General features: G+C 31.1%; 5 protein-coding genes across 14 annotated transcripts; 3 read left to right on the top strand and 2 right to left on the bottom strand.

The window, feature by feature from the left end:
• Positions 1 to 6,355: 6,355 nt before the first annotated feature.
• On the bottom strand, positions 6,356 to 7,442 carry LOC129963417 (probable dimethyladenosine transferase). Its single transcript, XM_056077771.1, has one exon. It carries the CDS (start codon positions 7,359 to 7,361, stop codon positions 6,447 to 6,449), a length of 915 nt encoding a protein of 304 aa, XP_055933746.1. The 5' UTR covers positions 7,362 to 7,442; the 3' UTR covers positions 6,356 to 6,446.
• A 411-nt stretch (positions 7,443 to 7,853) lies between these two features.
• LOC129963340 (protein mothers against dpp-like) lies at positions 7,854 to 34,208 on the top strand. 2 transcript variants are annotated; one of them, XM_056077657.1, is made up of 9 exons: positions 7,854 to 7,919; positions 15,226 to 15,294; positions 15,823 to 16,069; positions 16,341 to 16,512; positions 21,642 to 21,872; positions 22,743 to 22,838; positions 25,900 to 26,127; positions 29,375 to 29,535; positions 30,945 to 34,208. In XM_056077657.1, exons 3-9 carry the CDS (start codon positions 15,839 to 15,841, stop codon positions 31,182 to 31,184), a joined length of 1,359 nt encoding a protein of 452 aa, XP_055933632.1. In that variant the 5' UTR covers positions 7,854 to 7,919; positions 15,226 to 15,294; positions 15,823 to 15,838; the 3' UTR covers positions 31,185 to 34,208. The 2 variants fall into 2 exon arrangements, with proteins under 2 accessions (XP_055933632.1, XP_055933633.1); XM_056077658.1 differs by having other exon boundaries at positions 7,872 to 7,919; positions 22,746 to 22,838.
• Positions 34,209 to 55,762: 21,554 nt separating this feature from the next.
• On the top strand, positions 55,763 to 222,754 carry LOC129963103 (uncharacterized). 8 transcript variants are annotated; one of them, XM_056077172.1, is made up of 17 exons: positions 55,763 to 55,938; positions 134,210 to 137,298; positions 137,393 to 137,463; positions 138,042 to 138,122; positions 146,334 to 146,450; positions 149,679 to 149,789; positions 153,801 to 153,896; positions 207,250 to 207,455; positions 209,402 to 209,483; positions 209,558 to 209,662; positions 209,801 to 209,856; positions 212,664 to 212,769; positions 212,857 to 213,029; positions 214,999 to 215,118; positions 215,912 to 216,009; positions 216,095 to 216,237; positions 220,853 to 222,754. In XM_056077172.1, the coding sequence occupies exons 1-17, from the start codon at positions 55,930 to 55,932 to the stop codon at positions 221,644 to 221,646; spliced, it is 5,457 nt and encodes a 1,818-aa protein (XP_055933147.1). In that variant the 5' UTR covers positions 55,763 to 55,929; the 3' UTR covers positions 221,647 to 222,754. The 8 variants fall into 8 exon arrangements, with proteins under 8 accessions (XP_055933147.1, XP_055933149.1, XP_055933148.1 ...); XM_056077174.1 differs by lacking the exon at positions 55,763 to 55,938 and adding an exon at positions 74,577 to 74,632; XM_056077173.1 differs by lacking the exon at positions 55,763 to 55,938 and adding an exon at positions 106,299 to 106,416.
• Positions 222,755 to 227,907: 5,153 nt separating this feature from the next.
• LOC129963111 (ELMO domain-containing protein 2-like) lies at positions 227,908 to 243,191 on the bottom strand. The gene is made up of 7 exons (XM_056077184.1): positions 242,882 to 243,191; positions 240,448 to 240,616; positions 240,231 to 240,360; positions 233,546 to 233,679; positions 233,403 to 233,471; positions 232,167 to 232,300; positions 227,908 to 231,150 (listed from the first exon to the last, which is right to left on the bottom strand). The coding sequence occupies exons 1-7, from the start codon at positions 243,030 to 243,032 to the stop codon at positions 230,990 to 230,992; spliced, it is 948 nt and encodes a 315-aa protein (XP_055933159.1). The 5' UTR covers positions 243,033 to 243,191; the 3' UTR covers positions 227,908 to 230,989.
• Positions 243,192 to 243,402: 211 nt separating this feature from the next.
• On the top strand, positions 243,403 to 258,973 carry LOC129963112 (ubiquitin domain-containing protein UBFD1-like). Of its 2 annotated transcripts, none has more exons than XM_056077185.1 (10): positions 243,403 to 243,531; positions 246,396 to 246,560; positions 248,330 to 248,488; positions 254,108 to 254,143; positions 254,869 to 255,009; positions 255,389 to 255,420; positions 256,925 to 256,990; positions 257,277 to 257,382; positions 257,823 to 257,905; positions 258,734 to 258,973. In XM_056077185.1, the coding sequence occupies exons 1-10, from the start codon at positions 243,498 to 243,500 to the stop codon at positions 258,842 to 258,844; spliced, it is 933 nt and encodes a 310-aa protein (XP_055933160.1). In that variant the 5' UTR covers positions 243,403 to 243,497; the 3' UTR covers positions 258,845 to 258,973. The 2 variants fall into 2 exon arrangements, with proteins under 2 accessions (XP_055933160.1, XP_055933161.1); XM_056077186.1 differs by having other exon boundaries at positions 243,424 to 243,516.
• The last annotated feature ends 2,107 nt before the right edge of the window (positions 258,974 to 261,080 follow it).

Raw genomic sequence — 261,080 nt, 5'->3', positions numbered from 1 at the left:
GTCCGAGACAAATTAAAATATATATATATTATATATTGATCTCCTTTTCTACTTTGATTAAATATTAGTTTTTTTAATTCCTTTTTTTTCAAAGGACTGATGATCTTTTTACTTTCTCTACTTTTGCTCTACAAAACATAAATCGACGAACATGGCAAGCACAGACATCTTTCAATCGGTAAAGTGTTAAAAGAGGAAGTTCTTTGTTAAATATAGCTGTAGATTGGTGCCAACAAGCGTTATCTCTTTCTCGGGGATCAGACATATGGGAATCCAATATAGGTGAATTAGACTTCAAATATGCGCATTTTAAGCTCCAGCCAGCGGCTTTTTCTTTTGGCCCGAGTTCTAATATGATTGATTGCGTATGGAAAGATTGCCGACATACAGCATCATTGTGAATAGTGGTGAAATTATTAAAAGTATAGCGTAGCTAGTGCTTGTTTGGGTTAATGGTAAAATATTTCAAACGCAAAATGGCTACTAAAAAAGTTGTAAAACTGTAAAGTTGATTCAGAGTGCCGTGCTTTTCATAATGAATGGACCTCGAAATATTTTTTACAGTTGTAAAAGATAAACCAGTGTGTCTCATCTGCAATGGAGCTGTAGGGAGTCTCCAAAGAATATAACATTTCCCATCAATTTACATCTAAGCATAAGAATTTATATTACGAAGCAATGTCCGAATATGAAAGAAAACAAAATGCAGAAAGTCTTTAAAAAAATATCAGGTCGACAAATTTTTTTCAATAAGGGAAGCAGCAATATCCAAGAAGCAGCTACACATGCAAGTTACATTGTAGCAAACAATATTGCTGCAAATAATAAAGCTCTCAGTGATGGGTAGTTTGTTAAACAATTCATGCTCCAAGTTTGTGATGTTCTATGTCCAGACAAGAAAAATAATTCCGAGACTGTAAGCTTATATCAAAAAACGGTGACTTCTAGAATCGAAGTCATTCATAAAAATTGGACATTACAATTAGAGTCAAAGATTGTCCAGTCTAAATTTTGCTTCATAGCTATGGATGAAAACACAAATATAAATGATACTGCTAAATTAGTATTATTTATAAGAAGTGTTGATGAGAACTTTGAAATTACCAAGGAACTGGCGTGCATACGTTCTTAAAAGAGAACTACACAGGGATGTCATATTTTTCGTGAATTTCAGGAAGGGCTTTAAACTTTGAAAGTGTCTATAACAAATATATGTAATATTACGACCGATGGAATAACAAATATGATAGGGGAAAAAATCTGGATTTCTTGGACTCTTTAATCAAAACTTTCCCGGGAACAATGTTGCTTTTCTTCATTGTATTATACATCAAGATTATCTACATAAATCTACATTGAATATGAAACACGTGCTTGATGCAGTCATGAAGCTTGTAAATATTATTCAATCTCGTGGGCTTACTCACAGGAAATTTCGAGATTTTCTTCAGTACGTGCAATCTTTACATTTTGATGTACTGTATTACATGAAAGTAAGATGGCTTAGTGCAGGATGTGTTTTCGAGCGAGTTTGGCAGATGAAAGACGACATTGTGTCGTTCTTCCATGAGAAACAGTGTTCTGCGGAGTGCGAAATGTTAGAAGATACAGAATGGCTTTTCGGACGTTGCATTTTTCATAGATTTTTGTCATATGATGAACTTGAATATCAAGATGTAAGAGAAAAATCAATTTATCGACGATATCTGGGCCTATCTCAAAGCTTCTAAACCAAAACTTAATTTGTTTGCTGGGCAGCTAGCTAAGAACGATTTGTCTCATTTCCCGAGGTTAAATTCAATACCCTCAGTAAATGAAGAGAAGTTTAAGAATTATGAAGATGGCTTGCAAAAATTGCATTTTGAGTTCGAACGCAGATTTCAAGATTTTAGTGCCATTCAAACAAAATTGGATCTTTTTGCCATGCCTTTCAACGTAAATTGTGAAGCAGCGAGGTCGATTTGCAGCTTGAATTAATTGAGTTGCAATCTAACAATCATTTCAAGCAGTTATTTCTAAATATACAAAAGTTAGAGACAAATCTTTATCGAAAATAAGTTTCCCAAATTTAATATCTCAAGCCCAGAAATCAGTGCTATGTTTGCTTCATCTTATATATGTGAACAAGTGTTTTCAACTATGAACCTTAGAAAGACTTATTTCAGAAGTAGACTGGCATATCAGCATTTAGTCTCGTTCCTTAGAATCAGTGTATCTCACTTCGAACCTCAATATAAGTAACTTTTAAAAATGAAATCGCAATTTCATTTATCTCATTAACATATATTTAAACTGTAATACTTTTATATTGTTTTTAAAATTTTAGAAAAATTCATCTTGGCCAGCCAAACTTTTTTTTTTTTTTTTCGATTTTTGGCCCGCGATCGAAAAAAGTTTGTCCATCCCTGCCCAAGACTGTTTTATGTACTCTTGAAGATACATACACCGTAGGTCGAGAAATGTTACAATAGTTTAATATATATCAGCATATGTCTTGACAATGTAGTAAAGTAAAAAATCAAACTTGAAAAGACTGTAATGAGCATGAATTTTTTTTATACGATATTCATGATGCAGTAAGAATGACCATTTTTTTTAGTATCTGCCTCACACATAATCAAAATAAAATTTTGATATAAGGTCCTGCCTTTAATACCGGACCTATTGAAACTGAACCAATATTTAACTTTGTCAATGATTTGGGTTCTGTTAACAGAAAAGTATAAAACTTTCTTCAAAATTCATTATTTTAAATGTAAATTAGGAAATAACATTAATGCACACAATTAAGTTAAAAATATGTAAATATATTGTACTATGTCAAACATTTCATAACAAGGTAGTATTTAAAAAATGAAACATTAGAAAATATTGAAATATTTATATACTTGATCTTTCATTAAATTACATTTATTTCTGTTTAAAAAAAAAAAAAAAACCTACATTTTTTTTTCTTCCTATTCATTGAAAGCTAAGTAAGGTAAAAGAATTTTATAGCATTAGAATTTTATATCATTAATTTTTAGATGTTACAAAATAAATGTTCCAAAGAAACTGTTATTTAGTGCTTCTAGATAATTACTATAAATAATTTTTTTAAATTTAATTGCAATAAATAAAATATGAAACATCATAAAAATAAATAAAATATGAACCCATCATTTTTATTTCAAAACTATTTTTGTTGTTTTCCCCCATTTTTTAATTTTAGTAGATCAACAGTATAAAAGATACCAGATTACTGAAAAAACTACTCGAGCTGATGTAGAATGATAATAAAGAATTTTAGTTAATTAATTCATTCTGACACATTGCTACTCTCTTCTAATGTATTACAATTTTGTAGTAGATAATTCACATTGCAATGCATAAATCTACATTTCAATGCACTTATAATAATTAATTTCATAGACATCAAATACAATTAGAGCAAAATAATTTTTATAAGGAAACAGAAAATATTCTTAAATTATGTATGAAATTTACAGTAACATTCTAAAATTTTACAATAATGAAAAAATAAAGGCTTTCCTAGCTTTTCTTTTATCTGTTATTATAAACAGTTCTTGCATGTATGGTTAATAAGGCAGTTTATATGTGATAAACACTCATCAAAAATAAATTGCTCATTCAATATGAAGATGGTGAGGGCTCGTCCACAAGAGATATAACAAAGCTGGTAGTTACATTCATCTCTTTTAAAGTATCTAACAAATGCCCTGTTATCAAGAATTTTATGGCATTTTGCAAGCAAAAAATAAAAATGTGTTAATTTTATTCTGTACACATAATGAGTAATGAAAGAGGAACTTTAACACCAGAGTAAAACAGACAAACAAAAAATTAGAAAAGTATTAATAAATAAGAAGTATCTGTGTTGGAAAATTTCCAAATCCAAAGGCTTAGCTATTCCACTAAGTACTTGTTATTAATTCTTTGAGTGACAAATAACGAAGAACCTTTTAGCATTAAGAGCCTAATCTCTTCTTCCCTTAAACTGTCCTACTTTCCCTTATTTTACATTCACTCAAAAGAAACATTTCCAACTTTTGGGTTATAATTTCATTTAATCCCTACTCCTTTATTGCAAATTCATTATTTGAATAAGAGACAATATAGATCCGAAAATCAAAAATACGAGCTGAAAAATAATATGTTGCAGTGTAACTTTAACTTTCTGGCTGGCCATTCAAACATCCACACAATGGCCAAAATGTCATGTTTAGTTCCTGCCACTTTATAAAAGATCCCAAAATAGAATAGTACAGAGTGATCTTATCTTTTTAACAATTATTGCTTCCCCTCCAATTGTCACTATTGTCTCCAGAAAGTGTTTGAGCAGATGCTTAATTTACATTAAGCTTTCGGATGGTTAACTACTAAACTTTCCTGCTAAAATGCCTTGAATACTGGAAGGTTTTAAGGAGAAATTAATAAAATATAGTTTGATGCTACAGGTGAATCTGATTTAGATTTAAATGACGAATTTGATACTTCAAATTCTTTTCAAGATGAAAATCTTTCTAGTTTGCTAGGTAATACTAATAATGAAGAATCTATTAAAGTTTGTTAAAATAATAGTGTGGAAAAAATTACTGAATGGGAATCAAATTTGATAGAAAATCAAAATATTTCCATTCCAAAATCTGATTTGCTCACAGGTCCAATCCATAATTTACCAACAGATTCTTCAGTTACATGATATTTAAAACTGTATTTGACTGATGAAATTATAGAACATATGCAATTAAATATGAACAATTATATGAAATACTGTGCAAAAAAATTAGGATATAAAAATAAAGCTAGGTAACTATCAGATGCATAAAAGAAATTGCAGTTCTGTTTGTAATTAGCACAGACAAAATGCCAAGATTAATAGATTATTGGACAAACATCATAACCCTTAGAAATGTGAATGAAAAACCTTTGAAGGGTTTTATTGGATTATGGTGTTGAAGTGATTACCTCAACTGTACAGAAAAAATTTCTGGAAATTGGCTGTAAGAGAACAAAACCAAGGGAAAAACAATAACTCAGAAAATGATGTAAAAAAAATGTTTAGCATAGGCCAAAAACTATCAACAATTGACTGTTAATGACTGGAAGAACGTAATTTTCAGTGATGAAACACATTTATTTGGGCAAGGATGTAAATCAAGTGTAGTTAGACAAAGTGAAAGTGACACTTCAAAACCAGATCACATCCAACAGACTGTAAACACCTTTCTAAACATATGATTTGGGTTTTTTCCACAACAAATGGCACTGGAAACTTAGTTCCTCTTAAAGAATGATGAATTCTGTCAAATACATTGAAACATTATGCCGTAGGAATGTTCCATTCATGGAAACATTTCAACATGACTTGGTCCCTTGTCACACTTCAAAATTGGTCCATACTTTTAAGCGTGAAAATAAAAGTGCTCGCTTGGCCTGGTAATTAACCAAATCTAAATCCCATTAAGAATTTATGGCATATTTTCAAGATTCATTTAACTAAGATGGATCTGACAATAACAGAAAAAATGATAAAAAACTGCTATACAAGCTGGTTCCACAATGATGAAGTCAACAACATGTGCACTATACTAGTGGAGTCAATGCCAAGCGGTCATTTCTGCTAAAGGAGGTCATACTTCATACTAATATAGATTTCAGTGTACTTAAGGTATGTAATGATTAAAATCTAAAGTTTTAGAAAAAAAAAAAAAAAATTCCATTTGATATAATTAATTCAAACAGAACAGTATATCTTAATAAGTTTTCAACATTGGAAGTTTTATTCTCTCTAGATACTAATAAATAAAACCAAAAATAAAATTCATCTCAGTTTAATAAAATAAAAAATTATCTCCAATTTTAATGATACATTGAGTGTTTATGGTGAGCTATCTGGATTAATAATTCTTAACATGAAAACTCTTCAATTGATTCAACTTTATGATATATCATAAAAGATGTGATACAGAACCCCCACGATATAAACAAAACTTAAATGCAAGAAGGAAGAGGGAAGTGACCATCTTCTATTGTCATTACTTTCGGCAATTTGGATTTTAAATTATTTATATTTCAAAGGGCGGAGAATTAAAAGTTAATTGTGGGTTCATTAAAATAAGCTAAAATAGGAAAACTAATTTCAGATAACCTATATAATTTATCAAAATATAAATGACAATGACTGATAAAAAGTAATACTTTGTATTTCAACAACTAAGACATTTAATTTGTAATTCTACTCATACTTGAGTTAATTAATAATCCATAAAATTAGATTTCCAATGAATTAAATTCCAATTAAAAAAAGTAATGCAATTTTGTGAACAAGGAAATAAAAAAGAATTATTGTTTTGATTATTTTAATTAAGTGAACTGTTTATGTTATACACAATATATTAATATATATAATATGAAGCATTTCCAATCAAAACACTTATACATTGTTACGAGAAATGTAGACCTTTAGAATTGAATTCATGCATTAGAAGCAAGAAATCATCAATATCCATAGTTCTAGGTCTTTTTTGACTAAAATCAGCAGTGTTTAAGACTTCCTCTATCTTTTCTTTGATATTAAAGTCTTTTGGGATTTCAATATTTTTTACAGAGCAGTAAGTTTTATAATTTTGCTCCATCATTTCCAGCACAGCAGTATGTTTAAAGGAAGCACTCAAAGTCTTATTTTTTCTCACAAATAATATTCGAAGCAGTCCATCCCATTCTTTGAAATTGATTGGAGGAGGCGGATTGCGAGGTTCCAAACGTATAACAGTCGATTCCACTTTAGGAGGAGGTCGGAAATTATTCTTGCCCACCTTCATCAGAATATCTACACGAGCTAGGAGCTGCGTATTTACAGATAATCGACAGTACATCTTGCTTCCTGGTTTTGCGACTAAACGATCAGCAAATTCTTTCTGAAACATCAAAACCGCGCATCGGAAAAAAGGACGGTGCAACAACAATTTGAAAACAAAGGGAGAAGAAATTTTATAAGGCAAATTAGCAACACAAATGTCAAAAAAAGGCAAATTAGATTTTAGGACATCACCAACCAATATCTCTAATTTGTACTGCATGGGAGTACCCTGAACACGCTTCTGAAGTTCAGCAACCATTCTAGTGTCAATTTCACATGCTATAACTTTTTTAACCAGTGGCAACATTTTGACTGTCATATTCCCTGTGCCAGGACCAACTTCGAGAACAACATCTGTGGATCGCAAAGCTGCCTTTTCAATCATGCTATTGATGACCAAAGGATTTTTAAGAATATGCTGCCCCAAAGAAGTATTGAAACGTAATCCTTGCTTCTCAATCACTTCTTGATTTCTTTTGTTCCTTTTTACTTTAGACATTTTCGGTACTTATAAATTTTTCACGTTTTCAGCTGTAAGAAATTACTTCACTCTTTCCGTTCAACAACAAGATTTCACGTGTTTCCATTCTATGACAGTTACAGTTGCAACTAAACTATATGCATATATATATTTTTTGTTTTACTGCAGCAAGTGTTTTCAAAGTGTAGTAACAATTAATGCAAAAAGCTTTGTTAAAGTACTAATATTAGAAAATAGAAATATTTCTAGTACTTCACTCACAATCCCTTTTAACAAATCCAACAAAAATTTTAATCAATAATATATATATATATATGTGTGTGTGAATGCGATAATATTTTTTTAAAAAAGGAAAGTTTAAATTCATTAAAATATTATAAAACTCTAGATTTCTAAAGAGTATTAAACTTTTTTCTTCCAATTTTCTCAAGGAAATTCTGATTTACTTTACAGTTGTTATTCGCTTTAGCTGTTTATGACTCAAAAATTTGGCAGCATGATTTTATTCGACGGGAGGAGAGAAAAAATCTCCAGTCAGGCTGTCGCCAGTGTTAGTATTAGACGCTGCTGTCTTAGGTAATGTGCGATTTTGACCTTATATTTATAATTGAATTTTTTTAATTAAAATTTTTACTTTTTTAATATTGGTAGAGCTACCGATTGCTGTTTTTTATTTCAAATTGTGCTATTCTTATCTCTAAATTTTATACAATTCCGTTTCCTTAATTATTCTGTTTACTATTTGGCAAATAGTAATAACAAGAAAAAAAAAGCACACACAATATTAGCCTTGTTCTTAATATGTGAGTAATAGCAAGTATGACGTAAGCCAAGTTATCAGCAATAGTTTAAACTTATTGATGTGATTATATTTTAGAAAGATATGTGAAGTTTTAAACTTTGATGTTAAAAATTTTTCTAACATTATCCCAAAATCGTTTTAACATTCTAATAAAAAACGGAGATGTCGTTTAGATTATACTTATTTTGATATTTGTTTTTCTTTAAAATAACGCTATTTCTATCTTCTGTGAATGTTCTAAATAAAAAGTCAATAACACTCGATAGCGACGTAATATTTTGTAATTATATGGTTTCAAAACATTAATTCTATTTACATTTTTCTTTTTAAATATATTAAAATGTATTTTTTGCACATAATACTAATTTTTTTAAGTGTCTGATTGATTTTTTGATAAAAAAAATATGTAGTTGGTAAAGTCTAATGCAAAATATGATAGCAACTTTTTTCTTTCAGTAGTCTGTAAATTGGAAACATTTTCATTTTTGTTGGAAGACAGAATAATTCTTCAAAAATATGTTGTAAACAAATTTAGTTAAGAATATGTTAATTGTTTCTTTTTCCTGAGTATTATCAGATATTAACCATAACGATTACAAAAATCCATCAATTAAATGCAATATTTTGTAAGAATACACTGAGCTGAAAATTGTGTGTCCTTCATTTGCAACAAATAGCCAAATATTTTATGTAAGTTTAATTTTAACTCTAGGTAATTAAATTGCATTATTTAATATTTTCATGTAATTAGTAGTTATGATGTTTAGTGTTTAAGATTAATTGTAATAAATTAGTCTAAAATATTGATGTGTTCAAAATTTAATGTAGAAACATTAAGCTTTCTTAGTATGGTGTAATAATCTTAATATAAATAAATTATTACGATTATGTATGTTCTATATTTCCTTTTAAATAATTGAGTCAAATTGAACCCAACTTTGTAGATTTACTATTTAAGTTGACAGAAAGAATACTGGGAATTTTCCAAAGTTAAATTTTAATTAAATATTCTATTAATTAGAAATTATTCCAAATTTTCTTATTTTTTGGAGCAAATTTTCCTATATTTCTTATAGGAATTAAATTTGACCTTTTAGTTGATAACTTTCATTACCATATAATTTTTCCATTTATTTTTATCCAATTTTTTAATTGATTGATTTTATAGATTGATGGTGATTAATTTTATAGACAATTTTTGAAAAACAAAAATACAGTAAAGAGCTGTTGTCAGAAAACATGAATAGAATTCTAAAAAAAAATGTTGAAAGAGTGGAAAATTAACAGTTTATAGCAGAAGCAATTATTGATTTGATTTATTTCATGTTTGTTATGAAAAATCGACAATTTAACTTTCTTGGTACATTTATTGAAGCCTTTCTTATGCTTCATATTTGTGAATAAAATTTGGAGTATTTATATAATAAATATTTATAATTGATAGAAAAAATTATCCATAGTTAGTTTTTGAATATTCTGATTCAATTGGTGATCTTATTTGTATTGATTAGAAAACATTTCAGACATATAAGGATTTTGTATATTAAATTATTTTATATATGAATAGGTTTTTATGTAAAAAAATATTTAATGTGGAAATAATCTTAAGCAACTTTGTTACAAAATAAAATAATATAGCTGAGCTAGACCATATTGCTACTGTCTTTGAGGGAAGACTAAAATTCTTTTTTGTAATCATAATTTCATATCTCTTTCATTTCTTAATTTATAGTATTGTTTTAAAAATTCTTCTCATGTTTTAAAAATTATTATTTGAAATATATTATTAGTTGTAGAAGATTTATATCCATGAAGATTTTAATATCTGTTTGTAAATATACTGAAGAAAATTGATTAATTTGTATATATAGCAGGAATAGAAGAAAATAAACTCTTAGTTATGTTTTTATTACCTTTTTACATGTCCATTCTTATTTGTTTTGATTTATATGGTTTATTATAAGTTTAAAAGTTTCAAAAAAAATCTATATCCATGTTTTCTAAATAAGTTTTTAAAGCCTATGCAGTAATATAAAATTGCATAATTCTTAGACGAATAAACCAAGTTTTCACTCAACTGATGTATTCTTGAGGCACAATTACACGACATAAATAGAAATGCATGTTACTGTTTTTCACATTTTCTTTCTGTTTTTATGGAATACACACAATTTAGCATAACAGCAATTTAGGTTATTAAAAAAATTTAGTTAATGATTTGAAAATAATAAGTTATAAACATGCTGATATTCATACTTAATGCATAAGAAAATATATGCAAATCATATTCTTGTTTATTTTAATATGTTTGCAAATTTGAAATTCCTAATTCTTTTCTAAATTAAAGAACATTATTGCTGTTTAAAAATATATTGTACACTGCAAGGTTAATTTGTTTGCTTGTCTATAGAGTAATTGTAAAACTCGGGTGTATAAACCGGAATGCAATAATTTTTTTAGAAAAATAATTATTGTTCGTATAAAATACTAAAAATAACTGTTTTTAATATGATTATTACAGAAAGACTTTTTTTATTATTATTAATATAAGATTTTAAGCTGAAGATAATTGAAAATTCCATATCTTTACTTTTATTTCAAATTACAGTTTACAACACAGTTTTATTACTTGATTCTGTTGACCATATTAAGTAAAAATCTTATATAATCATTAGAAAAGAGAATTTTTCGTGATGAAATATGTTTTTGCCTTTGTTATGTCTGTTATGTTTGTACTTAATTTTTAAAATGTTAATAATATATTTTAGATATGAATAAAATATATATATATATTAGAATTATAACTTTACATGAGTTGTTACATTTATCTAAAACTGATTATGAACCTGGTTTTAGTGTAGTAAGAGCCCCATAGTTATTTTCTAGTAAATTCATTTGATGAATCTGGATTATAAAATTTACTATACAAAATTCTCGTGTTTTACATGCAAGTCTGTTTATGTTTTAAATATTCTTGGAAATGCAGAAAGGTTTTTAATCAGAGAAGAATGTTTATAGTATGGACTATGAATAGGTAAAATAAAGACTAGAAAAATTCATTTAAAAAATGATGTGAATGTTTAAAATTGTCAATTTTTTAAGAATGGCATTAAATTATGTGATCATCTTGATGTAGAATTATTATCGCAATGTCACTGAAAAATGATTTGAAATGCTGCATATTTAAAAATAATAATTAAAATAGCTAAAATTAAAATCCTCAAGCCTTTTAAATATATTCTGTATGTTTATTTAGAATAATTATCAATGAATACAAATCGAAAATAAATATGTAGTTCACACTAGGTATTAGTATTGTTCTAATATATCCAGAAGTCATAAACTAGAAAAATACTATTTACTCTAATTGTTCTTGAAAGCTATTTTTAACTCACTTAAAAGTGCTCAGTTTTCAAAAATTTTCTTTAAAAAGTATTTAATTTTTTCTAGAAGTGCAAAGAAAAAAAAAACTTTTTAGTTTTCCCAGACATTGAACTTGATAAAATTAAAGTCATAAAACATTGTTTAATAGACACATTAAGAAAAGATTACTGGATATATAGAAAAAGAAAATGTTTCTTTTAACAGCATTTTAAAGGCTGTATATATTGAATTTTATTGTACTATTTTGAATTGTAATTGCATAAAATCAATGTAATGAAATTTTATCTGGAAGCTGTACATTTTTATTCGTTGTAATTTCTTTAAATATTCTCATCCTTTAAAAAATAATTATTTATCGGGCTGATTTTGATTTCTTGGTACTTTATATTCTTTTTCAATAACTTTTTTAATGTTAAAATATGAAATTTTTATTTAGTTTTGCATTTATGTGAAAAAACAGATTTTCCTAAGTTTTGGTCATGTTAAATATTGAAAAAAGCCATTTATTTTAAATTCCAGAAGTAAAAAAACTTTTTTTTTTAAATTTGTAATCTGATGTAATGATTTCTAAGCTCTGTTTGTTATATATTTTTCTATTAAAATATTTGATTTAAAAAAATTCAGATAATTAGTATTCTATTAGTGTATGGCATTATTCTATTATCAGTTTCATGGCAGTTTTAATAAAGTTCCACTAAATTTTATGTTGGTTACCCCTAGGATATGTTAACTCTTACCTTTTGAAGTTAGCAAATAAAATTTTCTGAATAGTTAAATATAGTGAGTTGGCATAAGAGAATTTATACTTTCCATTATTAATTCTAAAATTTTTACTTTTCCATTATTACACTCTGTTTGCTTCATACTTCTCATGGAGAATTTTATTCTATCAAGTCCTTCATGTTGTTCGCATATGGTGACCCTATAGATGAGTATTTGCCATTGGTCCCCAATGTATTTATTTCATTAGTAGCCTAGTTACTTAAAGTAATATCTAATAAAAGTCAAGTAAAAGTGGCCATCTTCTAGAATTTGGTGTTCCCAGAAGTCACCCTGAGTATATAGGTCCTAAATAGTACCATAGTATATGTGCTGAAATTGGGTATGTCCAGAACTAGTGGTTGCCTCCCCTTGAAGAATTCTGTTGGGTGTAGGTGGATGTGTTCCTTTTGAATTGGTATGGCCCTTCTTACTCGCAAATTTAACTCTATTCATACAAAATTCTTTATTATGTGTACTAACACATTTCTAGTCTATAAATTGCTGAAGTAAAAATGTCAAATTGTGTTTTGTTGGTTTCATAATTGAAAAAGCAAATCACTCTCATGCTAATTTTAGGATTAATAAATCCAACCAAATTAAATCCATTTTATGGCATACCAGTCATCTTTCTAGATAATATTTGATTTTATAATATGTTAATTTTGACTAAACCACAAAGGGATTTGCCCTCTCTTCACTCAATCTCATAAATCATCAATCTCTTAACTTTTCATGTGATGTCATTTCGAATCCAACTCTGAAATCTGTTTCTGATTTTGAAGTTGTTGCAGAACTCACGGGTCACATTCCTTGGAAAATTTGTGCTGCACATCAGATGGATGTTAGATGTGACAGTTGCCTTTCAAACATTGTTTTGACCTTTAAAAACTCAGAAGCATCTAAATTCTTCAGAGCCGATTACATACACTGCAGTGTTCACGAATATGTGCTAAATGCTCTTTATATGATTTAAATAGACATATGACACCCCATGATAGAAATTCCCATAAGACACCAACATATGACAAATATACTGAGACCACATGTGACACAAATTGCTGTGTCTCTACCGTATTTAAATGTTTCTGAACCTCATCCAAGTTTTTCAAGAAATTGTCCAAAATGAAATATTGAAAAAGAAAAGCAAAATGCATCCTTTCCAGAAACAAGAAAGATTATTGCAAGTCATGCATTAAAGGGCAGGAATTCATATCTCTCAACTCTTAAAAAGTCTTCACAGATACTGGAACTCCAATGGGATCTCTCCAATAATGATTGCTCTGTATATTTTAAAATTCTTTACCCTAGAATACCTCTTAAAATGACTTTAAAAACTTCTAAAAATGTTGAAGAACATTCTAGCTCAAGAATAAACAAAGTTACTGAACCTTCTAAGTCGGAAGAATCTAAAATACCAAATTCCATTGCATTAGTATCAAATACAACTTGCAAATCCTCCAAAAATTCAAAAATAAAACCTGATCTCAAGAAAATAGAAAGTCAAAAAATGCCATTTTTTTTAACACTTGCTAGGAACAAACATGTGCTATACTTTCATGCCATCCTTTAATTAAAAATGAATCCATTCCTTGGGTACTGCTCTTTGTATTCCATCTTTAGCTATTAATTTTAATTTTAGTGTTTGCACTTATCTGTGGAGATCAACTAAAGAAGTTGAATTTAGAAATTATTTGGGAAATAATTGAAATGCCTCAATAGTTGAATAAAAACAATAAATTTTTTATAATTTGAGTAATCATGCTTATATTACGGATAAATCTAAATTGTGATGATTCTTCTGAAATATCTATGGATATGAATGCTTGGAAACTTTCTTTTGCTGTTAATAAGCTGATAGTGATATAGTCCTCAATGAGTTGCTTTTTTTTTTTTTTTTTTAAATAGAGTTTTTAACAAACAGTGTTAAGTATATCCTAAGAACTACTGTGAATTTTGGAATGAAATTAGATGACAATTTCATGAAAAGAGTTGTTAGATCAAAGTATTGAAAAATCTGTTTTCTTAATGGAAACAATTTCAAGATGGTAATTATTCAACTAAGTCAATCAATTTGTCACCTGGAACAAACTTGAACTCTCAAGTCAATTCCATTGACACCAATTTTGTAAATGTTTGTAACTTTATTAATAATAAATTACTAGGTTATAGAGTTGCATATTTTTGATAATGACTGTACAGAGATGTCTTTTGTTGTTGTTGCTAAAGTGTGTAAAAGATGCTTGATTATTACAATAATTTCTTGCTATGTGTCCTTTATTAGTTTAGGATAATTTATTAAAATACTTGGATATGATTTACTACCTCAAATGCCTTCCTTTTTAATGAATTTTATACAAAGGTTTAATTTGTTGGAATAAGTTGATAAATAAAAGACGGACTTTCATTGTATGTTCTTTAAAATTTTAGGAAGGGATTTCATTTTTAATGCTTTTGTATAAAAAAAATATTAAACATAAAATATTTATAGAATTGTATGTTTGAAGCACATAAATGTATTGCTTTGTTAAAAAGTTTATCTAACTACAATTTGAAAACTTTTTATGTCTTAAAAGTCAATGTTATGAATAGATTATTTGACTAAGTTTGCTATATAAAGGGGAAATTTTCTTTGTGATCTAATCCAAAGTCATTTTGATATTTCTTTCTAATTTATTCTTAATTTGTATACTTTTCATACCTGTATTAAACGTTATTATTCATAAATATTATTTCATTGTGTTATAATTCCAGAAAATTTTTAGTTGTTCTGTATTTTATTCAATATGCAGCGTATATGTATCACGAATTCATACTTATTAATACTGGCTATATTTCTTTTTAAGAAGATTAGTGATATAAAAATATCACCATCATCATTTATTTTTGAATTTCTTTAACATGATGAAATAATTTGATAAAATCCTTTAATTGTAGGAAGTATTCTCCATATGATGCTCCTCATCTTTGGCTATATCTTTTTGACTTATTAAAAAGACTAATCAGGTAAATTGATTTTTATTTAAAGGCAAACTTTTAATACATAATTCTATATATATTATTGAGTTTTAATTTATACAATACATTAAGAGATACAGAATTTACTGTTAATACTGAAAAAGATTTTGTCTTTATATTAATGGTGTTTAACCTGTTGCTTCTGAATAATATAATCAAGTTTAAAATATTTGAATTTATTAACAAAGATTGAAAAAAAAAATTTTGAATTTCAAGTTATATAACTTTCAAATTCTGGCATTTGATAAGCCACCATCCCTGTTTAAAAAAAAAAAAAAAAAAAAAAAAAAAAAACCTTTAGTGGGCTGTAATTAATTAATATTATTGAGTAAACTTTTTTATGCAATGATATAATGGCAATTAGTAAAAAATGTAAGATTGCTTATGGTAATTAGTAAAAATGTTTTATTTTTATTTGATTAGTATATTGATACTTATGTCCTTGAGTTATTGTATTTAAGGCTCAAATGATAAAACAACATTCAGGACAAAGCTTTAGCAAATGCTTTCTTCTAGGAGTATTGCATGAGCCATGGCCACATTGAACAGTTTATTTTCATTCACAAGTCCTGCAGTGAAGAAACTTCTTGGTTGGAAACAAGGAGATGAAGAAGAAAAATGGGCTGAGAAAGCTGTGGATTCGTTAGTGAAAAAACTGAAGAAGAAAAAAGGTGCCATAGAGGAATTGGAGAGAGCACTCAGTTGCCCTGGACAGCAAAGTAAATGTGTCACTATACCAAGGTCTTTAGATGGACGATTACAGGTAACTAGTCTATTATGTAATTTTTTTTTTTTTTGTGTGTGTGTGTGTGTGTGTGTGTGTATGCACAATGTGAAATGAATAAATAAAAAAAAAATACTTTAATAACTTTGCATCAAATTTCAGTTTGCTTTGTTTAAAAATATAAGTATTATATATTGGCTTAGTAATCAGTACTAGTTAAATAATTTCAGCATTTGTTTAAAGAAATAATCCTTGGCTTATTTTTAATGTAAATATATAATTAATTTGAAAGTAAATAATGTTCTTTCAGGTGTCTCATCGCAAAGGGTTGCCTCATGTGATATATTGTCGTGTCTGGAGGTGGCCAGACTTGCAATCTCACCACGAATTAAAGCCTCTAGAGATGTGTGAATATCCTTTTTCTGCTAAACAGAAGGAAGTGTGCATAAACCCTTACCATTATAAAAGGGTGGAAAGTCCTGGTGAATATTCTCATAAGATTTTTATTTGACTTAATTTTTAATGCATCTTTATCATTTATACCTGTTTTCTTCCTTTTTTAAAATTCCATAATATTGTATTCCATTATTTCTGACGATCCATATAGTATTTATTGCTGTTTATCCTATATTACTACATTTACTGGCATTTGTGGGTTTTAAATAATATTTATCACCATTTTATTGACTTTCTCTTGCAAATGAAAATTTTTGCAATGCCAGTAAAATTCCTTTAAATCGATCAAATAAAAAAGATAGAATATAATATTGTAATCTTCATAGTTTAATCCCTACAGTTTAGCAATAGATAGGAACACACATTAAACGCAAATTCTTATAACCATGTTGTGTAATTGTGGCTTAATGTTCCAAGACAAATCATTTGTTTTAATAAGAAGTTAGATCAATCTTCACTAACTGAAAACTAATTATATAAAACTAACTAGATATAACTAATTTGTATCAAAAGCTTTTGAATAAACTCTTCCGCCTTTTCACATTTAAGTACTCTATTTGCTTTCACTTGTGCAAGAGCTTATATTTTCTGTAATGTGCACAGTCTGTGGTGGCCTAGTGATAAGGTTTCGACTTCAAGGCTGAGAGGCTCTAATTCCCGAAACCTGAATGCTCTCAAGATCTGTTGTGAATGCGGACCTGCTGCACATTAAATCTGACATCATGCACCAAATGTCCTCCTGTTGATGTGGTATGGAAGTTTGTAGAGAGAATGTTATACGTGTCATCCTCATTGTCTGACCGGGGTTCAAAATTACAAGATCTGGCCCAAAATAGCTCTTGCTTCCAAATGGTATATTAATATAATTAAACTAATCTGACATCTGCTATGGCCAGATATGTGCTGCCTTTTTTGAAATAGTTTATCTCAACAGATGTAAAAAGTAACATGGATAAATATAAAATTTAAAGTACATATGAAGAGTTTTTGGAAGATTCTTAAATCGGTTTCTATATTGTATTAATTTGCACAGTTTTGCAATTGGTCTTTTGACAGTTTCATGAGTGGTCTTGACAGATACAATATTGAAAGAATTGTTCTTAACCTAGAGATATGTTTGGTTCTTCCCAGACACCATTGCAATTGGTTTATTGAAAGGCATTTTGATCTTTTTTGTAAGTAAATGAAATAGACTATGGAATAGGAAGACTAACCACCATATCTAATTTATTGCATATATGTATAAATATATAGTATATTTGTCAATTTTTTATTTTTTTTCCCCAAGAACAAGTTATTGACATAATTAGTGAATATAGTTATGTTTACTATGGGAAAAAAGCAGCCTAACTAAATCCCAGCTCCTGTTTTTATTATGATTTTAAGCTTCACTGGGTCCCTTTACTTAAAAGGATGTATATGTAGCAACCCCCTTCCTCTTTCTTCCTTCGAACGTCAAATCAATCGTGTACCATAGTTTACATCGTTGTTTTTTCATGATTCGCATTGTTACACTTTTTATACTTTTTCTACTTGACGATCTATTTGTTGAATTATGCAGTATCAGTTGTTATTGCTATTATTTCCATAAAGCCTTAAAAAACATTATGAAATGGAAAGCATGAAATGGATGTTATTGTTAATATTTTCTTTGAACATTTTTTTTTATTTTATGTTTGTTAAAAATCCCCCATACATTTAACAAAATGCTCTATAATTTTAAATTAATGTTAAACATGAGAAATTAATTTGTTTGATACATTATAGGTACACATGCTTCTTGTAATTTTTCAAAAAAAAAAATTTAAGGAGATAAAGACAGCACTTTTTATACAGTTTGATGTATTTGTAACTGTTTGCCACAAAAATTTACAAAATTCATTCATATTATATTTTTTTAATTATTTTTTTGAAATTTATACCTTTGAAACATTTTTCTTTTTTATGAAATAAAGAAAAAACTTGATAAGGACCAATTTTCTCCTTTTTCCTCTATTTAATGGGTTAGGCATTGAGCCAGCATGCAATTATTATTATGCAATGCCAGCATGAAATTTGTATCATTATTATAGTTGGGGAGCTAAAACTCAATGTAATTTTGATTTCATTGACGAATTTTTCTTATTTTGATGCAGAGAAATTATTTAGTAGCATCAAATAAATTTCTTAAACTGATTGCTGATTCATTTTTCACCTGTAAACTAGATTGATAAAGCAATTTATTGGCTGCAGCTGTTCTAATTTCTAAATCATTATCTTTACAGTTACAAATTAATTTCAAAGCATTTTTATAATCTTCATTTGTTATTTGCATAGTCTGAATTAAATTGGAAGTTAAATCTTTTAATAACATCAAATTTTACAGTTTTTTGAACATCTGAAATAGTTACTTTTTTATCAATGGTAACAGTCAATAAATATTTGGTCAATATCCAATCAGTATAATTAAAAAAAAGGAAATTCTGTCTTGGATAGTTTTGCTGTTATTCAGATTTTTTAATATTTGTTCTCAATTATTGCTAAATTGCCTAGAATACTTTGGAATAAATACTCCAGTAGAATAAATCTACTTGATAAATAGATTGTCACTCTCTTGGATCATAGTGTTTTATAGTTTGTTTGTTTGTTTCATTAATATTGCAAAACAAATATATTGCTTGAACAGCAACTAAGATCATTCTTTCTTTTAAAAAACATGAATAAGAAAAGTTCCATCTTATTCTATATTGAGCATACATTTTGTGTTCTCTCACTTGAATTAATTTTTCTTTTGCGATTATGACTAGATATATGCTTTGTTAAATTGCTAAATTGCTTTTTTTTTTTTAAATTTAATATTTTTATTGGTGGAGGAGGAGGGAAGGCATTTAAAAAATAATTCTAGAACAATTGCTAATTTTTTTTAGGACTCTCCTGTAAATTACATTTAAAATGTCTTTTTTTTATGTATATTTATACAGTCAAAATTGGACTTTGTTAATTTGAAAGACTTTGCACATTTATTGATCAGGAACATTTATAATTTATTAAAATTAAATGCCAAATGTTGCATAGTAATCAAGCATCCCTGGGTTATTTTGCGTGCAGAATAAATGGTGCACTTACTATAAAATAATAATAATAATAAAAACTTGAAAAAAATTATTTGGAGTTAATAACCAAAGCAAGCAATATTTTTTTATCATAACTTTCAAAGCGACAAAAACAAGTTAATAAATGAGTCGATGGTACAATATATTGGATTTAATTTAACTGTTATAGATTGCATTTAAAATTAATTTTCAAGTATTTGTTAGAAAAAAATTGGGCTGCTGTGAAATCAGTATCATTAAAAAGATACTTCTTTTTTGAGCTTATATAAAATATAATTTTGGGGCAATAAATGTTTCCATATCTATTGGTAACTAACCGTAAGTGATATCTATATCTCTATTATTTAATTAGGTATTTTTAAAATTTATTTATTTTGAAAGTTTGAAAATGTACTGTTTAGGGATTGCAATACCGGGATACCGAATATAGGTTTTTTGGGCCATTTGTACAATTTTGTAATATTGGTATTCACAAGTTTAAATACCGTTTTTTCGGTATTTACTAGAATTTTTTTAAATTGTCTCCATTATATGTTCAGGGATCGCCAACATAGCAAAATAATATGCGTTTTTATTTTTATGTCTCCCTAATGGGCGAAATTAATTAGACTATGAATACAAAGTTGCATCGTATAATCAAGAGAAGTGATAAAATACTTTTTGACAATGGATTTTAAAACTCTCTGCGCTTTAGAGCATTCATTAGGGTGAGTTTAATTCGGCAGAAGAGGGGTGAGAGGAAAGATGAAAGGAGATGTTTACATTTAACAAAGACTTGAGGTTTTATGAGACATAAATATTAAAAATAATTAGTAGTACAGAATATCTTACGGTACTTATATAATTATAATGATTTTAAAAATGAAAATGTAAAAGAAGAAAAGAGACTAACCAATTTAAATCTGATCAAGTTTATATTAGATTTTCTTAAAAATTTTTTAACCACATACCTATCCACATTCAGAAGAATTCGATACGGTTATCGAATTTTATGATGACACTAATGTCGATAGTGCAAAGGAATTGTCTCTTGAACAAAAATTAGAATTAGAAATAAAAAAAAATTTCAACAAACCAAAATACAATACAGAAATTAGTTATATGCAAAACCATCCGACGAGAAATCAATTTATTCGAAGATGAGGGATTTAGAGGTAAATACTTGGGAAAAGTATATTGCTAACAGTACCACTAACTAGCGTAGATGCCGAAAGAGCATTTTCAACAGCTGGTAATTTTTGCGTTTCAGGCTTAATGACAGTACAATTGATGCATTATTTTTTTAAGATCGCATTTCAAAAATTTGTAATAGTACCACAGAAACACCTGTGTTTTCTAAAATTTTTAAAACCGGTATCCCTTTATTAAGATCTAAAAAATACAAAATACCAGTATTGCACTTTTGGTTCGATATTGCAATCCCTAGTACGGTTGGTCTCAAAATTGCTTAAAATGTCAAATTTTAAATCTCTACTGTTCATCATTTAGGAAAAGTTTTTCTCGCAGATGGATGCATATATTTCCTACTTTTTATTATAAATAGTCTAATTGGTCAAACTTTTTTTTTGAAATTGAAATTATATGATTATAGGAAAGGGTTTAAATTATTAATAATAGGCAGCATATGTGAATTTTGAACTTATTTTTAGATGTAATCTTTTTATGTTGACCTTTAAATTATATGATAGTGGGTTACAAGCTCTTAATAAAGACTTATTAGAAAATTATTATGATACTGATTCTTAAAAAAATCAATGCTTTCTAGGAAAGGGAGAGGCCATAAAGTATGTTCCTTGACAGTCTAAAACATTTCTTAGAATATTGTGTAAGAAATTTTGGGCGGAGGGGGGGGGGATGTTGGAGATTTTAATTCATGATTTTTTATGTTGTACATCTAAATTCAAATATTGATAAAATGAAAAGTTTTTTTTAAAAAAATCTTTAATATTTCTTGCGATTTACCTTGTAATAAAAATCTTTAATTTATCGTGCAATTTAGGTATAAAATGTTGTTTTAATCTTTGAATAATAATTATATTGAGAGCTATTCTGTAATTTTTCAGTTTTGCCACCTGTTCTGGTCCCCAGGCATAGTGAATATCCTCCTGGCCATCCTATGCTGACTGTATTTCCACAAGTTTCGGATGCTTCCATGCCTCATAATGTCAGCTTCTCAGCTCAGGGTTTCACTTCTCCCAGCCCCAGTAGTTCAGCTCTTTCTTCGGGTATCAGTGTTCCTTCTCCCTCTACTAGCATCAACAACTCTGCTCCAAATAGTCCTTTTGGACTCTCTGGTAAAACACTTGCTCTGAGCACTAGCTTATTTTATTGCTTAATTATTTAAGTTAAAGCTATGGTAAATTAATTTGACTTGATAATATGTGTGTAATAATTTGTTTTCTAGCTTTTATCTGCATGTAGCAAATTGTTTAATCTGTCTATAATAAAATAAATTGAATGTCATAGATTTGAATTCATTTCTAATCTGCAAAATTGTTCATCTAAATAGTAAATTATTATTTGGAGTTGTTTATGCTTTATATATTCATTGATGAAAACAGTATAAGAGTAAATTAGGAATTGTCACTTGGATCTGGATAAGTGGGACATTTGGTTGGACTGGTTGACATTTTATTTATGATATTTAAACAAAATCATATAATGTGTAACCAATAAATAGATGGAATAATCCCTCAATTCAATAATGGGAACAACCTCATTATCAGTCAGTGACTCCTTCATGTGCCATAATATTTACTTAACAATAGTGAGTCGCTTCATGCACTTGCGATATCAAACAATTCAGCATTAAATTACACAGCATTTATGATAGACTATTACATTTTTTTTTTTTTATGGTGCAAAGAATGAGTTTGAAATTCTTGTATGAATTGGATAAATTAGGTAAAAATCACACAAATTCAATCAAATAATTTATTTTAAGGAGGGAAAATTTATTAATTCATTGACTTTAAGACTTTTTTTCTTTGGTTTTGCTCTGTAAATGCTTTTACATTCCCTTGAATTGTTTTAATGAAATGTATATAATTGTAGGTAAGTTTGGTAGATTGTGGGGAGGGGGTATTACTTTTTTGCTTATTCATTTGTTTTCGCATAGCATATGCTGCATAGTTTCTTACTTACTCATTTTGCCTTTCTCTCAGCAGAAACACCTCCTCCTGCTTACAGCCCTCAAGATGATAGTCAGCATGCATTGGATAACAGTCATCAAACAATGGATACTACAACTCTGCCTCAAGGTATGTGAAGCTTATAGCAGAGTTTCTGTACTTGTGATATTATTATCTTAAATAGGTAAGATTGAGAGCAAGTGCTTTTACAAAATCCTATAGTGGTTGCAACTAGAAATAGGGCGGCAAAAACAGAGAAATCAGGGAAATTCATAAAAACATCTAAAAATCAAGGAAAATCTTGCGTGGAAAGTGATCTACGATTTCATGTTATCATTTCTCTACATCCAAAATCGAATGTTGCCAAATCAATTGTAGCAACAGCAAACCAGGATAGCATTTTTTCAAGAGAATGGCGACATTTTTTAATTTCATAATGATAAAAAGAGTGATAAGTTGATGAATGTTGCTAGCATTAGCTTGAATGAAACTTTCAGAAATATCGGTTTTCATATGTCAAAAAAATGGAGTACGAATAAATTGTAGTTTAACCTGTTCTGTTATATCATGCCATATCTTTATATCTATCTACATCATATAAGGTGATAATGATATGCAGAAGTATTGTTGAGAGAGAATTTTTGATCAATAATAAAAAAAAAAAAATTATGAAAGAACAAACATCTTTACAAAAAGAATTGTTTATGACAACATTTAAGTGAACAGTGTAATAAGTAATTTTTAAGTGTGAGGAATTCATGAGCCAAATATGAAGAATATAAAGGAAGGTAGAAGAGGAATTCTGTAAAAAAATTGAAAAAGGAAGCAGAATATCTGCTTAAAAAATTAAAAGCAAATAATAATAATAATCTTGGGGCAACTCAAATAGAGAATTTGAGTTGAGTAAGAAGTTGCATTCAAAATTTTGCAAAAATAAGGTTTTGGAACTTTTTAATTTATTTGAAGCAGGAGTGATTGTTTTAAATCAAATATTTCTTTATTAATACTCTAATAATGTATATTTTTTCAGTTTTGAAATTAATATTATTTGTTAATGTTTTTACATTTTAATTGTAATAGGTAAGCATTTATTAGTTGATTATTATCTTTAAATTAATAGTTTACATTAGTATTATTTCTGATGAAAATGAAAGTACTTTTATTTGTTTATAATAGCATAAACCTTTGCTCAGAGAAAGTAATACTTAGTGGTTTCTTTGTTTAAATCTTTGTTAAAATATATATTATTAGATATATATAGTCTTATTATTTTAACACTTATACTGCAACATGTAATTCTATTACTTACACAAAAGCACTAATTATTTAACTGTATTAAAATTTTGAACAAAAAACATTAATTGTAACATAAGTTAATTTGTTTTGTTAAGAATGCTATAATATTTTCTAGAATTCTTATGAAGTTTTCGAAACAAAGTATTTTGTTAAAATGTCCAATTGTTAAATGTCTCCCCCTAATCAGAAATGTTATATAGTATTTTAATAGATTTATTTTCAAGGGGGAAGAGATGTTCATCCCATTTTTAAAAATTAAATTTCATGAAATATATATAATATGCATTTAAATAACCCATAAAACTATTTTTAATTATGTATATTGTACGCATAAAGTGATTTTGTGTTGGGAGAAAGCAAGAAACCAAAATAATTAGTAGCTGTAAGTCAAGGGAAAGTTGCAAGTTTATTCAGGGGAAAAAATTTTCAGTTTCTGTGGCCATCCTGAAAAATAACTTCAAGCTTCAAGTTAATTCTTTGTTAAAATGGACTTGATACCTGAATTGAGTTCCTGGTCCATTTTTTTACTTCTTCTCATCCTCTCTTTCTTCCCATGTGCACATGTAGGAGTTATGATTTCTGTTCATTTTAAGGGTTAAAAATGGAATAATGTTTAAGAAACATAACACTGTTTATAGATAAGTATTTTTTGGAAAAACATAATTATTTTTAATGAGCAAATGCCATAGAATCTAATATTGAATATTTAAATTCACTTCTAATATTTGTTATGGAAAATAGATTGCTATAAACAAAATATCCTTGTAATATTTAATGATTTATGCTTAATTCTGTATTTATACCACCTCAGATATGAGGATGGGGAGCTCCCATCATGGTGGTTAGTTATTGCCATCTTGATGGTTACAAAAATGTCATTGTATAAAATCACTTATATTGATTTAATAGCTTTCGCATTTCATATAAACAGTATTTCGTGCCACGTGCCAGTTTTTTAAAATGTTAAGGTATTTTACCTTTTTTTGAATTTTTTTTTTTTTTTGTTTGTTTAATAATATACAATTATTGCCTATATTTTATGCAATAACAGCCATCTTTCATTTTATTTATTTTTGTAATTGTGAAGAACCTATTATATAGGAATTAGTAATTGATTGATTTTAGATTATTTAGGGAATCCACTGGTTTACAGTAGTTTTTATGATGTCTAAAGCAATATTTAATATAATTGTTCTTTCATAAGGTTTTTAATATTATTTTATCAAAATTATTTAGAAATCCTAAAGCCTAAATGAAAAGTTTTGTATGAATATATTTTATTGAAGATTATTGGGTAAAAATTGGCTTTCGGATGATGTTACATTACATGGCAGTGTGGAAAAACTTATACAAAAGGCTTTTTATTTTTATAAGTACTTATTTTATTTATATTTTGTTATTATTATTATTTGTTGAAAAAAAATTAAAAGCCTGATAATGATTTATTTTCTGTTCTTGCATTTATTCAGAAACTGCTTTAACATATTTAGTTATTCGCATAATGTACTGGGAAAGGTATGTTCAAAGGATATGGAGAAAATGTCAATTTTCTTTTAATTGTGTATTTTAATTAAAAGAATTGTAAGTGCATTAGATCTTTTTTCCCAATAGGGTCAAGGTTTGATCTTAATAGTAATCTCTGTGATTGTAATTTTTGTACATTTTTTCCGCCTGTGTTAATGAAGCTCTAATTTTTATAAGTCTGTTGTCTTCATTTCAAAATATTATTATAACTTACTTTATTAATTTATTTATTTATTCTGTTTCTCTTTAAAGAATAATTACTAGAACTTCTGTTGTTTGATTTCTTCATGCTTAAAAGATTTTATTTCTGTTCACTTCTTTAATTAAATTAATCAAAAAGATTCTTAAAATTGTGGTTTGCATTATTTAGATGCTGATGTTGCTCCTGTCACATACCAGGAGCCTAAATTCTGGTGTTCCATTGCTTATTATGAGCTAAATTCACGTGTAGGAGAAGTGTTTCATGCTCAAAACCACAGCATTGTTGTGGATGGTTTCACTGATCCCTCCAACAATCAGAGTCGTTTTTGCCTTGGCTTGCTCTCTAATGTAAACAGGAACTCAACCATTGAAAATACTCGCAGGCATATTGGTAAAGGTAAGCAACGATTGATTTTTTCAAAATAAATTATTCCTTCACAAGAAGTTCATCTTGGGTGCACTGTGAAACACAAATCTGTTACACTGTGATAAGGTGTTGTGATTCAAAAAAGAAAAATAATAATAATGAAATTGTATTCTTTACACATATTTCAAATGTGCATAGAAAATGCCAAACTTTGAAAGCTGTTTCAATCGGCTGAACCTTATTTTAAAATTTAGGCTATTTTGTGCCAATTTGAATTCTGGACTTCTGCAAGTAATAATTTTATCAAAGTGATATTGTAAAATCAATCCATAGATGAATCATGTTTCTAAAACAGAGAATTTATTATACATTCAGTGATATTTTGAAATGAATTTGTGCAAAGGGGTCATATTAAGAAGTTGTTGATTTTTATTTTCAAAATTATTAGTGCTAGTTATTATGCCATTAGGTGATAGAATTTTCATCATTCAAAAGAAGAAATTGACTTGTATTTAAAATGGTTAATATGTTTTTTCAAGACAGGAAATTTTGATGCCCTGAACATAAATTATGTTGTGAAGTGCATTATTTATTAAAATAGTAAGAACATAGATGTTTAATATTGCCAAAATAATGTCTTCAAAAAAAAATTTTTAATTGATTATTCAGTATTATAAGTTTTTGTTGTTGTTAGTTTCAAAATTTTTAGTATTTATTTACGCATAACAATTAAACTCAGTTATAAATGTTAATATTGGATAGATAAATCTTCTGTTGACTTCCAAACTAGAATAAGAAATCCATCAACTTGTTCAAATAATATGTATGTAGCTATATACAAGGTCTTCGTGTTTTTCACTATGATATACTTCAAATCAGCTGCTATTTGTGCTTTTATTTCTTGTAAGTATATAAGGAGATATTTATTATAACTACCAATTATTTTGATGGAAATTATATGATTTATGTGTTGGAAAGCTGCTAAAAATTTGAAACTGCAGATTTCATTTTATTACTGAATCTTTTGATGACATTTATTTGTTTAATTGTTTTTAAAACTATTTTCCAATAAACTGTTTGAAAAAGTTAATTTTTAAGCAATGGTGCAATCTCTGTAATTAAAGTTATTCTTTTTGTTCTGATGAATGAATGCATGCATCTACATTTTGTCATATCTTAATTGTTTGAAAATAGTCACACCTGCTTGCTCATCAATAATTTATTATAGCTATCTATTCTCATTTTCTAATGCTAATTTGATTATTTAAGAATATTTGTTGTTTCGGTTTCAAATACTTATATGGAAATAGATACTTAAGTATCTTTATTTCATAATTCATATTCACAGAAAAACTTAAATTTAAAACTTCTTGAATTATTGTTAGATTATTATTATTGATAATCCTGTAAATAATTAAATGAAAATTTCAAACAATCAACATATTTCATTAAAATGCAAGTGAAAATCGGAAATCTGAACTGTTTAATAGACAAAATATATTTGAAGTGTATATTATTATAATTTTAAATTTATTAATTTCATTTCCTGAGCCCCTCGGAATGTTTCTAAAATTTCTTCCGTCAACACTGAAAACACAGGAAAGTTTCCGGAAATTACCTGTAAAATTGGTGGAGATACTTGCAATTAAAATTCTGAATTTTCTGTGATTTGAAAAAGGATTTATCATAAATTGAAAATTGCACTCTCCTGTGTTGTCATTGAAAACACAGGAAAGTTTCCAGAAATTACCTGTAAAATTGGTAGAGATACTTGCGATTAAAATTCTGAATTTTCTGCAATTTGAAAAAGGATTTATCATAAATTGAAAATTACACTCTCCTGTGTTGTCATATAGTATTTCTGAATTAAGCAACAATGAGATGAGATTTAAACAACAAAGTAAGTAAACAAAAATAATTTTTTAAAAATTTTAATTCATTTTGGAGGATCTGAGAATCCAAACTCATAACTTCTATTCAATTATTAAAATACCTAATTAAAACCTTGTGACCATACAACCACAGAAGAAGATTCACAATTTTAATATTTTATTCTGATAATCTTTATGCCAATGAGAAAATGTGCAATGTATGTTTGCAGTGTTTTATATAAGAAAGGGAAAAGGCAAATTAATAAAAATAGGGTAAAAAAATGCACTATTAAACTAACACATGCTAGTTGTATTCAAAACGACCACCATCAGCCAAAACTTCCATTTGTATTCAATTCCAGTTTGGATCTTCAGATCTCCTCTCCCCTACTATTTTTCTGTGATTTTTATTTTTATAATAAAAAATCATGTTAAAAGGAAATGTATTACATTAGTAGGAAATAGGTTGGATAATTTTATTCTTATACATTATGCTAATGTACATGTGATTTTATATTGCATTCTTCATGAGAATTGATAAACAGTTTTGAGAAAAGTCTTTTTAAATGAACATTCATCTCATATACTGTATTTGTTGATTGTTATGTTTGTAAAAATTGGTAAAACATATACAAAAAAATGCTTATTTCAAACCTAATGATTGAAAATTTTTTGCTTTGTTTTCTGGGCACTTTTTATTCTTTTTTTCCTATATTAATTTCTGTCAGAACAAACAGAAACCTATTTCATATGCTATTAATAATATACTGTGTAATATATAAGAAAATAAAGCAAAATCATTCTGAAGATTTTAGATACTTCTGCAAAAAAGGCAGTTTTTTTTAGAAAACCTGGAAATAAAAAGGAAAACAGTAGAAATGCTGGTCATGCAGAATAAGCACAGTCTTGTAGGACACTGTTCTGTTATAGACTGTGCCTTAGGTACACTGTGCAAAATAAAGCCATAAAGTGACTTTTTAATTAGCTTTCCTTGTGTGATTGTGAATTATTAAACATTATGGAACAACAAAAATCTAATTTCATCTTTGTGTTATTTATCTTGTTTAGTATCTCTGTATTTCCTTTTAAGTAATTAATCAACTTTCATAAGTGTTATTGTAATACAAATAGTGTTTTTATACTACCATTTAATTTGGATAATAATTATACAGATTTTGAAAATGTGAATTAATTGTTATAAGTTGTTATTATTTTAAGCAGCTTTGTTTATTTGTATAGAAGTTTCCTTTATGTGATTTAAACATTGTCACTGCTTAATTTTTTTTTTTTTTTTTTTTTTTTTTGCTATTGCATTTGTCTAGATTTTGTACAATATTGAGATTAAGCAATATCTTACTCATTTGATTCTTTAACATATGCATGATGTATGTTTTTTACTTCCATAGGAATCCATTTGTATTACGTGGGTGGAGAAGTATATGCTGAATGTTTGAGTGACAGCGCTATTTTTGTCCAGAGCCGGAATTGCAATCATTCCCATGGCTTTCATCCAACGACTGTGTGTAAAATACCACCGGGATGTAGCTTGAAGATATTTAATAACCAGGTAAATCTTAACAAAAATGAATGGATATTTCTCTTGTATAGTTATTCTGTATGTTATCATAATAATGAATTCACCTGAAAGGAATTAGTCCAGGCTATAGTTTATATATATATATTAAAGCAAGTTTGTGTATATATATAAAATATGTAATTTTATAACAGAAATTATTATTTATGATTATAAATATATAATAAATTTTTTTTACATATCTTTTTGATTGATCAATATTGAAAAATGCGTTTTCTTGTTATTTCATAAGAAAAATTACAATGATCTTCCTCTTAATAGTTTGAGATGCATGAAGTAATTGCCATGGTGTATTATGTTTAAACTTTTTTTTTATTGTTTGAATAGAGTAACAGTTAATACTGTCAATTTTCATGTGCTTATATTTTATTTGGTATCAGTCTAAATGTTTTTTATTTGGTATCTACTTACCATTTTCTTTTAAATGGCATATTAAGGATATATATATATTTGTTTTAGTCGCTTTAATATCAATTTATGGATCATAATAAAAAGAAAATTGCACATTGTGTTGCGAAATAAATACATGGCATCGAAAAAGAATGCATGTAAATGCTTTGAATATTCAAGTGCAACTTTTTTTATAATAAATAAAATATTATATATATCTAAATTTTTGGAGGCTAAAATGATTTTATTTTTATTTAAAAATGCATTCTTAATTAGGATGAGCATTTTAAAATTATTTTATGAATCTACATTTTTTTTTAAACTTGTGTTAAAGATATGCCTTATAAAGTTACTAACTTATATCCATAACATTAGTTTTTAAAAAAATGTTCTCCTTCAAATATGAAAGGAAATTTTTATAGATAGTTAATACTTATAATGACAAACAATTTAGTTAAGAATTTGTCGTGGATTTATATCTGATGCATGATTAATCCTTTCTTATGAATTTATATAATTTCTCAAATAAATGATGCATCCGATTTGGGGCATTTATTGAAGTATTTCTAAGTGATTTTTTTTAATTATTATTACTTACTGCTTCCACTTATTTGAAGACTAATTAAATGGCATTTAATTATTAATTCATTGTCATTGTATATAAAGTAGTTGAAATTACTTTATAATTTGTCTTGCATTTCTGATCAAATCTGTAATACTTATGCTCTTAAAGAGTAAATGTTCCATAAGAAAAGTTTCATGATTTGATGTGTTGTGGTGGGCGTAAATCTTCCTTTTTTATCTGTCGGATCACTGCACATATTTAAAAAAATGTAATTGAATGTTTGAAGGAGTAAATGGGTAAAGTGTATAATATTCTATTCTTTTTGTTGTGAATCTTGTTTTTATATATTTCATTTGTATTGAATTGAATATTTAATGATATGGGTGTCTGCAAAATAAAACTAAGTCAAGAATCTTATTTTTTATAGGATTTCGCTCACCTTTTAACTGATGCAGTGAATCATGGCTTCGAAGCTGTATATGAACTTACTAAAATGTGTACCATCCGAACTAGCTTTGTGAAAGGATGGGGGGCAGAATATCATCGACAGGATGTCACTTCCACACCCTGTTGGATTGAGATCCACTTGAATGGACCTCTGCAATGGCTAGATAAGGTCCTCACCCAAATGGGTTCCCCACACAACCCAATATCCTCAGTCTCATGATATCCATTTTCTTTCATTTTTTTTCTTTTGGAGTGATAGCAAAAAAACAATACATTATAGACATGTATTCTCATATAACAAATGCTCATTCATCTTCATGTGCATGATTTTATAAGAAAATGTCATCAGTCATTTTATTTTTATCCTTTAGCTCTACTTTTTAACTATTTCTTTCTTCCTCTCCTTAAATATAGTCCTCATTTGTTAAACTTTGTTACTTTATAGTTTATTTTTTATTTGCAAGAAATGAAGTTTATTTTGAGAACTGTGTATTTTAAAAGATAGTTATTTTTATCAGCTTGTAAAAAGCATAAAAATTCTTAAGATAACTTTTTAATTTTGAAAAAAAAATTCTCGGTGAATTATTAATTTAAAAAATGTCTCCCTCCCCTGCCCTTTTAGTTTTAGTATTGTTTTCTCTTCAAAGTCTCTGGTTTGGAAGATGAAAATTTCATATTTGGTTATGTCCCTCATCTGATCCATTTTCTATTTTAGGTTAGATTCACTTTTTGATGGGCAATTCTTATGTACTTTATGACAATGAATGCATGCATTTCTTAATATATAATCATGAAAAAAACATTGCACACTATCATTCACTAGATGCAATTAAATTGGCTGCTTCCTGTCTTTTCTATCAAATTATTTATTTTATTGAAAAAAATATTACTATGAAACAGCTGTTTTGTTTATTTCAATAAGTTTATTTATGGGAATGTAATTTTTAATCCTTTCAAATTCTGTAATTTATTTCCCGCCTTCTGCTAGGTTTAGTGAATTCATTGTTCTCTTACTATATTTTGCATTTGTTATTGTTTAAAATTGCCATAGCATTTGAAGCATCTCTATTGTTGTTATGTTGAACTTGTATTGCTTTTTTGTATGTGTTAGTGTTTTCAACAATTAAAAGCTTATTTGCTAAGAGCTTGCGATTTGAGCACTGGATTGTGATGTTTATGTAAAAATGAAATGGTGCTGTAGTTTTTTTTTTTTTTTTTCTTAAAGTTAAATATTGTATTTTTATATGATGCAAGCTCATTGTGAGATTTTTTGCTTCCTTGTAAAATTATGACTATAAAAGTCAGTTATGTTTTTTAAAAAAGCTGCTTATTTTGTTAAATGATCAAAATGAACCTACTGAGGTCTTTTTAATGTACATTTGTAATATTTGCATGCGATTTTTGCTTTCTATTTTATGGTTCTTTTATAATGTAGTGTTTTTTATTGCTGAGATGTAAATTATTTGTATAAAATTGTTATTTGCTCCTGTCAAGAAATTATGGTATTAATGGTATGTGTAGAAAAACCATAATTTGTTTTATATTTCCTACCTTCCTTTTGTTTTTCATTTTTATTGTGCCACAATCTTTCTTTTTCAATGATTTTTTTTTTTTTTTTGTATGTATTTGTGTTACTATGTGCATTGTGTTGCATTTACATTAAGGGCTTGAAAAAGTATATTTTTGCATTTTTTTTTAATACCTTAATGGAAAGTTTGATTTAATGTTTGTGCTGTAATTAAATCATAAATCATTTACTTTGATTTTTTTCCCTTAATTTTTTTCAGGTTAGTGGCAGTATTTTTTTTTTTTTTTTTTTTTTTTTTTTTTTTTAAGAATAATGCATAAAAATTGATCAACACAGTTACTATCATGGATTTGTAAATTAAATTAATTAAAAAGTACATTAATTTAAAACAAACAGCAAAAACAAATTATATTATTTTTCTTTTCTGCATTATTTATGAGAATAAAAAAAAAACATTTTTACAAAAAAAAAAATGTTGCTAGTTTCTTAATGATTTACAACAATTCATATTTTCTGTCAGATAATGTATTTCTAAAAAATGAGATTTGCAATTAAAAATTCCTTTTTAAAATCACACTATGATCTGAGGGGTTTTTTTTTTCTCTCTCTCTCTCCTTCTAACATCTATTTTAATTCATCTCAAACCTGATTTTTTATTGTTTTTTTAATGATTGATCTTTTTACTAATGATTTTTAATTTATTCTGTTTGACTTCGATCTCTGCACCCAACTCCCTGATTTTTTATACATCTAAATTGCTTCATGCATAAACATATTCTTGCACTGTGCTGTATATTAGTTTTTAAAATTGGTAGGCCACTAATTAGATTATCATTCACATTTGCCACGTCTAATGCCTTATTTCTGCCTGCCATTTTTCGTTTGCTGTGCAGAGCCTAATTTTTAAAAAAAATTGTGAAGAGAAAGTATTATATACAAACATATTTTTTATAGAAATTTGCTTGTATTTTTTGCATAACTTGCATAGATAAAGGAAGTAATTTAATATTGGAATCTTTAATGGAAATATGCTTGTATATTTTTTTAGCTAAATGTGAATGAAAAAATGTATTTTATTCAGAAACAAATTCTTATGCATTCCTGAATGGTCTGGTTATTACAATGATTATGAACTTTGTAGTTATTCTTCTGCAGTGTTTTGAAACTTGGTAAATTTATAAGCAAGTGTGGAATTTACAAATACTTCAGTTTTAAAATCAAACATATACTGCTGTTTAATCTACAGCAATACTTTTTTTGCACAGTAGTTCAAAGATGTTTATTTGCATTACATTGCCATTAAACAATCTGTTGTCACATTTAATTGAAAAGTAGGGATTTAAAAAACAGGAAAACTATTTAAAAGAGGTCTTGAAGGCTAATTTTTTTAAATTTGAAATTAACACTCAAATTTTGATATCAGTCGGTATAAATGTAAAATCTGTGCAGAACCTTGTAATTATTTTCTCTTTGATGCTCATGTCTTTACGTTTGAAAATTCTGCCAATGCCATTAAAAACGTTTTTTGCTTGTATTTGTAATTATTTCTTTATTAAAAACGATTCCTATCATTTTTATTGTTTTAGTAATTTAGGAATGCATTAATCAATGAAGTACCCAAAGTGTATGTGCAATATTTGTCTGTGTTCTGTTTTGTATAACACTGTTATGCACATTGTAACTCTTTATACTGCTAATAAATACTTTTGTATGACACATTATCAAATTCTTATTTTGAAGAATAGTCAGTTTTGAAAATTGTGCTTTAAATTCATTTGTGTGTGACTTGTAAATAAAATTTTCATTCCATTATACTCGAATCCATTCAGATTCCTGTAAGAGAAGAGATTTCTAAAAATAGAAGTTACTATGATAGCTGTCTTGATCAAATACCACCTCTTTGTTTAAAGGGCATTTCTGAATCTGACATGGTGTCCATTTTAAAATCCATGGAAACATGGATTTTTCTACAGGTGGTTATCAAAATAATGGAAATACCTTAGATTTATAAATAATCCTTTATTAGTGTGGTGTAGGACCACCTTTGGGTATGTAATACAGCTTGGATTTGCCTAGGAATCGATTCATACAAGTGTTAAATAGTATTTAGAGGAATACTGTACCATTCTTTCTGGATATATTGTGAAAGTTCTGGGAGAAATATCGGCGGATATCGATTCATTATTGAACGCTCTAAAATGTACCATAACGGTTCAGTTATATTAAGGTCGGGTAACTGTGCAGGCCAAGGCAGATGTTTAATTTCATCTTTGTGTCCATCAAACCGTGATTGTACCATATTTTCTTCCACTGATCAATCGACCAAGTTTTGTGAATGACTCCACTGTAGACGACGTTTACCATTAACATCTGGGAATTGCTGCTCTGCCTGGGCTTGGGAATTGCTGCTCTGTCATAAATGTTCTGTTTATGAAGGTGTCTTCTAACTGTAATCACTGACACTGGAGAATCTGTGTGTTAGTGATCAGAGAATCTGTGTGGAGATTGAGCTCTGCAGTCACTTTTGCTGCAGTTGTTTGCTTTTTAGACATTACTATCCGTTTCAATACCCGTCGGTCTCTTTCACTGAGCTTTTCTTTCAGTACACTATTTTGCTTTGCCGAGCTTGTCTTGCCGCGCTGTGTGTATGCTGTCGTGACTTTAGACACCATACCTTTAGAAACGCCTAATTGATTACATAGTCTCAAAAGCAAGAAAAAGATTAAACATCCTTAAATATATTGCTGGTAGAGACTGGGGAGCTGACGCGATTACCCTTAGAACTACTTATCTAGCTATCATCAGACCTTTACTTGAATATGGATTCCCAATTTATTGCTGTGCCTCCGTTTCCAACTTGAAGAAACTTGAACAGGTTCAGCTGAGTGCAGCTCGTATAATAACTGGTCTGAAACGAAGTTGCCTCTCAGATATTGTCCTTTATGAAGCCGACCTTAAACCTCTCCATGTTAGAAGGCATGCTAACCTTATCAAATATTACAACAAACTTTCCAGTTATGGCATTCAAAACAATACCTCAAAATATCTAAGAAATTGGACTAACCTCCAGAGACTCAAGAAAAATAGTCCCTTTAGTCAAGTCTTGTCTCGGAATATAATTCCTAAAAATGTAGAGCCACGTTCTCTTCACTCCTGTATGAATCCTACTGAAGAACTTACCAGGGTTCACTTTCATTTCAACCTTCCTGTTCCCATTAATAAAAAGGAAATTGCGTCAGAATACTTTAGACAATTGGCCTTGGAAGTCATTAATAAAATCCGTAAATGTGGCATTAAATTGTATACTGATGGCAGCAAAATCGACAATTCTGCAGGTAGTGGCATCTATATTGTAACTCCTCAGTCTAGTTTTTCTCTATGTCAGCGAAATCCAGACTTCTGTTCCGTTTTTAGAAGCGAGCTTCTAGCAATCGATGAGGGACTTAAGAAAATTTTACACGAAAATAATTATAAGAACCTTTGGATTCTTACTGATAGCCGCAGCTCAATTGGACCTATGTTGGAGATAAAGCAAGTTTGTCTATTCTTCAGAAGTTGAAGCTGATTTCACTTCAACATGATATTCATTTCCAGTGGATCCCATCTCATGTGGATCTACTTGGTAACGAAATAGCAGACAGGCTTGCAAAGAAAGGAAGCAGCGTAGCGACTTCATTTTCTACTGAGCTCACATACTTAGAATTGTTCTCTCAGGCGAAATTCCTAAATAAGAAGAATTGGATGGTTCCCCCTATTCATGATTGGTATAGAGCCAATAAGCCGGGGCAGGCCTTAAATCTTCCTTGTGCTAGAAAAACCAACACTTGCCAGTGGCCACCTTAAATGTCTTTTCTTTTCTCAGGGTGAAAAATTTTACCCTCTTTGCCCGAAATGCTGCCAGCATCAGGCCTCTGCTGAACATATTCTGGACTGTTTAGGATTTCATTGGGGAGAAATTTATTCGTCTCCCTTCCTCGTTTTTGACTTTCTTCTTGTCAACGGATTTTTGGATTTGGAAAGGCTAAGGAAATGGAAGATGTTTGAACTTCTAGTTTGCAAACAAACGTAATGTAGGTGCATATAGCCATGATATAAATCAAAATGCCCTTTTCACAAATTAAAGAAAATGTTGAAGAAACTTGATAGAATGGAGTATGTATTTTGAGTATGCACAGATTGAAGAGAATTTTTTCCCTATTTAAAAAAAAAAAGCAAATGGTATTTTTTATTACTTTCCGTATGCCGCAAAAGAATTTTCTCTTTTCACAAATATCATTCAAATGTAAAGAAAAGGCAAAAATAACTTCATAGGTGAAAATGTTTGATTTATTCTATGAAGCGTGAGCTTTTCAATGCAGTTGCTTTTTTAATTTCCGCATATTCGTCTTAGAAGCTATTAAACTCATTTTCAGCCTTTTTTTAATGTGAGGATAGCTAAATGTGTATTTTTCGAACATCTCACCGCAATGTCACTAAAATTGCTTTTTTACGAATATAATTCTAATATTAAAAAATGCCAAAATAACTTGAACGGTGAAAATGTCACAAATATTTAGATAAATGAACGTTTTGTACTATTTGGTCTCACGGAGTAGAAGACAACCGAACATCAATATAATTGTTCTTTTCGAGCACATCATTCTAATTTAATCAAAATGTCAAAAATCCGTGAGGGAAAGGAACAGGAAACGAAGATGCTCTTCAAAGCAAGACATCTTACCGTTGTATGCTCTCTTCAAGAGTGCCGTTTGAGTTTAAAGAAAATGTTGATGTTTGGGAGAGGAATACTTGTTCATATTAAACAGGTACCATGAGTACCAGAAAAAACAAAACAACCTCCACATATTTTTTTATACATTCCCCCGTAATATTAATGAAACGTCAAATTTGAGGAAAATCCTTTCAAGTCGAAGGAAACTTCAAATGGCTTGATGGAACATGAATACAAATAAACAGACACACACATATATTAGTATAAACATGATTTTGCAGATGCATGGCCAAAAAGAAGAAACTTTTGAAATTTTAACTTCGATTTATTTCATCCAAAATTTGTACAAGGTAAAGTGATAATAAAATGACGTTCATTCGCATCGCACTGCAAGACCAAAGTGTCAGAATTTTTCCCCTTTAGTGGTTTTATTACGAGATTACAATGGGGATTTTGTTGACACAAGTCGATTTAGGTAAGGGAATCTTGGGTATATTGAAATACCTTCATAGGTACCAGGCCTCATGGCGTGAGAAAACAACGAAAATAAATTTTTAGAGTCCGATTTGGCAATAATTAAACAAAAAGTGGGATTTGGATCAGAAAATAAGAGAATATTTTAGAATAATATGAGTTAATTTAAAAGTATTATATATTTGTTATGATAAATATAATTAATCCTGTAACTATACATAATCACCAATTTATTACGTTTATAATATGTATATAATTATATATACGTGTATAATTATATATACGTATATAATTAAAAAACTTTTTATATGTATGTTTGAACAAATTGTGTGTATGTATGTTTTTACATTTCCATTCCTCTTGAATGATTCGACCGAAATTTGGTGTTTACATTCCCATTAACACCTAGAAAGAGCTATTGCGCTTTTGGAAAGTAGCCTCCTGAAGGATATGAAATGTGGATTAAATGACATAAGTTACTTTTCTAAATGGTTATTTTTGTAATTTGAATCAATTTTGAACATTAATTTCAGCATCATTTTAATAGTGTCTCCGTTGGCATACTAAGCCTATTTTTGTTTAATGACATCTATCAATCGCGAGTCTTTCACAAAGGTGAAATTAAGGTGGGTTTACAATCAGCCATCTACAAACCATTCAGTAAGATCACACATGCGCAGAAACTGTACTGTAACAAGTACTTGTCCCGTCCAGACAAGAACTTGCTATTGTCCGCTCTCTCAAACAGCTTTCTTAAGAGGCCAGCTATAGCGCGGAATAGAAGGCCACTCTTACTTCCGAAAGATCACGTGACCATAATGAGACAATGGCAAATAGTTATCCCGATGAGACAACCATTTGCCATTGTCCAGTCGGAGTCGCGTGATGTTTCCTGAGGTAGGCGTGGCCTTCCATTGCGCACAATAGTTGGCCTCGTGTGAACGCTGCTTTAGGGCATGCGCAATCTTCCTTCTACGCATGTATGACTTACCGGAATCATAACTAGCTGAGTGTACAATGGCGTTCACAGGAGACCAACTACTGTAGGCAATGGGAGACCACGCCTACTTCAAGATCACGTGATTCCCATAGGACAATGGCAAATAGTTGTCGCGATGAGACAACCATTTGCCATTGTCCGATTGCGGTCACGTGATCTTCCTGAAGTAGGCGTGACCTTCCATTGCGCGTAATCTTTGGCCTTGTAATGTCTCGATCCAATAACAGGTAGCGTTATGATCAAATTCTTTATTTACAGCTTTATTACATAAAAACAACTCTTTCTAATCTAGGTTAAATGAATGATGCTATTTACAACACGAAAATTAAACAAGAATAGTTCCTCGAACAATTTCGAAGGAAACAACTTTACAAGAACAGCTAACAGGCCGTTGGCGTCTTAGGCTACTCCAGGGGTAGCTCTCGGAATCCACCGAATTTGCTTCGGGTGGAATTTTACTCAGAAGTCCGATTCACACGAAGCTTCTCTCTCTCTTCTTCTTCTTCCGAAAAATCTCACCTTTTATTTTCCTCTCAGACTCCATCCTTCCTGTCCACTCCCTGTTACCCAATCACCGTTCAGAACAACCTGAATCGTCTCTGGTCGCCCGTGGGAAATGTCCATTGATGATCCACCCTCCACAATGGGAAAAATGAAGGACATCTGGACATCTGGAGTGTTTGACACTCTCGCCTTTCGAAGACACGATTTATTTCCCTGGGAAACGCACGTGTGGTTCCTTATCTGGATTAGCACTAATTGACCAGACGACCATACTTAAAAGGAGGGTCTTCCATTTGGCAATCTGGAGGCTCTTAACACTGTGGGAGTTTCGTTGATGAAGAATGGCCCGGAATGTAAATTATCGAGTGTGGGAAAAAGGAATGTCACAGTGGTCACCCAGGAAGAAGCTGAATCATTACAACTCTCCCCCCCCCTCCTTTGAAAGGGGACTTTTGTCCAGTCTTGGACGAAAGTCACTACCGGGTCTTGGAACCAACTATCCCTTCTTAGAGGCAATTATACAATACAAATACATTTAAAAAACAATTTACATTAAAACACCATTTACACATTAAAATACCGCTTACACATTAAAATTTATCATTAGATTTTCCTTTTTTTAAAGGTCACAGCGGCTCAAACCATCAGCATTCTGGTGCTTACTGCCCGGTTTATGTGTGACAGTATAGTTGTATGGTTGTAAAGCCAATGACCATCTCATCAATCTAGGGTTGTTACCCGCATTGGTTTTTAGCCAAACTAACGGATTGTGGTCCGTGATAATAGTGAAGTGCTGGCCATCCAAGTAAAATTTAAGCTTCTTTATGGCGTATACTATACTAGCACACTCTTTTTCAGTAGTGCTATATTTCTTTTCCGCGTCTGAAATTTTCTTACTTAGATATAAAATAGGATGTTCCTTGCCTTCGGAATCTAATTGAGACATTACAACTCCCATCCCTACATCCGACGCATCAGTTTGGACTATAAATTTTTTTGTATAATCAGGGGCATGCAAAACGGGTTTTTTTGTCAAACTCATTTTTAATTCTTGGAATGCTTGTTCGCATTCGGGAGTCCATCTAATCTGCTCTTTCGTCATCCTACCTTTCAATGCGTTGGTTAAAGATGCGGCTATGACAGAAAATTTTTCCAAATAGTGTGCGTAATAACCCGCTAGCCCAAGGAAAGCTCGTATCTGAGTTTTTGTTTTGGGGGTAGGAAAATCTATCACTGCTTTGATTTTTGCTTAGGCTGGTGTTCGAACTCCATCTCCTACCATATGTCCTAAATATTTCGTCCGGCTCTGTGCTAGCTGACATTTTGATGGTTTCACGGTTAGATTTGCCGCTCCTATTCTTTTAAGAACCTCGTCAACATGTTTCAAGTGTTCTTCCCATGTTTCGGAATAGATCGCCATATCGTCTAAGTAAGGTACTGCATACTTCTCACAATTCCCTAATATCTCAGCCATCATCTTACTAAAAAAATATGGCGCATTCACCAATCCAAATGGCATTCTTAGAGGGAGATACGTCCCGAAATTAGTTACGAACGCTGCTAACCGACTTGCGTTCTTCGTCATTGGAATTTGCCAGTAGCCCTTCGCTAGATCTAGTACCGTAATAAATTTTGCGGCGGAGACTCTTTCTACTCGCTCTTCTAAATTTGGCAAGGGGAAGTACTCAGTTTTAATTACACTATTTAATTTTCGGTAATCAATACAAGGTCTTGGGGCTTTTTCCGGTGCCTCTACTAACAGCATTGGTGATGTATAGTCTGATTGTCCCATTTCAATTATTTTCAGATCTAACATCTGCTTTATTTCCGATTTCAAAATTTCGGCTTGGCGTTGCGATGTGCGATATGGCTTCGACCGAACAGGCTGATTACTGATCAGTTCTATATCGTGCTGAACTAGATGGGTTTTTCCCGGCTTATTTGAAAAAACTGTTTTATGTTTATGTAACAACTCTTTGAGTTCCCCAATCTGCTCCGTCGTTAACCTCTCTTCTAAGTTGCTACTTCGAGATATTTCCTCGAAATCGTACACGTTTACGTCTCCCGTCGGGTATGAGATCTCTAAATCATTTTCCGTCTCCACATTCACTTTTTCCTCGTGGAACACTAGATTCACCTCCGCCAATTTTTTACGGTAAGGTTTCAACAGATTAACGTGAAAAATTTGGGGCTTGGCCTCCTTTCCTGTCATTTTCACTATATAGTTCGTTTCCGACAATTGAGATTGAATTTCGCCTGGCCCTATCCACTGTACTGATAGTTTATTCGGCATAGATGCTGCGAGCACCAACACTTGATCACCGGATTTATATTGGCGATGGACAGCATTTTTGTCATACCATAATTTTCTCTTATCTCGCGTCTCCAACATCCTGGTTATTGCTATATCCTGACAACGTCTCACGCGGTTTATTAAGTCGTACATTTATTTGGCTACCGCCGTTTCGTTTTCTTTCGGTGCTACCCAGTGCTCGTATAACAGCACTTCTGGAGTCCTTAGGTTTTTTCCGTGAACCAACTCAGCGGGGCTAAATCTTGTGCTCTCGTGAGTAACCGTTCTCAAAGCTATACTCTGTTTCACCCTAACTTGGCAGTATTGTAAAAGGTAGAAAATGTGACGCTCCGCGTTGGGAAAGAGTTCCCCATCAATTCAGACTTTAAAATAGTTAAAATGCGCAGAAATTTATCAAATAATATCATAAATTACAGAAATCCTTTTTCTATCAATATGTATTTAAAATTATTCTCAAGTTAGAAGTGCTTATATGTTAAGTATTTTGTAAATAAAGCGAACGAATAAAACTAAAAGATTGACATAATGAATTCTACTTTGGCTAGAACCGGTCTTCAAGGTCAAATATTTGGCGCGCTTTTCTTTTACGTCTCCGCCAACTCAACTTCATTCAGTTCGCAATCATTATCATCTTTCGTACTTTTTTATTCTCGCTTTTTTAGCAGCTGATATTTTTGATACTATTAATCGCATTAGTAGCTATTAGTTTTGTTTGGTGAATATTTATTCGATCCATCATTTCTATTAACTTCTAAAATGTTTGAAAAAGAGAAAGTGTTTTCACCGACTACGCTGTGCACACTTCAAGACGAGTGAAACCAACAAAAAGTGCAACATGTAAAAACATATCAAATGTTTATTCTCGACTCCGAGAAAACCCTTAAGATTCTATCAATAAAATCGTCGATAAAGTTTCGCATCTTACAGATGTTTCGCAATGAACGGTTTTCCTTTTGAAAAAAGAAATAAAGGCATCCTTTAAGTACCCTGGAAAGAAGCAACCAGGCTCAGCAGATAAACATTCAGGTCTTGTAAAATATGATGATTTTACATTATTCTGTATTTGACAAAAAATCCATGCATTTTTTTTCGCAGAAATGAGATCTCAACATTAGATAAAGTTTTAAAAGATGTGAACGATGATACAGATATCTTTTCGAAAAACATTAGCCGAACTACGCTTTACAGAATATTGAAAGATATATTGTTTTCTTTTAAGAAACGGTGAAACGAAATGAAATTACTTTAATGATTTATTAAAATAATGTGTCAATAATATTGAAAAAATAATGAAAATAAGGAAGCAACTAATTCTCCGATAAAGTGATAATATGATAAAGTAAATAAATATTTACTATTTGGTGAAAAATTTGAGAGATAAAGTTTCGCCAGCGATCTGCATTTCTAGTAACTTTGTACTTTAAAGTAACCCTGTTCCCCTGACGACGACTGCGATTCGGCATGCCTAGAATATACACTACTGCCAAGTTAGGGTGAAACAGAGTATAACAGAGTTGCTGGAAGATTTTTCTCCCAATCCTTTCCGGACTCTAAACATAGTACCTTTAGAAGTCGCTTAATGGTTTTGTGGAAACGCTCTACCGGGTTTGTCTGGGGATGCCGCACAGATGAATGAGTGACTTTTATTCCGAACTTATCAAAAAATTCTGTGGTTAAATAGCTAGTGAACGACGTACCCCAATCACACTGTATCTCACGGGGAAACCCCATTCTACTAAAAACGCTTAACATAGCATTTATCACTGTGATTGACGTAAGGTCTTCTATAGGGATTGCATTCGGATATTTTGAAGACATACACATCGCCGTTAACAAATATCGATTGTTTTTCTCACTAATGGGTAATGGTCCTACGCAATCAATATTTAATTTGCTAAAAATTTCCGATATAACGGGAACTAATTTGAGAGGGGCATTTGTCTTCTCCCTCGGTTTACCGATTCGTTGACAAGGATCACACGAGCGAACGTAATTCTCGATATCCTTTACACAATTTGGCCAAAAATAATATTTTAGGGCCCTATCTTTCGTTTTAGTTACCCCCAGATGTGCCGACGTCGACTCGTGGCACATCTCTAATATTGCCGGTCTGAATTTTTTCGACACAATTAATTGAGATCTCGGGTTCCCTAAATGATCTTTTGTTACCCTAAAAAACAATCCCTTTTCCTTTTTAAATCCATCATGTCCTTTGTTAACGCGTTCCCTACATTCTTCCAAGGTTTCGCAGTCCATTTGAGCCTTTGAAAATTCTTCTTGAGTTATCTTGAACGGAGTGAATAAATCTTCAGCTCCTTCCCCTATCTCAATGGGTGGTAACGATTCTTCTCTCAGTTGCATTTCAGGTTCTATCTCATTCTTCCCTCCTGTCCCGCTTTCTATTCTCCTTGCTTTTCCATCCCCTTTCGCGTTTTCCCCCTTCTTTTGTGAACGAGTAGTGACAGCATTCACAGTGGCAATACTGATACGTTTGTTAAGTAACTCGGCCGTTGCGTTACTAAGAAGGTAAATTCCTTGATCGAGAGATGAACCGACAATAGCGGCCTTTGTGACGACCTCCCCGAACTCTGGGCTAGTGAGCTTTACACGTGCCAGAGGCAAACACCTCAATTCTAAGTCCAATGGTTGTTTGACCCAAATTACCTCACCGGTAAAATCTGCATTACTGACGTAATTTCGTGTAACGATATCTACGCTAGTGCCTGAATCCCGGGGAATTTTAATTTCCGATCCGTTAACGGATCCTTCACTTATATAGGGAGCAAATAATTCATTTTCGTGCGCGCTTCCTACGTGATTTATCTGCTCTGTCGGTTGATTCCTTTTTAATTGAGGGCAGTTTGGCCTTAAATGCGTCGTAGACAGACATTCATAACATTGTAATTGTTTCCGCTGATCAAAATTGTCTCCCCTCCAATTCCTTTGTGGGGCTAAATTCCTCCACGATTTATTCTCATTGGGTTTAGCGTTTGCCATTCTTTCCGTAGCTTTATACTTCTCTTCTTTCTTAGGCGAAAACGGTCTTTTTCTCTCAACCATTTTTCTTTCGGGGAATTTTACAAAGTTGGATTTCGTCCGCACCGATTCGTAGTGGTCCAGTTTCTCGGCTAGAACAAAAGTATCCACGAACTCCGACCATACGTCTAGAAAATGGTCTCTTATCTGGCTCGGGACGCGTTTTTTTATCTGGTCGGTGATTAGCAATTTCTTTAGCCCGGTAAAATCCGTTACACCCGATCCCGAAAGCCAACCATCTAAGAAATGTTCCAGATCAAAAATTAATTCCTTCCACAATGCGTTCGGTTTTTTCTGGTGGCTCACGAAACGCTGCCTTTATGTCTCAGTTTTTATCTTAAATCGTTCCAGCAAAACTTGTTTAATATGCTCGTAATCCTGAGCCTTGTCTTCCGGTTCTTTCGCTATGATGTGAGCCAAATCTAACGGCAATAATGACAGTAGTTGAGAGACCCATTCAGCCTCGTCAATCTCGGCGGTTTTTAATTGCCTCTCTAGTAACGTCAGATAAATTGACATATCAGTTTGGTTACTATCAAACTTAGGCATTAAATGCTTAATATCTCTTCGCGGTCTAGAATTTTCATTTCGGCTTGAATGTGAGCTATTAATTTCCGAGGAATTAGATATTCTTAAACGCTCCAACTCAAATTCCCGTTCGCGCTGCCTTTCAGCTTGTAATTCTGCCTCTACGCGCTCTTTCTCTGTTTTTCGTTCTTCCACTATAACTTCATATCTATCTTTTACGAAGTCTAAGTCCATATCTGGGAACTCTTTAATTTTCCTGATCAGATCTACTATTTTATTTGAGGGGTCAGTCTCGATCCCTAATTCTTCCGTCAGAGAAAATAAATCTATTTTTAACGCTCTGTTTAAGAAAGCCATTTCTTAATTTAATTCTACTTACAAACTGATTAGCTATCTTACTCTCAAAAAAATATTTTAAGCTACACAAAACTCAACTGATTTTAAACACAAGGAACTCCTTTATGTATTAACAATACACATAAAACAGAGTTGATTTATACAATACACAAAATAAATTCTATTAAATATTTCACCAGTTTTGAATAATTTACTGAAATCAGCAGATTTCTATTCAACTAATTACTGCAAACTGTCACACAATTTTTCATCTAATACACATTCGATAAAAGTCAAAGTTATCATTCATCGAATGCATTTGGTTCAGCCACTGAAACCTGTGGTTACATTTAGCATTTACAAGTTAATTAGCATCTACAATTTAACATTACTTCTATATTATTAACAGAACTTGTACACCAAAATTTTAATCTTTACAATTAGTCCCAACTAATTAAAAATTTCTTTACTGAATTGCTTTAATAGCCAATTCTAAAATGCTACACTGAAATTTCAAATTTTACTTCAGTAATCGACAGTTACTTTTATAATAAATTTACTGCCTCTAGAGAAAGGAAAGTTAGGAAGCACTCACCGGTGTGCAGGAGACTCGCAACACTTCGTCGGTTGGTTGATACCAGGTTGGAGGTAGAGGGAATTCCAATCGAAGTTGAGTCCACTAGTCGAACTTGTAGCTGGAGAATTCCTTTCTAACTTGGGTCAGTACGCTCTTGCAGCTGAGAGATTCTTCCTCGCTTTGAGTTCCACTCGTCGATCTTGTAGTTGGCAATTACCACGCAACTTTTTAAAAGTAATTTTAACCTAGATATTGTAAGTTTTCTCAGACTAGAAATCTCTGAGTCTGAAACGCAAGTCCAGTTACCTAATGACAGCTTACCGCGCAAAGTTCTATCAACACCGCTGCCACCAAATATTAAAGCTGTAATGTCTCGATCCAATAACAGGTAGCGTTATGATCAAATTCTTTATTTACAGCTTTATTACATAAAAACAACTCTTTCTAATCTAGGTTAAATGAATGATGCTATTTACAACACGAAAATTAAACAAGAATAGTTCCTCGAACAATTTCGAAGGAAACAACTTTACAAGAACAGCTAACAGGCCGTTGGCGTCTTAGGCTACTCCAGGGGTAGCTCTCGGAATCTACCGAATTTGCTTCGGGTGGAATTTTACTCAGAAGTCCGATTCACACGAAGCTTCTCTCTCTCTTCTTCTTCTTCCGAAAAATCTCACCTTTTATTTTCCTCTCAGACTCCACCCTTCCTGTCCACTCCCTGTTACCCAATCACCGTTCAGAACAACCTGAATCGTCTCTGGTCGCCCGTGGGAAATGTCCATTGATGATCCACCCTCCACAATGGGAAAAATGAAGGACATCTGGATATCTGGAGTGTTTGACACTCTCGCCTTTCGAAGACACGATTTATTTCCCTGGGAAACGCACGTGTGGTTCCTTATCTGGATTAGCACTAATTGGCCAGACAACCGTACTTAAAAGGAGGGTCTTCCATTTGGCAATCTGTAGGCACTTAACACTGTGGGAGTTTCGTTGATGAAGAATGGCCCGGAATGTAAATTATCGAGTTTGGGAAAAAGGAATGTCACAGTGGTCACCCAGGAAGAAGCTGAATCATTACAGCCACGTGTGAAGCCAGCTTAAACCCATCTTTACTTTCTTTCTACTCTTTCTACATTTTTAGTTTTGCTTTTGTTGCATAGTTTTTTTTTGTTCCATAGTTTCTATTGGCACGCTCCGGCAATAATTCATCTATAAACGTTGTATTTTACAATTGTAATTTTTTTTTAATTGTTTGGCCTAATTTCTCTCAACTCTCGGTTTATGTCAAGTTTCCTAAAGTCGTATGAATGCAGATAATAAAATCTGCACTAAGACAAAAATTATTTTCACAATAAATTAAAACACACACACACACACACACACACACACACACACACACACACACACACACACACACACACACACACACACACACACACACACACACACACACACACACACACAACCAAAAAATATTTTCAAAAGGCGTTCTAGCATTCTCAATGCTCACATTATATCATACTCTTTGAAAATTATTTAGTTGTGGATAATTTAATTTTTGCAATTGCTGGAATTCTATTTTTATATTTTAAAATGTTTTATTATATCATTTAAAAAATTTCTTTCAAAACCGAATTCATTTCGTTCATTCCATAAGTACGGACAGCGCTTTATTGGTCTGTCAAGCCATTGATGTCTGAATTCGAGGTAAAGATTCAATTTTACTAACAGGAAGTTTCTCTGTCCTTTAAGCTTTAAAAAAAATTATTATTCAAATCACGGGAGTTATTCATGAAATGACAAGAAAATCCTAATTAGTGTAAAACTAAACCAAAAGAGTGTATTAGTTGGAATTCCAGGATATTTAAATATTTCTTGGGATGAAAAGTAGATCCCTCGCAAAAGCGATAATTTAGTCTATCTTATTCTTTGAATGAATGACTGTGGAAAATATTATAAAATATTACCAGAAAATTTCTCTACATAATGTATCAAACTTAACAAAATAGTAAACACTAAAACGCTCTAGGAAATAATTTTTCTTTTATCGCTCACTTTAAGGTTCAATAGAAAAGAGAAGATATAATATCAACAAGACTAATTACTCGGAGGCCTAATATTCTGGCCCAACTGAATAAGTTTAGAATTTACAACGCTTTTTGTTTTTCAAGCGCTGATCATATTCTCTTACATCGTTACTCATAGAAGAAACTTGAACTAGCACAAGAAATCAGAACAAGCGTGATCCTAATAACCAATTAATATCGTGTTTCACAATTATCAAAACTTCATAAATCGATCAGATTTGATAGCAGAAGATTGAAATGAAGTTGAAGTGTCAAGAATATTTCGCTGAATAAAATTCCTTAGGACCAAAGGACTGCATAAAATTTAGATTTTATAATTTTTCAAGCATATTTATAGACCGAAACAAAATAAAATATTGTTCTTCACATTATTTAAATCCTTTTGAAAGTAAAACTAAAAACTGAATTTTATGATGAACCTGAGAAAATCTTGAGATATTACATAGATTATGAAAATTATTCTGTAGTGCATATAAGACTTAAATACTTATCTCTTTTCAGTACTAAAAAAAAAAAAAAAAAAATGCTTGAATTTAGCAAAAAAGGCTTTTTATATTAACTGCAGTTTAATCATTCCCATTTTACTTTAAAATTGAAATTTTACAGGACCTGACAGAAAATTAGAGATATATAGTGCATTATGGCTTAATACATAGCACATTTATAATAGTATGAATGAATTATATGACTATCAAAATTTGAAGCTTCAAAATATTTTGATGAAGAAAATATTAAAAGAAAAGTTACATAAAATATTTAATTTAAAATTTTAATGACCATTAGAATTGGCGAATCGGCTGATCGCCAAAGGCGGATAGTAATAAGTATGTGCATAAATATAGATCGAATCACTGCTACCAATTGAAATCACCAAATTAGCAAAAACTTTTTCTTGCCGCTTTTTGGTCGTTGTTACAACCAACAAGTACCTCCCATTTTAAAGAGAATTTGAAAAAAGCTTGGCGGATTAAAATGAGGGATGAATATTAAATAAGATTAATCCCATTTGTGTGAGATGTGTGAATATGCCGCCCTGTAAAAGGGGGTTGTGTAAGCGAATGTGATGCGTGAGTACCTAAGACGTACTCTTAGCCCTAGTTGGCGCAACTTAAACAAGAGACACTCCCTTGGCTTAAAATCGCTAATTTCGTCATTGAGCTTGTCCATGGCAACAGCCTTTATAACAACCATTACAAACAATTCCATTTGTATTAACAGGTTACTAAACGAGTCCGATATTTTTCGTTACACCTGGATGTTATGTAATCGAAATTGGTCTTTTTGAGAATATCATACCAGTTTTGACGGCAGAAGGAGTGGAATGGAAAATTAGTTGAATGTAAGCACATGAAAGAAGACTTTATCAAATATAGTTACACAGAATAGCATAGCATTGCATATCTCGCTATGATGCAACTTTCCATTCACCAACATTTTTCTAATTTATCTGCCACATCGTTAGGAGGAAACGGGTGATGACTTTATATTTTAAAAAATTTTCGTCCTACAGATTTGAAGAAAGTGGAAGACATATATTACATTACATTTTGCCATTATGTTACCGAAAATTGCGTAAATATAATTGCGTGAAATTCTTTCAGTGAATATAATTTCAATTCTTTAATAGAATGCAATTGGAGCTGCATTTTGATTTGGAAAAAAAAAAAAAAAACACACTTGTGTTGACTATAGTAATAACAGCATGTTTAAAACTGAAACCAAATTTTTTGTTACAAAGCAAATACCGCTAACCCTCCAGCTGCTTATACCGCTACTTACGCGGGTTAGCAGTCAATCCATTTTCTGTTACACACCACCTTTTTTGCCGTTTAGTGTGTTTAATTTTATGATTGCAGATTTTTGTTATATCATATTATTGTCGTGCAACATATAGTATCAGTTCGCGTTGTTTTAAAAAAAAAATATTTGAACTTATTTGCAAATGTCACATCTAAATACTGATTTTAAAAAATTGCGCAGTCAGAGGGTAAACTCTTAAAATGTATCTTTGAAAACTCTTATAATGTGTCTTTTGAAGTCGATACTTGAGTGCGTCCAATCAACAATCCATTTTAACTCCCTCTCCGCCAGAAAAGAAAGAAAGAAGAAGAAGGAGAGGGAAAACACTTAGCCTGTTTTTCTGGCAGTGCTTTCTTTTAGATGCGTGCAATCCTCCTCGATTCAAAGGAGTCCGAAAGCAGTCGTTCCTCTGATACCTGCATGCATACACTCCAAGTCACGACGCAACGAACATTCGCAGGCACCAAACCTTCCCGGCTCGTGGCCAGAACAATACGCGCCTCCGCAAAACAATGCTGAAGGTAAACGATTACGCGCCGATCATTCTTCACATCCCTTTTCAACATAATGAATAGAATGAAAGGGAAAATCATTATTTTTCTTTCCCTCCAAACATGTGGCGATCTTCAAATGACTATGCATAAAAATGCTAGAAATGTTTTTCTTGATTTTCCGGTTAATGGCAGGAATTTTCGACTCATTTCTTTGTCCTTGTGCGTTGTTTACTTTGGTTTAAAATAACTTTTAAGGCAAAATAGGATGTATTTATAATGAAATAATGTATAATGTCAATGGGATTCATTCACAACAATAGTGTAGTAGACTTTACGATGAAATGATTGCACATAACAAAATATTTATACCATCTTTCTTTCTCTAATAATAAGTTTAATAAAAAACAATGCAAAATGGGTTATGAAATTCTCATTTTGTGTAAATATATTTTCAGATAAATGAATAATTGCCTTTTCCTTACAAGTTTAAATCATATGCGTGTGATTTGTTGGATGCAATGAGGGAGTTTGAGCATCTTGTGGAATAAAAACAAATGGAAGGGCGCAGTTTACGAACTGAATTGCGCAAAACTGAATCAACTCCAAATTGTTGCACTGCATGAATATATTAACTTCATTTAAAGATATTCCATTACAATTTTCTGGTAATGTTTTCCACAGACAGCCTGTCATTTTGTTTTTGACGTTCTGCTACAACGCCGGATCTGCATTCCCCACTTACTTTTAAAAATAAGTTAAGAGCGAGAAAAAGCTCTTTCGCGCAGATCAACGGTCATAACGAATTTTAAGCTAGTTGAGTAATTTGAGACGACTTCCTTTATAAAAATTTTAGTTATTGGGGGATGTCATCTATTGAGAAAAGGATATGAAAATTTTCATTGAGTTTTAAATGAGCAAGTGAGGCATTTGCGAATATCCTGAGTGTAAGGGGGGAGTGGGTCCAGGAATGGCGATCCCCATTTGAGTTTAGTTTTCAAATAGTTACATGAATGTCCCATTTTAAAACAACATTAAGGCTATTTTGGGACGGGCCTCGTTATTTTGAACCGCATTGAAATGATGAAACAGGCACCTGAGCTGACACCCCCGTATCCATACAACACCGCGAGAGAGCGTTTGGCCCCGACGAATTTAACGTGCACCAGGCCCGCTTACACGACAGTTCGGATCGGGACAGTGGGATCGGGTTTCGAACCTGAAATCCTTCGGTTCCGAAGCCAAGACCTTACCACTAGCCACCGCGCCCCAATCTTCATTTCAATTGCAATTGCACGAATCCTTAACGTGGTTTAATTTCTGCTACAGAGAAATGGATGATAAGCTGTGTTTTATTTCAAGTGAAAACTATCGGAGTTTGAAATTATTTTTACTAATTACTATTTTTACTAAGTGAAACCACTTTGTGATGATAATCTTTATTTTGAAAAGAAATGCAGATACTTTATAAAATGAATCATTCTTCACAATAATACACAGTTATTACAAAAAAATGTTTTTTAAACAGGAATTACATTAGGGAATGAATTGTATTAATTATGTTGAAAAAGAAAAAAAGCTTATTTCGCTCATCTTGAAATTGCTTAAGAACGTACGGAGCCTTCCTTACTTGTCAGTGCAGCGTGCATTAATATTCTGGAAAAATCCGGAACAGATAAACCGAACCATTCTGCATTGGTTTCGCTAACTCAGAAGCATTAGTTTATTCTTATAAAAGAATGAAGCCTTTGAAAATAAGCTTTTCACAGATAAGACGTATAACATAAGATTTCACGCATAAGATAAGAGCCAGAACTCCGGAACTATTTCACGGGTTGTCTGCAGTATTGTGAGTTTGGAAGACTTTTCATCTTCGATTAAGCTGAAGCCGTGTCGCAACAAATGAAGTTGCGTGTTTTTGGGAAGAATTTAGCTGAAGTATGAAAATGTGTCGCATAGAGAATATTTTCTGTACAGGGGGGGGGGGGGGGGGAGGAATGTCTTTTATGAGGTTTTGTATATTTTTATACTTTTCGAAATGAGGTGAGTATAAAAACTTTGATTAACTTGAAATTATTCTGCAAGTTTAAAAATAAAAAGTGTAACCGGCAGAATTCAGTACGAATAATATTAATCTCGCAGCAAAAATGGACTACCTCGGTAATTTCGAAAAAAGTATTTAAAATAGATTCAATAATAAAAATGCATTCTATTAAAATGGAAAGAATTAAAAAAAATATCAATATGGGAAATTTAGTTAGAAAAAAAGAGTATAAAAAGCATTTTAGTAAAAAATAAAATAGGATAAAAAATAAAAGCATATAATATTTACATGCAGACTTAAAATGATTAAACATGACTCACATTAGTTTGGCCTATAAATGAGAGTTAAGAGCAGAACAAGAAACGAAACTGGATTATATAAAATATGATTACTGATTAGCATATTTATTAAAAAAATGACTTAACTCTCATTTTTTATAAATATGCTTTCCCTGTCCCATAAATGAGAGATAAGCGCCAGGGAAAGATTAGAGTACGGTTTCTACGTCCATTCTTGAGGCAGCTTGGAATACTAAAAATTTCAAGATCCCTCATAATAAATTATAAACAGAAAAATAAAATAAAGGTTCCACTTTCTTATGATTTATGTGTCTTAAAATGTTTAGACATGCGTCATTTCATCTCCTATTTCATTCCCAAAAAGGGATTTAATGTACCTTTAAAATAAAAAGATATTTACCAGATTTTTCCGTTTCGATCACTACGACCCGAGAGCTGAGAAAAAAACGAAGGTTTCACTTTTTATTTCACCTCCTGCTTCATTTCTTATGGTTTCAATGCATCTCTGAAATAAAAAGATATTCACCAGATGTTGATAATTTGATCACAGCAAACCGAGAACTAGCGAAAATTGATAGTTTCGCTTTCTAATCATCTGTGTCCTCGAATGTTGAGAGTTGTTTTCATCCCTTATTCTTTTCTGTAACTTAATTCTACCTTTGAAAGAAGAGTAAATTTACCAAATGATGCTATTTTCATCATTATTTGGCAAGAACACGCGAAAAATGGAGGTTCTACTTTCTAATGATATATGTATCCAGAATTGTTTTTCTATGCGCAATTTCATCTTCCATTTTATTTCCTAGAATTATAGAGCGTTACATTTTTCACTTTTATTTTCTTCAATTTAAATTTATTCATATTACAAAAGATTTGCTAAGTTTGTGAACAAGATTCGACTTTTTTTGAATTTTCTTATTCTATTTTGCATTCTATATTTATTTATTTGTTGCATTCTGTTTTGTGTACTTTTCAAACATTCAGGCACATCGTTTTTATGAAATGAAAAAAAAAAAATCACTTAAATCATTAGTTTGTAGCATTATAGCATGATAATGAGTTAGGCTAACTATGTCTACTGTATCATCTATTTTCCATTTTATTTTTAAAAATTATTCTTACTTATTTAGCAGCGATATCGCTTCACACGCACAAAAAAAAATGCATTTAATATTGTTGCAAGATATTTTTAATAAATAAAATGATTAAAAGTATTGTCGTAAAATATGGTTAAAATATTTGTATTTATATTTACAAAAAAAAATATATTTACATTTTTGGAAATTAGAGAAAAATTCTTACATAAATAAAATCGGTATCTTTAAAAAGCTTGTTTTGAAAAAAAAAAACATTAAATGGTTTAAAAAGGGTTTTTATTCAATAATGTGTACCGAAAATATTGAGGAAAATGTTAAAATGTTAGTTATTTATAATGTAAAATTTAAAAAAGAAAAAAAAAACTTTTTTTAGATAGTCATGTGTAATAAAAAACATGACGCAACAATGTTCCAAATTCGGTTAGATCTTGTTTAATGGATATGTCTCGTAAAACATTTTGAACGATTTTGCTACCTGCACGTGTAACGTACGGAGCATATGCCAACCTAAAATCATAATCATATAAAACCAACGGGATTGGTCTCGCCAAAACTTTCTCGCATACTCTCAAATGAAGGTGTTGTTCAAGAGAACGTCTTTCATGGCTTTGGCATGTAATAATTAAGAAGTATTAACCATCAGCATGAACTTAGTATTTTTACTGAATCTGTCGAATAATCATTAGCGTGTTTATTTGGCGATTAATTCCTGGCATGCATTAATAGTATCCAAAAATCGAATTTGCATTTTAGATGCCTTTTCCCTAACCGATTGATACAAAAATTTGGCTCAGACTACACTTGTAGTCACAAAATCGTATACCAAATTTCATACATTTAAGTCATTGTTTTGAGTTATCATGTTTGCAAGCTTCTGAAAGTACAGAACGACAGAGGGTCAAACCTTAATTGGATTTGGTTTAAAAATTGATAAGTGTCTAAACTATAGATGTTAAATACGTGTATATATGTGTACTGAATTTTATTCATCTATTACTTTATTTTGTAGTTTTCGTATTGATATTTATTCGGACAGACAGACTTCCTCTGAACGGACTTTACTCAAAATTTGACAGAAATCTACAAATTTAGTGTAAATAGCGTATACCAAATTTCATTCGGGTAGCTCACAGCGTTTTTGAGTTATCTTTATCACAGACAGACCGACAAACGGACATTTTCCAAAAATGTGCTTTTCGAACTGTAGATCTAAAACGTCAGGATTCGTCAAAATTTTTGAGTTCCAATTTTTTGACGATTACAATACTTTTTCTGTAATTCATGTGCGAGAAAGTATTAAAAAAACATGTCTGAATGAACACAATTCTAAAACTAAAATAAATCAAATGAATAACATTGAAATTATCTTTTCAATATTATTATCTTTTCAATTTTATTAGCACCCAAAATAAATCTGTTTGCAATCATAATAAAAATTTTAGAGTCAAACAAACAGTTGAAGGAAATCGAGAAACTGCTGACTTACACATACGAAAGTTAACATTTTTATAAAACGTTTGATTATTTAAATTAAAATTGACTAAAGATATCGATTGCAAAATTTTTGCAGAGAAACGTATCATTTTTTTTTTCATAATGCATATACGCAATATATATTTCAATAACCATTAATATTATCATTTTCGAGAATTCAACTTTTTCTATCCATAAATTGAGCAACAATACATTTTCTTTTTATTAATTTCCTCATCACAAATCCTGAGACAATAACGAAAAATGTTTCAATACTGTTTCGAAATATTTAAAATATATCAAATATTCCGCAGATCAGACAGGGGAAAAAATAAAAAAGCAAATTTTATTGTTTACTTGGCATTGAGTGCTTACGTTTCACTCATCTGCCCCACCCCTATGCGGGAAAATGACAATGAGTTCGTCCGCCGGTAACCATGACAACACCATTCAGAAGGCGCGCGTTCCTGCGTTGCCAGATATCTCACAGCAGTCAGTGGCTGCTGTCGTTTGCTATTAGTGGATCAATAGTAGGGAATAAGAAGTCGGATTTTAAAGCAGATGAAATCGCCATTTAAAAGTGTTACACTAGCAATTGTTTATTAACTATGTTAGGTGTTTGAATAATTCTTAGAGGATACATCAACATGGGATTAGGTTATGGATCTGGTGAGTATTCTAATTTTTTGGCCAGAGCCAATTTTTGGTCTTGCATATTCTAGAGGTGGTTTTAGTGCGTTCTATTGCTTGCTAATGTAGAAATTCGATTCCCTCTTTTCTATGTTATTAGTCTTGTGTATATTTTAAAAAAATGCTCGTTGTTTTTGCGGCTTTTTATTATATCTTATGAACAACTCAAAGAATAATAATTCGAAATTTAATATATTTTATGAATATTAAATTTGGCTGTATATGCAGTTCGATTTCAGTTTGCATTCGGTTATAAAATTCGGTTCGATGATTAGGTTACAAAAATTTAGGTTTTTCATTCAAAAAGTTATAAGTAGCCTATATAAATATAATTTTTTAATGCTAAATTAGGGAAATTTGGATGCTAAATTTTGTTATTAGCTAATCAGTCAGTTTTAAAATTAATTTGAATCTTCATGGAGGAATTTTCTATTAGCTTTAAAGTGATTTAAATTATAGTTATAATGGTAAGATAATACTAAAATCATCCCCCCCCCCCTTAAATGCAATATTGAAGCAAATTTTATATTTGAAATAAATACGTCAAATATAGAACTTACTTCAGAATATTTGAAATATAAGGGCAGTATTGGTTATATATTATTTTTTTGCATAATGATGAAATAGTGGTAAATTTTCCCTTTCTATCACAATATCTTTAAAAATGATTATTTTAAATCATTTCACGTGATGTCGCATAGTCCATTAAAAGTGGCATAACTTTATGCCATTCAGGTATAAAAGAGTGGCCCATTTATCAAAATTAAATGTTAAAAAATTAATTCCTTTCCGCATTTATTTATAAAGTGCATCTTTAAAATTCTTTATCAAAGTGCATAATAATCAACATAATGTTTTGCTCATTTTCGATAGGAAGAATTTTTTTTTTTTTAATTTATCGTTCTTAAATACAATTTTGATAAAAAAAAAATTTTGTTAGGAAACGTAAAAATAATCAAATTACATCACTTTATTTATTTTTGATGTAATAAAATTATACTCTAATATTCTGAACAAAAACAAGAAAAAAAAAATGAATGAGTAACAGAGTATGAAACAAAGCTATTAAAATACATTTGATCTTTTTAAAAATCTGCAAATTGATTTTTTATAATAAATAAGTGAAAATTATCTATTTAAATATTTGATCTATATGTTTTCTGCTGGAAACTAAAAATTATTTGGAAAAAAATATATATATTTTCTAAAAATTCTGTTAGATATCAGAAGTGTAATTTTGCTTTTAAAAAATAGTGAAACAGTTTTTAGAAATATTGAGCGTGAATATAACCGAAGAGTTATCTGAAGAATGTACTGAAAACTATTAAAAACAACGATTATTTCTTTCAAGATACTGGTTGTGTATTGAGGAAATTATTCATTTCCTTGTAAGCAATACATATGGTTTGTTAAAGCCAGATGTATTTAGGTCATATTGGCATGTAAATAGTACATTTTAATTCTATTATAAAATTAGTTAAGTTTCGATACCACAGGAAGGCATTTTGGAACAACTCATTTGAAGGCATTTTGAACTGAAGTCAGATGATGAGGATAATACCTGAGCAAGCACAACTGTAGATCTAAATTTTCCCACTACACTTAGCGATAGGACATTTCGTCCTAATAGTTTTAACATGCACCATACCTAATTATATGGCTGTTCTTAAGTGAAATTGAGTATCAATATGGCACTGTCTGGTTCCGAAAACGAAACTTTACCTCTAGATCATCTCAGCACTCCCTTTTACCTGAATAACGGCCATTGTGATCGCCACATGACAATCGCAAATATGCGAGTTTGGAAAGGGTGTTCCGCTTACAGGGTTAATATAAATACTTAAAGTTTGAATAATGGATTTTTTTATTAATAGAATTCTAAATAAACTTTAAACTAATCGTTTTTTAAAAATTTGGTTTAAATTGATAATAATTCAGATCGTTTCTATTAAACTAGCCGCTTTAGTCCTCGACCTGTTCCTTCCGAAATCTTGCTTTCCAGGCTGCTTTTGATACGAAATACATAATTTTCTAAAATTCGCCTTTCCTGTTTGACAAAACTGCAAAATATAAATTTAATGCAAAGTAGAATTTTTGTAAAAATTAAATACTTTTTTCCAAGCCTAATTTTGAAATAAAGCACAAAGATAACCATTAAACTCAAACTCAAACCACTCAACTGTTAAATTTGTTGCCAAGTTTGGCTAGTTTAAAATATGATATGATAGCCAAATGTGCTTGCTTTCGTTTTACAAAGATGTTAAAAATACTAATTGTCAGAATTTTCCGAAAAAATAAATTTTATGACATTTATTTTTTGGATTTTTAAACTGTTTCAATTTTTTAAATCTGAATGCACAAAAGAAAAGCATTTAATAATAGCAATATTATAACAGAATTAAAAATCTGTAAACAGAAAGCAAAGCATAAAGCAGATGTTCATTGTCATATTATGATGAAATATCATTATGGAGCTGGTACTAGAACACATTTTATTGTGCAAAATATATAAAGTGAAATGAAAATAACTTTATTCAATGAAAGTAAAAAACATATGGCATCGAACCGCGCGTAGTAGTTCAATCGAATTATTAACAAGTGTATTAAAATGCGTAAAAAATACATAATGACAATTTTATTAATGTTAAATCGAGTTGCTTATCGAAAATAGATCTTCAAGTTTGTACCAGGAGATGTTAACGGATAAAGAAGGGGGTAGAAACAAACACCGGTTTTTCAAGTTTGAATAAAAAGCTATTAATCTAAGGTGAAAAATTTAAATAAAATTGTTGTAGTTAATAAAAAGACATAAAGAACGAGCTATCAAATGGTGTATGATAGTTTAATTAAGTATAAGGTACATTCATTTAAAAAATTTAAATTTTGAAAACTATTTCATTTTTAAAAGATTTGAGCAACTTAAAAAAAAATTTTTTTTCTTTAAATAATACAAAAAAGAATACATGTTATAAATATCAGGTCAATAGTTGCATTATTTTCATTAAATTTCAAGTTTACAGTTTGCCTCAATTCCAATGCTGGAATTTTCCGATGATCATTACACTCGTAAACAATTTTATTTCATGTTTTACGAGAATCAGTAGCCAAAAACTAAAACGTTTTTCTTTTTGAAATTCAATCTTCAGTTTTACCCCCTTGCGAATACACTATTATAATACTACTTGAAATAATTGGATAACACTTTTAGAATAAAATTTTTATAAACGTGAATTCAGACAAAGAAAAGTAGACTTTTTTCTACAAATTCTAAATTTTAAAATATAATGTAGGTATTAATATTTTTACTAGTTACTTTCATCTATATAACAAGTACTGAAGTGAAATTCCCAAAATTTTATTAAAACCAATAAAAAAACTTGTTTCCAAATTTGTACATTGTTTTTGCATTTGTTTGACCTAATTAAGCTATCATTAGTATGACAGTTTAATTGTTGACATTTTTAATATTCTCAATTTTTTTTTAATTTAAATTTTTCATCTTAGATTAATAGCTTTTTTAAATTTCAACTAAAAAAAACCCAGTGTTTTCAAATCCCCCCCCCCCTCCCCTCCTCCGCCATTCAGTTACTGATCCAGGCATAATATTAAAGAATTGTACTAGATAGCCTACTCAATAGCTTAAATCTACAAAATTGCTGTGTGTATTTTTTTCCATGTCAGAATAGAATTCGACTGAACTTGTTTTTTTTTTTTTTTTTTTTTTTTTTTTTTTTTTTTTTTTAATAATCAACTACTTTATCTTTAGAAGAAAAGATAAAAAGAAACTTTTTGTAAAGTTTTGCAAAAAAAATATTTATAAAATAAGACATAAAAAATAAATTGAAGCAAAAATAATGAATTAAAATATTGAAATATAACGTGGTAATAAAATAACGTAATGAAACGTAATAAATTTTTTTTGTAAGGCACGAAAAATATGAAAATTTTGTATGACATGAATATGTGTAAAAATAATATGTAAAAAAATGTCGTGGATGCATTATTTGAAAGCTATGATATTAATTTGATTTTCATTACAATAAGTGTCGCAAATAATAATAAAAAAATGCCCTTTTCTTAGAGGAAAAGTTGTACGATTGTTAAATTGATATCATTTATGTAAGTTTTTTTTTTTTTATTAAGATGAGATAAAAATTATTTTGGCGAGATAATTTTTTCGGAAGATATAATGAGACCCCCTCCCCCATTCCTCCAAAACAAAGTATTTTTTTAACTGATATTTTTATCAAAATTTGAACTTTGGAAAGTTGTCATTGATTTTTTTTTATTTTTGAAGAGCAAATGTGCAAACTTTCATAAAGAATGGATAAAAAACTGTACATTTCACATTATATAATACCCTAATTTGAATATTTCAAAAAAAAAAAAAAAGCAGCTATGTAGAGGGTCGGAAGGGGACGTCCTTGTTATCAAGAGGATTGTTTAAATTCTTTCATGTTGAAATATTCTTGTAGAATTGGTTTTAAAGGTAGCAGAATCTTTAAGACCCTCCGACGTTAGTGTTTTTTTTAGAGAGGATGGTACCATTTTGGTTATCTGAACGCGGCACAAAGTTATGCTTCAAGTAACCTAGTTTAGATTAAAAAAAAAAAAAAAAATGCTAAAATGGTGATCTAATTAAACTAAACTGAAACCCGTCGAAAGATTTACTAAGTTAATCCTGGTTTTATTTTTCACGAATCATATTTCTGTCCCGCATATTTATTGGCGGTGTTAGACTTACTACGCACTGAATAATCCAGGACACTATTTCATTGTTCGGCCAATACAAAGGTGGCAGCGTATTTCATACTTGAAATTCATTTAGGCATTCGAAAATCTCTCCACGTGTTCTGAAACTTTCCTTTGGATTCTGTGAAGCGTAAATGTTTTGCCCAAATCTCTCATCGTCGCTCTATTGAGTCTTTTTAGCAAAAAAAAAAAAAAAAAAAAAAAAAAAAATGCCGCCGAATGTCCCCGATAATCGAGTGTGCTTACCTCCCGAGTCGAAGGGAATGCTAATGTTACACGGTTGTATCATTATTTCGCATCAGGTGGTTTGTGTGCTGCGAAATGTCTCCGGTATTCAAGGACAAGTTATTACGGAAATGAAAGGAATCGCCCTTCGAAGAGTGACTGACGCATGCAGTGAAATCTGAAATTAGGAATACACCTTTCACTCACCTCTTCAAACTTTTCAAGAATCTAATGAAATGAGAAACCCACATATAAACGTTTCTGAGCAGCTATCACGTGATGTGACCGCGCAATATTAAGCATTTTTTGAAATTATTCCCCGGGAGGCGCTTGCAAGACGGGGAATCTCGGAAGTTAAGGCAACAGCGTTTTTGAAGTTCAGAAAGGGAATTTTAAAGATGCTAATAACATATTACATCTTCATTTTATAGGTATAAGTTAGATAGATATAAGATATTATATAGTAAGCAGAGTTCGAATGAAATTAATAAGTAGATTTTATGTAACGCTGCTAACCGGAAACCTTTTTTTTTTATTATTATTATTTATGCTTCTCTTGCTGTACAGTGGCCGATAAATGTAAAATTGAGACTGTCGAACATTTTATGGATGTTTGCTTGCCCTGAGACGGGATTTCATGCTGATGGTCTCTGTAATGACAGATGTCAGTGCGTTTCCAAGATTTATCAATAAGCTTTGAGAATCTTTTTTAAATTGAGTTTTATTCTGAGAAAGTTGGATTTCTGATTGTTAACCATGCTTTATATATAATTATCCGAATCGTAACAATGTTTCCTGGCGTAACTAGGATGGGGCAAGGGCCAAGGAGTGCAAAATTGAGTTATAAATGTGTTTTGTTACTTATGAAACTTTACAAGCCCGCTGATAGTTATCTGTCAGCGATTTAAACCAAGTGAACGCCTTGTTTTTTCAGTAGCGCCAACTAGGGCCAAGATTGCGGCATAGCTACTTCATGCTTCACATTCGCTTGCACAACCCCTTTTAACAGGGGGCATATTCACACACACCTCACAGATAGAACACAGAACAACCATGCCCGAACCGGGACGCACAGATCACGGGGAAGACGCGCTACCCCTATGCCAGGACGCAGGCGAGTAATAAATAGTTGCGTTTAAGTAAAACTACTTATCGTCAATTCTTATTCTCTAGAACTAAAATAAAAATTTTTAGGAAAATATCTTCATTTTTATTTTTTTAACATTTTAATATCCCGATACATTCAGTTATCTCGAAAATTCCCAATGCAAATCACTATTTGAGTTTTGTAAGCAAATATCGCATCTGACACTGGCAACGAGTCGTGAACCGTTTGAAAATATTTTGCGGCTAATAAGGAAAAGCAGATATAATCGCCATAATATAAACATATTTGATAAAAATAGATCCAGCGTGAAATCGGAATCGGCTATATTTGTATTCACCAAACTTTCCTACCAATTAACAAAAAGAGGAAAAAAAAGTTTTGAAACTGATAATAGAGTGTTTAGAATTGCTCTTTCTAAACTGAAAGACGAAAGCCGGGATAAATTTCACTTTAGTGGTAAATGTAGAAATTATAAGCAAAAAAAAAAAAAAAAAAAAAACTTTTGACCTGAAGATGGTATGCATAGACTAACGTGCGGTTTATTAATCAAATGTTTTTTGTGAATGGAATAAATTTATTTTGTTTTAAGTTCAAATTAAGACAATTGAGGAAAAAAATTTTTAGCCATAATATCTGCGTTAAACTTGAAAAAATGGAGTTACAACTGTGGCTACATCTCTGCGAAACTGCGTGAGTTTCGAGTTCTTGAACCAATAATCGTTTAATTGCTGCAGAGTACTTGACATGAATGATTTAATCGAGCAACTTTTCTCCTGTTACATAATCTCATTAAAAATCCAGGACGGATATAAATTTCACAAAAATGTGAAATATTTTCAGGTACTGATATTTAGAACTGAATTCTTTGCTTTATTCTTTACAAAATAAGAATTTTGAATAAGAACATTACAAGAATTTACAAAATAAACAATACAGAGAATTTTACAAAATAAGAATTTTCTCCATTTAATTTCAAAGTAATATTATTGGATTAAAAAATAATTTAACATTATTGTTCAGAAAAAAAGTAAATAGTTTAATTAACATTTTACTCACATTGTTTAAGAAAAATATTTTCTATGACTGCAGCATCGATTGCAGTTGAATTATATTCTTAAATTTGATTTAAAAGTTTCCGGACAGTTATGGAAAAAAAATGGAAACTTTAACTACTTTAATCATAGAGCTGAGATACTTTATATCAGCTCTATGACTTTAATAAACTTTACGTTGTTTTTTTAAAAAAGCAACGCAATATATTATAAAAATGTTAAACATTTTTTTTATTGTTTCGATAATTTTTAATGTATTTTTCTTTACTTGTTCTGGAAATACTTGATATATTTATTCTTTAAACCACTGAAAAAAAATCTTAATTGAGAAATTCGATTTATTAGAAGAACATAAGACGAATATGTATTCCAATGATCTTATTAGGAACTGGCAGGAGCATTCTTGGAGGGTCCAATAAAATAATGACATATAATATACATTTCGATTTGCCTGTCACTACATTGTAAAATATAATTTCAAACATTTTTATACATTTTTAACTATTTTTTTGTTAATAAATTTTATAATTGCTATATTAACTAATTTTGATAAATAATTTATCTGTTTGAATAATTAAGGTATATTTGTTGACCTTATAATTTCTTATTAATTCAAAATTATTTTACATGTAATGATTTAAGTTTAAATTCAGTTTTCTCTAACCTGATATAACGTTTTTTTTAGAAGAGGGGGATAAGAAATAGTTAAAAAAAAAAAGAGAGAAGAGGCTTGCTGTTTTATTATTTAGGCTGGGCACCAATTTATGTGGAGACGCCCCAGATTTGTGCCATTATACTGTATAGTGTTTAAGGAAATATGAGAGATAGTACATATTTCTTTTAATTCCTTCTATTTTTCCTCTCCACTTCCTCACCAGGAGTGCTCTCTCCCCTCCCACCTTCATAGGGGGCAGCTGTGTCCTGATGGTAAGGTTTCGGCTTCGGCTTCGGAACTGGAGAGCTTCAGGTTCGAGAGCCGATTCCACCGAAGAACAGTCGTGTAAGCGGGTCTGGTGCTCGTTAAATCCGTTGGGGCCAAACGTTTTCCCGGTGGTGTGGTGTGCAGAGTTTGGAGAGGGGGTGCCAGTTCAGGTATTGTCCTCGTCATCTAACATCGGTTCAAAGTTATGAGGTCCGTTACAAAATAGCCCTAGCGTTGCTTTGATATGGGATAATATAAAAAAAAAACTAAACTAAAACCCACTTTCGTAGATTGCAACGAAAATCTTTGAATTAATCAGGAAAGCAAATGTATAGCAACCAATTTAAAAAGGCATTTACTACGTTCTTGTTTTAATTTCCGGAAAAATTTTCATAAAATGAGTTCGAAAAAAATTTGGAAAAATTAAGAATGGAGGCGTAGGAATTTTAGAATTAATCCTTAAAATATTCAAGAAAATTACCCTGTTTTTAAAAATATTCTCAAAAATCTTTGAAATGCATCAGAAATTTAAAAAAAATCTTTCAAAAGAAAAGAATCTATTAGAGAATCTAGAATCTAAAAGAATTAATAGTAAAAATAAGCAAATTTATTATTATTCTTTTAGATTCATTAATCTTAGAATCTTAGAAAAATTCTCATTTTTTTCTTCTTTTTTTAATAATTATCAGAGATGATACTATGTGCAAAACCGTGCAAACAATCACCCAAAATAAGCAAAGAGGGAGGGGGGAATCTGCTCTGAATTTCAAACTTTGAACTTCGCAGAACATGGAGTCACCATTTCGACTCTGTTTTTCATTTACGTGGCCACAGAAACGCACACCACTCATCTTTCCATCATGAAAGAACATCTACTCTATCGATATATCAACGTGAAATCAATAAATTATAGCGCAAACTGTTACACAGTAGTGCGCGAGGTTTGTACTATATTGCACTGATTATCATTTAAAATCGCTATCTCTAGAAATTTTTGTGCGCCTCTATTATCTGTAATTGTCATTTCCATTTTTTAAAAACTCTAAATCGAATGTCTTGCTCGGAAAACTTTGCGCTAGAAATAAGCTGCGTGCTTTACACAAAACATTGTAGTGCAAAAAGCATCAAATACTTGGAAAGATTTTTTTTTTTTTTTTTTTTTTTTTTGCCTTTGCTTTTGCTTTTAATAAATTGAGGAATTCTTCAAACGGCGACCCTGTCTAAGTGGTTCGCATTTTTTTTTTTTTTTTTTTTGAAATTTCTGCTATTATTAGAGTCGGCCAGACACACAGAGGTGGGGAGGGGTGTTAAATTCCGCAACTAGGACTCTGGTCGTGGAAGCGTGAAAGAACTCCCACACGTGAAACGGGTGGCGCCCCTCTCATCGGCCACAATCAGAGATGCGTGAAAGGAGTGGTGGCCGGTGCGGAAATGATGACTCGTTGTCCCAATGGATATCATTAACCTGTTGGACACAGTTCGAGTGGAGGGTCGATTGGTTATTAATACTTTAATAATGAGAGTGTTTTTGAAGAAATTATGTATGAGAATGTGCATTTGGATATCTGTTGAAAGAGAAGGTTGATTTGTGAATGTTTTCATAGGTGGATAATGTCGTACGGAGCAGACTATATTAAATTTCTTGGGGGGGGGCGAGGTATTCTTCTCTTTAAAAAAAATTAGCCCCGTAAATTGTTGAGTTGAAAATGTGTTTTGAGGATAAATGTGAAGGTCTTAAAAAACAAGTGTGTATGACGTAACTAGTATGTAAATGTTATGGTTTCAGTATCAAAGAAAACGTCTAATGGTTCAGTTCCTGATTCGGTGATGCATTTGACTGCGATATTTATGAGGTGCCGAATAGAACTGAATGATTTTACTGCTGCATTTGTTGTAAAATTTTAACAGCTGCTTTCGTGATTTAATTCGGATGCTATGGAGCGAGGTATTATTCATTTTTATCCGCCCTATTTTATTCGGTTGTGTATCACAGGGGGGTAAAATAATTTCTTTACTGAAAATCGAGAAAAGGGCTACTTTGGAATGAAGACTGAGAAAAATGAATTGTGTATCGTGTATGCTGACGCACGGACTTCCTTTTTAAATAAAGCAGTTTGTGACGACCTCTTTAAAATTCCTGATTCTGGTAGACAACATGCATAAATTATTTTTCATTTGATATGTGGGTTATTATTTCGTAGCATTTTCGAATTGAATAGTAGCATTTTGGAATTTCGAAGAATAATGAATATAAACTCTGTGGTATCCGAAGGTGAATTACACTTCCGTTAAGAAAGTGTGCCATTTTGACAGGCAATTTCGATAGATTGGATATTTTGGAAGCATTACAAATTAGAGAATCGATTTCCATCGAATGTATTCGACGACGCTTGTTTTTAAAGATGTGACTGTGAGAGAAAGACTCATTTTTAAAGATGTGACTGTGAGAGAAAGACTCATTTTTAAAGATGTGACTAACACACTGCATTTACTGTTTTAATTCGGAAGCAACCGATTCTTTCATAAGCATGAGGTCACGATAATAATTCAGAATCGCGCGCACACGCTTGTTCTAAGTCTTGGGAAGCTGCACGCACTTAAATGATTGGATTTGTCTTTAATGACATGCTATCATAGTGGATGTTTTATAATTATTGACATAATCATGGCGATTAAAATCGTATTGTTACAATTTTGTTTATAGTTTATATATTGTCTGCGTACTGTTGAAAGTGTAATCAAGTCGACAGAAAAAGGAGAACAAGTTAGTGTGTTCATGTTCTTTTAAAATGTTATCTCCTACGCAGAAAAATCTCATGTATCAATCTATCATCAGCATGCAATATGCAATTCACGTGTATTCATATATACAATTTTTTTCTCCTAATAAATATGGCGTTTTTAAATCACACACACACACACACACACACACACACACACACACACACACACACACACACACACACACACACACACACACACACACACACACACACACACACACACACACACACACACACACACACACACACACACACACACACACACACACACACACACACACACACACACACACACACACGGGGAAAAAAAACTTGCATTTACTCGTTTTATTTTGGTTGCTTTTAGCTGCTGCTGACGATATGTTTAATCTGTGACACCTGCAGCAAGTTCCTTATCTTCAAAGATTGCCTTTTTTATTTTAGCAGTTGTTCCCTGAAATTTACATGAATGTATAAAATTTTATCCTTTAAATATTTAGATAAATATCCTTTATCAACATAGAATATTTTTTCTCAATATTTTTCTTCGTTTGTTCGTTCTCTTCCTGACAATGCACTTCAGAAATAACTGATTTTTTCCCCTTTAAGTTCTCATCATTATGCCCTACCTTTGCAGCCATTGAATTTTATTCCCCGATTGCATTGTGTTTGGGAGATAAAAGTAACACGCGGCACCTGTACTGATAGTGGAAATCCCGCATGGTTGATAGTGGAAGTAAAAAACATAATAATAAAAAAAGTGAAACAAAGGTACTCATTTAGGGGAAAGATTAATCGAAGTTGTGTGTGTGCCGGGCGACTGTTTCGAGTTGCTGGGGCCAATTGATGCAGCTGGAATTTTTAGGTTCCTATCTCATATTTAAAATGTTCTCACTATATATATATTTTTTTAATATTTAGAGTGGAAATCTGTATGGTTTGTTTTGAAGTTTTTATCTTCCCTCTTCTTAATTTTGAGAAATGTAATCTTAAATAACAATGCTTTGAAAACGACAGTTGTCTCTACTTTTAAATTGTAGGTCTCATGGAAGAAAAAGACAAAACAAATGGACAAAATAAAGCAATCATTTCACTCTAATTGTTTACTGTAAAATTTTGTTAGTTACCCTTTGTTATTTAGTTATCCTTTGAATTCTCGTTTTTTAATCACTAGGTGGCAACCTCTTTTGAAAAGTGCCGATTTCTTTTCCTTTCCTGATAGGAACATAACGGGCATTTGAAGTCTTTAAGATTTCACCCGACTCTTGCTTTCCAATTTTAAAATTGAAAAAAATATTTGCACATGTCTCGCAAGCGCCAATAAATGAATGTTCTCGAATTAGAACCGTCTCCAAAATGGGCATTTTGCAAGAATTATTTACTTTTTGACCGAATCATTAATATATAGAATTATTCAGTTAGTTATGCTGGCGGGGAAAATGGACCTCTCCGATGCGAAGTCCCAGTTTCTATTTAGGCGAAACAACTTTTTTTTTTTTTTTTTTTTTTTTGTGTGTGTGTGTGTGTGTGTGTGTGTGTGTGTGTGTGTGTGTGTGTGCGCGAATAAAACTAGCATCAATAATAGTTAGATTTGGGATCATAAACTTCACGATTTCTTTATATTTTTTAAAGCTGGATTGTAAGAAGGGTCAGTGAGATGAGTTCTGCAATTTTCATTACCTTCTGAATTAATGGACGTTATTTCATTCTTTCTATTCAACAATTTTTTTTAATTTTGTATTTGGCAATGCAATTTTTTTCTGTTGGTAGATCATTGGTAGATAATTTCCTGTCCATTAAGTGTGAACGTTATGTGTTATTACCCCACTGCGAGGTAACAAAAGCTAGCGAGAGAGAGAGAATTTCTCGATGAAGAGCCAAGTGAATAAAAGCTAATTAGTGATAACTTCTCATATCATTAACTTTTTCTACAATCCCTCATAAAAGAAAATTAATAAAATGTTGTCTGCTCTGTTGGTTCATAATATTTTTATTTAAGTTGGAGATCATTTCTTGTATTCCTCTTCAGCATTTTTTTAAAATTTTATATTTGGCATTACATTTATTTGTTTATTTCAAACCGGCTTTAGTGATCTGAGTGTCCGTGGACACTGCAGGTAAAGAAAGTTTCTCTGTTTGGAAATGCACATTTACGTCTAAAGGTACAAGTAATGTATTTTTTTGTTCAAGCTCCCTGACTATGTGCTCGAAGCCATAATTTTCGTTAGTTAATCTGTATAGTTATATCCGAGATATCCGATTCCACCGAAAAACCGTCGTGTACTTTAAAGAAAAAGTACAAAAAGTACTTTAACGAAATATGTTAAAATATATATTTTTTATGTCAGTATTATGTATGTAAGAATGTTTTGAATAATTTTGCATTGTGTCTGTGTGAAGCATTAATAAGATATTTTAATTAAGGAAGTTTTGAACTATGCTTTATTTGCGTCCAATCCTAGCTGAAATTTCCAGCAAAAAAAGAATTCGATCGTAAATGACGGCGTCATCACATGTTCGAAAATTCATGACATTGGATACTGTAAATAAGCGTCTCTTTGTACCAGATCTGCTTCCTTGCATAAAGAAACACTGTAATTCAAATATTATACCTTCACAATACAGCAGGGCTGCAATGGCCTGATAAGATCTCGACTTCGGAACCGGAGGATTTCAGGTTCGAGACCCTATTCCACCGAAGAACCGTCGTGTTAGCGGGTCTGGTGTACGTTAAATCTGTCGGGGCCAAACGTCCTCCCGCTGGTGTGGTGTAGAAGTTTGGAGGGGGGGCTGCCAGATCAGGTGTCATCCTCATCATCTGACCGTGGTTCAAAATTCCGTGCATCGCCCAAAACAGCCCTAGTGTTGCTTTAAAACGGGAAGTTAATATATTCTAAATTATTTAAAGCTATTCTAAACTTCACTGTACAGCTCTCATATAGTATAGTATATTATTACAAAATAAGTATTCATTGCGTTAATAAAATATTCTTTTACTCTAAACACTGAAACGAACTATCAGTCGCTATACTGATAGTTCAAACGTAATCAGTATAGCGACTGGTGCTTTATTTTACATATTTATGGGAGGACGTTAAAATTCTGGTAATCCATATTATGTTATTTTTATCCTATTTACATGTATTTTGTTTAATTTATATACAATTCTATAAAATACCCCTTTATGGTTATATATTTAGTTTAAAAAATAGCTCGTGTGACATTTTCATCGAACTGCATTTTTTTTTTTAGACTTTTCACATGATTTCTTACTCTATTTGAGAAAATCATTTGATCTGTTTTATATAATTCGTTTCCACTGAAGCCGTAGAACTCGTGCTTAGAATGATGGCAAAGTTCCATTGGGAATGTAAATGGGGATGGGAAGTAGTTTCAAGGCTTATTTTTTAAGTTCACATTGTTTGAAAGTGTTTCAAGAACTCTTGATTGTTTTCCTCATAAATGTTTCTTAACTTTTGTTTTTCTAATTTCATTCCACTTACAGAATTTAATTTAAAAAAATCATAATTACGAGAAAGGAGATAATAGCTTAAATTTTATTCGATTGATTCGCAACAACATTTAATCCAAGTATTATTTTTTAAAAAAAACATTGATTACGTTAAGTTTTTAATTGCGTTAAAGATCAATATGTAAAAACTTTCATATTTATTATCTAAATTCTCAAGAAAGCGTAAGATAGAATTCTAATATTTATTTCTCCTAACTTTTCTTCAATTGCCCATAACAAACAATTTAAATGTAAATAAGTGTCATATTTCAAAGACCATGTAACTCTAAATTTCTCTTATTAGAGATCTGGAATTATTGATATTTTTGTAAATAAGAGCACATTTTCCACTTGTTATTTGAAGGAATTTTTCAATCACGTAAATATGTCAAGTACGGTCAACTTTATCACCCAGTTTTTCTCTACGATTGTTTGTACACCTTCGGGTTTGTAGTGAAATCTGACGTAAATATTAGGTTTTAAATTACGTTTATTTTTTTCCTACCATTGAATGCAATAACTGCGTAGCTGTAGTTTTTTTTCATTCGCTAATGATATCAAAATACTTCTTTTTTAAATAATATTCTTGCCTATTTATTAAAGTAAGGATTTCGAAGATCAATTTCTTTATTTTCCGCGCAAATTTGTATTTTATTTGTTTAGCGTTGCGAACCAGTTAGGAATAGAGGAAGTAAGATTAATAATGGAGGAAAACGAAAAGGATTAAAACGCTATAGATGTAAATGTAGGATTAAGAAAGTACAGAATTTTGTTTTCCTCGGTCTGAATAAAAATGAGACGTTCAGAAATCTTATGAGTAGCTAGCTGCAAGATAAACGAAAATTCAGTGTTAGAATGTTAACTAACTTTCATGATATAAAAACGAAAAGGAAACATTTTCCTAGTCTTACAAATAGGGGAGACTAAGAAAAGTTGTAACAATTTTTGAAAAAATGTTTATAATCAAGGAATAGTAAACACATTATAAACACTGTATTTATAGCTTAACTTTGATTCGTAATGTGCATAAAAAGGCATTCAGTAATTTTTTATTTTAGCACTATACATATCTTTTTCGAAACCTGTCGGCTGTTACAACTAGTAAATGTTATTAAGTGGTTTACAGCGAAATGAAGAAGAAAGATTATTTGACCAATCAATTTGTAAAATCAGTCTGCATTAGAATTGCAGATAATCCAAACATTGTGCAATAAGCATAACAAGCTTATTGCACACATTTGTACTCACATTTTGTAAACATTGAATCCGAGTTTCTTCATAAGAATTACTTGCTGCTATGGTCTGTTTTTAATGTGTTTGTTCTGACACATTAGATACTGTTATAAAATTATTAGAGACAATTATAAAATCTTGAGAGTGTCTAAAGATACCTGATGGTAAAAGTGTTTGCAACTTTTTATATCCAGAATGAGCTATTATAATGAATTTAACAACTATTGTACGAAAAATTAAAAATTAATTCCGGAGAAATGATTCAACATGGAGATTAATCTCAAAAGTTTACACTCCTTGGTAGAAATAGTCTCGAAAAAAGTGCTCTCCTTTTGTTATGTCGCTTTTCAGTCAGTTTCGTCAGACGGGGAAAAAAATTTATTTTGATTTTAATTAATTGAGGATGGATCAAGTTTAACTGACATCAAATCTTCTCAGCACTATTAAAATGTAGTTTGTTTTAAGGAACGCTAAAAAACATTTATAAAATTGTATCTTCCGAGTACTGTTTGTTTCCTAGTTATCTGACAACTGTCTGAAATAATAATAATAAAAAAAAATAATAATTCATTGAATATCTGACTCATGCATTTTCTTCCGTTGATAATATTGTTTGTCATTAGTAAAATCCTCGTAGTTTTTCCACCCCCTAATCCTTTGCCTCATCCCTTTCATCTGCGATGCTTGATTTCCTATCATTTGAACTAGAATTCTGCAGCTCATTTGCAGTTGGATGAGATGATTTTGTGAATGGAAAGATATGAAAACAATTGTGATGGAAAGACTTTTCTTTGTTCCTTATAAAAAAAGGAATTTTATTGAATTTTTACTCCTTTTTTCCTCTAATTATGAGACATTTCTTAAAGTGCAATTTCTATTTCAAACGAGAAAAAATTAAAATGTAAACTATTTAAGTCTCCCCCCCCCCCTATATTGCATGTAACTGAATATCAAAGCCTCGAAAGAGAGAGGAAAAAATAGTTTGAATTATGCAGTTTGCGTTGGAAACAACAATAAAATAAGTTTTGCTATGAAAGTGAGTTTTAACTGTTTTAGTTGGCAAGCAAAAAAAAATGCTATTTTTAAAAGCTTCTGGATATATCTAAGCATAAATTCTTATTCCAGTACATTTCCTGTGAAGAAATTAAGGCGTAATTTGTGAGTTTAGTGAGATATGTTATGAAGACGAGTTTCGTTTATAAATGCATCGGCTTAAAGGAGAACATTAACATCAAATTTCTTTATTTTTAAGGTCTCTTTAAAAAAAAAGCTTTAACATTTGATTACTTCAGGGGGGAGGGGGGATTTGGGGCAGATGTCAGTTCATACGGACCATTCACTTTGTAGGGTAAGCATACTTGAGCCACTCGGCATGGGTTAAAATTGAATGATCGGAACTCTGCAACAGCGTAGGTGAGAATTGTAGCTGAATTCTAACGATTGTACTGTAGCATCACTGGTTACGGTACAATCCTTCCCATAGAAGAAACGTTCCGTCGGTAGGAGTCGCTTGACCTCATACTGTTTTTATATCCATGGATGATGGGTGGCGGGAACCCACCACCATGCCGAAAACTTCAAATCCCCAATTTTTGAGGTGTCCCCATTCTGGTGGGACCCATTTGATTTGTAACTAATCATTGTTCTATATGATCTTGCATTTTTGATTTTAGTTTTTAAAATGCAGCAGAAAACGATAATTGTACTAAAACGTTCTCAAGTTTTCTAACAATTTAGAGCTATTAGAAGCCTGAACTGCAAAAAGTCAATGGAAAATTCTTTTACATCTGCTAGTTTTTCCGACATTGACTTTCAAATTTGTGAACCAGCTTTTAAATAAAATTGCAATAAGATATATTTGATTCATAAAATTTTCATGAAATTTATTTTCTAGTATGGCTATTGGAGACGAGTGGAAAACGATATTAAATGTATGGGACAAACTTTAGGAACAAATAAGAAAGCAACACTTTAAATTTGTAATGCGACTAGAGAAAATGAGCGATTACTTCGAGCAGCAAATACAAGATGCGCACTTTGTGTACCACAAGAACAATCCTACTGGAAGACGAGAGCTATTTAAAAAACCGAATGCGTAATTTCCCGTTATTTACAAAATTTTGTAGAAATATATGGTGATTGTCGGTCATATGATATAGTTCAGTACAGCAAGATGTAACTGCTGTTTGTGTGCCTTTTTATGTGATTTTCATTTTTTTATCTGGTAAATAATTTGATGTAATCTTAGACTAATTTATAGAAATAGGGTTATTGTGGGAATTCATCTTCACTCTTTCTTTTAAAAAGCAAATAATCTGAGCTATGGAAACTATTATACGATTTAAAAAAAATAAATTAAATATCCTTTATTTTCAGATTGATTTTCAACAATTTTTCGAGTACTGGACGGAATATTATATGGAGGAAGAAATATATGTGAAAAGCGGCATTTATAAATTTTCGACTCTTATTAATTTGGTCTTGTATCGGCTTATATAATTATAAAAGTGAAGCGAAAAGCGATTTAATTACAATGATACGGAAATCATCTCGTTTCGCATCAAGAAATTTTGGATTTTTTTTAAAACTCAGATATGACGTCAGAGTGGGGAACAACTGTTTCTTTTATAAATATCTTGAATTTTTTTTTTATGAAATTCAAGATAATGAAGATTCCCTATCTATCTGTTTGTTGAGTATACAATTTTGTTCTCGTGGGATTTCACTTTCTATTATTTATCTCGTTAATCAGTTGAAAATAAAGGGTAAAAAGTTACTATGTAAATAATGCTCGAATTTCACTATTTTTGCTTAATTTTCCCATGATTCATGCAAACTGTGATATCAAAAGTAGACTGGGAAAAATGTAGTTTATAAAAAAAATCCCTCTCTACCAGCGCCCCATTTAAACATTTTTAATTTCATTCATCAAAACCTCTCTTTGACGGCACCTCCCACGCTGTGAAAGTTGAGATGTGCCAAGCATATAATTATCGTGTTTTTCGATTCCCCCTCATCCCCCTCCTTTCGAATGGCAGCATTGTGACAACGGGACACCATAACACTTTCCTGCCTGGCACCCGTCCAGTCATCCCTCCGCTGCAGTGTGTAAGTAGCAAATTTCTCTGAAATATCCTTCTCTTCTGGGAACTGCAAGTTTGATCCAAAGGATTAATTACTTGATGTGAACAAAACCTTTCCTCTTGGGAACGAAGAACCGTTTTATGCTCTCTTGATATTTGCCAAATGCGCCACGACAATTTAATACTAGAATCTATTGCATGTTTTGCCGGCTGAAGAAAGATATGACGTTATAGCACAGCGTATATGGAGTGACTTGACATGCGCAGTTACGTTTTACGTGGCTGTTAATGTTTGATTTATGAACCTATTATAGAAAGAAGCCAAACATTTCACTGAAATCTTCCAATTTCCCAGTCTTGGTATATCTTTCCAGATTTTTCTAATTTTTCATTCCATTTCGTTTTGATACTCAATGGGTTCTTCCATTAAACCATTTGCATATTTCCTCTAAATGCGTGAGCAGTCAAAAATCAATATAGAATTACGCAGCGCCACCTATAAATCTGAAGTTTAAAAATATCCCCACCGATACGAAATTGCAACTTAGACGAGTTCATTTTTTGTGTACGAATAAAGCTAAGCATGAATAAAAATTAGTTTTGGGATCATAAACATCACGTTTTATTTAAGCTTTTTATTCTGGATTGTAACTAAGATGAATAAGGTCTGGAATTTTTATCATGCGGATTCATTATATTTTCCCCTCTGGAAATAGTTTTGTTTCCTTTTGACATTTTTTTTTTTTTAATTTTGTATTTGAAAAATCCATTTTTTTTTTCATTTAATAGGTCACTATTTCGATCCATTTTTAATGATTAGCTTCGATTTAAATATTCGTGAAGTTATTTCGAGCCTTTATTGTTTATTTTGAATATTACTATATATTTACATTTAAAGTATAGTGCAAATAATTTATTTTATTTCTTAAGCATTCTGCCATTGTGCTTAAGGTTTTTCTACCACAACTTTCGTTAATCTGTGATAATAAGATCTAAGATATTGTTAGTGGGAGAGAAATATCTTCCAGTTAAAGTCGTGGTGATTGTAAATTGCATGAAATAGCAATTTCTTTGCATTATCTAGTATTCCATCAAACTGTCCATCAGATACGAAACGAGATCAGAAGAAATAATAATGCAGTTTTATGAATATTGTACAACGCTTCGCATTTGACTCGTACAATTTCTGTGATTCTGCTTTCTAATGACGGAGGTGTCGCTCGGAGCAATGCATGTTCTAATTGTCACTGTTCCTTGCATCTGATAGTGAGAATGAGCTTATTCCATTCTGCTCCGAAGTGATTTGTTTGAAGCGGCGATCAATGTGCCGTTGTATGAGGAATCGCCTTTCTCGATTAATTAACTGAGTATAAATAGCAGAAACGCTAATTGTCACGTCGTCTTTATGATCTCTTAGTGAAGAATGAGAAGTTCAACCTTGATATCGTTTCCTCGAGGACAATGCTCACGATCCGACTAGAAAGTGGTGTCGATTTTATCTTAAGGTATGAACACACTCAAACTGCCGTCGTCGCATTGTAAATATAATGAATGCATTAAATAACTGGGTAATTATCATCGTATTACACCGTTTTATCATGTAGTTAATCGGAAGAAATGCGGCGAGCGGCGTGTTGTAGGCATTCAGGACTTGAGAAATAAAAATCGCCATTCGCGCAGACAGTCTGTGCAAGTGATCTCTATTTGGTAGCTCATCGCTTTCTTGTCTTTAATTCTTTTGAATCGCATCGCTAACCATATTTCAATTTCGAAAATGTTCACTGGTTAATATATCATTCAAATAGTAATTATATCAAATCGTCCCGTTTGGTTGCGGGATCTTGATGAAATTGGTTAAATAAACGCCTAAATAATACCATCTTCAGGATAATATGAAATTTATTTTCTGGTAATTTTTACGAGTCTTTTTTTTATGTAGATATTCTTAAAAAAAAATTGACACTCTAAATGTCTTAATGTAAATAAAAGTTCCTGTTGCTATGTTTGTATGTAATATAAAATTTATCTTCCACATATCCTTCTAAATAACTGGGGCCTTTTTAACTAAACTTTGCACATTTGTTCTGTAGGACAAGAGAAAGAATATTATCAATTTTTCTTTTCAAAACTCAAGAGTTTATTAAATATTCAATTAATTTTCTAATTCACAAAATTGTCTTTCCTGTGATACTAAATTCTTTTCTGTGCAATTTTTTCTTCAATTTTTATTAATTCTTTTAAAATTTAATGCAGACGATTTTGAAATGGTAGTAGTAAGATGTTGATCTGCTCTATAATTATTTTTTGAAATTTGTTTCATATCTTCCGAATGTTTTTATTGATTTAAAGTAATTACCTAACAGTGGTTGAAAGTACTTATAGAAAGAAACCTTTATTATATATAATCTTATCTTTTTGAGAGCCAAGGTGTCCAGACCGAAGGGCAATAAATCAAGTGGTGTGGTATAATAAAAGAATTGTATGTATTAAATTGATATATGCAAAATTAATTTTTAGCGTTAAAAGTATTAAACATGAAAGTATTTAAATTCTGAGCAACGCGTAATAATAGACTATAAAAAGATACTTTTTAATATTAAACAGTCTTCCCGTTATATTACAATGCATTATATTATATGTAATTAAACGGTTTACCCATTATATGCATTATAATATAACATTTCTATAACATTGTAATTTACGGTTGATGCATTGTAATATAAGGTTTACCATTTATATTACAATGCATCAAATCAACTAAACTTTACATAGTCTCTGTGATTTTTTTTTTTTTTTTTGCAGAATAAATAATTACTGTAAATTCCGAAATTAACATTGTGCAAATGCCTGACATCTCCTCTAAAAAAGAGTTTTTGATAATAATGTATTTATATTTGTTAGCTACTTTCTGACATGATTATATTTTGCATACTATACGCTTTTTATTTAAGTCTAGAGGGTGTTTTTTAACCATAAACATTATTAAATCGATCCTTTCTCAGTAGATTATTAATAACTAGTTGCCCTTGGCGACCAGTTTGCTCGTTCAAAATATTGTTTGTGATTTTTCTAATTAAATGTCCTATGCATAGCTTAACTTTCATGATTTCTCCTAGCAAATGTTTTTAAGCATTAAATTGTGAGACATCAAGGCCCTCGTTAGTTTGATATGCTTTTTATGTACATGGACCATCCTAATATTGTTAAGTCTCATGACATCATCGTGTTATTAAAAACCTAACTATCGCACAGTATTACAATTTCATTTGCTTATACACTACACAGGTGCTAAACAGAAACCCTTTTCCTTAGTTTATAATAATGGAGAAAAAAATCACACGAGTAAATAGCTGACGGAAAAATGAAAACAGGTTTGAATTTTAATGTTCAAAATCAACATGTTTTTTTAAAAAAATTGCTATATTTCAGAAAAAATTTGTATTGTATTAAAAAGATAATTTAAATTTTTTTTTAATGATTTAAAAATAAGTTTTGTGTAATAATATTTTTGGAAGTTATCGCGCCAAAATCTCACTTAATTTTTAATTAATTTAATTTGAGGAACAAAATTTTTTCCGAGGTGCGCATTGTACTTTCCAAAGTATGTTTGTGCCAAATTTGGCAGCTCTTAGTGAAACGGTCTGTTCTGTAGAGTGCCAACACGCACACTTTTATTATCAGTGTAGATAACTCTTGCTTTTTGCTTTGATTAATTTCTTTGCGACGCAGGGAAAAAAAAAAAAAAAAAATCGGGAATAAACAGCATGTTAGCAAAAATTATTTCAAATAGTGTTTTCATCAGTTTCATTTAAATTTATTTTTTCCAAATGAATCTTGATTGCTTGAGTGATATCGCGTTTGATTCAGTTTGTATTTCTTAAATATTTCTGTTCTCACGAAATCACCCCTTTAACTTCCTTCTTCAATACCCAATTGTTCCCAGAATATCAAAGTAGAGATAAAGTAGTTGGGGTCCAATCGGGACGTTTTTATGGTTCGCTCCAGCCGTAAATTATGTCGAATGACATTGAACCGTTTAATTATACTTGGAATAAGATTTTGTGACTCGGAATTTTGCAACAGTATGTCATAATTTATGCTTTCTTTTAATTTTTTTTCCTGTCTCGATTAACGGTTTTCCTATCTAAGGGCATTCAATAGACAGGTGGTTGAATTCATATCTCTGTCTAGAGTTTAGTTTTCTTTTGGTTCAGTTGTGTTTAAGTTACTCGAGCAGTAACACTATGATCCTTGCTTTAAAAGTTAGTTTGTCAATTTATATTTTATGTTGTGTGTCCAGACAAAAGAGTATGCTTTAGAATAATTGAATAATTTCTAGTGTATATATGAAATGGTTGCAAATGAGAAAGGGAGCAGGAATAATTACAGTTACTGGCAATGCCGCAGAAGAATTCGGATAATACATATATACATTCTCTACTTATTATAAAGATGAATGTGTGTTGGCGTTGGCCGTTTGACCTGCAATTACCAAATTTGGCATATATATACCTTAAATGTCGAAAATGTACACTTCGGTGCGATTTTTTGAATTTTTAATTAGAATTTTAATTAATTAAAATTAAGTGAAATTTCGGCATTTTTTTCGCGATAACTTCCGAAAATATTATCGCACAAATATGGTTTTTACATCAAGCTCAAAAAATTATTTTTTAATGATACTAATGTTTTAACTTACAAATTAATTTTCTATTTTCAATGAATTTTTTAAGAATATTTTAAGTATATTTTTCAACAATTTATTTCGCACAAAATAAAAATATAATTTAACCTGCACGTGAATGGGGGAAAAAATGAGCTTTTATCAATGTGCTGCCATTACAATGATAAATGCTCAAATTAGAAAATAAGTTAACTGTTACTGGAAATTAAATCTAGAAAAGTATAATTTTTAGCATGTGTCTGTATGAAATGAAATGAAATAAAATAAATATGAAAGATATTTTCTAAAAAATAAATACAAGAAAATTTTGTTGTCTCTTCAATATTTATATTATTAATTCAATAAATCAATTTTATTTATGACAAATGTGATTTAATATGTACAGGATGGGCAATATGTGTTCTTTCTAATCAGGGCCCAAAAGCTATTTTGTGATCTTTTAATAATACCCATAATGTGCTAACAAAATGGTCTAAATGAAGCAATTATTTTTTATGTCAGTCAACAAATGCTCTAATGAATTACGAATATTACATTTTTATTCTATTGTGCGAGTCATATTTAATAAAATATTCCTGAGACTTATGTTTTAAAGAAAAAGTTCAATTCTTTTGCAATTAAAACATTGAATTATGAAAATTTGAATGTTCTGTTCCATAAAAACGCGAGATTTTAGACCTCTTCATCGACTTGCACTTTCCCCAAGGCTGATTGCCAAAGGTAATGTAATTGTTGATTTCTTGAAATAACGATATTCAAAGCTTTATAACTCGGTTTGGCTTGATCGCAAAAGATTGAAAGGATACTTTTACTAAATATGATTTATCGGTTCGAAGGACTATATAAAAGTTAGACTGTATAATTATTTTCAGAAGTATATTTATTGATTGAAATAAAACATTATTTACTGCATTTAAATCTTTTTGAAAAGTAAAATTGAATGTTATGATGAATCAGAGACATTTTTGTGGAATTCTTTGAAATATTGCATAAATTATAAAAAAGTATTTGTAGAATACATAAGATTGCAATGCTAAGGAATTCATTTTTCTGTAGTCATATTTTTAAAAAATTTTTGGTTTCGGGGAAAAAAAGTTTTCGTATTTATTAAAGTTTTATCTTTTCCATTTCAAATTTAAATTTTACGGCAGATGACAGCAAATTAAAAAGATGTGTAACGAACAAAATACCGTAAGCTTCTATAATAATATGAATTATGTGAATATTGAAATTTGAAGCTAAAAATATTTTGCTGAGGCAGCTATCAAGATACCAAGGTTCATAAATATTTAATCGAAAATTTTAGAGGAAATTATTTCTAGTGAACCAACTGGTCACCAAAGGCGGCTAGTATATAATTTCTAATTGTCTACGATAAAAAAGAAAATGCCATTCGAACTCTGGCTTTATTTTAATTTTTCATTTGCACTTTCTATTATTTTCCAACAGAGCCGAAACGTTGTATCGGCAAATTCTTTTCTGAAGCTATATAACTATTCCTCTCCCCACCCCCTCTCTCTGTTTTTTGCCTTCATTCTCTGTATTGTTCTCCTTATGGTTGGTTTGATACTGATGAAGGGAAAAAAATCTGCTAAAGAAGCATAAGATTTAAGATCCAAATGGTTCAAGAATTCATTTGAAATGAGATATTTTGCATTTGGGGGCACCAAGAGATTCTAAACTACTGTAAGTGAAAGTGCGTTGTAAGATTTTAGCTCTTTCTCTGCGTATCAATGCTCTCTTTCTGCATATCGATATTCCCTCTGATTCTAAATACGAGTTCCAAAATTTTTTCCACCTAACATATTATTTCTCATAATTACTTTTTTCTGAAGATGAAAATGTAATAACGAAACTCAAAAAATGGACCTAATTATGGTTCTTCCTCAACTTAAGATTAGGAAATAAGTCTCGCTTCAAATACATTTGTCCTCATGACCGGCTGCGCCGGTGTGGAATTGACTTCTTATAGCGGCTGGCTTATTGGATGCCGTCTGCGATGAAGCTGTTTATTTTTTTAAATTGTTTTATACTTTTAGACATCTATCTCGTTCTATTTAGACATCCGTCTTTTAAAAGGTCCGCTGCCTTTTTATATTTATTTTATATGAAACCAATTTTACTATATCGTAGATGAGATAATTTATATTTTATGCTTACTTTTAATATATTTTACAAATTTTGTTTTATATTATAAATTTTACACCCAACCTTTCTAATGTAAAAATAAAAATTTGTAAGTCCATTCAGTTAATCCCTTTATTAAAAATGTTTGTGTGCCTCCTCTTGTGTCCTGCTGGTGGGTGGGTTGTTTATTATAATTGGTCATCGGTAATTAGATTGTCAAATGACCGATCGTTTTTATTGTTCTATAGGGTTTTTTTAACAGTTCTGTATATTTTCAAACCATTTTAGGATTTTTATTGTTGTATGTTTTTTTTAGTTGTGCTCTGTCTAAAATTGCCTCCGTAGCGCTTTTGATATAACAATTATAGACATTTCTTTTAAAAATTATTTATTGAGCATTGTTTTTTGGTTGATATAACATTTTTTTATAGCTGGTCTTTTAATTATTTGCCCTTGGAGATTTACAAGAATTTTTTGTATTCTTTTGACATTAAGTGGAACTATTTGTAATCAGTTGATTATATAATTATATTATATAATCAACTGAAGCTCTTGTTTTAGGCGATGCGGAGATAGATTATGTTTTTGCCTTTGATTTCCCAAATTGATCCACTACAGACAATCGTGTAGGATAGGTTAGTGTGAGTGTCAAACAAAAATTTATTCGTATTTTTGAATTTCTGTTCTTGATGCGTTTTGTATATACAAATGCTTGCACAATAACTTCAAGCTTCCGGAAATCGATTAAATTGAGTATAAAAAAGGCATAATTTAAAAAAATTCTTAATAGTTTAATAAATGTATGGATTTTTTTTTTTTAATTCGAGGTTTCCTTTAGTGTGTAGATGTTGAAATGGAACCAAGTTAAAAACCTATAGCCCAAGTTTAAATACCTTGAACCAAGTATATATTTTATAGTCTTCTGTAAGAAGAGGCAATATATGTTCAGGCTTTGGCAAGTTTTATCGTTTCAATAAATTATTCACTTGTTTTATAGTAAAAGTCTTTTTTACTTTGAAATAGACATTATTTAGTCCATCTTTCAGATCTAATAAAAGCAAATCCTAAACTGTGATAGTTTCTACGGATAAAAAGAATCCGAACAGAAACCTTCGTGTATGTTTTTAAGAATTCTCAAAGGCTTCTTTTCTTCCCAGAAGACGAGATGTTCCGATAGAGTTAGGAAAAGGGTTGTCTGTCATTATATTTAGAAAATGGAAAGTTGGAGATCCCGAACGCTTTCATTACCCTACCCACCTTATTTCTTTTGCAACGTTGCCAGAACCTGCTTTTTTCACTCCCTTTCTCGCACTTTGAAGAGCGTGGAGTGAAGTTACATTTAAAATGTTTTGTCTGTCGTATTTAACAATTTTTTTTTTTCGCTGTCATCATTTCTTTATTACTACCAACACATTTTTATGAACTCGCTTTTTTTCCGTCTGTCTGTTAGGTGAAGAATAAAAAGCAGACAATAATTCTTTTTTTTTTTTTTAATACACCGCGTATTTAAAACGAACTATAAAAAGTATTAAAGAATTTTTTTTTCTAGTGCCATACAGGTTCCTAACTTTATAAAGATTGTCCTGAAAATTTGTGATTGTGAATTTTTTTAAATTCATATTCACAAGTCCGTTTAAAAACGTTGTATATTACTTTTTATTTTATTTAGTTATTTGGAATCGCCTTTTTGTGATACAGTAAGATTAAGCTAAAAAGTAATACAAATATTTGTGTTTGGATCCGTTCTTGAGCATTTTGTCATTCCATTATTTATGTTTAAATGGAAAAAAATGTTAACTGGAAGGAAATCAATCTTATCGCATCTTTTATTTTTTTCATCTAAAGGATCAATCAAGGAGCTAAAGAGATTATCTGCCATAAATTTCGAACAGCAACAGTGTCTACACTAACCCGCCGAAGGCACACGGAAAAACTTGAATGACTGGCCCGCCGCAACAGCAACAGTGGCAGTAACTGTGGTTGAGTCCTAAGGGCCATTACCGGCCACGGTAGAACCCTTCCCTAAGGAATTACGTCCCGTCATCGATGGGTGAAGCCAGACACTCATCTTTTCGTGTACCCATCAGGGTGGCGAGAACTAATAACCATATCGAAAGCTTCTCATCCTCAATTACGAGGTGCCCCCCCCCGTGGGACTGTACATCATGATATAATCGGAGTTCAATTTTTTAAATCGGGAATTTTAGTGTGTATCCGACCAATTATGGTGCATGAATTGTGGCAATCTAATGAAGTATGCAAATAAAATCCTTAAAAAAAAAAAAGAATGTAAATAACGAATTGACTGTGATTCTGCATCCTTTAAAAGTATCTGGTATATCCCAGCTCTTTCAACTTAACTTCTATCAAATAATCTTTTCCGGTTTAATGCACGAGGGTAGAAATACTTGATTGTAGAATCGTTATGTTCATTTTAATATATCTGAGAGTATAAATCTGCCATTGTTTGATCTTTAGTTTGGTGTGACTTAGGAGTTTGGAGAATAGGATGTCGGTTCAAGCTTTGTCTCTCTGCACTTTATTACAATTATGAGGTTCATTCTTAAGTGTTCTCGCGTAGATTTAAAGCGGGACGTTATTTTTGATTACAGATTTTTTTCTTATCAAATACGAGAGGCATTAATAAATTAAAAGGCTTAATTTGAATTTAATTGTAGTTTTATTTTGTTCAATCCATAACTTTTAATTAATCTTTAGAAGACTAAGAAAAACTGATAATTATTTAATTCTGTGACAATATTTTGGGTGAAGAATTAACTATAAGTGCAACAGTGCAAAAATATAGCCTATTCTGTTATTCATTGTTTCATATTTCAGGGGCATTAAATTTAGTATTTTTACATTTTCATAAAATGTTTAAAAAAATGCGACTAGCAATTATTTGGGATTTTTTATTTTATGAAAAAGGCTGTAAGAGGCTGCTCGCCTGATTTAGGAGCAGGATTTGCAGCACACAGTCTGATGGTCTCAATATGTCGCTTTCTGTGCCTTCTCTTGTATTCTGCAATAGAGTTGCAGTATTACGCACATCCTAACATACATTTTCGTCACCATAAATATTTATATTTGTTTCTTAAATTGATTAATATACTTTATTTGAAAAATAAGAATTTTACTTTTTCGGGGCTTATTTTGGGATTTAACAATGTAAAAAATTATTTTATCTTTAGTCGGATATTTGTGCAAATAGCTTGTAAAATTTATTAAATTAATATTTTTTCCCTTCTTTGAAGTGTGTAAATACGTAAGCCATTTGTCTGACTGCCGACTAATTATATGTTTGGTGTAAGTTTCTAGCAGAGCCCAGAAGCTTTAGTGACGCTGCATGATTCTCGTGCTCCCTGCAGATGTGAAGTCGAAAGCGTGCCCTTTTACCAGGCCAAAATGCCCCTTATCTACGCATGAAACTGGAGCTGATAACACAGTCGGATTAATTTGATTGCCATTTTGTTCCCTAGCAAGGAGGAATCTCTTTGTAGAGAAATAACTGTTGCATACATAAAAAATGTGTTTGGACAAATGCTGACTGAAATAAAATGTTCAGTGGATCGAAACAGAAGGCTCATTGATCATTGCAAACATTTTATGTAATGACTTGCCAAAATGGGAAACATTGTTGCAAGGATGTTTCATCATGAATGATTTGATTAAAACTAAGGTATAAACTGTAAAATATTTTATTTAGTTCACTAAAAGACCCAATTTCATCATTTATTTTTCAGTATGATGTATAGAAAAAAATGTTCTCCTAGAAATTTTCTAAAAATTCGTCTACGTTAAGGAATTTATAGCTTAATTTTCTATTATACTTTTTAGAAAAGAATCTCTAAATATTTTTCAGGGTTTTTTTTTTTCTCGCTATTATCAATTTACTAAAAATAACTTACGCTTACCTCTTGTTTAATGTTTTTATTCTTCAAAGACGGTATGGCATTTTAATGCAAATATTTTTCTAGTTCTCTAAAGTTGTATGGTTAGCTTATCCACAACCTCTTGCTTGTACAAGCTTTGTGACCTTTCACGATCAATTAACCTTTTGCAAAATAAAACTTTGCCGTTCCAAAGTGGGCGTAGGTGTTATGAAAATGTGATTGGACAGCTGGACCGTGATAGTAAGCTTCCTCTTTTTCATGTATATTTATGCGGATACGGTAGCTGCGGATGATACGCTGCAGCTTTGAATACCTGCCATCTGCTGTCGTAGGTCATTTAACTCTGGAGGCGCAGTCTTTATTTCCACCTAGCCTGCGGTTTTTGCAGAGCCAAGTATTGGTGCGTATTTTCCAGATGAAAACTTTTAAGGCTCCTCACCATATGTTTGGACCACCGTTCGTTGGAAGGGAACAGACACCGGATGAATGAATTGTTGTAAACAATGTTATACAGTTCATCAAAAAAAAAATGTATCCGGGCGCTTGTAATGCTAAATAAAGTTAAGTTAAATTCAAGTTTAAAATATCATATGATTTAGAAGAATCAATACTGATTACCAAGCCCCGCCCGAAGGCACCCGGAAAAACCTGAACTGACCGGATATCGTGACAGAAATTGACGGGAACTAAGGTTGATCCCTAAGGACCATCACCGGTCACGGTATAATCTTACCCGCATGAGGCACGTCCCATAATTGGTAAAGGGCATCCACCCCCATACAGTTTCTATACTTGCTAGAACGGCGAGAATCAACCACCAAACTGTAAGCTTCTCATCCCCATGTCTGCGGTGTTCTCCGAGAGGAGGGGGATTCGATTTGGAAGAATATCTTCTTAATATATAAATTGATTTTGCAAAACGCTATTTTTTCTCATTTAATAGATTTTGTATAACGATAAACCCCGCATATAGAGCTTTAGACAAATTGTTTCGAAATAATTATGAGATATACAAGTAAAAATATAGGAGCTTTTTCCAATAAATGTAATCGCAGCAATGTTTTGTCATTCGATAAATATTTTCATTTTTTCAAGTTTCTATTTCAGTCGTTAATACGGTAATTTTTGCTGTAAGAAAAATTAATTTTTTTATGGATATCATTATTATCAATTAAACAAGACTGAATACAAATCCATGCTTTTATTTATACTTCATTGCAAATAAATAATAAATAGTATTTTTGAGATATATTCTTTAAAATAATGAATTTTGCAATTAATGATAATAAAACAAGATTAAATAAAAGTGTTTGGAGCAGATGAAAACTAAACCAGATGCTAATTTTCGTAATCTAATTCATTCTTTTATAGCTTAAAAATATTAGGCTGTTTATTTGCTTGTTCTAAAATCATTTTTAAGATATTTTTTAATGAAACCAAAACTTATAAACGTATCTAGAAAACGACACTAGAAACGAATCTAGTGCCACTGCATTATTCGCGCAAGAGGATTGGCTTTTATATTTTATTCAATAAAGTTTAATTTATTTTCTATATAAATTTTGAACTTTTTATAGAATTTTGTTTTTGCGCTTTTATCATTAATTAAAGATCAAATTATTTCCTTAACTGTAACCGAAGTAGAATTTATTTCTCTTCATGTTAGCACTCGTTTTAAAAATAAAGGGGAAAAAAACGTCAGTCTAAAGCAATGTTGAAAGACATGCTTTGTTTCCCATTCCATTTTGATGGTCCTTGACTCCTTTTGCAAAGTTTAGATGCTCCCATCCAAACCCACAAACCTCAAAAATAAAAAAAATCTGGCTATTTTGAAAGCGCTTTTTTTTTTTTTCTTTTTTTTTTTTTTACTGCGTATCTCCAGAGATATTTTTCAGAAATGAACAAAATTTCGAATAATGATGTTTTAAATAATGTTCATCCGAGTAGCATTAAAAGTTTTGAAGCTTTTTCGAATACTTTAAATTTGAAAATTAAAGATATAAAATATTCTTTTGTATTTAAAAAAATTCATAACCTAGTCTTGCTTATTGACTATTGTAATGTTAATTAAAAGCTATTATTAAAGTTATATTAAGTTTTTAAGGTTATTATTATTAAAGTTATATTAAGAATTATTATACTACCTTGAAATATCTTGCAAAAATGAGAAATCTCATTTAAAATTAGGAATTCAAATGTTCAGTTGCTTATACTTCATCGGACGTTTACTCAAAATTGTAAAATGCTATATATATATATATATATATATATATATATATATATATATATATATATATATATATATATAAAAGCTATTTTAACGTGCAGTATTCAGATATGCATTCAAAATTGGGTGCTATTGTGTGAAAGAATTGAGTTTGAGTAAACCTAAAAAGGAAGGCGGAATGTGTTAATTCAGATTATTTCAAATTAAATTAACAGCTTGTAAATATTTTTAATTAAAGTTATTCACTTTTTTCATTTAAAAATAAATGTGCATTCACCTAAAACTTGATTTATAATTAAAATTTAATTTTTAACTAAAAATAATTATATATAATTTTAAGTGATACATTTTAATTAATTATTTACATCATAAAATTTTTATTGAAAAATTCTATAAATTTGTTATAGATATAAATTTTAAGATAAATTAAAGCTAAGGATACCGATGCTTAATTTATCATAAAATCAAATGCTTAATGAATCGAATTATTTTCCTCTAGCAGGCATTGATTGTTATAGCTGTATCTTTTAATCTCAGCTTTGACTTTTCACTGCATAGTATTTCTAGAGCGGTTTCACTTTTAGTCTCCGATCCTTTAGAGATATCCGTATTGAGAGATTTTCACTTTATAATATTTTAATTACTTAATTATCGATAATGAGCTATATGATACAGTCACAGCTGAATCGCAGAACCGTTTTCAAGATTTCTGAAAGAACTGGAATGGTAGAACTGAAGAATTTTAAAGTAGAATGTAGAAATATTTATCCCATTATTTCGTTTCCAACTTTCGTCTACCGAGGCTCTCTACCCACTTAATTTTTCTTTTAGTGTTCTTGTAGTATTCTGTTCATGCGTTCAGATAACATTTCTTCGTTTGTATTCTTATTTGCGTTCTTCTTTTGAAATATTCGTGTAGATACCAAGTTAGAAATAATTGGTTGTGTTCGTGAAAAACTTCTCCACACAGTAACAAAACCCCCGAGTGATAAAAATCAAGCAAACTCTTTCGTGTTCAAAAGCCAAAAAATTAATTTCAATCAACATCCGAGAACAAGTTCTCTGCCTCTATAGTTAAACTTTCAGACCTTAGTGGTTCTGATGATCAAATGATAAAAATTTCCTTTTTGAGTAAATTAGCCAAATATAAGGACACAATTTATAGGCCATTTTTTACTTCACCTGTTACTTCGTGCATTCCAATCAATTCCACATCTTAGATGTCACCTTCTTTTACTGTATCAACTTCTATATGTCCTAAAGAAATGGAGCTGTCATTTGGGAAATTGAAATCATTTGTTAATGAATCAGATCTTCATGATATAAAAAATACAAAATTCAAAGACTCATTTGCTTATATGCGCCAGAAAAATGAAATAAAAAAAGATACGTATTAAATATGGCTAACAGAGGTACAGTTACAACGTACAATATAACCAGTTTTAGGATAATTCAAACAAAAGAAATCTGTTTAATAATCCTTTGAACAAGAAACAACAACAACAACAAAACCACCCGCTCATGTTGAGTTTAACTGTGAACCTTTGTCTAAGGATACATTTAAATGAAGCTGTGAACGTCACTGCTGATTTTGTAGGTGATGTAATTGCTTATCACACCATTGAATTCACTGCACGTTTCCTACAAAAAACACTAAGGCGCGAATTAACCACAAACTAAGGTCAACGGATATTTTAATGGTGACATAAACGAAAGTTGTTTTAGTGAAGTAGTTTCGTTTTAAACGAGGCAACGTATTGTAAAGTCGCAAATAGGGTATGATTGCACATATTTAATTTGGATTGTGATGAATTTTGTATTTATCTAGTGTTTATCTCCGAGGTATAAAACCATTCTTTTACAATTTTGCCTGTTTCAAATCTTTGAATTTAAATTATTTTCAATTCTTCCATACAGTATACTTTTATGTCTTAATAAATAAAAAAATTTTAACATTTTGTTTCTTTCTTACAAGTCTTCATTTTACTTCTATTTGGCGAATTTGGCTTTTGCGTTATAAAATCCCAATCAAATAAGTGATTTTAGAAAATGGATTAATCTATTCATTCAGCTCGCTTAATCTAATTCCATATCACCATCTGACTATTCATACGTTACAGAGAAAGAAAAAAACAATGAAATTCCATCGGTTCTTTCCCTCTGTTCCGAATTGCAGCTTTTAATCGTCGACAGGCTCTGATGATAAAAAAAGTTCTGGAGTGAAAAATAAAAGTATTCTTCCTGAAGTTAAATCTGTAAGACTGACGTCTGAAACGTTTATGAATTTCGTTACTATTGTTTTTCTGAATTTTTTTTTTCCTTTTTTTTGAAGCTGATGTTAACACGAATATGCGGTTTGACTAAAAAAAAAATAGCGCTTCTCGCAGATTATTTCAATTTTTCCAGAAGTTATTTTCCTAGCTCATACAGAACAATCTATTTTCTTAGGAAAACAAATCTGACAATTAAAAAAAAATGTTTTTGAAAATTGTTAATTTTTTGAAAGCTATTAAGGCCAAGAAGAGCAATTGGAAATGAGGACTGTGGAAATTGTGACTGCAGTACACAGCAGACGCACATATGACGTCTATAAACTTGAAAGTTTTATTACAAAGAAAATAGGACATCTCATTCATCATGCGAAAAAAAAAATATATATATATTGTTTGGTACTGGTGGAAATTAAATGAAACACGCTATTGAGTTTTGACGAAACTTGTACCGTTAAAACTTACGTCAGTTTCATAGCGAGCTTCTACAAACTACTACTTACTAATTCTTGCGGAAAGACAAATGTAATTTAATTGAATTTTTTGCAATGATTTTGTTATTGATATTAATGCTGTCTGTCATTTTTATCGACCATTTAAATTAGCATTTGCTTATATAGAGAAATTTTATTAATTTGCATTTGTACGTAGGATATGATGTCAATAATAATAACAAAAACGCTGCAAATCTCTAACTGGTTTTGAAATTCGATTGTTATACAATAATTTCTTCTAAAGGATTTAAAACACGTAAGTTCGATGTTAAGTTATCGTTGCTAGGAGACGGGAATTGTTGACTAACCTTGCGCATTTTCTACTGAATGCTATATGGGGAGCGAAAAAACCTGGCGTGGTCTCCCGGAGTTTCAGACTTTTTACTCGGAAAAACGATCTTATTAATGATAATCTGAAGTGCATTAAGGGAGCTTTTCTTCTTTTAATGAGCAAGATATCTGTACGTCGAAGTTCACAGACCCTTTCTTTCTCAAAACACAGGAAAGGAGAGTTATTTTTTAACGTAGCCATAGTGTTGGTGCTTTTGGTGAGGATGCATGCCTTATAGATGATGTATTAAGAGAGCGTTGTAGAAATTAATCTCCATAAGAACCAACCAGTACTGGGAATCCTGTAGAAATCATTGAACTATGCTGATATCCTCTGCACTAAATTTTATATGTGATTTTGTTTAATTTCTGACTAAGCATTACGCACAAAATAATGCATCAAAGGACATAAGTAATGTAACTAAAATTTTGATTGAGTCAAGATTTGTTATTGAAAATGCTATAGATTTTGGAATAAATATTTTAAATATAAATATTGTATTTATATTTTTGAATAAAAATATATAAATATTTTAATATATACATCATTGCAAGAGAGTTTGTAACATCTGATTGTAAATACATAAATTCTTTCCGAATATTGATATTAATGTGATAAATCAATCAATGTGTGAAACAAAGGTCAAGGGACGCGAGCTGAATCTTTCCAGTTTATTCCATTTTTACATAATATTTGTTGGCTGGAAATACTATATGTAAATTCACGAAAAGTAGAACGATACGATTTATAGGGAAAATTATTGAATCTGGAGTTATCAAATTTAGCCGGTAGTTCTTTTTTCAGTAGCAAGTTCTAAATAAGAAAGCTTTTCCTTTTTTAATTTGTTGTATTTTTAATTAGAATTTAATTAGTATATATTTTTTTTACAATAAGTACGAAACATCTTACTGCACAAAAATCAATTTTATGTCATCATTCAAAAATTTAAAAAGAAATGCTTTTCAGTACTATTAATTTACTATTCTATTTAATACATTTTTACATTGCCAGTTTTAATGCAATTTTGAAATAATTTTAAATTTTATACTTCTTTCAATTGATAAATAAAGGCACTTTTTCACACCTGTGTTTCTCTCTAATTAAGACAAATTTTAAAAATAATATAAAGGCAATCATGAAACATTGACATGCTACGAAACTGGTGATTCGAACCACTTTTAATTTTTTTCCTCAACCTGACTTCAGTTTTATCTTGACTGAGGACCTTGTATAGACATTAACTGAAGACCTTGACCTTCGAAAAGATAACGGAGTCCCCTCAAGTCTTTTCATTATATAAAGAAATTTTCAGTCTTGAAGGCAGAAACTTTGAAACACGATATGACTTTCTTCGATAAGGCAGAAAATATTTTAAAGGCCCAGAGCCTTGGTTTGGTTTCATTTTGTACACCCGTGCAGTAACAGGCGTGTTTTTTATCATGTTGAGAACATGGTGTTGTTTTGGTTAGGAGGTTTTGAAGCTCGAAATCGCGTAGGCAATGAATAAGGCATAAAGGGCAATTTTCATCTTCATCTTGTAATTACATATATATTTTTATCTGCTTTTACCAGTATTGCATTATTATTATGTTTGCTTCTTTGAAAGCGGATGCGTTTATAAAAGGTTGACCTGCTTTTACCAGTATTGCTTTATTATTACATATGCTTCTTTGACAGAAGATGCGTTTTTAAAAGGTTGACATAGAACTATGACATCAAAGTTATTTTTATGGAATGTATTTTTTTTCGGAGGAAATTTAATAATTTAATTTTTATATGTTCAAAAAAACTTCACTCGCGTTTAATAACAGTTTTGATAAAAGTATTTTCTCTTTCCCCAATGGGGAAGCATTGAAGAATTTGACTCCTGTTCTAAGATTAATCCATTATGAAACTGTTTTATGATCTCAGAAATTAGAAAATAGCAGTTTGTGTTTACAAAAATATTGTTTTCATAAAAATTCTATATAAATTAATATGTTTAAAAATTTATTGGTAAATAGTTTATCATTTGGAAATCGCATTGCGACGGAAATGCTCGTTATTCAGCTTCCAAACGTGGCATTCCTTTTTGTGAGAACATGTTTTGGTTAGGGAGTTTTGAAGCTCGAAATCACGTACACAATGAATAAAGCATAAATGGCAATTTTCATTTTCAATTTTTTCTGCGCTTGCAAAAAAGTTTTGGAGCTCTCGTAAACCGGTTTAAACTGGTTAATGACTTAAATTAAGACAAATAGTGACTTCAAAATAATAATGTTCTCACACTATAACTTGAAATTTGCGATCGTAGATTTCATTTTAATTTTCCCTCAATTACTCTGTTTGAAGAGATTGGAAAAAAGTGCAATAGATTATTCTAGTGAGACTTTTACAACCAGAGGAAGATTTTTTTCAATCTCATAATTCGAAATATAGAAACTGAAAGATATGATTAAGAGAAATTTATTAAAAAAATTTTGCACTTATTTTTCTTGTAAACAAACATGAAAATAATTTATCCTTTTGTATATTCATTTTAACCTTAAACATCAACCTCATTTGAGTAAATTTTTATTAAAGAAGGAAAAAAATAATTGGAAATTCATTACTTGAAAGTTACAATTTTAATTAAATTTTAAAATAATTGCATAATTTCCATTTCCTTACTAAAAATCTACTTATAAAGCGAATTTAATTTTTTTTTATGAACGTTTATTAAATGACTCTGAGGTAAAATTTAATTTTGCAATTAATCGCCCTTACAGTTGCATGCGAGGGTGATTAATTGCATTGTTTCATTGTTGCACAGTTTTATTTAACCTGTTAATTATCACTTTAAAATCGGTGATGGATGACGAGAAAAAAAAAAGTTGGAAAGTTCGATTAAGGTTTCATTTCTACAGAATAATATACAGGGTGTTTATAAAGTCCTGAACCCATTTTGATGTTTAATAACTCATAAAATAATAAATATAGATTTAAATTAATAACATAAATGGTTAAATAGACTCAAAAAGTTTCATGACCCTTGTCAATGAACTTCCTCGTGTGCCCACTTCGTCGCACGGAGAATATCAAGTCGATAGTCAATTTCACGCCAGGTAGCGATAAGCATGTCGGCATCCACAGAGCCATTTGCGCACATTATGGCGATTAACAATGCCAGAAACATGAAAGGATGCTTCATCGGAGAACATTATGCTCTTCAGAAAATCAGCAGCATCTTCTATCCTTCTTAGCATATCTGTTGCAAAGGCCATCCTCCTAGGCCTATCGTTCGGTTCCAAAACTTGAACAATTTGAACTTTGTATGCATGCAGTCTTAATTTTTTCTTAATAACCTTGTACACCGTCGAAATTGGCATATCCAATTCTGTTGCCGCTGATCTCACAGATATTCTAAGATTGTGTAAAAATGTCTCTCTGACACGCTCAACATCAAAATCACTTGTGCAAGGACGTCTGGAATGTTTCTTATCTTCGATACTTCCAATTTCTAGAAAATTCTTTTTCCACCGCAAGATGCTGTTTTTGAATGGAGGATCTTTTTGGTAAATTCTTCTGAAATTTCTCTGTGCTTGCACTATCGATTTCATTTCTATGAACCACCATAAAATCTGTGCTTTCTCTTGTGGTGTATGCATTCTCCTTAATATCCGCTTGAATAAAACATCACATACAAAAGTACTACATGGAACAAACACATCAAAAGTAAACATAACATTGCAATAGTTGCCAAAAACAAAAGAGAGAAAAATGCTATTAATAAGCAGACAATATTTAGAAAAGTACAGATATTTAGACGGGAAAATGAAATTATCTGAAATTAACCACACGCGCAGACGATATTTACAAAAGTAAAAATATTCAAACCTGAAAAGGAAAATATGAGTTATTCCATCAATAAATGCCATAAGTTTGTTTATATCTTTATTATTTTATGAGTTATTAAACATCAAAATGGGTCCGGGACTTTATAAACACCCTGTATTTTTTAAAAAGATGTCGGACTTTTATAGCCTTCATTTGTTTTAAATAGTTCGATTTCTCTTGCATATTAAAGACGGTTATAGACATTTTGGTAGGTGAGTATATCATAATATTTTTTTAGATAATTTAGTAAAAAGGAGAAAAAAATCTTTTATAAACAAATAACTTTATTTAATATATATTGCTTTTATATATATATTCTAAAAAACGAAAAAAAAGGGGGGAGGCAGAATAACACACATCAAAAAAAAATCCAGTAATGTTAAAACAAAATTTTTGATGCTCCCACAACCACACTTAAAAAAAATAGATAACAAAAGTAACGCTTAAGTAAGTGGCTCCAGTTCTAGGAATAATTGAAATAGAAGGGGGGGGGGGAGAAATCTGTGGCACTTAATCAGAAATTCCATCATTCATTTTTGGAAGAACTCGGAAGGAAATGAATTTTTCGCTGACATACATTTTAATCATTTATTTGTAATTCTAAAGACGGTTATCATTTGCATCTGCATTCACGAACTCTGAAGGCTTTGTGACAGAACCCGAGTTTTTGCTTTTAGATCGAAGGTGTTTGACGTGTGTTGAAGGTATGCTCGCTAGACTAAAGTTTCTCATCATTGTGTTACGCCTTGCAGTTGTGCTGCAGACCGAACAGTGGCATCTTACTATAACAGTATTTCGAAATAAATAGCTTGACTAATGACTAAATAGGAGCACGAGACTTCAGAGTCTACAAAGCTGAATGAGCACCTTGCCACAAAAGAGTGTTATTGTTTTGTAGAGAATAGCCGTTTTGCTGGGAATGTGGGTTGTATTTAATTTGAATTAAATCTCTTGTGCATGACTTGATGTTCGTGACAAAGAACTATTTGAATCATCGAATTTTGGCAGGCATTAAAGCCACGCTGTTTCTACACCTGTTTTACGTCGATGAACCTTCTTAACCAGTGACAGATTTAGACATTTTGCGGTCTTAGTCAGTGCATGTGAGATTAAATAAACAGTAAATGTGTTGGTTCATTTTTTTAAATACTTTTTAAAAATGTTTACGTTTTATTTTATTTTTTATAACTGGTATCCAATATAAGTTAACCTTAATAACAATTACAATACAATTAATTTTATACAATAGAATTTGTATTATTTGCCAATGTAATTAACAAGTAGTCTAATAACTTTTATTTTATCTTGATATTCTTGCTGCCTCCTCATCAGCCAAACCGGAAATCCATCATTGTTCCCTATTGGAGTTTAATCCCTTGATATGCTTTTAAAAATGCAATTGCTGTAATACTTTCGTTGTTGAAAATTAAGTAGTGAATAATTAGTAATAAGTTAGTGATGAGTAGTAATTTTTTTAAATGTTTCCAAAATTTGCATACGCAAATTAATACCATTTAAAAAATGTAATTTTAAAATGCTATAAAAATTACTTTTGTGCAATAATATTTTCGGGAATCATAGCGGAAAACTACCAAAATCACACCCAAAATTGAAAAAAAAAAAAAAAAAAAAACCGTTTTAAGGCTGTACATTTCCAATCTCCACTGTAAACCTTTACCAAATTTGGTGGCACTAGCTAGAATGGTCTGTTCTACAGAGTGCCATGGCACTTATCTTTACTTAAAACAAAGATGATTATGCGTATGTTTGCGTTTCAGTTGCTAAACCGTTTCATCTGTGTTATCAGACGTGGCATCGGAGGGTTAGAATGTGCACTTCGGATGGATTTTATTTGAAATTTCAATTATTTAATAATGAAGCGAAATTTCAGTACCCTTTCGCGATTATTTCCGAAGATATTACAGCACAAAATTGATTTTTGGATCATTTTTAAAATTAAAAAAAAAATTATTAATTCAGTCATACTTATTATTTTGCCGTATCATTTTCCTCCTTTTTTCAATCTATTTAAAAGATATTTAAAGCATATTTTCCAAAATATATTTAATATAAAGTATAAATAAAATTTAATCTGAACGAGGTCGCTATGCCTTCATGAGAAAAATGTGTGTTGACAAAAGTTAACATTTTATGTTATCTCTTGTTGCAAATTAAACTTAGAAAAGTTTAATTTTCAGCACGTCTGCAAGATTTGAAATAAACATGAAATATATTTTTCAAAAAGATGAATGAAAGAAAACGGTTTTTGTGAGCTTTCAAAATATATGCATCATTAATTCAATAATTCTGTAATACTCAAAGCAAACTTGGTTTGTATACGACAATATATAGGATATCCACTCTAATCGGGTCCCAACACCTCATTTCTAATCAGTCAGTGTTAGGTATATACATCTGATTGGGGGAATAATCTAAATGAAGCAAAAGTACTACTTTATGCAGTTTCAGTCAATTACTGTTCTAATGAATGATGATTTTTATATATTTATATATATTTTCAGCGCGATTGATCATATTTACTATATATTCTTGAGGTACTGACATTTTAAATGAAAGAAATAATGGTCTAATATATTGTAGTTGGTAATTGAGTTAGTTATGAAAATTTGAATATTTCCATCTTATAAAAACATGCCGTTTCATGTCACACCATTGACTGTGTCAAATATTATACTCCAGTCAGTGCCCGGGGTCTCCCCAAGGTTGCTTAATAAAGGTCCAATGTGGAAAATTTCGAAATTATTGATTGTCTTGAAATACTGATATTCGAAACTTCGACTCATTCAGATTTCAGCACAAAAGATAATCATTCTGTATAAAAATTAGAGCGTCAAGAATATTTCACTTAATTTAATTTTTTAAGATCAAAGGGTTGTCTAAAATTTATACTACCTAATTTACCAGAATATTGAGTGAAACAAAGTATCATTATTTTCGCCATTTATTAAATAAAACTCGTCTGAAACGTCTCATTCTCAACTTCCTCTGGTTCTAGTTGGCGCTCTTTGTTGAGAGAAATTTTAATTTATGTAATTTTGATGAATAGTGATAACAGAAATATGCAGTTGCGACATCTCACTTAAACAATCAAGGTAAAGAGTTGTAGTGTCTGTTTTTATTCAAACGTAATTTAAAATTTTTAGAACTGAAATTTTGTTTTTCATTTTTAACCTTGAATGTGGTTGTGTAATTTAATTCGTGATTCTATGTCAGATGAATGTTACTTTATGTATATTTGGGCTCGAAAATAACGACCTCATTATCAATGGTATACAACTTAAATTTCACTAGTTGCCATTTTTCGCGCAAAAAAGCAAAAAAAACAAAAAAAAAAAACAGGAAAATCTGTGTGTATGAAATTTACTGTATATTAAGAGTTTTGCCGAAGTAAAGTGACTTCTAAACAAGGACGAACAACCTCCATTTTACTCATATATATGTATTTAGAATTTTGTGTAAGGAAAAAAAGGTACGCATTTTATTTTTTGCTTAGTCAATTAAAAATCGGTTTCTGCTCTTTTTGTAGACAAATAATAGCTTTTGTTGTACAACTTCAAATGTATAGCGCTTTCAAATGATTAATAAATATCCTGAAGTGACGTAATTGACAAATTCAACGTACTGATGACTTAACCCTTTATTTACCGAATTATTTAACCATCAATTTTTCAAATTTATTTTTGAACCATTAATTAAGTTTTGATGCAGAATAAACCCAGAAAGAAGAATTTTTTTAATTAAAATAATTAAATTAAATTAATAATATTTGTAATCTTATTTTTAGTTGATATCTATTGCTTTCTATTGGAAATACATTTGTCGTATTCTTTCAAATACTGTTAGAAAAAATAATACTGTGAAGATATCAGAATTTAAACGGTACTTTAAAGTAGCGTCGTTAAATAGAGGGTTAATGCTTAAAAATTGTTCATAATGTCGTAGAGAAATCTTTCTTGTCCTGTGGAATTTCATCTTGTTACTTTTATGGTGAAAGCTTTTTTGTACAAAATCCCCATAATTATCTTCAGCGGGAGTGAAATATTGATTCGTTCTGCCCTTTTTCTTCCAGCAAATTACTGCGATCTTTATTTTACGTTATGAATATTTACGTGATCTCCTTTTACAAGCCATTTTTAAATTGTGCTCGAATAGCGTTCAGAATGAAACTAAAAATGAAAATGAGTAGATAAAAAGTATGGATTCTGACTTTTGTTTCTTTTAGCTTACTATGATTAAACCTACATAATTTAATTTAAATACCCCTTTTCTAGTGCTTATTATCAGTTTACTAGTTTATTTCTCGTCGCGTTTTTTTAAACCTTTCCTTGCAAACGAAGAATTCGGCGTCTAAAAAACATTCATGAGCTGTACAGGCTTAGAACTTTTGATTTCTTTTGTTTGTTTGTTTTGCTGTTGTTCCACGACGACTATTTGTGTATCCTTTGCTTGTAAATCAGGCAGTCTGGTACGAAATGAAATCCACCATTCTGCTGTCAATTGCTCTAGCATTCTTCTCGCATTGCAAAGCTGAGTACTAAACCAGAGTGAAAAGACCGTCTGCTGGAGTTGCGGGGTGAAGAGTCGATTTATTGCAAAGTAGTTTCCATGTCTCTATAGCATGAATTATGCAGGACGACTTTTTCCGCGTTTCCCCCAAATGAGGTCCTTTTCCGCAACTCGTGTCACATGTGCTGAACAGTCTTATGGTGCTGCGGAGCAATGACTGAAACTGGAGCATGAATTTTTCATTGGTTTGTTGCCGGAATAAAACAGGATTGATGGATTTGTCTGAACAATAAAATTCTGGTTGCTTTGCCGTATGCATTGCTGGCTGATTCTTTTGTAAAGAAATGCGAATTTAAACTAAATCATCAGATCCGATTTGGGTCTTTTAGCAGGCTTTTTCTCACCCTACATTATTTCAGAATCAAAAGATATTCCACCAATTTTGTATATACTTTTCATGATCTATAGATAGAAGATTTGCATCTTTTCGACAATGAATAGAAGCTGCAAAATAGGATTATTCTCTTTCAGTTATTATTATTCATTTCCAAACAAGTTATTTGTGTCTTCAAGTAATTTTGGTAATTCACAGAACGTTTTATATTTCCTATGCAAGGTTGCAATAGGAAATTATTACTTTTTAAGTCCAATCCATATATTTCACTCACAAACCGCCTGTTTTATCCTCTTTTTACTTTCAACAGGCAAAACGTATTTGATTTTTTTTTTCGAAGTAAAGCGAAAATGAAAATTTATAATAGATATTATGTTTTTTTTTGGGGGGGGGTAATCAAATCAATCTAATTTTCTTAATGCAGCTATTTCTACTTAGTATTTAATTATAAATTTTCATATATAATTTTATTAATCTTTCTAGTACTAACAAAACCATTTGCATGACAAATTTCTACCTCCGCTGAATATGAGTAAAGAAATAAGACGAAGCAAGATAAGTTACGGAGTTGCTGAAAAAAACAAAAAAACACACAATTATGTTTGAGATATTCTTGTTTTTAAGTGAGATGGGATATTTTATAAAATCCCACATTTTAAATTTGCTTGGATTCACGACGGCCTTTATTTACAAGAGCTGAATAAAAGAAAAAAAATATTTTGCGATAAAGTACGAATTTCGGATTGATGTATCATCCGATTTCTTTCGCTTTATACAAATTGCAGGGAATTGTCAAAGGGTTAATATAGTAGCGAGATTTCCTGGAAAGAACGAAAGAATTCGCATTTCGAATTCAAGATGGGACGATTATGTTCAATCCGAGAAATCCTAAAGAAAAAACTAATTATATTAATTTTTTATTAATTTCATTGCTTTTTTGTAGAGTTGGTTTCCGCATATCTTTCATTTCACTTCTCGATTTTGTTGTTGCATTTGAAATTGGGTTTTCCAAAGTATTTAGTTATTTGTAATATCTCGGCTAGAGTAGTGAAATAATTTTTTTTGTACAAAAATATTTATTCATACAGACTTTATTTGTTTTAATAAATTACCAAACCAGATTCCAAAGCTTAGCCGAAATTTAGATCAAGAAATGCTTCGTTGATTTTAAGAAGTAAATGATGAAAAAGAATGTTATTAATTCTTATGCAAAAGGCAAAATCATGCCGTATTTACAGCTAATGCTTGATCTAAAGAAAATTGATTATTATGAAACAATGAAGAATGTTAAATTTGATTTCTGAAATGACTTTTTTTTTCTCTCAGTATTTTAATTCCATGAAATCTTATGTTTCATATTATGCAATTTTAAGCAATTGTACGAAGGGACGTACTTAGTAAGTATTGAGGCATAAAATATTGAGGCCTGTAATTAGGCGTCTATTTGCGGATCTCAATATTTTCTATGCAGTATTTTTAAAATAATTCTAATTTTTTGCTTTCGTTTAAATTACAAGGGCCGTGTACAAGCCTATTCGAATTAAAAGCGAGTATCGTTTGAATTTTAGAACGGTATTCTAACAAAATTTTCTAATTTTTTGCATAAATTTCATATGAGGTTGTTTTACATCCTAGGTTAGATTGTTTAGGTTTAGGACACCCTAGTTAAACTTATGTCTCGCTCGCCAACTCCTATTTTGTCCTCGAATCATGCATGCCCTCAAGTTAATGAGGTTTCCTGAAGGATTGATTCCCCCCCTCCAGACAACAAAAGTAAATGGAAACAAACTGCTTTTAAAATGTCATGAGCTAAAAAAGCTCAAATCCAAATGAGAAAATAAATATTTTAACATTGATTGAAAAATTCAGAAGAAATCTCATTAATTTCCAAGGATTCAATAAGAAATTAATTTCCAAGGATTCAATAAGAATGCTAGATTCTCCAAAGGTTAATATTTCATAGCTGTTGCTCGCCAATGCCATGCAAATCGTTCTCTGGGATAACGCTTATTAGAGTAAGCGGGAAAGTTTCTCACTTGTTACTAACCAAGAGCATCTATAGAAACAATGTTTTTAATGCTGCCAATTTTAGTCTAGATTCTAATTCCAGCTCTAGATTTCATGCAATCTTTTTCAATATATATCAGCGTCATTCTGATATATCATGAATATGCAAAATGTAGCATTCAATCGTTCTAACCACAAACCGAGAACTATCTCTGGACGCTCCACTACTATTTAACCCTTTATATACCGACGGTACTTTAAAGTACTATTTAAATCCAGCTGATATCTTCACTAATATGACTTTTTTCTAACAATATTTGCAAGAACACGAAGAACATATTTCCAAAAGAAAGCAGCAGATATCACCTAAAAATTGACATTAAAATTCTTTAATTAAAATAATTAAATTAATAAGTTTTTTTCCTGTGTTTATTCTGTACCAAAACTTAACTGAGGCTTCAAAAATAAATTTGAAAAATTGATGGTAAAATAATTCGGTAAATAAAGGGTTAAAGAAAACAAGCAGTGCTAACACGTGTATTGTGTGGGTACTCAGAAAATTGCTATCCCAGAGACAAAAAATTTCCGTTATTCGAAAAAGGTAAACAAAACGGAAAGCTATTCATTAGTGTTGCCACAAACGATGTGTCTAAGAAGAGAATTAACAAATAATATTATTAATGAAAGCTATACTTTTCCTTTTTTTGCTACCATTTCATCGTCAAGTGCAATATAAATGCTTTCTACGACGTAATAATAATTTTCAAACAATACTGGCAAAACAAACCGCTAGTTTTCTTTTACTGATTGCAATGAATTTTTTGGTCGTTATCGATGGGGTCAAATTGGATGTAAAAAAATTGTTTTTGAATATTATAGTGTTCTTATTTAAAAATAACTATCTGACTGATGCATGTTTAATATGCGTAAAATTTTTTTCCATTTAGAGTTGTATAATTCTTCGTCAATTAATGTGTATGAGAATTTGAATCTGCTACACTATGCAATGAATTTATTGCATTTCTTTGGTCTTTCAACTTTGCTGAAGTTAGTCTTTTAATTATTGCCATTTACTTGAAATTCTGTTAGCTCGTATGCTTTTGATTGGATTTGCAGTTTCCTTAATCGGGGTTGTCTTAACTCTGTAATAACTACTGGGTTTTATTTTTCACCAAATTATTTTAAATTTGTGAATTTTCATTAGAAGTTTGTACTATTGATTCTTATCATTGGATCATCTGCTCACTTTTCTTTTGTCTCAGAAAGTTCAGTGAAAGTAATACCTTTTTCTTATTTGCTTGCTGAACTCGTTTATACACACAATCGCATCTTTGATAATCAACCATTGTATTTTTTCATGGAATTTTTTCTATAATTCTGTTTAGACTACTGATAGCTATCGATATTAGTATTCGATTGCTTGAAGCCTATTACTAAGATTTCTTTTATATGCAAACATTTTTTAAATATTAATTAAAACGTTAAAAAAAATTAAGACATTCCAGTGCAAGCAAAGTATTATTCCTTATTGGCACAGGTTACAAAATATACATTGTTCGAGTGCTGAATATTTAAAATTTGGAGGAACTAACTTCTTTTTTTTTTTTTTGTATTTCTGTAAAAAGTTACAGAAAAATTATCATTTATAAATACTAAAATTTCGATTTGGTTCCTTAAGAAAAAGTTTGTTCAAAACCTATCGTATTGCAGAAAAAGTATTGAAGTTCATTGTGTAAAACTAACATAAAAAACTATAAACTAAATAGACATACGAAATTTAATTGTAAAATTACAAGTAATATCATCTGTAATACATTTTAAAGGTATAAAAACAGCATTTTGAAAAACAAGTTTGGATGCTATTATTTTTTTAAAAAAAAATTCATGTTTAATTTTACTTTGATATACGAATTGGTATGCTGTGCTTAAGGTAAATGACTATGTTCGGGATGAATTTTTTGAAAACCGTTCGAAACTAATTATATTTTTGAATATTTGCATATAAAAGATTAAAAAGCATCTGTGAAATTAAAATATACCAGTTAAGTGGCAAATGTTTTTCAAAAATTAGAAAAAAAAATAGCCTTTTTTTGGCAAAAAAAGTATAAAGTAAAAATTTTCTAGTTTAAGAGATTTATCAAATGATTTGCTTAAAATGCTGCAGATAGCTTAAAAAATATATTTTATAGCTCCTGAATAATAATAAAAAAAAAAAAAAATGAGCTCTATTTCTATCCATTCTTTAAATATTGGGATTCGACGGATGAATAACACAAAATTTTCAATTTTTTTTTCACACTGCGAAGCACTAAAAACAGCTATAAAAAATATCTAAAAAAAAAAAAAAAAAAAAAAAAATAGATGACTTATTCTCTAGTCTAGGAACTGCAGAACATATAGAGAAATTATTATACCAAATTTGAGCGAAAATATGCATTAAAATGTAATTTATGAAGTTTTCCTCAGAAAATTGTGTCAAAGACTAGAATTTGAGAAAATAGCATCTAAAGATGCAAAATAGCATTAAAAACGTATGCAATGTAATTTCCCCAAAATAGACTTAAAAACAAAATTCTAACGGTTTTGTGAAGAAAGCTGTTCAAACATTAAGAATATTAAATTTAAAAAAAAAATCATAATTTTTCAAAAAAATCTACTTTTTAACGCAGTTACGTTCTTAAAAAATAGGGAACAATATTTTGTTTCTGTCTCCAAGCACTACTTATACAAATAAATGAATGAATTCCTGTAAATAAATTGTTAGCATCGTAAAAATGTTATTGTTCAGTTGCAATTTATATACTCAAATTAAATGAGTAAAACGTTTCAGCGACTTCTGCCTCATTGTTGACCTACAACGTCTATCATCTCTTCCAGTATCATTGACTTGTTATTTTGTGTTGCATCCTACTAACTAGCGGAACTCCTTGGCCCGTGTTTGGAAAACGAGGAATTTTAGAATTTGACATCGTTTTCTCTTCGATTAGGAGTAGATAAAAATCAACCGCTTGTTGGTTGCAAACAAATGGAAGATGATTTTAACTGATAGACGGAGAACCCAATGAACCGTCGCCGAGACGTTTATCAGATTGAGGAATCTGGAAGTGCTCCGGATCCTTCTGCTCGAAAAAGTGAATTTTCCTAAATATTTTTATTCCAACTTTAAGTCTTCATTTTTTATCATCGTAAGTCAGAGGCCGCAGCCATTTAGAGAGAAGTGGAAAGCGAGTGGTTAAGAGTATAATTGTATAACGAGCAGGAACAGTTGTGTGGTAATGAAGCGATATAAGCTGCCTGGTTCAAACAAGACGTTATGGTTTTGTTACTTACTGAAAATGTAGATTAATGTAAATCGCATTCATGCATTCATTGTGATTTCGCCAAATGCGCGAAATCTTTTGCACGGATTCGGAATTGCTTCCATTCTTTAGATCCAAGAGATAAACAAATCAGTTATGCGAAGAGCGTAGTCGTTACATGTAGTTACTCCTTTTCCCAATTCTTTCATGCATTTTTCTGAGCCTTTTGCATTTGCTCATTAATAAATTATTACATTCCAGTAGCATGATGTAGGAAACTGCAAAAAATCTGAAATTGCTGCAGTTGCGTGTAAATTATCCATAAGGAAAGTTTTGTTTTAGACTCTTAAATGGATCTCTACTATTCTTGCTTCTAATGGGAATTTGATCTCTTTAAGGTTATTCTAGGGTCGCGGTGGCCTGGTGGTAAGGCTTCGCAACCGGAGGTTTCAGGTTCGAGATCCGATTCCACCGAAAATCCGTCGTGTAAGCGGATTTGGTACACGTTAAATCCGTCGGGGCCAAATGTCAACCCGCTAGTGTGGTGCGGAATTTTGGTGAAGGGAGTGCCAGCTCAAATGTCGTCCTCGTCATCTGACCGTAGTTCAAAATTACGAGGTCCGTCCCAAAAGGCCCTAGTGTTGCTTTAAAACGGGACGTTAATATAACTAAACTCAAATTAAGGTTATTCTATTTATATTGTCTTCTGGTTAGAAGTTGAGTATTATCGGGAAAAATCCTGTGTCATGTGAACACTGCAATTAGATCTTTCTAAAATAATGCAAATACGATTCGTAAATTAGACTAATCCTGAATAAATAAAAAAAAAAATATCTTTTGAAATATGAACCACTCGATTTTCATCAAACAAAGTATGCAAATAACTTATAATTGTCTAAACCTTTTTGTATGAAAGTAGCATATGGATTTGCTTCCCAGAAATAATGAAAAAATAATACTTGACACTAGAATTCAAACAATTGGCGATTTTTTTCACTTCATATTCCCGTTTGAAGAGTGGACCAAAGATTTCAAAAACAAACTTGTCTTTTTTTTGTAAATATATGTATTATGCAGATAGATCTGAAACTTTTATGAGGTGCCTGTATATGGGTGAAAAGGTATGCTTTTACTCTATAACCGAAATATCGATCGTTATGGTTGTTAAATTAATCGGATATGCGGGAAAATGTCGGTTAGAGGGTTCATTTGGAATGCCGGGGTTGAGAAACACGAATCACAAACATTTACTCATTTGCCGTGATTTTCAGATTTTAGCGATTACTTTCTTCAGGAGCAGAAAATAATTTTCAATTTTCCTGCTCTTTAAGTGCGCGCTTCGACTTCGATTGTATCCATCCTTTTGTTTCCAGTCTGATGGGCAGCTAATTATCCCGCAGTTAACATGCGTCTAGGCTGCTTTTCTAACGATCTGCGAGCGTTACTAGTTACTCCTCGAGTCCATTCATTAAAAAAAAAAAAAAAACGGGTTCTGCGAGGAAATTAGCCTCTTTTCTCTCGCCAGCCTGTTACGCTCTGCTTCAATGGGTTTTGCCTGCTTCCCGCACTTTTGATCCATCTCAGTGTGAACACCAATCGGCGTCCTGCACACCGTTCATTTATTTCCGGAGGTGCCTGCTAAGCGCGCGCTCTCTATAGTCTCTCGTTCCTATAGAAACAGCGGGATTTCCTTAAAAACAGGTAAACTGTATTTGATGTAATTTGTAGCACTGCGTAAAGAACGTGTCTTTGAAATGATCCTAAAGGAGAATTGGAAAATATCTCTACATTGTCTACTTCATAATGCTTTCGTTTACAATTCTGAAATTAAACTTCAAACTGAAAAAGGACAAACAACGCAGTTGAACTGTAACTATATAAAAATTACTATAACTAACTATGTAAAAATTAAGTTTTGAACTATATGAAAATTATTTTTAGACATAATTTTTGCATCAACGAAAGAGTCTTAATTTTTTTTCTAACACGGCTTTCGGGTATTGAGAAGATGGCAGATGGAATATTATTTTTTCCCATCTCTATACTCACGCTGCATGTTTAATTTTTATTTCGTTATTATACTTACGCAGATTTGAAAGTGGCAAACTAGCATTCGGTGAGACCCGTTGATATTGAAAAGAAAGCGACAGCTAGTCTGCCGCTAATTTAATATTTCCTCCCGTTTTGGAGCGCGATGATCGCCATTTAAAAACGCCGTAACATCGGAACAAACTTATTGTACGCGAAATAGCTTAAAGAATAGCCATTAAATTAAATTTGGGAAGAATAAGTTTTATACTGAAGTCGTTGCCAGCTCACGTGATAATGAGATTTTAGTATCGAAGAGGACGAATGTCAGATCAATTTTGTCCTTAAATGATGAGAGGAGTATCGGAGAGATTTGAAGTCGGTGTAACCCCTTGCACGCCTCTGTCCAGTCTGACTACCATTGAAAAGGATGCATCGATTTCACATTAGATAATGATTATTATAAAAGTAATAGTAAAAATTTTCACAATAATTTTTAGAAATGGTAATTGCAATTATTTCCGAGATTTTTAAAGCCTTAAAAGGAATCTTAATACTCACATATGTGTAATAATGTTTCTTATTACTTTTCAGAGTACAAAGGGTTAACACAGTCTATATTTCTAATGCATGTTTGATTATTTTGCAAGCCTCTTTTCATAACTCAGTCAGTTTTAATCGCGAAAAATGAACTTTTTCCTGTTGAAATATTAGCATCTCAAGGATATTTTATTAAATATGGCTTATCGAACCTAGGGTTTATATAAAAATTTAAAATTCGAAATTTATCAGAATATTCAGCGATACAAATTACATGAAATATATATTTATTTACTTCATTTAGATTATTCTTCTTATTAGATATATTTGCTTATTACGGAGGATTTGGGAATTGGCGACTGGGTTCCAGTAAGAGTAGATATTTTGTATATGTATATTTTGTATAAATCATATTTGCTTCAAATAACAGTATTGAAATACTAATATATATATTTTGAAAGCTCACAAAAAACTTTCCTGCTTTTATTTTTTATAAAAAAATATCGTCGTATTTAATTCCATACAGATCCTTGCTAGCATTTAGTTTTTTAGATTTCTAAGTCCAAAAAAAATGCTATTTTGGTCATGTTTATTCAAAGCTATAAATTAGTTTAATGGGGGCAGTGGACTATTAGGCATTTTTGCGAATTATTAACTCAGAGTTATGAATTCATGCATATGTATTAAAATATAAATACGTCAAGTATCTTTAAAATACTCTTTGAAACGAACTGTATTATTTTTTAAATATTAAAAAGTGCATATTTTTTTAAAATTTCAAAATATTCCAGGCGACTCAGTTTTTAATTTTTTGTACTATTTTTTCCTTATGACCCAATATAAATTTATTTGGAATAAAATTGTGTATGATTTTGTGATTCCAATTTCATGCTAATTTTTAAGAAATATTTTTATCCACACTTACTGAGTTTTCATAAGAATTTTATGTTTTTCCGAAGTAATTTCGGCTTTTAACTATCTAAAAGAACTCGAAATATAAAATGCATTCCTTTTCATGTTGAACCGAAATTTTACAATTCTTTTTAATTTCTTCAAAAATTAAGACACCTGGAACATTTCAAAGATATTTAAATCTAATATCGTTTTGAGGAAATTAATTCAAAGATCTTTTTTTCTCTCTCTAGGCCTTTAAAATGTTTATTTTATTGAACAATATATCTTATAACCCTATTTTAGTTGAATATAAATATATATATTTTGGTGAGGAAACGATAAGCATAAGATTTCATGTTTCTGTCCATTTTTGCTTATTTCAGAGTCCCCTGTCGTCTTAAGACGACACTCCAAAATAGTTGATACCGCCCGAATCTTTTTAAGTTTTTAAAGTCCATTAGCTTTTATATTTACATTTAGTATTGTTAACATTATTTTTATTTTATTATTTATTAGTTTCATATCATTCATCTACTATTTGTTCAGAGAAGTTTATTTTATAGTATTGCATTATTATACTATACATGTTTTTATTTTTATCTGCTTTTATATTTTAATAAATCTATTAAAAGTATCATATACTAATATATTCTATTTTTATGTGTTTACCATTTGCTTGGCGCAGCATGGTCAATTGTGGTCCTTGCGCTACAAACATCGCACAACAACAACAACCAAAATAGTTGATTTCGTTTTTAGATGGATGGAGTGATACACTGTAATTCAGACGAATGTGTATTTTATTAATCAAATAAAATTATTCCGTAATAATCGTCCACTGGTTAAACTAGAGATGGTTTTATTTTTAAAACTTAGGGATTATTTATTTTAATACTTCATCTTTTCTTGCATAGATACATATCAGGCAGATGGATTTTTGAGTTTTATTACAATTTATTATTAAATATTCCAATTTTTTTTATTTCATAATATGTGACATTTTAAGAATTTTCAATAACAGCAACATTAAATATACTTGGCTTAATTTTTTTTTTTGGAGGGGGGGGGCGAAGAAGCGTGCTTTCAGTCTGACGTCATCACTTCGCTCGCTCTCTGGGAGCCCAACCTTACCGACCTTAGTAATATTGCGTGTCTGCTTCCCTCTCGCCTGTAGTATTACTTTCTCTGCTGTTTGAATTTTAAATTAAATGTCCGCAAACTAGACTCCATTAGTGTAATACTTCGAAAATGTTGAAAACTCCATTACATTTGTAAAACTGACTCCCGTTTTCCTCCTTGATCATAAGCATATAGAATAACATTAAAATTTCATCCTTAAAACGGTCGGTCAAATTTCAACATTCAAAATCTGAGCAATTTTTTACGATATTTGAAAATTTTGCAGTTCGGCTGATACATTTCGATTGATTGAATTTTACTAAATTTGATTCGTTTACGCGCATCGTGGATGCTTTTCCACAAATAAAAACACGTGTACGTCTAAAAATGGAAGAGAATGCCATTTAAATTTGTAAATTTAACTATTCGTGTTTTTCATTGCATCTCAATGAAACATTTAACCATCTTAAAGACCAGTAAAATGCATTAAAGTTTATCCATTGCTATGAAACTCTTTAAACAGAAATGTAGCTGAATTGTCTGCATATTTCTGTATAAAAAAATATGACAGTGAATATGGCATCAAAAACTGGCCAGGAAAATAGTTTCATTGACCAAATGAATAATTTTAATGAAGCTTTCTAGGAATTCTTTCTTTCTTAGGAAATGCAAGCCTCCTTCTTGGAGGGGAGGTTAAATGAGTCGTTTCTTGAACTTCACCTGTGACTCCTTTACAGCAAACCGATCCAATCTATGCGTGGCAAGAGAAAAGTTCCTTGTGGATATAAATAAAATGGTGAAAAAAAATAATATATAAAACAATAACAAAAAAAAAAGACTGTAGAAATCTTTACGGTATACTCTATTAGGCATTTTTGGGAATTGTTCACTTAGAATTACGGAATTTTTTATGTATATGTATTAAAATATAAATACATCATCAAACATTTCATTAAAAAAATTTTTTTAAGACGAAATATTATTTTTAAAAAATTAAAAGATATATAATTTTTAAAAAATATTCTAGGTGACTCAGTTTTTAATTTTTTCTGTTATTTTTACTTTATTACCCAATTTAAATTTATTTGGAATAAAACTTTATGATTTATAATACCAATTAAATACTAATTTTTTAGAAATATTTTAATGCACACTTACTGACTTTTCATAAGAATTTTGTCTTTTGGAACTAAAATTGACTTTTAATTATCTAAAAAAATTCGAAATATAAAACGAATATCCTATTTTCTTTTAATGTTTAAAATAACTCTTTATTATCAATTCTATCTAAATTTGTCAAAAATGAAGACACCTGAAACATTGCAAAGATATTTAAATTTAATTACAATATCATTTGAGGAAAGTCATTAAAACTTGCTTTTATTCTCTTGGCCTTTGAAATATGCATTTTATTGAAAAATACAACACTATTTTATCTGAATATAGACATATATTTTGGTGAGGAAACGATAAAAAGGAAATTTTATGTATCTGTCCATTTTTGCTTATTTCAATTTCCACTGTTCCCATAATGAAAGAGAGAAGTTTAGTTGGATATTTAAGAAATTTTAATGAAAATGTTCAGATTGATGTCTTTCAAAAATTTTGATTAGTCGCATGAAAAACCCGCAGGAAGGCTCTCCCCGAGATTTCCTCTTCCATAATAAAGGGATCCTCCTAATAAAAATTTCTTCTTCCCTATTTCTCCCCGCCGCCTAAAAATTGCAGACAAGGCCGTGAAAGTCGCCAAATGCTCATTTTGCACAATATTTCTTGGTAAAGTGAAGAAAACTGAGTACGCATTATAAATGGTTCTTGTACGTTGAAATCGACGATTTAAATAACAAAATGACATAACAAATTTCACTTACCTAAGTTTTTGCATTTTTGAGATATTTTGAGATACACCAAGTTTTATCCTTCCTGATCTATTTTTTGTTGTTACCTTGCTTAATGGCACTCGTATAAACAGACACTCAAATTTCCAATGGACAGCGCTGCCACGACACCAAGAAAATCGGGAAAACACAAATTTAAAAATCGTCTCTAACACAGGAGAAATGTTAGGGAATTTTGAAATTTTTCTTAAAAACCAGGAAAGAACGGGACATTAAAAAAAAATTATTTTTCCGACTAAAATGTGCTGATATCTTTAAACATTGCTTAGAGACATTAGATTATCGCCGTAGTTCTAAAACATTCTCGATTGTGAAAACCGTGGAAGCTCATCACTTTCTACATACTCAACCTTTCTGTATAGAACAGTCCAATTTTCAAGATTGAGGGGGAAAAAGATATTAGTAGAGCTTCTGAAACTGAAAAAAAAAAAAAATACTTTTTAGCAGAGGGTGTGAATAGCATATGTGTGAATAAAAAATTTTAAAAAAAATGTCATTTTTTTTAAAAGCTGTATCTTGTTTAAATTCGTGTTTTTAATGCAGTATTGTGTGAAAAGCAAATGATTGTGCAAAAATCCAATTTGAAATTGTCTTAAAAAAACTGAAGTGAATACGAAAAATAACTTGATTTATTTAATGAATAACTTTATTTAAATAATTTCTATTCTAATGTTTTCTGATGTAATGTTTCTGATTGAAAAGTTATAAAAATTTCTTCTGTTGTCATATGATAAAGGTATTCAGTATTAACCCTATGACTGCGTAATTTTTGAAATCGCCATTTAGATGCAATGTTCGCAAATAAGTTCAAATATTCTTCAAACAAAGTAAACCGATTTACTCAATAGTAATAATATGTAATATAATAAAAACATGTAATTGTAAAAATAAACATTCGAGGCTGCGAAAAACGCGGGATGCAATAAAAAAAAATGGAGGACTGATTGTCAACCTGCAGAAATTGCGGGATAAGCAGCTGGAGGGTTGATAGAGATATCCAAGTTGAAAGTTTGATTCTTTAATTAATCTATGAACTGTGTTTTATGAAGCCGTCTTAAATGTTTCGACTTCAAAAGATATGTTACATTATGCAAAATTAGCGCACTTTAACTATTATAGAAAGGCAGAAGAAAGTACAGGAAGAAAAAGTTCAACAAATGCAAAGCAACTTTGCAAATTAAATTATTGTAAAAGAGAAGAAAATACAACTGCTCTCTGAATAATTTACAGCAGTTGATGAAATTAATGCTCAAATGTTTGAATTGGCAAAAAAAAAAAAGAAAAAGGTTTTTGTTATGTAATTATTAAATGATTTGTATCAAGATAGCAATAATTTTATGTTTTATTTCAACGGAATTCTTAATTTTGTGTGACTTTAAATTAGAATATGAGGTAGTAATCAGTATTTTTTTCCTTAACAGAGAAATAGTTTTTTTTCCCTTCTATATGTGAATATAAACATTCATTTAATGTACTATTAAATCAGGTAGTATTTTCTAATCGTTGTTCACTTTCCTTTGCTTTTTTTCGCTAATAAAACCTTGGGAGTATTATTCTAACTAGTACATGGATGCTGTTTGCGAATATCCTATACTACATACACATAGGGAAATCATAGGATTTTATTTCCAGATTTGTATGACAAATCTGATGGATTTCATTCAAAATGTGATCGAAAGTACAAATTTGATGTAAAGATAGCACACCAAATTTCATCCATCCAGCTCAAAGCCTGAAATATAGAAATGTGTTAAAATCCCGAGATCGAGTTTTTTTCATGATTGCCATACTTTGTTTATATACTATAGGGGAATAATATAATTTGCTTTGTTTACATAACAGAAAATAAAAAAATAGAAAAACACAGTAGTAAATTTTTATGCTTATTTAGCAAAATTCATTAATACAATCGTACCTTGAATTATGACCACTTTCAATGTTATTGGACGTTTTCTACAGTAACTTCGTTAACTAATTTAGTTTCTGCTTAATAGCTTTCGAAGTTGAATTGTGATTTGATGATCAATGCTTGAAATATATAAACAACAACGAAGAATCGCTTTATTTCTACTAATGTAGTCGCGTTTAACCTAAATTCCTTCCTCTCTAAATTCTTCGAAATTATCAATGCTTTTTTATCATTCAGGAAACGAGACGCGAGCAAAATTGACATTGTATCAATTTTTATTGATTGCCCTATTTTTATTTAGGAATATTATGTGTCGCTCATTTGCGATTCAAAAGAAATATAAAGCAGCATTGCTTATTTTAAAATCATCGGCATTTATCAGTAACCCATTATCTATTTGTAAGAAATATATTGTGCTTTGATATTCAATTTAAAAAAAAATAAAAAATTAACGGATTTTTTTAAATTTTTTTTTTGTAAATGAGTGGGAATCAAATCTAATTCCAACGAATTTTTTAAAGTACAATTTGGTTATGTAGGATTCTTTAGGTAAGATTTCAGTATTAAATAAAAATGCAAACTGAAAATAGATTTTCCCTTTTAATGCAATAATTTCTTCATTTATTTCCTTAAGAAATGACCGTTAAATCGCTATTCTTGGAGCTGAACTAAGAGGAGACTTGTTTTTTTCTCGTCTTTGTATTTCGCTCGCATACAAAACAACCCTTATCTCAACGCTATCCAATAACCTGTTCAGAGATAAATGTTGAACAAAGAGATAGCGTAATCGAAATCTCGCAAATATAAAAAGCGCCCTTTTAGATAAGCGTCAGGAGGGCAATTTCGTTTGTTTTCGAATGCAGCAGCCATCGTCCTTGCAGGATCGAAATGCGGAATCGGAGTGAAATGAAACTTTTACCCCTCCCCCCGTTTGTTGTGGAAATGCACAGTCCCCCCCCCCCTTCCGCCTCTGTTGGCACGAATCCTGTTCTGGCAATCGCGCAGACAAGAACCCGCTGCCCTGGATCGTAGAGCTGCGATACTGCTCTATGCCTTGGATCCTCCTCTTCTGCTGCTGCTGGAAAGCCACCAAATGAGCGTTTGTTTTCGGAATTTTTATTAAGCAATAATATCGGTACGGCAACGTCTCCGTATGGATGCCAACTGCACTTGGAGATGTAAGCATGACACGGCTTCCACTTTATTTTATCATATAAACGCACTTACTGATGGGGTTTCCGAATGTCTCCCGCAGATGCCAAATAAATAAACTTTCTGATTATTTATGAGTTACGAGTATGATTTTAAGACAACTCTATTTTTTAATTAATCTGAAAATTTAACCATTCCCGTTTTTCAAAATATAGTTCAAATTTTAGGTGAGATGACAGAAAATGAGGACTATGCATTGCATAATGAACAGAACGGTGTAAAGTTTTTAAAATAGTATATGTTATCTTTTAAAATTTCAAGTTTAAAAATACTCTTTAGAGACAAAAAACATAATTCTTAAATGACAGTTTTAGAAACTCTTAATCTTTGCGAATTCAAGTTGGTAGCCAAAGGCGACTATAGTTCAGCAACGGATTGTAAAACCTTCCGCTCTTTTGCGCATGCGTTAGGATGGGTTTAATTCGTCAAAATAGAGGTGAAAGGAAAGATGAAAGGAGGAAATGTTTACATTTACTAGTATCTAATAGATGAAATCCAAGGTCAAAGGGAATACCGGAAATGCACTCATCGTTCCGCGTTTCACCCCTTAATGAGATGGAATCGTCGAAATGCGGTCGTCTCAGAATCTGTTGACGAACTATAGTACGCTATATAATAAAAAATAAACGGTCATTTTCCAGTTTACATTTTTTTTTCTCAAATATCCCCGAAAATGCCTTTTACCGTGTAAAAATAAGCTTGAATTCGCGATTTGCAGTTAAAATTCGCTTACGGGAGCATTTAGAAAACCACCCAGAAAATGATTTGGGCTCAACCCCGTCTCGCAGAAAACCTATAATGGTTTCTACTTTCATCAATACTTCATACTGTGCCCGGATATTTTTAATCATATTTTATATCCTCTGTTTCTTTCATTACTTTTAGGTCTTACTAATTAGATTAGTACGCTTTCCTGTGTTTTACTGACTTTTCTTGCTTTTATTTAAGTACATGATTTTTAAGAATTAAAATTTCAATAATATTTAGTTTGGTTTAAAAAATTACGCAATTCAGTTGTAATGATTGAGGAATGGGGATCGACGTCATTTGACTAAAATTCATCTTAATAGAATGTAATAATAATTTCCTTTGTCATCATTTTTCATTTCAGTTTCTGCGCATTTATGAATTTACCGCGCGCTTGTTTTAAGTGAAATTTCCGTTCCAAAATATGTGCTTAAACGATGCTTTCACCAAAAGATGTGGGCGATTTATTATCCAAAGGGTCTTCGAAATACCGGAAGTACGCGAATGAACATTCTCTGCGTTTTCAAGTCTTCCGATTTTTATTTTATTGCGTTGAAAAAAAGTGCCTTTTGAAGGCCGTCCCTCCCTTCCCATCCCCGTACCCATTTTCCTCTTATTCCCGTGGGAAAATAAATAATTTCCCCGCGCACCTCTGTTGCTGCAAAGTGAGATGACTTTTCATCCTTCGATCTATCGAAAGTGAGAGGGGAAAATCGAATCCGAATTGGAACGATATCGAATCGAGGATCCTACATAAGAATCTTTTGCTGTACTGACTAACTACAAGTATAAAGTTAATTATATTGGCGATTTTTTTTTTTTTTTTTTTTTTTTTTTTGATTGAGGAACTTCAAGCTGTTTTCTCATTAAATATGACCTGCAATATATATGATTTTTTTTTTTCATCACAAACTACCTACCTTATTTATGAAAGCTTAAAATTCTAGGGAAGAATTTTCCCATAAAAAAAGCTTTAAACTCATTGTTTTTGATGAAAGTGCTGTCAATTTATGCATCAATTAAGCATCATCAGAAGTAAAGGATCAGCCTTTTTCATTTTTTTCCAATAGAAGATCCAGATTAGTAGGTGCTAATCCGTTAAGTAGTTCTTTTAGATGAAAAATAAACTCTTCAAGAAAGTCATCCAGGGAATCTTGGATAGCATTCAGAAACAGCATAAAAAAAATATATATATATATATATCAGGAGAAATTTCAAAGACATAAAGGGAAATCTCTTCCTACCAACTAGAACTGAATCTAAATTCTCAAAAAGCAATAAACTTTTTATTGCTGTCGATAAATATGCAGGATGCCATAATTCGTAAGAAGTAAAGGTATGCGGAAATGCCTATAACAGATTACAGTGAACAATTTTCTTAAGCTAGCTTAGTTCAGTTATATTAACGTCCTGTTTCAAAGCAACACTAAGGCTATTTTGGGACGGACGACATAATTTTGAACCGCGGTCAGATGACCAAAACGAAACCTGAGCTGACACCTTCCTCTCCAAACTTCCACACCACACAAGCGTGAGGACGTTTGGCCCCGATTGATTTAACGTGCACTAGACCCGTATAAGCTATAAAAAGATTCTTTTAACTGCTTGGCAGCGATGCTAACAAAGCCTTTATCGAAATCGTTGGATATGACCGTAGAAAACCCTAGAATTTAACACATAGCAAGCAGGAAACTGTGATCACAGTTCGGGGGGAAAAAAACCTGTTGTAAGCGAGGAACTGTAATGTCATTTGCATTCAGTCTTGACTCCTGAGCAAAACTTAGTTTGCCGATAAAAGTCAAGTAACAGAACAAACTCTTTTCGCTATATTTTCTTTTTATCCTTTTTTCACTTGCTTTTGTAAGTTAAATAATGACACATATAAGTGCAACATGGCGCTCCTGAATTTATTAGGTAACTGCATTTGCCATGTACTTGATTACAGCGGGAGTTACACCCGGAAGGTAAAGAATCATCGACATTGAATACGGATCTCCTTATCGCTGCTTTTTGTTGTATGTACCCTCATGTTTTCATTCATTTCCACGATGTAGAACTGAGTGTCATTTAATAAATAATTTAGAGGCGAAATTTCTCTTTGGAAGTTACAGTGCTTTACTTTTTGTTAAATCTACTCCCATTTATTACTAGATTACTTGGCACTGACACATAACACTATTTTTGTTACGGCGTTGATAGAAAGATGATTATTTTACTAATTTATATAATATAGGGGGAAAGGCTATCAGTTGTTCTTACTACTGATAGACAATATTATAATTGATTACTAGCGCCGAGGAGACTAATATTTTGTTGTAAATTTTTTGGAGCTAATTGGGACTTATGAAGTAAAATTATGAATTCCTGTTGTATTCATTGCTTTGTATTTTAATTATTTTTACGGAATAGAGTTTTTATTGGCTCGTTAAATGTTTCCTAACTTTGCATTTGTTAACTAAAATGTCATTTTGTTTTGTTTTTGTTTTTATTTACATCCATAATTTTGTATGTCTTATAAAAAGTTTTAATATTTTTGTGCATTGTGGAGTGTTCTAATGCGCTCTTTGAAATGTCCTTCATCCTATTGTAAATACCAGCCCTCGTTTCTTTGAAAGGTGGAAGCTTTCTTAGCTGTGCCAAAACTTCTATTGAATCCTTAAAATAATTTGTAGTTCGTTTAGAAATTTTGATTGTTTCAAATATTTTATGAATTAATGAATTAAGGAAATTACCTTAAATTCACTGCGCTACTTTTATCACGGATTAATGTTATTTTTCTCCTGGACACAAAAATGTTGCATTGCAAAAGTGCAATTTGCGCGACTCTTCCTTCTCGCCAGTTCCATAGGCAAAGTGGAATTTGCATTTTTTCCTTCTCATTGTTCACCTCCGTAAGAGTCAAGGTCACCCAGGAGGAGGAGGGAATTCGCACCTCAGTGACTGTTGAATATATCTACCAATTGTTAAGGAAAAATCGAGAGCCCGTCTCTGTTTGACTGCTAGAAAAGCGAAATCCATGTTGCAGACGCACAATTCGAAATGATTGCTCTTCGCGATCGAAAGGCGGAATTTTACTCCTTTCATCGAAGACGTAGATTTTTTTATATTTATAAATATTGATTTTGTGTGAAATGCGAACGTAATTTTGGAGTGCAACATATGCTGATTGAAAAGGTGAGAGAAACTGTATCCTACTTTTAATTTTATGGTAAGCTTTTTTTAAGTTGCGTTTCTGTCTCGGTTGGACATTAATTATGTGCATGTTAGGGTTCTTTATCATTGTATCAGACTCAAGTTCGTCAAGATAATCCCTCAGTAATTCGATGCCTGTCAAGAAGATCGATTATCTGAAATATTTATACCCTCTGACTTGTAATGAGAGCTTCGACTTGTGTTAGAATTCCATTTGTGAGACTAGAGCTCAATTCCTTGATAGATAGTAAGATAGGCGAAAATAGGTCCCACTGAAATCCAAATCTTAGTTTCGGATGTATTGCAGATGTCGTTTCTAAATGTGCATTTTTAGCTTCGCTTGTGCGCTCTCTCGAGATTTAAATTGAAATATGGGAATCTTGTACGGGTTCGTCATATTATCTTAAATTTTTGTGAGTATGAAAATACTGACGACTTTCCATATTTATATTTTATCGAAAACTTGCTCTTATAACAGTAATCAAATACACTTTTTAAAGAAATACCTTAATCAGTCAGAGATGCATTATAGATGAATGCGTGACTGGAATTAGGTTTGTCCTTGAATCCTTTCCTAAAACAACCTTTCTGGTAGCAAAATTATTAGGAAAGATTGTCCTGATTTACTTCTACTCACCATGATGAAAAACGATCGTATTTTTCTGTTTCACTTCGACTTGTGACTTCAGTTGTTTTATCAATCATGTGCTATGCATAGCGAAGTTCAAAGTCCTATATTATTTATCATTTTTTAATATACCTCTCCTCCGCTTGTAAACATATGAAACTAGTGCTTTGTATGTATGCTAAAGCACTTATTAACTTTCTAGGTTAAAATATAGATAATGCATATTTTAACCTCCTTCATTGTTTTTGAAGATATTTGAAACATAGAACAGAGATTCATTTACCCCTCTCCCCCTTCTTATATGTAAAACCTGGTTCAGAATATGTTGTTTCGCTCCTGAAAAAATTGTAAGTTTTAATGATATGGAAATGATAATTTAATAATTATTTTCAATTCTAAGGAACAAAATACATGGCAGTCTAACAAAAAAAATGAGAAAATTTAAAATAAAAGCAAATAACCACTATTACTAAAATGTTCCATGCTTAGCAATATGCAGGATGCCCACTCTTATGGTTAAAATGTTAAAGATAAGAATATCCTTCCAATTGAAAAAAAAGAAGCTTTAATATATGTAAAGAACTATATTTTATGTTAAATTTAAGTATGTTCAATTCTGTATGCATCTCTCTGGCTCTATCAGTCATATTTAATAACATATTCTTGTAAAACTAGCATTTTAATCAAAGAAGTTCTATTTTTCTGCAACTACAGTTGATAGTTATGAGATTTTGAATATTATTATTTTAGATCATTTCTATCGCCGCCTTGAGTAAGATGCAGCAGATAGTGAGCGTTGCTTTTTCGATCGTTGATTAGATTAAGGTAAACGAAATTCGAAACTCTATAATTCGGTCGATCGAACCGTAGAAGAGTAGAACTTTATTTTTAAATGTTAGGATGCCAAAAAAATAAATAAAAAATTTGCTAAATATAACAAATGGTGCTAAGAGACCATTTACCGTTTGTCCACAGTGCATTTATTGACTGATAGTTGATTCTTTACACCGCTGAAAGCATTTTTCCAACTGAAAGTGTTTGCCTATCTCTATCGGCACACCTTTCGACCACGATTAGAATGAACATCTAATTTGATAAATTCTTATTTCTTTCTCTGAAACATTGCATCTTTTATAAATATTATAAATTAATTTGTCTTTCTGGAAAAACTTATTAGACAGATCACATTAAAAGCATTGCATTATATTTTGAAAAACGGAAATGTCACAATATATTTTTAAAATATTCTTTGTTTAAACAAACTTGTGTTAAACAAACATTGTTTAAAGTTTTGTTTAGTTTAAACCTCCTATAGTTTTCAATATAGACTTTCCTTTATTCATCTCATGGTAGTGTGTGTGAATTAGTGTGCATCTATAAAATTGCATTATGGGAATTAGGTTTACGCGTTTCTAACTTGACGGAATATAAATTGGAACCTATAAATTTGGCAAATCTTATCGTTTTTGAATATTTGCAGGAAAAATGTCTGCAGCATTGAGGCTAAATGTAATTTAACCTGAATTGTTTTCTGTCGTCCATAAATTTTATCCTTTCTTTCCGCTTGTTTTGAAAACAACTTCTAAAACTCTTCTGGACGGCGAATAAAAGAAATTCCTCGGAGGCATTTAAGTAGAAATGAACATGGGAAAAAGAGAATTTAAATAGTCCGTGAAGATATGCATCATGTATTGCTGCGTGAATGGGAAGAAAGACTCTATTTAAAACACCGACTGAGAGCGAAATAGTGAGTGGATTTGTGCAACAGCCTTCCTTAAAACTGTGTGCTGCTGTTGCTGCTGTCGCTGCAAAAGTGGCGTCAGCGTATTACGGCAGTAAAGTTTTAAACGAGCATTGTTTAATAACTGCAATGGGAAGAAAAATACACCCATTATGTATAGATTAATTTTTACTCTGTACTCTTCACGGGCAAATGAAGAAATATCCAAAATGTCTGCGAAACCTAGTTATGAAATTCAGGGCATTACAACATTGCCATTTCTTCAAAGATGCGTTATTTTATAAGGGGAAATAAAAGTCAAATAATATTCTAGAATCATATTTTAACAACAGTATTTTTGAAATATATTCACTAACTCTCTTTATCTAATTTCATTATAAGGCGTTTAATATTGCCCATGAATAAGCTTTAAAAATCAAGGGTATTTATTGATCCCTCAAATACTGTTGCATATCTGTAGCCCTGTCCAACAGCTGCTTCAACTAATTTTTAATTTATTATTGTTCTTATGTTCGAGAATTCGAATGGCACAGGCACACTATTTTTAGTTCAGCATGTCTAAATATATTGCAACAGGATTTTTTTTGGTGTGTTTTATTCATGTCTTGAACCATTTATTGTTTTTAGAAACAGTATTTAGCGCTTTCAGAACAATCCGATTTACTTTGTTTGAACTTTTTCGCCATTAACTATCTGAAATATTTAACTAATATAATAATAATAATTTCTACTCGTATTATTGCACTTCTTCAAGTGAAAGATTATATTTTCATGTCGTGTTCTGCCATCACTGGGAAAATTTTGAAAATAGCATTTCTTATAACTCTCAACCATTGTGAAAAATGTCTTTTCATGTCTTTTTTATTATTTTTTTTCATTTGTGTTTTCATTATTATTTAACAGATTATTCGCGGAAATGGCTTATGCGCAGTTTCTGCATCGCTCAGTTAATCATAGGTTTACTGTTCTCGGATTTTTATGTAAGCGAATTTTATCCCTGATGTGTTGGACATGTCCGACCTTCCATCGTTTCCCGCAGTTGCGGAAGTCCCTTGTATGCGTTTCGTCAAGCATTTTCCTTATTATTATTTTGTTATCTTATCAGTACATAATTTTTGGGAACAATTATTTTCCTCAAACATGAAAAAAAAAAAAAAAAAATGTTTTGATGTGTACATGATTGATCCCTTGCATAACAGACGATTGTTTCCGGAGGACGAATTCGTGCTATGTTGTTCCTTTTTATTATGTCTTATATATATATTTTGCCACTGTAGTCGCAACTTCGTTCTTCGTGAGAAGCTTATATATATGAAGTCTGCGAAGGGTGAATATGCAGGCCTTTCGCGGAGATTGTAGGACGAATTAAAATGTCATTTACACCAAGTATCTCTTGTTTATTTTCAAAGCATGAATTTAATATTAGTTATAATTTATGTATATTTTTAAGAGTCGCACGCGTTCATTTATTAGAGGTTTAAGTCGATATATTGGGTAGTTTATTTCTTAATTTCTCTAATTTCCCCCCTCTCCTCCTCCCCCCTTTTTTGTCTCATTTCGCTAACAAATGTTGAAATTACTGTGTAAACTAAAATGCAAAATATAATTTTAAAAAAACTTACATTAATTGGAACTAATTTCATACTGTCATCTGTTCACTTTTGACATTCTGAAAGTATTGGCTAGAAACATTTTATCTCATAAAAATGCGTTTCCCAAGGTAAATTTGAGTGCAAGCTTAATATTTGTAGAAATCAAATAATTTTTTGTTTGTCATTTTTGTTTACAATGAAACAACATTCAAGAGAACAAGCGAATATAATTGCTTAATTTTTATATGAAATTATAAGAAGCTTCGGTTTATATTTTATTGAAAAAAACAAAAAAAAACAGGCAAAGTATGTCTTTGGATTAAATTGGGTAAAATTTTCACCTACGCATCAGCTTACTAATCACTCCACTGGCGCTGAGTTTTATTTGCTTGTTCCCTTTACATATCTAAAGTTGCATTCGACCTTCGAAAATTATGCAAGAAAACATTAAATGTTCCGTGAAAAAGTCTTGATAGTAATTGACAAAGAAATGTTATATAATATGTTATATCTTTCATAGAAAAATATTCTGTGTAAAATCGAAAGATTGTACATGTTTATCTATATATTTTCTAGATGGTTGCTCCTATATTTCTAGTTAATATCTTCAAATATAGATGGTAAATTTTTTCTCAAAATTCCGATTTTTCAATTTCATTTTATTTCAGAATGGATTTCCATCTTTTACGAACTTCTTACTTAAACGCAATATGACCATTCAGTCAAAGGGTCATGGTGGCCCGGTGGAAAACTGTCGGCTTTGGAACCGGTTGGCTCCAGGTTCGAGACCCAATTTCACTGAAGAACCGTTTTATTTGTGGATCTGGTGCATGTTATATCCGTCGGGACCAAACGTCCTCCCGTTTGGTGTGGTGTGGAAGTTTGGAGAGGGTATAGAAGCTCAGGTGTTGTCAGAGGTCATCCGAAAGCGGTTAAAAATTACGAGGTCCGTCCCAAAATAGCCCTAGTATTGCTGTATAACGGAACGTTAATATATAAATTAAATTAACGCCATTCGATCAAAAGAATTCCTTTAGTCGGAATTTCATCATTGACCAAAAACAGCCTGTATTGCTCTGTGAACACAGTTAACAGTATTGGGCATTCGCCGATATTTTTTCCAGCGTTAATGACTAACATAAATGATACAGTCTTACAAATATTTTTGATAGAAGGTTTCGGTTTTGTTTGCTTAAATTTTTAAAATAACCAGGAGGGCATAGGTTTTTTTTTTTTTTTTTTGATTAAATCATTTCTGATTCCTTTGTTCAAAATTTCATGGTTGCAGATTCATAGAGAACACGCATTGTTTCGAAACATCATCATGCCTTTCTCTTAAGGGTGCCAATCAGTTGTAAAGTCCCATAGTAATGCTGTTTCATAGAAATGTTCATTAAGAAATCAGCATTAAATAAATACTTTGTTTATATGAATAAATTGAAGTAATTGTATCCTTGTTAATGTATATTTTGAATTTTTTTGGTCGTAATCTATAAGCATCCTCAAATCAAAAAGAAAAAAGAATACAGATTACATGTTCGATACACAATAAAAAGGAAACGCACAATTGAATTGGGATTAATGTATCACTGCGAAGTGCATTAAGAAAAATCGATTAAGAGAGTGATGCAGGAAATGAAGGTGATTTATGGATTTTGTGATTACAGAGTGAGTAGTAAAGCTAGGCACAAGTGCTAAGCATGAGTTTAAATAAGTTAAATTTTCTAATAAATGAACTATGTCTGTGCTCTGGAAATTCAATTTCAAAAGAAAGTGAAATGAGAGCGTAAATAAACACCATCAACAAATTTCTCGGCCACGATAATAAAGAGCGAATAATAATGAAAAATAGTTTGATAGATTCCTTTTGATGGGTTATTTTCCGGAATGGCCTCTGCTATTTCCGATTTAATGACGCCCCTTAAAAACAAACTTGTAAATGGACTGTGCCTATGGCCTCGGACGAACCACTGGCTGGAACTGTTACCGCGTGAGTCATCGGATCTCTTGTTTTTTCGGCCGGTCTTTTGAAGCAAAGGTACGCTCCACCCCCGATTCGAGCACCTAGCACTTTTGCAGGGCATTGTGTTCTTTCATAGTCGAACATCTCATCGCTGCTGATGTCACGTTTGTGGAAATTCGCCTTTGTAATTCAGATAGTTTGGAAAGGGGGTCATTCTCAAACTAGCCAGAGATGACGGCCTCGGTGAGAATGCAAGTTTTCCGACGCCGCTGTCTTTCAAAACTCATTTAGTTTCGAGCGAAAGTATTTGCGCTTCGAGGAAATTCTCACCAAAAAAAAAAAAAAAAAAAAAAAAGGCGTATTATAAAATTTTGATTAATATGCAAAATATATGTACTGTAAACAAGTAGCTATACGAATGAGTGCATCATATTTGATTGGTGGTAGTTTGAAGACATGTGCACGAAAAATCTATTGTGTTATGTTTTATGCATTTACTTGCGATACTTTAGAAACAGGAAAGGAAAACACACAGGAAAATTGTAATTATGGATTATTACGAATTTTGCCACCCATTTTTTTTGGGGGGGGGAACTAGCCGCGTTTGGTGACCTGCTAATCTCATGTTAAATTAGTTAAAAGTTATAAAAAATACCCACCAATAGCTTTCATGTATACATTCCACACAGAACACAACATGTAAAATCCTAAAATAATATATCTTAAAAATCATGTTCAGAACGAGAAAATTAATATTTGCAATCTATTGAAATTTTAGTCAAGAATTAGGAGATTTTGTCAGGAGTTTTAGTCATAAAATTATTCATAAATAATGTTTAAAACATACTTTTTCTTCTTGACATTGCTAATAGTGTCATTTTTGAAGGACATAAAAACAGAATTTTATGATCACACTTCATTTATGCTTTGTTTGATAACAAATTAAAACAAAATGTATAGGAAAAGATTAGTATCATTTTAAATGTCTATGAAAATGGGGGCGCATTTTTTAACAGTCCCTAAAATGGGAGCATAGGCTTTAAAAGGGGTCATGCCACCTCGATATTTTTTAATTCAGGTGAAAAATGAGAAGATTTTTGTGCTTCTGATATGAGATTTGCTGTTTCCCTGTTTCTATAAATATAGCTTTGTCGATTCATTTAATTTTCATTTTTAATTTAGAAAACAAATGGAGATGCAACTTTTTTTCATGCTTGGACTTTGTCGGGAAAATGTTCTTATTTAATTCACACTCGTTTGCTGTTGTTATAAATAATTTTAGTTTGTATTTTCGAGTTCATACATAGAATCAGCAATACTTTTTACTAAATGAAATTGTTTTCCCCCTCTTTACACTACTGCCATAACAAAAATTCTGTCTGCTCGTTCTCATTATGAAGAGCACTCATTGGAGGTGTGTGTAAATAATAGAATAACGTAGAATTAAATTTTCATTGAGCACTTATAGCGTATATGTTTATCTTAACTCCTATGACGTGTTGATTTACTCAACTTAGTCTTCAATTTTACATTGACATAGAGAGATTTTAAAGATTATTAAATTTTGTTCACCCCGAATCGGAGATAAATCCGTTAACTGAACTTTATTAAGAGGATAGTTAATAATAATACATACATACTTTTTTTACAATGTTGCACTCGAAAATATCAGGAGAGGATTTATTGCTGTTTGGTTGGATGCAGCAGTGTAATATTTTAATCCACTTTTTTTCCTGAAATGAATGATACTGTCATTTCGACATCTGTTGTACTGAGTAAATATAATTCTGCCCATCACATATGGGCTTCAAAGCCTGCGGTGTCGAATCAGCTAAAACATCAGCAAAAAAAAAAAAAAAAAAAAAAATCTATCAAGAGATTGCAATTTTTAGAAAAACTACTTTACTCATAAGTAACTTAAGATTTTAAATTTCAAATCCAAATGTGTTTTGTTAGGTATTCAATAAGATTAAATAACTAGTTGTGATATAATTTCTTTTTAAATTTGTCAATTGTAAATTATATTAAAATTTAAATGTTAAAAGATAAGCATCATTTATTATTGATATCGATGATTCAATAATCACACTCACACACGCCTTCTGTCCTCGCCCAGGCAGTTCGTCTAAAAATGAATGCCATACGAGATGTGCAACGCCATTGTTTTTACATGTAATAATCGATATTAATAAATACTTCTTTGTAAAGATTTTCCTCTGAATAACTTTACAGAGAATTAATCCTTGTACTGTTTTTTCGAAGAGTGATTTCTCATAAAAGAAATTGAATAGCCAGTAATTCCAAATATGTTTCTGTGCATACAGCAGGAATCGACAACTAAAACTCATGAAAAGCCTAGGAAAAGAGAAGGTTGAGAGGGGGGGGGGAGAAGAAAGCTGAAAGTAGTAAAGTAAGCTTTGGGTGAAGTGGACAAAAGGGAGAGGATCAATTTGCCCCATCCAAAAACTGAGGGCTGTCTCACTACAATTCTAATATTTCTATATTCACTAAGAGAAAAAGTGGCTTTCATGGGTGCTTGTTGACAGCTTGAACGTGCTCGTCTCTTATTTGTTTCATGTCCTTTCTTTATATGGCTTCCCCCCATTTCTTTGCTTTCTTCCCATTCTCAGAGTTGGAAAATTAGCAAATTAATTTGTTTTTAATTTTTGAAAAATAGCTTCATGAAGTGTTGCAACCTATTGGAAGCCACTACGTTCGAAGCAAAGAGGTCGAATTTTCTGTTTCTTGATATTGTATATACTTTCAGCTTGTTATCAATTATTATTTTCGTATATAATTTACGAGTTTTGCTTTTAATTTAATTTCGAGCTATTTGAATTGTCTAGAAATAGTAAACCACATTACAATTCTGGCTTTTGGAAAATTTATCGTTTACAAAAATTAGTTTTAATTATTTGCCAAGTGAAAATTATTTGCAGTTTAAGTAAAGCGGAAATGCATCATTTTAATATTCAGTGTCCAATGGAAATCAAGTAGAGTGTGACTCTCCAAGTCACAGTTGTTCGCCCATTTGGGATAGCGGAAAAAGAAGTAAGGCATTTGAGATCCGAGAGCCTGTTTTCAGGAGTGGAAAGGCTTTCCTGTCCGAGAATCTAGAATTCCTAAGGATCAACAAAAGGTATGAGGTTGGCTTTACCCGACAACTCAGGCAGCAAGGGAAATAAACCACTATTTTCATGGGAAGTTTTAAATTTTTGTTCTGTGCATTCAGATTTCAAGCTCCGGAAAAAGTTGAAAAACACCATGTTACAACCGGTCTCTGCGATGACATGAAAATAATGAAACCATGATAATTCAATGCCGAATTCTGTAAATTAGTGCGTTCTATGCCATGATTCAGGCTTCTGATTCGGACCTTCTGTCCCAGTTAGAAAACCAATTTTTAAAAATCATAGAGACGGGGTGTATCTAAAGAGATAATCAGTGTAAATCAAATGGCGTCAGCGGCAGAAATGTAGTACTCGTTTTTTTGTCTGTTGAAATTACATTCCGTGTAGGAATACTCCATTTTGCTTTAGTTTCCCATGACAAAACTTCGGAAATATTTGTTCACTGCTTGCTCAAATCTTAACCCCTAGAATCTAAAACTACCTTCCACGTGTTATTTTGCGAACAACAAAGAGTGTGAATTCTTAGCCCAATTTAGATGGACCATTTAACTCAAAGAAGGTGGAAATGATATATGCGAAATTCGTCATTTCTTTAGGGACCAGAAGAACTAATCCGTCTGAGTAATCTGTGGAGCAAAAATTGCACCCACGGGACAGTCTGGCAGAAAGTCACTCTTCAAAAATTTAACAAGCACTACACTACCGTAAGAACTCTAATCACTGGCCATTCCCGACCGTTGAAATATTCTCAAAGAATTTTAAATAATTAAATATTTAGATTGAACTCATCATTCATCGAGGATATCCATCAACCCTGCTGCTATTTTTTCTTTCAAATTTTAAACATTAGTTGTGTAACAGTAAAATCAAAGTAAATAGTGAAGAAAAAGAGCTGCAGAGAATATAGAAACATCGTTAGTGTATGCCATTGGCACAGTGATCTCGGAGTTCTTCCTTATTACTGTTATCTTACATTTGTGCAGACTGTCATTCTGAGTGAGCTCCCCCTAACCAAGAATGACAAGTGTCTCGAAAAAAAATTTCTCCTTAAACTGTACAAACGTAAGTGATGTAGGGCTCTAGTCAATGCTGCTTGGGCAGTGGCATAATGCAGCATAAGCACGGACCATAAGTCCGTGAAAATATACATCTTTTCTTCGTTCATCTTGTTTACCTTCAACTGCTTTTAGGATGGCAATGGATGGCAAAATACACACCTCATTATTTCATTTCCTTTATTCCCTAGCTGATTAAATTGCTGTTATTAGGACAAAAACCCAATAACCGATGCTATTGCTCATTTTGAAACCATTTGTAAACATTTTAATTGTTCAGGAACATTAATTTTCCAATGGACCGAAAATATAAAAATGTTTTACCTAAGAAATACTCTTTATAACAATTTTTTTTCTTTAAAAATGGATTAAATAGACAAAGTGCATTTTTTTTAGCAGATAAGCCTACTGGAAAGCAGGAAGAGCATCCAATACTTCCTAGGCAATAGTGCGTTAAACTTTAGTTTACATAGAGAATTCTCTGAATTTGCATTTGCCGTAATTTGTTAGTATTTGAAAATCAAATTTCAGCATCACAGAGTTCAGCGGCAGAATCGCGGAGATTTTGCTCTCCGGGTGGCCCTTGATGTTCACAATATTAGTTTGGAGATTTTTCTTCTTTTTTTAAATTCTAGCGAGATTGGGTCTTCATGTCAAGAATAGGATCATGCATTGTAATTCTTAATGTTTATATAATTCATTTTAAGGCAAGGGGAAATTAGTCATTTTTGAAAAGAAAGATAATGATTCTGCACTTCTTTCGATTCATTTTCAATTTATTGGATCATTCCTCCATTATTTCCAACGCTTCCCTAATCTTTTCTGTAAACTTGTTCGAAAGTTTCTGAAGACAAGTAAAATGCTATCTGCACACTGAAAGACAGTTCAATTTTCATTCCGATCTATTTGAAGTAGTCTGTCAGTAACTACTAACAAATTAATAATACCCGAGATAAGAATTCTATAATCGCCTTTAAACAAAAGTACTCAATTTCAAGCTCCCTTATCAACCGTGTTCTTATTCTACAGGAAGACTGATTTGATTTTCATTATGCACATTTACATCCATTCAAGAGTCTCAACAATATCGTTTTATTATAACAATCTGAAAGAGATCATACAACAATACCTCTTCATTTCCATTTTGCTGATAGTATTTGATACATCTAACGAAATTGCAAGGAAAATTATTTTTTAATATTTTTGAAATTTAAATTTATATTTTGCATTTAAATTTTAATTTAAAAAGGTTTAAAGTTATTTAATATATTCATTTCGCAGCAAGAAGCCAAATAGTTGAGAATGGAGTTTGCTTATCTTTTCTAATTCAAAAACAAGTCTTTGCAAAATATTTTTTTTTTTTGGATGAGGATTATTTACAAGAAGATTTATAAGCTGTTGGGAGCTTCAGATCCTTACCTCCTTTGGAAATGAGTGCAACTTTTGATTTCATATTTTTGGGAAAGTGCCTTCTCTGACACGCCTGTTCAGTAATTCAAAGGAATAATCCGAGTAAGCAAGGAAAAGCTTTTGAGACACACTTAATGTTAGTCCATCATGACCGAAATTTTATTAGGATCTGTTACTCGAAAGATTCCTCGAACTGCAGGTTATAATTATTTGTGGGAATTGACTTTTTAATCTGCATATTTTTTGGAAAATAAGCATTAGTCCTCGGAAAATGCGGAGGATTATTATCCTGATGAATCCTGATTATTTGTTTAAAGATTTTGTAAAGTATCTGTTTTCTTTGTCTGTAACAGTGATCCCGTCTGATGTGTTAATAGAACATTTTAAGAAAAAATCAGATGAAGTGACTTTCAAAATGCTAGTAAAGAATTCTCAAAAAAAACTTATCATTTGATTTGTAATAATCAGCCATCTCCTTTCTAAAAGTTAATGATCACGTTGAAAGTAATATTAAGCAACAATAAAGTTGCTTTTTCAATAGAATCATCAATTTTTTTTAATATTTTATTTTAAAGAAATGAATCCTGTTCCTATTAGTCTGTTTGAAAATTCCATCAAGTAGCACTCTTCGTTTTCAGTGTTCGCTTTTGAATGGAATATTTCTCCCGTAGTCAATGTATTACCTGTTTCAAAATAATTTCTTTTACTAGTTTGGACATTCTCCTACCCGAAAGAAAAATTTCAAATACAGTTTAACAGAAAAATCCCTTAAAATTTGTTTTGCCTGCTACCTAGAAATATAGTAAATCAAAGAATGGTCTTATTCCTCTTTATTGGGTTACATACACCGATAGAAAAAGCTACGCGAATGCTAGTCCGAAATAAATAAATCTTTGCTTTGTGGATGCTGAACGCTCTCTGCGGCTTGTGTGGCGTGCCATCATGTAAAATTCATTCATAAAACCTCTAGAAGGCAGACCTTTAGACCTAAAGCTATCTAATTCGGCAATGGTAACTTCTTGGACAATCGGGGTTCATTTTCGAATTCTAATTAGAATTTCTTAATTCTTGTTAAAATTAATAAAAATGTAAACCCTTTTCCTCAATAACCTTGATGCGTATTACTATATAAAAATCGTTTTCGTTTCAGCTTAAAATTTTAAAAAGATTAATTTTTCGTTGATAGCAGTTCCATTTCCGTGTGTTTCTCTAACTTTGATAAATTTTGAAAAATATTCTTATTTGTATAATGCAACAATGCTTTTCATTGTTTTATATTCTAAGCTTTTAACAACAATCATTGCGACGATATTGCATACATTTTTTTACACACATATTAACAATAACACATAGACAGATGAAATGGATCATGCTTTGAAGTTTCGTATAGAAGTTCGGGTAGAAAGGTTTTGAAATCTATCTGTAGCCCTACTTCTTATTCTTTTGAGAAACCTAGATTGCTTTCTATGAAACCACAATAAAAATTTGAATTTCTACTCCTAAATTTAGATTAGCTAAAAACTTGCAATGATTGCAGATTAATAATTATTGCTTTGTCACTGAAGCATGAATTGTGACTCGGATGAAGACATTTATGATCCTAGAATGCCTCCGGATGTGCTGCTTCAGATTTGCAAAATTTCGTCCAAATGAAAATTGAAATTATTATTAGTAAATTCCGAAGACAAACTTCGAAAGTTGTAGACCCACAATCATAGAAAGATGGCCCTTTTTATGCCTAGTTTGTATATAGGAGATCACGGAAAACAAGGGCCAACAATTGTTTCGTATCTCTCCTTCGAAAAAGACAAGAAACTTTATGCACTATAATATGTAATATTTTGGTCGAAAGCTTTGCGGTAACTTAAAATATTCCTATATATATTTAATTACTTTTATAATTGAGTACAAATTTAGGAAGAATATTACCCGCAAAATTATTAGAATATTATTTGAATATTACCCGCCTCTTTACTAATTGACCAGTACTACGCCGTGTAAACTGCATACAGTACACTGTAAAGTTGTATTATTTAACCCTTTCCTGTAAGATTTAACAATGAAAAAGTGTGCATGCAATAACCACTTAATTATTATTTAAGAAAACCTAGTTTATTTTATAATTCTCACACATTGTTAATTGAAATTATATATTTGGTATGGAATTAATTGTAATTCATAAGTTCAGATTCAACTTTTTAAAAAGCTCTAATGATTTTAGATTGGCAACTAATTTTCGAGTTTACGCCAGGCACTTCCGTAATTTTTTTTTCCACTATCCTTTTTCTTGCATATCCATTTTTCTGATAACGTGTTTGACTCCGGAGCATTCATTAAATAACTTATTAGTCTCTAAGCATGTTTTCGTCTTGGTAATATTACATCATCATTAGTTTCATTGCCAGTATCGGGTAAATGTATGCTTATTTCCTCTGGTTTATCTGAATCCCATTAATCATCTTCATTTTCATAGTCCACACTACTCGTATTCATTATGATGTTTATTCCACCACATGTTTTACCATTAGTAAGACATATATTCAAGCTAAATATTTATAAGAGAAAAGTCCACAGACTAACAATAATTTGGACCAGGACAATCTAACGGTAAACAATATGTGATGGTGATCTATTATATCAACTTAAGTAATAAAAGTGCTGCCAATACATTAGAAATTTTAAACCGCATTTATTATTATATTCAACAGTAACTTTAATTGCATGACGAATATAACTGGTCATTGTGCTATATGGCTGTACTCGTCATTTTACTGAAAGGGGTTAAGTGATCTTTTATCAAAATCTAGAATTTCTATTCAAATCATACTATAGTAAGGCTGTAAAGAAGCTTAATTAAAAAAAGAGGGTGATTCGAAAAACTCTTATGTTTATTGGGATAAGATAATAACAATATTTATGGAAAAAAGAACGGGAAGGAGCGTATAAAAATATCTGGATCAATGGCAACAGTATTTTTGCGTTCATCCAATTCATTTCAATATTTTTCGCTTCTTTCGCCAAATTTGTATTTTTTTTTTTTCGCATTGATTAAGCATTTTTCGAGACGTTTTTGAAGGTTTTTATTGAATTGTTGTTGCCTCCTTATGAAAATTTAACTTTTAAAAGACCAAACCTCCCGGGCTTTCATTTGCTCCGTCTGGCGCCGTCTGTGTTATGAAAAGTGGGTCGCCTCGGACCGTTTCCATGGCAACTCACAGTGAGGGATGAAGGAAGATAATTTGATCCTAGGGAAGATGCAGATGAACTTTGTAGTTTGTGGCGCATTCCAACCGAAGAAGTTAACGTTGCGTTGGGGGGCACAACTTTATTTGATGGGTAACTGAAAATTATGTGGAGAGCCTGAAAAAGCTTTATTTGTATTTTTGCATATTATGATTAATATTTTTATTATAATTAATTTCCACTAATTATTTCTTATTTAATTTTTATAATGCTACATTAAAGGATGTAAAGATGACCAAATATTCTCAGATGTCAGGAAAATTGTTTGATATATTTCTAATTCCTGCAGCTCGTATTGTAAGATCGGAATAAGAGAAAGACATTCAATGGAAAATGAATTAAATTGACCATATAACTATTTCAACTCTACTCTTTGAAGTTCTCAAATGGCGGTGTCAAGCTTTTGTCAAAAAAGATTAAGTTCAAACATTTTTTTGTTTTGGTTTTGCTATATTATTACATAAAATTTAAGTTTTATGATTATCATTCTTAAATTTATTTTCCAAAAAGATGTGCTTTGTGTAAGAAATACACATTTTAATCTTCTAAAGCAGAAAGAAATTTACGAATTATTTTTAATAACCGGCTGAACATTCCGTCTCTACCTGCATATTATTGACAATTAGCTTCTGTTTAAAATCATGATACAGATATCAAACTTCCGTGACATTTCTTAAAAAATTCGAATAATAGTGGTATTAATTTCTGGAATAAGTGCATAATAAGGCTAAATTTTATTATTTCCCGATTTTGGTCTATTATTATTTATTGCACTATTCAATGCCAGATGATCTTGCTAGACTTCATTTCGCTTTTTGATGAGGAAGAAAACTCATTCCATTTTCTTTATAATTAGACAAACCGAAGATTTTCATTTGTCTGAAGAAAAAAGTTATAAGATTATACATATATTTTAATTGACTAATTATGCATATTAAGACAAAAAAAACCATCTCAAGCAACTGCAATTATATAACAAACGCAACGCTTTGTCTGCTATTTATTACCTACAAATATAGGCATTTTGATCTGGCATGCTTATTCAAGAAAAGCCTAAGTGTAAATAAAATATTTTGCTTTTATAAATGCAAGTTTCTAAAGTTGTTTTTAATGTTGTCATCCAGTGTTTAGTGACCTTACTTTTACTTTTTCTGCAATAAATTTAAAAGCTAAACTATTTGTCCCTTTTTAGGAAAATGGATACAGTGAAGGCATGGAAGGAAAAGTGCGTTGTGGAAGCCTTCGTCAGAAATCCAAAGTTCCTCGAGCTTGTTGCTCTCAGCGCTCCGAGTATCCCGGCGAGATTGTAAAGACCCAGGGCATGAACCTTCACCATGGAGACGAATACAAGGAATGGCAGAAGCTAGTGGGAGAGCGCGTCTGCATCAGCGGCGTAAAACAGGGCACGCTCCGATACTTTGGAAGGACCAATTTTGCTCAAGGTTACTGGTGTGGCGTGGAATTAGACGAACCCGTCGGAAAGAATAACGGAACCGTGAATGGCGTAGTATATTTCAACTGTAAACCTAACCATGGAATCTTCGCCCCTGTCACCAAAGTATCCAAACTAAACGATTTGAGTGCTTGTAACTGGCAGTTTGATTCCAGAGAAATCATGACGTCTACTCAAAAACAGGAAACTCGAATGAGGCACTCCAACTGGGATTACACTTTGGGGCTTATGAACGACGTTGAATTGACAGAAAAGAAGTATATTAAGAACAGCATGAGTGATCCATCGTTTTTACAGGCTACCATGCGAACTGCTCTTCCCCGAAGTAGCGAGAGTTTTCCTTATGTCAAGAGGAGTTACATGGAGCAGCATGATTCTTCTCTGAGTTTCAAAAACATAAGGAACTTTCAAGAGGTTACTACAAGGCGAAGCAAGACGCAGCCAAGTTCATCTTCGAATACTTTTGTTAAAAATTCTTCGTCGTTCAATGTAAGTAAATATGGATATAACCAGAAAAATCAGTATTTAGGCTCTAGTGGCTTATATTTAGACGAAACTAGTGAGTCTACAGCAAGACATCATTCTTTTCGATCCAATTCTAGTATACAAAACTCCGCTTTGACGGAAGAGTGTGAACAGTTCCTTCGCACTCCAACTAATTCAGGTGAGGTATCGCCTATGTCTTCCGACACAAAGCGCTTTAATGAAATGCCGCTTTATGATTACAGCAAGATGCCTGATGCTTTTCTGAGTGCTTTTCAGCCTCGTGATTTTTCTGATTTTGAGGATGAGGGAGATGCCGAAGATCGTATGTCTGTAGATTACGACGAAAGCTTAGGAATACTAACACCGAGTCAGATGAAAGATTTAACTCTAGGAGCAGATTTCAAGACTTCCTTGAGCGATATCAGAGCAATGGATTTTCCAAGTTCTGAATCCTTTGATGACATCAATGATCTGCCTGAAGATGAGCAAGTCCACGACGTGTCAGTGTTCCATGTGTCTGAATCTTCCGCTACTCGGAATGTGGAAGTTAGCAAACCCAACAATTTGGGGAGTTATAACAGCAAGACCTATTCGGCAGCTAGCGAGGATAAAGTGCATCTGAGTAGTACGGACAAATTTCTGTATAGTATTTCTCATAAGGAGCTTGACAGTTACGGTCCTGAATCGTGCTTTCCCTCGTCTTCGAATTCGGATACTCACTTTACTTCCTCGGAAGATTTCACCCGAATTTATAAAATAAACAATTTATCTGCTGCCACAGCGTTACACGCGGATCATCAAAAAATTAACAACTTGGAGAAGGATAAATATTTCGAAGAAAAATCATTATCCAATATGGATGAACTCTCTATGAAAGGTAATCTTCATTTGATTCAAAGCAATTCATTAATCGCGCCCGGTGTTGCTTTCCCTGAGAAACATGCTTTAACTTTGGAAGATCAAAACAAGACTGATATCGATCAAAATATTTCTACTTATCACGACGATGGAGTTAAGTCAAAAATATGCCCTGTGAAAAATTTGGTGAACGAAGAAATGCTGAAGAGAAATTATGATACAGATGACAGTCGCGATTCTCTACAGACTGAATCTGAAAATCATGCAACCATGAAAGAGAAGCTTACGGTTTCGTGGGAAGATTGTTTATCTCGCAGCAACGATTCCATGTTCCCACACACTGAGAGACCTGAATCTGTGTACACCGTTGGTAGTAATGACACTGGATTTCAAGAAGATGGAGAATTGGAAGGAATGACGACATCCTTGGATTCCACTGATGGTAACAAGAGATTCTCAACTACAAGCAGAGATAGCTGCATTGTCGCAGATGAGGTGGATGTATACAAAATAACGGAAAGCAATAGCACCTCTGGGTATTCCACTGGGCTAAGTGATTCCTGCTGCAATGATCGAGTTGAAGATGATCTCTCCAGTAAACCTCTTACTGATGAGGAAATACAAGATTCCGTCGGTCCATGTGACTCTGAGGATGCCTTTTCATTCCAGGAAGGCAACAGCCTGAGTAAAGACCCTGATATGATGACGATGGAATCTTCTGAAATCACTACTGAAACTGTTACAGCTTTGTGCAACAATGATAGTGCTAGTGACGCTTTATGCGAAACTATGGTGGAAGATTCTACTTTGACTGAAATACATGAACTTTTGCTTTCTCCTGAAGAAAATAAGTCATCAAATTCAATCGACGCCAAAGAAATTGCAACTGAACCGCGAAAAGAAAGCACATCCGAAGAAGTGGAAAGCCCTAAGTCGCATGAGGCAAAAGACTCGGATGTCGTTAGCGGCTCTCCATCGCAGTCCACCCCGGAGAAGAATCCGAGTCACCCTAAAGGCAAAGCTGAAACTGCGCGTAGTACTACGGTGGCAAATAGGACAAGCAGAGCGTCCAGACTGTGTGACGATGATTCGGATAAGAAGAAGCAAGTTGCGAAATCTCCCAAAAAGAACGTAATGTCCAAAATCAAAGCCATGATTGAAGCTACTTCTTGTAAAGCGGCACCTCGAACAAAGAATGATACCAACGAATCAGTCAGTAGAAGAGCCGTCTCGGCACCCAAGAAAAGTCGATGGGAAGCGGTAACATCCAAGATTGCGGCAAGTCTTGCTGAGGAGAAAACGAAGCCAAAGGCCAGAAGAGACATTAAGAGCAGGGTGGACACTAATTTGATTTCAACTCGTCAGCAAAACATTACATGTAGATCTCCTAAGTTGGACTCATCCCGTCTTTCAAACTGCGAGGGAAGCATGTCTCCTATTTCAGTTTCTTCGAGGGATCGAAGACCACTGACAGAAAGGAACAGGTGAGTAACTGATCTCGTATTTAGACAAAGTGTTGCTGATTTTTAAGTTTACATTTTTTATGCCAGTATTATCAACTGTTTTCAATTATTTTAGTACCACAAATTCGCAGAGAGAAACTCGAGTCAAGTTGGCGAGAGATGTTAAACAGCGACCTAAAAGTCCAAGTAAGAATTTAAGATCTTGGAGATCACGGTTCTATCTTATCTTGAATGAATTTGTAAATGAATGCATGCCTTACTTTTCTTTAGCAAAAAAAAAAAAAAAAAAAAAAAAAAAAAAAGATATTTGTCTGTTCAGAACAATTTTCGCCATTTTTTTTCTTAAGGATAACCATAATTATTTCTGACAAATTCAATTTCTTAATTTGTTCCAAAAAATGTAAATTTAATTAATGCATCCTTCCATATAATACTACTACTAATAATAATGGTATATAAATTATATGCGTTTGTGGTTAATTATGTTATTACATGTATCCCCCATTGATACAGGTTAAGACTAGACATTTTTGTATTTAACTTAAAAACGCATGTACAGAAATGAAATTCGATCACATTTTTTAAAAATGTTCATGTAAGTCAGTTTTATATATGTGATCCAATTCCCTTCTTTATTCCCATAAACGAATGATTTCCGAAAGTTCGGGCAAAGTTTGCTTGTGTTCTGATTTAGGGTTTCCCTTCTACCCCCGCCTGTGGGTTGTTTTTTCTTTGTCCTAACGACTGGCTCCTGCTGTTTGTAGGGCACTTGCATCGTCTGCTATCCCTCGTGGCGGGCTGTGCTCCTGTTTGCAGGATGTCCTATGTCATAGCAACGCCCCCAGGTAAGCAAATCGCCGTGCCTATCGCTCAATCGCTCATTCTCATTGCTGCAATCTATGTCCCCTCAAGATCCTTCTAGGACTGATCGCGCTCTCGAGTGAAAAAACTGCCTTTGAGGGTTTCCCTTTATTCACCTGTTCTTTGATATTGAACCTGGAAGTTTTGCTTATTATTTCGAAAATGAGCGGGGGAAAAAAAAATCGAAACATTTAAAAAGGAACCTAGTGAAAAATGTTAATTCATTTTCATAATTCTAAAACTAATCGTTTAGTGGTATATCTAAAGTTTGTGGTCAAGTTTTTAATCATTTTCACTTGTAAATTAAAAAAAAAAAAAAAAATCCTTGAAACACTATAAATTGCGAATTGTACTATATTTCCCATATTTTCGCAGTTAAGTGGTTCATTTCATGTCGCAATAATATTTTATTGTTTCTGAAATGGGATAGCGGCAGCGATTCTCTTGCCCTAGAAAGCAGTGACGAAAATTTTTTGCATTTTTAATTGGTACGCAAGTTTGCAAGAGAAACTTTAAAGAGAAAAGTGAGTGAGGAATTATTCGTTTTGAATGTGTTTGGATGGCAAGTTTGCTAACTTGCTGCTTGTTTCTTAAATTTGTCTGTTCGTGGCTGTGACCTCAGAACTTTCTATCCATCCAATTTGAATAAAATTATCTCGCATATGCAAAAAGCAAGTTAAGAAATGCTGAAAATCCAGAGTAATTAGCCTTCTCTGAAATTTTTACTATATATTTGTTAATGATTCAAGAATTCAGGGCGAATCATTGTTAATGATTCAAACGAACTATCCATTTGTTAATGATTCAAATGAAGGCTTCGTAGACGAACTCAGTGACAGGTTCCTCTATGATTCTAAATTTTTAAGATCTATCTGAAACCATAATATTTTTTACTTTGAATATACTAGACCTGAAATTAATTCATCGTATATATTTAAAAAAAGAGACAAAAGATATGAATATAATGTTTTTGTTTTTCTACATGTTTCCAATTTATACTATAATATTTGCCCAAAAAGTAATATTTTAAACGCATTCTGTATATTAACTTTTCAGATTCTTTGATAACTAATAATGACTAATTTATAATAGAAATATTTCACTATTTAGCTGCAAAATAACGAAAGTTATAGGCTCTATTAAGCAAATGCATTTGCGACAATGGTTAATTTTTTTGGATTCAAATATGGTTCATTCCCACTTGCTCTTTTACCCCTGTAATGCTTGATATCACAATTTAAAGTGAAAGCATCAACTAATGGTTTGCTTTCTTATCATGTTCCTTAGATCAAGTTCCTTCCTATCCTCTAATTTGAAAAATAATTTTGCGAAAATTATTCCTAAGCTTTATATTATTGCAAAAGTAATCGTATATCTTATGAAGAGTCTTACAGAAACAATCAGTTCTAGAATTTCTGATGTTCGGACATAAGCTGCAACGTCTCATAAAAATTCATCTATCATTAGCTTGCATATATCATGCATTTGCTTGCATGTTCTGCGCATTTTATAGTCTTAGGCTATTTAAAATTCGAAGCGAATTTTTATCTTATGTGCTTTAAAAACTAGTAAAATAACCCGTTCTCCGTTGTTCTAGTAAAATAACCGATCATTCTCATTATCGTATATGATACTCCACTATGCTATTATTATTTTTTGAGAATTTTACTATGTCTCCAGAAATCCCTTTCCCAATACACACTGATGTATAATATTAAGGACGAGATGTTTTTTTTTTTTTTTTCTAATGTAATATAAGTGTCCGAAATTGGCACAAATATTGTATTATCTTCAAGGCATAAGAACATGGCTAAGATGGACAAAACTTCTATGAAAAGAAATCCAGAGATTAAATAAGAACTTAATTGAAATATTAGCTTCGAGCACAATCGAATAGATCACCGAAAGATTCAAGTGACAGATGACTATCAAGAAAAATCCAGTTTTTAGTACAGGGATATCATCAGCTCCGATTGCTATGAAGAGTGCATATTTTGTACCTTTTCTGAGTGCAAAGTTGCCAATAAGATCTTTGGGCATTACTGCTTACTCCAATTATATAGTCAAGCATAGTTCCAGAATCATTACTGGCGATTTATGGAGTGTTTCCCTAGAGGGTCTCACATGTGTTGAATTGGATTTAGATCTGAAGACTAGATCTAGTCCACGAAAACAAACTATAGACGTGTAAGACAGACGTCTAAAAAAAGACTAACATGAGGAAGAAAGATCTCGACGCCATAGCAAGCGCCAGAGATTGAACAGCTTTGAAAATGTGATCAATACGAGTACCATGTATATATATCTTTTCAAACAAAACCAGTCTCCCTCTCAGTAACATCAGAGATATTATTATATGTTCTCCTCGTCTCGGCAGATGTGTCCGTTTCGAGAATTTCCAGTCGCACTAAATCTGCTTTCATCTGTATCTACTCCATCCTATTTCTGAATTTCAGTTCTTGTGTACCGGGCATCTTTAGAAAATGTCTTCTCTGAGGAGCAGGTGTTGATTCCTCTCTGCATACTGGCTGTAGTTCAAATAAAACAACAATGTACAACTACCTGGCCAAGGTGAAACGCGATATTAATCGTCTAGCAGTCTGCTCAATGCAATGTCTGCCATTGGTCTTTTTTTTTTTTTTTCCCATATTACCGAATATTTGATGTTTACCAAGGTTGCATAAATACGATCGCTTCTGAATCCTCAGAGAATTGTCCTTGTTATGTGAAATGCCCTCCAAGGTTGAAAATCGATGCTGTAAGCCATCCGGTACTCCACAGTCACATTTTTGTCTTTCTGTAACTTTTCAATTGGTTTGACTTCAACTGAAGTCATTTATAGGATTATTTGTCAGACATATCACAGTGATGCAACAAACAGACTAATGTGTACATTGCAGTGGTTTTCACAGAAAAGTTGAGCCAGCATACATTGTAACCTTCTTAATCTTACCCACTGTGACATTCTGCATATGCCATGTGGTATCCTATCTCGGTCAGTCTGCTGATTGGTGTTTCCTGCATACACGTTCCTCTGATGGGCTACTTTCTCATTTCCGTCCTTAATCTTTGTACATCAGTGTATAATAATTTACACTTATCTGTTTCAGAGTTCTGGGAAGTCACAGTTTTACTCCTTCCCTCCTTTAATGAACTTACATAAAGAACATGTGCTTTTATCAAATCAACAGTATCGGAAATTTTCACTTCAAAATGGTACATTTCAAATGGTAGTATTTCATCATTATTATTATTCCGCTGAAATATTTATCTTGAATTTTCAACGACTGTCGACAAATTTGTCAACATTTCAGAGACCAGAAAGGGAAAATGCTTCCTAAGAATTCCAGAAATTTTTTTTCCATTTTTGTGAAATTTCTATTGAATGTTAGAAAATTTGTATCCTTACTTTGTATACTTTCGATTACGCTTCGTAATTAATTTTTGTGAGAAAAAAAACTTTATTTCAAGAGTAAACTGTTTGATTCCTGACAAACCAATGAATTACTTTTTGAGAAATGGCAATTAATTTAGAATGCACACTTTCAAATCTCTGATAATTACTTTTGTGCACTCTTGACAATTTCTACTTTTCATTATGATAATATCAGAAAATTCTGGGAATCTTTGGGATTATTTTGCTAAATGATGGTTTTTTACTGTCTTTACTTTTAAATACTGAAAAAATAAAAAAGGAGCACATATTATCGTCGTTTCATAGCGCAGTTCCAAATCAGTAGTTATACAAATCATATTCCACAAATGCAGTTATTCATCAGCGAAACAAATTTCAGAATAATTTAGTGCGAAAAATCGTAACAAGGAATTGAGCTTTCTTGTTCGGGGAATTGTAATTATGAATTTGAACACTTCTGTGGCTCAACAAAAATCCTACCTAATACGTAAATAACTAAAGGGAGGGGATTTGTCTTTTTTCTGATAAAAGCCTTAGAATTTAACAAACCAGTTTCCATCACTCATAATTTTGTGTGCGTGTGTGTAATAGAGTAGAAGAAAAACTTATAATGGCATTTAATAGAAAATTGTACTAACGTACTTAATGTTTAAATTAATATAATAAGGTATTTATAAATCATTTCAGATTTTAAAATTATTTGATACAGAATGTATATTCTACTTCATGGTATAAGAAAAATGTTATTCAAATTTTATTTATTTAAATCATGCAAAATATAAGTTTATGTTGCAGGGAATTTTAAATTACTTATTTGAGTGATATAAAATATATTAATCTTAATTACTATTTTTCGGCATTTATTTTTTTAAAATTCCTCAATAATTCATTACGATTAATAGCTTTCTAAAATGTTATATTTCTTAAATAAAGGGCTTAAGTTATTCAATGACTTTAAATAATTCCCCCTTTTTAATGTTGAAATTTCTATTGAATGCCCTAATTCAAATCATATTTGCCTTATCATATTTATATTAGCGAGTATTTAAATAAATCTTTTGAATCCAAATTAAAATAGAATTCAAAAGTCTTTAGGATCAATAGCGGCCTTTTGATCAAAAATTCTTTCGTGCTAAAGCCTATTAAATAAGACGAAGCTGTGAAGACACCAATAGCATCTTTAATCGAAACTTAAGAAAGCAGCCCATTATTCTTTCTTATTGTAAATCTCTTAAATGCATTGAAGTCATGCGATCATTACTTCCATGTACATCGTTTAATGTCATTAATTTTTTACTCCAATAATCTTTTTTAGAACAAAATTTTGTGAATAAGCCTGAAATCTTTCTCCAGCATCTGTAACTCATTTCTTAAGCAGAAATAAATATCTTTGTAAAAATCGAAACTCCTTTCAGAATGTATTGTAGTGAAAATAACATTTCTAAGTCGATAAATATACAGGGTGTTCATTAATTATTGTCGGGGTTTCCGCACCTCATAACTTTCGAATAAAAAATATTACGCAAAAACCGATTACGTATTCGTAAATTACAACTCAAAGAATTTTATTAATGATATTAAAGTGTAAAGCTTGTACAATTTGCACCGAATGATAAACCGCGTCGTTTTGAGTTCGCTGAACAAATTTTGACTCGAACTGAGGATGATGAAAATTGCCTTCGAAAATGGTTCTTCAGTGACGAATCCACTTTTCATGTGTCAGAAAATATGAATAAACATAATGTAGAATATGGGACTCGGAGAACCCGCACGATTATCGAGAATTGGAAAGAGATAGCCCAAAGGTGAATGTTTGGTGCGCTTTATCACATACTGAAGTTATTGGACTTTTCTTCTTTGCTGAAATAACAATAAACTCCGTGACGTACCTTGGCATGCTGGAAATGTATGCGGTTCCTCAGATGCAGCAACATCATCCAAATGTGATATTTCAACAGGATGGTGCACCCCCACATTGGGGCATGATTGTACGTGACTTTTTAGACGAGAACTTTCCCGACAGATGGTGTGGAAAAGGTGGACCAATCCCATGGCCTCCGAGATCACCAGATATAACACCGCTGGACTTCTTTCCCATGGGGGTTTGTCAAGAACATTGTGTACAAGACACCAGTGACCTCCCTTGATGAATTGAAGAGCAGAATTGTTACTGCGTTCCAAAATGTTACCCCACAAATGCTGGAGAACACTTGGATGGAAATCGAATTTCGTCGAATTCGTGTTACGAGCCACGAAGGGCAGCCATGTGCAAATTCATTAATCTTTTTAATAAAATTCTTTGAGTTGTAATTTACGAATACATATTCGCCTTCAGCTGAGTGCCTACTAAGTGCAAGCTTTACACTTTACAACTCAAGGAATTTTATTAATGATATTAATTTACGAATACGTTATCGGTTTTTGGGTAATATTTTTTACTCGAAAGTTATGAGGTACGGAAACCCCGACAATAATTAATGAACACCCTGTATTTAAGAGATTATTTCTTATAGTATGAAGATTTGAATGCGAGTAAAAGTGCGAGTCTGATGAATTTTTTTTTTTTTTTTTTTTTTTTTAACTTTTCAAATTTAGTTTGTAAAATTGCATCTAATTCGTTAAGGTCAGCTTCTAAAAGCTGGCATATTTTAATAACATTTTAAATATTATTTAACAAAATATTTCTTCTATTTTTTAACCGGTTAATAAATATTATCAAATAATATTAAGATAAAAATTTCAGATACCTATTTTTGAGACTATTTTTTCATTGTTCCTTAACGGAGAATGTCGTATTTATAAGGTGTTATGTTAATAAGTGTAAAAAAAATTAATGTGAATATGTTAGTATTCATTTATCTCGTCATAATTATTTTTCCATATTTAGTATAATAATAGCTTTAATGTAATATGAAAGAGGCAGTTCTGAACCTTGTGCGAAATTTTCGCTTTGATCTTCAAGCTTCAGCGAAGCCTAATTCAGTGCTCTGTTCCGCATGGCAGCGTGTATCGACAAGCTTTTTATTCATTAGGAGCTACTGTGGAATGATGCATGCTTTAGATGAGCTTGATTGTTAGTTATCGAATGGCCGCTTTGCTTTCTTTTAAATGCGAGTTTTCAGTTCCGCATTTCTTATCTTCCCATTGCAAAGCTTTAAAATAGAATCTTTTAAAATTATCAAATCTTTAAATTCATGGGAAAGAGAGATGTTTTTAGCTGAAAATATCATTTACGAGATATCAACAGTGTTTGTATATCACTAACATTTTTTTTGACTAATTTGATTTTTTTATTGGTTTTATTGAATATTACTTGATTAATTCCTGAAAGAAACTTTTGATGTATAATCATAATATCAATTTTTTTTTTTATATCTGACTAAAGTAAAAGTTCTCATTTCACGATTAGTTTTCAACATTTTTATTATTATTCCGAAAATTGCTAAATGCAAAATAATAATAATAATAATAATTTTGCATTGTGTATCTAAAACAATTTAATTATTTATTAAATACTTTTAAATGATTTTTATACAAAGTTGCTTCATTTTGAACACATTTTATTAATATTTTTACGAAAATAAATAAAATATTAAGTAGTTCAATATTTTGATTGTGACAATTCTTATTCCTAACTTTTATATAACTCCTTATTCCTAACTTAATTATAGGAACTAAGTATTTATTGGCTTTAAAACTTCGAAACACTAAATGTTTTTTCAATTTTTAAGAATTAATGAGTTACGGAAACAAATAAATATCTTTTCATTTAAAAATTTGATATATTCTTAAATAATTATTTCAAATCTTCTTGCTAAAAATCATTTAAATGTGATGAAGAAAGTTAAAAAAATCCATCTTCGACATCAATGCGCCTTTTTATTTACTTAAGAATCTGTTGCAGTTTTTTTCGAAAATTTTCTTTATTATAAAATTGATTTAACCAAAGAATACCTAAAAATCTTTCATATTGGAAAACTAATTTGCCATTATATTATGATTAAATTTCTTACCGATATAATGTTTCGTGAATATAGGAAAACAAGTTAGAATCTTTTCAATTTAGTTCTGATTTTTATATTTTATATATTTTTAATTTTTTTTATTTGTGTAAAAGTTATCTGTAGTGTTCGATATCGATATAAGGCAACTAACTGTTTGAATATTTAATAAGCCTACTATTTGAGACGTTCACTCATAAAGTGCTTAAAATGAGATAGTATGCTTAGTTTTTGTTTGTTTTGGTTGAAAGGTTCTACTGTTATATAAAATGGTGTGCATTTCATACTTCGGTGGTAATATATTGTTCTTGGGATACATTATCTTAATCCTGGATAATACCAAAGGCTTCGAAAAATTTAATAGTCATGCATTTTTCAAATTTTGCGTTACAAAAAAATTGGCATTTTGATCAGACAGCAGGTAAAACTTATTTTCTTTGACCTTGTTTACATTAATTTGCACACACCATAATTAACATTAACTTCATATTAGTATAACTATGTACATTGATATTCATTCATAATTTAGTGCTAAAACTTTTGAATCTATTTTTATTATTTTTCTTTTAATATCGATTAAACTTAATGTTAAACAAACACACTCCTTTTAATTAATTTTGCAAAATGGCAGAGGAATTGTTATTCGATTATTTAAATTGTTTTCCGTACTATAGGTGGAAAGTGTTTTCTTGGTTAATTAGAGCACTTTTACTAAATGTTTTTCTTTTTTATGTTCATTTCAAACCATTTACATCATTTTTCGTTGCAATTACTTGCAGGGCCCACCAGCAAGGCGTGCATCACTTCCCGCTCCGTGTCTCCCGAGAGTTCATCCGCTGCTTCCCTCAACTCCCACTCCAAAGTCCCTCACTGGAAAGGCTCCACCAGCACAGTAGGTGAGCAAATTAGACTTTAGTCCGCGCCAGTAACAACTTGCCAAAGGCAAAACTGCGTATGCTCCAAAAGATGGCACAGCTTTCTCGAGCAGCAAACGCGCCAATTTACTTTAATGTGTACCTTATTTTTCGCTTTTGAAAATCCTCTATGTTTACCTTTTTTTTTTTTTTTTTTTCCCCTCGCTTTTAAATGTCTTTTCTGGGATTTTCAAACCAACGTCCCTTTTCAGGTCCAAATCCCACTGCTGAAAATGACAGTAACAAGAGTGATTTTGAAAGTAATGTATTTTCAGTACATAATGTAAGTTCCAAATATACACCAATCTTGAATGTTTGGAATGTAAACAGAAATATGCTAGCAAGCGGAATTTAAAGCGCCATATTTCGAAAATCCATCCGAAAAAAGAATTTTTGGAGCCTGTGAAGGAGTATAAGTTCACTTGTAAGGATTGTAAGAGAAAATTCAATAATGCACCAAACCTAAGATCTTATCAGAAATCAAAACATGGTCTTACTTCAGCTGTTGGCAAACTGCATTGCTGTTTTATCTGCTCCATGGAGTTTGAAAAAGGGTCCCTTTTGATTCATTACGCAAATGAACAAAATATTGACATGGAGGAAGAAATACTCAGCTTTTCCACGTTTGAAGAAGTAATGAAATGAAAAGAAAGAGGAGCGAAAGAGTATGGAAGTATGAAACAATATTTTTACAAGTGTCACCTCTCGGATTATTTTGATACCAAAAGTGATGTTATTAGACATCTAAAAACTCAGGGAAGAAAATAAATAAATAAATAATTTTTATGCCCCTCAAGCATAAAAATATCAGAAGTTGCCGATAAAAGTTGAGAAGTAAAATTTTTTAAAGCTCATATAGGCCATGAAATGGAGTTGAAACTTATGGAATTATCATCTTCGGAAAGGCAAAGCCTTGTTGATAAATTATCAATTAACAGGGCTTTGATAGAAAGATTTGAGTCATATGTTAAGTAAATACATTTGAGTAATTATTGATCTCAAATTTCATGTTAATGAATTTTATCGTAATAATAAAAATATTAATAATTAGTTGTTGTTTTTTTCTTTTGTAGTAATAATTCTTTAAGGATTAGTATAATATCACTTGAAGTTTCACATATGAAAAGTATTTATTTTAAAAGCATTAATTTTTAAACCTAAGCTTAAAAAAATTTCATATAATTTAAAAACTCAAGCATTAATGCCTAGCATGTGAACATGGAAAACAAAATATGCTTTATTAATACATTCATATATGAATGAAAAAAATATTTTAAAAAATTTACTATACAAATAAATGATGTTTGACTATAATAATCAAGGCTATTTTGTTTAAAGACATGTGTTATGTTAATAAACTTTCAATGACACGACATTTGGCTCTATAGCGCCTTATCTTGTATGCCAAAAACAACTTGACATCCTCGAAGCTTGAGCATGCGCAGTTTTGCCTTTGGCAAATTGTTACAGGCGCGGACTAAGCATACAGCTGATATATAAATATACTATTTCAACTCTAAGGGATTAAGGACTAATGGTGAGAAACAGTCTAGTTTTGTGTGAATACGGTGACCTGGGCAAAAGCGGGAGGTGCTCATTTTAGTGCATTTGGTGATCGATGGCATGTAAAAAAACAAACAAAAAACAATAGACAAAATAAACCAGTTTATTGACTGTGATTGATCAGTTTATTGATTGTTATTGTGATTTTTCCACGGTTTTTCGTTTTCCTGTTTTTATATATAATTTTTTCCTTTTTCACTTTTTAATCAAAATAATAATCTGCAATTTATCACAAAAAAAAAAAAAATTCCTCAAAAATTTGTATTTATGAGGAAGGAAGGAAGAAAGGTGTTAAAGGCGCTAAAGTCAAGATTGGTCGTAGTGAAGAAATCCCAAATAAATGTTTTACATTTGACGTATCAGAACTTTCCGCATTTGTTTGAATTTATGTTTCATTACATCCATTTTTTTTTCTTTTTGTAATTCTAATTATCCCATGTTATCTCAATATCAGGCAGCGGTATATATTCTGAATAATAAGAAATAAATGAATTCTTACGTAAAAGCTACTGCCTTCACATGCTCAAAAAATTAAACGCGCTTCAAATGCAAAAATTGTTTCAAGTAAATGTGTAGTCAAAAGGTTAAAAACATATGTTGAATGCTCAACGAACATTGGATAATTTGCCATTGCAATCTGCACTAACAATTGATTCTGTTTGTGAGAAGCATTATCTTTTTTTCACACTGATGAAGGATCTTCCTGATATAGTGGCTAATGTCATTAGTGTAAAAAAGAAAGCTGTCAAATTGCAGAGAAATATTCATCTGAAAAACATGAGGTATCAAGTCAAAAATTTCTTCTTTATCTTAATTTTGTACATAAAATGATGTTGCTTTTTACCATTGTCATAGATGCTCAAAAGCAAACTATGAAACGCCAATTGATTCTATGAAATACCTGTAAAAAAAAAAAAAAAAAAAAAAAAAAAAAAAAAAAAAAAAACACTAGTAATATGTTTTAGACCTGCCACAAAGGTCCATTATGCATTAAATTATATTAAAATACGTTAGTGAGGTATATCTATTTTAAAGTATTGACTTTCTCTTTATATTTGTTGTCCCAGAAACATAAATTTGTTATGGATAGTATAATTCTTAAAGTGTATTTGTAAAAATCATGCTTTTAATACATGCACCATTCAGAGTTCAGCTTTGACTCGACCGTAATATTGTCTTTGTGAGAAGAAAAGTGATGAACGATTTGCTACAGTAACAGCAATTGCAGATGGCGACAAATAATTTAAAATATTCAAAAATTAAAGCTCTTAAAATGAAGCGAGTAATATTTGTATCGAAATATGAGCAACGAATTTAGTTATATTCGCATACGTAGTTGCATACATTAGACGTTCTTTGTTAGAATTTTATCAATGAATTTATACCTCACACTTTGCGAAGAATATATAGAATATATAAACTCGCTTGATGAATATGATTCCATGCCATATCCGTGGAAATCAAATTGGGTAAGAACGAGGCTTTATTCCTAAGCGCGAGTTTTTATTGAACCCTCTGAAATCCCAGTGCGTTAAGTGTTGGTAAAAAAAAAAAAAAAAAAAAACATATTTGTATTTACTTTGTCTTATTCTCCTATGTACTTTCATCTCTTTATTTTCTTTTGTTTTGAAGATTATTTATTTGCAGCCTCTTCGGCTCACCCTCCCCATGCCAAGCGACCGCCACCCGCTGCCTCCGCTAAAGCAACCGTTCCCAGCGCCAAATCAACCCCCAGGATAGTCAGTAAGAAACCCCCAGGTAAGTCGGTCGTTTGAGCTGCTTGTTTGGATTGCATTCAGTACCGTAGAGTTCCACTTATCTGAATCGAATTTATGAAAGAAAGTTTGAAAAAAGACAAAATTCAGAAAATAGCGGTGGGAATGCGGTCCGACCAAATGAACTAGTGTTGTCCCGTATTCCAAATTTCATCCTAGCTAACGTAATTTTTAAAACCAATTAATGTTGTTGTTTTTTTTGCCAGGTAGCACACGATCTTTCGCCAAAATAAGATCAACCAAAACAGAATCAACATTAATCACATTTCAAAAAAGTTTAAACTAACTTGATATAAATCCTTTATTCCTGACGGTTTTACTGGATTTCAGTGGCTTTGATTCTACCTTTCTCAACCAAAAGAAATTATTAACTATAACAGGCCATATATACCCGTACAGTGCGTTGTTATATATAATATCAACATATGTTGCTGTAGTAATCAAACTTTCATATATAATTGTATTTATAGCTTTCATATTTGCACGTGCAGTTTGCTTGTTAAACTTAACTTTAATTCGAGAATTTTTTGTGTGCCTGGTATCCTTTTAATGAAGGCTACGTTGTGCCCTAAAAATAAAAATAATAATAATAAAAAAAAAAAAAACATCGAAAAATTATTGCAAAAAATCAACAACAAAAAACTTTGATATAAATAAAAATCAAATTAATTGCTTAGTTAAAATTGATTAGAAATTATAGTTTTTTTAATGTATATAGTTCTTTAAATTTTAATTTGTGTCATTATTGTATAAAAGTGCATTCAGTTCAAAACTTTCACAAAATTATTAAGTTTGAATTAAACAAAGTAATTGGCTATTGTTATAATGAATGTTATTAATATTGCGTAAAAACATAAAGATTTGAATAATAAGAAATATATTCTATCCCGTTGAGTTTGAATAGTATTTTTGAGCATTCATTAAATTAGGGAATAAACATTAAAATGTTAGAGCTCTATAAAGATTATTAGTTTTTGTTAATGCTATTAAAATTTTAAATGCATTTAGACTTTTATTTTGGATGATGCAACTATTTTCTGTTCAAAGTAGAGTCTTGAAAAGTCATATAAATACACCCCAAGTATTAGTACGGGTTTGGGTCCGAGAGTTCTAATTATTTTTTAATTATATTAAAATTATAATTATATTTCATTATTATTAAATTATACTTCTAATTATTTTTTGTAAAATTTATACTTTTTGATAAAGGGTACTGTGTTGTGTAATTTATGATCTTTCTCCAACCATCTTTCATTTCGGATAATTGAAGTTCTACCATATGCTGATGTAGAAAGAGACAGTGACATGAAAGTTATTATCGTCAAAAAGTGGCTTCAACAAAATTCTCAAAGGTGAAGGCATACTGAAATGAGGATGAAAATCAAGAGCCTTTTTTCAACCCCCATTTATTTATTTATTTTAATATTTAAGTAATCTTGGGCTTAAATGTAGCATGTAATATCTATTTTGCTTAACAAGCTTTTGCTACATATTTAATTGAATGATTGTATACGAATTATTGAACGATGAATATGAAAAATTCATCGAAATATGTGACCCTTTCATTTTGTTTAAGATTTATAAATTTGTTTTTTCGATCTTTATTTTCAATTTAAAATTTTAGCTTAGTTTTGTTTTAGAAATGAGAATTCTTTTCTTCTAATTGCATGTGGGTTCAGTTCATTTCTGTTTTTTAATATATTATTTTTTCTTAAGAGTTTTTCAGTAATTCTTTTATTTGAAGTTTAATTTTTAATAATGAATTATCTTGCACTAAATGTTATGCATGCTTTTCCTTTGTGTATTTATTTTTCTGTGTGCAATTTTGTCAGAACTTGTCGAGCCATTCACGCGCGGCGGCAGTTCCGCTCAGCTTCTCTTCAGGAAAAGAAACGTTAATGATATCTCGTAAGAAATCGGGAAATCCAGTCATTACTCTGGAAGTTTTTTAAATAAGGCGTGATTTGGATCAGAAGCAAGTGCGGTATGAATGAAAGTGATTAAAGCCGTTCAGGTCTCGTTGCGCGAGAGAAGAAAGCGGTATGTCACTTGCTGTGTTCGATGCGCGTCACTTCATTCGAAACTTATGGAGTAGCTGCTACTTCCTTAAAGACGTTTGCACTGCAGGCGTTATTAATATTGCATAAACACTAAACACTCGTGCGCATAGTGTGTGCATTTTTGTATATGTTTAGGCGAATACGATTCACGACGGTGTAAAGTTTTATTTTTACAGTATTAAAAACTTCGTTTGTGACGAGATGATAACTTTATAAAGTGTAGCTTGTATATTAAAATTTTGAAAATGAGAAAATATGCTGTAATAAGATTTATTACTGTGTGAGCGGGGCAAGGGATGTCGCAAATAAATACTTATGATGAAATATTCGTGAAAACATAGACGAAGACGCCTTGTCAAGTGTACATTCCTGCAGAATAAATAGATTCTCATCAGTTCTGGGTGAATGCAAATGAAGAATTCGGAACAGTTTGTTGTCCTGAATTTTATTTCGTACCACTTTGAAATTTATAATGGATTAATTTGCTATTAATTTATTCTTTTGCTATGGAAAATTAAAAATATATTGCTAGGCATCAATTAACACTTAAATTCCGATTGGAGAAATTTAGAGCAACGGATAATTCTTCAAATCGTGCTCGTGTAGAAATCAAATCAACTCGAATCTTAACTCCTTAGACCTTTGCCGCCCTCTACCGAGTCAAAAGCTAGTTTTCTTAATGTGAAAAGAGATTATTCTGAGTCGGTTATCGACGTATTTCCGAAGTTAGTATTAAATGAACATAACCAAATGGTTTTTAAATGTAGACTACCAATCTTTTAAGAAATTCTATGGAATGTTTAACACTGAAAGAAAATGTCGATAGATTTAACCCTTTGCACTCTTAAACGTCATTCGATGCATGATTATTCACCTAATACAAAGACTTGTTCATCAGTCCGAAAAATAAACATATATTATTGTTTTAAGTTGAATTCTTCCATTTAATTAATTTGCATCTTCTTACTATTCTGCAGATAAATTAACAATCAAAATTAAATAAATAAAACGTCAAAACGATGCGCCGTCTTGAATGGTGAGTAAGAGTCGCCATTCTAATGCAGTGTGATCAAATTAAACAGAAGTCGTTTAAACCTAAATGCAAAGAAAACTAATTAGATAGTTCCACCGAAATTCCTTCCACATGTTTTTCTGAGTACATGGTTTCTATTACCGACAGAATAGAATTCTTACTTCGACTGACAGGGCTGGAAATGACGCGTGACACGATTCACTACTGGTATAGTCCGCACATCCCGTTATCACGATAAAACTTTTCGGATAACAAAATCGTTAATTGGTCGTTTTCAATATCGCTTCTGTCACCATCTAATCCTTTGTGATTTTTGGCTGTGGGATTATTTTAAAGAGTTGTTTATAAAGGTAACGTTCCGAATTTTGTTTCCTTGAAAGATGGAACGTCTCAACATTTATGCTACCTACAAGCGAATGACTTGCTTTCTACCGTGGCATGTGTTACGCAATTTCTCGAGAAAAGAGACGGAAGACATATGGAGCCATCTCTGTGATAGCAATGTGGTTCCATATGCAAATAGCAATACAGTTTTTGCCCAAATCCCTAACCTACAGAATGGTCTAATATTTCCTGTTTAATTTGGATCATCCGGTATACTTAACAAATGTTTTTAAAAAATGCATGCTGTTTACAATCTAGAATCCTCGAAGCGTTGGGAATCCTGTGTCATTCTGTCTAAATCGAACCATCGAATGGAAGTGATAGCGTGCTTATGAGAAAAATCTGTCTTCATACATCCGGGCATAATCAGTATTTTTAACATTAACAAGATACTTTTGATGTATCTTGCAAAGCAGAGGAAGCGCGATTTCAACAAGTTCTGACAAAATTCGAGACATCTTTTTTATTTTTGGTATGTGCATGAGTTATTATTATTATTATTATTTTCACTCCTTAGTTCCTAAAATCCGCGTTTCTGCGCCTCCGTCGTGCCGAGTGCGCTCTCCTTCGCCGTCCTCCAGAGCTTCAGTGAAGCAACTAAAGGCAGACAGAGGTGGGTTTTGCTATTTGGGTAAAAAGATTCCATTTATTTTCATTTATACGGGTAAGATACTTTCTCTGAGGAGGAAGTTTTGAAACTTAACTGCGTCGAAAATGTGCCGTTAAAACTATGTAATAAATAAAGGATCGATGTATTCTAAAATCTTAAAATTATTATTATTATTATTAATATGATACAAAATTTTGAATTGAAGACCGTCACCGCAATTATTACCAAATACCTCCAAATCATACTTGCGGTAATCATGCATTTCTATAATCTTAATATTTATTCTAGACGTTAGAGAATAACTAGAGTTTTTCGTAGAAAAAAATGAAAGGTGAAATATATATATAATATATAATGCTCTGATACACAATTTGGTGGAAGAAATAATGAACATTTTGGTAAAATTCACTATTAAACACATTTTGAGAACTAGGTTATTCGCATTTTTTCTTTTAGAAGTGAGATAATGTATTTTCGATTCTTCCCGAAAATAGAAGTTGGGTGAGTATTGATTATTAATAAAGGGAAGGAAAGGTCTTGTGTTTTCATATGAAATAAAAGTTTTCGAAATTGTAGTTGCGACTTAATGACTGAGTTATTGGTTTTCTTTATTGTCTATATTTATAAAAGGAAAAGTTATATATGTGTTTACCGGTGTCCTGTTACATTTTTTTTCTTACATTTTTGAAATTTTGCACATAGGTAATTTCTTCTCGGTGCACCTGGAAGCCGGAATAGAAACATTGTTTACAAAACACTATTTCACTATGCATTTTCAATTGAAACCTCGCCCGATCGTTCTCTCGGCCGCTACACCTGTTTTTGCAATTTTTTATTTAAGAAAACTCTTGATTTTTAGATACGTTATCAACAGTCGGCTCTCCTTTCTGAATCCCTATTTGAGAAATATTGCAAAATAAAAAACCGTCTCCAACTCATCAACTCGGCAATATCATCAAGTGTTATCGACAATTAATTTCACCGTTTTGGAAACATAGCTGACTATGGAGGAAGTTTTGTGATTATTACGCTTTCACAATTTAAAATACTTTCTTTTTTTTTTCTTTCTTTTTTTTCATATTTCATGAAATTTGTCTACACAGTTTTAATAATATTGATATGAATCCTGAAATTAATTTAGGGTTATCAAAGAACTAACTCCATCTTACCACAAAAAAGGTATCCTTTCATTTTAAATTACACTTAGCCAAAATGGTAGAGCATTCGAATTGGTTAGCTGTATTTCAAAGTGACGAAATTAACTGGCGAAACAGGTCCTTGCAGTTAAAGGCTCTATAAATGTTTTGATTTGGAATATCTCTCGAAATAGGGGGGGGGGGTAGTAGATGAATATTAAAGATATATCAAAAAGTCATGAAATCTTTTTTAAATCGGTGCATTGACTGTGGGGAAATGAATCGAGGTTTATTCGAATGAGAATGTAAAGTTATTCGATTTCTCTAAGGAAAAGAGTGTGGGGAGGGGCTGATGACAACTAATGACATTCCAAGTGGTCATGAACTTTTATATTGAATTAAAATATTTGAAAATGTTCCAATGGTTGGAGGTTGGTGAACTATATATAATATGCTCTGTACAGAGGCCTAATGAAACAAATTTTAGAAATCGGGCCGGGGTCGAGGTACGTGACTAATTCATTTGTTTCTCTTATTTTAAAAATTGACTGCTCCATTTGCAGTTCTAATTTCATTATATCGCTATCTTTCACCACCTTCATTTTCAATTATTCCGATTTTACTCATCCATAGTTCACCAAACGATATCATAAGAACAGAAAATATAAAATCATAATTTTTTTTTTTTTTTTTCACCTTGTAGCATTTGCATTACTCTATTTTCTCTTTTGGATGATAGATGGCGATGCGTGATTAGGTACGCATCCCATAAGGCATTGCGATTGTAATGAAAGTGAAATGATACGCTGTTCTGTTAAGCTGCGCGAGGGAATGTCTTGTCTTTGTGTTTGTTTAGTGTGAAATGTGATTATTAAAGAAATGTTCCCGAAAACATACGTCCTCTTGCTTCCACTGCACGGATCATAATGATCTGCATTGCCTCACATCGGCCACACGTATTGAATAAAAAGGTTATTTACAGGAATTTACCGATAATAAAATTCTGAAAATATCAAAATATTGCATTGCAGCGAGAACTCGCGCTTACATAAACGTTTAGAAATCGAGTATTTTGACGTCTTGAGCGATATTGTAAAGAGTAAATTATTCCAGTCGGTGATTAAAAAAGATTTCTCTGTACATTGTTTTTTTATATTCATTTGATTGGAAAATCATTAGATATGAATTATTTGCTTCCAAAAGCCATCATTCTCTGCAACCTTCTCCGGCTTCAACCCTGTAGTGTATTATGTAACCATTTGGCTGCACTTGATTTTTGTTTATAAGCTTTGCATGACAGTAACAAAGGGCAACAATGAGTGCTTGGAAATCTTTTTTTAAGTACTTTTTGATAAACATTTGTAGAAAAGACCAATGTATGGAAATAGCGGCACTAGAATTATATTTATACTGGAAACTTGGGAAAATACCAAGATGTCTGTTGTATGAATAGTTTTACCTTTTAAAAATGCTATCAAAATATTTTATTTTCGCGTTTTAAAAAATATATTGTTAAAAATAAACTGATATATTGTTAAAAATGAAAATTTTTATCGCAAATTTGTTTTAATATTATTTGTGTCGCTGGGATATTGTTTAATTCATAATGTAAATATGTGGCAAAAATTTTTTTAAAAAATTTTAACATTTTTTTAAAATTTTAAACAAATAATTTAAGTTTTTTAAATAACTTTCCTACATTATTTGCAACTATTCAAAGCACATGTATATATAATATATATATATTTGGTAAAAAATAAAAAGTTATGCATTCTAGGGTTAACATTCGTTCTCTTCGCCCTTCTATTTTTCAGCTGTGGGGTTCAGAGCTCACTTGTTTATAGTAGATAAGAAAGCATTTGGAAATTCGACTACATCGATTACAAAATGCCATTATTATTCGACTACAAATGCTCAAATGCCAATATACATACATTTAAATAAAATCATCAGATTTTGATGACACGGTGCCTTAAATTGGCTAGCACAGGACCCGTAAGCAAACGAGAGAAATCTCGAGAAATGTGAAATTAACGGGCTCAAAAAAAAACAAAAAAAATCCCGCGAGGACGGAAAATTCCCACCCCCACCCATTTTCGTTTTCGCATTTGTGTTTTGAACAGCTGGTGACTTTCGGGAGCTGCAGGTGTCGGAGCGACTGTTTTAAATTACCTGCCTTGCTCCAACACCTGTGTTTATCCGCTTGTTCCGATATTTCGCAACGTAGTTAGAATGAAAATGCAGCACATATTGCTGTTAGTGAAATAATTCCAATGATCAGTTTGCGAAATGGGTGCGTTTTGATCGTTTACGAAATTAATTATCCATTCTAACCTTTAAATGTTGATCAAATTTGGGATTCTTTTTTGATTTATTTACATTTAATATTTCGGTATTATTTCAGATTATCGAACTAATATTCAAAATTAAATGAAATAATTGTACAAAATTGTTTCTTGTGTATGTATCAACTAATATCGTTTCAGAAAATATTATTTTGTGGCTTAGAATAAAAAGTCAGATCCGTCGAAGACAGATAAAATAGTTAAACATAACTGCGTTTAAAGCGATACATTTTTTTAAAAAATACATTTATTATAAGCATTTTTGCATTAAAAATGACAAAATATAGCGAAACGGTGAAGGTTTAATTGAGAAAATGGAACACAGAATTATTTCCTTGTGTCATGCTTAGGTCAATCGTATTAAATAAAATTTAAAAAAAAAACATATTTCGTAGAGAAGTTACCAATTTACTATATGAAAACTTAATCAGTTATTAATAATCCTTTCGCTATTATTTCTTCATATCCGTATAGTTCATTTGTATACTTAGATAGATGTGATTAAAAAATGAAACTTGAAATTGGCTTATCTGTATTAATTTCGTGTTGTAAAATTTATTATTTGAAATATTGACTGCTCCCATTGCCTAGTGCATCTTTTCACAGAATGGTCTCCTTCAGAATTATGTTAAAACGATTTCTTTCGTTTATATTCTGCATTTCCTTTCATTTGATGGCTTCCGAAAGTTCGTTTTTCTCAAAAATTAACAGTTTGTTTCGTGGCGCCATCTACTGAAAGGTTTTACCAACTTTTAATTGAATATGTCTGTACTTTTAAAACTAAAGCACTTTATAACAAAATCGTTCTTTGAGCTCTCTTTAAAATAACATTTAGAATTGAAAAATATCGTTAAATATTTTTTATTGTCCTTGGTGGAATAGATGGACACATAATGAAGATTAATTTTCGTCACAATGAAGAAATCTTTTTTTCTTTCTAGAGAATTTAATGCAAGCGTTAATTTTTTTAAATTTCAAACACTTGAAATAGGAATGTTAGTCCTTTTTTATATATGAATGTAAAATAGTAAAGATGAAAATTGTTAAAACTGATATGCTGTTGAATTTATCGATGGTTCGTGAAAATCATATTAACTTCCCGAATGATTTTACTTTACAGATATTTTATATCGGTTGTTTTTGGGTTTTTTTGTAGATTTTTAAGTAATGACCCTATTGGTATTTACTTGGAACTTTGATGTGGAAAATTTACTTCAGATATTTTAATGAAAATCCAAATGCAGTTTAGATACGATCTCGTGAATTCGTCTATTTCTTCTGTGCGAAAGAAATTGCCATTGAGCAATTTTATTTGCTGCTTCACCGTCGCTGGCGTATTTACCCTAAAGAAGTGATGCCCATGACAGAACGCCTTTAACGATGTGAATGTTAACTGAATTAAACGGATATCTCTAGATGCCGTCTCGCTTGATGCATTTTGGAGTCGCTTCAACGACCTTGATACTTGCATCAAACATGGGCTGAATTAAATTTTTATTTTCATATTAAAGGCGTAATAGTTATAAAAAGTTTTTGGCAATTGCAAACTAATCTAATTTATGTAAAGCCACGGAGAAAAAAAATTGCATTTTATTTTAATGCCTTCTTAGACATCCCTATTATATGAATGTACTTTTTCTGCCACTTACGTGCGAAGAAAGATGATCAGCATGTATTGAAAGTTAATAGTCTCGTGATGCTTTTATTGTTGTGCTGACGTGAATACTGACTTGCATAAAAGAAAACATCTACAGCATATTCTTTATTACATTCCACAGAGATTTGATCTCTACTTACTGCTCTGCAAAATTGAAATGTAACCAAAGGATTTATTGTCTTATGTATGCCAATCAGTGTTCACAGAAAATCTATTATATATTATTATAATAGATTTTAGAAAAATATTAGATTAGAAAAATATATTATTAAATTTTATCTTTTTATCAGGTTAACATTTGTTTTTTCAGTGTCATGTAACTCTTTATTTTTAATAATATTTACGGCATTGATTTATTTCGTTTCAGAATTTCACTAGAATTTATTCAAGATTTCAAATAATTTTACTGCTCTTTGAACGGAGAGACTGAATTTTACTCGTGTTAAAAATTTTGAGGTGAAATTTTTACAATTTGCAAATGCTTACGTTCCGAACTTAGAATTTCACTTTCAGCACTAATTAACATTTAAATTGGGGAAAGCTATTAAAAATTTTTTGGCATTCTTTTCCCGAGTCCGTATAATTGGATGCAGATGAATGCTCCTGTGGGAGGGTTATCTATCTTAACAGGCCATTGCAACTTGAGGTAGTTAAGTTATTGAATATTAGTTAAGTTATTAAGTTATTGAACAGTTGAAAATCATCTTGCGTCAGAATTATTTTTTATCTATGAGTACAAAACGAAAAATCCATCTTTCATTTAATGTTTCTACAGAGTCATGTTCTCTAGGCAGACCGCTTTCTTACCTCTGTTGTATTATGCGACTTCTTTTTTTCGCGTGGCACTTCGGAACGACAGGCGTTTTCTCATGAATGGCATTCATTTTCTTCTCTTTAAATTAGGTTAATGTTTTTCTGCATCTGACCTAAATCGTCCTTCAATTTTAAAGGTTATGTTAATTTTAAAAAAGGCGATAAGAGTTCTCTTGGGCATTAAACTCTATATTTCTTCCCACTTTAGAATGAACGGCATACATTTGGGGACAAGAGAGTGTATCATTTTATTTGGGGTCTAGTTTCCTACATGCTATGTAAAAATCTAACGTCTGGCTTTCTTCTTTCTCTTTTTCGGAAGTGAATCATTAGAAAAAAAGAAGCATTGTCCGATTTGATTTGCTGCCTATCTTAAAGAATATCCATTTTAATCCCATTAAGTCTGAGCGTGATATTCATGTTCAAATAACTTTTCTAGGAGAGGGGGAATGAAATTAAATTATTTGGCAGAACTAATTGATTGTTAGTGGTTGGCTTGTGAATTTCCAAATAATTTTGGGACAAACGTAGGTTTTCGTATCGATTATTAATTTGTGAAGATAAGTTATGGTAGTTGTTCATTTTTAATTGTTTTCGACCTGCTGACCCAGTTCCAAAAGGAAAAGAAACTCTCGAGCCATCTCCAGCATGACTTGAATTTCTATATACTGGAAATACCTGTCTTGTCTTGCATTTGAAATATTGCAATACCCTGTCATTTTACGTCTCGCCCATTATTTTGTTCCCTCATCTTATTAGCGTGATAATGCTGATAGATTATTCTTTTCTGTTTATCCCGTATATTAAAAAATTATTAAGCAGCTTAAAATGACCCTGACAAAGATGATGATTCTTATTCAATCCGGCCAGTAAATCTTACTAATTACTCATCACACCAAGTTAATTTTAATATGGAGATGATTCAACTAATATGGATCTGACCATTTTTGTGAGGGTGGTGCTGTGTTTTTCCTTATAAATTGCAATCTAATTTAGTTGAAGCTTGGCTGGATCGGTATTAGGACGAGGTCTGGTATAAAAACCATATTTAATTTCTGCTAGCAGTTTTGTTTTGGAGAAACTTATCGTGTGTGAAGCAAGTGAGGAAATTCAGAAAAATGATGAAACGTTTCTGTTAGATTTGACACCGTTCACAACAGGTTCGGAGTTCCATAAAGTAAACGGGCGTGGAAACTGCAATGGCGATCTAGGATTTATCAGGATCTAGACATGAATGGGTTTTTGAAGCACATTTAAATTTTAAGTGACTTGTTTAAGCTCTATCCTTTCAATCACTTTCGAAAACATCACCCCTTAGTGAACCCCACCCCTTTTTCTCCCTTTCACTTGGAAGCTTTTCTTCGCTTTATATTAGAACTAGTTATGAAGGAGGAGACAGAGGGCCGTGAAAACTTGTTCCATAAATCATCAAAAAGAAAACAGTCCAGTCGATTTGAAGAAGGAGAATGTCTCGATCTAGTTATCCCGCAGACAACGGAGTCATTTCTCCAAACTCTCTGTGCAAATTGCTCGATTGTTTTCTCTTTCCTTGAGAAGTTTAATGAACTTTTTTTAAAACTTTGGATCAGTGTGTGGCGTGGGAAAGTAAGCTGTGTACCGCATTTATGTTGATATTGGGAGAAATCGTGTCATTCATAGCTGTTCGAATTCTTTCCTCGTTGCTGTTTCATTTTTGAGATGACACGCTACTATAATGAATTGTATACAAATAGGCAAGGTTTTAGCAGCAGCATTGTTTGTATTCCGTTTACTTCGTTTTTTTTAAGATACTTGATTTTGGATAAATATCCAAATATTAATCGAGTGATTATTGGGATATATATGAATGGATTGGATTGGAAATAGTCCCTATGAAATCCGAGTATATAATACATTTAGAATGATGTATAGATCTTTGTGTAATCTGTGATCTGAGCTGTAGAATCCGTTGAGCTCTAAAAATTGCGCTTTCTCGGTTGTATCCAATACCAATTTTCATAGACATGGATCAGTTGATAAAATTGGAAAAGAAACGTAATTTTTTAATTCTTTTGAAAAATTATTGGTCCTGAAAAAAAAAATTATAAAATTTAAATCGCCTAGTTACCGATTGCTTTATTATTATTATTATTGCAAGCTTTAATAAACGCGTATAGATATTTCATATTAGAAATACAATTTGTAAAAAGATGGCCTCGCTAGTATTCCTAAATACGGCATTTTTTGTTCGTATCAAACGCAGGAAAATGGATGCGAAACAAAAGCAGTTTCTAATCCCCCCCCCCAAAAAAAAATCAAGGGATGAACCTCCAGCAGCATTTTAATCAGCGACATCTATTGATGACCATGTGAAGTATCTATATAAATTACAATGGTTTTGGGTTTTACAAATTTATTATTATTTTGTTATCATTTTGAAAGTTTTCCATTTACTATTATTGAGTTATTTAGTGTCTAAAGGTCCCAATCATGGAACGCTCCAAATTACACTTTCGGCATTCATTGCTCTTTGAAGAAATCTACTGCCGGAGCCCATCAGACGCTTTTAGAAACTTGTGGTGATGCTGCTCCGTCATATTCCAATTGTCGGTTTTGGTTTCAACGATTTAAGGGTGGTGATTTCGATGGCAATGACAAAGAATCGCTTGGTGGACCAAAAAAAAAAGTTCAAAGACAATCAATTTCAAGACTTAATGGACGAAAATGGGAAAAGTTGCAGAAAATGATGGAAGATATTTTGATATATATTGTACCAATTTTTCTCAATAAATGCCTTTTTAAAGTGAAAAAATGATCAAAAACGATACATGCAAGCACCTAATAATTGCGTGAATTGTAGCTTAACATTGTTATTGTGCTGAGAAGTAAAAAACACAAAGTTGATTTTAAAAAGTTTGCTTTTAAAAAATTGGAGAAATTATCCTCTAAGAATGGAAAATTCTGTGAAAAGATTTAACAAACCAACTTTTGAAGTTAATCTTGACATTGGAATGGTCTTTTAATCAAATGCATGCTTGAGAATAGTCTGTAATAATGGTCAAAGAATGTGAAGTTTTTTCCTGATCAGTGGAATGAATGCGTCCGAGGCGTATGCATTTGGCAAATGATCCGACGGCTTCTGGACGCAGATGAGGAGAGGTCGATGAACGGATATCTGCAGGTAAAACAAAGCGGCTCTCTTCCTGCTCATTAGTATGGATGTGGAGTAGAATAGTCCTTAAGAGACAGGTGGATGTCCCACTCGGTGACCCAGACCTTCGAAACCTGATTGATCCTGCCCGTCGTCTCACTTTCCCGCAAGGTCTCCTTTCTCCTCGTGTCCTGCGTCAGAATGGTTAAAGAAGAATCGATTAAAATGAATCTTTCGTTTACGAGAGTGAGCGAAGCGTGACATTTGTTTATAGTAGTTCAGACTTTGATAGTTCTTCATTTAATTAAAAAGAAATTGCAAAAGAAATGAAACAAAAAGATTTGAGGAATACTAACTTCAAAAAAAAAAAAAAATATCGAGAAGAAAATTTTCTTTAAAGAAAAATTTGAATGGTTTTTTTCATTATTTAAGTTTAACGCAAATCATTCATTGTTTGGATTTCTTCTAAATGACGATGTGTTAAATTTCTGCAAACTCTAAACTTGATGAAAATACGTTATTGCTTCTCATTTACATTCTATTTGTTTACAAAACTTTTTGTCGGTTCATCCGATTTCTCTAAGAATGTGTCCTGAATTTCCCATACCGAATCTTATTTCTTGTATTAAAAATCTATCAAAATTTTTGTGAACTTGACTGATAGTAATGAATGACAAATCAAAATCTAATTGTTAAAATTATATTCTCAGCCCAAGAAATTCGCTTGGAGTTTTGATAAATTAGACAGTAATGAAAACAATGTAATTTTTCCTAGCCTACATTATTTAAATGGCATAAAATATTGCAATTTTATATTCAAATAATTTTTCATAAGTGTTGAATCGAAAAATCTGGATCCTGTTTTTCGATATAATTTACGGAATAATACAATAACCATTGAATCTTCTTTCGGACTCTTAGTAAATCATTCAAGATTTTGGAGTTCGCCATTTCGTTTTCCTTCTGATTTCAGTTTTTAAATGTAATTTTATTAATGCGCTTCTAGCTCAGTATCATTAAAGGCAATAATTTAATAAAAAGCTCCAAACATTTTTATGATTTGTTTATTCTTCAATATATCAAAAATTGGTGTTGTTTAACAAATATATCTATACTTATAATAAAGCTCAATGTGTGTGTGTGTGTGTGTGTGTGTTGGCGCTCTACAGGCCAGACCGTTTGACATACAGCTACCAAATTTGGTACATGTATACCTTGGAGGTTGGGAATGTGCACCTGGGGTTTCTTTTTTCGAATTTTTAATTAGAATTTTAATTATTATTTAAAAACTAACTTTCCCGCCAAAAAAATCTTCCATTTTCCCCACCGCCAACTTTTCCGCCAAAAAAATCTTCCATTATCCCCAGCGCCAAACGAGAAAGGCTTCAGTTTTTTTTTCTCCTAACAGTAATGAGGGTAGGGTTAAAATTTTTCGGCGGATTATTTCAATCGGTTCTGTTTATTTTCTTAATGTTTGATGCATTTAAAATTAAACATTGTTAATGAATCAATCTTTCAGATTCATTCTGAAGTACTTTTGAATTAAAATAAAACAGAATAAAGGAAATTAAAAATTTCTAATCCGCATAGCGTTACCCCAACTGGCGTAGAAAAAATCACGTATTTGCGTTACGTAACCGGCGAAGAAAATTCGCGCATGCGCATTCTTTTCTGATTGTTGCCATGACAACGTTATCAATGGATGATTTAAATTATTTTTGGATTAGTTGCATGCTTTTGTAAGTAAATTGTATTTATGTTAGTTATATATTTTTTGTATATGCTTATAGTTTTAAGTACATCGTTTTTTAAGTAGTTTTTTTAAAACCTGTTTTCAACCGTTTATTTTAAACGATTCGTTTTATTTTCTTAGTGTTTGATGCATTTAAATTTAAACAAGAAAGAAAGAAAGATAAGAAAATTTTGTTGACCAACTCTTGAGATATTACATAAATTTAAAAAGATATTCTTTAGTGCCCATAAAGTTTAAACGCTGAGTGACTCTATTTTCAGTAATCAGATTATAAAAAAATGCTTTGTTTCAGTAAAAAATATTATTATATTAATTGAAGATAAATTCTTTCCACTTTAATTTAAAGCATAAATTCTACGGGTGCTAACAGAAAATGAGAGAGATACATATTACGTTATGACTGAAGGTCTTTATAATATTATGAATGAATTATATGATAATCAAAATTTGAAGTTTTAAAATATTTTGATGAAGAAGCTATTAAAGTAGAAATTGCATAAAATATTTAATTATTAAAATTTTAACGAACATTAAGATTGGCGAACCGGCTGGTCGCCAAAGGCGGCTAGTAAATAATAAAGCGTTGTTACTTGGATCGAATTCGCAGTTCGAATTCATCCTAAAGGTAAGCTAATTATTCATCTGACCTCAATCCAGTTCATGAAAATTCTAAAACCAAATGGATAGCCTTCCTCATAGTCATTCTGAAGTAAAAAGTGGCACTCTTTAGCATTATTGTATTAGATATTGTTTGTTCAAACATTATATAATTTCATTTACAATACAATTAAACGCATCCGGATGTATCAATTACCAGTATCAAGTGAGGCCACCTTTTGCTGTTGTATGTGTAGAACTTTCTTGGCATTGATCTAGAGCAATTCTTGTAAAAGAAAGCCAGTGAACTCTGTTATTGACGTAGGCCATTGTGTTTTGGCGGGAATCCAGCATTGTAATTCATCTGGCAGGTGATCCGGACATGGAGCAGGACATCCATGTCAGCAAACCAGCTGTTCATAGCTTAAGCCTTATGAGCACGATCATGTTGAAATAAAAATGGGCTGTCTTCAAACTGTTAAATAAGGCAACTTTTAATTGTCCAAAATATCTTTGTAAATTTGTTTTTATTTGCTGAAACTCGACGTCATTCTTAATTTTAATGATATTCAGTTTGAATTTTTATACATAAGTAGCTCCATATACAAGGCTTTGAAATTATTGTAAGAAGAATTTTCTAGATCTCACATATGTATAAAAATTTTCTCAAAATACCCATTCTTTTTTTAATATTTTTAGAATTCTCTTCTTGGTATAATGCTTTAACAATATTTCTTCATATATGACGTAAATTGTGTGTATATTATTGAAATTTCTGCATTTCATAACCATTTTTTTTTACAAGATTACATGTAAACATTGGCCAGAGAAAATAAAATCATTGTTCAAAGTTATAAAACATTATAAACTTTCTTTGAAAACCAAGGAAACTCGAATCCTTTCCTTCTTTAACCGAATTTTCGTGTTGAAATGTGAGTTCAGGTTTATTATTTGCATGTTTGTAACTTGAAGAAAGTTCCATCAGCCTTTCTGGATAAATCTGGAAAAATGGTGAATCTAAAATTGCCCGAATATATTTGATATCATAGGATTTTGGCAATTTATGCACTCGATTGAAATTGTCATACTGAAACGTATTGCCACTTTCCAATTGTTACCAATGGTACCTCGATTTTCCAAATCTCAAGAATTTGAAATTTCCAATAATCTGAATATCTTTTTGGGGGGCTGTGGTAGCCTGGTGGTAAGTCTCGGCTTCGGAACCGGAGGATTTCAGGTTCGAGACCCGATTGCACCGAAGAACCGTCGTATAAGCGGGTCTGGTGCACATTAAATCCGTTGTGGCCTAACGTCTTCCCGCTGATTTGTTGTGGAAGTTTGGGGCGCGGTTCAAAATTACAAGGTCCGTCCCAAAATAGCCCTGCTGTTGTTTTGAAAGGGAAAGTTAATAAAACTAAACGAATATATATATACTTCTGAAAAATATGCATTAAAAATAATTTGCGAATCGGAACAAAAGTATTATTTCAAAGAAGAATTTGAATTGGTATTTAAGAATGAATACAGCACCTTATTGAGCAGAAACATAATGGGTTTTCTTTTGATGCAAGGCAATGTGCTGTCGCTGCATGAGCATCGCATATCGGTCGGTACACAATGAGTTTTCTTAGGGTAACTGAACATAGAAAGAATGAGTCTGTGCCTCAACTAGAACTCATTTCCGCAAAACACACTTCGACACATTGTGACGATGGCAGTCTTCGACAGAACAGCGCATACAAGATCAGTGTGACTCGACCCGAGCGATCAGGTGAAACCAACCCCCGCTACTTTTAACCCTGTAGGTTATTTTTAGTGCGATTGTCATAATAATTGTGGAAAATTGAATCTGATGGTCATTGCCCTCAACTTGTTTCCCTACGGTTCCACTGTACCGTGCGAATCCCCGCTAGCTCTTTCGGTACTCTTTTCAACTCACTCTATTTCATTTAGTTTAGCAAGAGTATTTTACCGAATTTCCCAGATAATTCAAACTTTGAATTTACTTTGAATACAAATGAATTATTCAGATGGCTGCTATGACTTGCATATATTCTTAATGCAATTAGTCGTATATTTTAAAAGTGGTAATGCTAATTTTTGAGTAAAAACAGCCATTAATTTTATTCGTGTATTAAAATTAATAAAATTACCATCTATTAATCTTTTTTTTTAACTTTATTGCACGCAAAACTTTCGGCACATTTTCTTTGTGTTAAAGCAATAAAATTTAAATGAAGTTCAAATACCAATACATTTTCACCATGCATCTGCGCCAAATATTTTTGTCCACAAGCACTAATTCGACTCTTCCCTCTCGTCTATGAGCTACAGATGATTGATTTGGCTTTAACGAGCCATACGAATGTTTCGTGTAAGCAAGAGTCTCAATACTCGAGCAACTAATGGAGCATAAGAGCGGCAACCTTAAAGAATTCGCTTTTCTTCTCGGTAACATTGAAACATATTGCAAATTTTGAATCAAAACTAATTGCGTCTAACAACACTTTCGGACTGGTTTTGTGACATGGATATACAACGTTCAAATACGCGTGAGCGAGGAAAATTATCCCCCAGAGACTACCGGTACTCGAAAGTGGGTTGCACATCTTGTGATGCGCACCACGTTTTTGTTTCTTCAGTAAATTTTTTACGCCCGTCACGACTAGTTGCGTTTAATGTATCTTTTCTGTATCCGTAACTGATAGCAAATTAACTGTTTTTACGGACTGATACTCGCAATTCTCGTTCCATATTTTTTCCTCCTTTAGTGGGCCCAGAGTTTCCGGTCAAATAACTTAGTATAATATTTTGCAAAGGCTTGAATTTGTCAAATGGAGGAGAAAAATTCCTCCCCTCCCAAAAAAATGCAATAGCCTAAAGCGAAAATTATAAGGAGGGAGAAGAGGAATGGGATATGTTTCAAGATGATGTAGATACAAGATGGTGTAAATTCGGATATTCTTTCATCGAAAATAAATTTTAACCTTAAATTTTAAACTTTGTGAAATTACAACGAAATACGAAATAAATCTCACCATGTTATACTGCGGTCGTACATACAGTAGACTTGGCTTATTCTAATCTATCTCAACAAGATTAATATACATGTGATAATAATAGATTATTTTTTATAGCCTTACAGAATGACGCGCCAATACAATTGTTCTTTAGTACCTGGAAATTTTAATTTCTCCTCTTGTTTAAATTTTGTATTTAATTTCACCTCCTTTTAAATTTTGTATTTTCTAATTGCAGATTTTTTGTCCTTTTTTTAAAAAGTTTGTTGCATCTAAGATTCGTGCATTTTTTCCCCGGCTAATCACTAATACCATATCAGGGCTCAACATTCAAAAATTCGATTTTGCATATTTTGATTAAGCATTATAGAAAATGAGAATAGTATAGAACAAGTGTGAATTGCGAATCAAAAGAAATGTACCGAGTCGAAGCATTTTATTTCATAAAATTTATGTACTTGGCATTATCTGAATTTTATAGTTACTGAATTATTGTTTTTTTAGGAACAATTGACGATAACTCGTCTACGTGTCTTATTGCAACAAGAATAAATCAAGAAACTTAAATATCTGATATTAAGGTTCCTTTCAGGCTGTCTTCTTTTGACATAGTAATTTTTAAAGTAAAAATTGAATTTCTTAAAGACAGTATGAACTCAGAAATTTAAATTTTTACCCTTGGCCTACTGGTGGAGTGGAATTCCAAGTAATCTCTCTTATCAATGCTTAAAAAGTTGAGACTAAAAATTCGTTTATTCGAAAACATTAAATGATTAGGCTTATTAACTGGCTGAGGGTCTTAAAAATTATTTGGAATTGAATGTAACATGAAAAAGTCTGCTTTGCTTTTTATTTCATGTATATAGAGCAGATTAACACTTTCGGTGCCGTGGGTACAATGGCTTGTCTATAAAGATATATAACCATTTCAATTCATTCGCATTCTAAAAGTAATAATTATTAATTTTAATGTAAAATAATTTATTTTACAAAAAACACTTTTTTGGCGACTGTGAGAAAGGCTCTGCAAACTATTAAGCATCTTTAATACCATTCTTATACAATTCCAAATTTCTGCATGATTTTATGTATGTCTGTTTCTTTGATAACGAAATAATAAAAGCAGTCGCATTTTCTGTAAAATATATTAGTACCGCAATGTTTGCTTTTAGAAGAATTATAAATATTACAGCTTTATTGTTAAAAAGTATTAGGAGAAATGTTTGATATTCTTTGACGTTAACTAATTGGGAATAGTTTATAAAAGTCAAGATTTTCTAAAACAGCAATTATAACTGTACATGGTGCAGAAATTGCTCTTATTACATACTAGCCGCCTCTGGCGACCAGCCAGTTCGCCAATCTTAAAGCACCTTAAAATTTTAATAATTAAATATTTTATGGAACTCCCAATTTAATTGCTTCTTCATTAAAATATTTTAAAACTTCAAATTTTAAGTCATATAATTCACTCATAATATTATAAAGGCCTTCAGCCATAACGTAACATATATCACTCTAATTTTCTATTAACTGCCGTAGAATTTATGCTTTAAATTAAAGTGGAAATGATTAAGCTGCAATATATATAATATTTTTTTTTTTTTACTGAAACGAAACATTTTTTTTAAATATGAGTACTGAAAACAGAGTTGCTGAGTATTTAAACCTTATGGGCACTAAAGAATATTTTTCTTAATTTATATAATATCTCAAGATGTTTTCAACAAAATTTTCTCAGATTGATCATGAACAGATCGATTAATTAACAATGTTTAGTTTTAAATGCATCAAACACTAAAAAAATAAACAGAATCGTTTGAAATAATCTGTCGAAAACATATTAAGCCTTCAAAACCAAGTCCGTATCTATTGTCAACAATCAGAATCATGCGCATGCGTGAATTTTCAACGCCAATGATGGTAACGCAAATGCGTGAATTTTCTACTCCAGTTGGGGTAACACTATGCAGATTAGAAATTTTTATTTTCCTTTATTCTGTTTTATTTTAATTCAAAAGTACTTCAGAATGAATCTGAAAGATCGATTAATTAACAATGTTTAACTTTAAATGCATCAAACCTTAAGAAAATAAACAGAATCCTTTGAAATAATCTGTCGAAAATTTCTTAAGCCTATCCTCTTTAGCGTGGAAAAAAAAAAAACTGAACCCTTATTTATTTGGCGGTGGGGAAATGAAAAGATTTTCATTGACGGGAAAGTTAGTTTTTAATAATTAAAATTCTAATTAAAAATTCTATAAAAAGGGCCCCCAGGTGCACATTCCCGACCTCCAAGGTATGCATGGGCCAAATTTGGTAGCTGTAGGTTCAACGGTCTGGCCTATAAAGCGCCAACACACACACACACACACACACACACACACACACACACACACACACACATTGAGCTTTATATAAGTATAGATTGACGAATGGCAGTAATCTAATATAAACAATTTACTATACGAACATTTCAGACTGCTTCATTGAATGTTTTTACAACTGTTCTTTCAACGCTTCGCTAATTAAAGAAGTTGCAAAATATTATTTGAAGTATTCTGAATAGAGCTCACTAAAATTCCATTTATCAAGAGAAAAGAAAGATGTAAAAGAAGAAGAAATAAAAATAATCTTTAGACAAAAAGTTCAATCGAGCGCGAATGTAGAATCGCTATGATTTGCAATTGAAATCAATAACTGTATCTTCCAAAGCTGTTATGTCACAAGAATGGCTTTTACGTTATTTTAAAACTCAAATTACCTTTTTAATGACATCAGTTTCATCTTTGCACATTACTTTGTTTTCTTAATTTTAATAATTTTTTTTAAAATTTAATATTCAATTTGTAACAGTTTTTAATGGTATGATGAAATCATCCGTCAGAATATTCAATCGCTACTATTGCCAATGTTAAAATAAAATGCTCTCTTGAGACTTTCATTCTGAAATAGGATTTTAAAAAAAAATTGCACGTTATAGTTTGTTTTGGCTTATTCAGTTAAATTCATGTTTTTCGGTCTTATCAAATAACAAGATGATTAAAAAAAAAGAAAAAAAGCGAAAGTGTCTGAGCGAACAAGCTAGTCACCAAAGATGGCTGTTCTGCAAAACTTTCTGAAATAAAAAAAAAAGATTAAGAAATTCCATAATATAAATTAATTTTAGAAGTTCTTATTAAAATTTAATCCTATTGGCCAAATGCGATTTCAACGAAGAACCGTCGTGTAAGCTGGTCTGGTGCACGTTAAATCCGTCGGGGCCAAATATCCTCCCACTGGTGTGGTGTGGAAGTTTGGAGAAGGGATCCAGCTCCGATGTCGTCCTCGTCATCTTACCGTGGTTCAAATGACGAGGTCCATCCCGAAATAGCTCTAGTGTTTCTCTAAAACTGGACGTTAATATGACTAAATAAACTGTTGGCAAATGCATTTATCTTTTATAAAATCCATTGATGCCAACGCACAATACTAATTTCGACATCTTTGTTGCCATTCATTCCTTACGGCGGAGTGACTCGGAACTGACTCAATTTTTGGATGGGAGTAGGTTGGATACTGAGGGTGTCTGAAGAAAGACCTTCAGGTGCACGAAAGGCATGCGACGCCAACACCTGTTGCCCGTGCGTATCTGAATACCTATATTGGGGCAAGGGGAAAAATCTTCAAGCACCAGCAAGGCCGCGATCTTCCGTGTCACGTGCATCCAAACAGGTTTCTATCTCCGCAACACCTGTACGATATACAACTGCGTGGGTCACTTGTTTTGGTACTACTTGCCTCTCATCTGTCGAATAGTTGCGGCGTCATATCCCAGTTACGTGTTCACACATATTTCGCTTTCCTAAACATCGATTCATTTAAAGTAACGCTTTGGGGAATCGAATTGAAGGGAATGGGGATTTCTTCCATGGAAACGGATGTTGATAAAAAGAAATGTTTTACTGAAAAAATCCCTTGGCTTTTGCATTTTCGCAGATTACCCATCAAGTAAAATCTGCCACCGTAGTGCATTTTTTTTTAAAATTTAATTAGAGGCGAAGTATGCACCTAAAATGTCGCCTCATGGCCATTTCAGTTATACATGTTTTTGGTTGTAACTATAATTTAAAAAAAAAAAAAGTAGTTTTTGCAACTACTGCGCCCATATCTTATTTTCCCACTTCTCAGAAACAACAAAAGTGCATTGAAATTCCTCCAGTGTAGTTCAATATATCTGAACTCAATATATACTTCATTTGAAAAGTTTTTATAATTTCTTTCTTTTTGCAGTCTACAATAACAATAATTTATTCCTTTGCCGTTGTATTAGCAATGAAGTTTCATTGTATCTAATTAAAACAGTAGAGTGGAGGGTACTGTGCGGTATCCCGAACTAGGCAGAGGCCAAGCGAGAAATTTGATGGGGCCGCCGAAGAACAATCCCACCTAGTACGAAGGAACAAACTACACTTGATGACATTGAACTTTTGCTAACAATAAAAAACCCTCTAGAGAAAACGCATATTAGTACAAAAAAAAAAAAACAAAAAAAAAGTAGCTACTACTGGTGCTGAGCAGTGTGTCAATACTGCAACGAATTGCAGGATGTTATGAAATCTCTAATGAATGCATTTCTAGTTATGCATTCAAACCAGTTTTCTCGGCTTATTTTGAATGATCGAGCAGTGAGTGCGATTTCTTCTGCGTGCATTCTCTGCGATAACTTGAGCGACCGTTGGGCACATGATGGATTTCGAATGCGCGATCCCGTCTGGTCGGTCTGCAACGCAGGGTTGTCGAGGCTCAGACTGGAAATTAAGTTGGACGAGCCACGAGCTCTCGTGACGACCCGACTCGAAGAACGAGTTCCCGGCTTCCCTCAACACAACTTTCTTATGCAGGCAGGTGCTCCCGGGACACGCGGCTCTCTGGGTTTCCGCATTTGGCATCCCATTGCCACCTTCAATGAGATTCAAATCAATAGAAAAACTTAAATTTTACAAACCCTAAAGAGTTATTCATAAATAGTCTGGAGATAACAGGTAATACCTGTAAATAGTTTGTAAAACTATTTAATTTCATACGAAAATTTTTTTAGTAAACGGGGATTTTTTCTTCTTGAATTTAAATAATTCTGCTAAAACAAAAATGTAAACAATCTCTTATCAATTAGGCAATGTCATAAAAAGAAGATTGATTTGGAGCTGCACAATTTTTTATGTTTTCTAATATATATTTAATTCTGAAAGGAAAGAACAAATCTATTCTGCATAACAGCTTTAATTGGAAAATTTTTCTTCCCAAAAAGTAAAGCTAAAATCAGGCGAAATGTAACGGTAAATGTAAGCAAAATGTAACCTATTTTTAAGAGTCCAAAATTATATCACTCGTAATAGTTTGGCTCCCAAGGAAATGGTGGTAAGGTCTCGGCTCGTGAGCCGTAAGGTTTCAGGTTCTAGAGCCGATTCCACCGAAGAATCGTCATGTATAAGCGGGTCTGGTGCACGTTAAATCTGTCGGAGTCAAACATTCTTCCGCTGGTGTGGTGTGGAAGTTTGGAGAGGGGATTTTCAGCTCAGGTGTCGTCCTCGTCATCTGACCACTGTTCAAAATTATGAGGTCCGTCCCAAAATAGTCATAGTGTTGTTTTAAAATGGGACGTTTATATAACTAAACTGAACTAAGGAAATCATGTCTTATGCGTTCCTTATTCCGTGATCTTACTAGCCTCATTACTGCTGTTTAAAGACTTTCCTTTACGATTCTGATCGATTTCACTCTTTTTTTGTTTGTTTGTGGAGGATTCTATGTAATGACTGTTCGAAAGGATTCAATTCCAGTGACTAAATGTTTAATGATTCAGTGCATTTGCTTTTAAAAAGATATTACGGATTGGAGTGAAAATATTTTCATGGGGCAGTGGAATCATTTCCCCTCCTTTTTATCCTTATTTAAGCCATCTGAAGTAGGAAATATATAATCTTAGGTCATTGGTAACTCAGATTTAATTTCCAACATTTTCCTTCTCTCAGATTCTGCTCTTAGAATATCCTGTTAATTCTTATGTAGTTTTCAGTAGTTTTTTATTATTAACTTCATTTTAATATTTAGCTTTAAAAGTAAAATGTTTTTTTTTTTTATTTCAGTATATTGGAGGTCTAGTAGTATACTCTATTTAATTTTTTATTCGATCATTCAAATAGAATATACTAATACATATCATATATGACATGTGCACTTTTGATTCCCCCCCCCCATTCGCATTCAACCACCACATCTGTAGTTAGAAGCCTGAGCAGCATAGTCCAACCTCAGGTATGATTCTCGCCATTTTTTTCACAATTCGAAGTAACTAAATTCGTCTTAAAATAGACTCCTGTAGTTTCAAAATAAGACATGAACATAGCAGAACAGTTCTCAGTCGTACATCGACACTCTAAATCGGTAATTACAGAAAATCACTAATAAGATTTTAGAACTGTAATCAATCAGTAGTTACATTTTGTTTTTAGTCTCCGAAGTATTAAAACGAGTGAGTATATATTTGAACTTATATTGCATTTCCGAAAGTAATATTTAAAATTCATAGAATTCCCGTAGATTAAAGACTGCAGCAAGGGCAGTTAGGTTTTCTCGCCTTATGGGGACGTATTACATATGTCCCATATTACATACGTCTCTAATATATATACACATAAGTATGTTATGGTATGGTATGGTATGGTATGTGAGGATTTTTACTCATTGATTCAAAGGCAATTAAATATCTAAATCATCTTTAATTGCAATTCAGTACAGTTTAATTTTTCAAGTGATTTTTATTAGGAGAAATTAATAAAAATATTGTTTTTTGTTTTCAATGACGAAGAAATATTATGTATTATCTACATTGTTTCGTCAAAGCGACATTTCATAAAATTGGGGGGGGGGGGACTTTTACGCTATTGATATGTTCCATGTGTTAATCGCTTTTTTAAAGTCATTATTCGCCGATTTAAGAAAGATTCTGTATTAGTTCCTGAAGAGTCTGTACCAGCAGAATATTCATTTACGACAAAATTGAACTTCGTCTCTATTTTACTTTAGATGACTCAAACGAATAAATACTATGCAGCAGGGAAGCGGTCGGAGTAGAATATATAGTAGTGGGCTGGGAATGGAATCATTTTATATGCTGAGGAGGAAAAAAATCAAATTATATCTTATGCAGATTTTTCGGGTTCAGTTTCTTCTCTCCTTTAATGATTGGAGCTAAACACATTAATTACAAGTTAGTGTCTTTCCTTTAAGAAAAATGTGCCATCTTCTTCGATTGAAGGGAGCGTGGGTGTCAATTGAGCATTCTCTGATGGGTCAAAAGGAAAATAGACGCTATTTTGTTTTTTTCCCCTCTTCCCCATTTTGGCGAGACTGGCGATTAAACCGTTAGCGTCATTTGGCGCCTCTCTCTCTCCTCATTTACCAGCGTGACTCGAACGAACGCGGCAACATGTTTTACGAGCTCGCTCCTCACCTGACCTTCGCTCCTTGGACAACTTGTTGATCCTCCTTCGCTTCTGCGAGAGGATGGAGCGATAGGCACAGTTTCCACCCGCTCGCATTGTGCGGTCACAATGAGCTGCGGCAGACTCTCAGCTGATGGACTTCCTACGTAACCGAATGTCAGATCCAATGCCTGATATTACTGATGATTTGAAAAATGAGATGCTCGTTTTCGTTTTGACGCTCTGATTTGCTATTCTATAAAAGACTTGCCTAGCTGATGATAAGGCGTTGCTGATTGCTTTATTACAAAAGCGTTACATGTAACAAGACATTTTCCGAAACCGCCAGGATCTTGTAAAAAATGTGCATTGGGAAATATTGCAACATAATGTGAAGTGATCTGCCATTTTAAATGTTATTTTCTCAAGACTTTCGCTTTGCGTGTGTGTGTGATATCAAATAGTGTGCATAATAATCTCTCGGGATATGAAATATTTGATAACTTGCTGTTGTATTTGGCCGTAGTGGGTTTTATTCCTGTGTTATTTATTCGTTTGGAGCTATTTTATTCTTTGAAAGAAAAGAATTATTTTCAAGAAAAGCCAGCGATTTTAATAAGCGTTCCTTAGAATGCATTTCCACATTTGTGCTTTAAATATTTTAAATAAGAAGTGTGTTGTTGACAAGAAATGTGAATATGAAATCCTTGTGGAATCATTATTTGAATATTGAAATCATTCTCCCCCCCCCCCTCCACCAAAAAAATTCTTTTTCTATGCAAAAGGGACATGTTTAGTTCGGTGAAATGTGAATTTGCTTCGATTTTTAGTGACATGCATTTCCACGATTTTTTTTTTTTGGAGATATAAATAACTGATGTGCATCCATCTTCAGTATGCTTATTTGGAAACTGTGAACTTCTTCGGGAAGTTTTCATTAAAAAAAATAAATTTCCTTCGGCTCCATCAAGTCACCCATAAAGGTCCAGAAATAACTTTTCGGTGTTCGCGTGCATCCATTTTCTTCAGACCGTGACTTTCTCCCACCTGCTCGAAGATGCGTGTCAGATGGAATCGGCAGCTGGACGGCAGCCTCACCCGCCGGCAAGCCGAAGAGGAGGCGGCGGCGGCTGCGGAACTATGCAAAGACAAACGCAAGTCCACTTCCAAGATCTTGAGGATCTTCCGGCGTAAGAAGCACCATCGGCGACCCGACGAAGAATCGGATAAGAATCCCGACGCCTCCCAATGCCCTCCATCCGACGAAGACTGTGCCTCTGTCAGTTCCGTGGCCAGTCAACCAGTGGCCACGGAACTGTGTCATCGAGATCGGACAGTGTCCCTCTTCTCCAGCTTTAGATTGAACTTTCCTGGGGGAAAGAAGAAATCGAAGCGTAACGGTGGCACGCCTTTGTTTCAAGGAAATGAACCTGAGAACAGTCGATATTCGAGCCCCGATCTAGTGAGGGAGAAGCTCGGGGCTGCCGCCCACCCACAAACGGAATTATCTAAATCATCACCCTCTGTTCGAAATACAAACGATCCCGATACTTCGATTCCAGGGTATTTCCCATCCCTTTGTGAACTGAGGCCGGAGACTTCTGTGTCGTTCCAGCAATTGAAACATGCCGGTGCGAAAAGTGGCACAGATATTGCAAAGCTTGCCAAAAGCGTTTCGTTTTCTGACTGCCAGGCAACTTTGAATTCTAAACAGGTGACTTGCGCCAGTGCCAAGATATTACGAACTCCGGACGGCCAAACAGAGCCAAAGACGAAGACATTCGGAGAGAACTCATTTACTCACTCGACCGAGGTTCAGAAAAAGATATGTGAAAGTAAATCGATTTTTGATGATAATGATCCGTTACGTTTGCCTACCCAACCGTCATTCTGGAAATCCGCTGCCGAATTCAACACCGGGGGAGCAATGAGCGAGATCAGTTCCAGCAGCCACCGAGTTGATCGGAGCTGCAAGGAAACTCCTCGGAATAAATGTGTATCCAACGATGCCCGCGGAAAGTGGTCGAGTGTGGCTCACAACACAGAGACCAATGGAAATCTTTTTGAAAGAAGTGGTGATGGTCCGAAAATCTGTCCTGTTAGTGATATACCTAATGTGAAAATAAATGGAAATGTGACAGTTGCATGCGATGGTGATCCCGTTTCTCGGAATATGTGTTCATCAAAATTTTCAGCGTGCGATTTTTCCCATGAGTCATCTTATATAGGCAGCTTTAACAACCTACGTACATCTATAGAGTTACGAGATAGCTCTAATGAAGTAAGCAACGTTTGTAGTGCTGGACAAGTGCCCAAGTCCTTTAAGACACAGGATGAAAGTGATAGGTATAATAAAATGCCTTTTATGAAATCTACTTCACAGTTACTTAAAAATATAAACATGGGAAGTTCTGCTAGAGATACTTCTGAAAACGAGGTTTATAAAAGGGATATCGAATCTTCAACGCTTGAATCGTTATCAGTGTTGCAAAATTTTAATGATTCTATATGTTTCTCTACGCATGGTGACAATTCAAAGAGAAAAGTGCTGTGTAACGGTGATGTTAAAAAGTATACGCCTACTGTAGTAACATTTAACTGTGCACAAAGGGATGTTTGCAATTCTATCCCGAAAACGGACATTTCTGAAATTAATGATTTATATATGGTGCCAGATAATGAAAAACATCTCCTTAATGAAATGCTACTCGACTTTGGGATAAACACTGAAGAAAATGAGGAACATAATGTTTCTCTCGGTGTTAAAAATTCACCGAAATCTGAAATTGTACTTAAAAATTCACTTTCATTAAATACTTTATCGTTAGGAATTAAGAAATCGAATTTTGTTAATGATTCTGACCAAAGTTTGGTGTGCATTCCTATTGATAATTTGTCCATTTCTAGTGAGTTAGTAGAAGCTCAGTCAATAATTAATAATAGCATAAATAATTTTATTGATACATCAGCTGGATCTGATTTTACTTCCAGTGTCTTGGATGGTAATGTCGTTGGTTCAAATAGCCCTGACATTACAAAGAAGGCCGAAAACACCTTCGCATCCATTGTCACTTCAAATATTGTTGAAGTAGATGAGCCCTCTGAACCTATAGTGAAAGATGAACCTATCATTTGTGTTGAGAAAAATGATATCCCTCAATTTAATGCGTCTTTCTCAGCAGCAGTAGTGAATAAAAATGCAACAGTAGATAAAACCCTTGAACCAAATTACCTGCCAAATAATTTAATGTTCAAAGAAAACGATGCAATGTCCAATGTCACAATTGGTGATATCGACAAGTCGAATGTATCCCTTTCCTCTGATTTAAAGAGCGAAAAAACATCAATTGCTTCTTCTAAACACTCCTTGCTTTTAACTTATTTAAAATCGAGCAACAACCTCCTGAATGATTCGTCCCTGAAGTATAATTTTCTGAGCCTATTGCCTGAAAATATTGAATGGTACAGTTTGTGCAATTATTGCTCTATGTCCAAAAAGGCATCAGTATTGAATGTCACTTGTCCCATTTTCCACTTGGATGACCTGAACAACAACGCTTTATGTGATGCTGAAAGTTATTTACATAAATTAACAGAGAGAAGTAATGATTCTATTCTTCTTTTTCAAAATAATTCGAACTCGGGGAAGTACGCAAGGAGTGTTACCGCGTGGAATGCTTCATTTGTTCCGAACCTCATTTTCCCCTGTGAAATCTTTCCCAGGCAGAAACAGTGTGTCGATTTCTCAGGTGGTCGTGCTCCTTTTGACTGCGTCCCCTCTGCATATGCCACGGTTTGTGGGAAACTGCGATTGGAAGAGCGATGCCCTGATGCGGTGAGTCCCTTAGGCTCCTCATCTGAGAGCGTCATGCTTCACCGATTCGATTTACACACAGACGATATGGAAATAACTCGGATCCTTGTAGACGGAAGCGAAATGCTGGCCAAGGTGGGTGTATCCGCCGCTTTCTGTGCAAAATCCTGCACCAACCCCTCTGTGTTTCTGAAAAGTGATGAGATGAAAGGTGGGCATGCTGAGGATTACGATCGCCCCCGTTATTGTGAGCAAAATCTCGTCTCTCTTCCGAGCGAAAGTTACAATCCTTTTTCTGCGGAAATTACGTTTTCAGGTGATTGGAATGTAACAAAACCATCCTCGAATTTGTTGGAATCGACCAACAAACCATGTGCTGAAGTTGAGGCTATGATGAATGATAGCTGCTGTATTGAAAATGTTTCTGATTTAATATCACTCGGAAGCGAGATGACTTGTTCAGAAACATGCAGTGATAGCATACCTGCGTCGCAGTTAATCTCAAATGGATATTATTCTGGGAGCAGTTTACAGTATAAACCCGATGAAGTGGAACCCATTTCAGATTCCTATGAATCCCTCTTGGGAAAAAATATTAAAGATCAAATAGTGGTGAATGGAAGCGGTTCTACCGAAGCTTCCGATTTATTATCACATGTGATTGTGACGATACGTGAAGGTGAGGTTAAAAATGACTTTTCTACTTTGAATTCAGGTATTCCGAATGAATATCCTTTTGCTGATGATTTACTGACTAAATGCAGGAAGGGAATTTGTGATATTTCTATGCTATTATCCGAGTGCGAGGATCAAGTGGATTGTGAGCTGGAGATGAAAGAAAAAATACAGATTTTCGAAACTGGATCTTCTGAAATATCTCTAGAAAGTTGTGATAGTATATGTGGCGGAAGGACTACGCATAAAAACAGTTTGGAGAGAAGCAAGTATTCTCTGATACCTAGTTTAAAAAAAACATTTCACAAGGCTGTCGATGAAGAGCGATTGCAAAAACCATATAGCAAAAAGTTTAAAAATGAAGGGATAACTCGATCGAGCATCGATAACTCTCCTGTGGTTACCAAAATAAAAATCACCAGTCAATTTGAAAATGCTTCTCCTTCGAATGTGCTGTCTGATGACAGTCTTTATAATTCTTCATTTGTGAATGACCACAGCTGTTCATCGGAATCGACATGCAAACATTCAGGTGTTGACAATGAGCAGGTGGCAGTTAGTAGGACATCATCAGAATGCGCAAAGCGATGTAAATCCGAGGAGTTGCTCTCCTCCCCGTCGAAAGTGCAAAAATCCAAATCGAGGCTCCAAGCTCGTCGACACTCTTCAACGGAGGCGAATTCTTGCAATATCACCTATGAAGAAAATAAAGAGTTCGAAACCGCATCACCTGCCGATCTGCCTCTTGAAAAAGAAGAATTGTCTTTGCAGCGTTCCTCTTTGAGTGAGGTGCGAGGTCAGGCGGAGTGCGGTCTGCAGTCAAGATGTGCATCTCTGCCGCTGGTAATGGGTCAAGTCAGAGCAACCTCGCCATTGAATTATGTGCGAAGCAATCGTCCAATCAAAGATGTCCCGCGCGGAAAGTCTCGAATACCTCGAAGTAAGTCCTCGCGTTTCTTCCCTGGTTTCCTGGTTTTGAAAAATTAAATGAGGTAGTAATACAGAGCTGTAATTTAATATTCTTGCTTTAAAAATGAAATCTATATTCATTTATTTCGTAAAAGCTTTCTGAAATTTCGGTCGTTTGCTCTAAGACATGGAGTATGGCTGGAATTGAAGTAATTTTGATTCTATTGTCAAGTTAGATGTCAGTGACAATTACTATGCGGACATAATTTTAAGAAGTGGTAAATGTAAAATTTGACTAATAACTGGAATGCCTTTTTCACAATTACAAAACGAAATTTGCTTAGTCTAGTTATTTTTTTAATAGTAACCATATCGAAATAAAATCTTTTATATTCTAAGAAGAAATGTTTTGGTTTTTAATAATGTGGTAAATTGGAATCGTTTTTCAAGATAATTTATCAAGAATATGTCAGAATTGCGTGGAATATTGCGGTGTGATGAGGAAAGCTTCTTTATACCAATAATGCTTCATATCACATTGTTTCCGCTGCTGTATGATGGCCTCTTCCTTTTCTGTACATCATGCGATTTAATGCATCTCCTTCGAATAATGACATTTTATTTTAAATATGGATGGTAATTCTGCATAAATAGAAGTCCTCCCCCCCCCAAAAAAAAGTATTTTAATTTTGGTAATACACAGTTTTTACAGAACACTACTTTTAATAACAGAAATATTAAGAGAATAAACTTAAAAAGTTTACATTGACAGAAAGAAATCAAATTTTCTTCGAAGTCTTTGCGGAGAATGTGAGTTTGTTTTAACATTTTCAACCAGTTTATAAAGCGAAAATAGCTTTTTTTCCCCTCATTTTTTTCCCCGCCTAAATTAATTTTCCTAATGAAATGCAGTTTTTGTTCAATATTTTTTCAATGAAATTTTCACAAATCATTTACTATTTCATTTTTAACAATTTTTTAAATGTAATCAGCTATTTCAACTTAAAATCTGTGCTGAGTCATCCTTTATTTTATACTATTAATTGTTATTTTAAAATCGTATGAAACTTTAATTTACAATATTTCATTTTTATTCTATATCGAGCTATTTCTATGCTGATGTTCTAAAACAGGGTTTTCTTCCGTATTGAAAATACGATAATGCTTTTTGTTTGAAAAGAAGAAAGGAAAAATCAACTGAATCTTTTTTCATATGTTAAATTGGTTTATTTCTTTAATATTTTTATTTCCTTAAGTAGAAATAATTGGGATAACAAAGTGTTTCTTTTAAAGTTTTGTCTGAATTACCCTCATATAGTGAATGGTCAAGTGAATGTTTGCTAAAAGTTGAAAAATAGTATTCTTGATTTTTTAAAAAATAATTTGAAATAGCCGTTTTCATTTTAAAAACTAAAGATTAATTTATTTTTGATTTCTATTCAGACGATTCTTGATGGTATATCCATGAGTATGAACTTTCATGTAAAACAAAAATTGGCGAAATCGATACGGAGTTTCTCCTTTACTTTCTCGGCTATTTTAAAGATTTTGGACTAAAAGTTGGCTATCGAATTCGGCTAATCAGCATTTAAAAGTAAAAATATGAAAATGACCCGTTTATTTCAAAAAGAAAAAGAAAACAAAAATGATCCTTCGAAATTTCATTTCAGTTAATATCCCCTCAGTAAACATGTAAATCAATTTTAGCCTATTCGTTAACGAAATTAAATATGTATAAAATGTACTTTTATAGCGTCACTTGTCAAAGTATAGAAAAATCTACGTTAACGTATTATCTACTCTCTAATTTAACATGAATCTACTCTCTGCTGGCTGGTGTGCAGTGTTTCTGCATTAAGAATCTGTTAGAACTGAGGATCAGCACTTTTGAGGTCCATATATTTTCTTGTAATGAATTTTCTACTTCAGAAAATAAATAATATCAAATAAAATATAACCTACTATTGTATGTTCTAACAATTTATTTTGGTTTATTTATAAATTTAAAAAAAGTTTCCGAGATGAATCTGGAAAAATCATCATCCACAGCTAATTTTATGTACTTTAATATTAACTACCTTCATTTACTCTCTTGAAGTTTACATTAAAAAGGGATGTGCAAGATTTCAAATGAGGCTGTAATTTTGAAAATATTTAAAACTTCTCTTAATTGTCATTGCAGCAGCGACAACCGTGATTGAATGCAAATTGGCATTAAAGGAAATGAACACCATTTCAGGATATATTTTGAATACATTTTGCAGTTTGCATTGGAAGAATGATTTAAAAAAAAATACCACCAATTTTGCTACCACTACTCATAAATTTGTAGAATTTGTCATTCTACAAGTGTTTGATTTTCCGATTGATTGCGAGGCCGTTAACTGTTTCCTCTTGATTCTTTGAAATAGCTTTAAAGTTTACCGATTATTAGGTGACTGACCGCACAAAATAACTGGCAACTTCATCCTTTATTTCCCATCCCTTGCTTCCTGCCATCCCTTCATCTGGGCCTACCCAACCGTGGATTATACTCACGCTTGACCGGAGGGGAGTGAATGTGGACTTTTTTTTAAAATTTGCGTTGAAGTTTCTTATTGGTTGTTTCCGCGCGTTCTTATTGCAATGACCCTGTCGCCCAAGCATGGCAAGAATAGGGCACTGGGCAACGCTGACCGCATAATAAGGATTTCACCATGGGTGACAAATTCTCTATAAGCATCATAAAACCTTCATTAAACGAAACTTGCTATCACTTAAGAGTTCAAACGAATTAATATTTTCAAAGCTTAAAAATATTAACCCTTTGCACCCGGAAAGATAATCCGATGCATCCACTAGTGTGGTGTGGAAGCTTGGTGAGGGGGTGCCAGTTCAGGTGTCATCCTCGCCATCCGACGGCGGTTCAGGATTATGAGTTACGAGGTTCATCCCAAAATAGCCCTAGTTTTGTTTTAAAACAAGACGTTAATATACATAAACTAAACTTTTATTACTAATAAAAGTCTGTTTCAAATTACCCAACAAGGGAAAACTGTCAGCATTAATTGAGGGGAGAAAGTTCAAAAATGTAAACTGAATCTTGCTCGTAACTGTTATATTCTAAACAAGAAATATATAATCTAGCTACTAATCTTTCAAATAACCGACGTAGGAAATGAACTATGACATTTGGACAAATTTTGGTTTCACTTTATATAAAACATATTTACAGTTAAACTGAAGAATTATTGAAGTATAATACTTAATAAAAGGGGGAAAGTGTCGTTTGTCTCTTTCTATAGAGCATTAAAAAGAGCACTTATTTCACAGCTCGCTAAGGCTTCACCATTGCGTACTGATGTTATATTCCCCAATTTCTCTTCGTGTCCCTATCAATAAAAAAATTGTTTTCGTGCAATAATATGCACCAAAGAATAACGCTAAAATTTTAATTTTTAACATTAATTTTAAGAACGTTTAATTTAAATTTTTCTGAACTTTTTCTTACTGAGCACCTACTACCCAAGAAATAAACACATGCCAAATTTGTTTACTTTATGTTCAACGGTCCGCTCTGTACAGTTGTTTGAGCTGTTTTTGCATCATGTTATCGCATTAAACTATTAAAAGATAGCTTGTTATCCTGTAAAACATTAGTATGTTTTTAAAAAAATCAACGGATTAAAATCGCTTTCTAATATATAAATAAATAATTTAGAAACACTTATTTTGATATTATTTTAATATAAATTTTGCTGCAGAAATTCTATATGAATATTGATATCTGGTAAAAATATATATTTCTTTATCAGTGCTTAGAGAATTTTTTTCCGTGCTTTAACAAGTCGTTTAATTAAATGTATATCATTTCATTAAATAGTTTTTTTTTTTCACTTTTGTTCACTATATAGTAATGTTTTTCTAAATTTTTTTTAATTTCTGCATATTTTTCGAAAAATTGATTGCATCAACTAATATGCGTAATATTTTGCAACATCCTTTCGAGAAAACTTTGCCATTGAAATGAATTTTAATAAATAATTTACTAAGAAATAGTAGAAGTTTTTATTTGTTTAATTTGAATAAAATCATTATCCACGAATTAACAAACAAATGCAACGGCGATTTTCTTGTGTTCATCGCGTGTGTTGTGTTCAATTGAGAGTTTCGGAATTTCTCTTTCGAAATGCAACCGGCCATCCACCCACCCCCATTTCTAAGCAGATGCTTCTTTGTTAAATCCTGAAAGCGTCATGCTATGTTGAGCCTTCAGCGGCGATCGTTTTCAAGGAACTGGTTTTAATCCCGTTTTAAGATTCGATTTTGGCTCAATGAAAGCTGCCAATGAAGAGAATATTGTTCAGAAATCCAAAAATCCATTTATTGAAAAAATAGAATTCAAGGATAACTGCATTTCTTCCTTTCTTTCTCTCTCTCTCTCTCTCTTTTTTTTTTCCCTCCCTTTCAATTTTGATATTAGCGATGCATTTGAAATGTTACCATTTATGTAGTTCATTTGAAATCATAGTCTTTCCATGTCGAACTTCCATTTTTTTTCCAAAATTACAAAAAAAAAAAAAAAAAAAAAAGTTTATATAAGTTTTTACAAAAATTAATTTACTTTAAAAAAAAAAGGTTGTTTATTATGATTGAAAGTCTTTAATGATTTAAAAATGGCATTCAGGTCTTTTGCTTGTTTAAAGAAGAAATGACCCAGATTTATTTATTTTGATAATGAGCATTGTTTCATTTAATCTCAAATAAGAACCTAGAGCAGATCAGGAAAACTATATGTTTGCATTCTTTTCATCTTTCCGGTGAAAGAAAATAATCGAAACATCTCTTCCTCCTAGCGGAAGTCTTTAAAAAGCTTTCGTAAGCTTCTTTTTTTGGTCAAGGTTTGCCCGGCATCCTTTTATTCTTCAGTGTGGGGGTCAACACATACTGAGAAGTAGGCATTCTTTGCCTTCCTCTTCCACTCCTAAATTGCTCCCAGAATTTAACCTTGAAATCGGCAGCGCTCGCATAGTGTGGGAGAAACGAGGTTTTTATGGCTTTATGGGGAAAATAAGGTCGACAGCGGGTGCCGTTTGCTCACAAAAAATTTCAGTTCATCGAGGATTGTTATGTTTGATTGCATAACTATTATGGGATGATGGAAATGAGCAGTAACAATTAATGCACGGTAGCTGTAAGGGTCCTATGCTGCGCAGCAGTATCTTACAACAGAACTTTTTTTTTCTAACTAATTTTGAATCAATAAATTAGTGACTGTAAATTAATCAATAAATTAGTGACAAGATTTTTGACTTAATGGGACGTGTCGATAAAAAAAATATTTTTAAATAAAACTTTACCATAAGTATATTCGATTATTTTTCTTTCATTTTTTATTCTTGGTTAAGATTTTCCCAACTGTGACTAAACAACAATAATAATAATAATAATAAAAAATCGTGAAATTTAATTTTATGGGATCGTTAAGGGGTTCAGTAAAAAATCCGAATGAGTGTAACAGTTATTTATTTACCGGTTACGTTGCACACAGACAATTTACATTCAAAATTTTGGAATAATTTTAAGATAAATATATATGAGCATGGATCAAAGCATGCAACACATGCCGTTGTTTGATCTGAACTGAGTCATACCACTACAAGGTATCAGAAGGCGCTGTCTCTGACGTCATCATAATCATTTATGGTTTGTGTTGCAAGAACGTCTACAATTTTTAAAATAATTGCACCTGTAGTAATGTTAATTTGATATTTGCAGAAAAATTTAATATAACTTTTAATTTCTTTTTATAAATAGTTATCCTTCTACTCCCCCTCCCCCCATTCATTGTTTGAAATTTCAGGCTCGAGGAGGGGAAAAGAATTCTGCGACTAATAAACATTTTCACAGCTCGCTACAATCGTGTCCAGACGCTTCGGAAATGCTTTTTTAATATTGCCTTTCTTCCTACACAATCAAATGAGTGAATGAGCGAAATGTGTTTTGTTACTGCACTTGCGCCGCGACATGAGTTGATATTCAGTAAATGCCCCAAAGCGATGCTCAGACTTCTGCGCACTATGTCGCTTTGGTACAAATTTCAAAACTCTTTACTATTTTACTATTTCGCGCGGTTTCGAATTAAAGAAATACATTTATTTCTTTTGTAAGAATCGGTAAAAATACCCGAATGAGGTGGTTTGTTATCCTTTTATATGACGAGATTTCTTATAAGTTCCGAGTTCAGTGCTTTTGTTTTAAATGAAGACGATCCTTGATTCTTCTTCTTATTATTATTATTATTATTATTATTTATTTATTTTTTTTTACAAATAACCGATTATCGTCTTTAGAATATTATTTGTTTTTATTACTACTTAATAAAGATTTGCAAAAAAAAAAAAAAAATCTTTTGGACTTTATCTTAGTCTCGAACAGAGATTTTTTTTTTTTTTTTTTTTTTTCGCATTTCAAATCAAAAGACGAGAAATCGTTTTACCATGATTTTTTATATCATTTGATTCAGTGACTCAAAAGAAGTTTGTGTGTTTTCCTATAATTCGCAATGCAAGGATTAATTTTTTTTTTTTTTTTAACTCCACTAATTCATATGATGATGATGATGTCTTAATTGCTATACGTGTTTCGTTAACATTCCTTTGAAGTTCATATTAATTTTTTCTATTGCATATTTTAATTCTAAAATAATATTTGAAACCAAATATTGAAGCACGATTTTACTAATATGCAGAAATTAAATCTGAAATTGTTTTAACTGATAAAGAAATTTATTTATTGATATATAAAGATTATTAGGCATTGAATTAGAAGATTCTGATGCAGAAATGGCTGAAATATTGCATAAAATTTATTGAAGAATAACTGACAATCGGGGCATTAGTAGTCTTAAATCATTTGAACAATGTTTATATGTTGGAAATATACAATGACTTTAAAGAAGAGGATGTTCAATGTGCAGATTTTGATTGCATCTTCATGTTGAATATCGCCATCAGCCAACCATCAAAAAGTAAAAACGAGTCCCCGTTAATAGTATGAAGGTTCCATCATTTCTGGTATGACAGAATTACCCATTGTTCTCTTCTCACAGATGCAAAAAAAAGGAGATATACATTATTGTTGAATAGGATTGAATGCATAATTTGTATAAAAAAATACAATATCTCGTTATGTATTATTCATAATTTTTCATTATGCAATAATAAAAATAACTGCTTTAAAATTTACCATGTAAAACAAAATTAGTTTACTTTTGACCGTGTATTTTACTGATAATAAAAAATGTGATTGCGAACTATTAATATGCATTCTGCTATATACTATTATGATATTTTATAAATAAATATATAAAATATATCATTATATTTTATATATAATTATAAATTCTGTTATATATTTTATAAATGCGGATAGAGAAATATTTCGGTCATTTATTATGTTACATAAACTACCAATATTACCGTTGGAATCAATATAAGGGGGATGTTGAAAAGTTGCCGAAATATTTTTCTTGAGTGTGGACTTGTATTCTTGAAAAGAACCTCATTCGTAATAAATTTAAGCTTTAGCATCTGCAGTTGATTTTTTTTTAAATTGCGAGTGTATTATTGAAGATAGGCATTTATTTAAAAAAAAAAAAATCGGAATCTGATATTATAACTTTAATGTGTTGTCTCTTACGTCACCATTCAAATTCCCATTTAAATTTATTTAAAGGCAGTCCACTGACTTTAGAAAAAATGAAATTTGGGTGAGGTATTTTATCTATGAAATATTATTTTAAATATATTTTATCTGAAATCACCTTTTAAAAAATGTATATATTTTTTTAAATTTTAATTTTTAATTTTCTGACGTCAAGGTTAACAAACATATGGTTGGACGGCTAACGTTTATGCATCCATGACTTTACTATTAATTGAGGATATCCCTTCTGGTGTTGATTGTAGCGTCTTCAATGAGTGATTCTGTCGAAACAGATCTCTTTCTATTGTGAAAAGAGCGCCATCGCGTACTGTTCGCGTTCTTGGTGTGGCTCCCTAAATTTCGGCAATAGTATGTGCGGCTGGATATAATATCCAAGGAAATGAACGCCGCCTACTTCGAGCACTCGTTATTTATGAGTGAATGCGATAACGTATCAACTCGTGCTTGGTCCATTTAAAGTGATGCTTATTTGATGGATAATCGGTATTTGATTGCGCTAACAAGTTCATATCACTCCAGATGGGGAAACTAAATTCTAAACTAATGAAAGGTAAGGCTTTTTTTTCCCCCTTCTTCTTTGAACTTATTATTATTTTTCTAAAAGTAGCCGAAGTTTTTTTTTCTAAAATAATCCGAAATAATTTTTTATTTATTATTCTAGGTTTCAAATCATAAATTGTATTTACCGTGATTGCATTTCGAAACTACCAAAAGAAAAAATTACTTTTTAATGATTGTGCATCATTTTAGAATTTGTTCGTAAGATTACCTGAAATGAGGTTGTTATTTACGGTCGTTTTTATCAAAAACTGTAACTTTTCCATATTATTCAGAATTTTGTGTTAATGGCGAAAATATATATCCCTCAGATTGATCTCTTTAGCACACATTTCCTAACTCAATAAGCGATGTTTCATCCCATTCCTTGATGAGAATACAAACATCTCGTTCCAAATAGGGTGTTCGTGTTGACCATCAGTTGCAAATCCACTAAGATTCCCTGAAACTCGAAAACACCTGCTACTTTTTTCATATAACAACAGTGACATTTATATTCCTCAAGGAATGTCTTCCTCTTTCCAGACAATCAGATGCGGCCTCGCTGCTTGTATTATTTACAACGTTTTACGTGTCTCCGAGAGATATCGCAGACAATTGGCTCACTTTTGCTGCGATCATAAATATCAGAGGGGGGGGGGAGATGCACACGCTCATTTTGCTGCTGAGGATCGAGGTCACCAGTTATAAGCAATGTTGAAAAATACTCTTACAGCCGCTTCTAATTCTCGTTCATTGATGAAGAGTGGCGATATAGTGATTGACATGCTGAAAGTTTGCGCAATTCGGGACTAAGGAGAGCTGATACATTTCCCTTTAGGAATTCTGCGTATGTGCTAAATTCCTCTTATCGATGGATACAAAACCTACTTGTGCTTGCAATGCAGTTGAAATATCATTATCGAAAATTTTTAGTTTCTTTTAAAAAATATCTTTGAACATAAAAAAATTTTATGAGGGCGATCAGAACTACATAATCTAGCAAATATGTTATTTTTTACTATAAAACAAAGCCGAATATTTTACTGCAATGAATTTTAAGAAGGGGGCTAAAAAATAAAAAAAAATAAAATGGCTAGTTCCTTCCTCTTCCCCTCTATAAATATCTGCAGTATAAAGTGTTGATAATTAAAATTCGACAATTGTTTTGCTTTGTAAAATCTCAGTGGAAGCTGAAGATATTCGTTCTAATGCTTATAATGAAGGTACTTATTCCATAATATTTTCTGTTTCATGCTAATAACAAATCCAACCGTTTGAGAAGCTTAGACACAACGTGTTACCAAGTCGTTGTACATAATATGAACACATTGCGTTGTGTCATTATGTGCCATCAGCTAATTTCCGTTACTTCCAATTTTTTACAAACATCTTTAAATATTTATCTGTTTTTTAGATTTTTACTTTCAAACCAAGAAACCATGTTTTATTTTTGCTATTTTAAATTTGTACTTCTTTACAATAAAAAAAAAAATGATTTTTGCTGCAAGTGAATTATTCGATGATTTAAACGATTAGCTATGAGCAACTTGCTCATCTCACCGCGCTTTTGTAACTAAGCAGTTGATCTGTGGTAGTACTGTTAAATTTTTATTAACTTGCTTAATTAGCTTTATTAATTTATTTGCTATTTTTTATATGATATAAAATAATCGTGGTCATTTATTAATTCCTAAAATATCAATTCGATTTTAAAGTTCCAGTGCACCCATGTCTCTGGTTTAAATTTCATTTAATTCGAGACGAGGAATTTATATGAGAATTTTTGTACAAATTATCTTATTCTACAGAATATTAATTTGAGACTGTTTTTATTTTATATTCCAATTTAGTATCTAATTTAATGGAAATATTTTTTTGAGATTGAGTATAGCTATGTTTAATTTGCCGTATTGTGAGAAGAAGCCTTTTCCGAATGCCTTGTATTTTTTACGCTTTCATGAAAATAGGCTCTTCTTTCAGACGTGAAAGACAGACTGATTATATTATTCATTATACACCGACCCTGTTTTCCCCCAGAAATGTTTTTAGTCGCGATACCTGCTTCGAACCCTCGCATTTGCAACTTCCGCTTTCTAGCCAAAAAGGTTTCTTGCCCCTTCAACGGCTTTAAATAAGCCAGTGCATCCAGGGCTGATAGTAAGTACTTAACCAAACCCGAGAGAGTTATCTTGGCTGATTTCTGCTGTGCTGTCGAGGTCAAAAACCCGAAGCATCCAATCCCTGGTTAGAATTAACATAGACTTGCCCTTCGAGTGAAAGTGACGGAGGCCGTCTTATGGCTTTGAAGATCAGAACGCGGGATAAAGAGACCCCCCCCCCCCACACACACACACACTTCTTCCTCTGGCGAACTCTCCGAATTCTTTTTTTCCGAGTGCTTTACTTGAAGAAACCTGTTTGTCTGCTGCCTGATTCTTCTTTTATTATTACAGTTATTGTCTTTCACACATTTTAATTTTTTTTTTTGTCTACATACAAAGATGGTATAAATAATTATGCTAGAATATACGAATGTTAATGGATGTGTACTGCTGAAATGGCCATTAAAAGATGTTTCTGGTCTTTATCTACTCCCTCTTGAATTATTTTGGAGCAACTTCTTGATTCGTTTATTCAAAGCAGAAACAAAATGTTTTTATAAAGATAATCAAATGCATAAAAGGAAGCTTTACTGAATTCTTAAATTTGAAAAATTATTCACTAGTATTGTTTCGTTCACTGTCGGCTGATGTTCAGTTTCAAATTATCTTCTATGATTCGTTAACCGATGGGGGAAAAAAAGTTAATGTTTTTTTTTAACAGTAATATAAACAAATAAAAATGACTAAAATTGTGAAGAACATAGAAAACGTTTCATCTCTTATTTCATGCTCTTTAATTCCCAAAACTGAATATTTTGCGAAATTCTAGTATGTGTATATCAGCTCGTTTCTTACCTAGAAAACTATGAGTTATCGAAATTTGTGAGAAAGCGCAGATTATATTTAGGGATGTAAACATTAATATATTTTAGCCTTCATCTTATAACAGCCGAATGCTGAGAAATGAGTTGCATGCACAGTTTAGGCTTAACACTTTTTTTCTTTATTCGGACAGAGCTTTACTGTGATCACAATAGTTAATCAAGTTACACTGTCTTTTTAAGGAATTTAATCGGCGATCTAATTCGTTTTTTGGATGGCAAAGGAACATCAAAAACTAATCTCGTGATTCTTGCAAATTCGATTGTGTTTAAAACCGTGGCGATTTTCCCTGTCCGGTGACTAGCAGATGTTTTCTTCCACCAAAGCGTGATTGATACAGAGTGGCGAGGTACAGGTACATCACCACCCGGCTTCTATTTCTTGACGAGCTGGTCACTGATGCGTTCCAAAGCCATCCAGCACCTCTTTCACCTTCAGTGTCTCTCTTCGCCTGGCGATGAGCACGGCAAGAGATTTGCGGTATAAATCTTTTTCACTTCAATTTTATCACCTTTTGTTTGCTCTCCTTGATTTATTGTATTCCAGGCAGTTTTTTTGTAGCGGAAAGTATTTTTTGACACTTGTTGATTTTTTTTTTTTTTCCACATCTTTTAAGAACGATTTTGGAAGGTGATTTTACTTTCATTCCGTTCTGAAATACATTCTTCATTCAATGTGAGGAAACTTGGATATCATTGCGAGTTAGAATTGTTTAAGTTTATTATTAAACTAGCCGCCTTTGGCGACCAACCGGTTCACCAATCTTAATGTTCGTTAAAATTTTAATAATTAAACATTTTATGTAATTCCTACTTTAATACTTTCTTCATCAAAATATTTTAAAACTTCAAATTTGGATAGTCATATAATTCACTCATAATATTATAAAGGCCTTCAGTCATAACGTAATATGTATCTCTAATTTTCTGTTAGCTCCCGTAGAATTTATACCTTAAATTAAAGTGGAAAGGATTAATCTGCAATTAATATTATATTTTTTTACTGAAACAAAGTATTTTTTTGTAATGTGATTACTGAAAACAGTGTCACTGAGCGTTTAAACTTTATGGGCACTAAAGAATATCTTTCTTAATTTATGTAATATTTCAAGAATTTGTCAACAAAATTTTCTCAGATTCATCATGACCGGATCGATTAATTAACAATGTTTAATTTCAAATGCATCAGACACTAAGAAAATAAAACGAATCGTTTAAAATAATCGGTTGAAAACAGATTAAAAAAACTACTTAAAAAACGATGTACTTAAACTATAAGCATATACAAAGAATATATAACTAACATAAATACAATTTAATTACAAAAGCATGCAACTAAAATAAAAATAATTTAAATCAAGTCCTTATCCGTTAATAATATTTGTCCACAATCAGAACACAATGCGCATGCGTGAATTTTCAACGCCAGTTGGGGTAACACTACGCAGATTAGAAATTTTTAATTTCCTTTATTTTGTTTTATTTTAATTCAAAAGTACTTCAGAATGAATCTGAAAGGTTGAATAATTAACAATGTTTAATTTTAAATGCATCAAACATTAAGAAAATAAACAAAATCGTTTGAAATAATCGGCCGTTAAATTTTAAGCCTAGCCTCATTAGCGTGGGGGAAAAAAACTGAAGCCTTCTTCATTTGGCGGTAGGGAAAATGAAATGATTTTTTTGGCGAGAAAGTTAGTTTTTAATTAATAATTAAAATTCTAATTAAAAATTCAAAAAAAGGGACACCAGGTGCACATTCCCGAACACCAAAGTATACATGTACCAAATTTGGTAACTGTAGGTCAAACGGTTTGACCTGTAGAGTGCCAACACACACACACACACACATTGAGCTTTATATAAGTATAGATATAACGAAATTAAGGATTAAATTTTTAAAAATGTTTCAATTCATTTTCCTTTTGGGAATTGGTAATTACACGATTGATTTCTTGTTTGGTTTAGGGCAGAAGGGTGATTTAACTGTTATCGAAAATCCCTCATATATATATATATATATATATATATATATATATATATATATATAAATATAAATATTTCATATTTTATATGAAAAGTTTCACTTATAATAATCAACTATCAAATGTTGCTGGGTATTGCCCCTGTTGAACAAGAGGTAACTCAGAATAAATCAAAAGGCTTTTGCTCAAAAAAAAAAAAAAAAAAAAAAAAAATTCTTAGTGCTATCTCTTATGCGAATCAGCCCTTTAATTATAATATCCGATCAAATAACATACAATATAATTCAGTGCTTTAAATGCATTGTAATTCAAAGAAGACATTGAAAATGATTTTGTTTGGTGAAACTGTATTTACATGACTAGTCTAAAATTGTCTTCTTCACATTTGTCACTGAGAAAAAGTAGACACTTTTTCTTCTCAGCTGGCATTCACCCCGATACAGAAAAGAGAGCAGGCAGAGAGTTCTCTGTCGAAATCAGAGATCAGCAGTTTATTCGAAACCACTTTTCTTTTCTTTCTTTCATTTTTTTTTTTTTTTCACTCCGTTGTACTAACGCCACTTCATTAATTCATCTCTTCTTTTTCATTTCCACCTTCTAATTCGGGATCTTTGGGTCGCCCCCAAAACCGTGATAGATGATTCGTTTGAGAGCTGCCCCAGTCAGATGAGAAGGGGGAGGAAACCTTTCTCTCAGTCTGTTTGTTGAGAGAGAATCCGCCACACTCGGAATCGAAGTCAAGGCTTTCTTCTGCGTTTTTAATCAGGAATTTCTGTTGTTTTTCTGACAGTGCTGTCGCTAGAAGACATTCACTCGCAGCTGGGATGACAACAGTTTTCTCTTCTCCTTCGAACCAATGTACGAAATCCTGAGATTCTGAATTGGGAGTGTGCCCCCTCCCGCCTTCGTAAGGCCATTGTACAAGTCGGTCAGTGAGATTTGATTTCGGTTGCCCGAAATAACAAGAGGGATATAAAACAATAAAGGGTGTTCTGTAACAATTGCCAGAGAATGCATTTTAAATTGGCTACCAATTCTAATACAATTAATTCATTCATTGGAGCGAAAAGGCTAATAAATGAAGCTTTGTGGTCTTTAATTATTTGTTTTTTCTTTAACACTCCTTTGTAGAATTAAATTCCTGCTATGATATCGAATTAGAAAAACTTTTTTAAGTATATAAAACACAATCTGGCTTCTACTACTCTCTTAAAGCAAATACTTGTTCAGAATTTTCTTAGGATTTACTGGATTGATTTTTTTGTTGTTGATATATAATATATCGATTTATTTTTAAAAATTTCGCACATCTTTTGGAGAGGAAGAAGTGTTTAATTTCTTGCTCACAAGTCGATCTTTATGAAGTAAGTGGACAGAAAAGTAATCCTAATTGAATAAAATCTATAGTTTTAATCGTTAGTTTGACATCTTGCTTCTGATGCAGTATGATTTGAAGCTAATACTGAATGTTAAAGATCATGTTCAGTGAACCTTAAATAAATGTAAAAATTGCAAATAACTAAGAATATTTAAGTAAGAATAAGTAAATAAGAATAAAACTGAGAATTCCAGTGCGATTTCGATGAAAATTTTTATAACTTTGAAGTGACAAAGCAATTTTTAGTGAAAGTTTTTATTTATATCAATCATTCGATAGCAGAATCTGATGAATATATTTCATTCATTTTTACAGTTATGCATAATTAACATTTTAACTGTCATGTGAAATAAAAAGTTTGCAGAGAATAAAAGTTTTGAAATTTTCCCAATTAAATAAAATATTACTTAGTTTTTCTTCATTGAAAGATCATTAAAATAAATAAATGAGATTAGAAAAGTTAAAATTTCAGTTTATAGCAAATAAACATTTTGGCAAAATTTTTATTTCAATATCTTAAAAACATTTTCTTATGCGATGTTATCTTATATTTCCTAATAAAAAGTACTGTTTCTCAGAAAACATCTAAAGAGAGCAGCTGGAGGGGGGGGGGCACCTCTTTTTAGAATCGGAGAACACGCCTTGTTTGTAAGCCACATCCTCTTTAACTTGATTTTAAGCCAATTTTGTTTTCTCTTTTCATTATTTTTGAATAATTTTCTAAGTACTTCAGAGCAGCTAACAGATTTAAGTAGCCGGAATTTAAACAATAATGCAATTAAACAATAATGTAGCACGTTAAAATGTTTTCTTGTGAACGAAAGCTTCTTTTCGCCAATCGAAGTCCATTAAAGTTCTGAAATCGCTGTCAAGCTATATAAGCGCTTCGGAGTGAATTTTTATTACTTAGTGCTTTTATAACTGATGCTGTGAAGCCCAATTTTTTTTTTTTAACCTTAAGAACTTTTTTCATCGTGTTAAATTATTTACACCATCTAGTTTTGCTCCGGAACGTGACATTTTGACTTTTAAAACTACAACGGAGGAAGAAAATTTGCTATTACAGCCAAGTTCCGTCCTTGCTACGGATAACGATTTTTTCCTTTAAGTATTCTTTTTGGCCATGCATCTTGCTTGTTGTACCCATTGGAAGACCCAGCTTCCTATAAATATCATTTAAATTCCTAAAAGCCTGGGAATCACCGTCTCCATAATATTCGGTGCATTGCAATTCTCGTTTCAGAAAGAAGAAACTCCCGAGTCCGACACTTTTCATGTTTCCCGATGGCTTTTTGTAGTTTAAATGCAAAAGGTTGCCTACAGTATTCGTTTCATATGCAGTTTAGTGTCTATGTTCTCCCTAGTTGAATTGTGCACGAATTTTGTAAATACTGAAAATTAAAAAATAATCGATAAATATGTACCGATTAAAGAATTTCACTAGATTACGTATTTAATTTTTTGTAATTAAGAACATTTTAAGTGCTAATAAAAACATTCTAAGGCTATCTTTAAATAAACTATGAAAAGATAATATTTCTTCTTCAGCGATTCTTAACGAATTCATTTATTTTAAAAACAAAATATTGCTTTGGAATAAAGCAGTTTTTCAAACTATTTTATTTGCACCTTTACAGTTTGTTATAAAAGACATAGCAAAAACTTTTACATTCATTTTTAGGAATTATGATAAACCTATAAATACTTTAAAAGATTTCTAAGTACTAAAAGGAATCCTTATATTCACATATGTGTAATGATGCATCTCTTTTCTTTTCGTAGAGCAAAGGGTGAAATGCCCTCTTGAGGTTTAAGAAGTTTCGCTTGCAGCTTATATTTTATATTACAGGTTTTATAAATATTAGTAAAGTAATCGTAAAAACAAAAGTAAAGGTATTTTCGAATGCCTATGAAAGGAGTAAATAAAGGGGGGGGGTGATGGTGTGGCAGGCATTGTCGATGCTATATTGATCCTATGAAAAGCAATGCAAATCCATTCGCCTGCTATTCTTCGGTTAAATTCAAATTATTAGGTTAAAAAAAATAATGCTATCCTTAGACTCATTTTTTCTCATTAATACTATCACCAGTCCGAGAACCCATTGTGAAGGATGCAGAATTCACTGAGCGCATGGTTTACATAACGTGCGCTTTGAAGTGAGCGCGAGATAAATATTTTGTAAGTAGGCGGACGGAAGAGATGGACCCAAACAGTGTCATTTAATATTTCCGACACCCACGTCATTTCTGCTCCTTACTCATTCATGTGGCCGCGAATTTCATTCACTGATTGCTTTTTATAGCCCTCAATGTATCCGACTTTTCTGCCATTTTCTTTAGTATACTTCGAAACGAGCTTTCTAGGACTTTGAATTAGTTTTCACGCTACTTATGAAGAAGCTCCGTTGCGAATATTAAAGTAAGAAATTTTTGACATTTGAATTCTTGTTGCATCGCATTTTTCTGAATATAGTTGGTACATGTTACCCGATAGGAGGTTTATCCAGGGTTAAGTAAGTGTCCTCACGCTAGTGTGGTGTGAAAATATTTTCACCTTCATCACTGTGTCAGGTTTAGATTTGCTTCCTCGTATCACCAGGCCAATTTCTTATAGTTCAAACTGTGCTACTAAACAAATTCATCTTCGCATTATAGACTTTCTTTTAACCACTTCCAAACGAGATATTGATTACCTTGGCCATGTCTTTTATATTTTAGATCAATTAAGGGAAGGAATAATTTATTCTTCTGAGAAAGTGCATTCATATCTGAATGAATTACAGATTGATTCTACTTCGGAATTGGTTCTTCAATTAAATAATATAATTGATTTCAAAGCCTGCCAAAACTGAATATCTGCCACGACACATTCATCAAGCCAAAAAAAAAAAAAAAAAGTGAATTTCGTTTTAGTAATCGAATTCAATCAATTTTCAAAGTATATGTTTCTTTTTCTCTGGAATTCGTGAATATTTTCCGTCCAACAAACAATTTTTCCGAAGACGCACTCATTCCTGGTCCATCATTGATCCTTGCGCAATGAATGCTTTCTATTAAGAAGATAAACGAGGCACTTCAGGAATTTTCCACCTTGAAAAAACTGATACTACAGAATATAATCATACTGAATGCTCTTTTACATCACTGGGGTTGACACGTCATGAATGAAATACATCGTTCATCCTTTTGAGCAGTAAATGTTTGTACAGAGTAAGAGACTAATGTCCAATCATGCAATTTTTAATTCGTCAGGATTATTGTAAAATATATGATTAATGTTAAAAATGCTAAATCTTTGATATGGAATGAGAGAATTTCGACTTTATCGCATGAAAATGTTTAGATGAAAGAAAAAAAAAAGGATCTTATTATTCCAAGTAATAAACATAATGTCATAACAAAATTAACTTTCGGCTGTGTTTTATATCCCTGTGGGTGCGGCGACTTGTTGAAAGGCAAACGAAAGAAGCCCGAGTGGTGGCATGACGTATGTTCCATTTTTAACGATCCCGAAGAAAGCTTCTGCTGCACGAAACGCGCTTCCTCCTACCCATTATTACTCCCACCCTCCTCTCTTTATTTGATTTTTCTCGTATGGTCGCAAATGCAATTGTGTCATCAGGCAGGGACACTCGTGCGTGTGTGCAGTTTGATCTTCCTAGTTTATCTCTGAAGAATACAATTTCTGCACTAGCAAATAATAGATCCCAAGGGGAAAAAAAATTTCGTACTCCATTCGATGATAGAAATCAGTTTAGCGATGTTTGGGTTGCAAAAAAGTACCCTGAATGTAGAAATAGCTGCAGGATCATTAAAACACTGTAAAATTTAGATAAAATTTAAGTGTTGGTACTCCTGGATGGCAAAGTCCATTTTTTCCCCTCTTTGCAGAAGTAGAGCTTTTTCATATATTATTTTAAATAAATATTAAATAAGATTAATGCACTGGTATTATTTCAACTCCTCGAAGGTGCGTACCCTTATTTCCCTCCCTGAAATTTCAGTTGTGAAGCGTTGATTAATATAAAAATTCAATTAATTGTAATAATTTTTATCAATTCTTTTAATGTACAAAATTAGAAAAACGCTTGCAATAATAGTTCCTTTCAGTATTTAATTCAAATGAGCATATTCAAATTGTGTTTGAATTGCATCATAGGTATCAGTATCTTCGCATCATCTGCATATTTTAGATAATGTGATATGGATATTTTTTTGTGCTTATGTAAATTCAGAGCTTGAATATCAGTCTTACTGTGTTAACATTAGTTTCCAATCAGAAAAAGAAACGAAACATTGCTTTTCCTTGAGATAAGATCGCTTTCGTTGTTTATCTTTTCCCGGAGTCAGAAAGGGGCCAAAACAAAACATCCTTTTGTTTTTCTTCTCGGTCCTTGAAAGAGATTCAAAAAGACTGAGGGCTGCCATTTCCGATTGTGAGGGTCGTTGCCTCTATTTTCTTCGCTGCGTTTTCCTGCCTTTTGTTTCCAACCGGCAAGACACGACGCACAAAATTATTATTATGGGCCACCTTATTTCTGTTGACCCGTGATGAACGTCGGCTTTTGGCAGGAACTCATGTCGGAAGTGATTCCACGCTTCTCACCCCCTCATTGAATGCCGTCCAACACGTGTGGGTTGTTTGCTCCTCGAACAAACGACAAGGCTCGACTGATTACCGGTGGATGACTGGCTTGGCTAAATTAAAATAGTTAACTGGGACACCTCGTTGATGCAGAAGAAAAACGTTTCTATCTAAAATGAGACTGGCATGTCACTAAGAACAGTGCAAATAACCAGGGAGTTAAAGGCAGGTGATCAGCAAAGAAAAAAAGAAAGAAAAAATCCTTGTAAATTGTGCCTTGCTGTGAGAATTGAACTCTTCTAAGAGTGATAAATTTAATCTGATTTGTTTCCTGCTGTCTAATTAAAGAACTCGTCCTGCTTTGAAAGTATACTGTTGTTTTAATCCAACCAAGAATTAGTAGGACATTTCAGATATTTCGATGATGGCAACTTGACTATCGGCGATTCTATTTACACAAATTCGATTTACAAAATGTAAACCGATAATTCGGTTGCTATGTCAAAGATTGAATATAAGCAATATATGGTTAGTACCATTCCGGTAGCAACAAAATACTTGACACTTCTCTTCCTAAGAAGTCATTTTTTTTTTTAACTTGAAACCTCTCAGTAAACTTTCTGTTTTTAAAATGTTGAAAAGGTATTAGGTACATTTGGGATGGTCAACTTAATGTCGAGCCGTACACTTTCTCAATCCGCTTTGCTCTCAACAACTACAAATTTCACTACTTACTAGTTCTTTTACTGATAGCTACTCCCTCTCTTTTGCTAATTTGCTCACTACTAGCTTATTTTATCCAATTTCTGCTACGTATTCCTCGTGGTGTAAATGTATTTAGAATCAAGTCGATTAAGGTATCTGTCTACGTGCGAAGACAAATTTTCTAAAAAACTGTTTAATTTTCATTTTTAGTTTATTTTTTAGGTTATTGCAATTCAAAACAATGAATAATACCATTTAAAAAGTTTTATGTAATTTGCAACTCAGTCAAATGGGGAAATTTGGGTAAAAAACTGTGAAAATTGGTGTAAAACGCAAAACATCCTAACAAGAATTCTAATCAAAATTTTCAAATTCTTTTTCTACAAAATATAGTTACAGCTTTAGTGAAGGCAATGAACTAGGATCTAAGAAATATTTGCATTTATAAAAAAGTTATAGCAGTTCGAGTATTTCCTAACTGAAAATTTATCAAAATTCTTATGCATAAACAAATTAATGAGCTCTAAATAAAAAACTATTCATCTGAAAACTATAATCCTAGTTCATTGCCTTTAGGATAGTATAAATAACATACATACAAAATTTCATTAAAAAATATTCATAATATTTTGAGATATCATGTTTTGCGTATCAAAATTTTTACAAAATTAAAGTTCCTCAAAAAATGCATTTAAAGTTTTTAATTGTGTTTTATGAAAAATATGTCTTTATTTTTATTAATATTCACCACATTTATATGATACACCTTCTTTGTTTACAATTTTATCTGTTTTCTTCTTTCTAACAGCCCTTAATTTTTTCCTGGCAACTTTTGTTGTTCCCAATGACTGCCTTTTTAACGTGATGATTCTTTCTTTATCGAGAGAAAGGAAGTGTCTCAGGGTATAATCCCCAGGAGTTATTCCCAGTTCAAAAAAAATTGCCAAGAGACCATAAAATCCATCATTAAAAATTATTGCAGTTATTGATGCTCCCAAACGTAAAGTCTGTAGCTCCACAAATGTGTTTTTGGGAATTATTGTCCACAAAAGATTATTAAAGCTTTCATTGGCATTTTGAGTCTTACCGTGTAAGCATTTTTTCAATAAGTTTTGATCGCAAGGCTGCATATATGTTGGCTTAATGATTTTAATAATGTTCTTTGGAAGACCTGCATTTGTTTCTTTGAATTTTTTTCCACAGGAAATTGCACGTTGATATTTACACCAACTGTCCTTTCCTGTTGGGCACTGTCCATGCATGGGATGTTTATTATTAGAACATGTGTGAGCAAATGCAGCAATGGTTGCACTCTGCATTTGCAATAAATTCCCTGCATTAGCTCTAATTGCTATCCCATAGTAATTTTGCAACTTATTTATGAAGGAGTCTGTTAATTTCCCTTTGCCACCAAGAGATTTATTCGATGACTTTAATTTTCTCAAACGAGTGCCTACTCGCTTCTGAATATGGCCAATGCATTCCAGTTTTGAAACGGAATCTTTCCCATAAATGTCTTTAACTGTATCATAGCCCTTAGTCACCATCTCCATAGTATTGTGAATAAATGAGTTTACGACAACTCTTGGAACGCTCAAATATTCTGTAAGCACCAAGCACTTCCATATTTCCAGATGAACCCTTATGATTTGCACACTGATGTTTTGATGCACATGATAAATTCAGCTTTTTCGTGTGACACCATTGGCAAAACTGGGACATCACTTCAATATCCAGCACCTTACCACATGTCACAGAGATTGCACTCACTACTCCATTCAGTGATGAAAACCCTCTCCGTTGCCATGTTCCATCAACAGATACACCACATTCAGTAATAGCAGCAGGGTTTTTATTGTCTTTTAACTCAGTAGCAGCAATATTCATTGAATTTTCTGCAACAGAACGAGCAGCACGAAGAAGCTTCAGTTCCTGCATTCTGAATGCTTGTTTGGAAAGAAAAGATGGAAAATTGTGGGTAGCAAAAAATTTCTTTCCAGCCGTATAACCCTTTCCAATGATTCTAAGTGCACACACAAGTCGAGTGTTTATTTCATTGGATGTGTTTTTCTTTTTAGATGAAGAAAAACCTTTGTAAAAGGAGCAATTCTTGCATTTGAGGCAGAAATTCGAACACAATCCAAAGGTAGAATCCTCTATCAAATACAAGTTGCTTTTGAAGCATAAAGGACAACATAAAAGAGTAAAAACACTTATTAATATCTCGATATCCATAATTCGAAATCCAGAAAGGTTATTTGTTTTCAAATCAGGAACATTATCTTCACATAACTGCGAATTCAGCAGTTTCTTTTCGCTGCAAGTCTTTTGTTTTCAATCTGATACACCAACAGAGCCTGCAGCTTGCATGGAAGAAGAATGCCTATTTCCATGAAACTTTCGTTTCTTACTTCTGTTAATGCTTTTTCCACCCACTTAAAACACTTTTTAAACAAAAAGCAATAAATATTCAAATCAAACTAAGCTGTATTCACTCGAAAAAGCAAAGTAAATAAAGATATAACACGAGACGAGCAGATGTTTTCAAACGTAAACAATGTTCGAGAAGCAGCTGTTGCCAATCTTTTCTGTATATAAAGAGCTGAAAATTAATTCAAATTTAGGTGGCTTGCATATAGTTTTGTATAAATTTAAAAAATTAATTTGATTTTAGGAGCGTATGTTTGATGAAACGACGAAAAACATTCAACTTCCAGTAAGCACTTCCGGTTTCGTTTTCGACTCTTTTGAATTACATAAATCTTCATATCTCCATTTCTATCAATCGTAGGAGAAAAATAAATACAGACTTAGAAAGCTAAATAAATGCACTTTAAAATAAAAAAAATTGTGAATTTTGACCAAAAGTGGCCTTTTAGACGTAGACACATACTTTAATACCTATGATTTTATGGTAAAGCGACACAAATTAAAAGTTAACCAACAGCAATAAATTAAAATAAAAAAAGCTAATAGTTATTTTTATTTTATTTTATTAAAACAAATTTATTTTAAAGACAAACTATTCTGGTTTCCAAAAATTAAAGAAAAAAATTGCACAAATAGCAACTACTCACTCAAAAATAAGAATTTCTGAATAAAATTGCAATATTCAAATTAGTGGAGCTACAATCAGAATATGTTAGCTGCGAGGAGTTTAAAATTTCGTGTTTGAGAACATGCCTGCAAATTTTGCTGTGATACTGAGATAAGAAATCTGGGATAACCAATTTGTAACAATGACCTCCATGCATCATTTATCCGAAGAATAGCGATGGGGAGCCGATAGGAAGACTAAAGATAAGACAAAGTCAGGCAGATGTCTAAATTTGAGATCATCTGTGGTTCATTTGGAAACTATTTGTAACCATAGATTCAGCATCCAGGAGATTCAACCATGGACGGCCAATCATTGCGCCGATGTTCGATATATGTCATTATGTTCTAGAAGGAATAGAATCGCAACTCCGACACAGCTCAGATTCTCCTTCGCTGCAACCACCGGAAGATTGATATCAATGTCAACCGTGGGTAGAAGGTGGTCTGTGCGCGTGGCGATCAGTCATTTGCAAGCCGTTTACATCGCGTCATAGAAGGAAACGTTTGAGATGAGCACGTCAAGATGTCCTCTGGATGGCTAATCAATGGAGGGCTATTCTCTTTATAGATGAGTCCGAGTTTAACGATTGGAGAGAACCTGGAATCCGTTTTCATCCATCAGGCATTCGTAAAATAGATGTATACGGGAGGAGGCAGCCTCCGTGTTTGAGATGGTATCTCTTTGAATGGACGTATAGATCCTTATTTCTTTCCATGTGAAACAGTGAAATGTTTAAGCCTATAAAGATTATATTCTTGATACTTATGTGTCTCCTTACGTAAGGACAATAATAGCTGATGGCTTCCTGCAACATTAGATCCCACTGAATTCGTTTCGTGAAGGATTATCTTCAGCGGGGAGCAAAAATTCAGCGCATGGAATGGCCATCTCAATCGTCGGATCTATCGAGCATGTTTGGGTTGCTTTAGAAAGATGAATAGCTGTTATCAATCCTCCTCAGACTCTTTTCATGCTTGCAAATGCTTTGCAAGAGCAATAGCTCTCCCTTCTTACGGAATTGATGGATCGCATAATTCACAGCATCACACATTGCTGTATGGGCTGTATTATTTCTAGGAGGGGGGATCATACACCATATTTTCAGTACTTTTCCTGCACCGAACTGACTCATCCGATTTGATCACTTTATAAATGTTATTTTCTATTGCACCATAATTCCTTTATTTCTTTTCATGTCTTACTATGTGTTGTATACTGTGAGTCAGTTTCATTAAATTCTTCTACATGTAACTTTTTGAGTAATCGTGATTCTTGTGCTATTTTTGGAAACCCCAAATATTATCAAGCCTTCCGGACAAATTCAATGAGCTGCCTTTTTCAACTTTTCATTCTTCACTTTATGTGATGGTCCTTGTGCCATTAAACCTAAAATAACAACAGCAGCACTTTATGTGGGCAGCTGTCAAAGAGTCAAAATTGTGATAAATGATTGAAATGTTCAATACATATAGTACAGAAATCAGTTGATGGTTCTTGTAATTTAATGTATCTCAAAATTAACTTTTTATTGTTTGAAATCTAGACTAATGTACTGGAGAAGTGCAGACTCGTCTTTCTGACAAAACTATTTTAAAGCGTACAACTTTGTTTCAAATGCTGAAATAATATAATAATGAATATGTACTTCAAGAATGAATGGAGTATTTAAAGCATTCAGTACTGTGTGTAATCTATATCTCATTATTATTGATAAAGTAAGCCAAAATTACAAAATCGTATCACACAATGTACACAACTTGTCTGTTAATTTGATGCAGGTTTCAAAACATATTGTGACAACTTTAAATAACTAAGTTGTCTCAATAAGCCTTAAATAATAAATTATTTCCTTAAGCCTTATGATTTTATCATTTGATTAAATCACAAGGAGGGTTGGGAATATTCTAGATGTTACTCGACTCCACCAAAGGTCGATTGAACATATGAGCCTGGTTTCAAGAATGATACAGTTTTCCACTGATTTTGATATGACGTGGAATTCTGATTTGTGGGAGGGGTGTCGTCTTCGTGACCTGGCCGTGATGTAAGATGAAGTCCTTTTTAAATTGACCTCGCGTTCATATAAAACGAAATGTTTATGTAATTAAATTAAATCCAAAAAAGCTTTGAAGATACATAATATCGTTATTATTGCTTTCACTATTTGTCATTTATTACATTCATGTGATTATTTTTTGCAGTATGGTTTATACTGCGTTTGTTATACAATTTAATCCACATCTGGTCTATGAGAAACGAAATTTCCTCTTCTGATCAGTTGCAGCCTTAATCATGTTATGAAGTGTCCTCTAATAAACTGCATTTATTTGGTAGGGTGGTACATGTTAATGTAGAATTTACGAAAAATTAGGCGTTCTATCATTTGCAAGAAGTATGAAATATTTTAACTCTTAGCACTGGATGGTGCCTCTCACTCACCATTCAAAACGGTGCATCATTTTGAAGTTTTATTTATTTATTTTCCGATTTTGATTGTTAAAAACGCTTACAGAATGGTAAAAAGATGTGCATTAATGTTTCAAAGAAATTCGATTTAAAGCAATTATGTATATTTGTTTTTTCAGAACGATAAACACATCTTTGTATTAGGTGGATAATTATAAATCGAATTGCTTTTCCGAGTCAAAGGGTTAATATTTCTTTTCTTGAGGATGTAAGTGAAATAACGAGATGCTGTATGAAATAGTGATTCTATGAGGGAAAAAAAGACTTCTATTAGCTAGAGATATTTCAAGTATAATATAAACGTAAACGGGCGATCTTGAAATTGTAGAATTTTGAACTGGGAGTTTTTTAAGTTAAAAATCCGGTCCTTATATTGGAAGTATATTTTATAAATCTAAGATTTTTGAAACCCTTCGAGGCGACCTTCAAGGTCTTACACCCTTTCCGGGTAGGCGGGTCGTCGTGAGGTAGACCAAGATCAAGATTTTTGTAACATTTCATACTTTGGCATTTTATAGAATATTTGTATTCCATGTATCGAAAATAAGTCATGTCCATGCTTGTTCTCATTCGCCATTTTCTCTTGTTGCAGAGCAAACTGGCGTGCGGAGCCTGCACTCGAAGCCGGTACGCCCGCCCATGTGGCTGAGCAAGGCCGAGCTGACGGCTGAAATCCAGAGGCTGGGCACGCTCTGCGAAGCCCGGACCAAAGAGCTCAACAGGCTCAAGATGGAGACGAAACACGTGTCTGTCGGGTTCGATGCCTTCGCTTCGCTCTTCAAGTACATGGTAGAAGACGTACGTTTCTCACCTGTTGATGGATAAAATTAAATCCTTCATCTCTCTCTCAATCTTTAAAAGGCTTTAGTTGTTACTTTTAACATACTATAAACGATATATTGTCAGTTTTATAGTTTTATTCACTTTGATTAACCCTTCAACTACTTATCCCGTGATTTCCGCAGGGTAGTCCGCAATCAGTTCATTTTCTATTGCATCCCGCGTTTTTCGCAATTTAATGTGTTTATTTCTACGATTACAGATTTTAATTATATCATATTATTGTGATGCAACATATAGTATCAGTTCACTTTACTTTAAAAAAAATGTATAAATTTATTTTGCAAACGTCGCATCATTGCACCCTCGGAGGGTTAAAAATATTTCTAATACTGCTACAGGTGCTATGGGCATGTGAAAAGTACCAGATGGTTCGGGTCTCCATGAAATAAAATCTTGCATGTGCTGACACTAAGCCTTGTAGATATTTGATCCCATTTTCATTGCCTCTGGTCTTGACTGTCCTCATTTTGAATTTTTCAAACTTTTTTTATTCGTTGCACGTGAACTAGAGTCTATAAAAACCATTAAAAAATACATAAACATAATTATTAGTAAATACATAAACATAGTTATTTGTAGTCCATGAGCTGAATTCGTCCATTTATGTTACTATGTTTATGGTGTCAGTTACTTTTGCTAGAAAAATTTGCTCAATAAATGTGTCGATTATGTGATCGCTATCCAAGGATAAGAGAGATAATAACTGAGATAATGATGGATAACTTTGGAAATAATGACTGATTGAATCGAGGAATGTTCGATTTATATGGACGTGAAAAATGAATCAAAAGGTTTCATGGCTTCACCCTTTTTCAGTCATTCTGCATTCTAGTCATTTGGCTGAAGTTTTAAATAACGGTGCCAATTATAAGCGGTAGAGTGAAGCAAAAACGTCATCCCAACGTTGCTTTTTTTTTCAATTACGGAGTTTGCAAACAAACAAACAAAAAAAAATACTGTAATAATCAAATTTTATTTCCAGATTTTACGAATCTATCTGTCCATGAGCACAATAACTTTTTCGCCAAGTTAACAGATTTCTTTCGAATTTTGGGTCATTCATTAGAAATGTATCCAATCCTTAGAAGTACTATCCATCTTTTGTATGTGCGGGTATGTGAACGCTGCAACTCAAACAAATGCAATGAAGTTTTCCAGGCATCATTACAGATCGAATTTCTGACACAGTCGTTGGAGACCACAGTATCACGAAGTACAGAAAGTACTATTATTGCATTGGTGTGGAAGTCGAGGTGAAGGCACTTATCTTTGTTTACGAATGATAAGAAATTGTAAAACACCTCCATAAAAGACCGCCATCTTCACCTAATCTTTATTTTTGAGACTATAATTGTCATTCAAAATTAACTGCTGGCCGTCTTCATGATATTTTCTATATTACTTACCTGTATCATGATTCTAGGTTAAATTTAATAGAAATCGAAATTAACATAGAATTGAAAATCTCATTGTACTCATGATCGGAACTACAATACACATTATACTAATAAATGATTAAAAAAAAACTATAAATGCAAAATTTACTTTCTTTTATTTTTGACATTTTTTCGTTATTCCAGTACAGTAGATAAAGCAGTATACATTTAACATGGATAAAGCAGTTACATAGTTAAAATGTACTAGGGAGAGGTAATGTCATACACCCTGTTCGCTTCGCTCATCATCCCCCAAGAATCACTTTGCGATTCTTTTGGTTCCCTACGTGATCTCAGCAAGGCTTCTCTCACCATGTAGTTATGCATTTCGGTTAGTGAAAAAACATTGGAAATGCATTCATTATTAAAGTAATTTTATATTATTTCAAGATACTCTTATAAAATCACTGCTCGTAATTTCAAGAGCCTCTTTTCTTCGGCAATGATTTATGATGTATTTTGCAGCTGAATGCTCTGTCGATGCCAATGCTCACTGAGGATCTGAAGAAAACCCTGAAGCAACTCGAGCTGGCCAAGCAAGATCTGGGTAAGTCTTTTCACCTGATCCCATCCCAATTCTGATTTCTGAAATTGCGCGATGCTTATCAACGTCTCTTTCAGCTTTCTACGAGAGAGAAGTGGAAGAAATGAAAGCACACCACTGCCAAGAACTCAATGATCTGTCCAACAAATTGTTTCAAGTCTTTCACGGAGAAGTGACAGAACGTGAGTTTTTCCCTTTTTATCGTTCAGTCGAGGTTATTCTAAATATAACAATTAATGTGATCAAAATGAATCAATACTCTTAATCATTCAAACAGTATATGAAAAGAATCATTTGCTTATGCTTTTGTATTTTTATAGTGAGTGCAAAGCACCAGGAAGAAATGAACCGCTTAAAAAGCGATCATCAACTACAAGTAAGTTCATAAAAGGTTAATGATATTATTTTTTTTAATAGATTTGTGTAGATAAGCAATATTGTGTACTAACCCCTTCTAGCGACTATCTAGTTGAATGGGATTATTAATTTTGTTTAATTTTAACTAAAACTTTTAATTCATTTGATCATGAATTATTTTTTTTGATGACTTAATATTCAGGATTGCTTCTTTTATCTTTGCATTGAATCCAACATACATTATTGAAAGTGCTGGAGATCGCTTCGCCTTTTAATCTGTATATGCATATGGCGAAACACAGTTTTGGAAACCTCCAGATCAGAGCGCCATTTTTGTCTTGGCACGTCTCTCGTAAAGGACCGTTAATATGACGAAATCAAACCGAAACCTCTTTCTCTCAAAAAAGTCCTTTGATGCAGTACTCGCATAAAAAAAAATATCATAAAGGAAAAACGGGCACTTGTTAATTTAAAGGGGATAAGTATTATGTTTATTTGGCAAAGATTTCTTTGAAGTTGAATTAGTTTTTATGCAATGAAACTAAAAAGAAGACTATTTTCAGAACGTCAAGAGTTTTTTTTAAAGCTTGGACCAATATTTATTATTTATCAACTAAATGACATGTCAAGGTAGTTTTTACGTTTTATCTCTTTCACTTTCATTCTTTTTTCGATTTGACAAGGTGTTCTCAAGTTTTACGAATTCAAACAAACATTTTGCCCTCTGCAAAAGCTTCAATCGGTAGAGCCAAGTGGGAAAAAAAAAAAATCTTCTATCATATTTAATTTCGGATCTGTATTCTTTTGCATATTATGTTTTTCAAGCATTTTTTAATGAATAAAATTAACAACAACAACAACAACCAAAGATTAGAATTGAGATAACTAATTTCATATTTTACGCATACAATGTGTCTTAAGAAAGTAGAACAAGCATTTATTAACTATGGCAACTCGATATCATACATTTTCAGTTCCAAAGTTTCATCAAATAAGGTACTCAAATATATGAAAATACTTTGGTTTCTGTGCAACAGACTCATAAAAAGTTATAAAAATAAAATTTATAAATAACCGCCATTGCGCAAACAATGAGCAAAATGTTTTTCTTACTCATCTACAAGGACTCATAGTTTCATACTTCTGTCTGTTAGATTATGTGAGATATTAGAAAACAAATTTATTGACTTAAACCATTTTTGAAACATTTCTAGCCATTTTCGTTGTAATTTTTATGGATAACCTGTATATCACGAAAGATTATTAAAAGAGCAAATTAAAAAGTAATAAAGCATTTATAAGTTTTCATTACATTTTAAAAAATGTCCATAATTTGCTTTAAAACTTGTTCAATATTAACTTTTTTACAAAGCTGCCTTTTTTAAACAATACTTGCGCAAATACAATTGAGTTGATCACTTGTGATGCAATGAATTGATGAATTCGCTCGCAAAAATCTACAGTGTGTGTATTGGCAAAGACATTTCATTCCTTAGTTCGGACATAATTTCAATCAAAATTAATTCAACATATTGTACAAAATGGAATCAACTGAAGAATTTCTGAAGATACCACACCATACATTTATAGATAATTTACTACATAATTGCTCCTTGATGATCAACTTCTAAGAAGAATGATATTTTACCCTTCCGAAAGTGATCGTTTTGAAGATTGTTTCTGTCTCGATTAAAGTAACATTCGTCCATCCAATTTGCATTTCCCAGGAAAAAAAAGGATTTGATTTGCACTTCGATTTGCAAGCTGTTTCCACTTTGCTTGCTTTAATTGTAAACTTTGTTTGAAAGGTAAACTTTTAATGATATTATTGTTCGTGTACTTACTTATTTCTGTAGAATCATTTTCCTCTTGAAATTTTGTCTTTTAAACATAGCTTTTAGTGCTACTTAGATTTATCTGGAACCTGCGCCACAATATCTGCGATATCTTAAAATATTCAGGTTCTCTCCCTTTACTTTATAAAATCGAAGTCCCAACTGTCAACCAATCAAAGTGAACAATATTTGCGTGATTAGCAAATTTCTTTCAGGTCATTATGATTTCACAGGGTACTTTCTACTTGACAAATATTTGCAAATGATAATTTTTCTGTGTTGAATAGATTTGCGCATCTGAAATAAATGTTTCCATCTAAATTTTAAATAAGCACATAATACATGATTCTATCTGCAAATTTTGTAGATAGAAACGTGTAACTTTGTAAATGCTGAAATGAATGTAAAGCTCTTTACTAATTGATACACTTTACAATATGGAGAACGAATAAAAATGTATTTTTTTTATATTATCCATAGAAACCAAAATATTTCTTACATTTGGCTACCTTATTTAATGAAACTTTGTAATTAGAAGTGTATCCAGGGTAAAATTCCGCAATCCAACGCGGATATACGGGTAAATTACAAACAGTCGGGCGATTATGGAAATAAAACTTTGTTCCATTTTTTACGGACTTTTGGAGTCGAGAAAGCGGCAGTTTTTAAATTTCAATGCTCTGTAAGCAATTATTTCTTTGAGCCTGTCATCTGTCCAATTACCCTAATTTCAAATATTGGAATGTTTTTTTAGTTATTTATTGTGTATAATTGTAATTATACACAATAAAATTATTTATATACAAATAATTAAATTTATTGTGTATAATTACATTATTTATATACAAAATTATATACAAAATTATTTTATACAAAAATTAAATTCATTTACAGAACAGTTTTATTTTTGAAGAAACATAAAAGATTAAAGATTATGTTTTATCGGCTATACAATCTAATGATGATGTTTTTTCTTTCTCAAAATGGATAGATTGAGAATTTAAGCTCTACATTTGACGCCACCTCTCAGGAATCTATAACAAAACATGAAGCAGCGGTCGCCGAATTGCAGCAAGAACTCATCAGTCAAAGAGAAGGTAACGTTTTCTTTCCCTGGGTCTCTTTCATCAGATATTTAGTGACACATTAAAACAGATATGTTTAAAAATCATATTGTTTTGTAGAGCTGCAGCAGTTGCACGTGCGAGAAATCGCCGACCTGGAAGCAAAGCATGCCCAAAGTACAAAGACCCTGCAGGAACACATCGAGCAGTTGCAGAAGAAGTGTGCCGAGCTCAAGCAGCACTCCATGGGCATGGAAGATGCCATGCGGAAGGACACGGACACCAAGCTGCAGGTACTTCACCATACACAAAAGCAGCAGTTTTTAGTTATAATGTTCTCGATCGGTATGGTAATCTTTAAGCGACTTGGAAGATCGCGAGTCCCAGTACTGATTCCAAATCTGGCCTACTAGCGCAGACTTACTCGTGTTAGTTTGGTGTGAAATTCTCATAGTTCATAACACCGATGCACGTTGGTTAGTAGCATCAGCTTAAGAGATTCATATAAAGAAAGATTAGAATACTACTTTAACAAAATAAACTTGATTTGTAATTATTGATGAAGAGCGAATGTATTAAGTTTCAAATTAAACCAAAAATTATCATTTTTCCTCAAGGTGCTTTTTGGATATATCTGCTATTGTCGATTTTTTTTTTAAATTTCATTATCAGTAAAATAATTCAATATGACGAATGATTAATCCATTTGAATATTAGACTATTGAGAAGTAAAAAATGAAAAGAAGGAAAAAAAATTGCAATTTGATCTATGAAAGCCGATTTCCTCTTTCTATTTTTGTTTACTAGATATTTATATTCATTTTAAAGATCTTCTCTTAGTAGCAATGCTTGTGAAAGCACGTCTTCAGTGGGTGTGACGGGCTTTACAGCAGTGATATCAGCATCTCATAATTGTAATCTGTTTTCGATTTCGCTTATCCTTTTTTCGTCCCTTATCTGCAGGGCAGGGACTATTTTCTCTATTTGAAAACTACATGTTGATAGCTCGTAGTAACTCATTAGAGAGATGGAGTTTTATAACCCAGCCAAATCAGCTCCTCACCAGTCTAACCGAATTCAGCTCACCTACTCCAATGCAACCCACTGCAGCTTAAAAATCTTTAACCCAGCCAACTACAACTCTGCCAACATCAGCTTCACATCATCAGCCCAATCACCATTACCTCCACATCATTAGCTTAGCCATCTGCAACTCTCACTCTCCATGTCCACCCAACTGTTTAAATAATCGTTAAGATTATAGTCGCAGGGGCATGGAGAGGTGTTAAGTGTTAAGGTATCCTAACCACTTTATTTGTCAAACGAAACCGCTCAACCCCTTGAACTTGGCAAAAATACAGTTCGACTGGATTATACAAAGTTTAAACAGTGAAAACAAATAAAAAATTTTTTTAAAAAAAATCTAAAATTACAAAAAAAAAAAAAAAAAAAAAAAAAAATGTTGAGTTTTTGGAAAAACGTTTATCCTAATAAAAGATGCAAGAATTAAAATCCATAGAAGGTGGCGATTATTTCTTCTGAATACGAGTTATCTTTTAATGTGACTGAAAACCCAATATCTTCGCCTGCAATAAGTTGTGAGTCAGAGTGCCCTTTTGTATGTCCTCAAAATGCCCTCTTTTATCTCCTGGAACTACCTTGACTTTAGAAACAAGATGTCTTGCATGAGAAACCTTCTCACACAAGACCTTTTGTTGCGCACTTTAAAGGAAACGCTTAAAAATGTTACATCAGTTTTTTTCCAGTACGCACCACTAACCACATTTCGAAGGTTCGAAGTGTCTGTCAAAGTAATTAATATTCTTTTTCTGCTTGCGGATGACCAGGTGATCGACATGCGTTGCGTTGAAATGCGCATAAATAAGAAAAAATAGTAATGGTCAACAATACGTATTTATTGTTGAATTTTTTAACCGGTTGTGCGTTTGACGTGTGTATACGTCAAACGTCAATCCAAATTTGACGCGGTCGATGGGTAATTTTTTTATCTAATAAAAACGAAATCGTATTAGCTTTATTAGGATTTTTTTTTTTACTGAATGAATTTACTATGCAACCATTTGTACTGCGTTCGACGTGTATATGCGCCATCGCTTGACTTTAGAAAGGGGGACTTGAGTGATTTTAAAAAGTAAATTCCACAGTTAACTGGTAAAAGACTTGCATATCATGCATTGTTCTTAAAAAATAAATTCATTCTATCAAATCATTTTAATATTCGTTTTATTGCTATTATTTCAGTGGGTGACTTCTAGGAAAGTTGATCTCGAAAAAGAAGTGGAAAGTCTAAAAGCAGTATTAGAAATGAAGAACAAAGAGCTTCATACACTTCGAGTACAAAATTTAGAAATGGAAAAACAGGTATGAAAATTTTTATCTTTAAATTTGAAGCTTTATTTTTCGTGTGAAGCATAATCTTAAAGATCTTTTTTAAAAAATTTTTTTCTCACAAACCTGCAAATTAAACGTGTTAAATAGTTGAGAATATTTGAATGAACTGAATCGAGTTAAATTTTGAAATTTAATTTTATAATGCACCATCATAGTAAAGCAGATTAGCAGTTTTCACGGCATTATAAATGCAAAAATGTTAATTTTCTGCAATTAATAAAAATATGGTATTAGTTGTTCTTAAGATGCACTTTAGTATGGTTGGATGCATCAGTTCACTTGGATTAGCTTAATCGATTTATTTCTTGATTAACAAATGTAATTTTTTACAAGTGAGAATTCCATGATGAAGATAGAATTTATATTAAAGATGGACAGTTGATGGTGTTCAGATCAACTTCCCCACCTACGCGTGGTACATTGGTCATTTGTAGATGAATTCCAGTGTCGGCCTTTTCAAAAGATCATATCTTTTCGAGCTCCGGTCCAACACTTCTCGGCTGACTCTAGCTGTTGGCTATCATCGGAAGAATGAAGAGCGCTCTCTCGTGGAGTTAATTTACCACATTAGTTTCAATTAACAGTTTCAGTCTCAGTGGACTAAGGGCAATCAGTCGAATACATCTCGACAATGGACTCCATCAGAAAAGAATGTAAAAATAAAAATAATAAATAAGTTAATTTTAATCACCATCGTAAGGATATGCAAATTTTGTTTTTGAATTCTGAAGTTTTTTGAGTCACCAAAGCTTTGCTTTTGCAGCTGGAGGAGTTGCCCTTGGCCAGGGAGAAGATCAAAATGCTTCAGGCGAGAGCAGAAGATCTAGAAGCTCTGATGATCGAGAAGACCAAGCTAGAAAGGTACGCATGCGCTTATTTGTTTATTTATTGGATGGGAGAAGTTACCGAGACGTCGGGATTCATGTCCTCTCTCTCTCTCTTTCAGGAAACTGTCCACCGAAAACCAGCAGATCCGAGACACCTACGAACGGGAGAGCAAAGTGAACAAGAGACTCTCCATGGAGAACGAAGAGCTGCTTTGGCGTATCCGGCAGGCAGAACAGAGTTTCCTGTCCGACTCCTTTTCTGGTAAAGAACTTTTTTTTTTCTTTTCCTTTCGATTTTTATTTTTAGCGTGCTTGAAGGGGTGTGATAGAACTTTGCACTAGTAAACAATGAGATTTCGGGGCATCCCCTCTTGGAAATTCGTGTTCTAGAGCATGAAGTGAGCACTACCGTAGTAGTAACTTCAAGCTCTGAGAAAATAATCAGTATTTTGTCAGAGGAAATTATTTACATTAACTTAACATTTAAAATTTTATCTTTTCGACGATATCAATCCCATTTTTCCCCCCTAATTCCTTTAAAGATTTAACATAGATGATTTTGAAATAAGCAAATTTTACATGTTTATAATTTATTTCATGACATGTCTTTGAGAGGGTTTTGTATAGCATATTATTTCGGTCAAAAGTTGTTTCTACATTAAAAAATACTATACGCTAGCCGCTTCTGGCGACCAATCGGTTCGTCGGGATTATTTGTCTCTAAAATTTTAATTAAATATTTCGTATAACTTGGTCTTAATGTCTTCTTCAGCAAAATATTTTAAAGCTTCAGTCTTTGATAATCATATAACATAATAGTTTAGAAGTTTTAAATCCTTTTGTTATTGTCGTCTTTAATTTTTGTCTTCGCCTCTAAAAGTTGAACTTTATTTTGAGATGGAAGTGATTAAACTTCAGTTAATACAAAAACGTTTTTGCTGAAACTAAACATTTTTTAAAAATATGAGTACAGAAAAGAACACCATTGAAGTCTTGTAAGTAATACAGAATATTTCTTTTAATTTATACAATATTTCGAAGGGTTTTTCTATAAAAATTTCTCTTGCTCAACTTACTGACTCTTCTGAAAAATTTTCTTTCAGTTTTCTGTCGTAATTCTAAAATTTTTTCTATAACGTAAATAAAATTTCATTTTGTTTCGGTAAATATACTTCTGGAAAATTTTTTGAAGTACTTTAGTCCTTTGATCCTAAAGAATCATATTCAGTGACATATTCTTAAACTCTAATTTTTAAATTAAAAAAAAAAAGTTTCTCTCTCTCTCTCTTGTGGAGCCAAATCTGACCCAGTTATGATGTTTTGGATGTCATTATTTTTGAACAGTCAGCTATTTCCTTATTTAGGCAATCAGCCTTGGGGAAACTCCATGTGTTGATAAGCGTATTTTCCACAATGAAGCTCTTTAAAAAAAAAATCGCACGTTTGTATGAAATAGTGATACTTGGATTTTCACAACTCAAGACAACTTTCTTGGAAAAAGGAAATTTTTTATTAATATCGAAAGGATATTTTATTAAATAAGACCGGTGCTCTGCATAAAAATTTAAAAATTATGTAACTTATCAGAACATTTATTAAACTGTATAAAATAAAATTATTTACTTCATTTAGATCTTTTTTTTTATTAAATATGTTTATATCTGTTACTAAAAGTCTAGAAATCAGCTGTTGGACCCCGATTAGCGAGGATATCCTGTTTGTATTTCATCACATTTCTCTTAAATAATTGACTTAATAGATATTTTAAAAGGTTAAAGAAACCATTCTTTCACATTTATTTTTCGAGAAATTATCATGTTCCAGATTTAGTTTATTTCATGCAGACGCTTGTTAAAATTAAGTTTTGCTTAATTAAAAAATTAAGTTAAACTCTTATTTATTTATCACTTTGATAAAAAAAAAAATTCTCATGCTCGTACATATTGAATTTTGTATGAAAAAACTGTCCAGAAAATATGCTTAAAATGTTTTTTAAAAATTGAAAAAAAATAATAATAAATTATATAGAAAAATAATAGGTTACAGTGAAAAGATGTAGCAGTTGCATTACTCTACCTTCTCCTTCAGATAATAGCTAGCCGTGCCTGATTAGGTACGCATCCCACAGTGCATTGCGATTGTAAATAAAGAGTTAAGATGCTGTTCTGTTTAGGTGCATGCGTTAATGTCTTGTCTTCTGTGCACGGATCATAATAATCTTCATTCTACCACAGCTTTATTTATTTATTGCTATAACATTCTCGAAAGTTGTTGCCGAAAAACTCCAACATTTTGCTTAATTTTTTTTTTAATCGCTCTGAGGCACATATTCCTACCATTCAACGTATATTTGTTCCAAGTTTGGTAGTTGTAGGTCGCACATTCATCTTTATTATAAGTAAAGATAAAGGTGAAAGGATCTTAACCTTTCGCGGCCCAATAATTTTATTAGAAAGTTGGTAGTCAGTTTTAAAACGAAATAAGGTAAATTTGATTAAACTAGGGGGTTCCGCCCTCTGCTCGCTTGTGCTCGCCAACCCTGAAGAACTGCAAAAACAATGAAAGAAATAAGAAAAAAAAAAAAAAAATGTAAAGCAAAAAGTACACTCGTACGTTCTTTGTAAACACAAATAACCTTTCATTTAAATAACTTTATACATCCATCAAATAAACACATTTTAAAAAATTGTGCTTTTTTCAAATTTGGGAACTATACCATAGAAACAGAATAAAAAATTGATATTTACAAAAGAACAAATTCAAAAAAATTGTGCTTTTCTCACAATTGTTCAAATTTGGAAGCTATACTACAGAAACAGAATAAGAATTTAATATTTATAAAATAAATTGTCTGAAAGCAACTATATTCAAATTCAGTCCATTCCAAAATAAGATAAAACAATGAGAGAAATTTTAAAAAAATGTATGGCAAAAAGTACACTCGAAAATTGAATCTAATTCTCCTCTTGGAAACAGCAAGGGATAGGGAATCACAATATTGGTTTAATGGAGAAATATTTTTGCAGCTATCACCTACAGGATAAATACAGATGTCTTGATTAGCAGGTGGTTCGCCATTATCTCCAACAAATATCGCTGCAATTTCTGATTTTGCAATGGGTTGGTTATATCTGCGTATATCTAAATTTTTGGTCTCCATGAAAACCAACCTGATATTTGTAACAGGATACATCTGCAGGTAACAATTGATGAACATATTGATTGCTCTCAATATAGAATCCAATCTTTCCATCACAGAGAGCAAACATCCTTCATTTCTCCCCATGCGTTTTTCAGTGTTTTCACTGATATCAAACACATATAACTGACCATAACCTGGTTTGTTGTGACCACTGTATAAAGGAGAAACCATGTGGTATATCTGACCCTGAATCCTATAGCAATATGGTCCTGCTCCTGGGGGAGGTTCAATTTCAGCTCCCATGGAAGCAAAAGCTAAAGCAAATTATATTCTCTTATATGCTTCCGATAATTTCTTCCTTCTATTGAATCACTGATTAGCAAGTCTTTCAATATTTCTGGTGGATTCAACAGATGTTCCGAAACAAGTTTTATCGCGATAACATTTCGTGTATATGCCACTTGAATTTGTTTCTTTTCACTAGTAACGTGCCTGGCAAAAAGAACAGAGCCCTGTCATAGTCCTACAACTATGCTCCTGTACTTAGGAAATTTCGCTCCGTACACAAAAACGTTTAATTCTACCTCGTTCACTACGACTGGATCTTCTTATGAATGATTCTTGAGAATTTTCATTCGACCTGTCTTCTCTTTTTCGACGATTTCGTTTTAAAATCGATGCAGCACAACTTAAACCCATCGTAAAAATTTTTTGTTCGGTGTTTTTTTTTTTTTTTTTTTTTTTTTTTGACAGTTTATTTTTTTTTGTTTAAAAAAGTTTCAAACTGATGCAAGAATAGCGTTCGCTTGAAATCTTATCAAATCACGTGTTAATGTTTCCGAGAGAGGTCGAAGTATTGCCAAACGGCGATTAACAAATTCGGCCTGATTTTGCGTCCATGTAAGCGTTTTGTGAAAATACGGTTGTCAACAATCAGAACACAATGCGCATGCATGAATTTTCTACACCAGTTGGGATAACGCAAATGCGTGAATTTTTTACGCCAGTTTTGGTAACGCAGTGTAGATTAGAAATTTTAATTTCCTTCATTCTGTTTTATTTTAATTCAAAAGTACTTCAGAATGAATCCGAAAGACCGATTAATTAACAATGTTTCATTTTAAATGCATCAAACACTAAGAAAATAAACAGAATCGTTTGAAATAATCGGTCGAAAATATGTTAAGCCTAATCTCGTTAGGTGGGGAGGGGACCTGAAGCCTTACTCATTTGGCGATGTCAGATTTTGCCAAACTGCGATTAACAAATTCGGCCTGATTTTGCGCCCACGTAAGCGTTATATATATAATATGGGAAAAAATACAGTTGTAATGATTTTATTTATTTGCTTATGTCAATGAAATATGCCCAATGGTACTGGAGAGTGTATCGCAAAAGGTTAATCCCGAGCAACGCCATATATAAAAATTAGTCTGAAATAAAAGTTGGATGGTATTCGTACATTAGATATTTGATTTAGTGGTTATGGGGTTTTCCTCCAGAGAGAATGTACATTGAGGCAGGATTCTTTTTTGGAAATGGAGAGTAAGGGATCAATGTATGAGGTATTTGGGTTAAAATGAATAACAAATTAGGGACGTTATAGCTTAGGAACTACTTAGGGACGTTAGGACTGGTTTTGCTAGTTATTTTTATAGATGGTTAAACGAACAACTGGTTGTCGAGAGCAGTTACTTTACTTTTCTAGCATGAAATAATAAACAATTTTGTTCAGTTGCAGAATATCCAGAAGATGTTGAGAATGGCTCCATTTCTCCAACAAAATCTCCACCCCCTCACATGTCCCGTTCTGTGTTCTTCACCTACATGGACAGAGACGATCAGACCTCCTCTCCAAGGGCACAGTACAAAAAAGTCACTCCAGGGTTCGCTGCCAGCTACAAGACCTCTCCGTACAAGTCCCCACCAACCCCGAGTCCTCGCAGACCCAAGAGCAACTCAGAACCTCCGCAGCCACTCTCGCATGGCAGCAGTACGCCCCTCAAAGGTTCCAAACAGAGCAGTCTCAAGCAGAAAAAAAGGCCGAGGTCCGGCAGCGACTGCGGGAAAGTCAACAGTGACCAGGCTGACGTCACCTTCCTGTCCATAGCGGGCAGCATGACTTCCTCCATGAGCAGCGAGAACTCGGTGTTCGGGGAGCGACTTCTGGAAGAGCACAAGGAACAGATTTTGGAATCTCTGGAGATCCTTCGAGAACAACGAAGCACAGAGAGCAGCAGAGGGGAAGAGACAACGCCGAGCCTGGAGGGCGAGGACATGTCCCGCTCCTCCGAGTTCTCGGATCCAAAGACTTATTACCACATGACCTTTCCTGTATCAGGAATGCCCGATTGTGACATCAGCGTGGCAGCACAAGCTATACATTCCACATCGGAGAGTACCAGTCCCGCAGGGGAAACACAGAGCGTCGGTACATCTGCAGGCGATTGTGAAAAGGAAGAGGGAGACAGTATTGATTCAGCCAAAAATGTCCACGAGTCCAAAGAAGATCGATGGAGAACTATTTAATGAGACTCCTTTATGTTTTGAATGGGAGCATATATTAAGGACGAGCTTTAATGGGATGATCCTGATATTTTATATAAAATATCATTGCCAAAAAATTCACAATTTTTTAAGGTTTTCTGATCTCATTTCATTAATATAAGAAGGATTCGCATTATTTTATGATTTGATATTACTTTGAAAACTTCCAATTAAATGCAAGATAATTACGTTTGAAATTTATATCTGAATTTTTCTTTATTGAAGTGATTTAAACTTTTTTTTTTTTTTCATAACAGTAATTATGTTTTTTTCACAGATTCTAATATTAGTTTTAGGAATTGCGCTGAGATTTAGGGCAAGACAAGCGAAGCTTATAAGAACAAATAACTTAGATCTTTATTCTAAAATTAAAATTTATATTTACCGGTGAAGATTGATTTATTTCTATGTCTTAGAAGTGTAGATAATAAAATGTTGTTAATGAATGTTTTATAACGACTGTGGAAAGTAACAAAAGTTCAGAAGTGAATGTAAGGAAGAAAATGTTATGTTTCTATAAATGAAGATATGCCAATTAATTTATGTATAGATATTTTATCTGAAGTTAAAATAATTCTAGTCATCTAGAATGCCATGCATTTTAGTAATATAACAATTTGCCACAAAGTGTATTAGCTATAAACATGAAATAGCTCATTAAACATAGCGAGTTTATTTTGGTTTCCGCTTCTTACAAAGTTTTAAATGTTTTACTTAAATACAATGTACATTTTATTCTATACTTTCGACTGCCCTCTTTGTCAGGTGTTAAGAATTTGTTTATATTTTATCTAAACAGAAGACGCATTCAAGCAATGCCAATTCAATTTGAAACCTTAAGACTGTTGCTATGCCAATTGCTGTTAACAATTGCTATGCTTCCGAATTTGAATCGCTAAGTTCATTGTTCATCTCGACCTTGGCAGAAAACAAATAATTTTTTGGTAATATTGAGCAAATGAATAGATTACCCTCCAGATTCACTGTAGCTTTGTGTGATTTAGTAACTGCTTTTCCAAATACAAAAATGTTGTCTTTAAGAACAAAGAAAATGTGATTAATTTAAGTATGACTGATTGTATGTAATATATATATATATATATATATATATATATATATATATATATATATATATATATATATATATATATATATTGTGATGAAAAATGTTTGCAGCTTACTGTGAATGCTTGATTGTAAAAATTAATTTTGTACATAATAAAGAATTATATGGATAGAGATCTCATTGCCTTATACATGAATCAATATTTAATTTATACCATCCATTTACCATTAAAGGCTATATACCATGATCTCTAGATCTCTCAAATTTCTTTTCAAATATGTTATAATTGATCAAAAAGTAGTGAACATTTTCCGTAATCAAATTGCTTCTGACCAAAACTGGTTTTATGGACAACAAAAGAATGAAACAAATTTTTAACTTCAAAACTTTCTGCATCTCATATTCATATTTTAAATTCCAATGCATAAATTGTAAAATTTTTAAAAACCAAAAACTATTTTAATGAATTTTGTTAAGAATGTGCTTCTATTCGTTTTCATGCCCTTAGTAAACGAAAATAAATTGTAACGTTCTTACATCATTATTTCAAAACATTTACTTCAAACTTTAAAAACATTGATTCCCCAATATATGATCATGGAATAATGAAAATATCCATGCATTTGTTTATAAGTATCAATCACAAACTGCAACAAATCTACAAAACTTATGTCACGATGCTGCTGCTGCTGCTGACTGATTCACAAAGCATTTTCATTTGACATTATGTGCGAATAGTTCGTTTGTAAATGTATAATACATCAGTGTAACTGCAAATTATATTACAAATGGTTCTGCTGAGATAAAGCATAGCTGAATGGAACCATCCAATTTTATTGTATGGAATAAAAGAGATACGTTATTCAGAATTATAAGCCTTAGAAGGTGCTTAACAGGATTCAAATATTTAAACTTTGGAAATCAACCAATTCAATTTTTAAAACATTTATTTGGTTGGCAATTAAGAAACTCGTATTCCAGCACAATCTACAACGATGCAAATTTCGACATCCATCTACGAAGTTCCGATTGTTGCTATCGATTTGCCATGACTGCTTATGACAGAAGAAATGCAGCTGTGGCAATATCAAAAGGATTTGTAAACAAGTTTTGCAGCCATAATTTAATTTTGAGATCGCAACACAAGCATTCATACAACTCGCCATCACGGCCACAACTAGATGTTTATTTTACAAACACATTCACAATTTAGTTGAAACAAAATTCATAAAAAAAAGAAGAAAAAAAAATGTTCATTTCACTAGAATCCCTAACCCTTCTTACGAGCAAGAATTTAAGAGAAGAGAATGTGATAAATGCTAATTAAAGTATTTCCATCAAAACATATCAACTGGAAACAGCCTGTCATTACTTCAGGTACTTTTCCGTTTCCGAGGGCCGTAAAAAAAAATCGCCAAACTGTGGGCGAAAATAATTCAACAGTCACCAACGGCCCTTGGGAACGGAAAAATACCGCATTTTTGAATTTATATTCTAAGTTGCTGTGTTAAAATCTCGATTCATAAAATTATTTGTTTTTGATAAGTATTGAAAATATATTTGCCTTCTCAGATAACTAGGTTATAGAAATAATCTCTTATATTAACACCACTTTTTTTTAAAATCATTTAGTTCATCTACAGAGCATTTTTTTCTTTTCTTTTCACCGTTTTAACATTGCAATCTTTGCTCATTCATATATTTAAGATAGTTAGAGCAAAATTTTTATACAATCTCTTTTCTGTTGTGAAAATTCTCTATTCCATCACACTTTTTTTTTCCATTGATCTAAAGCCAATTATTTTTCGATGTACGTATGTTTCTTATTTAACACTTTGAATTAAAGAAAAAGACTTCAGTTATGGCCTTGCCATCAGATGGGAACATTAGAATCTCAATTTTTATGTAACTTCTGACAAGAATTTACATCCTCTAAATATTATAATAACCAGCAAGAGTGGTCTCTCCAAACTTTCTCACATATCTCTAATACAGGTGTTATCCTCAACCAGTAAACAATCTTGGATAATGCCTGGTTTACACTCGGCCATTTATAAGATGGCCAATAGGCAACGCATGCGCATAAAGACTGATTTATGTTTGCCACAATTTCATAAGATAGATTCAAGCACTCCATGATAGGTTATAAATTGCTCTTTTGGCGTCCATGAATTTTTCTTTTTCATTGCGTACCGTATTAAAATGGATATTTACACAAAGAAATATGGTAAAATAAAAAAAGACAACATACTTAAATTTGAAAAATTATGGAAAAGAAATGGCAAATAAAAGGAAAACACACACACAACCTTGCATCAGAAAGAACAAAAGGAATTAATCTACAAGTGATCAATTTTTTCCCGCCACAAAAAATTGCCACATTCTACAAATGCATACGCTGTAAGAAAAAAATACAATACAGCGGCACGCTGTTGTCCCGTCGGAACAATTACTTGCCATCGACCGACAGCATTTTTCGGCCTTTCTACGCATGCGCTGCTTACTGGCCGAGTGTAAACCCAGCATAAGAAAATGTTTTGCATGGCAGTTACGAAATACTAACATTTGGAATGCATTCTTACTGATCCTTGGCGACCAATTTCCTGACATGTGGTTAATGGCAGCACCCGACAACAAATGCGTTTTTCCCAATCGACTGTAATCAAAATTTGACACGGAATACAATTGTAGTCACCAAATCACATACAAGATTTGATATATTTAGGTCACTCCATTTTTGAGGTATCACTTTTAAATGTTTCTGAAAATGCAGATGTTCAAAGCCTTGTTCGATTTGGCTCATTGCTTGATAGGCGTCTATAGTATCGATCTTAAATCTAAGTTCCTAATTTTATGCATCTAGCTCTCTTCATTTTGTAGTTATTGTATTAACTTCTATTCGAACAGCTCCTCTGAACAGATTTTGTTTAAAATTTGAGAGAAATCTACAAATTTGTTGTAAGAATATATACCAAATGTTATCCAGCTCAAAGCATTTTTGAATTACTTTATCACAGACATTTTCCAAAAATATTTTTTTCGAACTCGGGGTGGTTTAAAACATTGGAGATTTGTCAAAATCTCCAGTTTTTGTTCGAGTTCGACCATTACAATTTGATTCTTTGATATTCCAAACTCCACAGAATTCTATTCAATCAAAAAGCATACTATTAAAAAAGTTATTGAATTCTATTAAAACAGAATCACAATTTTTTTTTTTTTTGTAGTTGCTTGCAATTTACAAGAAATAATAATAATAAAAAAAAAACCCTTTCATCTTAAATATTAAGAATGGACTATTTTGACCATTTTGAATGGATTATTTAGATCTGAACAACCCATACTCCAAGCAAGTACATAATTGTAGTAGAAAATATTGGTTACATTAGTCTTGGCATTCATCATTTCAAATCTCTTAACTATTTTTCTAATTAATGAACTATTTTTAGCATTATGCTCCTAAAGAATCCTATGCTAACTTTGGTGATATCAACATATGAATCTTTACATTAAAAAAAAAACGAAAGAAGTATTAATTACAGTTGTTTGGATTTCCAGAACAAAAATACTTTAGTTTTTAAACAGCAGTAAAAAGGGTTAAAAAATTTTTCTTCTTCTTTTGTACTCTCTGCAAAAAAAAAAAAAAAATGGTGGACACTTTTTTAGTAGATTGTTAAAATGATTGGATAATTTTGATCAATGATAAGAGAAATCTCAATATGACAACTAGAGTTGGGTTCTTGCTACATTAAATAGGGAATTTGCTCTTTACGACATATAGCACAATTGTTTCAAATTTTGATTGTTCGTTCAGCAACAATTGCATTCCCTAAATATCTGCTTCTGCAAAAATTCTAGGAAAATTTACTACTCTTTGAAACTTTTAGTTGTACCCATTTTTCTCAAGCAAATCTTTGAATAAATAATATATACTAGATAGAAAGAGGTTCAATATTTCAAATGGTATTGTTTGCCACACTTAAATGAGTTGTTTACAACATGCAGGTTACAATTACCACCATGGTGAAAATTCCTTTTACTTTTCATCATTCAATCAACCAGTCAGAAAACTTCCAATTTACTGCTGTACCATCTATTGAGGTAGATTTTTTCCCCTCTCAAATCCATTTCCCCATAGGAATCATGGAAGACTTGCTCGTAAAATATCTACAGAAGTAGATTGCTCAGTAAAGTTGCAGATGCATATTTGGTTTCATTTCAACTCCTTTGTTTCTTTCATCCCAAAATATAAACTGTAAAACCTTTTATTTCATTTGCAAAGATTTGCTGAATGATTTACCATTTATTAAACCATACAGAAAATAAAATAAATCATACACTTAAGTAAAACACCATTAATATGTGGAGCAAAAATGGAATTAAGAAAGAGAATTTAGTTGGTCCATAGAAGAAAATTTTAAAAACCTTGCAGTTGGGGAATATTTTTATAAAAATGGTATGAATAATAAATATCCAAACAACACAAGGATCATTTGAATCCTACATCTTGTAAGCATTTTGAAGACACAATAGCATCATAATTTTTAGCATATTTTTTCCAGGGACTAGATACAGCAAAATAAAACTTAGTGAATTTTCAAAACCCTAGGAATCTTGATATTGAATGAGGAATTTGATATATCTGACTGGTAGCAATGAACAGTTTTTGAATCAATACAGAAAATTAAATTCCAGAAGAGTAAATCTTTTTTTTTTTTTTTTTTTTTAAGCATTTCATCTATCAGGTATTTTCTATGGTAACACATGATTGGCAATCTGAACTAATCCCCCAACTCTTTACAATTTTAGTTTTGTATCTCAACATGAACACCTGCCCCCCCCCCCAAAAAAAAAAAATCTCATAGTTTGATGGAAGATTCTCTCACAGACATACTTTACAAAGAAATGAGAATTCCCCTCACAATGGTATATGAAATGATGCTCAAAACGTTTGGATATTCTTTTTTACCAGCCATCCATATTATTTTTGCATATTATTGAAGAATCATCTAATGTATACATTAATAGAAATTTGTTAAATATTACTTTCTTAGTGCTCACAAAGTTACTGAGTACAAAGTTTACTGATAAACTGAAATAATTATATATCCTTTCAATAGTGAGTTATGAACTTGACAGTAAAATTCAGAATGTTTTACATTATAAAGATTCCCATAAAATATCAATATTTTATTTGAATAATATGCATAGATAGAAAATGACTAGTACTCAAAAGTACATACATCACAAAATTTACATATCAGCATGGTTATACAAGGAAATTACATTTGTACATAAAGCATATTATAAAATAATCAATAGAAAACATTATGTACTATTTCTCTAAAGTGCATACACATGGAAATAAGAAGAAATTCAGCTCATGTTATCAAGTGCTGCGAGTAACTTGCAGTTCGAAAACCAAATTTGAATATTAGATTAGATGATAATTGAAAAAAGCCTATTTCAAAAGACAGTGATATTTGTAACATCAAATATTAAGTTTACAAAAAGTAGAAATATTTACAGAACAGTTAATAAATTTTTGATAAGTCACACATTTTGCACACTGAAATAAAGAATAATTCACTAGAACAATTCCTTTTTAAGTGAAAAATAAAAATAAAAAATGGCTGTAAGCAAATTTGCTAAGATAAGTAGAAAACTTAAATTCTTACACATTTTATAAATTAGTCCTAAACTCAAATGATTAAATAATCGTGAATTCAGATGTAGTATTGCGTGAAAGATTAAAAGGGAAGAAAATGAATTACATAAAAGAATAATCCAGCATTAAGCATTTATGAAGTATTAACACTTTAATAAAATTTAAATAAAATTATTTCCTTGAGGATTTCTAATAAATGGAATGATAACAATAGTGATATTGATTTTATGCAAATCTACATTTTAAGATTTTCATGTTATGTACAATTATAACTAAGCATATATTCGATTTACAATTTATTTAGTTCTTTTTTTTTTCCATTTGAAACACAGATTAAAAATATTAAAGAAAGGAAAAAATCTGTCAACAGAAATACATTAATAATATCTTATATGTCTATTCTGTTTTAGTTTAATGCCAAACAGCAAAAAAGTAAGAAAATTATATGTATGAAATGATATAATGAAAATTTGCAGAATAATTATTGATGTTGGATAAGTAAAAGACTCTATCATTAAACTGACTCAGGCAACATATTAAGATATAATTACTTGAAAATATCTGCTATTTGTGATTATAATATGGTCAATCATAAAAATCATAAATTTCAATAAATTTTTCCATATAAAATTATACATACATTTTATATATATATAGTATTCATTTAAAAAAGTATAAAATGATAGATAAAAGAAATTACCAGTATTACAGCCACAATGCACTTATACTGATTACCAACTTTAAAATCTCATGAATAATTCATTTAAATTGTAGAAATATACTTTTGCGAATATAGCACAAAATATTCCAAAAATGAATTTTTATTCAATTCATATGCTTTTTATTCCACTTTTTTTGCATCCATTTAAATTTTAACTTTTATCAAAGTAAGTTTTATAAAGTAACTTTTATCATAAATTCTTCTTTTTAAAACATAATTGTAATTTTATGGAATTTCTAAAATCCAAAATACTGAACTTTGATTATAAAAGAATGTTCAAATGCTGAAAATCTATTAAAATCTTAAATCAATCGAACTATATATAAAGCACGGTTGTTATTGTTTTTGCAGTTGTAATGCATGATAAATGGTAAATGCTTTTTTCATCACAATATTAATTATGAAGCCATCAATACATTTTAGTAAAAATATTTACATCTTGTATTCAGTTTTAAAATACATATAAAATTATTCAATTTATAGAACCAAGAAATCAAATTCAGTTTGGTTCTTATTTCACAACTAAATATTTACAACACTTTCTAAATCAAATCGATTCAAAAAATTTCCCCAGACATATCTATGAAATTATTTTGCATGGCAGTAAAGATTAAAACAATTTAATTATTTCCTTTAGAATTTTTTTTAATTTTCAAGATTACAAAAACTCAAAAATTTCCATATTTTTCAAATCAAATGTATAAACTTTTTTTTTTTATTATCAGTGCAACATGAAAACCTTTATTCTAAATTTAGAAAGTAAAGTTAAAGTATTTTACATTCACAGTTTACTGAAACGGAATGTTAACATAAATTCCACATTTCTTTTTAATTTCTTAATTAATTATGTAAAACTAACATTGGATTCTCTGGGAATAAATTGTTATATTATTTAATAAAAAAGAAATATGTAAAAAAAATATATATATAACAAATTTTTACAGATTAATAAATGTGGTCTTTATAACCTTTTTTGATAATTTTATTATGGAAATGTTCAATAATCTGAAAAGATTATTGAAATATGTAATTATTCAAGGAGATAAATTTTCTGTGTATATCAAACCTTGATAATACACATTTATAAAATAACTGATTAAGATTGAAATCACAACAAATAAGACTTTTATGCAAATTTATTATGCAATGTTAACAAGGAAATGCAAGCTTCCTTCGAAAATAAAACAGTGCATGAATGCACTTATATCACTTAAGTATCACAACTCATTTTCTTTCTCCATAAGTAAATGATCAATGTTATCTACAAGCTGATTAACAGAAAGTGCAATATAATCAACAGTCCTATATCAAGAAGCATAAAAAATGCAAAAGTTTTTGATTGTTTACAAAATTATGGATTTCAAATATTTTCTATTATTTATTTATATAATAGCAATGAATTCTTTCAATAAATTTATTTTAGTAATGACCATTATTTGTTGAAAGAAAATTTTCTAACATTTTTGAAGGTGCATGTGCATAAAACCATAGATTGATTGATTCACTAACCACAGATGGATTATGGAAAAACATATTTAGTAAAATCTATCAATGAACTTTACTATCATTATCTTTTACATTTTAATTTCATTCAAAATTTCTGTGATCTAGATCAAATCTTATTAAGTTTTTACTTTAAAAATAAATATTCATTTTGTATTTTATATATTAAAGAATGGACGAACAATTCAGCTTCTTGCAGTGTGGAAATATGCTAGGAATACTAAATGTGATGGGTGATTTAAGTATAATTGCTATTTTCAAAGGGAGAGGCTAATTATCGAAAAATTTACAAATGCTATAGAAGGTTTTAAGTACCAAATAATGTTTTAAAAATGATTAAATATAATAAAGTTGCATTCTAATTGAATCACAAATTTTTAATCAAGAAACTCAACTTTAGCTGTGCTTTAGGATTTTGAAGCAGTTTTAAAACATTGTCTTGGAATTTAGCTCTTATTCTACTGAATTCCATGATGTCTCGTGGCTTCTCTGACAACCAAAATTTGTCAAATTCATAAAAAAGGTAACCTGAAATGAAGAAAATGTGAATTATGAAATATAATAATAGTTGTAAAATTTAATATCAAAATCATTAAACACATTCAATTATTTTCAAGTTAATTATGCACAAAAACAATATATGTAATTATATAAATCAGCAAAGAAGCAGAGATGAAAAATAAAAGTCAATTTTCTTATTTTTGCAAAACAAATAACAATTTTAGAAACCTTGACTCTAATTCTATGCTAATTTTTCCTTCATTTAATATTAATATGTTTTGGGTAAGGGCCTGCTGCCAGAAAGTTGAAAATGTTAATAAAAAAAATAATTTTTCAATACATCTAACATTAATTAATTTTTAAAAGATACAATTAGTTCAATGAAGTTTTCTAATTTTTCATGTCTTCTACTAATTAAGGTTTCATATTTCATCAACCATTTTTCACACATCAGACATCTATCTCAATCTACATAATATTTAAATAAAATTATATCTGGAAATGTGATGAATTACAACTAAGAAGCGCATAGTGCTATGAATGAAAAAAAGCAAAAAAAGTGACATTACCAAGTAAAAAAAATGCCAAAACTGCATTTTAAGAAATTGAAACATTGGTTAATCCTTTTTAGTTTAGTCTAGTTAATGTACTGTTTAAAAGCAATACCAGGCTTTCTTGGGAGGTTGGACCTCATAAATTTCGAACCACAATTAGATGACACCTGAACTAATAACTCTCCCTACAAACTTCTACACTAGAGAGAGGACATTTGCTGAGATTCACTAGACCTGTTTGCATGGTGGTTCTTCCGCAGAATTGATCCTTGATTCCCAGAGTTGATATTTTACCATCAGGCTCCCTAGCCTTTTCAGAATTTTATGTTTGGATTAAAATAGCATTCTTAATTGAATTGTATAGGATGATTTAAATAAATTTCTTTAATTAAATTTTTTTTACACTAATCAAAAGTAAAACTTTTTTTTCTTGACAATAAATTAAATGGTGTTAAGAAAATAAAGATTGAAGAAAGAATGAGTACTTACAGTATACATAATGAAAATCATTCATTTTAGGCTTTCCTTTCACACTGTTATAAAAATGAACTTGAAGAGTTTTATTTCTAAGCAAATCATATGCCATACTAGTGAGATTAATACCTACAATTGCAAAGGAGTACCTAAAAAATAAAATATTTATAATATCTTACAAAGGTTGAAAAACACTCTTCTCATGGGTAAATGCTAAAACTATTCTAATAATATAAAATTTAAAAATACATATATTTGGCAGTAAATAATTTTCATCATTATAATATAACTTGCAGTAATTTTAGAATGAATTGTATGAAATTGTATGAAAAAGACATAATAATGCAACTAGGAATCCAAAGCTTTAAGAAGGGAAACACACCACTTTTTAATATTATTGATATGATAAAAATATTTCAGAAATTATTTTTATCCAAATCAAAAAATTTTTTGACTAAAACAACTGCACAAGCCACAAAAACAAAAGACTCTTTCTGTTTCATAAACAAATGTCACTTTGGCTATAAATAAAATTTACTAATATTACTAATTCACTTAATATAGAGAGTAAGAGAAAACAGTAATTATGAAATGTTTAATTACTAACACAGTATTTTTTTAATGTATGTGTGTAAAACTTACTTCTGATTACAATACACATTTATATATATTTTAGTGTTTACGTTTGCTAATTTGCATCTAATATCTAGTGTTTAGGTTTATTAATCACAGCATTTGAAAGAGTATTATAGCAAATGCATATCAGACAATGCAATGATTCATTTTAAAAATTCAATTAATAGTGTTTTACACAGTTAACATCTTGTCCAAAGAAAGAAAACTATTTGAAATAAGACAGAAAATTTTTAAAAAGAAATCTAAAAGAGAAAAAAGGAAAGAATTGAAACACTCAAAAATTATTTCATTATCAAATTAGTATTGTCTTTAATTAAACATTATGACTTTCATGATTGGTTAATAGGTAGCAATTGAAAAATTTGGTACCTTTATAAAAATATATATATATATATATATTTAAATTACAATGATATTTGACAGTCCTCTCATCATCTGATTAATTTATCACAGCATTTCAAAGAGTATTATAGCAAATGCATATGAGACAATGTTTTTTTAAATTTATGTTCCATAGGTTCAAAACAAATATCTCGGGAACTCTTTAGATAAGTTAACAAATCACTTAAATGCCTTATATAGATTATTCTTTTTCAGAAACATCCATGAACATACCCATAAGTGGGATGATTTGAGTGAAGCAATACATGTCGGGCAGTCTCTGAATGTTCTGTGGCAAAATACCTAAGGAAGAAAAAAAATTAGAAGACTAAAACCAATTTTTATTTTAACCAAAAGCCTTATTGTTTCAAACTTACAATAAATTCTCTAATCCTAACACTCCCATTCCACGAAAATCTGTTTTGGGGTCATCACCTTGAAATCCAATGTCTGTCCACTGCTTCGAGATTCGGTTCTGTAACGGTTTGTCTGGATTCAATAAAGACCATAACTGGAAAATAAAGATAAAACCATGATTTAAGCATAAAAGGAAAGCAGAAACATCAGAAGAAGCAAATTCAAGATGTGCATATTAACTGCTTTTCAGAAAACAATGAAAGTTTCCAAAGTGCTAATTAAAATAAATTTCATATCAAATAATTAACATAACTATAAAATATATAAGAGAGTCCTTTAAAAGGAACACTAAGACCCCTCTTAGATCAATGTTTTTTGAATAGGGGACACTTGACCCAATAATACAACAAATATCTGGATCTTCATGGCGATTATGTTGAAAAGTAACCATGCTTGTACATAAATTCAGTTAACTTTCTATTTTTTAAAAAAGTCTACTAAAGATTAATAATAAATTGGTTTTCATATTTAAAAAAACACTCATTTGTTGCCATCATTATTAAATTTAAAAGGAATTATTTATTTTTCAATAAATAAATCTTTATAATTTTAATATATAAATATGTAACAACATTCCATATTTTAATGTTTTTCATATAATTTTTTCTTTGATACAAAATAAATAAATAAAACTATTTTAATCATTACAAAATTTAAAGAAACAACTACTAAATAGAAAAGCATGATTTAACAGAGAGAAACAATCCCATTAACCCCTTGATACACAATGACATCAGGGAGATGCCAAGAATTGTCTATGGCAGACACAAGAAACATTATTAACATTATATATCCATTGACCATCATATAAGTTGCCCCAAAAATGTGAAACAAGCATTTATTTTCTAACTATTGTTCTTAGACATTCATTAAAGTTTATAAAAAGTTTTAAAATATTAAATCTTTATATAGGCTCGATGGTTTAAAAAAGTCAATAAGTAAAATATTTCCACTACATTCACTGACATATATACAAAGTTTCAAACTTTTATCTATATAACTTCCAAAATTTGTTTATTTTTAAAGCTATAAAGGCTTGTCACAAAGCTAGATGAAAATATGTCTATTAACATTATATATCAAACCCATTAAATGTTATATAGCAATCCAAATTTCAAAATAAAAAACTTTGTTTCTAAACTTACACATATTGTTCAGATGAGTCAAATTAAAAGATATTTTTTGAATACATCAAATTCAGTTTTCTTTGTTTTGTTTGAGATTTTTTTAAAAAGTAATTATGCTGAATGAATGCTTCAGATCTATAGTTTATTTTATAAAATACAATTTTTTTCAATAATTTTTTAAGATAGAAAATTTACAGAAAACTAAATATATACTGATAAAGAAGATAAGATCAATGATACAATTTAAATAAAAGAAATCATAAAAGAGACTTTTTATTTTTTCAAAACGAAATTGCCTTTATTTAATGCAAAGGGAAAAAAAATAAAAATAGAATTCATCAAATCTTGTTAGCATTCAACAAATAAAAATGGCAATTCTATAGAACAAAGTAATGCTTTGGTAAATAACTCGGTAATGACTACTAACTAAAGTGAAAATAAAGTTTTAAAGAAATTTACTAAATTTTGATAATTATATAAAGATTAAAAAATCTCTCAGTATAAAACTGAAAATCCATTTGTCTATATGTTTGAATCTTATACAATTTCATGCTCCTTGATGGATCTGAATAAAATTTGGTACATATATTCCTTAGCATCAAGAAGGACTTATTATGATATTAAAAAAGCTTTTATGGTCATCTAAAGGAGATGAAATGGGTGGGTGGGTGGTACAATTTTACGTCTTTCCATATTAACTTTTGAACAAATAATACACAAAAATTATTTTTACACTGTCTTAAAATTTAAAAAAATTTAGCTCTTAAGCGACATAAATTTCCTTTTTAAATAGTTATTTCTCTACAATTAATACATTTTTAAAAATTTATTTAAACATTCTGTATAATAAGGACTTTTTTCATTGAAATATTAAACTTGTTTTCTGTTTTATTTCATTCCATATTTCTATTAATTTATATGCGTATTTCACATTAATTTTGATTTTCTTTTGCCATTAGAGAATAGCCTTTTTTGCTAAAGATCTCAATCAGGACATTAAAAAAATTATTAAGCATATGAGACTAAAAGTCTTTTATTTGCAATCTCTTGATGTTATTAACATTTTAAGATTAAATTTAACATCTTAAAAACGCTAAAATGAACCTAGAAACTCTGTGTTTCTCCCAAATCAATTATATGAAGTCAGATTCTAGAAGGAAACTCAAAGAAATTTTTACTTATATAAAATGTAAAATACATATTTTTGAAGCAGTTTCATGGGTGAAGAGAGAGGATACTTTGAATTTTTAAACTTTATTTTATTCCATCCCGGGAGACACAATTTATGTACAAGCAAGAAGCAACGAGTTACGCCAATCCATAGCACGACACAAGAGAGAAAGAAAAAAGAGCGAATGAAATATTTATCCCCATTATTATATACTATGAGATTCTGATAGGGATAAATTTAAATATGTCGGTTTAGGTAAGGGAATTGCATAGGTATGTATTAAAAGAATTTGTTTGGGTTGACTGTTTTTTATCTCTGCCCTCAGAGCATTTGAAATAGCAGATTTAAACATTTTTACAGAGCTCATTGCGCATTAATTAGATAAAAAAGGTGGAATTGGATCAGGAAATAAGAGAAAATTTATAATGAAGTTAATGTGGGCTAAATTAAGATAAAGCTTTGGAAATTAATTAGGATTTAAATTAGATTTTAAAATATCATTAAATATATACATCAAATGCTTACACTAAAAATTCTTTTCATGTGAATTCATCAGAATAGTAATTAATAGGTTAAAACCTCTTTTAGGTTGAATATAAAAACTCTGCAACTTAGAAGTATGTATGCTTTATTTCTAATTTACATATAGAGCAATTAGATGTTAGTAAAGCTGCATACAATTGCTAGTTATTTTATGGAAAACTTCTGGAGTTTCAGTTTAAATTAATTTCACTCGTCTAATTTTAAATCTTTTATTAAAATTAAGAAATCTTTTTATCTTTTTTCTTAAAGATAACAACATTAATAAACTTAATACTTTTGATTTCGAAAATTTATACACTAATCTACTTCATGAAAAATTAATAAAGGTCTGCACTTTTATATATGACGAATATTTAAATGAAAATATCATTCCTAAAAATAACTGGCTTCAGTTATGTAATTTTAATATTACTGAAAATTACGTGTTTAATGGTATTAATTTTTATAAACAAGTCAAGGGCATTCCAATGGGAACAGCTTTCTCAAGTGCTTTAGCTAATATTTTCCTGCATTACTATGAGAAAAAAATAATTAAATATAATTTAATAAACGGGTGGAGATATATTGATGACCTACTTTTGATTAACTTCGACAATACTAATATTATTACTAATTGCTATCCAAAAGATTTAATTCTAAAAGATACAAATAAAAATCAACTTGAGTCTACCTTTCTGGATTTAAAAATCGAAATTGCTAATGATAAAACAATAGTTGGTATATACGATAAAAGGGATGATTTCAACTTTAAAATAACAAAACTATGTAACTACCATTCCAATCTAAACTCTAAAATTTTCAAAAATCTAATTTTCTCACAAGTTAACAGGATCAAAAGGGTTTGCAATAATAAAAATTCTTATATTGAAGCATCAAACAACCTCCTTAAAAATTTAATTAAAAATGAATTTCCTAGAAATTACTGTAATGTCAATTTTTTAATTAAACAAGGTATGGTTTGGGATTAATCCTTTGGCTTAAATAAAAATAGAACTTTCCTTGCATATTGGATTACTCAATAGATGGCGCTGGGAGCCTACATCTGTTTACATAATTTACCACTAGTTTTTTAAAAAACAGGGAATCACAATCAATAGTTTAAAGTTTTCTTGACTCTTAATGGTATGTACTGGCCTTTTCGTTTTTAATTTTAGTGCTATTGTTTGTTTTTATTGTTATTGTATTTTTACTTTGTTGTGGTTAATTTCTTCTTATTTGTTGTTTTATATTTCCTTTCTGTTAAAATGGTATATCTCTTGAGCATAATTTCAGGGGATTTTCGGGTCACGAGGAATCATTTTTAGACAATGTCTGTTTTTCCTCACAGAAAAAATCCCTTTCTTTGAATCCCTGCCTGAGGGTGACCCTTGAAAAAGTCTTCAGGCCGGATTCTTTTTTTATATTTTTTATAATTTTTTTGGTTTAATTTTTTTGATTTTTTGTTTTTCCTATTAACTTGATTCTAATACTTTTGTATCAATTCATCTGTGTTTTAGAAATAGCTGCAATTGCGCTCTCTAAATACTATGAAGTTCTTTTTTTGGTTTTAGTTTAAATAGGTTATAAATTTTAGTTGCGATTTCGAAACTGTTTTTGTTTCGTTTTCAAACTTTTTCTTACTTAAGATTGGTTACTTATATATATATATATATATATATATATATATAAAGGGTATGTTACATACTTGTTACAGATAAAACAATAACAGATATGTAATAACAAGGGATGGATTATGAATTAATTTTTTTTTCAGAGTGGAGGGAATCCTACTCAAGAATATAATCTTTAACATTTTTTGCAAATTTAAAAAGGTGCAATCAATGTACATTGATAATGACATCAAAATGTGCTTATAGGCAACAGTAAAAACTTTGACATCTAAATTTCTGAAAGAAAAACAAAACAATTCGAGTGAGGATAGAAATGTCTAGAATATAGATCAAACCCAAACCAACACGACAAAAACAATTTAAGCCCTAGTGGAAGTCTAACAGTATTTAATATCCATTCAAGATGCAATGGATGAATTGAAAGCCTTAAACATTTTAGAAAAGAAAGTTATTTCTGATAATTAGCACCATTATCAATCAGCATGGTTGGATTATTTGAATGTACCAAAGTAATTAAAAGAAAATAACATATGGTAAGCATAAAAAGTTGTTTTTGTTTTTTTATATCCCAATCACTCATTTGCAAGCCCTGATTTCTGAAAATCTAGTTTTTGTCACTGAATCATACAACAATTCATAAAAATATTTGAAGTAAGCAGAGTGAGAACTCTTTTCCAAAAATTCTCACTCCATTTAAGCCATCAAAAATATTTTGCCCCTTGAATGAGGTCTTATTATATAACATAACATATAGTACTCTTTTATAGACATGCTATGTTGACTCGACTTTACTGAATGTTTATACCTGGTGTTCATAACAGTGCCTTTAAATGACAATCTCTGATAGTGAATTGATTGCTTATCAAGAAGGTAGTATATGTAAGGCACCAAAGATGTAAGATATTAAAAACATAAATCAATTTATATAATACTTTTATTTATTGGTTGCAATAAATATTTTTTTTCAAACAATAATATATATAGCCAGATCAACTATTCAAATGCAATTGACCTATAGCACCATTTCTTACAATATATAAAATATGGCCTAGGGTTTAAGAAGGGCTACGATCCTCATGCCATTACAAAACTTTTCAACACAGCCTTGTAAATTTTACATTGTTAAATTGCCTTTCTGTCATTTCACACTGAAAGACCAGAATTTGGACAATTGGGAATAATTAGAAGGTCACCCACCCTTTGGAAATATGATGCTGTTAAGATTCTGTCTTTAGATGGTGTATTTTTATGTCACATAGTATCTTTCTGGGCAGAACTCCAAGACATCCAGTGGGGAGCATTCAAAATTCTCAAAATCTGGGACTGAAGGAAAGTGTAAAACCCTTTTTAAAACTTTTATAACAGAAAGACTATGTTTTTCCTTTCACCACTCTTTGCATTTTCAAAAATATGGACAGAATAAGTTTAAATTTATAAAAATCATACCATAAAATTCTAAATGTAATTTTGAAATTTTGAGAGTTATAATCTTAAATAGAAAAATATGACAGTATTAAAATAAAAGTGACATGGCAGGAATAATAAAAATGACATGGCACTCTTTGATAAGCTCTGAAATTTTGAATAACAATGCAAAAATAAGTGACTTCAGGTAAGTCAAGTAGTTTATAAAATTGATTATTTTAAAAAAATCATCAAGAATAAAAGCATAAAGAAATATCCTGAAGTCTTGCTTTATTTGTGGCCTTTTTCTTTCCTTACGTTTCCAACGGAAAATATTCTTGCATACCAAGACTTTTAATAAAAATTTGAATTAGAGAAAAAAATAGAGAATTAATAATTTAAACAACTTTAAACAAATAAATTTAGACAGATTTTTATAAATTCCATAATCAGTCTTCAAATTGTTATAGAATTAACTTAAGCAATGAGAAATGCAACAAATTTCAAATGTAAATTAAGTTATAAAATCAAAACTAACAGAAAAAAAATTTCATTGGCAAAAATTAATAAAGACTGTAAAAACATTATTTTAAAATATACTTTCTGATGAATGGAAATGAAGAATATAGATAGAAACTTTTAAAATAAAATACAGATTTTAAAAACAGAAAGCTGCTTTGATTTTTGTATAGAATGACTGCAATATTAGAAATTCTTATGATCATCTTTCCAAAGCTATAGCTCACACTCCATTAAAATTATGAAATAAAGAAAATATTACAGCACTTACCTTAAGCAGTTTGTCCTCATGTTCTTTGTTTTCTGAAGAATATGGTGTTTTCCGTAAAACTTCTACTTCATGGAGTAGTTGCTTGTACCCATAAATTTGATAAAGGCAAATTTTGTAATTGTTAATAAACCTACAGAAAAATAACCACATTATGATTGCATTAATAGTTAATTGACAAACATTACAAATTGAATAAAATATCACGTTAACAACTAACCGCATATGAAAAGTCGGCTTTATGTCTTTAACATCTATAGTAAGTTTCACAGCATATTCAACACAGTTTTTCATGGCTTTATCTACAAATCTTCCTTGCATAGACAAATTATTTAATTGTTGAACCATCTGCAGTATGTCCTTGGTACGAGATAAGCTCAGAGAAGTCTCTAAAATAATTTATTTATATTTAGATATTAGAAAGATGAATCAATTAAATTTTAAGACTTTTCTTTTTTTAATTTTAAAAATGAAATCAATGCAAACTATAAAGGAAAAAATTATGCAATCAAATTCTACCTAATCACACAATTGTTTTATTCTCTAAGGCTAATAAAAACATGCAAATAAATCTAATCATAACAGATAACAAGTCGAAATGAGCTGCAGAATCAATATAACTATAATGATCCAGAATGCTTCATTTAAAATATATCTATAGCAAATATCATTTGCAAATGCTTATCACATATTTTTATGATTTTTAGCAACATCTGGCAACACTTAGGAATTTATTACAGTATAATTGAAAATTAATTTGTTTTTAATAAGGTGAGAATTGTTATATTTTTGATGTTTTTGAAACAGCATATGTTAGCAAGCAAAGAACATACAATAAATTTTTTATGCAATGAAATTTCCGCAATAAATGCATTTGAAATGTTGCAAAAAGCTTTTAAAGCCAACAGTTTTTTGATTGTATAAAAAATTTTTAAGTTGACAAAGAAGCTATCATAGGTTATCCACAGTCTGGGGGACCATTAACTTTTATTAATCATCAAGATATCAATAAGATCAATAAGTTGTTTCAAGAACAATGAATATGTTTTAAAAATTGTAATGTGTTCAGATGGGCCAAGAAATGCTTTATCAAGATGATTCCTTTTTAAAATGGAGAATTTCCTACGTTCAAACTTGGATATAAGCTTTTAATACAGAAATAAATCTATAATAAAGTGGATGGTTCTGGAAAGGTGAAGGAAGCCCATGTCAAAGTCATTCAAAAATCATGGTAAAAATGATAGTTTCCTTTTATTGTAATGTATTATGAATTCCTATTAACTGCACCATATCTATGAAAAAATTTTTAAAAATGATCTGAAATATGGTGAAATGATTTTACTTCATGCACAATGATAATGCACCTTCTCAAAGTGAAATTATTATTTGTGACTTTTTAATTAAACATTAAGTAAATACAGCTCCATTAATTCTGCATTCAACTAATATGATACCATGCAGCTTTTATTATTTCTTTTATTTGCTTGTTATCATTTTGAATCTGCTAATTGAATACAAGAAAGTTGCAGTTATATTTGAAATCCAGTTTAGGATTAAAAAATATTTCATTTAAATGAAATTTAATTAGTTATGTAGTAAAAAATAAAAACAATTAGTTCCAGAGCATAAATAAATTTATATAACTTCCTAACTAAATTATCTGTTATTCCCCTTCATTTTATATCTATACTTAAAATATTTTTGTGAGCAACTTAAGTACCCAAAGATTAATTTTGCATTTAAGAAACATTTGCAATAGTTTCAGAATTAGAATTATTCTGAGAAAAGTTGCAAAAAATATACATTGAAAACTAACAGTAAATATATAAGAAGATCAGAAGTTCTATGAAACATATTTCTCAGCTTCATAAATGAAACCTTGCAGCTGATAAAAGAAATAAAATGCTATAGTTAGTAAATTAAAAATCATATGAAGAATTATCTACAGGGAATCCTAGCAGTGAATATATGTATAATGTAATGTAAAGATAATTTTGGCATTTACATAGGTAAAAAGAAAAAACTTTTGGAATGTTAACTTTGATTTATTTTCCATGGAAGGCATATAATGTATAAGTAAGAAGCAAGAAGGAAATGCATCATTCTACATTGTGACACAAGAGCAAAAGGGAGAGAAATTTTCTTAGTGTTTTTACTGTAAGGTTCTTACAGGGATTTCCCTGACATTTGGCAATTTAGGCAAGGGTAGGTATCTTTTCAAGAAATGTACAAGCCTTAAGGATTTTTGTCACTTCGTTTCCAGCATGGGAATAGATGGGTCAACAATTTTGTTAAGCAAGCATAAGAAATAAGTAACTAAAAAAAAAGAATTGGATCAGGAAATAAGATAATATTTTAGAATGAAATTAATATGGGCTAAAGTAAGATAAAAATTAAGTAGGACTTAAATTTATATATATATATATGGACCAAAAAAGGAACAGTTCATATATATATATAAATTGTTCCTTTTTGGGTTTTAGTTTGAATAAGAAATAATTTTTAGTTGCGATTCCGAAACTATTTCTTTTTCTTTTTCAAAATATTTCTTACTTTAGATTGGTTACTTATATATATATGATGAACCTAATTTTAAGTGCAGCAACAGAAAAAAAATATAGTGACTATCTTTTTTTGAATTACTTTTAACATACCAATTTTGCTCGATCGCCTGAAACCAAATTCTTCCCCATAACATATTCTCTGTAGTTCACATAATCTAGTTGTTTTTCTTAAAAACCATTTCACTACCGGTCTAATATACCATTTTAAATAAGAAAATATACTAATGATGGTGGATATCATGACGAAAATAGATTTCTGAATGCAATCTGATGTCACCGTCTGTTAGATCTCACGATCCCTCTACCAAATTTCATCCTTTCAGTTGGAAATGAAACTTTATAATACCAATATACTTTATTCACAATTCGGATTCTATTCCCCACAATATAAAAGTAAATACGAAACTTTCAAAATTAGAGTTGCCAATTTTATTCTCTGATCAACTGAAATTTGTCATAATTGACTGACATACGTTTCTATGAAATCTTGAAATATTTTCTGACAATTTTATTTCTAAATTCAAATATCCAATCCTTAAAATGAATTATTTTTACTACAGAAAAGGAAGAAAAACTCGGTACAACCATTCTTTAATTTCCTAACTGAATTGCAACAATATGTATGGCAACAACATCAGAAGCTTATTGTGATTGTTGAAAATAGAAGTTTGGAGAAGCGAATGAGAAATAAGTAATATATTCAAGCATGGCAAGTGATGAAAACAGTAAGGAAACTAAAAGTAAACTGTTTATTTATTTATTTTTCTGGAGTTAAGTTATCTTATTGTAATGGTGCTGGTAAAATATAGATAATGGTTACGGGTCTTTAATTTCGATCTGCTGTCGCAATATTCTCAAGATGCTTGCTTTATGAATGCATTATTGCTTTGTCACTCAAAGAATGCTTGTCACTGAGGGTTTATAGTTTTTTTTGGAGCGTTTAATGATTAATGAATTATATATATATAATCAAATGAGTTATTCTCGATTATTATATATACAAAAAAATCAAATGAGTTGACATTTAAACAGGAAAAAAACTGAAATTGTTAAATATTGGCAACAGAATTCATTATTATTATTTCTTTTTTCAAGATCGTTATTGGTAATTTTTTTTTTACTTTTGTTTTCGTTAATGTGTAATTCATATACTCGCCAGCTATTTACTGCCCTGCCAAAGATATTTAATTAAGTTAATAGATTGCATTTATATGGGAACTCTACCGTATATGGATTGCAAAATTTTACCATTATTTACTGTTAAAGCTTATAGTAGAAGCTATTCAATGACAATATGTATATGTATTCATAAAATTTTCTCTCTTCTATATATATAGATTTTTTTAAAAATCAACCGGTTTTTTTTTTAGTAAATTTGGTGATTTTTTTTTCTTTGTAATTTTATTTAATATAAGTTAATAATTTGCTGAGTAATACTTAAGAAATCAGCATATTACATATGTGTATGTGTTTGCTTTAAATCATTTTAAACATGATCTTTTTTTTGGGGGGGAAGGATAATTTTCGATCAGAACTGCATAAATATTTTTTAAATAGATTCCTCCTTGGAAAACTATCTGTTGCAATAGTTCTCATGGCATGACTCCCTCAAAATTTTAGTAGATCGTCACCAATCATGGTCCCTAGAATCCAAAACCATCCTTTGTTTAGATGTTCATATAAGCTTATGCTTTGCCCATGTTGTAATCACAATAATTAGAATAATTTTAAATGTGTTTTTAACATCCCTAGAGTATGTTGTAAGGAGTGTAAAAATCTTAGATGTATTTGTGTATGGGACATCAAGTTCAAAGGAGGTGGAAATAGTGAGAGATATGAAATTTTCTTCTCCCAAATTTTCTTCATGATTGAAGATAGGAAAATAAATCAAATTTTGCAAATTATTTTCTCTTTAAAACACATACCTTTTGTAATAAAAATTTTATAGTAGCTGCTATTGTTTAGAAGTTAAAGCTGCGAAGCAATTTGCAACCTCCTAGCTTCAATTATTTTTAACATAATCTATATTGCCACATTTAAATATTTTTTTTTTTTTTTTGTAATTTAAAGTTTTTGTATGAATTTTTAAATTGCCCCTCTTTTATAAAGTTAATTCCTGAAAAAAAAATATTCTGGACTTCTATTGTTATAATGTATTCTATATTCTACTAGCCACTTAGGCAACCAGTTGATTGGCCAGAAATATTGGTTGTATAGAACTTCACAGCTGTTCTGTTTATTATGTACACCCACCTTCTTATTGCATTTAAGTTCCATAATATCAGAGAGCCGTTAAAAATGCAACTATCAATTCAATTTATACTTTAATTTCATATTATTTGTTGTTGCATAACTTCATAATTAGTGCATGTTAAATAAGTATTATATGAATCAGCATGATTTTTATATATGCATGGCATTAAGATGATGAATTAAATATTATCCATACTCATCACTCACCTGTAGACATTTCTCAGCTAGTTCCTAGTTTTTCAATTATTCACATCAAAGCTTTTCATAAACTGAATATGTCAAACTTTATTTTTATATTTGAATAATTGATTTATCTGGAGTTAAAAATCCTTATTTCTCTAAAATATGTAAATCATGAGAAGCTGGAGGGAGGACAGAAATTGATAAAAATTAGTGATCTTGCTTATCTAATTAGTATCTGGCATACTTTGTTTAGCAAAGTAGTGAACCCAGCTAGTTAAAATGAAAAATCAATTAATAATTAAATTGCCAAAGGAAATCAGAAGAAGAAGGGGGGGGGAGGGAGCTAAAATTAAAAACTGATTAATTTTGGCAATAAAAGAGTTTTAAAAAAATGTTTGCTAAAGGAATTAAATGTTTTAATATCTTATATATGAAAACAATTGAAAAGCAGATTTATGGCAGTTATAATAAAAATGTAAAAAATTTGTATCCTTTAAATGCAGAGTTTTTTTTTATACAGATAAATAATTTGTATTTTTCTTAGTTATTGTCTTTCATTCCTTCATTCCAATTAAATGATTTGAAAAACAATTCACATCAATATCATCTTTGACACTGGCACTCCATAGAAAATGTGTGCATCTAGTCATGAATTTCACTTTTTTCTGCTATCATATTCACTACTTTTTACTCCTAAAATTAAGCTATCTACTCCAAAGAATTGCATGATTCGGATATTTGTCAAACAGGACAATTTGAGAGATAGTTTGGGTTTGTAATGTTAATTTAACTATTTTATCTATAGTATTAAGGTAATTGCTCAATTTTTGTGTACAGTGACAGCTTACTGATAGCTATAGTATATATTTTAAATAGTTGTTTCTGTTATACTTACCCTTTTTCCTTTCATTTGTGTCAAAGTCAACATGTCTTAAATTGATTAGTTTTTGACTCATTTCACAGTTTGTCCCAACAGGAGTTAGTTACAAAATATGATCATTTGGTGCTATTTGTTTTTTAAAAACAAATAGTTACAAAATATGATCATTTGAGGCTATTTGTTTTTCAAAAACAAAAATAAGCTTATTTTTTCTGAATGATTTTTCATTTACCTTTTTTTTTTTTTTTTTTTGTTTAATTATCATATGGATGTATATTTATATTTTAGCTGCCTGTACAGAGCAGATTATTGAAGGATGTGCAGTACTAGAAGGTAATAAAAATGAGTGCGAGATTGTGAGTAAAGAGAACTTTAAAGTTCCTGATACTGGTGGTGGAGAAGATGCTGAGACTTCTTCAGATATGGAGCTCGGCTCAGAAAGTTCCTTACAAGGTATTTCAAAATTGTAATATTTATAACTTCACAAAAATTATAATTTCTCTTAAAGAGGAAACTGTTTTAAGTCTACTAACCTGTACATTGTTTGTTTTAACTTTTTATATTTCATATTATATATGTTTATCAATACATTGTTTAAAAAAAATTTATCATTTCTCAGAGATTTCTTATGTAATTTATGATATTGCAATGATAATCCGATGTAATTTGTTAACTCATTACTTTTAGATTGAGTTTCAATCGATACTCATTTTAGGATTTTTATTCCTAATCAAAATGATTTAGAGAAGTGAGGTTCATTTTATCAACATTCAGAACTGCAATGGAGAATAAAGTTTTAAACATCATACCTGTACGTATGCATAATCATTTTATATATATATATATATATATATATATATATATATATATATATATATATATATATATATATAACTAACATACTCACACAGATATTTATAAAGTTTTCACTTTTTTTTTCAGCAGATTAAGTTGATCAACAGTCATTGATCAATTAGCAAAAATAATTTTACTTTTGTATGCTATGAAAAAGGTAACCTATAATTAAGATCTAATTCCCTTTGCTATTATTATTTTCAATTTTAATGGCCATTTTTTAATTTAAAGAGAGAAAAAATCAGCTGTTCCCCCTGAACATAAAGATGATCATATCAGGTGTTATAAAAATGAAAGTATGCATTTTCTGTTATTAACAGTCAAAATTGATGACTATTTATAAAATATTAACCCCATGCTATAATCCGGAATTAATTTTTTTTTCTACTTTGATTTCAGATTGCTGAATTATAAAGCATCTGATGCTATTGCAGATATTTTCTTTAAGCAGTTTTTTTGTTTGATTGTTTATTAGGTATAAACTTCAATTTGTCTTTGTGCACACTCTTGTGTTTGTAGAGGAAATTTCATGCTCTCTACATCTAAGATAACAGCCTTTGTTGCTATAAATCTCTCCCTCTTACTTTTTTCAAGTTTCAAGACTAGATCAGCGACAAAAAAAAAAAAAAAAAAAAAAAAAACTCATTTTTTTTTCCTCTGGAAAAATTATTAAAAATCTTTCAGTGAAGGTATTTTGATCATTATTATTTTAAATTAGAGAGAAGTGTCTGAATAATGACTTAAGACAATGCAGATAGAATGTTAAATAGAGAAATTTTATATGGAAAATGACTAATTTTTAAAAATTTCTTAGAATTCATTAAATTATGGCAGATGTCCCAAATAAATTTCTTTAGAATGATAAACGTTTGCTTTTATTTTCAATATTGCCCCCCCCCTCCCCCCAAAATTACAATAATTAGAATACATATTGTGGGGAAATACACTTGAAAAATCATTAAAAAAAAACATTAAATTAAAAAATTTTAACAGTGGGGCTTTGAGATACAGTGAGTCATCTTTGCTACTCAGTGTATTAAATGTCATGGCTGTAAGTGTGATAGATTGGTCTGAATATTGCTGATACACAAATACTGAAATACTTCCTTTCTATCTGTGTAGCTATATGCATAAAGAAAAAGAGAGAGTTAAAAATTTTGAAATAAAAAGTATCACAATTAAATTTGAAAGTTTCTGATATAAACTTGTACTTTAAATTTGACAGTTTGGTATGTTTATTTTGCTCTCTGATTTTTGAGTTTCACTAGCTTATTGAAAATACTTTTGTTAAGGCTGTTATATGCCACTTTAACTAAATATTTATAAAGTGTAACTTTAAAAAAAAATTACAATAAATTTTGTTTTAGGTGCATGCGGTTCGGCTGATGGAACACCAGTGGGATCCTTTGAAGAACCAAAGGAACTTGTAGATTTCAAGCTCATTTTTAATAAAAAGAAACATGATATTTGCTTTCCCTTAGATGAAACTATATTGGAATTAAAAAAGCATTTTGAATCTCTTATCAGTAAGTATTTCTTTTATGTACTTTGTATATGTTTCCTGTAAAGAAAAGTTTCCAATCATTAATGATTGATCAGTAGCATAAATGGTTATTGTGAAATATTTTTTCATAAGCTCAGCCTTCACTAACTACAGATAATCTGTTAAGGAGAGGGGGGAAAACTACTCCTCGTGTTTGACTGCTGTTGCACTATTTGGAAAATATCAGATTACCAGTTTAAAAATTTTTTAAAAACTTTACTTGAGTTAACTCGTTTCCTTGTTTTCTGAAGAGAGCTTTAGTTGTAGAAAAACATTATTGTAATTTCTTGTTCATTTTAAAGCTTTCATATATGGTGTTCTTTATTTTTAAAAAATGTTATTTGAATTCATTCATATACAGTTATAGAAAAAAAAAAGCTAATTAATTTTATTTTGCTCATGATCATCCTATGTGAAACTAAAAATATTATTTTAAAGTCAGTAATGAATACCGAAAAATGCAATGGCCTAAAGATTTTATAAGTTATTGTCCACATGTTTAAAATTGCATGAACTTTGAAAATCCATATGGCAACATCCCATTTTGATGTCATGAATAGATTCCCCATGGGAAAATTACTCGGAATAAGACTCTTGGTTAATATACCATGATGACATTGGGGGACAGTTGTCATTTTCCGTTAAGGGGGTAGTTCCATATTTGTCTTCATGTTATTTAGATATTCTTTGCATGTCAGTAATAGTATTTATTATTATTTTAACACTTTTAAAGCATCTGTAAAGTTCCAATCTACATGTTAAAATTGCTACTCTATTCATAACAAAATAGTTGTTGTAAAAAATTTGTGAGATAATTTTGTTTGTTTTCTGGGAAGAAGTATTCAGTAGCATTGAAAATGTTGTTTAAATTGCACCCACGCGTGATTGTCATTGTGCTGATAGCATTAAACTTAATTTTTTTTTTTTTTTTTTTTGGTTTGTGCAAAAGAAATAAAAATAAAAATATTTTTTATTGTTTAAAAGAAATATTAATTTTAGTGTTAACATTTATATCTTAACAATTGAGAACGAAAAATTGACTGATTTTTATTCTTTTTGCATTTTGTTCCTGCATTTCTTTATCAGTGTATATTATTCTTATCAGTATTTACTACTCATAAATAGACATGAAATCATAGACCACTTATATATATATATATATATATATATATATATATATTCACTGATAATTATAAATAAGTTTTCCTTCTTTATCAGTATCTTAGTGTTCTCTACAAACAAAAGATTTTATTATATGAAGACATCTACACAATATATATTTATATTACGATGTGAGAAGCTAATTGCAGGACATAATTCTAAATGTTTATTCATATCTTTAATTTCCATTATTGGTGCACTATTATTATTCTTCAGATTGCTGATTTTTATATGAAGAAATATTTGAAAGATGATATAATTAAATATATTTATAAGAATTATTATTCTCATAATTATTCCAAAGATATTTTTAAGAAGTAATCAGCTAAATAATCAAAAACTGATATTACAACCTATTTGCGTAAATGCAAGAAAGTTAATTGAATTAAATTGTCTTAGAATAAAATGTAGCATTTCTCAACCTATCGTATCAAATAGAATAAGTATATCAATAAAAAACATAAAATATCTAAATATAAGTTACTAAAAACAACATAATTATAAAAGTTTGGGAATAAAAATAGGTTTCGTTTTTGTATTTGTTCTTAAAAGTTTGAAATTCTTTCCTAAAGGATATAATAAACAGCTCTTTAATTAGTAAGAAATTGAAATGTATTGTTTTTCAGTTTTATTTGATCTTTCTCTGCCCTTCCTTTAAATAAAAAAAAAAGTGTAATTTTATGCCAAAATAGTAAATTAAAATAAAATATTGGTCAATATTTAGTGAATGATTGAAATTGGTTGAAGTTCTTCGTTTTCTGGGTCCGTAGCATCATTAAAGGTTTTTATTTAAGGACCTTAAAAGTGCTTTTATTATTATTATCCTGTTGCTTATATTTTTCTTCTGATGACAAAATAAAAATTTCATTACTGTAGATTCTGATTATAGTTTATATTTTCTTTGCAGTGTTGGATCTTTCTATGTTTAATAAATCTGCTGGTTAGTAGTAAATAGTGTAAAGAAATATTAATAGTAATGGGAAAATGTATTCATTTCATTTGCTTCTTTGCCTTCTCTTTTTCCTCTTTCTTTACTTGTTTAGATGTAGAAAAATTCTTTTTAACTTTATGCATTCATATAAAACCACGACTGTTAGTTGTTAACATTGCTGGTTTGTTGAGCATTTGTTAGTTTAACAATATTTAGTGAGTCCCTATTAGTGAATCATTTAAATATTTTTGCTTCAGTTAATTTTTGTGCAAACATTTAGGACTTTTTATCTATATGCTGGAGAGTGTGTATTAATTCATTGTAGACTTCAATAAGTGAATACACAATGATTCAAGGCTTCTAAATATAAAGGAAGAACAAAATGTTTATCATGCTCCAAAATTACTTGCATCTTTTGCCGAAAATAAATTATTGCCAATAAAATTCCTGTTTTATAGATGAACCATTCAAATCGTAAGAACTGTGAGTGCCAAAAACTTCGCACTCGAGATTTTGCCCAGTCTCCCTGATTTAAACCTCTGAATTATGTGTGTCTGTAAATGTGATAATTGAAAAATGCTTTGAGTTGAAATTTCTAAATTTGCAGATTTCTACTAAATTTTGAATTTATCATTCACATCCATTTACATGAAGATTTTGTTTGTACAAAAACAAACTAAACCCAAAATTTTACATAGTGGTTTTTAACACAAAGCATTATATTAAGCATTGTAAAAACAAACAAAGATATTGATAAATGAAATTTGGTAAGTTATCTTTTTTTCTGAAATTGTAGTTCTATCTTGAATTTTGAATTCAATTTGCCAAACAAACAGTTTCGGAACATACTCGTTATATATAACTGAAGGTCCCTAATTTTTGTGTCTGAGGGAGAGGTGATAATAATTTTATTGTGAAATATGTAATAAAGTTTTGGAGAGACATTTTCAACTTTTTTCACATGTGTTGTGGAACTGAACTTAGCATCAGTTCTTTGAATGTATCTGAGTGATAACCCACTTTTACCTTTTTATGTATCTGATGTACATAAGTTTGTACATCATATGCATAAAAAAAATTGTGTTTTTAAAGTTTTGAAGGAAACTTTCTGAGTTGAAATTATTTCTTTAGTAAATTGCCAATGCCAGTATGTTTTTTCTAGCAATGTATCTTATGTTACAAGTGATAAAGTGATGTTGGCACATAAAGGGAAAAATTGTTGAAAGATTTATGTTTATGTATTTTATATTTATATTTGTATGAAATTGAACATGTACTTAATTAATACTCAATTTATTTTATTTTATCATTGTTTCATTCATCAACTCATAATTCTGTAATAAAAAATACTACGTTTTGGTTGATTCTTCCTTTTTCTATACAGGTGCTTAAAAAGTACTTATAATATGCTTTCTTTTTTAAAAATAAAATTGATCTACACACCACAGTTTTACATGTGTAGAGAATAAATATAGATATATTTTGTATCATAAATAATGATACTGAATGTGTTATCTAAAAAACAATCTAATGCTTAGATTTCTTTATTCCATTTGTTATAATAAACAATATTATAATAATTATAATTATGGCAGATTAATCTTATGAATTTTGAGATTAGTATAGTAATATTGAGTATTTAAATATATATAAATTTTAAACTGTAATTTTTTTAGCTTATTAAAAATAACTTTTTTTTATGATAATATATATATGCGTACAATATATTATATTTTAATAGCAAAATCTTTAGATCATTAATTATTTTTAAAGGTACAAATAAAAGTTCAAAATTTAACTTTAACATTAGAAAACCAAAATTTTGTTAGCTGTTAATTTCAAAACAAATAAAGTTAAACTAACAAGACTTTTTTCTTGGATGAACTTTTGTTAAAGTTTTGAAATTTGATGAGAAAAATGGGTGTTGCCATTGGAAATTTTAAAGTTTGTTCTTATTTCAATATAAAGGTTTTTAGGGATTTTTTTTCTTATGTTAATTACTTTAGAATTATACCTTTTTTTTATTATTGTGTGATGAACAATGAAAAAAGTAAAACTGAGTGACTCCTTTTATTTTCCATGATTGTACAATGAAACATTGTTGGTTATGATTCTAAGTTGCAGTTTTTCACTGAATTATAACAACTTACTTATTATAATTTTTATTTTCCTTATTTAATTTATTTCTATGTATAAAATATTGCAATTTCATCCATAAAATCCTCGTGATATGATTTTAAAAAAGGATAATAAGTGATTAGTAACCATATTTAAGTATTAAAAGTTCACATGAAAATAGTTAGTAACACATAATATTGTTAAATAGAGATATCGTTTTGAATTGTTTGTTCTTTTCATAATTAACATGTGCTTTACTTCTCTTTATTCTCTTCCAAGCATTTGTATACTTGAAACTGCAATGAATTTAAAAATCTAATACTTTGATTCATTTGTTGATGAATGTGGACTTTTAAGTGAATTTTCAGATCCTCAGTCCTTAAGAACTTCTTGAATTTTACTTTGCTATATTCAGGTCACAGAAAAGTATTTGATTTGCTATTAGATATTTGAAAATTAGACAAAATGAACATCCATTATTTTTGAGAGAGTAGAGAAATTCAAATTTTGAGTTGGTTTTGCCTTCAAAATGTTTGTTTTGAAGGCAAAACCAACTTTTCAAAAAGATTGTTAATATGGAAATGCTATATGTAAGGGGAGGGATTCCATAGAGAGTTCCATAAGACCCATATTATTATTATAGTCATGTCTGATTTTTGGTTATCAAGATATCTGAAAATACATGTTAGATTATGATATATTTAATTTCACTAGTATTGTTTAAGAGCACATTTAATAATACTCGATAATGCTTCACAATGTTTTTAACAAATATTGAACAGTTGTGTGTCATTTCATAAGATCTGGTTCTTTCTTTACTGAATTCAGTTGACTCATATTATAAATATTTAAATTATCAGTTTTTTTTCTTTTTTTAATAATTTCAGCTTATGAATGCTGCATTTTAAATTACTTATCCTTAATTAAATATTCTTAAATGTAATACTTATTAGTGTGAAGTGAATTAATAGTATTCAGTATTTTGAAGATGAAGATTCTTTTGAATTCTGTAAGTAATTTAAATTGGTGCATTGAAGTAGCAATTAAGTGTTATGTCTTAAAAGTTAAAATCTTTAATTGATTGCTTAAAGTAAAGCAGTTAACTATTTTTATTTATAATTATTCACTTGAATTTTTTTTTTTTTTTTCAAATACATTAATATTTACAGATAACTTTTGAAACCCCTAATTTTTATACTCGGCTTCCAAATTAGTCCATTATTTGTTAATAATACAATAGTGATACTTGAAATTACCATTTTAAGTTGTATCCTTACTGAAAATTTTGTCTTGTTGGTATATGAGTTTAAGTTGCATATCTGTGATCTACTCTTTAAAGCATAGTACATTACAATCTATTACTGACTGATAATATTGAACACTTCTTCCTAGGTGTCCCTGCTTCTATGCAGAAAGTAATGTATAAAGGTAAGTTGATGGATATTATTTATTTACACAGGTTGTCTAAATTTGATCCTAGTGCTAATTTTTAAACTGTATAGACAATATTTGCATTTGGGAAAAATGCTTTTAATGAAGTAACAAATTATTTTTTATATTATTTTAATGAATATATTTTTGAGAAAATTACTAATGTATCTTGACCCAATTAGTCATATTTAATATTTAAAAAATCTGTATATCCTAACACAGACAATAAAATAAACTTTTATTATTTTATAACTAAAACTGATTGAATAATAAATGTTTAAAATAGATGAGAATCATTTGCAAAATTGTTCAGGAAGCCATTATCAACTTTTCAAAAGATAAAATGTTTGAATAAAATTTAAAATATTATTGTGTGTTTTTATATATATATATATACAAAAAAAAAAAAAAAAAAAAAAAAAAACGACATAAAATTAACATGAAGCAGAGAAAAACATAATACAATTGATAGCAAAGCTGAAAGGAATTAACATTACATTTAATGGCACAAATAATGCAATACTTAATCCTTTATTTCATTTAAAACATTTTTGCAATTTGAAATATATGCTTTTTACTAATGACTTGTTAATTGGCTAGTAATAGAATGTCTAGAATGGATGTGCTATTTATTAGTTGCACATACATTTAAAGTAATCACATCCCACTTTTCTATTAAATAGTGATTATGAAATGATGTAATCCAGTTTTTATTTTTTAAGGTCTTTGTAAAGATGACAAGACACTACGAGAAGTTAATATCACTAAGGGAGCTAAGGTAATGGTTGTTGGTTCAACTTTAAGTGACATTATAGCTGTGAATACACCGTCAGAACAAGACCTAAAAGAGGAAAAAGCTGCAGGTAAATGCATTTTTTAAGGATGTACTTTTTACAAAAGTATTTTTATTGCTAATATTTAAAAACAAATGGAACAAAATGTTGTACTAATATTTTTCTTATATTGCTGCAAACAACATGTAAATAAGAATTTAATCTTTAAAATTAATGAAATTTTATAATAAATAAATTTAAAAATGAAGGTACTCGTTCATTAGAGGTAAATTGCAATTTATTTTGAATATGTAAAAGTATTAAAGGCTTATTCAAAATGAATTTTGAAAAATTTGAATTGGAAATTTAATTTCTGACACTAATTCTGATTCTGACATTGATCTTTATTAGAAATTAAAATAATTACTTTATTCGAAATGATATTTATTTATATATATTTCTATTATAGCTGCTACAAAAGAACCTCTTTGCAAACAAAAGGTAAATTATATTCTCTCTTTTGTCTATTTTACTTTGCAATTGTTTATGATTGTCAGAAAAGAAAATTATTTTTTGTTATAGCATTCACTCTCAAAAATGTATTTTCCTTACCAGTTATTCAAATTGGAAAAGGTAGGATAAAAATATCTCTCTGCCCCTTAAAGATTTGTGAGCTACTAGGGGCCAGGCCTTAAATTTGTGGATTAATCTATTCACATAAAAATTTTAATGGATTTCTTATAAATTGCTATTAAGTAGTATTTTATAATGTACAATGAAAATAATATACACTGTTCCTAACTCAATAAAATAAAAGCCTTTCAAACAGGAAAAAATATTTTTCAGTGGGACTCATATAGTTTAGAGAAAACTGATTTTATTTTGAGGGAAATTACTGAAATAAGCATATTTTTTGCAACTTCATGCCCAAAATTATTAATTAACACCTTGGGTCTTATTATTAAATATTCTTTCTGAATAAAATGTCAGAATGGTTTTCAGTTTGCCACCTTATTTTGTATTTTCTAAGACACACATTATTAAATAAGAGCTGCTGAATACATTCAAGGAAAAGTCTATGTTACTTTCTTTATATGGATAGTTTACTTCTAGGAGAAGGGATTTTTTTTTTTTTTCAATGAACTTAAATGTCCACTAACATGCTTTTATACCTGGTTTTTTCATTGGAACTTAATGATTACAAACACATGGATTGGCAACACATTTGCTTTTTTCCATCTAAAAATACTCACAAGAATACTAAAGTTTATTGATGGCTATCTTTGTTCTGAGGATGACATCCAGCTAAGGACTATCAAAGTGTTCGATTTGAGAGTTGATTGTGGGAATATAAATATAATACTATTACAGGTGTAGTTAATAATTGCTTTTGATGTTAATGGCATAATAATTTAAATAATATATTTATTGCTATTTTATTGTTTAATGCTCTTGATAGTAAAAGAATGGTTAGAAATTATAGCTCATATCCATATGTAACAGAAAGATTTTCCGAAAGGAAGAAAAGCATTTGAAAAAAAATGAGCTAAGAAACAAATATGCTCTAGATGTAAACAAGTCATGACAAACAGTTACACAAGTTATAGAAGGGTTTCAGGGAACACGCAAGTTTCTTCAAGGACATGGGACATATATTTTGAAGTAATAAAAATGAAAATTCCTATTTAGTAAATTAAAACCAAGAAAATTCTTCAGGTGTAAAATATTTTATTGACAAGTGGTACAACTTCTACCATGCAATTTTAGGGGGATTTTTTAAAAAAAAATATATTGCCTCTCAAAGTGTTGTGTATCGTGACACATATTGCTATAGATATATTGAAATATGATTCAAATGTTACGAGATGTTTTTCTAGTGTCTATTTTTTTCTCAAGATTTTCTTTTCTTTTTTATAGCAGTAATATATAGTAATTGGTCTTCTTAAGAGTCATTAATATTTTCTTCAATTTCATATTACTTATTGTGATGTACTTTCTATTTCAGATGCATAAGAAAATTCTTGATAAAGGAGTACCTGAAGATGCACAGCCTGGAATAAAAAATGCTAAAGTCAGTAAGATACTGGTCTACAAATTCATTTTATTTGTAGAAAGTTTAAGAACTTAGCATGCTATTCATATTTTCTTTGTTAAAATTTTTTAATTAAATATCTTAAAGCATAGTCATGGCTTAGCTAATTTAAAATAATTTTTATGCGGCATTGAAATAATATTTGGTATGCTTTAAATGTTATTTTTGTAGAAAATTGACAAAAACAATGAAATTAATTGGTGATTTGTAACCTAAAAGAGCATATTTACTTTATATTTTTAATATAGTTTTTAAATCTTTACAGGACAGCTTACCTCCTTATCCTTTGTCTGGCATGTTGAATAAGTCCGGAGGCAAAGTGCGACTAACTTTTAAATTAGAGCTTGATCAAGTGTGGATTGGTACCAAAGGTAAAATTTGTTTCAGTTTTTCTTTAAAACAAACAAAAAAAAAAAAGGTTTATTAAATGTTTGATATCCAGTTATAGATTCTATTGAATGATATGCTTGTAGCATTGTACAAACTATTTTCTAATTAAAATAAATATTATTTGTAATTTCAATTAATCAAAAGTTATTTTGTATTTTTAGTGGCAAACAAACAGATAAAATATGATTAAAATGAATTTATAAATTATTGAAGTATTGTTCCTCACAGAGAAGAAAATTTAATTAATTAATTATAAATTACATAACATTTTGTTGTTATTTGGTTGTTTAAGGCATTAGATTTGTATTTCTACTACTTTATATTTTAAAATTATTTTTGGTTTTGTTTCTGATATTTTAAATCAAATTTTCTACAATTATTTTATAAAATTGTATACTATTTTATGACATCTTTCTTGTAGAACGAACAGATAAGATTCCTATGAATTCCATAAAAACTATTGTTAGTGAACCTATTGAAGGACATGAAGAATATCACATCATGGTAATTATTATTTTTTTTTTATGTTGATAAGGTGTGGAATTTCTTTACTTATATCTTTGTAAATAAAAGTTAAAATTCATGAATAGCTTGTATGCAATAGAAATCCAAGCAGTTGAAATTGTTTTGCAAATTTTGCTCTCAAATATAGTGAAATATAATGAAGAATTGTTAAGCATTTCATAACATTTGATTAATTTTTATTAATTGAAAGAGATGTTTCTACCTGTTGAAAAGACAAATTTATCTCCAGAGTTTATTTCTGTTGAATTTAAACTTAATAAGTATTTGAATTGTTCTGACAAGTTGTTTCTTTTTAATTAATTGTTGTAGTATTCTGTTAAGAAAATAAAAATTTAAAAAAAAAGTAGTTTAGTGCAACTGATGTTATATATTGTGTTTAAAATAAAATTGAAAATGTAGGAGTATTTTGTGCATTGTAGTATTTCTTATATTAAAAGTATTATATGTATAAATGTGATATGCTGAGTGGTATTTCATTGCATATTAATATTAAAAATATTTTTCCTTTTTCTCACTTGACATTTGCAGTCATTAGGAACTATTTGATATTCAGCATCTGTAACCTTTGTTATATTTAAACTATTTGTTGATATAATTGCTTTAAACTTTACTCATAAGCATTGAAGCAAGAAGAAGATATTGTGGAATGTTTCATAGCAATTAATTCAGTAGTTAAATTATTATTAAAAAAGATGAATAGATTTTTACTCTAAACAGTACTGGTATCTGAGATAAATTTGATATTCTTTATGTTTTAATTTCATTTTCGAAAAAGGTACATAATCGGTGCTTTTTCTTTTTATCTAGGGCATTCAATTAGGTACGACGGAGGCATCAAGGTATTGGCTTTATTGGGTTCCTGCACAGTATGTTGATGCAATCAAAGATGCAATCCTTGGGAAATGGCAGTATTTTTGACACTTTAGAACTTAACAAATTTTTATGATGCTGAACTTTTTACACTGTGAAATAGTTCAATGTTTTTTGTACAAATGTGTTTCTGTGAGTGACTTGTTTAATATTAATAAAAAGTGAAAGAATGGCCAATATTTCTTTTATTATGTCGTAATTTTTTTAAAATTTTATTCTTTGTGGTATAGTGCTGAATTGTTTTTATGTATGTCATTTTCTATCATTCAGTTGTATTTTTATATGAATTTTATAATTAGCTACTTTCAGCTTTAAATATCTTACATAGAATCACTTTGGTAGCACAGTTATGGATCATTTCTTGTATCACATTTGACAGCAAATTCTTGTTATTAATGTGGCCTCTTTGGTAACTACTGTACTACTTTACTTGATATTGATATATCGATCAAAATTTTCTTGAACAAGATCCTGGCAACTTTATTTCATCTTTGACATTTAACCTGTATAATTTCTGAGAGTTTATACCTTCTGCTCATATACAATATGTAACTTTGGAAATTGGACACTTTTATGACTCAGATGTTTATTGTGGAATTTTCACAAAAATGGTGCTGCTAGGAATAATTTGAGGGGGTAAGTATAATTCAATCAACAAGGTCATTAGCTATGTAAACTAACTACTAACATAAAAAAAAAATTTTAATTATACTTTTTTTAACTGAATTTATTATCTGCTATGAAATTCACATCTAAAAACTTTTTTGTTAAAATCCGATGAAAGTTTTAAGAGTTACTGGTTTTTGGAAAATAGTGTTTCTGATGTTAAACGAATCTTATGAATTTTTTATTCTTGCAAACCAGTTAATAGTTTTTTTTTTAAAAATCTGTCATTAAAAAAATTATTTTATTTCACCAAGTAATGAAATAAATTCATGAATAAAAATTTGATATTTCTTACCGATTTTTAAACTTGGCTTTGAAAGAAGAAAGGGAATTATTGAAATACAAAATTTTTACAAAACTGATATACTACAAAATCAGAATCCACAAAAAGTGTGGGTTTCTAGTAATGGTTTTGCTCATAGGTGTTGGAGGTGGTTGCCTCAAAACTTGAGGGATAGTTCCAAAATATTTTATTGTATATGTATTGTTGTGTTCTTTTTATTGTATTTAAGTATAGATTGTGATCAATTATGTGGTAAACATAAATGTTTACCGGTAGTTTGATATACACAGATGTGTTTAAGTCAATGGAAAATTTTAGCATTGTAGTACTGTTCATAGAAATCTTTCTCTCTTTACATTTTCTTTTAAAAAGGAAATGGAGTGAATAAATGAAAGGTAAGTGGAAGTAAAATCAGTAATTTCAAAAGTAGTAATATTCAGGAAATTTTTTTAATTATAAAAATAATAATAAAGGTTTATTATTAGACCATCAATATCCTTTAAGTTAAAAAAACTAAAAAATGCTGCCATCAGTTTTATGTTTATCCAGTGCAGGAGATAAATTTAAAATAGGCATGAATCAGTTATTTTTGATATTCATAGCACATTTTTTTTTCTCTAGAATCAGCATCGCCAGTACTTTATAAGATTTGGTTTTACTTCAAAGGCATCGTCTTTGTTCAAATCACTGTCCCCCTTCCCTCCCAATAACATATGATCACTTCAATAAATAAGAATAGTATCACATGATTATTCTAGATTATTGAAAAATTCTAATTATAATAAATTACATATGGCAATTAAATATTTAAATAAAAATTCAACCACTTTTTGTTTATTTTGTCCAAACTAAAATCTGATAGAAATCCCTGACAATTTGTGCTGCATGTGGACGTAATCATTTTCACTCTAAACCACATTAAGAACAATGATTAGTGCAATATTATGAATCAATTATACTATTATTCTTATTTATTAAAATCACAAGGTATAGGAATTAGAAGATGAAAAAATTATAGTTGAATTATTTCAGATGATAGCAAGAAAAGTGATTTTATATTAAGATTCTTTTGATGTTTACTTTTGTGTATGTAAATTTTTTCGCCCATTTTATTTGTTTGTTTATTTTTATATCTTTTATTGCTATTAAAAGATATTATTAAATGCTACTTTTGTGCCTTCAAAAATTTACTTTGTTATTATTTAGTAGTATGATTTCTATAATTATTATTCAAAAGTATTTATTTAATTTTACGTTCCTTACTAGAAAATATGTTAATTAACTTAATTTAAGATATCAGTATATTATGTGCTTAATTCTGTTTATTATATGGAA

This window comes from Argiope bruennichi, chromosome 3, assembly GCF_947563725.1.
Source record: "Argiope bruennichi chromosome 3, qqArgBrue1.1, whole genome shotgun sequence".
NCBI classification, from domain to species: Eukaryota; Metazoa; Arthropoda; class Arachnida; order Araneae; family Araneidae; genus Argiope; species Argiope bruennichi.
Note: the sequence above shows the minus strand (reverse complement) of the source record. Positions and strands in the feature narration are given on the sequence as shown.

What these genes read in the sequence shown, in the direction of transcription:
- LOC129963417 (XM_056077771.1), bottom strand. Translation starts at nt 7,361, where the DNA reads ATGTCTAAAGTAAAAAGGAACAAAAGAAATCAAGAAGTGATTGAGAAG.
- LOC129963340 (XM_056077657.1), top strand. Translation starts at nt 15,839, where the DNA reads ATGGCCACATTGAACAGTTTATTTTCATTCACAAGTCCTGCAGTGAAG. An exon ending in TACTACAACTCTGCCTCAAG is followed by an intron (nt 22,839 to 25,899) that starts GTATGTGAAGCT and finishes TGCATTATTTAG; the next exon opens with ATGCTGATGTTGCTCCTGTC. An exon ending in TCGCAGGCATATTGGTAAAG is followed by an intron (nt 26,128 to 29,374) that starts GTAAGCAACGAT and finishes TTACTTCCATAG; the next exon opens with GAATCCATTTGTATTACGTG.
- LOC129963103 (XM_056077169.1), top strand. Translation starts at nt 176,868, where the DNA reads ATGCGTGTCAGATGGAATCGGCAGCTGGACGGCAGCCTCACCCGCCGG. An exon ending in GCTGGCCAAGCAAGATCTGG is followed by an intron (nt 209,484 to 209,557) that starts GTAAGTCTTTTC and finishes CGTCTCTTTCAG; the next exon opens with CTTTCTACGAGAGAGAAGTG. An exon ending in AAAGCGATCATCAACTACAA is followed by an intron (nt 209,857 to 212,663) that starts GTAAGTTCATAA and finishes CAAAATGGATAG; the next exon opens with ATTGAGAATTTAAGCTCTAC.
- LOC129963111 (XM_056077184.1), bottom strand. Translation starts at nt 243,032, where the DNA reads ATGATATCCACCATCATTAGTATATTTTCTTATTTAAAATGGTATATT. An exon ending in TTAGGATTAGAGAATTTATT is followed by an intron (nt 233,472 to 233,545) that starts GTAAGTTTGAAA and finishes TTTCTTCCTTAG; the next exon opens with GTATTTTGCCACAGAACATT. An exon ending in TGATTTTCATTATGTATACT is followed by an intron (nt 231,151 to 232,166) that starts GTAAGTACTCAT and finishes TCTTCATTTCAG; the next exon opens with GTTACCTTTTTTATGAATTT.
- LOC129963112 (XM_056077185.1), top strand. Translation starts at nt 243,498, where the DNA reads ATGGCAAGTGATGAAAACAGTAAGGAAACTAAAA. An exon ending in AAACAGTAAGGAAACTAAAA is followed by an intron (nt 243,532 to 246,395) that starts GTAAACTGTTTA and finishes TTTATATTTTAG; the next exon opens with CTGCCTGTACAGAGCAGATT. An exon ending in CTGGAATAAAAAATGCTAAA is followed by an intron (nt 256,991 to 257,276) that starts GTCAGTAAGATA and finishes AAATCTTTACAG; the next exon opens with GACAGCTTACCTCCTTATCC.